This window comes from Anabrus simplex, chromosome 13, assembly GCF_040414725.1.
Source record: "Anabrus simplex isolate iqAnaSimp1 chromosome 13, ASM4041472v1, whole genome shotgun sequence".
In the NCBI taxonomy this organism is placed as follows: Eukaryota; Metazoa; Arthropoda; class Insecta; order Orthoptera; family Tettigoniidae; genus Anabrus; species Anabrus simplex.
Window position 1 is genome coordinate 10087752 of NC_090277.1, and position 259211 is coordinate 10346962.

Genomic DNA, 259211 nt, shown 5'->3' on the forward strand with positions numbered 1-259211 from the left:
GTCCCCGAACAGGAGCGGAGGAAGCCGAATGTAGTATTCTTCTTTTTTCAAAATAATTTGATTGACTTCCTTGATTGCGGTTTACCCAGTGTAGGGATAGGCTTAGCAGTTATTTTTTGATTAACGGTTATAACTGGAGTGGTTACCTGCAAATAACAGAAGGATACTGTAATTTAATGTAAAATACGTGCTTAAATAACTATGGAAAAGCCACGGCAAGTGCTTAACAGGAGCATGAACAAGGAATACAACAAAAGAATGTATCCATCATCATTAAAAAATAATGTTAATTAAATGCTGCAATAAGTTGCATAAATTCTGATTACTGTGATGGCAACTGGTAACGAGTACGGCCGCGCGTCTTTACCCTTTTCCTTCATAATGCCCGTAACTGCACAAAAACACGCGTCAGTACTGATTACTTCAGGCGATCACCGGTAGCGTGCAGGACCGCGCGGTGCCCTCGTTAACCGAGTACACGCGAGTACTGCCAAGCCGCTGTTATTTCAGTAACTGGGTACCGGTATCTCCTGTAATCGTTACAACCCCAAGCGCGTACTGGCAAATACTTTAATATGATAATACCGGACAGCTTGCTGTTTTCAGCGAGAAAGTCGATAGTGCTGCTACCTACATGGCTTGGTGTGACCAACTCTTCAATAACATATTGTCATCTGTATGATTCTTGGCGCACTGCCGTGTTGTTTATAATGTATCAGTGTTTGTCACTAAATAATCTTACATTGCAGTTATATTCTAAGAAAAGTGTTATGCGCTGAACAAATTACCCACAAGCTAATGGGCATGGGAACTGATAAGGACAGCAAGTATTAAAAAAGTTATGACCTCGCATCTGTGTTGAGGTTACATTCTATGACCCTTATATTAAGAAAATCAATCAAATACTCTACTGAAATGTTAGTGGGACGTAAAAACAATAATATTAACACATATGGAACTCTAGTATACTCAAACTTGAGGGTCCACATTGTTAAACAGTACCATAAATTTCACAAACAAAAACTTGTGGGCCTGTAGCGTAATGGTTATCACGGTAGTCTTGAAGTTGAAAATTGAAGGCCATGGGTTTCGAATCCAGTCATTTTACTGTAAGAAAATAATAATAATAATAATAATAATAATAATAATAATAATAATAATAATAATAATAATAATTTTCTTTACGTCCCACTAAGTACTTTTACGGTTTTCGGAGACGCCGAGGTGCCGGAATATAGTCCCCCAGGAATTCTTTTACATGCCAGTAAATCTACCTACACGAGGCTGACGTATTTGAGCACCTTCTAATACCACCGGACTGAGCCAGGATCGAACCTGCCAAATTTGGATCAGAAGGCCATCGCGTCAACCGTCTGAGCCACTCAGCCCGGCGTAAGAAAATTCTTCTTTATCTGTTTACCCCCCAGGGTCGGTTTTTCCCTCGGACTCAGCCATGGATCCCACCTCTACCGCCTCAAGGGCAGTGTCTTGGAGCTTCAGAATCTGGGTCGGGGGATATAACTGGGGAGGATGACCAGTACCTCGTCCAGGCGGCCTCACCTGCTATGCTGAACAGGGGCCTTGCGGGGGCATAGGAAGATTGGAAGGGATAGACAAGGAAGAGGGAACGAAGTGTCCGTGGCCTTAAGTTAGGTACCATCCCGGCATTTGCCTGGAAAAGGATGGCCACTTCCAGGATGGCTGAGGTGGGAATCGAACCCACCTCTATTCAGTTGACCTCCCGAGACTGAGAGGACCCCGTTCCAGCCCTCGTACCACTTTTCATTTTCGTGGCAGAGCCTGGAATCGAACTCGGGCCTCCGGGGGTATTAGCTAATGACATGAACCACTACACCACAGAAGCGGGCAAGACAATTATTTCAGTGTATTACAGGCATAGGCTTGAGCACCAGTCCAACTAATTTAATACGTGTGTATGGTAATGCTTCATGCATAAATTTGTGAAAGAGACTTTAGGAAATTCTGAACACTTCTTCTTTGTCAAGAACATCCTAGTTCATTCACCGTAACCCCAATGTATTATACATATTATGTATTTCTGTCTTCAGAGGTGAAACAGAAAATTCAAAGTACAGCAAAAACGAGAGAGCAGCGTGAGCTTAGTTCTCCTGTAGCATTCGGGAAGATCGGCCGTATCGAAGAAGAAGTAGAAGAAGGAGAAGAAGAAGAAGAAAAGAAGTAAAAATAATGGATCAGAACTCCTGCTCCTTAATTACAGCTTCTCTTTTCCAAAATTGTTATAAATCATGGATGTTGTTAAGTTATCTGCCCGCTCTGGCGCTTTGGCTGAATGGTTAGCGCTTCGTGCCCCCCGTTTTTATGATACCTTCATTCTTCGGAGTGTTGGATCTCTTCCATTTCCCTTCTGATTAGTGTTAATAGAGGATGGATGGCCAGTTGTACTTCCTCTTAAAAAATAACCACCACGGAAAGGTCAGCGTACTGGCCTTCGGTTCAGAGGACCCTGGTACGATTCCCGACTGAGTCGTAGATTTTATTCGCGTCTGTTAATTCCTGTAGATCGGGGGCTACGGGTTTGTGTTCGTATTCATACGCATCTTCAAATATATACAACACATCACACGAGAAACAACCACAGAAACACGAGGTAGTGAATATATATCCCTCCACTTACGATTGGTGATAGGAAAGGCATCCGGCCGCAAAACTAGGCTAAGTCCATACAACGTCCTTCGCCAGGCTAGAAGAAACTGGAGAGAGTAGGTAGTTGTTAAATATTTCCCCCAGAGGATGGTTGGATCCTCAAACAAATGCTGCTTTTAATTTTCAAGACATAGCGAAAGGCACGGGTAACATAATGCTCGTTTGGAGGTTTATGAAAGAGGCATTTCATATTTTAAAATGTCATTCTTAATTATTATGATTATTCAATTTATTATTTTAACAAAAATATTTCCAATGAGTGTAGTGCATTCCTCTCAACTGTAGCATAGACGAGTATGCAGTTCACACCAACACGCTAGATGTCACCACCATCGCTGTTCGCACTCAACTCAATGCTGTTGAGATAGAGCTGTCCGGTATTGGTGTATTAAAGTATTTGGTACTGGTAAAGTTCCTTATTAACTTATTTACCAGCCACAACTCTATTAGAAATATCACTTCCTGTCTGAAACGTGTGGAAGGTAGACGCAAGTAGGGCTAGTTAAGCATCGTAATTTCCTCTTACGTACTATTTTCTTCGTCTCCATTGTACAACAGACACATCCATGTGGAAATATATTAAGCCGATCGGTTTAAAAAAAGGACGAAACTTAAAAAAAAAAAAAGGAATCCTACTTAATAACAGAGAACTGTACTGTACAATGAATATAAAAGGCACAGATAGACAACTATTTAAAGAAAAGCTGAGGCAGGAGCTGAATAGGAACTTGATATTTTAACAATGGTAATTACAATAATTAAAAAATATAACATAATGTTACCCTAAATAATATAAGAGGTAAATGAATGTAAAATAAAAGCTTAAATAAATATTCAGAGAAACAATACAACTTTGCTTCAGATTGCATCGACACAGAAAGGTCTTATGGCGACGATGGTATTAGGAAAGAGCTAGGAGTGCGAGGTAAGCGGCCTTGGCCTTAATTAAGGTACATCCCCAGCATTTGCCAGTTGTGAAAATGGGAAACTACGGAAAACCATCTTCAAGGCTGCCGACAGTGGGGTTCGAACCCACTATCTCCCGAATACAAGCTGATAGCTACGTGGTTCAACCCACTTGCCCCGTACATAAGAGAGAAAAACCAAGACAACTGCTAAATGGGAACTTAAATTTTTAATAATATTGTAACAAAAATACAACAAATTGAACTCGACATAATAGACCTATACTTTGTAAGAATAATATAATTGAATGCAAAATGCAAGCTTAAATAACTGTGTTATTTGTCCAACAATTATCCTTTATCTCTGCGAAGTCGGGTATGTTTCTTTTTTTTACAATTTTGGTTTACGTAGCACCGACACAAATAGGTCTTACGGCGTGATGAGATACGAAAGGGCTAAGGGCGGAAAGGAAGCGGTCGTCGCCTTAATTAAGGTACAGCCCAACATTTGCCAGGTGTGAAAGTGGGAAACCACGCAAAACCATTTCAGGGCTGCCGACAGTGGGGTTCGAACCCACTATCTTCCGGATGCTGCAAGCTCACAGCTGCGCGCCTCTAACCATGCGGCTAACTTGCCCGTTAGGGTCGGGTATGAAGTGAGATGAAGGTTCGTAGCATTTTTTTACGATCGGATGCCCTTCCTGGCGTCAAACTCGTCACAGGACTTAATGACAGTTTCGATATTTACAGGTAATAAAAACCAAACCAAACCCCATGGCACTACAGCCCTTGAAGGGCCTTGGCCTACCAAACGACCGTTGCTCAGCCCGAAGGCCTGCAGATTACGAGATGTCGTGTGGTCAGCACGACGATTCCTCCCGGCCGTTATTCTTGGCTTTCTAGACCGGCGCCGCCATCTCACCGTCTGATAGCTCCTCAATTCTAATCACGTAGGCTGAGTGGACCTCGAACCAGCCCTCAGGTCCAGGTATAAATCCCTGACCTGGCCGGGAATCGAACCCGGGGCCTCTGTGTAAGAAGCAGGCACGCTACCCCTACATTTACAGGTAATATCAGCAGATAATAATAATAATAATAATTGTGCCTGGCGGTACACCTCCACGCCGCTTATTTAAACTTTGCGCCAGTTGAAACTCCCCTACTGGAAGAAGCCTGAACTTTGTCTTATGTGTTAATTTGCAAGTTACCCTGAAGATGCCACTACTTGGAAAATTTGAAGTTTCTGAACTGTGTTGTTTTCGATGTATTTTTGTTTTGCTTATTGTAAGAAGTGTGAACATTCTCTTCTAGAGGACACTACTGAAGAACTACAACGGTGCACCCTAGTGCGAAGTGAAAGAACTGTTTGTTTTTTTGAGAAAATTTAATTTCAAAAGTTTGTTCTTTGCTAAATTTCTTTCAGTCATTGTTTAAGTTGGCAATATTAACCCTTTCTTTCCCCTTTTTTGAATTTAGCCAATCCCGAATTTCTCGAATTAATTTTCCACCAATTATATGTTTCTTCTTCGTATTGTGTAGGGGGTTTCTAGGTGAACCAATAAAATCCTTGTGGGAGGGTGTTCTCATTCCAAAAACGCCTCGAACTTTCCGCGAGAGTATATAAACTGCTGATTTTCGGGTCTCGGTGCCACTTCAGTACCATCTTTCAGTGTGTAAAGTACATAGCAGGGGGCGGGAAGCGCCTCTTTCTTCGGGAAGCAGTTCAACACCAAGGTAATGGCCTTTTAATAACTTCTTTTCTTGCTAGCTCAGCAGTTTAACTCTCGGGGCGGGTCCGAAGCGTTTCTACTATGTAACTTTCCCTAAAATGTAAAGACTCAGCCTCTATTCTCTTTCAAAACTACATATTGGGATAGAGAGTGCTTACCCCTCTCGATCTCCCACTCATATTGCTTTGAGGTGAACTTATTTTCACAACCGTTTCTTCACTTCTAATGTAACATAAATTGTTTCCTTCTAAAAGTCACCTCTTTAGTATGGGATTAGCCCTTGCATTAACGGCCTAGTGCCAAGTAGGTTTTAAACACATGTATTAGGAGTGCAGATCGCCTCCTCTCAATTGTTATTTTAGAGGTCAGGTAATTAACCTTTTTCTCACTTAATAGACCTCAGTAGGTTGGGTATGTTACCCCTGTGTATATGTCCTTAGAGGACAACTTGAAGGTGGAGTTTGGTGTGGCCTTTGATAGGCTTAAAGCTGAAAGCGAGTGCCTCTTTTTCGAAAATTGAGTGTTGTATGCCTCGAGGAGGCTTTACTGTGTAATTTGGAGCAAGTGCTCCTGGGCTTAATTGGGGTCTTCTGCCCCTTTGTTGAATTCTGTATATCGTAAAGTTGGGCTAATTGCTCAAGAATTGTGTGTCTGGCTCTCGGAGCCCCAAATCCTGTAATTGTACATTCTCGATTAGTGGTTTTGCTACTCTGTACCTGCCATTATTGTTATTTCTTGTTTTTTGCTAAGAAAATATAACCTTGTTAAATTTTAAATTCACTTTAATTTCGTAGCCTGAGACCTGTTCACCCCCCGCACCTTCTTTCACCTCTAACTACCACGGAAAACTCCGTAACAACAATAATAATAATAATAATAATAATAATAATAATAATAATAATAATAATAATAATAATAATAAAATACCGAGCGAGTTGACTACTTGGTTTAGGGCACGTAGTCGACAGCTGGAGAGTTTGAACCCCACTGTCGGCATTTCTGGAAATGGTTTTTCGTGCTTTCCCATTTTCACACCAAACAAATTAAGGTCACGGTCACTTCCTTCCCAGTCCTAGACCTGCCCTCTTCCATTGTCGCCATAAGACCTGTCTGTGTAGGTGCGACGTAAGACAAGTCCACTAATAATAATAATAAATAATATAATTATATGTTATAATCATTCTTCAACTGTTATAGCTTTTTGAGAGATGCCTGGATGGCGGTATTTCGTCCTGGAAAGAGGTTCTTTTCACCTTTAATTTACTGACACGAGTCTCTTAAATTGGATTCCGCAACACTGAGCAAAGAGAGGGAGAGAGAGATAAAACCCATAGAACACTTATGCTCTTGCCCTCCTTTTACCTTCCCTGCTTGCATTTAAAAAAATGAACAAAAAATTGGTTTACTTATAAAATACTTATCTCGACTGCTGGCACTGTTATTATTGAGTTAATTGTTGGATGGATCCTTTCCACGTGCTTCTTTTTTAAGTTTTGCTGTTTACTTTACGTTGCTATGTCACAGACGACGATGAGGACAGGAACGGCCCAGGAATGAGAAGGAAGCTGCTGTAGCCTTAATTAAGGTACAGCTCCAGCATTTGCCTGGTGTGAAAATGAGAAACCACGGAAAACCATCTTCAGGGCTGCCGACAGTGGGATTCGAACCCACTATCTCCCGGATGCGAGCTCACAGCTGCTCGGTCAACTCACCCGGTTATTTTTTTTATTATTATTATTTGATGTGGAAAATTTGTAAGAGCATTTCTTCCCGCACATAGAACATTTAGCGAACTCACGATCTATTACGGAAAAATATGACCACATAGAGCTCGTCTTTGCCCTCTTCATAACGTTGACGATATAAATGCACGGTAACAACTCAATACTGGTCAGTAAAATACTATAAAAATAATAGTTAATAGAGGCGCAGTGGTTTAGTTGGATCGGAACGCCGTTCCGGAAAATATTTTCCCGCTTTAGAATGACGTAACATTTTTACATTCAGTAAGAAAATCTTATAGTCCGCCTCGGTGGTGTAGTGGTTAGCGTGATTAGCTGCCACCCCCGGAGGCCCATGTTCGATTCCCGGCTCTGCCACGAAAATTTGAAAAGTGGTATGAGGGCTGGAACGGGGTCCACTCAGCCTCGGGAGGTCAACTGAGTAGAGGTGGGTTCGATTCCCACCTCAGCCATCCTGGAAGTGATTTTCCGTGGTTTCCCACTTCTCCTCCAGGCGAATGCCGGGATGGTACATAACATAAGGCCACGGCCGCTTCCTTCCCTCTTCTTTGCCTATCCCTTCCAATCTTCCCATCCCTCCACAAGGCCCCTGTTCAGCATAGCAAGTGAGGCCGCCCGGGCGAGGTACTGGTCATTCTCCCCAGTTGTCTGAAGCTCCAGGACACTGCCCTTGAGGCGGTAGAGGTGGGATCCCTCGCTGTGTCCGAGGGAAAAGCCGACCCTGGAGGGTAAACAGATGATGATGATGATGATGATGATGATGATGATGATGATGATGATGATGAAAATCTTATAATCTATACATAGCGCTGAAACGTCATGGGTGTACTCTGGCGGACTAATATCGAACCTTACGGTTTTATGTTCATAAGATACGGTCGTTTTTACATTCCTGGGTGGTTTTCTGGTTCTCTAAGGATGGCTACACTGTTATTGGATTCGGAGAGCAGGAAGTGAGCACAACGTTCTTCCACTCGTTATGTCTGTGTAAATCCAAGTTTTATTTTATGTTTTGCTCAATGTGTTGCTGTGAAGCAGATATGGAATCTCTCTGCAGTTAATGAATATCAGTAGCCCCATAGTACCTTCCAAGTTTTTCAGTGGCTGTGAAAGTGAGTTGTGAGTGTGACCATGAGTTTACTGAATTGGCTGGGTTCAAAAAACGTGCTGCGGATGCAGATAAAGAATCAAAGAATACTAAAAAGATGTGTGATGGCTCAAGTAAAAATGAAACTGAATGGAGTTTCGAGAACATTATTTTCTTTAAAGACGTGAGTATAAAGACAGATCCTGGGTTAAATGTTGCTGAAACGTGTGACGCAGATTCAAGGGAGAATCTAGGTTATGGTTCTACACCTTCTACCATCGAATGTGAAATTCAAGGACTCAGCTACCGAAAACAAGGTTTTCCCGACTGTTGGAACGAGTCTCAGTACCGTTATTTTTTTGTCAGAGGACAAGTGGTTATTTTGCAGAAAATAAAAATTTAGGCTGCAATATATCGTCGATTCACCGGTAAAACGTTGTATCCCACAATACTCTTCCTATCAATTATTCTCCTTAAGACTGGTTACGCCTCCCAGCCACACATGGATACGCAGTCCATCAGAACAATGTCCGTTGTGTTCGTTTTCCTATGTCGACGATTAAACGAAAATGAACCTTACATGCATGCCCTAGGAGTGCGTAAATACGTAATGCAAACGTACATTCCTACAGTATGGTACTGTAAGGTTCATTTTCCATCACACGTGGGCATAGGAAAATGAACACAACAAAATTTGTTCTGATGGACTGCATATCCATACGTGGCTGGGAGGCGTGACCAGTCTTAAGGAGAATAATTGATAGGAAGAGCTTTGTGGAATACAACCTTTTACCGGTCGTGCGACGATATGTAAAGAGGAAAGTAAGGTACCTAAATTAGGATTACGATTTTCTAAAGGGACAGGACTTAAGCTAATGAAAGTATGGGTAGAATGCAAGGTTCATCCCAAAGGAAATGATATTAATCAACAAAAAATAAACCATACATACATACATACATACATTATCATTATAGACTGTTATGCCTTTCAGCGTTCAGTCTGCAAGCCTCTGTGAATTTACTAAACGTCGCCACAATCCTCGATTTACAACTAGTGTCGTAGCCTCATTTAGTTCTATACCTCTTATCTTTAAATCGTTAGAAACCGAGTCTAACCATCGTCGTCTTGGTCTACCACTACTTCTCTTACCCTCCATAGCAGAGTCCATTATTCTCCTGGGTAAACTATCATCCTCCATTCGCCTCACATGACCCCACCACCGAAGCCGGTTTATGCGTACAGCTTCATCCATCGAGTTCATAACTAAATTAGCCTTTATCTCCTCATTCCGAGTACCCTCCTGCCATTGTTCCCACCTGTTTGTACCATCAATCATTCTTGCTACTTTCATGTCTATTACTTCTAACTTATGAATAAGATATCCTGAGTCCACCCAGCTTTCGCTCCCGTAAATCAAAGTTGGTCTGAAAACAGACCGATGTAAAGATACTTTCGTCTGGGAGCTCACTTCCTTCTTACAGAATACCGTTGATCGCAGCTGCGAGCTCACTGAATTAGCTTTACGACACCTTGATTCAATCTCACTTACTATATTACCATCTTGGGAGAACACACAACCTAAATACACTGACTGACAGAGCAAATGCAACACCAAGAAGGAGTGGTCAGAACTTTATGCCAATTGCAGGGTAGACTGACGTCACTGAGGTATGCTCATGATGTGAAATGCGCCGCTGTGCTGCGCACGTAGCGAACGATAAATGGAACACGGCGTTGGCGAATGGCCCACTTCGTACCGTGATTTCTCAGCCGACAGTCATTGTAGAACGTGTTGTCGTGTGCCATAGAACACGTGTATAGCTACGAATGCCAGGCCAACGTCAACGGAGGCATTTCCAGCAGACAGACGACTTTACGAGGGGTATGGTGATCGGGCTGAGAAGGGCAGGTTGGTCGCTTCGTCAAATCGCAGCCGATACCCATAGGGATGTGTCCACGGTGCAGCACCTGTGGCGAATATGGTTGGCGCAGGGACATGTGGCACGTGCGAGGGGTCCAGACGCAGCCAGAGTGACGTCAGCACGCGAGGATCGGCGCATCCGCCGCCAAGCGGTGGCAGCCCCGCACGCCACGTCAACCGCCATTCTTCAGCATGTGCAAGACACCCTGGCTGTTCCAATATCGACCAGAACAATTTCCCGTCGATTGGTTGAAGGAGGCCTGCACTCCCGGCGTCCGCTCAGAAGACTACCATTGACTCCACAGCATAGACGTGCACGCCTGGCATGGTGCCGGGCTAGAGCGACTTGGATGAGGGAATGGCGGAACGTCGTGTTCTCCGATGAGTCACGCTTCTGTTCTGTCAGTGATTGTCACCGCAGACGAGTGTGGCGTCGGCGTGGAGAAAGGTCAAATCCGGCAGTAACTGTGGAGCGCCCTACCGCTAGACAACGCGGCATCATGGTTTGGGGCGCTATTGCGTATGATTCCACGTCACCTCTAGTGCGTATTCAAGGCACGTTAAATGCCCACCGCTACGTGCAGCATGTGGCACTCCCGTACCTTCAGGGGCTACCCAATGCTCTGTTTCAGCAGGATAATGCCCGCCCACACACTGCTCGCATCTCCCTACAGGCTCTACGAGGTGTACAGATGCTTCCGTAGCCAGCGTACTCTCCGGATCTCTCACCAATCGAACACGAGTGGGATCTAATTGGACGCCGTTTGCAAACTCTGCCCCAGCCTCGTACGGACGACCAACTGTGGCAAATGGTTGACAGAGAATGGAGAACCATCCCTCAGGACACCATCCGCACTCTTATTGACTCTGTACCTCGACGTGTTTCGGCGTGCATCGCCGCTCGCGATGGTCCTACATCCTACTGAGTCGATGCCGTGCGCATTGTGTAACCTACATATCGGTTTGAAATAAACATCAATTATTCGTCCATGCCGTCTCTGTTTTTTCCCCAACTTTCATCCCTTTCGAACCACTCCTTCTTGGTGTTGCATTTGCTCTGTCAGTCAGTGTACTTGAAATTATCGACCTGTTCTAGCTTTGTATCACCAATCTGACATTCAATTCTGTTGAATTTCTTACCTACTGACATCAATTTAGTCTTCGAGAGGCAAATTTTCATACCATACTCATTGCACCTATTTTCTAGTTCCCAGATGTTAGACTGTAGGCTTTCGGCACAATCTGCCATTAGGACCAAATCGTCAGTATAGGCCAGACTGCTTACTACATTTCCACCTAAGTGAATCCCTCCCTGCCATTTTATACCTCTCAGCAGATGATCCATGTAAACTACGAACAGGAAAGGTGAAAGATTACAGCCTTGTCTAACCCCTGTAAGTACCCTGAACCAAGAACTCATTCTACCATCAATTCTCACTGAAGCCCACTTGTCAACATAAATGCCTTCGATTGCTTTTAATAATCTGCCTTTAATTCCATAGCCTCCAGTATGGCGAACATCTTTTCCCTCGGTACCCTGTCATAAGCTTTCTCTAGATCTACGAAACATAAACACAACTGCCTATTCCTCTCGTAGTATTTTTCAATTTACCTGGCGCATACTGAAAATCTGATCCTGACAGCCTCTCTGTGGTCTGAAACCACACTGGTTTTCATCCAGCTTCCTCTCAACGACTGGTCGCACCCTCCCTTCCAAGATGCCAGTGAATACTTTGCCTGGTATACTAATCAATGAGATACCTCGATAGTTGTTGCAATCCTTCCTGTTCCCTTGCTTATAGATAGGTGCAATTACTGCTTCTGCCCAATCTGAAGGTACCTTACAAACACTCCATGCTAATTTTACTACTCTATTAAGCCATTTCATCCCTGCCTTCCCACTATACTTCACCATTTCAGGTCAAATTTCATCTATTCCTGCTGCCTTATGTCAATGGAGTTTATTTACCATGCTTTCCACTTCCTCAAGCTTAATTTCACCAACATAATTTTCCTCCTCCCCATTTGCTTGGCTGTTCAAAACACCACCAGGATCATTTCCTTTTACATTGAGAAGATGTTCAAAATATTCCCTCCACCTCTCCAGTGATTCCCTGGGATCTATTATGAGTTCACCTGAATTACTCAAAACACTGTTCATTTCATTTTTCCCTCCCTTCCTAAGATTCTTTATTACTGTCCAGAAAGGTTTCCCTGGTGCTTGACCTAGCCTTTCCAAGTTGTTACCAAAATCTTCCCAGGCCTTCTTTTTGGATTCAACAACTGTTTGTTTCGCTCTGTTATTTTCATCTACGTACAACTCCCTGTCTGCCTCGGCCCTTGTTTGGAGCCATTTTTGATAAGCCTTCTTTTTACGTTTACAAGCTGCTCTCACTTCATCATTCCACCAAGATGTTCGCCTTTTCCCATCTTTACACACAGTTGTTCTTAGGCATTCCCTTGCTGTTTCTACTACAGCATCCCTGTATGCCACCCATTCACTTTCTATATCTTGAACCTGCTTACTGTCTACTGTTCGAAACTTCTCACTAATCTTATCCATGTACTTCTGTCTAATTTCCTCTTCCTGGAGATTTTCTACCCGTATTCGTTTGCAGACAGATTTCACTTTCTCTACCCTAGACCTAGAGATACTTAGTTCATTACAGATCAGATAATGGTCTGTATCATCGAAAAATCGGCGGAAAACTCGTACATTCCTAACAGATTTCCTGAATTCGAAGTCTGTCAAGATATAGTCTATTATGGATCTGGTACCCCTAGCCTCCCATGTGTAGCGGTGAATAGCCTTATGCTTGAAGAAAGTGTTCGTAACACTAAACCCATACTAGCACAGAAGTCCAGCAAACGCTTCCCATTCCCATTAGCTTCCATATCTTCCCCACATTTACAAATCTCCCTTTCGTATCCTTCATTTCTATTCCCAACTCTCGCATTGAAATCGCCCATTAGCACTATTCTATCCTTGCTGTTGACCCTGACCACGATGTCACCCAATGCTTCATAAAACTTGTCAACTTCATCCTCATCTGCACCCTCACATGGTGAATACACGGACATAATTCTTGTCCTAATTCCTCCCACTGACAAATCTACCCACATCATTCGCTCATTTACGTGCCTAACAGAAACTATGTTGCGTGCAATGGTATTCCTGATAAAGAGCCCTACCCCAGACTCTGCCCTTCCCTTTCTAACACCCGTCATGTACACTTTATAATCTCCTATATCTTCCTCGTTATCTCCCCTTACCCGAATATCACTTACTCCTAGCACATCCAGATGCATCCTCTTTGCTGACTCAGCCAGTTCTACTTTCTTTTTTCCATAAGCCCCATTAATATTGATAGCTCCCCATCGAATTCCATTTCGTTCGCCAAGTTGTTTCCAAGGAGTCCGTCGCCTGTCAAATGGGAGTGGGACTCCGTTACTCCCATAGGTTCGAGGCTTGCTTAAAATGTTCTGAGCTCGGTAGATTCATGAAGCAGGATGCTACCCTACTTACACATAGTCCAAGTGACGATCTCTCCTCTAACGGGTTATGGACCACCGGTGGATTGTATAGTCCTAGCCGCCTGAGCACAAGGAGGGACAGGACTCAGAATATGTCCGAGATGCCCACTCCCATTCCATAGTAACTAGTATCCCGACTCTCAGGACCACTTACTAGGCCACTCAGCCGTTGCCCATGGTTCACGAACTAGGACATGACTACAGTAACCCACAAACATGAAAAAATAAACCTCCGGAAAAAATATTTGAGCACAAAAATTCAGAATCTCACATAAAAGCTATGTTACAATAATCAGAATCTAATAAAAATATATTTGAAAGTTGTTTGGACACTATGAATGGCAAACACCTAGAAACCACCGTTCGAGTATTTCGAACAGCATACTCAATTGCGAAAAGAAGTAGACCCTTCGTAGACCTACAGGCTTATGTTGAACTTCAACAATTAAATGGTTTAAATACGTGACGAGTTCTTCATACAAATTTTATTTGTGCTAATATTATTGAACACATTTCACAGGAAATGAGAACTAAAATAGCAAAATCTGTTACAGAAAATCGGAAGAGAATCAGTATTATGATTGACGAATCAACAACAGTTAGTGTAAAATCTGTTTTAGTATTATGTTTGAGATGTGCTCTTTCAGATAATTCTGAAGTTGTTTCCTTTTTCTGGGACTTGACAGAACTTGAATAAACTACAGCAGATGTTATTACTCGAGAGATATTGAAGAATCTTGCTTCATATGTGATGAATTAAAGCTTTCTGGCAGAACATTTAGTTGGTCTAGCATGTGATGGGGCCTCTGTAATGTTAGGTAGAAAAATGGAGTTGGAGCACAGTTCTTAAAGTTATTTCCAGATATAGTAGACTAATCTGACACTGTTTAAATCACCGCTTGGAATTGGCCGTTTCTGATACAAGAAATGAAGTTACAGGTGTTAAGTATTTCCATTCTTTCTTTGACAAATTGTATTCTTTATACATCATGTCTCCCAAAAGTCAAAGGGAACTCAACATTTGTGCTGCTTCACTGGAACAAAGAGTTAAGAAGATTGGGAAAATGTTTACAACAAGATGGATAGCATCAAGCCAGAGAACTGTAAAAGCTATAGTGCACTAGTAAAACATTTTAATAAGGCCACTTCTACTTTGGATATCTGCTATGGTGATGAGAGTGTTGGCAACCTTTGTGACTTTTTCCACATATCAGATAAGAGGAGGTACATTAATGCTTTTAGAAAGTATGTCGTGACCAAGGAAATTTCAGTGGGGCTGATGCCTTTAATCAAGACTGTACAGACCATTCCCATCTCTTCAGCAGAAGCTGAAAGTGCTTTCAGAATCATGAATGAGATCCAAACCGAAAAGAGAAATAGACTGCTGGTTGGAAGAACAAGCGGACTTATTTTCATGAGCAGCGTTGAACCTCCTGTGCATATATTTAACCCACAACCATATGTCAAGTCATGGGTACGAAAGGGGAGACGTTCAGCTAATGAAACAGCTTGTCGGAAACATGAGGCCGCTGATTTTGACATCCAATACGAGTCCATTTGGAAACTGCTGAAATAATAAGGTGAGTTCCTGTAAATATTTTGTTCCAACTAAATCACTGTAGAGGCGGTTACTGCTGGCGAGTATGGCCGCGCGTTGCCATTGTTATCCGAGTTCACCCGAGTATTGCCGAGTTGCAGTTATTTCAGTAACTGGATATCTCCTGTAACCGTTACAAGCGCGTACTTGTTAGAAATACTCGTTACGTTATTTACCAGCCATCACTATTACCCAGTCACTTGCCCCATAAATTAACCACCAAACTATGGAGGAGACATTAAAGCATAGGGGAAGCCGAATGTCGTCCTTTGATTCGGTTTGTGAGCTTTGATTAATATTCTGTTAATCACATTCACTTCCTGTTAATCTAAATCGAAGTCCAATTGGTCACTAAACAATGTTATCAACATATAAACGACACGAAAATTGTTCACGATTTCTTGATCGATAAGCCCATCAATTTCAGAGCTTTAATTAATATTAATTTAGCAGCTGCCTCTGTGGATCCGTGGTAGAGTGTCGGCCTCCGGATTCCAAGATAGCGGGTTCAAACCCGGCAGAGGTAGTCGGATTTTTGAACGGCGGAAAAAAGTCCATTCGATCTTCCATGTCGTATGATGTCGGCATGTAAAAGATCTCTGATGACACATTTGGTGACAAAATTCATTAAATCTCAGCCATGGACGCCCAAGAGAGATCCAGTTTACTCTGTCTGCCATCTAGTGGGCCTAGAGTAAAACGGAACGTCGAAATTGACGAGCAAACAGCCAGATGGCTTCAAATCGAAATGTCTGCACACGGTAGCTGAGGCCATACGATTATTATATTTTTTATTATTATTACTATTATTATTAAAATTTAGTTAATTAAAGACAGAAGTCGCCATGCTGTTTCAGTCCCCCAGTAGCGGAGAAAGCAGACTTCCAAAGAATAATGGTCGGGGAGGCACATAGAATAAATTAGCACGTTATTATAAATCTTAAGCCAATAATTAACAAGTAAATACCGGTAGTACACTTTTTCATGTCGGATATTCACAATCCACAGTGCCACTAGCTGCTGCTTGCAGTAAAGAAACCGCGATGATGTGATCTTCCGCTACATCAGGCTTGGCAAGAGGTAGTATGCGATTGGACGTATTTCTTGTAGAAAATAGCCCTGTCTGTGGAACAATATTTCGCTTTATGGTCATAGGCATGGGTACTTGCTCATTTTGGTTGTGAACTGCTGCTGATGTTGCCTTTAAAGTTGCCGTGTATTTTTTAAGAACATCAAGTTCCTTGGTTGTGGGAATTACCTTAATTAATTCCAACAGTTCAGCAGTGATTACGTCCGTTTGTTATGATAAGGGAACTAAACTCTTACCACTTTCCTTTTTGCCGACCTGGGCCAGCATTTTGTCCTCTTAACTCAAGCACAAGCGTCATCACATACTGTACCGGGCGGTACATCTCTACGCGACGCAAGTTCATATCTTGCGCCAATTGAAACTTCTCTACTGGAGAAACCCGGAACTTTAACCACCGAACTAACTCTACTAGTTATCAGAAGATGTCACTGAGTGTTTTTTATTTGCTTTTGTTTTTCATTTATCAAGAAGTGTGGGCATTCTCTAACAGATGTCTCTACCCAAAACGATGGTAATACACTCTAGTGCAATGGAATGAACTCTCTTGAAGAAATTTTGTATTCATAAGTTTTGTCTTTACTAAATTTTGTTCTGTGGTTTGTGGGTTGGCATATTAATCCTTTCTTTCTGCCTGTTTTGAATTTATCCAATCAGTAATTTCTGTAATTAATTTTCCTCCAATCATAACTTTCTTCTTCAAATTTCCATGTGTAATTCTTTGTCTACCAATAAAAATTGAGGGGGGGGGGTGTCTACTCATTCTAGAAAGGTCTAGAATTTTCCATGAGGGTATAAAAACTGCTGATTTTCTTGTCTCGGGGCCACTCGTATAACATCTTACTCAGTGTGTGAATATGTAGCAGGGGGCGGGAAGCCCTCGTTCTTCAGACAGCAGTTCTTCAACAAGGTAATGGCCTTTTAACATTTTTATTTCTTGCTAGCTCAGCAGTCTAACTCTCGGGGAGGGTTCGAAACCTTTAATATGTAACCCATCTTTTTAAAATGTAAATTCCGTTTCAGTCTATGTAAAAACTACAAATCTCTTTTACCGTAAAGCGGGGTTAGAGAGTGCTTCACTCTCTCGAGCTCCCCTTCATTTTGAAATTGAGGTGACTACGTTTTCATAACCGTTTCTTCTCTTCCTTAATGTATTAAAGTGTTTTTCATACGAGTCACCTCCCTAGCTTGGGATTAGCCCCTGTGTATCGGCCTAGAGCCACTTAGGTTTTAATATTGTGTATTTAGGAGTGCAAGTTCACGCCTCCACTCCTTTCTGTATTTTGGGCCATTAACTTAACCTGATGTTTTGTTTTCTTCATGCGAAGGCCCTGTAGGTTGGGTATTAAATACCCCTGTTTCTTTGTGTGCCTTGAGGGCAGTTAGTGTAAAGTCAGTTTATGGCCTCTTAAATAGGCTTGACAAATTGAGAGCGGGTCAGCTCTTTCTTGTGTGTGAAAGGTGCCTCTGGGAGGCTTGAGGTTAAAAGTTGGGAGCAAGTGCTCCATGCAATTAGGGGTTTTCTGCCATTTGGTAATTTGTGGTTATGAGCTGAGGGCTCAGGAATTGTAACTTGGGGCACGTAGCCCAGAACTTGTAAGAACCCGAAACTCGGGCTTTTCTTGTAAATCTACTCTGGTACCTGATTTTGTTATTTCCCCTAGTGGAAACTGGTTTAAGTTTGGACTTTTTGATTGTGTACCTGATTTAACTTGTTGTTATTTGTTGTACGCTCAAAATTTTATGCCACCATTGTTAAGTTTTGAAAATATAACCTTGTTGAAATTTTAATTCATCTTTCGAACTTGTAGTTAGACCCATTCCAGCCCGCACCTTCTTTCACCTCTGACTTCCACGGGTAACTCCGTAACACATACTATAATGAGTCGATCAATATCTACAAGATTTTCTGCACGGTGTTCATTGCCGGTTTGATTATTTATTTATTTATTTACTTATTTATTTATTTATTTATTTATTTATTTATTTATTTATTTATTTACAATTCGCTTTACGTCACACCGACACAGGAAGGTCTTATGGCGACGATGGAACAGGAAAGAGCTAGGCACGGGAAAGAAGCGGCCGTGGCATTAATTAAAGGACAACATTTGCCTGGTGTGAAAATGGGAAACTACGGAAAATCATCTTCAGGGCTGCCGACAGTGGAGCTCGAACCCACTATCTCCCAGATGCAAGCTCTCCGGTTTGAATTTGATATACAGTGCGTGTGTGTTTACACAAATTCCATTTAATGCTGGAATCAGTGCACGTTCAGGAATACCTGTGTATGCACGTGTTACATTCACTGCAGATCAATTTGCATTTAACCCTAGAATGATAACAATACGCCTCATAGACGTTCATGCAAATGTAAATGCCCGCCAAAGCGAGCGACCTTGACAGGGCATCCCTACCCTCCAGCTATGCTTCAAACAGCGCTCCCCTCCCCCCTCCACGTGTGTCAGTCACATCCCAGTCGTGTTCCTGTCCACGTTCGGTGAGTAATAATCCCTCTTACGTAATGTAGTGCACCTGAGAGGCGCATAGTTACCATTTAATTTAAAGTTTTGTACGCCTCTCAGACGCATTGTTACCAATAATAGACGTATATAATAATACACTTTTCAGGAGTGTTTCAGCTTACACGCTCTACTTTTAGTATGGTTTATGGCGCATTGTAAGGAATCTTGTGCATCATACAATACGTCCTAAATTCGAGCCTTGTTATTCTTGTACAGGAATACTTATGACGTACTTTACATGACTTGACACTAACGTGAACTTCACTATTCCAGATGTCAAGGATGGAACATGGGAGGTCTAGAAAACAAAACATCGTTACCACTCAAGAAGAAATAGCTGCAGAGCTTCAGCTTCAAACACCCGAGTCTGAAACCTGTGACACAGAAGATGTAGAATTAGAAAATGCTACTGATTCAGATGATTCTCTCATTGACCCCGATTTTGATCCTGATAAGTGTGAGGATGAAGAGGAAACTGTCGTAGATATCTTACGACCGCCCTTTAACTCAAAGGCAACTCCAACAGTGTCTGGACTCAACATCAAGCCAAGAAAGGCCAGAGAGTTGAAGATGAGTGAACAAGGGAAGAAAAAAAATGGAAAGCTGGTGATAATGAAACAGAAGCATCCAAAATAATAAAACGTGACTGTGTTATTATGTTAGGGCGGGACCATATTTTCACATGGAAAACTGCTCCTATAAGTGATTCGATGGGAAAAACTGTGTCCAGACACGTGGTGCATATCAGTCGCAAGACGAAGAATGATGCTTTACATGCGTCGGAGCCAGAAGAATGTTTCAACGTTACAGATATTATGGAAGCTATTCTTCTCCACACAAATGAAGAAATTGTGCGGCAAAGGCGTGCATATAAAACCTCTACCAGTTCAACTCTGAAGAACTGGTTCACGAGTATACCACTGGCTCAACGTCTACTGAAGAACTCCGCGCTAACCATGGTAGGGACAATCAAGAATAAAAGGGAGCTTCCATCAGAATTTGTGGATCCGAAGTACGTCAATAGCCCATCTGGATCATCATTATTTCTGTTCCACAAAGACATTACGGCTGTTTCTCACTCGCCTCGCAAGAGCAAGGTGGTCTTGCTGATTCCCACCATGCACGATGATGATGCAGTGAACAAGGGGAGTCTGAAACCTGAAATTACAGTCTGTTATAATCAGACAAAAGGGCCGGTTGATTCCTTTGACCAATGCGTGACAAACGCCAGCTGTGCATGGAAGACGAAGCGATGGCCCATGTGCTTTTTTAACAACATGCTGAACATTGCAGCGTACAACGCTTATGTTGTGTATGTGTACAACTTCTACAAAAACAATAAGGACGGAACGAGACCATGATCTAGATTCAATTTTCTAGTCAAGCTGTCTGATCAGTTGACATCTCCTTGGATGATGCAAAGGCTCCAACAACCACACATGCCTCATGCAGTTAGGAAAAGCATCCAGAAATGTTTGGGGAATGTGTCTGAACCTGTTGTTGAAGAAACAATGGACAGAAAGCTCTAGAGAAAGTACTGTAGCTACTGCTCCTACAAGAAAAGGAGAATGACGAAGATGGTTTGTCACAAGTGCAAGAAATCAATTTGTGGTGAACACAGCAGCAATGCGTGCGTGCAGTGTAAGGTAACACTGCCTACTTGGCTAGAAGAGTTGAAGGCTAACAATTGGTGTGATTCTTTCTAGTTTATTTCATATGAGTGCAGTGTAAGGTAACACTGGCTACTGGGCTAAATTTTTCTTTTACTTGAGTTACTTCTGGAAGAAGAATTTACTTTCAACAAGCTAGTAAGACCATCTTGAGAGTCTAGTTTTATTTACTGGTGTTTATTTTTATGTACCACTTGTGCCTTGTATATCTTGCGTTGGAAATGGAATAATTAATTCAAGTTTCAGAAAGAAAATATAATTGAATTCGCCTCTATACTTAGTGATGTAGTTAACATGAAGAACGTTGGACAAAAGAAACATTAGATAGAGTACAGACGTTGTTTTGCGCCCTGTACGGCTTGGAAGCATATAGTTACCAATAAGCGTTAAATTTCCTTGTTACCATTCTAGGTTTAATTTACATTGAACGTTATTATTTGTACAAAGTACATCTCGGCCACTTTAGAGGAGGGTTGTATTTTCCAATCACAATCTTCCTTAATGATGAGACCCTTGTCTATCTGAAGGCCTGATTTCTCTTTACGATGAATGTCCTCATTTCGCGTGTCATTTTCCCTTTTGTAAGCACAATAAGCCTGTCAGAGAGCTTGTCTTTAACAAAGGGCATAAGTGCATATACGGTATATGCTTTGTCTAAGGTTTCACATGCTTTCTTTGGAGGTAGGTGTATTTAAGCTTGTGATGCATTAGCTCTATGTGCATGTTCGCGTTCAGGCCTGCATGCAGTCTGTAACAGTACGCCCAGCATTTCGCATTACTCATGTAACAGGGGCGAGGCGCCCATGAAGGCTCTAAGGATGAGTCTGCCCTTAAATCACCAAATTAGTTTTCTTCCATTCTCATTCGCGTATTTCTATAGATATTTCAAATGTTATATATTTGAACTCGCGCTGCCTAGCGGATGTGTTCGCCGACAAGAAGTAGCTATTCAGCTCCACTCAGCCCGCTTCGCGCACATGCAGCAGAAAGTAGAAAGTACTTGATGGGCGGGGTGAAGTGGGATTGTATCTCAAACGTGTGTGATTAGACTCGCCCAAGGAGCTGCTGGTCGTCATAGTGGCAGAAACCCACAACGATGTTTGTCCACTGAGTCGGTTGTTAGAAACTGCTACAATCTAGAAACATTATTATTATTATTATTATTATTATTATTATTATTATTATTATTATTAGTTTGTTTGTCCAACCCCTGTCCCATTCCTCTACAGGGTTGGGTATGAGATGTGGTGAAATCGGTCGTGGCGGTTTTTTATGACCAGGTATCCTTCCTGACATCAACCTCATCGGAGGAGTTAATGAGAAGAAATGAATAACGTGATATATGATATTAGGAAGAAAGAGGGTGAAAAACAGTGCCGCCACATAGCCTACTCCTGTCGAATAGCACCAACGGGTCTGCTCAAGGCTTAATGTCCCCATCCGATGGACTAATTACCGTCAACAGCGTCATATGTCCTCACTCCATATGAGCACTGCGGAGAGGTCAATCTACCGTGTGAGTATTCCCCTCCCTTACTTCTGCTTTCCAACACTCCTTGGGCCTCAGTGCAAGTGTCACAGTATGACGTTCGTATGCTTAGTAATTTCCACGAATGTTTGGCGTTCCGTGCAAATGTCAACACATTCCATCTCCATGCAAGAGCCACAACTTTGGCAAAAAAAATATACCCCTGTTTTCCTCCCTCAAAGCATATCATAAAGTGCAATGTATTTGATGATACAAACCTGCATGAAGCCCCGAGCTTGGAGGGGAAAGCTGAGCCATGTGGAGCTAAATGAAGCTTTGTCACCCTAACGTAGTCGCCAGGAGCCGATGTGAACATTCCTCCCGTCTCGCTCCCCCTGCAGCGCCTCTCCACACTGCTGCACGAGTCTCCACTACTTGCTGTAACATTGTACGAATCGGTTAGCTGCACTGAATGACACATTACGGCAAGTAATATTTAGAGAAATTAGAGAAAATAATTAGGTGATAGCAATAGGCAATACAGGACACTTCCGGATTAAACCTAGTTAAAATGGGAGAAAATTTGCAAGTGGCGCTTGTAGTGGCATGACCTGGAAATTTGCTCTAAATTCAAATATCAATCAATAATAATAATTGTACCGGAGGTACACCAACTCCGTTCATTTAAAGTGAACGCCTTTTAGAAGGCCATCTGTTACATCAGACCCAACACCCACGCAAGTGGATAACTATGATGAAATCTACATTTCTGTGCTCTTATGTTCCTAAATGAACAATATGTACCAATATTTATATTTTTTACCGTCAGACGTTTCTAATATAATTTGTCCACAAATGTGGACATTAGGTCTGCATTATGTCTATGCCTCTTGTTCGCTTTTGTGAGTAAATGGTGAAATCCGCTTACATTTCAAGTATGATAATGGGTTAACTACAATAAAGAGTGGGGTCAACTTAAATAAATTGTAAATGTATTGTATTATTTTGAATCAGCTGACATGAACACATAAATGAAGCACATATTTACATGTTATTTCAGTAACAGAATGTAAGTTTTCCTCCCTTTTACCTATGGAAATGCACAAAAATTCCTCTCCTTAAGACGTCACAAGTAGACTTTGAGTGTTATGCAGGGAATGCGGCTTTTTTCATTGCAGCCAGGATTTCGGCATCTTTGCATGTCTTTAACATCCATGGCTAGAAGAAGATGACCGGCTAACCTAGAAACATAATCGATTGTGTAACTAAATAAGTATGATTATTTATGAGAGTTCCCCTATGTGTTCTAGATTAATGTAGATTTAGTTAAATTAGGTACCATGGTAACACAGTCTCTACATTACCTTGAGCAACTTATTGTTGGTAAGACCAAATGTCCACATGCATGGACAAATAGTCTTACCCAGCTATTGTTCTAGAAACCTAATGTCCACGTGTGTGGACAAAATAATTTGCATGCACGTACAGTCGACACCAAATAAAAACATTAATACATTTCTGCATTATTCGTCAGTTCGGGTCTTTGATTACCAGAAACTAAAACTGAAAGAGTTTATCAGACAAGCCCGTAAATGAAGTCCTAACTAGTAATTACCTGTAAGTCGAATGTCCTGTGATGTATCCAGGTCTTCACTTCCCGCCAACTTGCTGAGTGCTACCAAGGAGGTTATAGAATGTTGAAAAACAGTGAAGTTTAAAGAGAGAATCTTTGAGAACACACTCAAAGTAAAATTGGAGGGAAATTCGAATTTCATTGTTAGTCAGAGAATAAAACATATTTGTCCACATACGTGGACATTGGGTCAGAAGAGGATATGATCAGTGAACTGTCTAGCTGAAGAAGTTTCGAACTTATCTTCAGGTGTCTCTACTATCGACTTATGTGCCCCCATCTGATTGGAGGACGGACAATTTTTTTCAAGAGAATTTTGGTATTTATAAGTTTTCTAAACTGTACTGTTTGTAGATTGTTTTTGGTGTTCTAAGGTTACTAGCACTTCTATCTCTTACCTTCGTCTTAAAATTTTTACTAATCAAAATTTTGGGATATTTATTAAATCAATAGAAATTATGTGTGTGTGCAGGGCTTCGACCCAGAGAGTTCTTGAACCTCCCTCTCCGGTATATAAGCTGAGACCTTTTCGGCCATGTTGTTTTCTGATCGCTCCAGTCAAGAGGTTAAGAGTGTGTTCATAGAGGAGGCAGGGGACTAGCCCTGCCCATCTCTGAAAGGCCCACCAGCACAACGTAATGGCAGAGATCTTTTAACATGTGATAAAGCTTACTTGAGGGGAAGGTTTCAATGTAAACTTTCAAACAAGTCTAAGTAATTTATTCTAACTCAGGGAATAAAGAGTGTGAACGCTATCAACTTGGTATTGGGGTGGCTATGATTTTGAGAAATTTAAAATGTATCTCTTATTTTTTGGAATTTACATTTTTCTTCCCAACTAGTCACCTCTGTAGTATAGGCTTAGCCTATGTAACTTCAGGTTATAAGCCCACATAGGGTCTTTAAGAATTTTCAACTGAATTCCAAAGGAGTGCAATAGTTCGCCTCCTAGCATTTGATTTATGGCCGACAACTTTAACATTTCCTTTGATCACTTAGGCACTTATTCCCTATGTTAAAGTTTAAATAATTATTTGTTATTGTTTAACAAATTTTTAAATCTGAAAAGAAAAGGAAAAAACAAGAAAAGAAATAAAATTTCAAATTTTAGAGTTTTAAATTAAGATTTGATCTTTTCTCTGTCCACCCATTCACGCCCGCACCTTCTTACACCTCTGTGCTCCACAGAATCACCCTATCAATAATAATAATAATAATAAAAATGATAATAATAATAATAGTAATAATAATAATAATAATAATAATAATAATAATAATAGATAGATAGACAGATAGATAGATAGACAGATAGATAGATAGATAGATAGATAGAGAGAGAGAGAGATAGATGGGTTTGGATTTCATTGCTACAGTTGATACCTGGTGAAAACTAGTGTTGTAATGGTGATAATTTTTCTAGAACTGGGCTGATGACCTTAGATGTTAGGCCACTTTAAGCAACAAGCATCATCACCATTTTCTAAAGCTACATGGAGTTCACTAAGACCACCAAAGGGAAGCCTTTGTTACTTACAGTGGTCATCAGTACACTGTGGCTTACACCAATAAAGATCAACTGACAATAATAATAATAATAATAATAATAATAATAATAATAATAATAATAATAATAATAATAATAATAATAATAATAATAATAATAATAATAATAATAATAATATCCTTTAACTTAGTTTGACGCCTAAAGACGTCGACAGCTGTCGCACGAGTATTGGGTTTGACGCCTTTAGGCGTTCTTCTACTTCTTAATGTGTTCTTACGTAGGGTTAGCTTCCTACAGTATAGGCGTCTGACTATTCTTAATCAGTTCTGCCATCTACTACAGTAATTTCAAATAAATTTCATTCATATTAGATGTGATTATTGCTGCCCTATTTATTTCTATCCGGTCTCACGCCAGCCGGGTAGTTCGCGCCTAGGCGGCAGTCTAACAGTTGTCTCGTGTTGGCCTCGTAAGGTGCGCGCCAAATTCTTCGTAAATAATTTATTTGTGTATATGTACATTGAAATAACTAAATTTGCGAGTTTTTGTCATCGTTGTTGTTGTTGTTGTTACTACCATACAGTTGTTCTGCGGACTCCATTGTCCATGTTCTGATGTATGTGTATGTTCAGTCTTCAGCCCTAAGGCTGGTTGGATCCTCAACAACTATGCCATCAGCCGTCATAGATGGCCTAGGCATCACTGAAGAGGCGTACTAGGGAAATAATGAGTGAGATAGTTTCCCGTTGCTTTCCTCACCGAGCCAGAAGTTGCTATTACATATCAGTCTGCCAAGCCCACTGAAATGCATGCATCAACCGACCCTATGAGCAACGTTTTCACACCATCCATAGCAGGGACTGGCTGCACAAGGAATGACATTACTAGCATCGCTCATACCTCAGTCACTTTCATATTGTCAAAGCCAAGGATAAGACAGAGACAGATCAATGAAAGTAACAAAATTGCTCTAGTCTATACCAGAAGACATAGTGCACTGTAAACACTAGGCCCTGCCAGCAAAGGCATTAGAACTTTTTGTAAATTGGTCTGTATATGATGGTAAACTGTTCCGTGTGACGTGATAATGGCTTGGTTAGGAAATACGTTGAATCGTCTGAGAATCCACCGACCGGATGTAGGAATCACTCAAGAAAACGTTGTGTTGTGTGCCTCTCAAACCAAAGGCGACGGGAAACTCTCTTCTACTGTGACGAATGTAACGTGGCATTTTGTGCTTGCCCTTGCTTCCGTATTTACCACACTGTGCGCAATTTCAGAATGACCTATGAACCAGAAAGTATGTAGAACGTATTGATGCATATCTGAAAACTTGAAAAATGTCATAATAATAATGAAAGGAACACTTTTTAAATTCACTTTTGTATGAACACACTGTGTATGTAAGTATATATTTACGGGTTTACAAGAAAAAAGGTAATAACATAATGCTATTGAATTTCTACTATATCACTCATAATTTAAATAAATCAAGTAAAATGTATTTTTCTGTTGAGTATTTACATCTACGCCGACCCGACGTGTAGGGGTAGCGTGCCTGCCTCTTACCCGGAGGGCCCGGGTTCGATTCCCGGCCAGGTCAGGGATTTTTACCTGGACCTGAGGGCTGGTACGAGGTCCATTCAGCCTACGTGATTAGAATTGAGGAGCTATCTGACAGTGAGATAGCGGCCCCGGTCTCGAAAGCCAAGAATAACGACCGAGAGGATTTGTCATGCTGACGACACGACACCCCGTAATCCGCAGGCTTTCGGGCTGAGCAGCGGTCGCTTGCTAGGCCAAGGCCCTTCAAGGGCTGTAGTGCCATGAGGTTTTTTTAATTTACTTCTGCCGCACGCTACAGTACCCATTTCAAAAGTGCGCGTTGCGCTGAATAATTACCCACTGGCTGGTTGATGTTTTGAAACTATTTCCCAGTTAAGGGGTTAAGAATTTTCAAGTGAATTCCAAAGGGGTGCAATAGTTCGCCTCCTAGCATTTGATTTATGGCCGACAACTTTAACATTTCCTTTGATCACTTAGGCACGTATTGCCTCTGTTAAAGTTTAAATTGTACCGGGCGGTAAACCTCTACACCGCACATTTAAATGTTGCGCCTAATAGAACTCCTCTACTGGAGAAACACTGAACTTGGAACTAGACCTACTTACTCAGAAGATGTCACTACCTTAATTTTGTGATGGTGAAGTTTCCAGTACTGTGTGCATTTCAACTTGTGTTTACTTTCCGTTCATCAAGAAATTTGGACATTCTCTCATAGAGGTCACTACAAAAAACTATGGTCATGCACCCTGGGGCAAAGTGAAGGAACTTTATTTGAAGAAATTTTGTATTCATAAGTTTGTTCATTACTAAATTATGTTCATTCATTTTTGGGTTGGCAATATTGACCTTTTCTTTCCGCCAGTTTTGAATTCAGCCAATCCCTAATTTCTGTAATTAATTTTCAGCCTATCACAGGCTTGTTCTTCGATTTTGAGTGTAACTTTTTCATCTACCAATAAAAGTTAGAGGGTGTGGCTTGATTATTCATGAAAGGTCTCGAACTTTCCCCGAGGGTTTATAAACTGCGGATTTTCACGTCTCTTGGCCATTTGGTCAACATCTAACTGAGTGTGTTTATGCGAAGCAGGAGGCGGGTGGTTCCTCTTTCATCAGACAGGAGTTCTTCAGCAAGGTAATGGCCGTTTAACATCTTTACTTCTTGCTAGCTCAGCAGTTTAACCCGCGGGAAAGGTCCGAAACTTTTACCGTGTAACCTACTTTTCTAAAAATGTAATTTTCTGCCGGCTTATGTAAAAACTTCATAAAATCTGCAACTGTAATTCGGGGATAGAGAGTGATTTACCCTCTCGAGCTCCCCTTCATATTGGTTTGAGGTGACTACGTTTTGTAACTGGTTTTCTTCCTTTCTGTAACGTCTTAAATAATTTAATTACTATTGTTATAATAATTATTATTCTTATACGAGTCTCCTCCATAGTTTGGGAATAGCCCCTGTTTCATCGGCCTAGTGCCTTTTAGGTTCTAAGAATGCATATTTAGGAGTGCAAGTACACACCTCCATTCAACTTGGTGTTTTGGGCCATTTACTTAACCTGGTTTTTTTCTGCTAAGGCCCAGTAGGTTGAGTAAGAGATACCCCCGTTTCATTTGTGTAAGTTGTGCCTTGTTAGCAAATACACTGACTGACAGAGCAAATGCAACACCAAGAAGGAGTGGTCAGAATTTTATGGCAATTGCAGGGTAGACTGACGTCACTGAGGTATGTTCATGATGTGAAATGCGCCGCTGTGCTGCGCACGTAGCGAACGATAAATGGGACACGGCGTTGGCGAATGGCCCACTTCGTACCGTGATTTCTCAGCCGACAGTCATTGTAGAACGTGTTGTCGTGTGCCACAGGACACGTGTATAGCTAAGAATGCCAGGCCGCCGTCAACGGAGGCATTTCCAGCAGACAGACGACTTTACGAGGGGTATGGTGATCGGGCTGAGAAGGGCAGGTTGGTCGCTTCGTCAAATCGCAGCCGATACCCATAGGGATGTGTCCACGGTGCAGCGCCTGTGGCGAAGATGGTTGGCGCAGGGACATGTGGCACGTGCAAGGGGTCCAGGCGCAGCCTGAGTGACGTCAGCACGCGAGGATCGGCGCATCCGCCGCCAAGCGGTGGCAGCCCCGCACGCCACGTCAACCGCCATTCTTCAGCATGTGCAAGACACCCTGGCTGTTCCAATATCGACCAGAACAATTTCCCGTCGATTGGTTGAAGGAGGCCTGCACTCCCGGCGTCCGCTCAGAAGACTACCATTGACTCCACAGCATAGACGTGCACGCCTGGCATGGTGCCGGGCTAGAGCGACTTGGATGAGGGAATGGCGGAACGTCGTGTTCTCCGATGAGTCACGCTTCTGTTCTGTCAGTGATAGTCACCGCAGACGAGTGTGGCGTCGGCGTGGAGAAAGGTCAAATCCGGCAGTAACTGTGGAGCGCCCTACCGCTAGACAACGCGGCATCATGGTTTGGGGGGCTATTGCGTATGATTCCACGTCACCTCTAGTGCATATTAAAGGCACGTTAAATGCCCACCGCTACGTGCAGCATGTGCTGCGGCCGGTGGCACTCCCGTACCTTCAGGGGCTGCCCAATGCTCTGTTTCAGCAGGATAATGCCCGCCCACACACTGTTCGCATCTCCCAACAGGCTCTACGAGGTGTACAGATGCTTCCGTGGCCAGCGTACTCTCCGGATCTTTCACCAATCGAACACGTGTGGGATCTCATTGGACGCCGTTTGCAAACTCTTCCCCAGCCTCGTACGGACGACCAACTGTGGCAAATGGTTGACAGAGAATGGAGAACCATCCCTCAGGACACCATCCGCACTCTTATTGACTCTGTACCTCGACGTGTTTCTGCGTGCATCGCCGCTCGCGGTGGTCCTACATCCCACTGAGTCGATGCCGTGCGCATTGTGTAACCTGCATATCGTTTTGAAATAAACATCAATTATTTGTCCGTGCCGTCTCTGTTTTTTTCCCAACTTTTCCCTTTCGAACCACTCCTTCTTGGTGTTGCATTTGCTCTGTCAGTCAGTGTAATTGTAAAGTCTGATATTGCCTTGAATAGGCCTGATCAACTGAGGGCGTGTCAGCTCTTTTCTAGTGTTGTAAGAAGGCCTCTGGGATGCTTGACATTGGAAAGTGGGAGCAAGTGCTCCATGTTATTAGGGGATTTCTGCCCTTGAACAAATTTGTGCGTTGATCTAGGAGCTCGAAATTGTAAAACTAGGGGCTTGTATCCCAAGAGAGTTATAATTCTTGGATCCTTCTAATTTTTTTTTTTAGATTGCTATGTCTTTGTGATTTCCCTAAAGTGAAAAGCTATCAGATTTCTATTGTTTTCTGGAAAATATAACCTTTGTTAACATTTTAAATTAACTTTGACTCTGTAGTTAGACCCATTCATCTCGGCACCTACTTTCACCTCTGCTGTTCCATAGATAATCCCGGAATATAAATAATTATTTGTTATTTTTACCAAATTTTAAAATCTGAAAAGAAAAGGAAAAAACAAGAAAAGAAATAAAATTTCAAATTTTAGAGTTTTAAATTAAGATTTGATCTTTTCTCTGTCCACCCATTCACGCCCGCACCTTCTTACACCTCTGTGTTCCACAGAATCACCCTATCAGTAATAATAATAATAATAATAATAATAATAATAATAATAATAATAATAATAATAATAATAATAATAATAATAATAATAATAATAGATTTATAGATATATATATATAGATAGATAGAAAGATAGATCGGTTTGGATTTCGTTGTTACAGTTGATACCTGGTGAAAACTAGTGTTGTAATGGTGATAATTTTTCTAGAGCTGAGCTGATGACCTTAGATGTTAGGCCACTTTAAGCAACAAGCATCATCATCATTATTTTCTAAAGCTACATGGAGTTCACTAAGACCACCAAAGGGAAGCCTTTGTTACTTACAGTGGTCATCAGTACACTGTGGCTTACACCAATAAAGATCAACTGACTCATTACCGCATGGATTTCAAGAAACGTAAATATAATAATAATAATAATAATAATAATAATAATAATAATAATAATAATAATAATAATAATAATAATAATAATAATAATAATAATAATAAAGTTATTCGTTTAGTCTCAGTGAAAACTTTTGTGGTTTTTGGGGACCGCAAGGTGCCGAAATGTTGTTCCTCTGGAGTCCTTTTACCTGCCAGTAAACTTACCGACACGGGGCTGACGTATTTGAGCACCTTCAAATAGCACCGGACTGAAACAGAATTGAACCTGCCAACTTGGGCTCAGAAAGCCAGCGTCTTGCCTTCTGAGCCACAAGCCCGGCTGTAAACGAAGAATAACAAGAAGAGGTAACATAGTTTCAGTCGGGGGAAGTCATGTTTACAATCCGGATGAAGCGGATATTGAAGTGGGAAAAAGTGTAGCCAAAAACAACAAATATATGCGAGGAAAACAGAGAGAATGGTTTCAACAATTTACACCAAAGACATAGGCCAGCTTTTCAATCGAGGCTATGACTAGTACTGTACGTGTTTATTAATATCGAGTATATGAAAATCGAGGCTCCGTGCAAGCATCTCTATCCTACTTCTGACTCGCCAAGTCCTTTTAGATAGAGTGAAGAGCTTGGTGCAAGTGTTCAAAGTCCATTTTGCCAAAGTCATGTGCAATGAGATATGATTCACCCGCTTACCGCATGCTTTCGTCAGTCTAGCCGCCTCACTCAGTCAACATGAGTGTGTAGCTCTATCTAGTGTTGTTACTTTCAGTGTTGTAAAATACTAAATGGCTCTTTTATTGTACAATAATGTCGTTATTGTACCTAATTGTACTGTAATGTAAGTGTTCTTTACTTTTTCAATTTTGTTGTCTCCATCCCTCTGACTTCCCCTCCCCCCCAAAAAATACAAACTATATTTTGGAGCATCCCGCTACTTTTTGTTGCCTATTTGTCTTCCCACCCCACAAATTTGTGGAGAAAGCATTATATTTTTATCCCATTTTAGCCGGTTGAAATTAGGAATTATAGGAATTATTAAATCAATCAATTTGTACAAGCCCTGTTGTTCTTTGAGCTAATTATTTCCTTTATGTCCTTTATATTTAACAAAATTATTAGCGGAAAAATGTACAAAATATCGGTCGTCGCTGCTAATCGATTTGTATAACACCACAGAAAGTAGTGGATATTTTGCATGTGCTATGAGGAAGGGTAACAGGGGTATATAATTGCTAAAGTCATGGACACTGAGGTATGATTCACCTATTTGCCGCATGCATTCGTCACTCTTCTTTAGTGTCTGTTAGTTTCTAAATGATAGTGAAATATTAAAGTATGCCTAATTATATAATCACGCCGTACTTCTGTTTAATTGAAATACATGTGTAATATTGTTCATTTGATGCATGTTTTATTCAACGGTACCTATTGAATTAAAATCTGAAAAAAAATTATTAATGCACTCAAGTTGGTACACTGTCAACTTTTACCTCTCTGTCGAAATTCGCTCAGGGAGCATCAAGAACTTACAATTTTGTAACCGCCGTACATACACTGACTGACAGAGCAAATGCAACACCAAGAAAGAGTGGTCAGAACTTTATGCCAATTGCAGGGTAGACTGACGTCACTGAGGTATGCTCATGATGTGAAATGCGCCGCTGTGCTGCGCACGTAGCGAACGATAAATGGGACACGGCGTTGGCGAATGGCCCACTTCGTACCGTGATTTCTCAGCCGACAGTCATTGTAGAACGTGTTGTCGTGTGCCACAGGACACGTGTATAGCTAAGAATGCCAGGCCGCCGTCAACGGAGGCATTTCCAGCAGACAGACGACTTTACGAGGGGTATGGTGATCGGGCTGAGAAGGGCAGGTTGGTCGCTTCGTCAAATCGCAGCCGATACCCATAGGGATGTGTCCACGGTGCAGCGCCTGTGGCGAAGATGGTTGGCGCAGGGACATGTGGCACGTGCGAGGGGTCCTGGCGCAGCCCGAGTGACGTCAGCACGCGAGGTTCGGCGCATCCGCCGCCAAGCGGTGGCAGCCCCGCACGCCACGTCAACCGCCATTCTTCAGCATGTGCAAGACACCCTGGCTTTTCCAATATCGACCAGAACAATTTCCCGTCGATTGGTTGAAGGAGGCCTGCACTCCTGGCGTCCGCTCAGAAGACTACCATTGACTCCACAGCATAGACGTGCACGCCTGGCATGGTGCCGGGCTAGAGCGACTTGGATGAGGGAATGGCGGAACGTCGTGTTCTCCGATGAGTCACGCTTCTGTTCTGTCAGTGATAGTCACCGCAGACGAGTGTGGCGTCGGCGTGGAGAAAGGTCAAATCCGGCAGTAACTGTGGAGCGCCCTACCGCTAGACAACGCGGCATCATGGTTTGGGGCGCTATTGCGTATGATTCCACGTCACCTCTAGTGCGTATTCAAGGCACATTAAATGCCCACCGCTACGTGCAGCATGTGCTGCGGCCGGTGGCACTCCCGTACCTTCAGGGGCTGCCCAATGCTCTGTTTCAGCAGGATAATGCCCGCCCACACACTGCTCGCATCTCCCAACAGGCTCTACGAGGTGTACAGATGCTTCCGTGGCCAGCGTACTCTCCGAATCTCTCACCAATCGAACACGTGTGGGATCTCATTGGACGCCGTTTGCAAACTCTGCGCCAGCCTCGTACGGACGACCAACTGTGGCAAATGGTTGACAGAGAATGGAGAACCATCCCTCAGGACACCATCCGCACTCTTATTGACTCTGTACCTCGACGTGTTTCTGCGTGCATCGCCACTCGCGGTGGTCCTACATCCTACTGAGTCGATGCCGTGCGCATTGTGTAACCTGCATATCGGTTTGAAATAAACATCAATTATTCGTCCGTGCCGTCTCTGTTTTTTCCCCAACTTTCATCCCTTTCGAACCACTCCTTCTTGGTGTTGCATTTGCTCTGTCAGTCAGTGTATATTCCACAAACTCGGGCACAGTTTGTTGTCTGTACGTTTTCACACTACTTTGGACTGGGAACTGTAACATTCAATACACTCTGTGATCGTCCACATTGTGTCTCAACTTCGGTCAGCTTTATGGTACTTCACATACTGCCACATGATTTCGTAGAAAAATATCGGTTTAACATGCCGCATTAAACATTTCTATACAGGTGTGTGACTTCGCAAAAATTCATGAAGGAATCGTGTAAACCGTTACCAACTCAATTTGCAACGAACAGGTACGTTCAGGGAAGAGGGGCGGTCTGGGGAGCGGTGATAAAGGTACAGGGATCTCCAAGTCAAGTAGGGATGACATAAAAATGTTAGTGTTGATCTGTAGAAGTACTGTAAAGAAAGGAATAGAATTAAGTAATTTAATAGATATACACCCACTAGATACTGTTGAACCGTGGCTGGGAATTACACAATGGATGCAGAAATATGGAACTGGATTGTATATCAGAGATAGGATAGGAATGATAGGAGGGGGAGTGTTCATTCTGGTGAAAGAAGAATTTATAAGCTACGAAAATGTTAAAGATGACTTACATGAAATTTTACATGTAAGGCTCATCTCAGAAGACAACAGGAAACTTGATATCTTTGGAATGTAAAAAACGGGAAAGGGTAGCGCTGATGCTGATTCAGAATTATTTTATAAGGTAATCTTTTTTTGCTAGGGGCTTTACGTCGCACCGACACAGATAGGTCTTATGGCGACGATGGGATAGGAAAGGCCTAGGAGTTGGAAGGAAGCGTCCGTGGCCTTAATTAAGGTACAGCCCCAGCATTTGCCTGGTGTGAAAATGGGAAACCACGGAAAACCATTTTCAGGGCTGCCGATAGTGGGATTCGAACCTACTATCTCCCGGATGCAAGCTCACAGCCGCGCGCCTCTACGCGCACGGCCAACTCGCCCGGTTATATAAGGTAATCAGCTATGTGGTAAACGATATGGAAAGGAACGTGATTATAGCGGATGATCTCAATTTACCAAATGTCAATTGGGAAGGTAATGAGAACGACAGGAAGCATGACCAACAAATGGCAAATAAGCTAATATGGGAAGAGCATCTGATTCAGAAAGTGATAGAACCAACTAGAGGGAAGAATATACCGGATGTGGTGCTGGTAAAACCAGATGAGCTGTATAGAGAAACTGAAGTAATAGGTGATATTAGTGATCACGAAGCTGTTTTTATCGTAGTTAAAAATAAAAGTGATAGAAAGGAAGGTCTTAAAAGTAGGTCTTTTAGGCAGTACCATATGGCTGATAAATCAGGCGCGAGGGAGTTTTTAAGAAGTAATTATGATCGGTGGAAAATGGTAAGTAAAAATGTAAACAGACTGCGATAGATTTAAAGCAATTATTGTTGAGGAATGTGAAAATAGGTTTTTACCTTTAAAGGTGGTTATGAATGGTAAAGGTCCACTACATTATAACCGAGAATAAAGAGACTAAGAAGGAGGGTGGAAAGAAATAGCTAGAAATGGCTGTGAAAGTTAAAGAGAAATTGAAGGAACTTACTAGGAAATTGAATCTAGCAAAGAATTCAGCTAACAATGACATGATAGCAAGCATAATTGGCGGTCATACAAATTTTAGTGAAAAATGGATGGAATACATAGGTACTTTAAGGCAGAAATAGGTTCCAAGGAGGACATTCCAGAAATCATTAATGAACTGGAGGAGTGTGTATGCAAGGATCTTCAAAAGGCAGGAGTATTCAGTCAACAGTGTGTAAAGATTGTTGTTTACAAGGATAATGGCCAGAGAGACGAGGTGACTGATACTAAATAAGCATTCAAATTTTCCTATTATAACAATGATATTTACAGTAAGATACACAATTGAAAACTAGAAAAGCAGCTGGAATTGATAAGGTTGTGGGCGATATCCTAATGACAATATTACAAGACGTTTGAACAGAATATCGTGGTATGTATAAAATGAATTTCATAACATGAAACCTTACGTTGGAAAAAATATATTTGGTCAAATTTTGCAAAATATTCAGTGCAGCACTTTAAGGCTTCACTTCGTTCCATTTCCTGTATCAGTGTTTTCTTTATCCCCTTATAATAGGGAATCAAGAAGGTTTTTCACCTGGATGATTCCGTGTATTAAGGTACTCAAATTATAACTTTCAGATGGTGCTTAAATATTACAAATGTGAACTTAAAATGATTTCCCCTGAATCGTTTAGAAATTTATAGTGTAATAATTCCTTTTTATGTTCATTAGTCTGATCAACCCAATATGAAGAAAAGCAAAATACGCACCTTCTTGACACAAAGCAACTGGGTTGTGCAGCATGGATGATTTTGAAGTGTGTAAAGGCTAGGGGCTTAACGTTATGTCCTGCAATGCAGGCGGGCCCGGGCCTTTAGAGACCCCGCAGACTGGTCGCGAAATATGTATATATATGCACACACACACTTTATATATCTAGCATTTTGTCGCTCTGGACGGCAGTAGTCAGGGCAATTTTGTAGAAGAAGCCCAAATGTCATATTTGCGTGTGTGTCTAGGCCCCACTTTTAATATTAGAATTTTGAGACAAAAACTATAGTATGGCTTATACTCAGAAAAAAGAAAAAGAGAACAATTTTATTATCTGAATTATTACACTTGCTGAATGTCTGAAAACTCACCAATACTTTGGCCATCACTCCTTTCCGGAAGACGTTGTGCCACTGATGTGTGCCGCCTTATTGCCAGATCAGGTCGCTTCATAAAACACCTTACCCATCCATAAGTGGCTTTGCGTTCAGTAGGCCAAATATTCTATTTAGTGGGTATGGTTTGAGCTTCAGTTTGAAGCATTTCAACAGATACGACAAAACGTTGAGCTCTTGTTTTGCACACATATTCTATCAGCTCTGATTCCACCCGAGGGTATTTTGCTTCTTCACCATGAAAGGCTTGTCTCTTGATATTGGCTTTTCCAAGAGACATCGTTTGATTCATCTAATGACGAAAATTCTTAGGATCAATATCGTATTTCCTTCCTGTGTCTCTTACAATTTTCTTCTCCATATTTCATCTCCTTTAATTTGAACTTTGCTGTATAACTTGTTCATATGCGACCTATGTTCAACCTTCACACTTCCTAAACCCTCAGTGAACTATGGTTAGGTGCGTACAATACCGGAAAAACCTGTTGGGCAGGTTTATTGGTTATGGGAAGTTGGGACTACCTATAGCGCAACCACCCGTTTCAAGGCCGCGCAGTATCGAATTCAAGGGAGCAAAACAATTTACAGTGTTGAAACATTCTGCCGCCAGTTCACAAGTAAAACATTCGATTATTTTTCTTTACGAAACATTATGTCTTAAAATAATGGTGGGGCCTGTACACGGGTGGGGCGTAAATTTGTTAGTTTGTTTGACACTTTGTACATAGAGAAATTGCCGTTTAGTTGCATCTAGCAGCAAAGCACAGCTGTAAACAATCCTTGCCTTTGCAGTCTCTCGCAACACCGGGGCACGCTCCTCATAAAGAAGCTGCACCAAAGTATTTAAAAATAAATACAGAATGAAAAATTGTTACCAAAATACATTCTAGTTAGAAAATGACACTTTCTTCATGTATAATGCACAAATTTTCTTCAATATTCATCACAAATTTTTTCGACAACAATGTATAATGTAAATAACAAGTAGGTGTAGTAAGATTCAGTCAATTCAGTTTCGAATGAGCTCTATTTACGCGGAGGTAATAATAGGCTAATTAAATGTGCTCTTTATTATTTTTCAATTGATTTGAACAATCCATGATTTCATTCTTTTAGTATATTTTTCTGTGTTACGAGGGTTGGGGAAAAAGTCATGGCAACTATATTTTTTCTTGAAGATATCAGTCCGGTTGGAAAATGTGACATATACAGACGAAATGACAAGGTGTTAACTACATGTCTGGACAATGAATAGCACTGAAATATCGTAACACACTAATTTATTACGGTAGTGTTCAGGGCAATATGGCCTTCCTAGTGCAAAAGAATGACAACACAGTACACATAAAGTTGACATGACAAACCTGGGCCTAAAGACCCTCAAAGTAGTCCCCTGCTACTTACACCACACGCTGCCGATAATGTGGGAGGCGCTGAATACCATCTCCCTCAGCATTTGCCGCACCATGTGTGAATCGAGTCACCTGTTGGCACACAGCAAACAAACCGCCTACCGCATAGTGGTTCTTTAATCTTTCGAATGAGATCAAAGTGACAGGGCGGAATGTCGGGAGAGTACGGTGAGTGCTCCAATTCTTCCCCCCCCGCCCCCCAAAGTTGCAGCAGCTGCCCCTCACACTCTGCATTATGTGGTTTTGCATTGTCGTCCAGGATTATCGCACTGTCCACAAGATCCGGATGTTTCTCCCGAACGCCACGTCGTACCTGTCGCACAAGGTAGTCCCTGTTGTACTCTGCGGTCACTGTTCTGCCATGTGGAGCAAAGTGGCAAAGAATGACACCCCTGACATCATACGCGACGATCACCATCAATTTGACTGGGGAAGGATTCTGACGGACCTTCTGCCTCCTTAGTGAACCAGCATGTCACCACTCCGCGGACTGACGTTTCAGTTCTGGTTCGTATGCCCTGGCCCAAAATTCATCGATGGCGATTACTCGTGACAAAAATTGATCGCCGTCCTGTTGCCAGCGTTCAAGGTGGTCGGAGCATATTGCATAGTGCACCCATCTTCGAACTTCCGTCAGTGCATGCGGTACCCACCGCGATGCGATTTTGAGCAGTTGCAGCTCATTACCAATATCCTGTGGACGGTGCGTTTCTGAAAGTCACTTGCCTTCTCTAACTCCAGTAGCATCCATCGTCTGTCTTCATCCAGGAGCTGCTCGATGACAGCACGTGCCACGTCGGTCCGCACACTGACAGATCGTCCCGAACGTTGCTCACCACTGGTTGACACACGTCTTTGCTGAAACTCTCCTGCCCACCGTGCTACTGTACGGTATGTTAGGGCATTATTCCCAAGGACTTTCCCTAATTCACAGTGACATTCCATCACATTTCTCCCTCAAAGGACGGCTATTTTGAAGTAAGCGCGCTGCTCAACACAGATTATTTCCATCTCGCACGACACTCACCAACTGACTGATTTCACAGCTCTCGCTGCGCTACTACCAGCTATCACAGAGCCATCTGTTGTTCTGCATACACACTGTGCCTGCAGAACTTCCACATGAAACATATACGTTTGTGATCCGTTCACATACCTACAAGAAAAAAAATAGTTGCCATTACTTTTGCCCCACTCCTCGGATAATCGAATAAATATATTACAACTGATATTTCGGTATCGGGTACATAGCATAGTTCTGTAGTTCCTGAAAAATAAAACGAATTTAAAGTACGGAAAACTAAGTGGTGTATGGTTCAGCAGGAGGCAATCTAATAAAACCTATTAAACGTTATTTGTTAATAATCTTAAAGTGAATAACGCCTTTATTTATACAATTTGACAATTCAGTAAGTGGCCAAAAGTCCCTGGAAGGGGTATCTCATTAGAAAATGAGCCAGGTATGACCCATGAGTGTTGCGGCTAGCTGAAGCATAGCTGAGTAGTCTGTCACAGACACCAGTGACGTGAAGATGGCAACACGTCATGAGTTAACTGACTTTGAATGTGGGATGATCATTGGCGCACGGTGAATTACACGCAAATTCAGTTTTCAGAGGTCTACAGTGTCAAGGGCGGATTTTCAATATCACAAGATAATGTTACCATACGCGTAAAGCGCCGCACGGGAAGACCACATGTGTTTTATGAACAGAATATCATGTATCCCACGCAGAACCATAATGGGCGCTCAACAGACTATTGTGAGTCAGATCACCACCCAGTTGTATGTTGGGAGTAAGGAACCCATTTCTACCAGGATTGTAAGGAGCTCACCAGCCGACGACTTAGTCGTGTCCCTTTGCTGACACCTCGACACAGCTCGGCATGGGCCCGCGATCATCGGCAATAGACCATGGAACATTAGCAGCATGTGGTATGGTCCAATGCATCCCGATTCTAGTTTTATCGAGCTGATGGGCGCGTGAGAGTGTGGCGTACGTCTCATGAAATAATGGATTCTGAGTGCCAACAAGGTTGTGTCCAGGCGGGAGGTGGCTCAGTTGTGGTCTGCGCAGTGTTCTCATGGTTGTAATTAAGCCCCACTGTACGGCTGCAGGGAGCGTTGACGTATGCACGATATGTGGACATTCTTTCAGAACCTTTAGGCCTGAGAGTACCCTGATAGAGAAGCCATGCTTCAACAGGACAATGCGCCATGTCACCGCTCTGTGGTGGCACGCAGGTGGTCGGAGGAGCACTTCAGTGAAGTTACGACCATGGATTGGTCCTTCACATCCCCCAGTCTTGATCCAATTGACAATTTATGGGTTGCTGTCGATGCTAGTGTGCGCTCCATGAACCCCGAACCAAACACACATAAACAATTGTGGGTAGAAGTGCAAGATGCAGGGATCCATATTCCTACAGAACGATTCCTACACCTTGCCTCGCCCTATTAACATCACATTCAGTGTCTTCCCACTCGGCGTATATCCGCCTGCTGTTATTTGAGGCGGGGGCACCTATCGTATTCGTTACGCCCCTGATAGGGACACTAGGAAGTTGTTTACATGGTGACTGTAGGGTACAGTGGTTTTCTGTATTTAAAAAAATCTATGCTCAAGTTCTTGCAGCAGCTAGAGTAGTTGCAGAGATGTTACTACTCACTTTAAAAAATGAGAGAAAAGGGAAGAAAAAACAGTCTGGAATAGGTCTTGGATAAGGAGAATATTATATTTGTGATGCTCTGCAACATTACTGAAGGAGATAGTAGTAGAAAACACAAAAGGCTACCACAATAATTTACGAGTGACAGAGGAAAAATTCAATTTTTTACTTGGAAAAGTTACAAATGTAATAAAGAAACAAGATAACTGTCATGCAAGAAGCATTACCACCGGAGCTAAAATTGCTGATTACTTTAATGTAACCCTCAAGTGGTGATTCGTACTCCTCTCTACAGTCCTTGTAACGAGTGCCAAAAAGCACAATTTCAGAATTTGTTTCAGAAGTTTCTGCTAAGGAGAATTAGAGGAATTAGAGTGTAAGTCATAAATATATCTCAACATTTTCTTAGAAAAGCCATATTGATTATATAATCACCAAAATTACCTCTTTGAGAGGAATAATGCACAGATTAAGATACAGTAATTTCACTCACCAACAGTTCAAGTGTATATATTATGTAATGCTACACCCACATCTAACATACATAAGCTTCACTTGGGGAGGAGGTAGAAGAAATGTTGTTAATAATTTGGGAACCCTATAAAAAATAACCATCAAAATCATGTATGGATACCCTTCCTCAAACCGTCACAATAACTCTTTCAGAGGCAATTATTTTACCATTGCATAAACAAATTGCCTTTTTTTAATCAGTCTTTATGTATACGCTAGACAGGAAATTAACTCATTGTGCTCTTAACTTCCTCCATTTTTGTCAAATTCACAGATCTGAGACTAAAAGATCATTAAGGTTATATCCCTCTCACTACAATTAAGCAAATTATGGACTGAAAGGCATCAAATCATCAATGTTTAGTGAATATAATATATTGCACACTGTTCTAAAGAATCAAATTGTAAATTGGTTAAATGTTTTAAGAAAAAACTGAAGGAATATTACCCCTATACAGATATCTTAATATAACTTACCTTAATTAATACTTTAATATATTGTCCATATTTAATATATTTTAGCCATGCAATATTTGAATATACTTCTGAAAAACTATGATGGTAACATGTTATAAAACTATCTCTTAGTTATCCAAAAATGTACTTGTCACTTTTCTGACAAATCTTACAACAAGTCCATCAAAATCATGTATGGATTCCCCTCCCTTATACCGTCACATGTTGCTCATGAGTCCTATAATGAGCTCTTCAGGAAGTTTCCTTATTTGCGCACCGATACTATTTGAGTAAGCATCTACTTCATCTCTCTCCTTTGTCGTAGCTGATATATTCCTCAGTGCTTTCACTGCATCTTGAAGGGATTCAAAATTTCATCTTACTTCATTTCCACTTTAAATTTTTCTTGGCCTCTCTTCCCCTGTAGGAATATTTCTCTGGATGTACTATGACAGTTTTTCCGAGTTATTATAGTTTATTATGTTTTTGGTTGAACATGAAACCTTTTATGCGATGTTAGTTTCCCGAAACTCATCACCTGTGGCGTTTTAAGAAACATCCTTGAGTTCTTAAAATAAATGAAATCATCATCATCATCATTTTCATTTATCCAGCTCTAGCCGGGAACGGGCACATATGGTTCCTCTCCACTTTTTTCAGTCTTTCCACCACTCCGCCAACACTGTGTCCCAGTCCAGTTTTCCTTCTATAATACTGTGTTGGATTGTGTCCTTCTATCTCAATTGTGGTCGTCCATGGCCTCTCCTTGCTTGCATTTGCATTTCTACCACCTTTTTGGCATTCTTTTGTCACTCATTCACTTTATGTGCCCAAACCATCTTAGTCGGCTCTTCTCTATTCTATCATTCATTTCTTCCACTCCAATTTCTTCCTGGATTTTCTCATTCCTTATTTTGTCTCTTCTACTTTTCTGTATCATACTTCTCAAGAACTTAGTATGATATGATACAATGAAGTAATTAAATAATAATAATTTAAATAGATTTCTTTTTTCAGGTGCTACAGAGTGAAGAGTAATTGAACCAAATTGTCCATAACTTTGAAATGAGATGGAATTTCCCATGTTTTGGAGCAAAAAGACAGGAAATATGTTGTTATAAATTGTCCACCATAGACTGTGTCAGAATTCTATAACTATAAAAATATACAACGACAATAGTAGACTTGAAAATGTCATAGAGTTCTGTGGTCTGAACCTTCCCTGAGAAGCTGTGCTGGTTGGAGGCAATGTGTTTCCACGTACTTTCTATCTACTGAAACCATTTTCTAAACATGGTACTTGAGCTACAAAGAAAAACTTTCCAACTATAGGCTATCAAGAGAAAGGTGTGGTTTTGAAAATACCATTTGGGATTTTGGTATCAAAAACTCGTGTATTCGAAAGACCTCTAGCACTTCGACCAAAAATAGCTGATAGAGTAGTGAAAACAGCATAGGCAGTTCATAATTCGCTGATGAAAGACATCCACGAAATATGTGTAGCCTTCATTAATAGCCCCTTCCAAAATGACACTAGAGGACACCATCATCAGAAAGGTGCCAACAGTCAAGTACCTGGGAGAGTGGAGCTCTGCAAACCAGACTGAGCACATAGCTCTAGACACCAGGTGCACCAAGTTTGAGAGGGCCTATCACTCATGCAGAAGCACCAACGCAACAAAGTACCTACCTGTTCAAGAACCTCGAACTTAAGGCACTAAAATGCAGTAGTAAAACCATCTGCTCTCTATGCCTCTCAGGGTCTTATAGTGACCGGAAAAGGCCCTCTCAGGAAACTAGAACTCAAAGAAAGGAAACTGTTGAAGAGAATACTGGTACCTGTAGGAGAAGAGGGAGGCACCTAAAGAATTCGGTACAATGATGAGCTACATGAATATCAGAAATACATCTTTACTTGTATAAGAAACAGGTGTCTGGTCTTCTATGAGCTCCTAACCAACATGAACTGCAGACTTACCAGAAGGATAGACATGATACAGTCTTTTGGGCTTACGCCGTGTCAAGAAAATAATTTACGTTTTGCAGAGAACTATGCTCTGCGTCATCAGAAATAAAATCTTGACTCTCCTTGTGAAAGGCTTCTAAAACAATAAGCTTTGAATTTAGACATTACCCAATAAAAGTGGAAATGGTACGTTCATCCATCACCAGATGGCTCCTTGGATACGGAACAGCGGTAGCGTTCGAAGCGGAAGCTGACGGAACCATCAGAATCAGTCTGAAGGGGTCACATAACATAACAGGTGTAGGTATGACATTGACACAAGTCTGGAAAAAACATGTGGCGATAAGGAACGTACAAATTTGGAAAACACCAAAACAAAATAACAGTAGTGAAGGGAAAGGGAAGCGAACTACCTACGTAAATCCTTAATGGCTGGCAACCAGGTATTAATTGATAGTCACTGTCTCTGTTGGAATTGTTAGGATTTCTATGTATTTCCACAGCTTCCTGTATAATCCTGGACCTGTAGTGTCTTGTGTGAGTAAGAGGTCAAGCATCTTGGAACATGACATCATGACCCAATGATAGGGCTTGCTCAGCTATTGCTGTTTTGTCTGGCTGGTTGGGAGGAATATTACGTTCATGTTCCTCGATACGAGTACCAATGGACCGGCATGTTTGGCCAATGTACACCTTACCGCAAGTGCAGGGAATTTTGTACACCCCAGGATGTAAAAGTGGAGACAATTTGTCCTTGGTTTTACCCAGACTGTAAGCAATTGTAGTGATGGTGGCAAACGCTGTTTTTATATTATATTTGCGGAGGACCTTGGCAATTCGATCTGTGGTGTTAAGAATGTAAGGCAGGTAGGCAGTTCCCTTCACTTCCTCCTTCTGTGAGCTTTGCTTGGTCATTTCTGTGGGATGCAGGGCTCTATGAATCTGCAAACCAGTGTAACCATTACCCTTGAACGTGAGTTTGAGTGTGTCCATCTCTACCTGCATGTTTGATGGCTCACAAATTCATCTCGCCCTCTCGGTGAGTCTCGTGAGAATGCCTTGCTTTTGTGCTGGGTGGTGGTGAGAATCTGCATGAAGATAGTGATTTGTGTGAGTAGGCTTACAATAGATGGTGTGTCCAAAGGAGCCGTCCGGTTTCTTTCTTACTAGAACATCCAAGAAAAGAAGGCATCAATCCGACTCCATCTCCATAGTTAATTTAATTGAAGGATGTTGCTGATTTGGGTGGTTTAGAAATAGATGAAGATCCCCAGGACCTTCTGTCCAGACCACAAATTTAGCATCAACACACCTCCACCATATCATAGGTTTGACGGGGACCGAAGCTTATTGTTTCAGAAGCCTTTATCGAGGACAGTCAGATTTTCTTCTGATGACAGAGAGAATAATTCTCTGCAAAACGTAAAGAATTTCACCTTATTTTCTTGACACGACATAGCCCAAAAGCCTATATCATATCTATAAGTACAAGCCGTGAAGGCATCAATGGCAACATTACCATCAGGATCTTCGCTGTGACCAGCAGAGTGAAGGCATCCAGGAACAAGTGGATCTCTCTGGTTAAGTCGGATCTGGAACAAATGGGGATCCCGATTTTGGCAAGCCATCTAACAGGGATTTTTTCCAACGTCACTCATGAGCAGGAAGAACAAAGGAACCATCAGACTTATGTGGACGGAGCAAAGAAAGCTGACTCGCAGCCAGATAATGGAGGAGTACTGGAGTAAACAGAAGTCCCAAGTAATGAGAAGATACAAGACCTGTGATCCTCCGTAGGCCCAAATGACAAAGAAGCATACAGAGAGAAAGCTGAAAATGGAGAAAATGGACTGACTGATGCTGCACTGTCCTCTGAAAGCAACAATTATTCCAAACTGGCAGCTCAAGAAAGAGAATGTCTTGTAGAATATTTCCTTGGAGATGGAGCTGTTCCATGGTAGTTTAAAGAGAATCTTGGATAAGGTAGTCCTGTACGAGTCGATATATTCTGACGACATAGTGCACACAACAGATAATTATCCTGTATGCTATGTTTACATTTGTAGCCTAAAGTGATATGACAGCAGATCAATCAAAATGGACAAAGCAGATTTGAATGAGTGAATAATTTATTTCACATATATCTGTGGGGCATATTACATTGTTAGGTCATTGACAAAATGTATTTAGGCTACTGTTGTTTTAATATATTAGGTTAACCTTCTCATGCATGGTGTCCTCATATGAGGACATCCGACATTTTAGGCATTATTTATTCCCTGGAGATTCCAAAGACGGAGATAAAGTTGTTAAAATATTATTTTAGATTGGTAAGAGTGGAAAACATCAGTTTCTAAAAGAACCAGCAGGTGGCAGCATTTAATTAGCATCATTGAAAATACGATATTCATGGTTCGCCATTTTGTGAGAAGTCATCATAGTTTCCAATTGTTTTGAGCTGTTCCTATCTTGAAAATGCCCAAGGTGAGTGTGTAGTTCTTCATTTTGTACATTCTACTATCATTACCACTATAATTCAGCTTATTCTGGTTTGTAGTCTTTACACAATATTGGTATAATACGGGCGTCCGCATATGAGGACAGCATGCATCAAACTACCATGTGTTATTTCTGAGGTTAGCTTGTATTCTCAACTGCTTCATCCAATATTTATTTTCCAGGATTCTCCAAATGGTTTGTAATGTTATCAGATGAGCAAGTGATGTTTGTAGGACAAGATTACAGTAGTTTACAACATTCCCACCAGATAGCAGCACTTAACTTACCCCTTGTGCTGAAACTGAAAGAACTTGATACCTGGATTGTAGGGCCCTTCAGAGAAAATAGGCTGAAGGATACTACTAAAAAACTGGAAGATGTCAAGGACCTAAAGAAAGAGGGTCGAGGAGGCTCATTTACAACATCAACAGATGGCATCACAGTAATCTGGTGGGTTGATAATTCGGCAGTTCATATCATTTCTTCATATGCAGGCTTAGAACCAGTTGGTGAGGCCAGAAGATGGTGTAGAAAGGAGAAGAAATTCATTGAAATTGATAGACTGAAGGGTCATATGGGCGGTGTTGATCTCATGGATTCCTTGGTGGCTATTTACAGGTATGATACTGTATAAGGAACTGCAGATGGTACATGAGGATTTTTACCATATGCTAAATGTCACAGTTATAAATGCTTGGTTACTATGGAAAATGGACTGTAAGACCCCTATGGACCTGCTCGAGTTCAAGAGTCGAGTGGCAACAGGATTTATCTTCAGTGGTAAGGCAGAAGAAGCACCAAGGAAGAAGGGACGGCCAAGCAAAAATGGCCCATCACCACCTCTCAAGAAACAGGCTACACATACTGTGCCTGCTGAAAAGAGGATGGATGGATGGAGTAGGACACTATCCGCAGAAAACAGAGGCTAGAAATGCTAACAGATGCCGTGACAAAAACTGCGCATGTAAAACCTGGTATATTTGTGGAAGATGTGATGTACCACTATGTCCAGAGTGATTTCAGAGTTTCCATACCATTGCCTGAAATATGAACATGTGAAAGTACATCAATTACATATAAATGCCCCAGTAGGACCAGTGTGATTTCGCTGTACTCACATAATTGCCTCAGGTGTAAATAGTTCTTGTAAATACTAGTATAATAAACCAAAGTAGTATGTGTATGACGTGTTGACATTATTCCACTAAATGCATGATGTCCTCATATGAGGACATCAAATTCCCGCCAAGTATGGTAACTTCGTTTTGTATTTTATGTTTGTATCATCTAATAGGGTCATTTTAACCAGGAAAATCACATCACACTATTTTTAATTTAATTTTCTTTAAATTCATGCATGAGAGGGTTAAGATCAGCTAACGGTATGAAATATATGAAGGACTTTATATTATAAATACATTTAATAAGAGTCTTATTAGATTTGAATAAATGAAATAAATTTACTTTATTTTAATTATTACAATGTTTTTCTCTTACAATTTGCTTTAAATTGTACTGACACAGATAGGTCTTATGGCGACGATGGGATAGAAAACGCTTAGGAGTGGGAAGGAATCGGCAGTGGCCTTAATTAAGGTACAGTCCCAGCATTTTCCTGTGTGGAAATGTGAAACCACAGAAAACCATCTTCAAGGCCGCCAACAGTGGGGTTCAAATCCAAGCACACAGTTGTTTGCCCCTAACCGCACGGTCAACTCGCTCGGTACAAAATCTTAGTGAGACTACTGTAGAAAGACATGTTTGTAACTTTATTAGGCTAAAGGAGTGTGAACCACAAGCACAACTACAACTGAATGTGATTTTTTAAAGTAATAATAAAACAGATCTGTGTGGCTTGTTCCTTTGGATACATCTTTCCTCAAAAAGAAATCAGCAGTGTTCTACCTCTTCTCTGTTGTTCTCCACCTTCCCCTTTAGATCTTTAATCTCCCCCTTGATGCATTGCTTGATATCCTCAGTCTGTTTCGTTAACAGATCCCGTACATGGTCTGCCTGACAAGCCTCATTCACCAGCTCCTTTATTGCCTTAATTTCTTCCCAACCAAGAGCGCCCACATTGACTTGTCCTGGTCCTGGGTTCGTCTCCACTCCCCCTATCATTAGCAACACTGCTACAAGCAGAGCTGCCATTAACCCCTTCGTCTTCTTATCTTACTTACTACTTACTGGTCGGCGCTACAGTCCTTGTAGGTCCTTGGCCTCCTTTATCACCTGCCTCCATTCATCTCGGTCCTCAGCTTTTCTTCTCCAACGTTTAACTCCTAACTTTCTAAGGTCATCCTCAACATCATCAATCCACCTTTTCCTGGGTCTTCCTCTCCTCCTCCTTCCATCAAGTTTCCCTATAAACACCTTTTTTACGGTGCAGGTTTCTGCCATTCTCTGAACATGACCGGCCCACCTAATTCTTCCCTGCTTAATTTTAGCAACAATATCTGGCTGGCCAAACAGTCCTTGCAGCTCTACATTTGTCCTCATTCTCCACCCATCCTGCTCTCTTACTGCACCGAATATCTTTCTCAATATCTTCCTTTCCCACCGTAACAGCCACTGTTCTTCTCTGGAGGTCATCACCCAGCATTCTGAGCCATACATAACTATTGGTCTTAGTACTGTTGTGTATATTTTAATTTTTGTATTCCTGCTGACATTCCTGGATTTAAACATATTTTGCAAGGCGTAAAAGCATCGGTTTCCACTTGTTATCCTCTCCTGTATTTCCACGGAGGTTTTATTGTCCTCTGTTATTATAGAGCCTAGATATTTGAAAGATGTGACTCTTTGATATTCCTTCCCATTTAATCTTACTGGGGTCCTTCCTCTTACTCCCTCTGTATCTCCCATCCTCATATATTTTGTTTTGTTTATATTCACTTCTAGTCCTAGGTCCCGTGCTTTCCCTTCTAATACTGAGTAGCTCTCTTCAAGAGCTCTTTCATTTCTTGCAATTATTGCTACATCATCAGCATATGCTATCACTTGTACTAATCTGTTCAAAATGGTTCCCCCTGGGTTGATGGGCAATTCACGGATTACTTTTTCCAATGCTAGGTTAAAAAGAAGTGTGGAAAGTACATCTCTCTGTCTTAGTCCTCTCTCCACTAAAAACTCCTCTGACAGATCTTGCTCCACTCTCACCTTGCATACCGTTGTTTTCAAAGTCATTTCTGTTAATCTAATCAATTTCCTTGGGATTCCAAATTCTTTCATAATCTTGTAAATTTTACCCCTATCTAGACTGTCATATGCCTGTTTAAAATCAACATACAGCTGATGTAGCTGTTTGTCATATTCATAAAATTTCTCTAGCACTTGTCGTAATATAAATATCTGATCCAGAGTAGAGCGATGTTTTCTAAAACCTGCTTGGTAATCCCCTAATATTCTTTCCATCCATAATTCCAATCTTAAGGCTAGTACCTTACCAAAAACCTTGTACGTTCCATCCAGCAAGGTGATCCCTCGATAATTTCCACATACTGCCTTATCTCCCTTTTTATGTAATGGGTAAATTATACCCAATGTCCAATCCTTGGGTATTTCCTCCTTTGTCCAAACCTCCTTAATCAATTCATAAACAGCCATTTCTATTACCTCTCTCCCATATCTCAACAGCTCTGACTCCATTCCATCTTCACCTGGGGCTCTATTATTCTTTAATGCATTAATTGCAGCTTTGACCTCTTCTAAGTCTGGCTCTTTTACTGATTCCTCTTCCAATTCTCTTTCTTCCCCATCAACATTTATATTTTCCTCCTCTCTATCATCTTCATTATTTCCATTGAGTAACTCGTAAAAATACTCCTGCCATCTTCCAAGCACTTTGCTTTTATCACCCAGAAGGTTTCCATCTTTATCCTTGAAGAAAACAGCTCTTGGTTGAAACCCTCTCTTAATGTCTTTTGTTCTTTCATAGAACTTTCGTACCTCGTTTCTATCCTTCATTTCATCCAGTTCTTCGATTCACTTTCTTTCAAAACCTCTTTTCTTATATCTACATATCTTATCTGCTCTTCTTCGTTTCTCTCTATACTCTTCTACTGTTTGTCTTGTTCTCCTTTGAAGCATTCTGTTCCTAGCATCAGTCCTCTCTTGGATTAATGTTGAACATTCCTCATCAAACCATTCTGCTCTCTTTACCAATTTCTTCTTTCCCAGGGTACTATCTGCAACTTCACTGATAGTTGTTTTCAGTATCTCCCATTTATCTTCCACTTCTCCTTTCTCCCATAATTCCCTTTTTATTGCCAAAGATTCAGCTATTTTCTTTTTGTATTTCTCTTGCAATTCCTCATTTTTTAGTCCTTCAATATTGTGCTTTGCCTTTCTTGTTACTTTTTCCGTTCTTGCCAAATCTATTTTTGTCTGTACTTGACTCTAACAAGATAGTGGTCTGTATCTGCATCAGCACCTCTGCAGCTTCTAACATCCATAATATCTGATGCATGTCGCCTGTCTATGATAACATGGTCTATTTGATTTCTTGTCACACCATCTGATGAAATCCAGGTCTCCTTGTGAATGTTTTTCCTAGGATGCCAAGTACTTTTAATTATCATCTGCTTTCCACTCACAAAATCAATCAATCTCAATCCGTTATCATTACTTACTTCATGCAGGCTTTCTTTCCCTACTAAGTGTTTGTACACTTCTTCTCTTCCAATTTTTGCATTTAAATCTCCAAGGATAATTTTCACATCATGCCTTTGAACTTTATTAATTTCTTCCTCCAATTTGGTATAAAATGCATCTTTCTTCTCATCTTCTGCCTCCTCAGTAGGGGCATACACACAAAACACAGTTACGTTGAAGAATTTTGCCCTAATTCTCACAGAGCACATCCTATCATTGATTGGAGTAAAGTTGATCACGCCTTGCTTTACTGACTTATGTATGAGGAATCCTGTGCCATTACTGCCTGCTTTTTCTCCACTGTACATCAAAATATGTTGTCCAGACATCATCATCCCTTGCCCTTTCCATCTTAGTTCCTGTAGAGCTGCTATTTTCACTCCATACTTATCCATTTCATTCCTTAATACTTTTAACTTGCCAGGTCTCTTCAATGTCTTAACATTCCACGTTGCTAATATAATATCATTTTTCCTTCTCTTTAGCCGTTTTTCTCGCCGGTTCGTCACCAAGTTTTCCAGTCCTGCATTATTCATTCTTAAGGTATCCGTAACAGTTGGTTTTTTTACGAGGTAGGGGAGTTAACGCTACGCTCAACCCCCAACCTGGAGGACCAGGGTATCACTCTTAGTCTGGATCATCACCTTAGACCTGTCCGGCTTGGGTGGCCCTACCAGGAGCAGATGCTCCCGCCGGCATAGCTCTAAGGATCATTTGACCACGCAAGCCTCCAATAAACACCCGGCAAAATATATTTTGCCTTCGTCAAGGTGGTGATACCTTCGGGAGGTCGTCTTCTTATCGTTTAAGTCATTACTCTGCCAACTTCCTATCGCAGCTCTATATTGTTGCACAGTGTTCCCCACTACGCAGCACTCACTCAGCACATGCGTTCCGTCCACTAGCTTAATCAAGACTGTTGTAAGAAAGTAGTTGTACATAAAAGAAAATCCTTATCCATTCAGAGGTAATCTGGATGTTCCTACGAAAGATGTTGCTCATGTGTGCAAACTTAATGAGATATATTTCCGAGAGAACAAATGTAATGGTTTAAGCTGAATCGTCAAAGGGAACATGCCTAATGAAGTCACAGCTGTTGTATGAAACATTTTAAGCTCACATACTTTAGATCTAGACCCAAGGACACGCACGTTTATCGCCGTATTAGTGTAATTTCATCACAGTGCTTGAAAATACGCGTGAAACATGCTGCAAGAGACTTGATCTTAGGTTAGTCTGAAACAGGTGGCTATTTTAAGCATTTATAACGGTAGGTACCAGTGTTTCTCCGTCTTAACAGTAAAATAAAGGAACTAACAGGTCTAATTAATCAAAATTATTGCTATTACTTCTAAGCGTTTATAATTATTTGAATTATCTCCTGTCCAGTATTCCTGTTTCGGGTACTATTTTACATTAATGCATCGGGGAAGTGTAGTGACGTAAGATGGCGGCGGCGGCACGCTATCGGCTTCAGAATCCTGCAACTCACTGTCAGTCTATATCTATATGTCTGTGCCTTTTACCCATCCAAGACAGATATGCAAGTTGCTGGATAAGATTAAATTCGTAATGTTTGAGGCAAGTGGACATAGATTATATTTGTCTTACAGCGGGATTGAGAATCACTGGATATTTAATTCCATTCCAGACGCGACTAAAGCCTTCAGAATTTCAACAAATTCAAAAGAAATATTAAGAAAGATTTCCACTGAAGTCCCAGTCTCATCTATGGTTGTGACCATATGGAAGCTGCTGGGTTATGGGTGGTGCTGAGTAATAACATTCGGAACACAAACAGTGTCCGAGTGTTATGAAAGGTGTTGCTCATAGGGTCAGTCGTGCTGCAATGGCACATTCTGGTCCAGTGAGGAAAGCAATGGCAAACTACCTTACTCCTCATCTTCCCCAGTACGCCTCATTTGGGCTCTGCCATTGGTTTTTGCGTTTTCCCTATAACTGCATAGCCTTTGGTGGTGCTATTTGAGGATTCAACCAGCCTCTGGGCTGATGACCTAACAGACACATACTGTTCTTGACATAGTCCATCCATCTTTCACTGGGCCTTTCTCTTGCCCTCTTTCCCTTTATCTTAGAATCCAAAAGTTTGATTTCGTATCCTTCCCCCCTGCATTTTCATAACATGTGCTAACCATCTCAATTTATTCTTCTCCATTCTACGACTCAGTATTTTTACACCTATCTCTCATTTCTGATCTCAACATTTCTTAGTCTGCCTCTCCTTGTCCTTCCTACCATACTCCTCAGGAACTTCATCTCACTGGCTTCAATTTTCCTTCATTTCATGCTGTCGAAGTCCAAGTCTCTAATCCGTATGTTCATATAGGGGCAGAAACCTACACATTGAAAATTACCGGTATCTCTTTGCATTTCATAGGAACTTCCCTGTTCCACACCAGGTTCCTTACATTATGGTTGAAAGTATTTCCAGCTTGTACCCTTCTGCTGATCTCCTTATCCAACCTTGCATCTTGCATTATTTCACTTCCCAAATATTTGAAGTATTCAACATCTTCAAGGTTTTGTCCCCTGATACTAACAATTCCTTTTCCTTCCATTTTTTTCGCCTTGTCATCATCACTGTTTTCCTCTTCTCCACGCTGATCATCATACCATATTTCTCAGTATTGTCATGTCCGGCTCCATGGCTAAATGGCGTGCCGGCCTTTGGTTAGAGGGGTCGGGAGTTTTAAACATAATTGGTCAATTCCCATGGCACGGGGACTGGATGTATGTGTCGTCCTTATCACCCTTTCATCCTCATCACGACGCGCAGATCGCCGACGAGTGTCAAATCAAAAGACCTGCAGCTGGCCTCTCCGGAGGCCACACGCCATTATTTTAGTCAGTGGCGGCCCGTGAAAAAATCGTCCTACGTGCTACAAAAAACAAGCTAAATACGCTGTTTTAAATCTGCATATTGCCATGATGAACAACGCATACTTCAAACTTGGTAATAATAATAATAATAATAATAATAATAATAATAATAATAATAATAATAATAATAATAATAATAATAATAATAATAATAATAATAATACAACTTTTCTCACAATTTATAACTCAGAACAAACAAAAACAACATTAATTTGGAAGCAGATGAATTCTTCGACAACTGTCTACGAGATAAATAAATCATTCTAGAAATATTGTTTTTACTAACCTAATGGCGCAACTTACATCAGTGCAAATAGAATCGTGGGAATATAAATCCCCACTAAGAACACTAATTTAATTTCACTTTATATACACTGCAGTGGATAAATAATTTGATAAATCTCCGTATAAACTTGAGCACTAACACAATGACAGAAAAAACACGCACCAGTAATATAACCGCGAGATTAAAAACCGCACAAAGCAACTGAAAGAGCTGCCGACTGATTCATTGAGACCTCCCCTATTACTAGAGTAAATGTCCGGCTCCATGGCTAAATGGTTAGCGCGCTGGCCTTTGGTCACAGGGATCCCGGGTTCAATTCCCGGCTGGGTCTGGAATTTTAACCATCATTGGGTGTATGTGTTGTCTTCATCATCATTTCATCCTCATCACGACTCGCAGGTCGCCTACGGGAGTCAAATCAAAAGACCTGCATCTGGCGAGTCGAACATGTACTCGGATACTTCCGGCACTAAAAGCCATACGCTATTTCATTTCACCAGAGTAAATTACATTGTAATGCGGGATCACATTTAGGGTCACTCAAAGATTCTTTGACTCACCTACGAATTCCTTATTTTTGACACAAAAGGAAGATGTGTATTTTAATAAGCATGTGTGAGATAGATTGCCTCCGCTTACGCTTTGCTTTCGAGCCCAGACGATGCTACTCTCTAGTGGCAGACTCGCTTACCACGTTCAACATCACACGGCCGACTTGATGCGTCGCTCTAGCTAGCTAAGGAGCGCAGCGAGGGATCCAGTCGGCCGTGAACATCAAGGTAGCAGGAGACATCGAGTACTTCTACCCCCTTGCGGGAGAGGAAGTAACTATAAACGGGATCAGTGAAAGTTGATCCCGGTTTATGGTATACTCCGCCGGCTAGGGGGAGTGTTGCAAGCTTGGCTGCGCCTGCGTATTGCTTCCTCCAGGCTACAGGCAAGGGCTCACTTCACATGAGCACGAGCCTTGTTCCCCGGGAGAACGGCGCTAGGTGTTCGACGGATCTCGTCCTGATTTTCACAAAACACAAATTCATATCGTACTCAAAATAACGAAAAGGCACCAGGATAATTTTACTGTACATAAATAATATTCCTCACAGTTTCAAGCTACGTGCTGGAGCCCGGTAGCACGTACTGACCGGCCGCCACTGATTTTAGTATTGTCATAAGCCTCTAGTAGGATTTCCTTTTCTGTTGATTCCCCAAACACTATAATATTAAGCATAAAATACTATGTAAAAATTTCCTAATACAGATTGATCCAAACAACGCGCTTTGTTTTTAAATACACGATCTTTTCTCCTTTTAACTGCTACACTTAGCAACCTGAAAAGCAAGTTTGAAGTTATCCTCCAGCTTTACCGCTGAAAGTTGGCGCTGGGAGGTGACGATAATTAGCATTCTGAAGAACCTTTTGCAGGAAACACTTTATAATTGCTGATTATTATTACTGTTGTTAACAAGACGTTAATTGCGAACTGTTCGGTGTGGAAATGTGAGCTTTGTTTCTACGTATTCGCAAAAGTGTTAGATTTCATCCTAGAGGCGGAAAACTATCGATAGTGCTATCGATAGTTATCGATAGCGACCACTATCGTCTGACATCGATAGTCAGTTGCCTACTATCGATATCGATGTTTCACTGTTTGTTAGTAAGTTTAATATACCGGTTTAACATTCTGAACTTCATATATAGATGCTCAAAAGGAAGATAACTGACGTTTGGAAGTGGTTTAGGCGTAGTGAGGATGAAAAGTTAGCTGAGTGCAATGAGTGTGGAATTCTGTAATAGAACCCCTACACCAGAATATCCGCAAATGGGATTATATTAGATAGTTCAGTATTTACGGGATAACATTTTTTTCCACACGAATGCATATGCTACATCTACCATCACCAATGTTTCCGACAAAATATCTTCCTCACATTCATTAGAAATACCAGGTCATCATGCGAAAAATCATTATTGCTACTATCAGAATTACCAGTATCATTTAGAGATTAATCTTTGATGTAGGCGAGTCCCCTATTTTGTCATCAGACAAACATTTCTTCCTTTTACGCGCTCGCCATTTCTGTTTATCTTGTCAGCTGGTGAGTCGGAGATTGTATAACTTATAGGCGAGAGAAGATAAGGGAAATTTTACGCCAAAAGGCTCCACGAAAGCAACTGAAAACTCTCCTGCCATCCGTTCAGAAGGCTGTAAAACATTTTTCCAAAGATATTATTATACCCGAGAAAATGCCGGGCGATCGCAAATGAACACTGCAGCTGAACGAAAATTTCTCAGGCGGTCAAGTTATGGGCAAGCGCGTGCAGCTCGAGAATGTCTCGGACGTGCCACTAAATAGATTTGAGTGATTCCGATTTGAATTTCAGAAATTACATAGCATGAAATAGTTGTAGTTGTAATTGTGTTGAGTGAAGGTCCTATTTTCATGCATAATGATATGATTCGTTCCACTTTTTGAAAACTATCGATTACTATCGATAGTAGAGCTCATAATATCGGAAAATATCGATGGCAATTACTATCGATAGTTTGCCGCCTCTATTTCATCCTAATCATACCCAGAATATCGGATACGAAAATTTTGTCCTTGAGCGCATATTTGAATGTGAAATCAACAACCGGTGACGAGCGGTTTGAATTCCGACAACGTCACAATTGCGCACTATCGGCGCACAGAAAACATCGAGATGTTAGACGTCACTTCACCTCTTGGCGTTAAATATCTTTTTTTTTTTTTTTTTGCTAGGGGCTTTACGTCGCACCGACACAGATAGGTCTTATGGCGACGATGGGATAGGAAAGGCCTAGGAGTTGGAAGGAAGCGGCCGTGGCCTTAATTAAGGTACAGCCCCAGCATTTGCCTGGTGTGAAAATGGGAAACCACGGAAAACCATTTTCAGGGCTGCCGATAGTGGGATTCGAACCTACTATCTCCCGGATGCAAGCTCACAGCCGCGCGCCTCTACGCGCACGGCCAACTCGCCCGGTGCGTTAAATATCGGCATTATAACTGACCCAACTCAGAATAATTCTGAGTGGCATCTTTTAGTTTTCTACCTTTTCATTGTATAGAGACGACTTCTTCTCCCTGACAGGAGGTAAGGTAAAATACGTTGCAGATTATAAGGAGCCCTATTAGTATCAGCTACGTCAAGCAGTGGTGCTATTTGCGGTTGCAGCTAATGTTGATTGTACAATTTCAAACCAGTAATAGTGTTTATCACCGACTTAGAATTTTAATTGGAGATCAACATATGATTTGATCATGAAATATTACTGTCACGACTTTCTACTTCTTCAGCATGTTTTACGGGAATTTTAAATGAAAGTTTAATGTTCCACCTTTTTATATGAAGGAAATGTTTCCAACTCGAACTGGCCGTCATGCTGTTTAGAACTCTTGAGAGACTGGTACAGCGCCTGTCGGGCAGCAGTCACATTCTTATTCGTAGGTTTTAAACTTTCGTTTTAGTTTCTAAGAAATCGCTGTGCCGCTGCAAGACTATGATATCTGCAAACAATTAGGGACTTGAAGATTTTTAAAGATTTCAAACAAAGACCGCGCAAAACTGCGACAATTGAAGGTGAATTGTGTGAATTCTCCAAATTCCATTTTGAACTCGTGCATCGGCATATATGGCACTCCAATAGGAAACAAATTTATTTTACTTCGAGGACCTAATGTTACAAATTTAACAATTTTCGCACGTTTACATTGAGATCACACAAAAATACACTAACTGGAGTTAAAAAAAATCGACAAGTTGCACTTGTTGCACTAGTGTGCAAAATATCAATGCTTTTATGTGAGGAATGCTGTCTGTGGCTGCCTCATTTAATGCGGTAGGCTACTTCTTTGTCTGGCAGTGATACACGTTGATGGCAATTAACTTCTGGTAATAAAAATGTGCTGTCAGTGTGTGATGCCAGTTATAATGCTTGACAATGGAATATTGTTTTAGTTAGCTCCTGGGTTTGTATTGTAGCTCAAATGCATGTACATCCCATGTTGCAATTTTCATCTAGAGAAACATATAGAAGTGAGAAAAAGTGTGACCTTAAACCCCAGACCAAGAATAATGAAACCTCACAGTTTGAAAGTGACATATCATCGCATGTGCTAGATCTAACAGCAGTTTCTGCCACTTAACTATCAGTTGATGTTGTCACTAACCAATACTGTCACTTGGTATAGTAGAAATATGTCGGCCACCTGCAGCTCTAACCTGGGGGCTAATGATCTTGTCGCTAGCCAGACATGTTTCATATTCTATCATGTTGTTCTTACTAGCCAGTGGGAGTATAATTCCTAAGTATCAGGTGAGTTGGCCATGCGGTTAGGGGTGCGCAGCTGTAAGCTTGTATCTGGAAGATAGTGGGTTCGAACTCCACTGTCAGACAACCCTGAAGATGGTTTTCCATGGTTTCCCATTTTCACACCAGGTAAACGCTGGGGCTGTCCTTTACTTCAGGCCACGGCTGCTTCCCTCACTCTCCTCAGCTTTTCCCATCCCATCATCATCATAAGACCTACCTGTGTAGGTGTGATGTAAAACAAATTCTAAAAAAGATATAGTTCCTAAGTTGGCAACATTGTTTGGCACACTGCGATGTGTCCCATATTCTGTAATGTTCTTGTCTGTAGGCAGTGGGAATATAGTTCTTAAGTTGGTAACATTATTTGGCACACTGAGCTGTCTCTCGTAGTCTATGATGATCTTGTCTCTAGCCAGTGGAAGAATAGTTCCTAAACTGGCAATGTTGTATGAACCATCTCTTTTTTTTGTGAACTAGTTAGTACAGTTTTGCTGAACTACTCCTACTTTTGTCTGACGCGAGTTAGAAGAAGAACTTTATCTAATGTAGATTTACTTCCCCTTAAAACTAAATCACCCTTAGGTGACACGGACTAAGGACATGCATGTGGGATTATTATTGGAATTCAAAATATTTAAGACAATGATCTAAGGTGGTATACCCATTTTTTTGGGAGCTGTATTAATTTGTTTTTTGCTTTGCAGGGTATTGTAAAGAAGTATGGAGGAACCTGTGTTTGTCAAATGTGAGCCAGTAAGGTCTTCAGATACAGGAGAACCCTCAAACTTTGTAAGTTGACTATCATAAATAATATCTAATAATTGAGACTGTGTCAGGGAGTCAGTGCACATTTTCAGACCACAGAGGAGCTGTCAAGTAACTGTAAAATACTGCGAGAAGAATAGACAGTTATGCTTATCTTTCATAAATCTAGAATATTCATATGATGAGAGTACGAAGGAAATTTGTGGTTGTTCGGGTTAGATTCACAGTAGTTACTGGTTGTTCGTGATGTATGTTGCTCAGATGGCAGGGAGTGATTGAGGTGACTGGAAATATAATTAGGATTCTTGACTATGAGCTGTATTTGGTTATAAAGACATGACTCCAATATAATATCTTGGAACTGGAAAGGAGGTGTAGTGAGTATGGAATGGAAATCAACATTTCCAACTCTGAAGAATGTCTTCTTCTCCTTCTTCTTGTTCCATATCCTAATTGGATATCTCCTGTCATCAGGGCGATATGGTTCTTGTTCACAGCAACTTGGAATAGAGTTGGGGTAAAGACCCCATACCATTTACATAGATTCTATAGCCGAGATATTCTCCTTCTTCCCCTACTTTTCCTTCCTTCAATTTTACCTTGTAAGAGTCTATCTTGATCATTTCTATAGATTTGGCCAAAATACTCAAGTTTCTTCTTTTTGATGTGCATGACCTCTGCTCTTTGTTCAGATGTTGGCGTACTTCAGCGTTATGTATTCTATCAACCCATGATATTCTGAACAGGCATCGATAGCATCACATCTCAAAAGATTGCAGTTTTTTGGTGGTGTTCTCTGCTAGGGTCCAAAACGGAAAATACCAAAGTAAATGGAGATGGCCACACATCAACTAAGGATCTCTGTTAGGAAAAAACAGAACTGTGAGTAGACTGAATGTCTGCTAGGAAACATTTGCACTGCTGTGATCCACACAGCAGTCACTAGTGGCAATCACACTGTGAAGGCATGATGAGTTCTAATATTAAGAAAGAGAAGTGGTAGAGAATGCAGCACAGAAACAAAGTTATAATGGATAAAGAACCAGAGAACAGAACAATGAAAAAGAAAAGGTTGGAGGCACATGAAAGAAAATGAGGTCAACTGAAACATTGAAAACATCAAAGTATTAGAGTGTACTTACCATGTGGTAAGGCATGTCTTACTCTAAAATGAACAAGAGGGACAGCATTTGAGGGTGAGAATGTAATGAGAAAAGAGGAGAACCTGTTACCATATACTCTCAAAGGCAGGAGAATCTTGTCAAAAATAAATAAGTCTCCAAATTAAATCACCAAAATTTTATAAATCGGGTGAAAGTAAGTTGACTTTTGGATGAGGTGGATTGATGGTATCAAGGAAACCATGGCTCTCAGTTTAGAAAGTCTTCGGAAAATAGCCTTCATTATCATCATCAGCATTCACACTTATCCAGCTCCTGTCTGGTTGGGATATTTATGGCGCTTCTCCATCTTCCTCTTTCCTTCCACCATTCCTCTTCCACGATCTTGTCCAAGTCTAAAATTCGTCTTTTTTTGCCATTCTTCACTGATTCAATCCTCAGCTTTGTTTTAGTCATGATTACTTAAGAGGAAGTATTACTAGACAGAAACAATCAAGTCATGTGTCCAGCTCTGTAATATTCGTGATTATTGTTTTAAGACGAAGTACAACTAGCCAAAACAATTATAACTCCCATTTGGTGCTCTATCCATATTATTAGTTATTATTTTAGGAGCGAGTACCTCTACGTAAACATAAGAAGTCCATCTTCTGTCCACTCCTCTGTCAACTTTGGGTGAGTACCCATAAATTCATATCCTGTCTCAGTGATTGCAGTATACTCATATGTATAGTGTTGCCTTCCCATTCGTGATGTGATCACCAAAAGTGTACTTCCAACAACAGTCGCTCAATTAGCAATGCTGTCGCACCTAACCAAACCTAACCTAACCTGTTACTACCAGTGGATTTCTGTGGATTACAACCTAACCTGTCACTATCAGTGGTTTTTGGTGGATTACAACCTAACCTGTCACTATCGGTGGTTTTAGATGGATCACAACCTAACCTGTCACTATCAGTGGTTTTTGGTAGATTACAACCTAACCTGTCACTATCAGTAGTTTTAGGTGGATCACAACCTAACCTTCACTATCAGTGGTTTTCGGTGGATAACTCCGCACAATTAGCAGTGCTGTTGCACCTAACCAAACCTAACCTGACGTGTCACTACCAGTGGTTTTCTGTGGATCACAACCTAACCTGTCACTATCAGTGGTTTTCGGTGAAACACAATTTCTTTCGTACGGGATGCTAGAGGCCTGTTGGCCGCTTCGCGGTTCTAACCTGGGGGCTTATGCCTCTAGACCCCCTTTGCTTGTCCCCAGACCAATGGTTTTGCCACTAGCCGGACCTAACCAAACCAGACCAATGCTTTTCATACTTGCTGGACGTACTTAATACTCATAAAGTTTTCGCGACATCAAGTGAGCCCCATCATATCATACCGTTGATACCTATTTCACAAAGCAACTAGTCAAGTTGTAACCTAATCTAGTGCCTTAAATTGTGTTACGCAGTCTCAAACAGCTAAATATAACACCATTAATTCATACATTTAGCCCCCACTATTAATACACGACCCTTCAAATTATCCGCCATGTTTGCAAACATCAACTCACCAAACACGTCATATATGACGCACAAGCTGCTGGCGGATCTTGGACTTATACCAAAAATATTAAATGAAGTTTAACTGATTTTCTTCTTGCAGTACTGGATCTAAATTAAATACTACAATTACTACTAGCTATGTTTACTTTTAATTGGTAGATATTGATTTTTAAAAATTTTATTAAATTGTTGGTTTACACTGTTAAATCAGAAAGTTATTAAGTCAGAAATAGAGTTTAATCAATCTAGTTAGAATGAAATTTACAGATTTCAACTAATTTACAACTACCCAAGAACTAAACTTAATATGAATTGTCATATTAACCCAATATTTTATTCAGTATTACTACATTTATATTGTTTTGCTAAAAACTTATAGTTTGTAAAAGTATCTACATAATTCTATCTCTGTGGAAGAATTCTCTACATGCAGAAATGTTCTTTATATTTTTGTGTTATTTTGAAATTAACTCAAGTAAGGATTTATCATGCTCAATTTTTGTTGGTGTCTATATTGGTGGATGTATGCGAAGAGTATATGCCTAATATATATTCTTCTCTGCAGGATAATGTTCATCCCATGTTGGGAATAATACCTCTGAAACAAGAAACCAAATCAGAGTTAACAGAGTCAACACAGGAATATGCATTCGAGGTAATGTACTGCATATCATTTGATAAGCCATCATCTGATATAAAAGAGTAAGAATAAAAACAATGTTGTGAGTTATAGTCTTTTTTCTATATGTAAAATGACTGTATAATATATGTTGTAGTGTTAATTCTGGAGAGTGTATTCGTTGTGGTTTGCAATGGAAATGAGGGAGCTAAATGTACAGGGTCTGGTAGAAACAACCTACCACTTTCAATGGTCGCTAGTGTGTACGGCCCTGCAGTGGGAATAAAACCCTGTAGGGTAGCATGTAGCAGGAAGGACACCATTTTAGTTAGCATAGAGCGTTGGACCGCAGCGCATCACACTTTAGTGATTGAGCCATATTTCAAAAGTGGTGACAGTGTGGCAACTATGCAGTGGAAATTTTAACAGCGAATTAATATTGAGAGACATGGAACAGTACCAGAACGGCACACAATTCCGAGGTGGGTTGAGCAGTTTCGTAATACCGCATGTGCCATGAATAAAAATCTCTAGGAAAGCCAAGGACAGTGCAGACACTAGAAAACATTGTGAGAGTATGGATTGCTATTGACAGGAGTCTTAGTCATTCAGTAAACAAACATGCTGTAGCTTTTCACCTGTCAGAGGGAAGCATGCTCCACTTTCTCCACAATGATTTAGCTTATCTGTACAAAATGCAGGTGACTCATAAGTTACTACAGTGTGAATATGCCTCCCTGAAACAATTCTGTACTGACTTTATTGAATTATCGGATGAGAATAGGGGTATTCTTCCCAACCTGATAATGTCAGGTGAGGCACACTTTGAACTGAAAAACTGTGTCAACAAGCAAAACATGAGAGAATGGAATAATGTGAATGCACAAGAACCACATGAAAAACCAGTCCATACTGCAAAGGTCACAGTGTGGTGTGGTGTTTTGGCTTCCAGGATTATTGTACTCTACGTTTTTGAAAATCAACACGGAAACACAGTTGTAGTGAATTCGGAACATTACAGAGGCCTATTGACGACCTTCACAATTCCTGAATTACAGAGACAGGGCATTAATTTGGCATCACTCTATTTCCAGCAAGACTCCACATATCACTCAAGACACAATGGCAACGTTACATACGGTGTTCACGGGAAGAATTATGTTGCGTTTCACGAACATACTATGGTTGAACAGATCCCCTAGTTTGACTGCTTGTGATTTCTTTCTATGGGGGCCCCTCAAGAGCAAAGTGTTTACAACATGTATCCCCAACTTAGAGACTCTGAGGCAAGGCATTCGTGAAGAGATCCAGGCAATTCCACTCAAAATGGTTTTGAATGTATTGGATAGCTTTGTTCGCCGACTCCATGAGTGCATCAAACAATGAAAATAAAACATGACTTGTGTTATTGTGTCATAAATGGCATTATGTTGCCTATCAATTACCAGTCCAATAATTTACATTCCCTATTTAATGTTACTAGGACCTATACTAAAAGGTAGATTGTTTTTTCGACCCTGTATAAGGTGGAAATAGCTTTTGAGGGCTTACATTCAAATATGAAAACACATGACTTACATATGCGTTGGCAACTTAACCATCTGGGATTTGCTGGTTTAGAAGTCTTGTTCTCAAAGGCTATGTTTGACTGTTGAGGTTTTACTTCTGTTGTTAGTGGGAAGCAGTGTTTAGGGGAGAGCTGGGTAAGTTGGTGCTAGGGGAGGGAGGAAGAGGTGGGAGGGTAGGTGTTTGTGGAAGGACGTGTTGGTCTTGGTATAGAGGGTGGGGCTTGTCTTTACTCCTGCGTTATTTAAAATATCTAGGATGAAGGTCTCCAATATGTTTTCTTTTTTTGTTAATTTCATTTAGGGTGTAAGAGCTTTTGGTCTTATATAGTCAGTGTAGGTGTGGAGTGTAAATGAGGAGATGAATGGGGAATATAGGACATCTTATGTCTTAAGACTGCAGCATGAAAAGGTGGAGGTAAATAGTGTGCACTGCAGCATTGGAGGGTGGTGGGTGTTCACTAGTTTTATGAAAGATGGCACAGCAGCATTTAATTCATATGTTTGTTGTTAATTCTGGAGACCACCACCATGTGAATTTTAGGTGATTGTTCTTGATTTCATAGGGGTCAAACGATTTTGGTCACAGAATTGTCAGGTAGCATTCGGGAGATAGTGGATTTTAACCCCTCTGTTGGCAACCATGAAGTTTGTTTTCTGCAGTTTCCCATCTCTGTATCTTAGTTGAGGCTGTGGTTGTGTCTTGTCCTTTCCTTTCCCATCATTATCATGAAACATCTCTGCATTGGTGCAATATAAAAGACTACTTCAGTAGTCTAGGCAGACTCTGGCTAGGAAAGGAAAGTAATGTGACACTAAATCTCTCCTCATTTCTTTAGTATGTATCCTTGGTAATACTTGGGCTCTCTACGGTAGTTGATTGTAGATCTCTTGAGATTCCAGCCAGTCTTATACCTGATGACTTAACGTACAACAGGTGAGATCGAAGATATATATTTATGGTAAGCTGTACTTGCTGGTGTAAAGTCAAGTGGTGTGAATTTTCAGAAAATAATCTTGATTAGCATGAGTTGAATAATTATGAGTATTTCTGCTCATTCTCCTCATGTCACATTTATATTTTAAAGGGTTTAATGGGTGATATTGTTACTCCACAATAAAAAGCATCCCTGAGTATTCAAATAGGATGCTTTTTATCTCCTGAACTGTGTCGTTTGCTTTTATGGATCATCTATATGAAGAAATTTTAAAATTAACCCAAATACATTTAGTTAATCGGTTATCGTTCTTATTTGTTGGTGACTATATTGGTAGATGTATGCGAAGAACATGCCTAATATATATTCTTTTCCACAGGAAAATTTTCAACTTTTATCAGAAATGAAACAAGAAACCAAATCAGAATTAATAGAACCAGGGACAACACAGGAAAATGCATTTGAGGTAATATAATTAATATATTTATTGCAGCCAAATAGCCATACAGAAAGAGAGAAAAATAATACATATATATACACTGTACTCGCGCGCTTGCGCCTTGGACTGCATGTTCTTTAATTGTTTTTGTTCTTTTGATGCAGAGTTCTACGTGGTAACGTTCACACATGTATCCACATAAGTTGCACTTACATGTCTGTTGGTTCATGGTATGAGGTGTTGGTACAAATTAGATTGTGGAAACCATGTACTGCCAGTCTTGAATACGTGCCTCATCTCGAAGTTGGATGTTGTCCATATCCGGTCTATCATGGCCCCAGTTCCAAATAATTCTGAAGGAATGTCTTCTCTTTTTTTGCTGAGTGTTGCTAGGAGATTTTCTGATGCTCTGGTGTTGGGTAGAGTCAGGTGTGTTATGAAGTCTTCAATGAGGAAGGATTCTCGCGCTAGGAGGTAGACGAGTCTTGATCTTGTAGTCTTGGATACACCAATCGCCCTTTTTATGTATAGAGCTTTTACTCTTTCTAGGGAGGATAGGTTGTTTTCTGTGAGGTACGGCCATATGATTTCTATCCCATATGTTAGTATAGGCATGATTTTTGATCTAAATAGTGACATCGCCGTCTCTAGGCTGAGTGATCTGATGTAGTTGATTTCGTGCATCGCCCTTACCGCCTGTATTGCTTTCTCTGTTACATGTTTTGTAAAGCATTTGGCACTTGTTTGCAGATTAATGCCAAGGTACTTGAAGTCATTTACTATGGCTACTTTCTGCTTCTTTATGAAGATTTCTGCCATTGCTGGGATCTGTCCTCCTTGCCTAAATACCATCATTTTTGTTTTCGATGTATTAATTGCAAACTTATGTTCGTAGCACCATTCCTCCATATCTTTTATCACTTTTTGTAGTTTCGTGATTTCTCTTGATCCGATCACTATATCATCGGCATAGGCGTACGATACTACATCTTCCTTATGGGTTATTCTCATTATTTCTTCTGCTGCCAGAATGGAAAGTAACAGGCTAATTGGGTCACCCTGTAATACCCCGTTCGTTTGAAGTATCGGTTCTGAGAGAGATATATTGTCAGAGATTCTTATTTTGTTCCATTGTAGTATCGTCTTTATGGTTTTAGTCCACACATTGTTTCTGTTGAGGGCTTTTTCCAGCTTCTGGGTCACAAGTTCTCGATATATGAGGGCGAATGCTTTTGTGAAGTCTATAAACACTACGTAAAACTTTTCTCTTTTTTCAAGGACTTCCCATATGTTATTGAGTAGTAATTGTATGGCGTTAATAGCTGATCTTCCCTTCCTGAATCCGAATAGATTATCTGGTAGATACTCATGTATTTCTTCTGTGACTCTCGCCACGAATGTTTTTGTGAATATCTTGAACGGTATGTTCTCCAGAGCAATGCCTCTGTATGTGTTTGTGTCATATGGGTCACCATTTCCTTCATAGAGTACTTTAATAGTTTAATGTCTCCATCTCTCTGGTATTGAGGCTGTCTCAATGCATTTATTATATAAGTTTGTCCATGTAGGCAGTAGGAGATGAGCAGTGTCTTTTATATACTCACTGTATATGTTGTCTGGTCCTGAAGCCTTGTTCTTCTTTGTGCTTGAGATGATGTTTTGGACTTCATTTGTTGTCAGCAGAGTCCATGCTGTTGGCACTAGTATATTGGTACTTAGATAATTTTCTGGGATATTTGTTATTCCTTGCTTGTTGAGTATATTGCTAAAGTGTGTCATCCATCCTTCCATGTTTATATTGTGTGTCTGTGTTTGCTTCCTGGGACGTAGAGCGAGATATGGGTCTTCCTTCTTTTACCTTCTTCCTCCCTGTATATCCTTTTCTTTTCCCGCGTGAGTGTTTTATAGGGGCTTCTTTTTCTGTTGTATACCTGATAGAGTGTAAGGTTCTTATTTGTTTTTAGTTCATGCAGGGCCTTCAATACTTCTTTTCTTAGCAGGTAGCATTCCTGGTCGAACCATTGTTTCGCCTTTCGGTCCTTTCTTGGGGTTGCGGCTTGTATTACCAATACCTTTAGTATTTGTGCCGCTTCTTCTAGTCTTAATTCCTCAGTGAGCTCTTCTATTTTTCTTATCTGGTCGACTTGTCCTTCTACTTTTTCACCGTCAATTTTTCTTGATAATAGGCATTTTACTTGTTTGTTTGGTGATCGCCAATCTCCATGAATTTTTATTTTCATGGGGATATGCTTTCTTATTGGTGTGTGATTTGCTGACCAGATAGGGGTTATTTCTCCTTTTTATTTGCCCTTTTATGAGTGCAACATCTATCACGCTTGTTCCGTTGTGAGATATGTAGGTTGGAATGTTTCTGTTATTTAATAGGAGAAGGCCAGCTTCTTGTAATTTTCCCATTACTAGTTTTGTTTTGTAATTGTGTACATCCAACCTACAGTTTAAGTCTCCTGCTATGATTAGGGGGTTGTCTTGTTTGCTCCGAGTTATTAGTTGTCCTAATTCGTCTATTATTTCCAATGCCGTTGTATGTGGTTGGAAGTAAGTGGCAATAACTGTGATGTGTTTTGTTTCTATTAGTAGAGAGTGTTCCAGTTGTGTTATCATTTTTATTGGGGTCAGCCAAGGCTTTATGAGAATGGATATTCCTCCCATGGGTCTTCCTCTTTCTCCTTGTTTCTCCTGTAGATGTATGCAATAATATTCTACATGTTGCCAATGGTCTGTGAGGAATGTTTCTGTCAATATTACTATGTCGTATCCTTTTAGGCAATACGTTGGTGACATGCTTAATGCGTTTTTTAAGCTTTCAATGTTCCATAACATTATTTGTATGCTTCCTTTATTCTCATTTCCTCTGTATTTTATATTACTCCAGAGTCCATTGTGTGTTTTATTCGAGTTGCATCCCTGTGTTCCTCTGAAAAAGCTATTGTCTGATAATGGAACTGGTGAGAAGATGGATAAACAGATTTCATTGGGTGAACCTTCATTTCAATACATTTGATTTGAATGTCATGGAGAAAATATACATTTTTATAATCTAACTAGCTGTAGTACCTGGCATTGTCCGGGTATCTTTTGAATGTTTACCTTTAGTATTTGTATTACCAGTTAGTTAAGTGTGAAGTGGACGCTTATTGATTTATTTTTGAGATATTGATTTAACGGCATATTATATAGTTTTAGAGTTATTTAGATGTATCTGATTTCAAGTTTTAGATGATTTAATTTTCGAGTAAAACCTTGTGCTTGTGGAAGCTAGAAATGACTGGGAAGTATTTGATTCTTTCCAAAAAAAAAAAAAAAAAAAAAAGTAATAATTATATGTATTTACCAGTTGCACCGTACATAATGATGTACACGATTTTGGCAGTCATTGAGACTGTCACAATCAGCCTAGTGACCCCAAAAGCAGTTTATTCAACACTAATCTCGGTCATTTTATACTCTATGCTTTTAAGCCCTTCTCAGCTTCTGTCTCAATGGATACTGAACGTGGACTTAAACGGTATCAAGAGCATCACAGTTTGTATAAGAGACACATAAACAATGGATTTTGACATTAATATCAGTTATTTTCCGTCATTTTTGCACGTCGGCCCCTCTCATTTCCCACCCCCAGTGCAGGCTGTGATTTTTCATCTCCATAGTATATTTTCTACGATGATAAGTCATATGTGTACCAAGTTTCGTTGAGAGCAATTCTGGAACATACCCACATACAGTACATCCATAATATCCGTTATATTTACATTCATTTTCACCCCATCTCAACCTCCATACTGATTGCGGCTGAAGTATGAATTAACCATCCAGAGTGTCACAGATCAATTCTGTGACCTCGTAAAGAACGTATTCAACATTAATATCAGTAAAAAATATTTTATTTTTATATTTCACCTTTTCCTCTGGGTGTGCTGGGGGTGTTTTACCCCAACAGTACTTTTTTCAGATAGTAAGTCATACGTGTACCAATTTTATATGAAGGCTATGCTGGATGAAAAATACATCCGTATTTTTGGTCATTTTGAACATTTTCCTTTCCACCCCCTGTAATAACCATGCCGATAAGGGCTGAACGACGACAACCAGAGTGTCATTATTCATCTCGGCAGCCTCGAAAAGTATGGACTGTACACGATTATTTGTCGTTATGTATTATTTTTTATATTTCACCCGTCTTTCTGTGTTTTTATAATTCACCCTCGCCCCTAGGGCGTCCGTGTCCGTTTAGACATTTCCTTTTCTTTACCAGTTCTCACCCACCTGCCGATTAGGACTGACCTTTAACTTGAACGGCATCCAGAGTGTCACAGTTTATCTCAGCGATCCTGAAAACTAAGGATTAGTCACACATATCGGTTGTTTTCGGTTGATGTTTACATTTCACCTCTAGAGGCTAGGGGTCTCCTTACCCAAAGGTATTTTTTTCCAGACAGTAGGTCAAATTTTCGTTGAGAGTTATGCTGGAATATACACATATACGTCCATTGTCTTGGTCATTTTGGAAATTTTGTTTTTCACTTCTTCTCACTGCTATGCGAAAGGAGGCAGAACATCTAAAAAATTCGGAGCATTACTATTCATCTCAGCGACCCCAAAAAGAATGGATTCGACACTATTTTCGATTATTTCTACATCTCACCCCTCGTGGGTGTGCTAGCTCTGTCATACCTCCACGCACTTTTCCTTCTTATACATAAGTCATAAGTAACCAAGTTTGTGTGAAATCGCTCCTGTAGTCCCGAAAAGTATGGATTCAACACTAATATTGTTATATTTAGTCCCCTTGACTAAGGCTTCTAGGGGTGCCTTTGCCCACACAGTATTTTTTTCTAGATAGTAGGTAATATTTGTACCAAGTTCAGGTGACAATTATATTGGAACGTACAAACAAACATCCTTAAACTCAGTCATTTGGATATTTTCTTTTCTTCTCTTCTTCTCACCCGTCTGCCAATTGGGTATCAACTTGGACTTAAACGACAACCAGAGTGTCACTATTCATTTCAGCGACCCCGAAAACAATTTTGATATGACCCTATTTTCGATTATGTTTATATCTCACCCTTTCCAACACCTACCCCTAGGGGTGCTAATTTGTCATAACCCCATCCAATTTATCTCCTAATAGCAATTCGTAAGTGTACCAGTTTTTTTTGAATCGCTCCAGTAGTCCGGAAAATTATTATTGTTCGCTTTTAGTTACGTATTTAAATCACCCCTCCTGTAGAGGTTCCAGGGGTGTCTTATCGTAAACAGTACTTTCTCCAGATAGTAAGTCATTGGTTGAAAGCTACGCTGTAACATACATAGGCTACGGTACGTCCATTATTTCGGTCATTTTTGAAAATTCTTGTTTTACCCCTTCTCCCCCTATGCCAAAGGGGGATGAAATATGATTTAGAAAAAATCCGGAGTGTCATTATTAATCTCAGGGACCAAAAATTATGGATTCAAAACTATTTTCATTTTATTTTTACTTAACACTTTCCCCGCGCCCCAAACCCCAAATGGACTGAACTTGGACTTATAAAATATTCGGAGTGAGACGAATTATCTCAGTGACTAGGAAAACTATCGATTCAACACTATTTTAGATTACTTTTTATATCACTCTCCCCTCTTCCCCACCTCGAAGGGGATGAACTTGGACTTTAAAAAAATCCGCAGTGTCACTATTCACCTGGGTGACACCGAAACCTATGGATTCGACACTATTTTCGATCATGTTTATATCTCACTCCTCCATTATTCCTACCGTATAGGGAGATGAACACAGACTCATAAAAAATCCGGAGTGCCACAGTTCACCTCAGCGACCCCGAAAACTATGGATTCGATACTATTTTCGATTAATATTTATATCTCAAATCCCCTCACCACCACCATAAAGGGGCCTGAATTTGGACTTAAAAAATCCAGAGTGCCACTAATCATCTGAGCGACTACGAAAACTGTGGATTCGACCCTATTTTCGGTTATTTCTGTATAGCTCTCCTCCCTCGGCCCCTCCCCCTGAAGGGGATGAACTTGGTTTATAAAATTCTGGAATGTCAATGTTCATATCAGCGATCCCGAAAAGTATGGATTCGACAATACTTTCGATCCATAAGGATGCCTGGGGTGTCTTGCCCCCATGTGATTTGTCTCATGATGCTAAAAATCAGGAGGGTCACTATTCATCTCAGTGGCACCGAAAAATATGGATTCAACACTGCTTTCGAAGATTTTTATATCTCACAGCCCCCTCGCCCCACCGCCCCTAAAGTGTACCTGGGATGTTTTTACCCCAGATGATTTGTCTCATTACACTAAAAATCCGGAGTGCTGCTGTTCATCTCAGCGACCCCGAAAACTGTTTATTCGACACAATTTTTGATTATTTTTATATATCATTCCCCCATCGTTCCCCCACACCGAAGGAGGCTAAAATTGGACATTAAAAATTTCTGGAGTGTCACTACTCATCTCAGCAACCGCAAAAAGTATGGATTCAACACTACTTTAAAAAAGTATGGATTCGGCACCATTTTCAGCTATTCTGATATATCGCTCCTCTCTCGCCCCCAACCCAAAGAGGGCAGAACTTGGACTTTAAAAATTCCGGAGTGTCACTATTCATCTTGACGACCCCAAAAGCTATGGATTCAACACTATTTTCGATTATTTTTATGCATCACTCCCCCATCCCCCCCGCCCCGAAGTGGGGAGAACATGGATTTTAAAAATTGTAGAGTGTCACTATTCATCTCAGCGAACCCGAAAAGTATGGATTCGACACTATTTTCGATGATATTTGTATCTTACCCCACTCGCCCCCCGCCCCAAATTGTTCCTGGGGTGCCTTACATGCATGCGGTTTTTCTCCTGATACTAAAAATCCGGAGTGCCTGTATTCACCTTGGCGACCCCGGAAACTGTGTATTCTACACTATTTTCGATTAATTTCATATAACAATCCCCCCCACCTCCACCCCAAAGGGGGTTGAACTTGGACTTTAAAAATATTCAGATTGTCACTATTCATCTCAGCGACCACAAAAAGTATGGATTCGACACTATTTTTGGTCATTTTGATATATCACTCCATCTTTGCCCCAACCCCAAAGGGGGCTGAACTTGTACTTTAAAAAATCCGCAGTGTCACTATTAATCTTGACGACCCCAAAAAGTACGGATTCCACACTATTTTTTATATTTTCCTTATATCACTCCCCCCTCACCCCCCACCCCAAAGGGGGCTTAACTGGGACTTTAAAAACTTCCAGAGTGTCGCTATTCATCTCAGCAACCACGAAAAGTATGGATTCGACACTTTTTCAAATATTTTGTCGCCCCCTCTCCCCCGCCTCAGTGGGTACGAGGGGGTGTCTTATCCACACGCGCTTTGTCAAAAGAAATCCAGAGTATCAATATTCATCTCAGCGATGCAGAAAAGGATTGATTCGACACTATTTCCTTTTACTTTGATATTTCACTCCCCCCTCGCCCCCACCCAAAATGCGGCTGAAATTGGACTTGGAAAAATTCTGGAGTGCCACTGTTCATCTCAGCGAATCCGAGAACGATGGATTAGACACTATTTTCGTATTTGATATATGACCCCCTCGCCTCCCACTCCTAAGGGTACAAAGGAGGGCCTACCCCACGTGGCTTGACTTAAAAATATTCTGGAGTGTCAGTATTCATCTCAGCAACCACGAAAAGTATGGATTCGAATATTTTATGTCACCCCCCTCGCCCCTCACTCCCCTATGGGTACGTGGGGTGTCCTACCCCACGCTGTTTGTCAAAAGAAATCTGGAGTGTTACTATTCATCTCAGCGACCCCGAAAAGGATGGATTTGACAATATTTTATATCATTTTGATATCTCACTCCCTTTTGCCCCCTACCCCAAAGGGGGCTAAATTTGGTCTTTAAAAAATTCTGGAGTGTCAGTATTCATCTCAGCGACCCCGAAAAGTATGGATTGGACACTATTTTCAAATATTTTTGATTGTCACCCCCCTCGCCCCCCCCGCCCCTAAGGGTACTTCGGGTGTCTTACCCCAACGCGATTTGTCAAAAATATCCGGAGTTTCACTATTCATCTCAGTGACCCCGAAAAGGATGGATTCAACATTATTTTCTATTATTTTGATAAATCACTCCCCCCTCACCCCCGAAGCAAAAGGGGGCTGAATTTGGACTTGGAAAAATTCCAGAGTATCACTATCCATCTCAGCGAATCCGAAAACGATGGATTCGACACTATTTTCGTATATTTTTATGTGACCCTCCCTCGCCCGTAAGGGTACTTTGGGTGTCTTAGCCCACCGCTGTTTGTCAAAAAAATCTGGAGTGTCACTATTCATCCCAGCGACCCCGAAAAGGATGGATTCGACACTGTTTTAGATTATTTTGATATATCACTCCCCCTCGCCCCCCAACCCTAAAGGGGGCTAAAAATGGACTTTAAGAATTCCGGAGTGTCACAATTCATTTCAGCAACCACGAAAAGTATGGATTCGACACTATTGTCGAATATTTTATGTGTCCTCCCTCGCCCCCCACCACTGCTATGGGTACATGGGGTGTCATACCTCACGCGGTTTGTCAAAGGAAATCCGGAGTGTCACTATTCATCTCATCGACCCCGAAAAGGATGGATTCAACACTATTTTCGATTATATTGGCATTTCACTCCCCCTTGCCCGCCGCCCATAAGGGGGCTGAATTTGGACTTTGAAAAATTCCGGAGTGTCACTATTCATCCCAGCAACCCCGAAAAGTATGGATTCGACACTGTTTTCGAATATTTTGCACACTTTACTAGACAAAGTACCATTTTTCTAACATTTATAGTTTAGGAGTAATTGTAAATTGTATTAACTGATGTAGGTCAAGACGGCCGGACATGAAAATGGCTGGTCCAGGCATTCAAGTGCCCCGCTCAGAAGCAGGTACTGAACGTGTTAAATGCCTGCACAAATACAAGACATATGTGCCTATGGGCTGCATTTATTAAAACTTGAATAAAAAGTAGATATTGGATTTCTATGCAAAAGCATATTTTGTTCACCAGTATGTAGACATCCACAACCGAAAGGGTAGTGCATCTGAAGGTGAAATTGGATGAGTTATTTTAATAGTGCATATATATGCATATTTTCAACTGTTGTGGTGCACATTTTAACATGTTTTACAAGCAGTCTTCAAGAAAATGTAAAGTAATTAATGCCATGAACACTTTTGGCAATAATACTGTTCAAAAGGAACTGGCACTTATCAGGACATACTTCCAAGTCATTTCAGAATAAATCAAGAAGTTAGAAATACATGGGTTGTGTCTTGGTGATTCGCTGGACATGCTGGAGAACATTAAGCGTGAACTGAGAGACGCACGTAGCCTTAAATGAAATCCGGGGCTACGACATCATGGTAGCTATAAATAAATATTTGGACTGCACTAATAATGTGGATCTACCAGAATATTTAACACTTTCACTCCCTCCTGAATTCAAGTATTATCCTTTCACATCCGTAGACGTAGAGAGAGATCATTCTCCGCATTAAAGTAGTTTTAACAGACAAACGCCGTAGATTTATAAGAGAAAACAGTATGGCACCAGCCCTTCAAAGTCATGAAATACCTTTCTAATGAAGACAAAATTAAAATCTGTCAGAAAGTAGACTGGGCATCCATATCTAGAAGCATGCAGAGGTTGCAAATATTTAATTCACAGGTTTCAAAATATGTCTAATTTTATACAGCCTATCTGTATTTTCGGCATAACGATTACCGTCACCGAAGTGAAGAAATGAAAGAATATGAAGGAAGCGTATTCAGAACATTGTTTTAGAAAATATCGGGGTATGAAAAACAGGGTCTTCAGTCCAGTACATTTTTATATCAGGATTTTGGAATAATCGGTTTCCACGATTGCATGATCGAATTCTCTGTGAAAGGCTGGGGCACCGTACTTATCACTTGACTCGCGTATAGATTGGTCTGCTCACACACATACCGATAAAATTCGTCATTCATGAAAATACTTACATAACTCAAAATATCCTGCTTATTTTCTATTTAAACGTTTATACCTGAAACCTCTGTAATTGGTGGAACAGGTGGACAATAACTAGGATGATATGTATCAGGCAGTTCACTTACCTATATAGGCCTATCGGATTTGGGAATTGAAATTTCCTTGTCACACTCACTTTCACTATCTGAGTCTATTTCAGGAATAAGTTCATCACCAGAATATTCATTGTGAACAATATCTAATAATGAATCTTCCGTAAGAAACTTTGTTTTATAAGCCATTATACTACACTCGGTAAGAACAACACTCACTGCACTGGAATCTCAAGTACCGTCTTGACGCGCGAGGAAGTGCTGAGATATTCCCGCTGAAACAGCTAAGATAAACATGAGCCCACTCAACGCGAGGGTTATCTCAAAAAGGTCAACCAACTTTCTGCTACAACCAGTAACACTGATTAAGGTGTAAGAATCCATGGATGACGAATATAAACAGCATTGCTTCGTGCAGAACATTAAACGTCTTACGCCATCCACGGCCCACAGCATAGGAACAATCTTAAACGTCTTACGCCGTCCACGGTCCGCAGTGAGTTAATATTGTACTAGCCTTTGTACATGGAACGTAATAAAAAGCTCGAGTGTGATGGGTGTTGGGAGGAAAGAAAGACGCAGAAAATACGACTGTTGTTCCATAATCAGCAGAGTAGTTCAAGCATCCAGTATGTCAGCAAGAGAGCCTGTGAATGAAGCTAAATCTGAAGTGAGAAATGTGGCACTTGTAGTAGGCCTACAATCACTAAAAGAAATTTCTAAGACGAGTGGTGTAAGGAATGCCCTGCAGTCAATCAGTCAGTCGTCCAGGGGGCAGATTCCCTATCAATTGTTTCCCTAGCCTTTCTTAAATATCTTCAAAGAACTTGGAAATTTATCAAACATTTCTCTTGATAAATTATTTCATTTCCTTACTCCTCGTCCTATAAATCAATATTGGCCCCAAGTTGTCCTCTTGAATTCCATCTTTATCTTCATACTTTCCTGCTTTTAAAATTTCAACTCAGGCTTATTCTTATACTAATATCATTCCACATCATCTCTCCACTGACAACTCAGAACATACCGGTTAGTCAAGCAGCTTTTCTCCTTACACCCAAGTCTCACCAGCCCAAAATTTGCAATATTTTTGTAACACTACTTTTTTTTTTGGAAATCATCAAGAACATATCGTTTTGCTTTCCTTGGCTAACGTTTGATAAAATTGCAGGTATGACTCAATGTAAATCTTGTGCTTGTTTTTAAGTTCTTCAAAAAATCATCTTAGGAAGTAGCAATTTAACCATTTAACCATTATATGCGCAGTGTATTATTTCTTTTAAATATAATAGTTTTTCATTCCAAATGTAATATTTTATTATCAGAAAAATATTTTAAAAATGTATTTATTTGGATGAAGGGGAGTCTGACAGGCTTCGGCAGCTGGCACATTTCCTATCCTTGCTGCTAGATGGGGCTTCATTCATTCCATTCGTGACCCAGTCAAATCACTGGAAACAGGCTATGGCTTTTGATTTATTTGGATGAGTCAAAATATTCAAAGTTTTAAATGTTTTACATACTGGTATGTGCAAATCTGTACTGTATGATTATAATAGCTACTGCCGCATTGCAGTCTTAGGGATGTCCTTGATCATGAATTCTCTGAGGTAAACAATATTTTATTTATTTTACCGTAACTGTTAAAATTCACACTTCACTCCAGCTGATTAGAAAGGAAAATCATAAACTAAAAAGACGTTCACTTTTTAATACACAGCGGGCCCTAGCGAGTTCGTCAGCTATGCACTCTCTTAAAATCGTAAGTCAGATATAACAATGAAATTCAAACATAACATTCCTTTACTAGACTTATACGATTAACCCACGACACTGTGGCAGCTTGTAATACAGCATTGCCCCTGGTCATGTGTGTACTGTAATATGTCTGAAAATAGAAAGAGGCTTCTCAGTATTGCATATTAAGTTGCAAAATGTAAGAAGCCACTCACAGATTCTCCTGCGCTTATAGAACTGAGTGAGAATTTTTTTTTTTTTTGTTAGTGGCTCTACGTCGCACCGGCACAGATAGGTCTTATGGCGACGAGAGTGAGAAATTGGGAGCAGGACCAAGAGAGGAGCATGGCAGGAGAACTTTCTACGAGTACAAAGAATTTATTAGTTAAACAGTTAAGGTGCTAAGTAGTGACTAAAATTCAGAACTATTGGATGCAAGTTGCATTAGTTTACCATTGGATGGATCAGCGAACAGTGAATGAGTGGAAGAATTAATTCTCTATGTAATATTTGTATGGAACTAAAAAATCACAGAAATTTTCCTATCACTCTCACCTTTAGAAAGTGGAAGTGGAAGCATTTGAAAAGGATCTGGAAACTTTGGCATTTCAGAATGGTTAACCAGATCAAAGATAGTTGGGATTACAACACATGGTGCTGCCTGTCTGCTTAGTGCATGAGATGTATTAATTCATAATGTTACACAAAGGCCTAACATATGGTTGCTGTGCACTGAGTATACAGGACATATCTGAATTATACCCAGAAAAAATATCGGGGATGCTCTAAAGAATGATTATGCAATCCGATCTGTGGAGAAATTTTTTACTTTAGACAAAAATAGGGCTAGTTTTATTTTACATCTGTGCTTGTGATTCAAATTGAGAAACTCATTGTATTTGCTATGCCAGAACGCATACTGCTACCTGCTGCTGTGTTTGAGGAAGGGGAGAGAAAATGGCATGCTAATGCTCCTTGCAAATGCACAGTTTTCTTGTTCGTATAGTGTAGTCACTTTGCAGCCGCAGTTGGCTGTTCTGTCCATATTGGCTACTAAGTTTACAGTGTAAATTGGTGAGAATGGCTCCATTTCGTTACACCAACAAAGAAATGGTGGATTACACTTGGCCTGTGGCGCAGCAAATTGCAACGGGAGAGAACCCACATTATTTATACCGCGGAAAATCCTAATTGTCACCAACCTCATCATATAACCTTCATTTCAATTGATAGGTGGCTGCATAGAAGAGAGCAGATTAAAAACCTCATGTGACACTAATATCCAAATTTCAGCATCGGTTGAGTGACAGTATTTGGGCCGGCAGTGTTGGTGATTATTACATGGGTAGGGTGTACTTTCTCTTTTCCTGAACAAGGAGAAGTTCTTCCATTTCTTGGTAGATTCACTGCCTGGAAGATGTTTTTCTGGGTATTCAGCAGTGAATTTGGCTTTGTCATAATGGTACACCACAGCTTTTCATTCACTTTGTATCACAAGACTTAAATAATCATGATCCAGGGAGATGGGTAAGCCATGACGGGCCAGTTAAATGAACTGCTCTTATGATTTAACTCCCATGGACTTTTCTTGTTACGTAAAGATCAAAGTAGAAGTGGGGGATGTTGTACATATACTGTAATAAAACCATTGGGCATATTGTCTCTTTCATTGAGTGTTTCATTCCGTGTTATTATGTGGCAGCAACAATGCATCTTCATGCATGTTAAAGAATAAATAAAATTACTGAGACTATCAGACGAGAGGAGAAATAATTGGGTACATGATGTTTCTTAATTACTGTGTGTGCAGTTACAGCTCCTTAATAAACAGCCTGTGGATACTGTAACAGTAAATTTGGTACTTCGGTAGAGATGAGACGCAGGGCGTGTACCAGTCGCTGAAGTGCATACAGAGGGAGAGGGTTTGTTTAAAAGAAATGTTAAAAACTTTTGTTTCAGAGTTTATTAAAAAATTGAGATTAATATCACCTCTGTACAGCGTATACAGTCGAAAAAGTTCCTCGTCCTATGGCTGGCGATGTCCTTGGATTCCGGCAGCTCCATTTTCCATAGCAGCGAACCATCATTCGTCCCCCGATGGAAGTTCTAGAAGATCTATTCGGTGCTTTGAAGATCCATGGCGTCGAGGTAGTCCTTGTAAATGGTGAACATGAATGAACATCGTTCAGCTCTGGGGCGAGTTAGTGCAAAGGCTGCTTCTGCACAGATGATAGAGTGTTTATAAATGCTTTTGACAAAGTCCAAACACAAATGTCTCGGTGAAATGTCACTTAACTTTATCACGTGTCAAGTGAAAGAAACATTCACAAAATAAAGTCCACTCGGAACTGATTGTCCAGTTTAAAGTTACTTAAAGTTTGTTGCACCTATGACAACGTGAAGTAAGTTCATTGAAGCACTGTTCAATTTAAATGAAATAAAGATGTTCCGCTCGTGAATCAAACTCGTTCACGTGTTGAAACCAAAAGACGAAATTAACTGAGTACTGACAGTCCTTGGTTTGACTGTCCATAAACTAAATGTACACTGTTCATTAGAATGGAAATGCACTGTTCATTAAAATAGAGATGCGCTGTTCACACCTGCACAGTTCACAGTTCATGACCACAGTTTACGGATTGGTAAATTAAATTTGGATTAAACACAGTTTATAACTTAGAGTATCGAGTCCTCGGCAAGGAGCAATCAGATTCAAGTCCATAAAATTTCAATTTCGAACACTCGAAAATGTTTGCGGGTCTTGGACACTCGTATAGAGTAACAGTCAATAAATAATGTCCAGACGATACACAATTCACCTCACGTCCTATCGGAATAAAAGGTTGTCACAATATAAGGAAATCTGAATAAGTCCACATTCAACATGACTATATTAAAGTCCACGAACTTGAAACTTAGCAGCGGCTTCACGCTCGATTACCGCACCCGCGAACTGACGGTGCGAACACTACAGTCTAGTGTGCTTATAGAAATCCCGGCCACAAACTGGTATCACATTCTGCAGCGCACTGCTGCTCACTATAACATGCTGCAACACACACACTGACACACTGATCTGCTGAGCGAAGCAGCACGTATTTATATTTGATCCGAAACTCGTAGAACATTCTACATCAATCCAGGCTTCGTAGTGCAGCGAGGCATGCTGTGACGTCACCCGCTCACTACGTCACCCGCGCGCAGCTGTTGCTCGCTGCCTAGTCATTTCTTTGCAAGCGGTCCGGAGCATAACACGTAAGTTTAAGATTTTCATGACGGGGACTTAGTCTGTACCGCCGTTACCGGTACATCTCCCCCTCCTCCTGGGGAAAAGAAAATTCGATAGGATTTTCTTTTAATGATATTCTCTCCTGAAATATTTCTTTAGGTTGGCTGCATTGTAAATGCCCTCGATGCTTCCATCCAATTTCTTAATTTTTATGCCCCGTTCTCGAGAACCTCTGCAATCCTATATGGTCCTACATAAAGCGGGCAAAACTTTGCATAAATGCGAAGTTCGGAATGTGAAACAGCTGGTTTTCTTATCAAAAGCCAGGGGGTTTAGATACAGAGTGACACATTTAGAAATGATACATTTATTTTCCATTTCCTTTATCACAATCCTGGCTTCCTCTCGGTACTTCTCAGAAACTGGATAGGGCCGTTTTTTATAAGGCGAGGTGTCCTTAACATTCAATTGGTATTCAAAATCTCTAATAACGCCTGGTTTGTCATCAAAAACTTCAGGGAATTTCTCAAATATTTTTCGAGTTGCTTCTGCCACGCGGGAATCGAACTCTGGGCTTTCAGCCGCACTGGTGAGAAATATGAAGTGATCACGACCTTCGTCGAATATATCCTCAAAAATGGGCACTTCCTGGCCCTCGACGGGTCCCTCTTGACCGGGTCTACCCTTTTCGCAATCTATTTCATCGGCAGGCAAAGCATCGCTCATCTTGCCTCCGGCTTCTATGAATGGGGTACCCAGACCTTGGCACTTCAAATTATTACAGTCTACCAGCTGCAACTCTACAGAGTCGATATTAAAAAATCGTATGACGTTGGCAGGATAATCAATGATTCCCCCATACTTGGCTAGGAAATCTGACCCTAGGATGACGTTGAATTTCATCGGCGAAATAACTAGGAATATATGCTCGAACTGGACACGTTCAATGTCAAATGTAACAAAAGCTTGAAATTTACATTTGATATGCCTGTCCGGTACTATCCCTTTAATTTTAATCTGCGCGACTGGTATCAATAACATGTCTTCTCCTCCCTTCAACATTTCAATTAACCTCTCAGACATTAATGAAGCCTGAGCTCCAGAATCGATTAAGGCAGTTACGTAAAGGGTATCCAAAGTAATATTAATAACTGGAAGACTTCGCTGGACCTTCGGTGTTGTAGGAGTGGGATCTTCATACAAGAGATCTGAGTCATCCAAGTACCAGTAATTAATATTAGTGACACAAATTATTTCCCTTCTACTACGGTTTTCAGGCAATCTTATTGTTGTGTTGTCGAAGTTTTTTTTTAAATTGCGCCTGTCGATTCAAGGTTGGTCGCAGGCGTCGTGTTCTGTCTTCTGGCATGCTCTTGATATTCTAAAGAGGTAGCGCCAGGTAATCCTTCATCCCGGTTTCGATTCTGGATATATTCGCGAGTTTCTCTCCATCTTCTTTCGATCTCGGCTCTCGGCGAATCTCTATCTCGAGTAAGTGATTCGGTAGGTTTCTTCCACGTTTGATTACGTCTATAAGGCGCACTTTGCCTGTATGGACGTCTCCTGAATCGTCGGAAATGAGATAACGGATCTCTCCATGGTTCTACTTCCTCACGGGGTTCGGGATTCGATCTCGGCAGGTTGTTAACTCTGACATGGTTAGCTGCAACCTCTTTCGTTTTAGTAACCCTAGATAGATTTTGTGTATGTGCAGTGTCAAGTTTCCTTAATAAATCATCAAGTTGTTCTAGGTCTTGAACATTAGCTGCCACAAGAATTTCTTGTACATGCGCCGGAAATTGTAAAGTTATTACCTGTATTAACTCCTGTTCTGGCAAAGGAGGATCAAAGAATTGCATCTTCTTTAATTGGGAAATGAGAAAATCAGAATATCGTGAAGAATTAATAGCTGTGTTGTATCTCCTAGAGTATAATTGTAACTTAATCAAATGCTGAATATCCGAATTCCAAAACCTCTTCAACAAGGCTTCCTTGAACTCATCATAGGTTTTAATGTTAAATTTAAATGCTGTGTACCAATTTAGCGCTTTCCCCTCCAATAATCTAGAAGCTATCCTCAATTGATGATCGGATCGTACTTTATTCTCTTGAAAGTACTCTTCAATATTGAGAAGGAATTCTTTCGCTGTGTACTCTTCTTTTCCAGAAAATTTTGCAGGTTTATCGTCTGATAATTTTAAAACAGTGGACATGCTAGAAGTATCTCCGCTAGACCCTTGACACTGGTGTGTAGACACCTCCTTCTCCACCTGGGAGATTCTATTATCAATCGTCTCTATTTTTCCTTGCAATTCGACCTTAATAGTCTTAACTTGCCCGCGGATGGAGTTTTCCACGCTCTGGACTTCCTTTTCGAGGTCCTGCTTCACTTCATTTACATCGCGGCCTATGCGAATGATTTGAGTATGTGCGCTATCTAATTGGTTTTTTACATGCTTATCTGTTTCCTCCTGCTTTGTCTTAAGTAAATTGACTTCATTACTTATTTTCTGAAAGTTAGTCTTAAAAGATTCATGGATGTTATCCTGAATAGAGGCTATTTTTGCTTGTGCCTGTGATAACTGACCATGAGATTCTTTAAATTCTGCCTTTAAGCTTTCAACTTCCTTAATCAATTGATGTGAGGTGGGAAAAGAAGCTTTTAAGTCTTCAACTATTTGTAGTTTAAGGTCCTGTTTTACTGTTTCTAAGTCATGGGTAAGGCGTTCGTTTATTTCCGTAAACTTGGAATTAATCTTCGCATTAGTTTCTGAGAATCGTTTTTCAATCTCAGAACCAGCTTTAGTAAGCCTATTTTCCAAATTAGCATTAACTTCGGTAAACTTGGTATTAATTATTTTAGTTACTTGTGTGATACGACTTTCTAAGTTGGCTGTAGTTGCGGCATTGGCCTCATCAATACGAGTGTTAATCTCAGTAACACGAGTACCTAATTGAGCCTCTGATTTGGCAATACGTTCATTTAAGCTAATCTTAAGAGCTTCAATAGCAGCTAAAATATTTTCCATTTTGACGGTAATGTATTTAAACCAAGCAACAAGAAAATCATAAATCACTTGAAAAGAATTCAGATATCACCATTATTGTCCAATGGTTAAAAGTTCATGTTCAAAGTCATTCAAAGAGAAAAATTTCCAAGACATTTAACACACAAAAATGATCCCATATCATTAATAGCACTTCTTATAAAAGAGAAGTTAAATCTTGTTAGAGAGTTCACTGTAATATTAATAGTTATTCCACATAAAGCACTGGAAATGTATCTGAATTAAATTACTAAGTCACACGATTTAGTGCGATTTTGTCTATCACTGCACTTCTTAATTATTACTAGTACTTCAACATTGAGTTTAGAATGGTTAAGTGTCAATTTAATGTCTACTGCACTCATAATTAAGTTCTGATATTGCTGAAGCGCTAATTTCTAATTTTACTGCACTCCAAATCGGCCCCGATACGACTGGGGCGCCAATTTCTACCCCTCTCCTCTGTAACAGTAAATTTGGTACTTCGGTAGAGATGAGACGCAGGGCGTGTACCAGTCGCTGAAGTGCATACAGAGGGAGAGGGTTTGTTTAAAAGAAATGTTAAAAACTTTTGTTTCAGAGTTTATTAAAAAATTGAGATTAATATCACCTCTGTACAGCGTATACAGTCGAAAAAGTTCCTCGTCCTATGGCTGGCGATGTCCTTGGATTCCGGCAGCTCCATTTTCCATAGCAGCGAACCATCATTCGTCCCCCGATGGAAGTTCTAGAAGATCTATTCGGTGCTTTGAAGATCCATGGCGTCGAGGTAGTCCTTGTAAATGGTGAACATGAATGAACATCGTTCAGCTCTGGGGCGAGTTAGTGCAAAGGCTGCTTCTGCACAGATGATAGAGTGTTTATAAATGCTTTTGACAAAGTCCAAACACAAATGTCTCGGTGAAATGTCACTTAACTTTATCACGTGTCAAGTGAAAGAAACATTCACAAAATAAAGTCCACTCGGAACTGATTGTCCAGTTTAAAGTTACTTAAAGTTTGTTGCACCTATGACAACGTGAAGTAAGTTCATTGAAGCACTGTTCAATTTAAATGAAATAAAGATGTTCCGCTCGTGAATCAAACTCGTTCACGTGTTGAAACCAAAAGACGAAATTAACTGAGTACTGACAGTCCTTGGTTTGACTGTCCATAAACTAAATGTACACTGTTCATTAGAATGGAAATGCACTGTTCATTAAAATAGAGATGCGCTGTTCACACCTGCACAGTTCACAGTTCATGACCACAGTTTACGGATTGGTAAATTAAATTTGGATTAAACACAGTTTATAACTTAAAGTATCGAGTCCTCGGCAAGGAGCAATCAGATTCAAGTCCATAAAATTTCAATTTCGAACACTCGAAAATGTTTGCGGGTCTTGGACACTCGTATAGAGTAACAGTCAATAAATAATGTCCAGACGATACACAATTCACCTCACGTCCTATCGGAATAAAAGGTTGTCACAATATAAGGAAATCTGAATAAGTCCACATTCAACATGACTATATTGAAGTCCACGAACTTGAAACTTAGCAGCGGCTTCACGCTCGATTACCGCACCCGCGAACTGACGGTGCGAACACTACAGTCTAGTGTGCTTATAGAAATCCCGGCCACAAACTGGTATCACATTCTGCAGCGCACTGCTGCTCACTATAACATGCTGCAACACACACACTGACACACTGATCTGCTGAGCGAAGCAGCACGTATTTATATTTGATCCGAAACTCGTAGAACATTCTACATCAATCCAGGCTTCGTAGTGCAGCGAGGCATGCTGTGACGTCACCCGCTCACTACGTCACCCGCGCGCAGCTGTTGCTCGCTGCCTAGTCATTTCTTTGCAAGCGGTCCGGAGCATAACACGTAAGTTTAAGATTTTCATGACGGGGACTTAGTCTGTACCGCCGTTACCGGTACAATACTGCCTGTTAGAGACAAGGACAGTTATGTGATAGTTGAACGAAGAAACCTGTCTGTTCACGTGGAGCTTTATTCCCCCACTTCCCCTCCCTTCTCTGTATTTGAATTATGCATCCGGAAGTAACAGAGTAACCTCATTTTCTCAATATTAAATTTTACGTAGAAATTGGTTTACTACTGCATGTGTTAGGGAAGTCCTCATCCTTGCGGTCGATCCTGTAGAGACTCATCCGATAGTTTGGGAGGATAAGATCAGTTGGAATGAGACCTGGTAGAATGGGTAGTGAGAACAGTAAGCTTGATAGTAGTAATCCTGCTGTAATATGTTAGTACTGAAAAGTAGTAAATTTTTCTGCAGTGTTGAATATAATGTGGTGCATCAAAAGTATCAGTTTGCAATAAAATTTGGTAATATTGTCAATGGAGCTATCAAAACATTGCATAACTTCTTGTCATTGTTACATAGTTCACCACAGCATAACAAAATGTGTTTAAAAAAAGGATTTGCCTCATTTGTGGTAATAAATAGTTCCATTAATAACATGCAAATTTTTGTAGGCAGCAGGTTTTATAGAACATAATATACTATTTTGTCATCCATTACAAATGATACAGAAGTATTAAAACTGCTATATATTTATGTATTGATATGCAGTATGAGTCAGTAAAATAGGTTTACAGATACTCTATTCTTGGTGTTAAAATCTCCTTTTATGGTTTAAATTGTTACATGTAACATTAAAATAAAGCTATCTATAGGTTTGTACATTCTCTATGACTTCTATGACATGAACAGTTAACTGCCCTCAGATTTTTAGCAATTAATTTTAGCACTACCATTGATATTATGGCAACATAAAAATAATTATTAAATTTAGGATATGTTAATTTATACTCCGCACGGCCTTACTTCTAACTTGAAGTTTCGCAAAACAAATAAGCATCGCCTTTCCTCTGTTGCCAGCGTACTACACCCGCGAGAACAGCTGATGCAATACGACTGCGGTAAAACGCCCTTGTAAAATGTAGTATCGTACTCAGAAAAACTAATGAATATGGATTGAAAACAAATTCACAAAAACTACACTTACTAACAACATATGACACTAAAAGAGAATATATTATTAAGAATAAAAGAGAATGAGGAAATAGCACATCAATCACCGCTAATGGCTGGCATAGGAAGGAGGTTACGGGAACACTGTACTGATCTCAGAGTCACTAGAACCCTCCAACAATATGAAAAACACACTATTTACTGAAGGAAAATGCAAAAGATTGTGAACTGTACCGAATATCATACACGCTGACTGAGATAGGTTAACCACGTGGTGAATGTAAATATTAGAGTTGGCAACTAAGTTTCGAGATCGTGCTCTGCTGATATAAATCGATATGAATGACAGCTTGGGATTGGTTGGGTGTTTATGCTTCAGCGCATAACCACCAGACAGAGCCAAAATCTGCCAAAACGTCAATTTAGAAGTAGGGCCGTACGGAGTATAGGATATATTCACCCAAGTGTCACTGAAATCTGCTAGGATTTCCCGGGTGAGTAGTATTGAGACAGAGTTCCATTGGCAACAACTAGATCTCTCTGTCCATATACCTTGGAACCATGATTTATATAGCACAATTCACTAGTGGTTTCTTATATTTTGCTGAGAGTTGGTATAAAAATATTCAATATACAGTAAAAACGTTATTAGTTCAGATGAAATTTGCACATCATTTTCTTAACATGAATAGTCTACATTTTTCTAGCACACACTTTTTGTTATCCTACCATTTGACAGTCAAGTTTCATAGTAAGGTAGGTTGCGGTAATAAGCCCCAGCAGGTATTAAGGCCCACTGTTTGATTCCGTATTTGCCGCTTCTTTAGTTGGTAATGAACCTATACATCTGCTTACTGTCTATGCCTGCTACCTGTTGGAAAAAGTGAGAACTCGGCCCTCCTCAGTATTTGGTTGCTAGGCCAGAGTCAAGACGCGGGAAGGTGAGTTCATCTCATTTTTATAACTTTTCTTTGGAAAGGGAAGTTAAAAAGGGAATGTTAGTGCTAGGACAGCATTAAAATAATATACGTATCTAATAATGCATTAAATAAGTAATGAAACGGTGTACATTTTATCAAATTTGGTTAAGAAAACAAGATGGTGTAATCGAAAACCCTCAAAGTCATGTGTTGCAAAGCGTGGGCCTTATTTCCTGCAGCTGCTACGGAAGATTTAGTTTCAATTTAATACAAAATTATGCTAACCCAATGTTATCTTGCTGGGGCTGTACCTTAATTAAGGCCACGGCCGCTTCCTTCCCACTCCTAGCCCTTCCCTGTCCCATCATCGTCATAAGACCTATCTGAGTCGGTGCGATGTAAAACAACTAGCAAAAAAAAGTTATATTAGGTCGTAAAATTTCACAAATATACTAAATAGACTAAAATTGTTTTAAATAAGTGAACAATTTTATATTTTTTATCCAGTGTACACATTGGTGTTGATCTGAATTTGAATCTTGATTAATAAATTTCATGATGTTCCGTATTGATATCTATAGTATGTCATAGAAAGAAAGAGATCCACCTTATCAATACTAAATGTATTAATGTTTTTTAAAACAGGACCGGTTTCGACTTATCACAGGTCATCCTCAGCTGTCATTTACATACACATTAGAATACATGTTTTAACAGTTGTATCTTACAAATAAACATGTCATGTTTGATAGACATTAGGTAGTATGTCTAGAAGTGAAATTCTGCTTCTTACGTCTAAGTTTAGAGGATCAAGAATATTACAAAGATATCTATCTTTAACACATTAAAAGAATTACAACACATGATAAAATTTGTTGTTTACACCTGACCTTGAATATAGCATTAATGTTCAAGTTTTACTAATAATAGTTTTTTAAAAAGACTTTCATATTGCGTTGTTTTTAGTCGACTAAATATGCTTAAATGTAGCTGCATGTGCTTATACAGTATACTTTTTATTAGGCTTAAACTTTGTCAAAATGAGTAATGTGAATCCGAATTTGAAATTGCAATAACAAAGTGAAATGCGTTTGAAATAACAGTAAGCTAGGTAATTGAAACCTGTGTTGAATGACTCCTTCAATTATATGCTATTTAAAATACATTTCATGCAAAGAAGACATTAGCACACTTCAATATAAAAGTTGAAAGGTATAAGACAATCATGTAAGTTTTGTGAAATTCATATGAAGTATTGTTCTTTCTTCATGCGTATGTGTCAAGTTCAAATGGGGTAGTATACTTTATACAAACTTTGTCAAAATAAATAATGTGAATCTGAATTTGAGATTGCATTGAGAAATGAAATGCCAGGTGATTGAAACCTGTATTGAATGACCTCTTCAAATATATACTGTGTAAAATACATTGTATGCAACATAAGACAATGGTACATTTCAATATGCAAGTTAAAAGGTAAGAGGCAGTCCTGCAAATTTGTAAATCTTCATATGAAGTACTGTTCTTCACATGTACATGCCAAGTTCAAATGGGGCACTATTGGCCACTGTAAGATATTTGCTAAAGTCCAATCACTATAAACTTATGTTGTCTTGTTAAATATACAGATTGAAGATGAATGTGCTGCTGGGGTTATGTATTTTAAATAGCATATAATTGAAGGAGTCATTCAACACAGGTTTCAATTACCTGGCTTACTGTTATTTCAAATGCATTTCACTTTGTTATTGTAATTTCAAATTCGGATTCACATTACTCATTTTGACAAAGTTTAAGCCTAATAAAAAGTATACTGTATAAGCACATGCAGCTACATTTAAGCATATTTAGTCGACTAAAAACAACGCAATATGAAAGTCTTTTTAAAGAACTATTATTAGTAAAACTTGAACATTAATGCTATATTCAAGGTCAGGTGTAAACAACAAATTTTATCATGTGTTGTAATTCTTTTAATGTGTTAAAGATAGATATCTTTTTAATATTCTTGATCCTCTAAACTTAGACGTAAGAAGCAGAATTTCACTTCTAGACATACTACCTAATGTCTATCAAACATGACATGTTTATTTGTAAGATACAACTGTTAAAACATGTATTCTAATGTGTATGTAAATGACAGCTGAGGATGACTTGTGATAAGTCGAAACCGGTCCTGTTTTAAAAAACATTAATAAATTTAGTATTGATAAGGTGGATCTCTTTCTTTCTATGACATACTGAATTTGAAGTCGAAGACATGTTCTTACACATGACTTTTGTATTAAAGACTACCGCGGTGATCTCAGGGTAGTATGCTAGCTCCTTGGCCTGGATATGATTCCCAGTATTGGCACGTAAATTATAAAAGCCAGGAGGCCAGGAGATCTAGAATGGCGTTATCCCAGCGTCGTGAGAACAATTGTAAGTAGTGGCATCGGTCAAAAAACAAGGGAAGCATTATGCTGACCATATGACCTCTCGATCTGTAGGCTACAAGCCGAACAGCAGTTCTCTTGGAAGCTTTCAGTTTTATATTAAAAATTATTAGCATTTATCCTTGTAGACACTAGTTAGCTATTGTTAGTTCTACAAATGAAACAAGAAATTTATTTTTACCATCTTGTTATTATTCTATACCCAGAAAAGCCGTGGAGATGGCAGAATACCTTCTTTTATGTTAGACTAAGTTAGTTCTTGTTTACATACATCAGAAATAAGGTATAAAAGTCATTCACTTTGCAGTTACTATTCATTTGTTTTGGTTATTACACAAGTTATAAAACTTATGGATTTTCAGGGAAATGTTCATACAGTAGAATTCCGCAGTAATGAACACCAGTATAATGAAATTTTCAGAATAATGAATATTTTTTTCAGTCCCTTCCTTTTTCCCTATTTGTTGTATGTTAAAATATTTCATTTTAACAAATTTCGTAGTTTCAGTTTAACGAATTAAAATTGAGCTCTTTTCTTTACCAGTTTGACCATATTTTCTCAAATTGAAACCAAAATTCATCCTGTTTTATAACCAGCATTTTTCTTGGTACATTATTTCGTTATTCAGATGATATGATTGCCATTTTCCATACATGCACCGTACGCGATCGAGAAGGTAATCGCTTTTCTGTAACCAATACGCTTCGTCCAGTTCTCACATATGGTATGGAACTTATTTGGGAAAGACTAACAGTGTCCGACCTTTGAACTATTGAAAATGTAAAGGCCAGATTTCTGAAACGAACACTGGGCATCTCCACAACTTGCATATGAATTATCCAAAGAACCTTTTTTACTGGAAGATTTGAAAATAAGAATGCAGCTTTCACATACGCAGCAAGAGGTAGTAGTTCTCCAAGATAGAAAGGGAAAACAAGCAGAAATCAGCCTGGATTTTTATTCAGCTGATGCTATGATTTATCTCGGCTGGACCGGTCCAAATAATGACGTGAGAAGTGCTTTGAATAGGCTGGTGGTACACGAGTTTCACCATCGTCTATGCCGGCGATCAGACTTTCATGAACCGTCCCCACATTGTGTGTGTACGTTGTGTGATAAACATTGCGATTGCTATCATTTCAGCAAGTGCAACAGGAGAACAAAATCTTCACTAGAATATGCGAAAGATTAATGTATTTTTCTTTTAATGCACATTTGTGTGCTATGAAATAAATATGCTTTGCCCGTCATCCAATGTAAGACGTCACTCTATTAGCTGAGTAGGAGCGCCAAGTTTGCAATCCACCCATGAACGCTACGCTTTGCGCAACCAATAGGTTCGCCCATCAACCAATGTAAGACGTCACACTATTGGCTGAGTAGGATCGCGATGTTTATAATCCACCAATGAACGCGACAGTTTCGTCGCAACATGCATTGCATGTTTCTTCTTCGTATTTAATTCGCAAAGCCTATTCAAAGAACTTCTCTCATTCTCTTTGACTTCTCATGTCATTATTTGGACCGGTTCAGCTGCAGTCAATCATAGCATCAGATGAATAAAAATCCAGGCTGATTTCTGCTTGTTTTCTCTTTCTCTCTTGGAGAACTACTACTTCTTGCTGTTATGGTTATATCATTCAACTTGCAAAGTTCATTTGTATTTCATTAAATAAATAAGTACATATCATTGCAAATGGATAAGCAGAAGCTACAGCAGTTTTCATTGAGTGAAAAATGTAAAATACTTGCGGAAGTAGAGAAAGGCGGAAAGAAAGGAGATGTAGTGAAGAAGTATGGCATTAGCCCGTCAACACTTTCTACTTTTTTAAAACAGAAAAGGAAGATAGAGGAAAACATTGGTGCTGATGCCCTGGGTCCACAGCGTAAGAAGATCAGGACAGCCGACTATAAGGAGGTGGACCAAGCCGTCTATACGCGGTTTGTGGAAATGCGGAGTAAAAACATTCCAATAAATGGCCCAATGTTATGCGAGTGTGTGCGATCTTTCGCACGTTCGCTTGGGTCACCTGAGTTGATGGGTAGTGCTGGTTGGCTTCAAAGGTTGCGGAAGAGATATGGCATATCCACAAAATTATAAATGGTGAAGCTAACGATGCCCCGAAGGAAGTTGCGTCTTCATGGTGGCTGGAGACTATAAAGGATGCCTTGAAAGCATATTCGCCGGCAGACATTTATAATGCAGATGAAACTGCGTTATTTTATAAACTAATGCTGAACAAAACCCTTGATTTTAAGGGAAATAAATGGTTTGGGGGCAAACGTTCAAAAGAACGTATCACGGCTCTTTTGTGCACCAATTCCACAGAGACGGACAAACTGAAGCCTCTCATAATTGGGAAGTTTGGGAAGCCAAAGTGCTTCAAGGGAGTGCAACATCTGCCCTCTGAATACAGGCACAACTCTAAGGCATGGATGACATCTGTGCTATTCAAAGAGTGGTTGTTGGACTTGGAACGTCGGATGAAGGCCGAAAAGACAAGAATTCTTCTATTATTGGACAATTGCTCTTCTTATAATTGTGTGCCTCACCATTTGGAGCATGTTAAAGTTTTACTTTTGCCTCCAAATACAACTTCAATTCTGCAGCCGCTGGATCAGGGTATAATTCATGCAGTAAAGTGGCATTACCGAGCTCGTGTAGTCCGTCGAATGCTGTGCAACGTTGCCACGAATGGAGACATTAACATCAATATATTGGAAGCAATGCAGATGTTTAATGCTGTATGGAAATCCTTGAATGCAGAAATCATCACAAACTGCTTTAGAAAAGCTGGAGTGGTTTTTACAGAAGACATCGCAGAAAGTGAAGTGTTGGATGATGTGGAAATCGAGGAGAATTGGAAGCGTTTGTGTACAACGTTGGATGTGCCATCTACGGTAAGTCTTACCGACTACATCAATGTAGATAGTGATGTAATAGTGCACAAAGAAATCACCAATGAGGAAATTGTGGAGGACATTATGAATGATAGAGATCCATGCGATGAGGAGGAAGAGGAAGACAACCCCCAAAATGATTGTGATCGACAGAGCTTGACTCTTCAGCAGGCAACGAACATGGCACGTAGCCTTCAAGATTTTCTTGTGTCACGAAGTGATGTGCCAGAATCTGTTTTAAATTCATGTGCAGTGGTTGGTGACTATTTGGAACGAGCTTTTGTGTCTGGATCTGTTCAGAAGAAAATCACCGATTTTTTCTAAAAATGATGTTCTGGAACAGTGTGTAGACTTGCTGGTACAATGTAAAAATTGATTTTCTGGAAACATCTGTCGGTACTATAACTCTTATTATTATAATGGTATTTTGAAGTTATATAGATCCTGCAGCTGATATAACAGGGCAGATGACCTCATAGTTCTGCCCCTAAAAACAACAATAACTAACGGATATAATACTAGGCGAGTTCTTAAGAATTAACTTATTTCAGTATAACAAAATTTCATTATGACAAATTAATTTCAGAGGTCCCCAAAATTTTGTTATACTGGTATTTGACTGTACACTGTTAGGAAGAAATTGAAATTCTGTATTCCTTTACAGATTATATCAAATCACATCATGAGTAAGAAGTGTCGAGATCTGAGAGCCAACTGGGACGAAAGTATGATGGAAGAAGCTTTGAGATTGCTCAAGAAAGGAAAATCTCAAAGATATGTTGAGAGTCACTGCGGTATTCCACGGAGAACTCCAAGGAATCATTTGAAATCTGGGACCAGCAAACGAAAGTTAGGTACACATAGCATTCTTACTGAAGAACAAGAGGAGGATCTAGAACAAAGGATTATACGATTTTGTGAAATAGGATTTCCTGTGACCCCAGTGATTATGCGTAGGTGTGTGTACAAGTTTGTGGAAAAGCACAATATTAAGCACCCTTTTAGCAAGGTATCACAGTTAGCTGGCAGAGAATGGTTTCGTGCATTTATGAAAAGGCATCCGCGACTTTCAAAAAAAAAAAGCCCAGTGTATGAACCCTGCAGGGGCTCAGAAACTGAATCCTGCAATTGTGAATGATTACTTCAATAAATTGGATGTCGTCCTTTCAAAACTGGGCTTAAAATCTCGCCCTCAAAACATTTATTATATGGATGAAAAGGGAGTTCGTCTCACCTTACATCACAAACAACATGTTCTCTCGAAGACAGGAGCCAAACGTGTTCATATTGTTTCTCGTGAACATGCTGAGAATGTGACAGTGGTTGCATGTACAAATGCCATAGGCAATGTGATTCCTCCAGTGGTGTTATTTAAAGGGGTTAGGTGCAGGAAATCATTCAAAGCTGGACTTCCTCCCTGCTCAAGGGTATTAATGACAACTAAGGGAAGCATGACAGGAGAAGTTTTCGTGAAATGGATTGAACACTTCGCACAATACAAACCTCCGGGCCCAACTCTACTCATTATGGATGGAACTAAGTGCCACCTCGACATCTCCATTGTGGATGAGGCAGAAGAACATGAAATAACTCTGTTTTGTTTGCCGAACAGTACTACGCATGAGCTACAACCACTGGATAAGGCCGTATTCTGTTCATTTGAGCACTATTGGGACCAGCAGCTTTTACACTTCAGGGAGCAATATCCTGAGGATCCAGATAGAAAACTTACAAAGGACACGTTTTCCGAAGTTTTCACTCCAGTTTGGGGTAAATGTATGAATCTAAGCAACATATCAAATGGGTTTAGAGCAATGGGCATTTATCCGTTTGATCGCACCGTGATTCCTGAAGAAGCCTTCGCTCCAAGTTCTGTGAGACACCGTGAAGAAGAACAAGACGTGGAAGACAACGCACCACTCTCCGAGCGGTTAGCTGCATTATCTCTTGGTAGTAGAGACAGTGCTAAAATGAAAAATAAAATTAATTCCCCCTTTCAAGAACTGATGCCATCATCTTGCAAGAAAATTAAGAAAACAATTTCAGCTCCTCGAAAAAAGGCCATAACTACCGAGCACAAAAGCTAACTAGAAATCTGTGTGGAGGGACTACTCAGATTCATGAAGACATTAATCAAAGGGAAGATGAAGTCAATCGACCATCTACATCCACGTCCACTGCAGTAACAACACCAAATATAAGCTGATTTTGTGCTGCATGCCAGGAAGAATATGTGGCGGACATGCGAGCTTGCAAAACTTGCAGAGTTTGGGTGCATGAAATGTGTGTTGGACTGACTATAAACAAGGAAGATTATTTTTGTCCTGACTGCTTATAAGATTTTGTGTTTTCAGACTTCATTTTCAAAATATCAAAGACTCATTTCATACAGAATTAAATGTTATGTTAAAGTAAATTAGTTTTTTAAATAAGGGAAAGGAAAAGTTAAAAATGACTGTCTGAAAATTAAGTGTTTTTTGAAAGTTTGTGTGATTTAAATTTCAAGAATTTTATATTTAGTGGTTATATTTAATTATTTAAAGCACATTAGCTTGGTTTTTCGAAGTAAGATGAGAGGAAATTATGCTTCCTGTAACTTTATTCAGGTCTCCTTAACTTAGCATGGTGAAATGTTTCATGTTATATTTTCCATTTTAAAATTTCAACATAAATATTTTTGAATTAATGAACATGTCTTTTAACACTTCTTATCTACAGAACATACCATTTCCTCTTCCAATTTGACGTCATTGCCCATGGAGATGAGGTTAAGGTATTCTTCCACTGCGGGCCTTATTACATGTTAGGGCAGGAAATAAGGCCCAGTTACAATAATTACATAATTGTGCTATGTGGGAACCATGGATACACTTACAATTATTTATTTGTGATATCTGGTGAAGAGATTCATTAAGGAACATTTGTTATTTGAAACAAATTCTTGTATCTCTTACTTTAAGAGCAAACTGCAGTCTATCTGTATGTGGGCCTTATTTGCCCCCTTTACCTTATTATTGCAAGAAAACTATTTTACTAATTGTCAGCAAATTCACACTCATCCTGAGTGGAATAGTTTTATTGGTGTATCACGTGGAACTGAACATATTGTGAATCTTCACATTATCAGCAAATGTGAATTGAAATCAATTTTGTTTTTCTTTCAGTATCAACTTTCATTAGTTTGAGCATCATACATTTGTGAGCATCAACTCTACAATAGTTTTTTTCTAATTAAGGCACTTGTGTGGGATACTTTGTGCAATGCCATGAGATTGTAAGCAAAAGCTTGGAGCATGGTCTATCATAATTACATTGCAGATATGCCCAAATAACCTGCATAAATGACTTACTGAGAAGCTGCTGGAGAAGTATGGGATATCTCGACCATAGAGATCAAAGTTAACAAGACGAACCCAAAGAGGCAGTTAGCCTCTCTTAACGACAAGTGAGGAAAGCATGTTAGTGGTTGGAAATTTGAAGGCTGCACATTGGGGGTTTCTTTTTTGTTTCTTTTCAGTTTCCTGAAGTAACCGTAACTCCATATATTGTATAACTCTGCAAATGAATAAGAAAATCATGTATTGTCTGAAGTAATTTGAAATGCAGGGGTTACTAAATTTCTACATTTAAAGTTTACATTCTTCTGTATTGTTTGAAATTGCACGTTTAAGACATTTCTTATTGGTACACCCAATAATATGTATTGGAATAAGAATATTTCAAGCAGTTGTTTCTTCTGGTGAAAGAAAACTGCAAAATCGCTCCAAAATAACCACATTTTGTGGTAGCTTATGCTTCTTAAATTTCCTTAGTAAAGTTAACTAGCTGGTGTTCTGTGACAGTTAATTACATTCAAACTTTCCACCATTATTTGAAGAGTTCTGAGGAAGTTGCACTGTAGATTCTTCATAAATCAAGGAGATATCATGAATTTATACTTTAAGCTCAAAGTCAGTTCTTTGTCTGTTCAGATTTTCTGAACTTAGATATGGTAATTGATTCAGTGAGAATTTTCCCCATTCTTTTTTTCCAGTTTTTTCAAAATAGTATTTTTCCTTGGTTCAATTTCTGCGTGCTGACAATATTCCCTATAACATTTTCCCCAATTAACTTGTCCCAGTATATTTTTCCTTTCAATATATTTTGTTTCATAGTAGGAACATCAATAATTAATATGAAATCAATAGACCTACATATTTTAGAGGATACAATTTTGTGTGTGTAATTTTTCTTATGTGAATGCCAGTAAGTTACAGTTTAAAATTTTACACTGATGTCCTCAAATAATCATACTTTCTTCTTCATTTACTGTACTTTTTGGACAATAAGACACTTTCTTACCAAGGAAATGAAGCCTAAGTCTTCACTGGACCTTATGGTCTAAAGGTCTGTAGATATTTGTCACTGGCTATATGGAAATGCACTTATTATAATACCATTGTCTGGGGATAAGCTATCTGAAGTTAAATAGCAGTAAAGAGGTTAGGGGAGAATAGAATGTTTTGTTTTAAAGTCTCAGCTATGTTTTGAGGTTGTTGGTGTACAGATGCAGACAGTGCTGTAATTTGTTGTGAAAATTTAGAGACCTTTTAAGAGCTTTTTGTATAATTTAGCTTTCAGATTAGAGGTGGTAAAATATACAAAACAATGTTCTAGTAGGGCAGCAGAACACCTTGGACCACCAGCTAGGGAAAAGTTGATTTGTCAGTGGCAAAAAGAAGAGAGATGACTATTAGGTGAAAATGAGAATATTTAGGGCTAAAATGAGTTGCTGCGTTTTCATTTTAGAGTGTAATATTTTGTGCTCATGCTTAAGGCTTAACATTCCCTGATACATTTTTTGGTAATAAATTCATATAAATATTTTTTTCTTAAATTTCCATCCTAAAATCAATGCACGTTTTCTGGTTCGGAATGTATGGTGTACTTTCTTTCAACACAACTGATTTTATTATTTCCTGATATCAAATCCACTTCTTTTGAAGCTGGGATTTCATTGGTGGTTCAAGAAATTTCTGCATGAAGGCTGTCTGAATATCACTTTGTTGTTTTTTTGGGATTTAATGTGGTGTAGAGACAAGGATGATGCTACACTCAGTGGTATTTCTATGGTTCCGACTTAAGCAGTGTCCACTTGTTGGAGGAGAATAAGAATACTGTGGGATTAACTGGTAGCATAATAATGTGTTTTGGGAAATAAAATCTGTGGAGAAATTTGTCATTTAAAAGAAATGAAGTGAAAACATTTTCATTGGAAAAATAATTAGGAAAGCTGTCTGGGAATGATGTTTGGAGCTTTTATTTGGCATGAGGACCATAAAATGTCTGCTTGAGATTGATCTTCTTTGCAATGGAAAGGAACAAAATAGTGATAGATGAAGCCATGAACAGATAGATTGGAATAGGGAATGGAGTACATAATGGGATAAACAAAATAGCTAGTCAGTGTGGAAAGAAGGAGCAATTGAAAGATGATTGTTTAAGGATATGTAGATTATCCTTGCCCTTTCAAGTTTCTCCTTTTCTGTTTGCTACCTGTTCTAGTGCTCTCCTGCCACTTTGTGTTGCTTTTCATGTGACTATCCCTATATATCTGTATGGCTTTATTTAACACTTTTTTCCATTTCTTATACTGTTACATAGGAAGATATATTATTGATAATTTTATTTTGCCGGTATGAAATTTCGCTTCTCTTTTCTACATGTTGGAATTTTACCTCTTGTCTCTTCTTTCCTTATTTTTTCCTATAGCCCTCTGCAGATATTAAGGATGAAATCTTTGTAGAACAACATCAACCTCTTCCAAACATCAAAGAAGAAAACAAGTAAGTACACCAATAAATCTGCACAATATTGAATGTCTTGTTAACCAATTCACTGTGATGCTCAGTTGTGGGTGTTCTTTTTATCTCCATGAACTTTGATTCATTACAACTTTACCTTTAAACTCTAAAAGTCTTAAAAGACTGTGGTTAGAATTAAGTGAAATGCTCAGGAACTTGAAGAACATGTTTAATCTGTTTCTGGATATAGTTTTATTTAATACAGTCTGAAGAACGTAATTTCAGAAGTGGGTTCGCCTGTGAACAACTGTGAAAAGTGTCATTACAGTATTTGTCATCTGAAATGTGATCTGCAATTGTTTCCTCCAAAGCATTCTCAGTTTTCTCAGATATATGAAGACTTCTGTGTCTCCAATTACACACAGAGATAGATTACAACTAAATGTAAAAATTCAACATTGTTTTATTTTATAATATCTTCTTATTCTTCTTTCCTGGCCCTATATGTATCCATAGAATAAGCAGTCCAGAGCTCACTCAGGGTCGGCTCGTCTGACTCAGAGGGAGTATGTCTGACGTTCTTGTACCAGATCTAATGGCACTTCAATTTTCCTTTAATTTTCACTTATTTTATAATATGAATATTGAATTTTCACAACTGCATTGTAATCGAAACAGACTTTCAACGTATTAGGTCGTGTTACGTACATGTAGTAGGTGTTGAAGAGATGTTAAGTACAGAACAAAAATGGCCAGCAGGACACCAGTGGGATCCGAACCCACAACCTCCCGATTTCACGTCGGTTGCTCTACCAATTGAGCTATGGTGGCCTAGGCCATCTTTGTTCTGTTTGAAAGGATCTGAGCTACTGCTGCTAGCACACTGTAGAGTGCGTTTAAGTCGCCCGTTGTGGGGCATGTCAATGATTATTGAATTTTCACGACCGCATTGTAATCAATTGGTAGAACAACCGACGCGAAATCGGGAGGTTGTGGGTTCGGATCCCACTGGTGTCTGGCTGGCCATTTTTGTTTCTGTACTTAACATCTCTTCAACACGTACTACATGTACGTAACACGACTTAATACGTTGAAATTCTATTTTATAATATATTGAAACAATTTCTTTATTTCAAACTAAGGAAATTAAGAACAGGAATTTGGTAAATCAAACCTTCATTGATCAATATATTTGTTTGATGTATTTATAATGGCTCCTTTTCTTACACTCAACCTCATATTACAGCTGCAGATATATTAACTTAAAATCTATCAGAGTAATATATACTCGAAGATCCACTCTCACATTCAGAAAAGAATTCAGGTGGCAAACTCTGCATTAACCAGTATGAATTTCAAGTAATCTTGCATGCGTGCGCACATGCGTGTGCACACACACACACACACGAAAGAATTATATATATTGCACTACTGTCAACTAGGTCTTCATATACAAAGAAAACCACTCACACTTCCATTTCATTCACATGCTCAGCTGTGCAGTGCACACATCAGTTGTAAATTTTTGACTGGTAATCTCAGCAAGAATCTCTTGAATTTAGGTGTTGAATCACTGTCCGTGCAGGCAGTGTGAGCACTTATGTTACAGTAATGAAAGGAGGGATGACAATGAAATTTGGATTGCATATTCTGAGGCAAATTGCTATGGTAATATTTGTGTATTAATAAATGTTTGTTACACTTATATCTGCTATCAGGTCTTAAGCCTCTGTGGCTCAGGCGGCAGTCCGCTGATCTCCCACTATTGGGTTCAGTTTAAATCCCAGTCATTCCATGTATTTGTGCGGGACAGGTCTTTTTCTGGATACCTCTATTTTTGTCTGTCTTCTTCAATTCCAGCAACACTCTCCTATATCATTTCACATGTCAGTCATTAACCATTGCTCCTGTAGAATGTAACATGCTTCGGTAGCTGGCACAATTCTTGTCTTCACTGCTAGATGGGGCTTCATTCATTCCTTTCCTGACCCAGTTAAATGAATTGAAATAGGTTGTGGATGTTCATTTTCACTTAGCTGCTTTGTACTCCCAGCTCCAGATTTTTAGTGATATTATAATATGCCTTCTTCTGTGCACTGGTAGATGTCAAACCTCCACTTCCAGGTTCACAGAGATAAGCCAGCGCATTTTCAGACCGTGCATAGAGGGATGTCTCTGTTTTGTTTCAAGGTGCTTCTAACTTCAGTTGACTGTGAAAGGCAAGTGGATCATTTTTATTACCCACTACCTGACCCGACAGACGTTGTTCTCTCAAAAATAAATGACAATGGAACGAACTCAAATTCAGTCTGTACTGCACACAAAAATCAGAATAATGCAAATGACTACATCATCAACATCAAATGAGTTAATTTTCTACTGCTACCAGAAGTTAGTAACAAAGTACTGGAAAAAACTTGTTTTCATTACCTGCAATATTAATATCTTGATTGTGAATAAGGAAATGCTTAAATACGTCGCAGCACATCACTACCAAGAAATAACTCTGATTGACTGTAACATAGATGTGAACTGTTCAGCAGGTCTTCAAATCCCTCACAGAGCCATAATTATCCCTCGTTGCAAATCAAGTAACTTGATAAGTTGATGGCGTGAAGATAATGTGGCACAACTTATTCCTCTTTCTTCTTAGGAAATAACTATCATAGAGAACACTGATTCCAATCAACACTATGAAGATATTTTTCATTGTAAAGCTTTAAGGTACACAATATTTTTTGTGTGATTACCTGGCGCGTAAACAAACAAAGTTGATGGTTTTCCAACACGGGAACAGGCAACGTACAATTGGCCATGCGTGAAACATGGGTTTTCAAGATTAATGCCACAAACACTCAATGACTGCCCCTGGGATTTATTTATGGTCATAGTTAAAGCGAGCCACAGTGGAAACTGCAGTTGTTTAAATTCAAATGGTATGTCAGTCGTAATCATAGGGATGCGTGTTATCAAAACGTCTTCTCCTTTATACTTCCCCGTTAGAATGGTTGCTTCGATCACGTTGTTCACGCTAGCCGTGTGCCATTGCAAAGACGCGGTTGGTTGATATTTTGCAACATTATGACCACTGATCCAACCTTTAATTGAAAAATGTGAGGTGGCAATCCTGGCAAATCCAGCGAGCTCAAAAATTCTGGTGAATAGTTGACGACATCATCTTGGTTAGTAGCGGAATCAACTGATTTGTATGTCCGCAATTCACCAGCAATTTCATTTTGAATTTTGAAATTTAATTCATTTACATCCATGTTTTTGGCAGCCAGTATAGCTCGTTCGCTCAACCAAATATGATCTCTGTAATTTTGAGCAATGTTTGGAAACACCTCTAGAATGAGTTCGGTTTTGGATTTAGTAAACTGACAAAACTTGTCAGGTAAAGTAATGCAGCCAGTCAGAACGTTTGAAGGGAATTTGCCATTACCGATGTCAATTAGTTGTTTTGAAAATATCTCTCCAGATGGATCATTTTGCAACTCCACATGCATATTCTGGCTTAAATTTAGTATCTTGACGTGTTTTCACAAAACTGATGACTTTAAACATGCATTAAGTTCATCAGCTGGCGTTGACCTTGGAATCACTGGCAGTGTTTGACGAAAATCTCCTGCTAACAAAATCATCGCTCCACCAAATTGGTTTTGATTGTTCCGCAGATCTTGCATGGTTCGACCTAATGCCTCCAAAGACTTTTTATGTGCCATGGTGCATTCATCCCACACTATCAATTTACATTGCTGCAAATCCTTTGCCATTGCAGAGTTCTTCGATATGTTACAGGTCGGAGTTTCATTGCTTTGCATATTCAGTGGTAATTTTAGCGCTGAATGGGCTGTTCGACTGCCTTCCAACAATGTAGCTGCAATGCCTGATGAAGCAAGTGCGAGTGCAATTTCATTGTTTGAGCAAATTGTTGCTAAAATCAATGAAATTAAGAAAGTTTTTCCTGTACCCCCGGGAGCGTTCAAGAAGGAAATCCCCAGTTCCATCATTTACAACTTTCATTAGAGTATCAAATACATACTTTTGTTGTTGGTTCAACAGCAGAAGATTTATTCGAATTGATTCTCTTAAAGCATCGAGATCGTACATTTTTTCGCATTGCAACTCTTGATTAAAAGCATTGTGCATCGGGCGATTGGCCGCAGCCATGACTAATTGGGATAATACTTTGTTTGATATCATCAAGCACATGTTCTCAATCAATATCAACGCCTCATTGTACATTTCTTCACTGATTTGTAAATTTGGATTTCCTGTTGTGATGTGCAATTGATGCAAGATATCATCACACATATATTTGTATTTGATCCATAAATCAATTGGTTTTGATGGGCAGCATGTTGATATAATTATAGAAAACAATGTCCGGATTTGATGAGGTTGTGAAGAAATTGCAGCATCATTGAGAGTTTGATCCCAATGAGCATCATTTTCTAACAGTTGCTAACGTAGACAGGCTTCTCTCTAAGAGCCACACAATTCACCATTAACAGTTCGTAAATGATTGAATGATAAAAACACTCGTTGGTTGCTTGGATGGACTGAATAAATTCGACCTATTGCATCAGTGGAATATACATTTGGGTAACCTGGAACTGGTTTTCCTTGTTTCTGTCACTGAAATTTCTTTGAGGATTGATTCCAAGTATAATATTTTGGCATTTCGGAGTATAGGAGTGTTCAGGCGAAATCATCATTCTGACACAATTCAAAAAAACTGGTCAAGGTTGTAGATGGTGGTTCAACAGCTCGTAATGCGTTCTGAGCCGTGAAATATACTCTTTGTCCATTTTCTAAGTGTATGGCTAAGTGAACAACAGTGAAGTGCCTTTCATGAATGAAAAAATGAAAAAAAAAATGCGCCAAATTGCTTCATTACTACTAACGTACCGGGCAAGTTGGCCTTGCGCGTAGAGGCGCGCGACTGTGAGCTTGCATTCGGGAGATAGTAGGTTCGAATCCCACTATCGGCAGCCCTGAAGATGGTTTTCCGTGGTTTCCCATTTTCACACCAGGCAAATGCTGGGGCTGTACCTTAATTAAGGCCACGGCCGCTTCCTTCCAACTCCTAGGCCTTTCCTATCCCATCGTCGCCATAAGACCTATCTGTGTCGGTGCGACGTAAAGCCCCTAGCAAAAAACTACTAACGTAGCGGCCAATTTGGTATTGGGTAACTTCATCATTGGAATTCTCTGCACTAACTCCGATCACAGCCATGTCACTTCCTTTGGTTACATATTTACAAATGTATTTGATAGATTTGACGGAATGGCAAGATTCAACATTGATGTGCGCCTTGAAAGTCGTTGATAGGATCAGTGAATATGGAACAATCCAACAATTTCTTTCTTTGTAAAAACCTTACTCGGACTTCGACGAATTTTTTTTTTAAATTAGCCGAATTGGTCCAGCCGTTCCCGAGTTTTGCGCTTAGCAACACTTTTAGTGATTCATTTTTATTTGTATAGATGGAGGAATTCAAAAATGAATTCATTTTAACCCAAACTCTGTCTCTTCTTAAGCATTGCTCCTGTAGAGAGTAACATGCTTCGGTAGATGGCACAATTCTTATCTTCACTGCTAGATGGGGCTTCATTCATTTCTTTCCTGATCCAGTTAAATGAATGGAAATAGGTTGTGGATTTTCGTTTTCACAGTAGTAAGAATTATACGTAGCTGCTTTGTACTCCCAGCTCTGGATTTTTAGTGATATTAATATCTGCCTTATCCTGTGCACTGGTAGATGTCAAACCTCCCACTTCCAGGTTCACACAGATAAGCCAGTGTATTTTCAGACTGTGTATGGCGCGATGTCTCCTTTTTGTTTCCAGGTACTTCTAACTTCAGTTGACTGTGAAAGGCAAATGGATCATTTTTATTACCCATGGAGGAATTCAAAAATTAATTTATTGCAAGCCAAACTCTGTCTCTTCTGGTATAGCTCACCTCTTCCTATTTAAATAGAGGAATATATATTAGACACTTTTCCGTAGTCATTAATGCAAATAAATAAATGCAGTTAAATTATGAGATGTGAATCATGGTTTATTACATGTGTTTCCACAAACTATATATTTTGTTTCACTACAAAATGGTTCTGCTGTGGGAGCCATCAAAGTAATCTGTGGGTTACAAATATGGATATCCACTTTCAGTATTCTTTTCTTGCATGGGCCGATGACCTTCGATGTTAGGCCCCTTAAAACAACAAGCAAGCTTTTCTTGCATTTTTTTCAATTCACACAAACATGATGTAATGGTCCTTTTCCACACCCACCACCACTTCCACAAGATGTGTTGCTCCACAGTGAAGTTGTGTTCATGGAGAACTTTTGGAATAGCAGTGTTCCTCCTGCAAATTTCTTCTTTTATGCCAAGATGCACTCCCACCTGTGCAACAAGAAGACTTTCCTTCATTGTCTTATGTAACATCAGTTTTCTTCAATTCTGCTTATGAATCTCTGTCGAAATTTCCGCAAATATATATGATCACACTCATCACTATCGATGCAGTCACATTCTCCATTATTACTCATATGTTCCAGTTATTAATAAACATAGGTCAACTCTACGTTAGTTGTTATAACATTTACTCCAGAAGGAGGCACATTAGTGTCAAAACTGAAATTAAAAATCTGTACAAGACTGAAGCAGCTGTTTGAGAGTTGTGTATTATTAGATGTTGAACTACTGTTCGAGGATTTGGAAAGGATTAAAATTGCAAGTCTCCTTGTCATTGGTTAATAGCATATCCAAGAACACATGTGGGACAAAATTCTGATTGTCATACTCTTAAAATTGGTGGTAGTTACAGGAACATTAAAAATAATATTATTAAGCAGAGAATCACTCATATTTCATCTATTCAAGTACACATCTTCACGTAACTAAAATTGCATCAAACCGAAGTAAAATGACATGTCTTTATTATAGACTATTCTGTCTTTCCGTATTAAGTTTGTAAGCCTCTGTGAATTAACATAGAACCTCCATAATCTCTTTTTGAACCACCCTTATGCCTTTATTTTTCTCCTTTTCTCATTAAACCGTTAAAGACTGAGTGTGCCATCGGTCGCCTGGTTTCTGCAGAAGCAGATTTATACATAGAAATTCATCATATATGGAAGTGTGCATGGGCTCACCTATTCAACCACCAATCGTAGGGCTGATATTGCAGATAAATCTACCTCTCCTTGTGGATATGTCATCAATCCTACTATCAAGTTTTAATCACTTGGAAGCCATACTGAGGATGGCATGTTAATGCAGCCACTGTCGTCTCTTTTCCAGTAAAGTACAATCTTCAATCAAATAGAATATTGGCTGAATGATAGTTATAGGAGGGTTAATACCTGATTTTTAAAAATTTCTTTTTTACTTTTGTAATCAAAGTGGAGTTACAAAAAATATTTCATGTGCTGAAATGTTCTACTTGCTTACTTAGGAACATGCATATGGGCCACAACAAATTTGATTTCTCCCAGATTTTGGAAAAATCAGATTTCTAAATATTATACTTTGGCTGGGAACTAACTGTATATCATTACCTAGGTACTTTTGTCACTAAGGTAACCTGGAAAACCGAGTGAGTTGGCCATGCACTTAGGGGCCTGCAGCTGTGAGCTTGCATTTGGTAGATAGTCAGTTTGATCCCCACTGCCAGCAGTCCTGAAGACGGTTTTGTGTGGTTTCCCATTTTCACATCAGGCAAATGATGGTACCTTCAGAGGCTGTACATGTAGGCCACGGCTTCTTTCCCAATCCTAGCCCTTTTCTATCTATGCCATTGTGACGTAAAGCAACTTGTAAAGCAAAAAACTGGAAATATTGCTGAGGGAGTTTTAACCTTAAATGCCAATTTATTATTTCTTAAAATCTTATTTTATGTTTCCTGTCATTGGTTATTCTAGTCACATGCTACTTCATGAACCAAGTGCTATGACTGAGTGGCCTAGTAGGTGGTTGTGAGAGTTGGATTACCAGTTGCTATGGAATAAGAGGAGGCATCTCAGAAATATTCTGAAACATGGTTAATCTTGTCTCAGGTTATTAGGACAATACAATCCACTGCTGGTTTCTAACCTGTTAGAGTAGAGGTCTGCACTGAGATTACGTGTAAGTAGGATAGGATCTTGTTTCTCAGAATTTACTGAGCTCAGAACATTTTAAGCAAGCCTCTAATGAATGGAACAGGCAAGAAAATCGTTGGAAACAACTTAGCAAGCGAAATGGGACTCGATGGTGTGCTATCAATAGTAATGGGACTTTGGGAAGGAAAAATGTAGAATTGGCTGATTCAGTGTATAGCAAAGAGGATCTGTCTGTGTTAAGCATTAATGATACAATGGACAGGTACGAGATTGTACGGTATACTTAACAGGTGTTAAAAATGGAAGGACAGAGTGTGGGGTAGAACTGTTCATCAGGGTTACTATTGCACACATTACTGTTTTTGTAAGGCATGTAAATGAGCAAATAATGTGGTTAGATTCAGCTTTAGGAGGGTATAGGATGGAAATTATATCAGCATATTGACCATGTGATGGTGCAGATGAGGATGACGTAGACAAGATTTATGAATTACTAAATGACATCGTAGTCAGGGTTGACAGCAAGGATCCAATAGAGCTAAAGGCAATTTCAGTCCAGGAAACTGATTTAGAACTGCAGAATATTAAAGATTGATGGGAAAGATATGAAAGTTAGATGAAATAAGAAGCATTTGATGGACACCTGTGCTTGTACATAATCGGCAAATGTGAATGAATTCATCAAGTATAAGGCTACTCACTGCTACACTTGGGAGTGTAGGGGCACAAGATCCTTAATAGTCTATATCATAACGGGCTCTAAACTTGGAATATCTGTGAGGAATATATGACATTCCTTGGTCATTCTAATGATGCAGACCACTATCATATCTGTAGTGAAATAAGTTCTCCTAGGCCTATGACAGGGAAAGTGAAATCTCTCTGGAGAAAAGCAAGCATAGTAAATCTCCAGGATGTGGAAATTAGAAGTATATGTGTAAGGTTCCAAACAACATACAGTAATCAAGTTCAGGATTTGGTTAGACTGTGGGTAGCATACAGAAACAGCAAGGGAATGAGTAGCATGTGTTATAACAACCCCATTTTGGGTCATTACTTTTATGGTATGTCAATTATTTTGATGCTTTAAGTATTTTCTAGAAATTTGTATCACTTATAATTCATCCTGTTACTTAATATGGCATGTGGAATTCTTTGTGATCACTTTCTTAATGATTTCTGATCTATGTGATCATCTAAGTCTTTACACATGTTATTTATGCCTGTGCTGTAATTACAATTATCAGTAATATAACTCCAATACTGTTCCCATTTCCTGTATCTGCACTCGTGTGCTGCCTCACGGCTACTCTCGGGACTATGGAGTGCCATTTTGCTGTGACATGTCCCATCATAGCTGAAGGCTAATAGTCAAGCAGTAGTAATTTATTATTTGCTCGAGGATTGAGCAGCATGTACCACTTATCATTTGCTCCTTTTTTTTAATGCTGCTTATTCAGGGCATCAACCTAAGAAGATCTTTTGCCTCTACTGTGCACCATATGTTATGTACCTACATGTATTTGGAAATTGCAGAAGTGTAAAGTGTTGAATGTGAGGAAAGGAACATTTATAATTAAAAACACTGACTCAGCCATGAATCAAACCTGGCCCACTGGGTGACAGGCGGATGCGTTTCCCCTACTCTGTGGGGCCGGACACCATTTTCTCCTACTTGAGGGAATATTAAAAACATAGTGTCGCATTCGACCCCAGTTAGGAGATTAATGTATCTCTCCTTAGACCAAGTTTCTCCAGCAGCAAAGATTGCCTTATGTGGGCATTATTTTGATCTCCCTTTGCTGGTAATGTATCTTTAGTAAGTTATGAATTTCATTATGGTCCGTATTGACAATTGATCACTATCAAAGGGTAGGAAGGGTCCACCTATTCAGTACTAAATTCATGAGCCCTTCTAGTACATATGAGATTTTCCTTGAAATTTTCCGAAAATGTTGAAAATGGCGGGTCCGGATGTTACCTTTACCTGCCTATATTTAGAGTGTTCTTAATGTGACTTCCTTCTTTACATTATCCATTATTTCTGCTTTGCTGTTATCAGTTTAATATATTAACATTTTTTTGAGGATCACTTATTGTCAACTTATATTATGTAATTCATTTATACATATCATGAGTTATTATTTCTTTTCTTTGGGTCAGAGCTTCTGTTACCTTGGTTTATACTTTAGTAATATTTCTTTTTACCTCACCTTGTTTGGGCAATTCCCAAATGTTACAGTATTTATTAATCAATTTATCTATTCATTTGAGTTGTCGGTTGTGATGTTACTTATTTAATTATTAGACCAAATTTAGTTAGAATTTTATTAGGATGGGATTGATTAGGTCTTGTTTGTTATTGTTTAGTCATTTATTATCAAAATGGAGTATTTATTCCACATCCGTACCATAGTTAAACTCGTTATATAAATTGTCAAGTCCTGTTAAGGACTTGGTCATTAAATCTACCTATTCTACTGTAAAATTGAAATAATTTTGAAGTTAAATCGTTACCATTATTAGTTACATTCCCATTCTGAGGTCTTACTAGCATTGTCAGTACCGGGCGAGTTGGCCGTGCGCGTAGAGGCGCGCGGCTGTGAGCTTGCATCCGGGAGATAGTAGGTTCGAATCCCACTATCGGCAGCCCTGAAAATGGTTTTCCGTGGTTTCCCATTTTCACACCAGGCAAATGCTGGGGCTGTACCTTAATTAAGGCCACGGCCGCTTCCTTCCAACTCCTAGGCCTTTCCTATCCCATCGTCGCCATAAGACCTATCTGTGTCGGCGCGACGTAAAGCCCCTAGCAAAAAAAAAAAAAAAAAAAAAAAAAAAAAAAAAAAAAAAAAAAAGCATTGTCAGTCAGCTGTTGCACCTGTTGTGGACGTGTCCTTGTATTGCCCTCTCTGTTCTTCCTGGTGTGACTTGTTTGTGGACCAATTAATGCATTTGTGATCGTGTTCCATACTTCTTGTTTGATTTACATTTTGGTATATAATTCCCATCCTCTTACCTGTTCATTTTAATATCAGTTTGTTTCTGTTTTGCTCCTTGCAAGTCATATTGGTTTAAGTTATGGGATTAACTTAAAAAATATTCTGATTATAGGATCACAGGTTTTAATACTATTTCACCAGTGTCATTTTTAAGGTACAACCCGAAAACTATCAACTCTAATTTATTAAGTAACTATTTTAATATTTTCTTGGTTATGGTAATTAACATATTATTTTGATCATGGTATTTATAACCTATAATTTAACTTGATGCACAGATTTTCTCTTAGCGTTTTATTTGACAAATATTTATCGTAAGTACCACCGTTTGCATTGTAAACTTATGTATTTAGGGATGGTGTATTTTAGTGTTTTAAAATCTGAAATTTTGCATGTTTATTTGAACATTTGACAGTTTGTAGTGTTTATACATTTGCAATGTAACATTATGCAGTTAGACATACAGTTTGAGCTAATTCTGATAAATGAGGAAATGGCGTTAATGTGAAATAAAAACATATTTGTGAAAGGTTAATAGTGAGATAAAAATGCATAAAGTATATTCATTTTAAATCAACATTTGTTGTTGTTGTTGTGGTTGTTTGAGTCATCAGTCCATAGACTGGTTTGATGCAACTCTCCATGCCACCCTATCCTGTGCTAACCTTTTCATTTTTTCATTACTACGGCATCCTACATCTGCTCTAATCTGCTTGTCATGTTCATACCTTGGTCTACCCCTACCGTTCTTACCACCTACACTTCCTTCAAAACCAATAAATACACTGTTTTATTTACTCTAAAGTGGTAAAATACAACAAGTCCTGGATGTATCAAGATGTGTCCTATCATTCTATCTCTTCTTCCTATCAAATTTAGCCATTTCTCACCAATTCGATTCAGTATCTCTTCATTTGTGATTCGATTGATCCATCTCACCTTCAGCATTCTTCTGTAACACCACATTTCAAAAGCTTCTATTCTCTTTCTTTCTGAGCTAGTTATCATCCATGTTTCAATTCCATACAATGTCATGCTCCACACAAAAGTCTTCAAAAACATCTAATTCCTATATCAATGTCTGAAGTGAGCAAATTTCTTTTCTTTAGAAAGCTCTTCTTTTCTTGTGCTAGTCTGCATTTTATGTCCTCCTTACTTCTGCCATCATTAGTTATTTTACTACCGAAGTAACAGTATTCATCTACTTCCTTTAAGACTTTATTTCCTAATCTAATATTTCCTGCATCACCTGCCTTCGTTTGACTGCACTCCAGTACTTTTGTTTTGGACTTATTTATTTTCATCTTGTACTCCTTATCCAAGACTTCGCCCATACCATTCAGCAGCTTCTTGAGATATTCTGCAGTCTCAGATAAAATAATATCATCGGCAAATCTAAAGGTTTTGATTTCCTCTCCTTGGATTGTGATTCCTTTTCCAAACTCCTCATTGATTTCCTTTACTGCCTGAAAAGGAGGGGGGACAAACTGCAGCCTTGCCTCACTCCTTTCTGAATTGCTGCTTCTTTTTCAAAGCCCTCGATTCTTATCACTGCAGACTGATTTTCATACAGATTCTTTGCTCTCGGTATCTGATCCCAATCACCTTCAGAATCGTAAATAGCTTGGTCCAATCAATATTATCGAATGCCTTATCTACATCTACGAATGCCATGTACATGGGCTTCTTCTTCTTGATTCGATCCTCTAAGATCAGACGTAAAGTCAGGATTGCTTCACGTGTTCCTACATTTCTTCTGAAGCCAAAATGATCTTCTCCCAACTCAGCTTCAACTTTTTTTTCCATTGTTCTGTAAATAATACATGTTAAAATTTTGCAGGCATGAGGTGCTAATTTAATGGTGTGGTAGTTTTCACACCTGTCAGCACCAGCTTTCTTTGGAATATGTAAAACAACTTTCTGCCAAAAAACGGATGGGACTTCTCCTGTCTCATACATCTTAGACACATAAATGGAATAACCTTGCCATGCTGGTTTCTCCTAAGGCAGTCAGTAATTCAGAGGGAAATGTCATCAGTTCCAGGTGCCTTGTTCCTATTTAGGTCTCTCACAGCTCTGTCAAACTCTGACCTCAAAATGGGGTCTCCCATTTCATCAGCATCAACAGCCTCTTCTTGTTCCAGAACCAAATAATCTACAATAATACCTTGATACAACTGTTGGATATGCTCCTGCCATCTTTCTGCTTTGTCTTCTTTCCCTACAAGTGGCTTTCCATCTGAGCTCTTAACATTCTTACACCTAGATTTCCTTTCTCCAAAGGTTTCCTTGATTTTCCTGTATGCAGCGTCTACCTTTCCCAGGACCATGCAACTTTTGACATCCCTGCACTTTTCCTTGAGACATTCTTCCTTAGCCACCTTGCACTTTCTATCTACTTGATTCTTTAAAAACCTGTATTCTTTTTTGCCCTCTTCATTTCTAGCATTCTTATATTTTCGTCGTTCATCAATCAGGTCTAATATCTCCTGAGTTATCCACTGATTCTTAGTTGATCTTTTCTTCCTTCCTAACATCTCTTCAGCAGCCCTACTGACTTCATTTTTCATGACTATCCACTCTTCCTCTATTGTGTTTCCTTCAGCCTATTCATTTAGCCCTTGTGCAACATGTTCCTTGAAACAATCCCTCACACTCTTTTCTTTCAACTTGTCTAGATCCCATCTTTTTGCATTCTTTCCTTTCTTCAATTCTTCAACTTCAGATGGCATTTCATGACCAAGTTGTGGTCAGAATCCACGTCTGCTCCTGGGAAAGTTTTGCAATCCAACACCTGGTTTCTGAATCTCAGCCTAATTACAATGAAGTCTATTTAATACCTTGCGGTATCTGCAAATCTCATCCATGTATACAGCCGTCGTTTGTGGTGTTTGAACCAAGTATTGGCGAGGACTAAATTATGATCAGTGGAGAATTCAGCCAGCTGACTTCCTCTTTCGTCATAATCTATTATCTTCATTTCCATGTTGATTGGTACTATAATATAAGGAAAATTGAGAAGTTTCCACCTTATCAATACATTATTTTATTTACTCTAAAGTGGTAAAATACAACAATACCAATAAGAAATTTGGTCCTATCCTATTAGATTAATATTTTATATTTTAACGGCCTGTCATGTCAGATCATATTTTATACATATATCATAGATAATAATAATTTTATTGTACTGTGTCAACAAATGTAGACCTAATGCACAAAAAATGGACACATAAGGTACCATATAACAAGTGTTTCTAGTCAAAAAGGTATCATTTTAACAAGCTTTTTCATGTTTGTTTCCAATTGGACTTACTTATAAAAGTGAAATACCTCAAACATCTAAAAAGTGCAAACAGTCCTACTAACATTTTATAAAAACAGATACAATGAAGTGAGATACCTCAAGCAATAAAATATTTTTAAGACTTCATAATAGATTCACAATTAATAATGTGTATATAAAAAAATTTTACTTTATGTTCTGTAATATAGGTGTCATGTGACGTTAACGTTCAAACCTATTAGTGCCATTCAAACCAAAGATAGACACATTCTTTTACAAGCAAATTTTAATGTTTTAATCAATATGAAACAACTATACTGAATGTAACATCCTAAACAATGATTGAGAACAAATGTAAGATCTCAATGTATATCAGCCTAGACATAATGTGGTCACGTGCCACACACATACAAATACCTTCTCACTAACAACCTAACAACTTTCATATTTAATTTAATTGAACTAGTCTTACCAGATACAATCTTTTACATGTGATGTTTTTATAAATATTTCATTGTGTGTCAACTGAGGATGATCCCATAGGGATCAAAACCGGTATTGAATGATTTTACCACTTTAGAGTAAATAAAATAATGTATTGATAAGGTGGAAACTTCTCAATTTTCCTTATATTATTCCTCTTTCGTTCCTGTGTCCCAATCTGAATTCTCTTCTCTTCCTTGGCCTACTACTGCATTCCAGTCTCCCAACACAACCAGATTCTCATCACCTTTTACATATTGCATTAAATCTTCTATCTCTTCATCTATTCTTTCGATTTCCTCATCACCCTCTGAACTAGTAGGCATATAGACCTGCACTATTGTGGTGGGTATTGGTTTGGAGTCTGTCTTGATGACAATAAGTCTTTCACTATGCTGGTCATAGTAGCTTTCCTGTTACCCTATTTTCTTATTCATTATTAAACCAACTCCTGCATTTCCCCTGTTTGATTTCGTGTTGATAATTCGGTAGTTGCCTGGCCAAAAGTCCTGTTCTTCTTGCCAACGTACTTCACTTATACCAACTACATCTAACTTTAATCCATCTCCCTTTTCAGATTCTCTAACCTGCCACAATGATTAAAACTTCTAACATTCCATGCTCCGACTTGCAGAATGTCAATATCCATCTTCCTGATGATCACCCCCTCTCGTGTAGTCCCCACCCGGAAATCCGAACTGGGGACTAGTTTACCTCCGGGATATTTTACCTGGGAGAAAGCCATCCACAGTAACATTCAAAAAATGCAGAATCTTTCCTTTAATTTTGCTTAAATCTTTCAAATCTATTAAGAATTGTGATTGGATTAGAAAATTTGCTAACCACTTGGAAGAAAATATTTGTTTCATTTTCTACCATGTGACTGCCCATCCTTTGTTGTTCTTGTGCATACGCTCCATATACATTTTTCATTTTTTATATTTCCATTTCGAAACGAATCCATGAACTTGTAAGTGTCTCTGGGCAACTGTTTTCTAGCATACTTTATCTGTGCCGTGCTTCAAGTTAACAACTCATCCCACAATGTATGTGGGAAAGGGTCTAAAACATTCTCCTTTTGCCATTCCAGGAGCTGATAGCATAATTTACACATTAAAATGTCTTCATCAATGATATAAATCTGCCTTGTTTATTATATCTAAAACAGAGGGTTATAAAATATTTTCTATCTCACATCTTAGCACTACATAAAGGGAATGAAAGTGATGTTTGTCAATGAGTTGCTTGAGTGATTACTTTCCGCTTTCCAGAACGCTGGTCAAGCCAGCATAAACATTCCTAGGGTGTACCAACTCCTCAGTGAGATTCTAGAACCGGGCGAGTTGGCCATGCGGTCAGAAGCGCGCAGCTGTGACCTCACATCCAGGAGATAGTAGGTTCGAATCCCACTGTCGGCAGCCCTGAAGATGGTTTTCCATGGTTTCCCATTTTCACACCAGGCAAATGTTGGGGCTTACCCTTAATTAAGGCCATGGCTGCTTCCTTCCAACTCCTAGGCCTTTCCTGTCCCATCATCGCCACAAGACGTATCTGTGTCGGCGCGATGTAAAGCAACTAGCAAAAAAAAAAAAAAAAAATCCAGAAGAAAAGAAGGAAGAATGCTTCATTTCAGAAATAGTTTCTTTCTAATTTATATAATATTTCAGTATAATTTTCCCTTTTTGAGTCAATTTTGCATTTTGTTGCTTTTCCAAAACAATTTTGAAAGTGGTTTACAGGTCATGAAAATGAAAAATTCAGGAATAAAAGTCTTTGTGAGCATTTCATGTTTTACCACAACTGAAAAGTCACACATCTTCAGTATGTTTCTGAGTTGTTAATTAAATTATTATTTTGGAGTCAGTTTAAACCTTGTGTTCTTATTCAGTAAATTTGGGATAGAGTATGTCATCTTTGAGTTTTTTATTAACAATTCTCTGTTTTATGCGACCGACTGTGATTCTTGGTGTCTGTCCTCTGACAGTGGAGCACTGTTTTGAGGCACGTTTCTAGCAGGACTTTAATTCAAGGTGTTTTACTGTTATTGTATTATTTTCTTGTTTGTTGTGCATCCTGTCTAGGTAAAATTTACAACCTGACTTCATGGTGATTATAATTTCTTAGTATGGGGTAAAAAAGGGAAAAGTTATAACCTTGGTGAAATGTGGACATAATGAGGACGTGAGGGCAGCTTGTAAACATAAAAATAAATGCGTATCACAAATAGAATCGAAGGAGGACTGATGCAGACAGGTAAATGTACTCAGATGAAACAGATCAAACAAATAATTGTTCAATCTAAGGTATCATTGGAGGATTTTGGTAATAACCAGCAAAAGCTTGGACATGTGGAAAGGAACCTTTCTGGACTGCAATAAACAGTCTTGGAGGGAAAGAGGAAATAAGCATTTTTAGTAAACCATCTTAACTCGTAATAGATCCCAGGAAATCACTGGACAAGTGGAAAAATTTTCCTGAGTCCTTCTCAGTGTAAAAGGAAATCATTTCTGGTGACAACTCAGCTTGTTGGGAGGATGTGAGTGATACTGCTCTAACTATGGGTAAAGCAGAAGGTATGGTAATAAACTCTGTTATCATAATGCAGCAAGTATGGATGAAGATAGACCTTAATTGATGGAATATAGTGGATATGAAGGGATAAAATGTCTTCATAGTTTAATACAAAAAGGATGGAATGTTACTAATGTACCTTCTTATTGGACAAAAACGGTAATTGCAGTTTACAAGCAGGGTGCGGGAAGAACTGCAACGACTATCGAAATATTTCATTGATCAGTTTATCAGCATACCTGCATTTTGCAATGGAGTATGCGAATAGTGGTTTAGAGTAATTTGGGTGAAAACCAGACCACATATAGGCTGCCAGGATGAGGTTTTCAGTTTGTATCAGGTAGCTGAGGAAAGCTACAAGAGGAATACTCTGATGTTTCATGAAGTATATGAGCTCTACTGGGGGACTATTGGATTAAGTATTTATTACTAAAAGCAATCAAAGGAATTTATGTTACAAACTGGGCTGCGGTGAGAATTGCTAGTAAAGTGATTTTCAGTTAGACAAGGCTGTTATTTTTCATCTTTTTTATTCAAAGTTTACATTAGTCATCTACTCAGATGTTGTAAAGTGGTGAGGCGGGTTTCGGTTAGGGGAAAATGTAAGCACTGTGCCCTATGTCGATGGCTCAGTCTTAATGGCAGATTGTGTGAAAAGCCTGCTGTCTAATATCCTGGAATATATAATAGGTACAAAGGCTATAAGATGAAAATTAGCCTTTTTAAGTCTAAAGCTACATCATTAGGTAAGAAACTTATGACAAGTGAATGTCAGGCTAGAATTGCATAGCTGGAGCATGTGGATAATTTCATGTATTTAGGATATTATATATTCTTGTGAGATTGATTCAGGGTGCAGCATATCCAATGGAGTGAGCTTGCAGTTGTGGTAATTCTATAATTCTATAATTCTATAATAAATATTTAATCTCCCAGATGAAACTATCTTTACACTAACCTGACCCTTGATAAAATTTGTTTTATGGGAGTGAATGCTGGGTGGTCTCTGGATATCTAAATTTGTACCCTGGAAGTAAAAGGCATGAAGGTAGGCAGAATGATCGCTGATAAATATGGGTGGTAACAATGCTGGGGTGGTACTTGGAATGAGGACATAAATGCTAGGTTATGAATGAACTTGATTGATAAAGTTGTATGCATAAAACAGCCTTCAATATTGAAGTCTTGTGATGTGAATGGAGGAGGATAGTCTTCCTAAGAAAATAATGGACTGGGTAATGGGGGGACTAGATATTGATGGTGACTGAGATGGTTACAGTTTGACTCAGTTTCTAATGATTTAACGATAACAGGTGTAGAACTAAATGAGGCCGCAGGGCTACTTCCAAACAGAGGAATGTTCAGCACATACTAAATTCGCAGGGATCGGTAGATTATAAGCTGAAAGGTATAACAATCTACATTGAATATGTACGTATGTATCTTACCATTTCCTTTCAAGTGGGCTAGCCTGAGTGGCTGCCTCTCTTACCACAACTTGCCATGTTTGAACCTGGTTCAGTCCAATGGTATTTCAGTGGTATTTGTGTTGCTAGATGTACTAGAATCTAAACAAAGTCCTGCAGATCGAAAATTTAGTCTCTGAAAACAGTAAAATGTAGTTAGTTGTGTGTAGATGAAATAACATTATTATTACTTATAATTTCAGGTGTGAGTCAGAAAAATATATTAAAAATGAGAGTTACAATGTCATTATTTGAGTCTTCAGTGACTTGATATTTTTAACAAAGTTAGATACAGAGACTCTTTACTAGTAGGGGATTTTGTGCTAATTAATGCTCTGGGATAAACAACATTTAATTATGAATGCCCCTTTATTGTGTACATTTCAGTCCAGATGATTTATATTAAGGTATTGTTCATTATATCTACGCTGGTATTGATAGGGTGTTCATCTCCAAGGTGGGAGTAAATTTGAAGTTCTGAAGTTCATGAATCAACTGGATTGGATTGGTTAGGCATTAAAAACACCCTATTGAAAAATGTGATTAATATACTTGTGTGATATAGATATTCCTTTTATTATTTTGATTATGCTTTGCTTTGAATATGTAGCGAGTTAAAAAAAAAAATTATTTCAGTGTGAAGAATGTTGCTGTGTTGTCCGTGCACCGTAGTGAAAAGCCATTGCAATGTGAAGAGTGCGATAGTACGTTCAAACACAAAAGCTCCTTACGAAGCCACATGCTAATTCATTCTGGTGCGAGGCCCTTCTCCTGTACGGAATGTAACAGTACGTTCATACGAGCTACACATCTTCGTATTCATATGCGATCTCATTCTGGTGAAAGGCCATTTCGTTGTGAAGAGTGCAATAGTACGTTCGGAAGGGCAAGCTATCTCCGAATCCACATGTTAATTCATTCTGAAGAAAGGCCGTTACAATGTAAGGAATGCAATAGTACGTTTAAACACAAAAGTAGTCTTCAAACTCACATGCTGGTTCACTCTGGTGACAGGCAACTACAGTGTAAAGAATGTAATAGTACATTCAAGCACAGAGCATCTCTTCGAAGCCACATGCTAACTCACTCTGGAGAAAGGCCATTCAAATGCAATGAATGTAATAGAACATTTAAGCAGTCCGCCCATCTCCGGACCCATATGCCGATTCACTCAGCAGAAAGGCCTTTTTGTTGTAGAATATGCAATAGTTCAAGCGGGTTACGTCCCTCAGAAACCACATGGTAGTTCACTCTGGAGAAAGGCCATTTCGGTGTGAGGAATGTGACGATACATTTACTGATCGAAGTTCTCGACGGAGGCATATACTGGCTCATTCTCGGAGAAAACTGGTTTCTCTGTAAAGGATACAATAGTGCATTTAAGCAGCGTTCATTTTGGGAATCCCCATGGAAATAGGCTGTGCACAAAGCTTTGTAAGGAAGGCAATTTTATCTTCAATCAGTAACGGCCTCCTCGATCGCACAACTCTTAAAAGGATTGCATAATGCATGGAACAGAGAAATGTTACTCCTGTAGATGTCTGGAGAATAATTCAAGATGAAGCATATAGTAATAATGAGCATATGCCTCGGCCACCTGAATTTGCTTTACAAACAATGGAGACTAATTGCTTTCACAACATTTTAGTAGATGTAGTTGATAAATCTCTTTCGAGCCTCCGTCGCTCACACGGCTGCTTGTCGGCCTTTCACCGCTGGATACTGTGGTTCAAATCCTAGTCGCTCCTTGTGGGATTTGTGCTGGACAAAGTGGACGTGGGACAGGATTTTTTCCAGGTACTCCAGTTTTCTCTGTCATCTTTCATTCCAGCAACACTCTCCATTATCATTTGATAACATTTATCAGTCATTAATACATCACTTTGGGAGTGGCGGCCCCATTGTACCAAGAGCTTGTATATTGTTCATTCATTACATCCCTGAAAAATAATTGTATTTTTTCAGTTTCATTTGATAAATCTCTTTATTCCTGACATATCATCTTCACTCTGAGATAACTGTATTAACTGTCACTCTTGTTATTCCACTGTTTGGATGCAAAAGTTAACACATAAAATGTATGAACACTTTTTTATTATAAACTTATGAAGATTTGGAACATTACATTAAGAAATATCTTCACCCAAACCTGATCTATGGTAAGATGTTAGTGCATATGTACCTGTAAACGAATTTACAGTTATGCTCATTATTACTATATGCTTTGTCTTGAATTATTCTCCAGACACCTACAGGAGTAACATTTCTCTGTTCCATGCATTAACTTTCATCATAATAGATGCCTTTATCTACATTTAATATCCATAAGCTTTAAGCTTTTAATAATGCATTGTTGTTGATTTTTAATGCAAAACCTTTGAAATATTTGTTATGTCATACTAAATTCATCACAATTTATAGGTATTCTGATGCATTTAACATTCCTATGCAGGCATTTGCTGTTTCCATTTACTTCAGTCATTGATGGCAGTTATAATTCAACCGCCAAAAGTTATAGAAAACTTTGCTCTTTATTGTCATTGTCACAAGAAATTCTGAACATTTTAATGCACTACCTTCCAGTTTAAAAAGTAATGTATATGATGCTCTCATAATGAACAGAATACATGTAAAAGTGAAAAAACTTCAGTGTACATTTTCATCATTCATTCTGTTTTCTTCTATTTGATGAATTCCTAAATGTGCCTATTACTGTTAATTTTGTGTAACTCTACAGAATAGTAATTTGTAGCTCACTATGACAAGTCATGTTACTTGGTAGATCTTCTGTGTTTTCAATAATATATTTTATTCTTCACCCTTTTTCTGTTAGCAAATAGTGAAAATTGTCAAAATAATTATGGCATTAATCTGTTAGTTTATGTAGTGATCTACTTTGTTGATTATTGTTTAGTCACTGGTGTTTTCTTTCCATGTATTCTGGTTTCTACATACACACGAGCAAAGAATATTTAGGCTACATTCATTTTTTATTCGTGACTTACAGTTGTGAATGTAGGGCTCATCGCCCCCTCATATACTCAACTACTTTCAACAATAAAACTTAACATTATAATATTAAAAGTGAGTAGTAATTCTAAAAAACTAAATAGCATGGACAGATATGCTACTATCAGGTTACAGTTTAGTAAGGCAGAGAGAGTGATAATACTAATAAGAATACAGGCAGGAAATAATAATAATAATAATAATAATAATAATAATAATAATAATAATGAATAAAGTACATAATAAAGGGACCAAATACTTAAATGCTTGCAGCTTCCAGTAAGAATGTTGATAGTGCTGCTACTTGCATGGCTTGCTGTGAAGAACAAATCGATAGCACATTGTCACTTATATGATTCTTGGGGCATTAGCATGTTTATAATTATTTATTATCCTGTTTCACTAAATAGTTTTAAATTGCAGTATAATAATGCAAGTACCAGGTGAGTTGGTCATGGGATTAGGGGCATGCAGCTGTTAGATTGCATCTGGGAGATAGTGGATTCAAACCCCACTGTTGGCAGACTTTAAGATGGTTTTCTGTGGTTTCCTATTTTCAGACCAGGGAAATGCTGGGGCTGTACCTTAGTTAAGACCACGGCCAATTCCTTTCCATTCTGAGCCTTTTTCTATCCCATCATTGCCATAAGACATGTGTCGGTGCAACATAAAGCAAGTAGCAGAAAAAAACTAATGCAAGTATTATGGTTGCTGTTATTTATGCAGTTGATAACTGCAGCAATTATGGCATTGTGAACTATTCAAAGTCATATTGTTGACAAGCCAATAAGAACTGTTTTAATGCTTATGTTAATAAGTATTTCAATGTAGTGATTGTTTTTTCAAGAAACGAATGACGTATGTGGAGAAAAGGAGGGAAAAATACCAGTAATAAAGGTGAAGAAAGTGATGGATTTATAACTTGCATTAAGTGACTTTGTACAAAATACATGGTGAATATATTGTTAGAGGAAATACAACAGGACAACCATCCTCTTATTAACATTAACCATAAAGAATTTGGAAGAGGTCTGACACTGTGGAGAATGATGGTGTCAGCAAAAGAAGGACAAGGGCTATGAAGGGTATGAAAATGAGACTCGCTACTCCTTGCAAACCTAACACCATCGGGATAGAATCATAACAAAAGTTGACCAAGAGAGGTCATATAAGAAAAATGCAATGGAAGAGCCCGACACAATTTTTAAACAATGTCCAACTCAGCTTAGTGAACCATGGTCACCAAACCATGCTCCCAAATTGAGAGAGTCCCTGGTCCCCACTTTAGACACCTTTTACGACAGGCAGGAGATGCCGTGGATGTTATTCTACTGGCCCCTCCCATCAGGGCCCAGATACTCTCAACTTGGGAGCATGGGTTGGTGACCATGGTTCCCTTTGCTGAGCTTGGCGTTGTCCTTCACCTTTACTATTTGACCATCCTCGGTCAACTCTTGTTCTTTTCTGACCCTTACTGTAATAGGTTTACAAATACTGGGGATTCATTCATTTTTGAGCCCTTCGTGATCTTTCCTCTTTTACTCCGATAGCTTCAATTTTGGAAGGGTTGGGATATTTTCTACGTTTTCCTCTTGTTAGAGGTAAGAGAAGATGGTTGTGCAGCTATGCTTCCTCTTCAGAGTAATCAGCACCATCAGCCCTTAACTGGGATGCATTTTACTGCATCCACCCACAGGGTCTTGTATATAATAAGTATGTAAGACATAATAAAAATCATCAATAGCCACGAGTTACTTAAATATATAGTTCTTATAAATTCTTGCGTTACTTTGGCCTTAAACACTTCTATTCCATAATTTCGGCTTCTCATTTCCGAAAACTTAAATAAAACTTGTCTCTTCCCCATCCAGTGCTTGGGCTGAACGGTCAGTGTACTCACCCTCATTTCAGGCAGTAAAAGAAATCAAAGAGGAATTTTATCTGAGACTGCAGAACTCAAAAAGCTGCTGAATGGTATGGACGAAGTCTTGGGTAAGGAGCACAAGATGAAAATAAAAAAGTCCAAAACAAAAGTACTGGAGTGCAGTCGAACAAAGGCAGGTGATGCAGGAAATGTTAGACTAGGAAATGAAGTCTTAAGGAAGTAGATGAATATTGTTACTTGGGTAGTAAAATAGCTAACGTTGGCAGAAGTAAAGAGGACACAAAATGCAGACTAGCACAAACAAGGAAGAGCTTTCTCAAGAAAATAAATTTGCTTACTTCAAACATTGATATAGGAATTAGAAAGATGTTTTTGAAGAATTTCGTGTGGAACGTAGCATTGTATGGAAGTGAAACATGGACGATAACTAGCTCAGAAAGAAAGAGACTAGAAGCTTTCAAACTGTGGTGTTACAGAAGAATGCTGAAGGTGAGATGGATAGATCGAATCACGAGTGAAGAGATACTGAATCGAATTGGTGAGAGGAGATCGATTTGGCTAAATTTGACGAGAAGAAGAGATAGAATTATAGGACACATCTTAAGACACTCAGAACTTGTTCAGTTGGTTTTTTGAAGGAAATGTAGGGGGTAGGAACGATAGGGGTCGGCCAAGGTATGAATATGAGAAGCAGATTAGAGCAGGTGTAGGATGCAGCAGCTTCGTAGAAATGAAAAGTTTAGCACTTGATAGGGTGGCATGGAGGGCTGCATCGAACCAGTCTATGGACGGATGACTCAAACAACACCAATGCAGTAGAAGAAAAGGAGAGGTAGAGGTTCTAGAATTAAAAAATCAAGTTTACAGTACAACATCTTTATTAATCCATGAATTGAAGTTGTTATTAAATCCAAGCCTTTTGACATACAGTTTGTTTCCACGACGAATAGTAATCAGGATATTATGTTTTGTGCAGTTCTTTGATGTAAAATCCTCCTTCAGTAGGCTGTCCTGAAAGATCGCGAAGTAAATATGTAACTAGATCAGTAAGCTTAACACTCCTGAATTGAAAAAATTCTGTGCTCCAGTTAGGTGTGTATCCTTTTGCAAAGCTAGACTTGTGTTTGCTGATGCGGACCAAATCACCTTGTTAAAGCGGTGGCGGCACGGATCATTCGTTTTGATTACAAGATGAATAGCATCTAACCGTAGTGTATTCTTAGTAACAAGCCGTGGTTTTGTTCCGATAGTGCGATGAGTTGTATCGTTGTAGGTAGACTCGAGTATAGGTAGCTGTTCAATCCAACGATAAGAACTTTATGCTGTAAATTCTAACCCCATCATGGTTTTGAGCGTACGATTAAAGCGTTCTACAACACTTGCCTTGAGATTTATGAATGACAAGTAACTTGAGGTAAGAAGAAAAATCATTGCTGTTTTACCTTGATGAGTTTGAAGAAACCTTGGTCAGTGTTTTGATTGTTCAACAATATGTTTAAATGCGTCTTTGACTTCAGCTGCTGTCTTAGAACGCACAGGTTGTGCAAAAACAAACTTGGAGTACACATCGATGACAGTAAGCATAACGTGTTTTGGAAACTATATGTTTGCCTGCCAGGCATTGGTTGAAATTTGTGTCTGTAAGCATTAAAATATGTGACATTATATGGTTGGCCTTAAAGTCCTATTTCATTTTCTCGTAAATTCAGTCTGCAGGACTTAAAAACTGTGTCACTTGTCATTAGTACATGTAATTTTCGTGGAGCCCTAAACGAGTTTGGAAGTTCTCCACGCACCGTAGACTGGCACTATCTAGCGGTTTGTTGCGTTACATCGAGATGAGTCACTTATCGAGTTCAACTGTTCAAGACAATGAACTGAACTTCGACTGTTTTTTAACTTCTTGTGTAAGAAGCATCACGCGTCTGCTGCAACTGCGAACTTTTCCTTTCCTTCTAAAATATACAAGGGAAGATGGTGCAATATTTAGATCTAAATTGATCAAATCACCATCCGGGTATAGGCTGTAATATTTTCACGATGATTGTCAACTTCCGAAGTACCGGTATAATTTGTAAATAACGTCGCCAGTCTTCCCTTGGTGCCTAGATGAAATTCAAATAACGTCTACATACTAATTTTCTTGAACTGTCGCTACGATGATCGGATTGTGTACCGGTACTTCAAAATTGTAATTATGGCGAATCTATATTACCTTCGTGATCAAGAAATTATGGTGGGCAGATAATTTTTAAATGTGTTCAAATCGATTAAACCCCTTGGAAAGGATATTTATCATTAGAAATACAGTTTGGTGACTTCTTTACTATTATTAAACAAGTAATCATTTTGTTGGACGATATGTTGTATGAGGTTGTCTTTGTGGATGTTATTTGATAACTGTATTATCTTGGGATGTCTGTTTCTTTTACTTTGATTCGATGGTGGTTTAGATTACTTAATTCTCTTTTAAAATTATATTTTACTCCTTAAATACCACCAAAATTAATTTAAATTAATGAGTTGAAAATCGTCTCTTGCGGCTAACTCGGATCATTATATGGGCATCCATGTTCTTTTCCTCAGATCACGTGATTTGTTGCTATGGCGGAGAATAGTAAGAATTCCGGGGGGGGGTCCTTTGTTTTGCGAGATTGACATTTGACATTCGAGCTTTGAGTCTAAGTTCGAATGTTGTATAGTTTTCGATTTTTTGTTGATTTGGTGCTTGACCGAATCTGTTATGTGACATTGAGTCGCAATTAAATAGCTCTCTTGAAAAATATGAATTTTTGGAAGTATTACCTTACTTTTTGTCCCTTTTATTTTCGAATTTATTCTGGTGCTGTGCGACTTATGCTTGATGGCGTGTATTTTTCCCATCTTAACTTATAAATTACATTTTAGGAAGTCACATAGACTATTTTCGCTCAACTAATTATTTTGTATTAATTCGATTGATTCATTTTAAATTGTAATAATTTATCTTGAAAGCATTTTCTCTTAATTTATTGATTGCTAGAGGTATATGGAATAATTTCTACTAAGTCCACTTGCCAGAGATCATCTTTCCCGCGTGTAAAACGCGTCTGCGATAGATGTGACGAGTTGGCTTATTTAACTCGTGTGCGATGCTTATCTTTACGGGTGAGGTCTTGATGAGCCATTACTGAATAATACACGCATGACTTAATTCTCTCTCTATTCGAAGCCCTTAGAAGATGTAATCGTTCTACGAATAAGTTAGGGTCATTCCAGTATCTTACGTCTACATACGGCAACATAGGCTTGTAGATAATAAGCCCACGTGCAGACATTTTATGTGAAGGAAACAGTTTAGAAATAAACTCTCGATAATTGCGACTCTTATTTGCATTTACAGCTTCTGTCCTCTTGTAATTACATCGTGTTGCGTTAGTAGCAAAAATTATTGCTTTATATTTTTAAGATCATCTTGTGAAATTATATCATTGTCAGGTATACGTGAGATAAGAAGTTCTAAGAGACCTTTAGTAGGTTTATAGGTAACACCTTTTACGATGAGACTGTTGCCATTAATCTTAACATTTGTATTACCTACCCAGAAACAGTCATCTTCATATCGAATACCGTAGAATGTATCAGTTTGTCCTGTATAGAGTTTTTATATATAAGGTGCAAAGAGATCCATAGGTATTTTGAATAAAAGTCTTAAACTGATTACGATACTCTGGTGTGATAATAATTTCGTGTGGCTATCACTAGCCGAGTGCAGCCCTTGTAAGGCAGACCCTCCGATGAGGGTGGGCGGCATCTGCCATGTGTAGGTAATTGCGTGTTATTGTGGTGGAGGATAGTGTTATGTGTGGTGTGTGAGTTGCAGGGATGTTGGGGACAGCACAAACACCCAGCCCCCGGGCCACTGGAATTAACCAGTTAAGATTAAAATCCCCGACCCGGCCGGGAATCGAACCCGGGACCCTCTGAACCGAAGGCCAGTACGCTGACCATTCAGCCGACGAGTCGGACCTCTGGTGTGATAATAACCTCAGATAAAGAAGGTAGATATGTGTTGGTGTAGTAGGTGTTTCAGAAATAACATCTGTAGTTACAAACATAGATTTTCTTCTCATCCTCTTCTTCATGATTATCCAGCTTCTCCTCATGCTCGCTTCTTTTCTTACTCTTCTTTTTCATGATTTTCTTGTTCTCGCTTCTCTTTATCATGAGATGTTTGCATAGAAACAGAACATGTAGTAGACTTGGACAATTAAGTAGAAAAGTATGTCTTTCAGTGGTGTACCTAGTTGCGTTTTCAAAAATAATAATAATGTTATTTGCTTTACGTCCAACTGACTACTTCTACGGTCTTCGGAGACGCCGAGGTGCCGGAATTTTGTCCCGCAGGAGTTCTTTTACGTGCCAGTAAATCTACCGACACGAGGCTGTCGTATTTGAGCACCTTCAAATAACACCGGACTGAGCCAGGATCGAACCTGTCAAGTTGGGGTTAGAAGGCCAGCGCCTTAACCGTCTGAGCCACTCAACCCGGCGTTTTCAAAGATAAATCAGTGTCTGATTGAATACGTTCAAGCTCTTTAAATTTTGGACGAATATTGTTTCGAGCACGGATTATATGTTGTGTAATCTCTTTGCTGGATGTCGACATAATGACGGTGTTTGATCAAGATGAGCATGTTGATGCATATAAAATTATCAAAACACACGCTTACCGTTCATAAATAACATCACTTTCTTTATCAATAACTAAAAAGTCGTAATGATGCGATGACCTGCATGTAGTACACAGTTATTTAAAGTCATTGAATGTCATATCAATGTTAACATGATCATCATACACATGTCGCATGTTGGGCTCATGTAGTCGAAAAAGCAGAATAATATTTGTGTTGTCGCGTATCAACATATTAGGCACACGAGAATAGGTTTGACACTAAATAGAAGCTGTCTACATACTTATGACGTCCCATACTAAAGTATGCGCGAATAACGTTTTGCTGTTCTGTAGCGACATCGGCAAAGATCATAAGACAATTGGGAAGCACATCATCTGGTGACAGTACTTGCTCATGTGCATTCAATTGAAAATATTTCAAACCAGCTTTAACCAGATCATGCTTTACAATTTGTAGAATAATATATAGTTTTTGATAGAGTGACTTTGCGAAAACGTAAATATTCTCGAAGCGTGTGCTATTTAGAGAGGTAATGAGTGTGAGTAAAATATTCGTCTTACCTCATCCCGATAGGCCAGTTAAAATGCATGGAATAGTAAAAGGAAACAATGTTTCAAGGCGTCTTCGTGTAGTTTTACCAGAACTAGGAAAGATATGTTACACTATGTCACTAACAGGTAGTGTGTCTTGCTGCTCTATAATCTTCATGCTAACTGAATAATGACGTAGCTCATAATAATATAAATAATAAATGAAAAATGAAATGGCGTATGGCTTTTAGTGCGGGAGTGTCAAAGGACAAGTTCGGCTCGCCAGATGCAGATATTAAGATTTGACTGCGCGTCATGATGAGGATGAAAAATGATTACGAAAACGACACATACACCCAGCCCCCGTGCCTGAGAAATTAACCAATTAAGGTTAAAATTCCCGACACTGCCAGGAATCGAACCCGGGACTCCTGTGACCAAAGGCCAGCACGCTAACCATTTAGCCATGGAGTGAAACAACAAGTAACTGTTACTTCATAAATCGCTCTTGACGAGTGAAGTCGTGTAGAGAATGGTGAAACAACTATATCCAATCGTTATGAAGAAGAAAACTAAAACTTTTGGATTTCCACGTGCATTAAATTGAAAATATTTCAAACCAGCTTTAACAAGATAGTGCTTTACAAGTAGTAAAGGCTGCACAAAAAGCTATTCGAGGAGATTACAATCCAAGTGTAGCTATTACTGGGGCACTACGCAGAGTAAGAGCAGAGCAATGTTTTGTAAACGTGCACGAATTATTCCTGTACCAAAACGAGAAGGATTTCTTCCTGCGCTGTTTGCTCGACTAGCAGCTTTGGGGTGTTTGCTAGGCGGTGCTAGTTCTGTAGCAGGAACGGTTAAGGCTGTGGAAGAAGCGAAGCATCAGTTGAAAGAGAGTGAACGCCATAACAAAACAATGGAGGCAATTGCATTAAGAGGCAAAGGCGTAGGGCCTACACATGAAGATAGCTCCATACATAAGAAGGCCTTGGTATCTACATATCACCGAACAACGTCTACTGAATGCACTGCCACATCGAGCTCTAACCCACGAAGAAGGTTTACGTTTGCTAAACAACAAGCAATTCATTATTTTCGCGGTGTGTATATGCGCGATCAACTACCTGCATGCCCACGTGAACGTGAGAGTGCTGTAATTAGACAACTCATTACAATTCCCACGTAAATCGTAAAACTAAGGTATGTTATTTAGATAGCTATGGAGACTTACCTCCTCCATTTGAGCTCACACGTTATTTCGGAAGCAGTACAGACATTCTTTACAATAAATACCGTGTGCAAAAATTCAATACACGCATGTGTGGACGATGTCTTACGTTCTTACATCAAACCAAGAGTAGACAAAGAGTCTCGGCATGCACGTGATGACCAACGCTGTAAGAACGTTCGCTGTACGCGGAGAAGTTACCTGAAACAACCGTCTACTTTATCCACCGATCGAACTCGGGCATCAGCCACATAGTCTTGGACTTAAATCGTTTGAAAACTACAATGAAATCTATAATGTGCGTGATGGCGTAAACAAGTTACATTACGATTGTGTCCTAACGCTACCATCAGGCAGTTATTCAGTGGACGATATTCACGACTAGACTGAAAGTACGTTTTTTAATGATATTTGTTCGTGGGATCGACCTCTGTATATCTTTTGCCACTGCTTTCACCATATGATATGAACCTGCATGTAAGTGGAATTGCGGAAGTGTAGAGTGTTGAATGTGAGGAAAGGAACGTTTAGGACGATACGAACACCCAGTCTCCAGGCCGGGGTATTATTCATTACAATTAAAAACCCTGACCAGGCTGGGAATCGAATCGAGGACCGCAGGGTGACAGGCGTTGCCCCCAACACCGTGGGGCCGTACTTGAAATCACGTTAGTTGATCAGTTTAGTGATAGCAGTTTTACTAATAATAATTACATATTCTCAATTACTGTGCGGAACATCACACATAAATGTGTTATTGAGTCATCATTCAAGATTGACTTCAAATCAACAACCTTCACACTCCCTGTACGGCTTTATTTTTACAGGAGAAAGCGGTTATACTATTCGTGAGAAACCGTCAGAAGTTCATTATAAGTCCTGTATCTGTAAAACACATTAGTAATATCACTCTTAGGCTTGTGAATAAACATAATCAGCTCGTTAATTTAGATCGTCACACATACGTAGCTTACAAACTTCATTTTAAACCAGTTTGAAAAATCTATAAAGCACAAGTTCATTTAGGAGATATACAACATGTTTGCGAAGACTCAACGAGTTAACAGATTCTCAGATTCTCAAAGATTTAGGTTGTATGCTACTACAACGACCTGTTACGTTTGGACTCAATAACAATGATGAAATTCGCTTTATCATTGATCACCAAGATGTATACACCCTACCACACGAAAGCTACCTCTATATTGAAGGGCGCGTAGATAAGACAGATGGAAGTGGACCAAGCATCTCTCAACTAAACAACCATGGTCTAGTTTTTCTTTTCTGAAACGCGTTATGAAGTAAATAATGTAGAAATAGATATATCGAAGAATGCTGGTATTACAAGTGCCATGAAAATCTACCTTTCTTATAGCGATGGAAAAGTAATATTTTACGGATGGCGGGTGGTGTCCGAAGGCTAATAACAACTGGAGGATTAATCATTTTTCTGGTATGTCATCATTAAAACATATTCTCGGCTTTGCTGTTGATTTTATACGTATTATAACGAACACAAAACAAGAGCTAATTCTCATCTGTGATCGATGTGATTACAATTATCCTAAAGCAGCGAAATCACCAGTAGATTAGAAAATTACTCTTCATCGTATATTGTGGAGCATTCCACATGTAACATAGGATCAAGAAAAGTTCGATTCCTCAAGATTGTAGAATATGATACACCATTACCTGTACGTTTTCGAAGTTGGGAGCTGCATGAGTATCCTGTCTTACCACCTACAAACAAGCATAGCTGGGCTGTTAAAACGTCACGTTTTACTGAAAATCCTTTATATATTATTTGTGGATTTCAAACCCATCGTAAATTAAACCACGAAAAAGATAGCTCACAGTTTGATCACAGTAAATTAAGAAAAAATTAGAATCTCAACGGAATTACGTATCCCTACGAAATCATGGACAATAATTTTGAGAAAAATGAATTTGGGCTGCTCCATGACATGTTTTGTAATTTCCAATCATCGTATTACCAGAAAGATCGTCCGCTATTTTCGCCTGAAGAATTTAAAAATAAAGCACCGATTGTAGTTATAGACTGTTCTTATCATGAAGAATCTATACAAAAATCTGCCGATATTCGTTTAGAATTTGAAACATATGAAAATATTCCTGCTAACACAACAGCCTATTGTCTTATTATTCATGTCGTAGTGAATTAACATACCTATTTAGGTAGTATCCTTAGAGTTAGCCTTAATTGGGAACGGTTGACGAGTTGTTTTCCCTTCAACACACGGTTCACGTCTTTGCTTTGGGAGGAGAGGGGGGGTGTTGGTAATCCTAGTTGCTTCAAGTCTCCATCTGATAACAAGTTTGTTCCACATCCTTGTTTAGGTACACTTTAAAACAAAACTACAAAAGATATTGCGTTGATTTTTTACAAATTTACGTATATATCATTAGCTCTAACTTTATGAAGAATTATGGAAATACAATGAGAAATATTTTTAATGGTAATTTGAATTTAGGGTGTTGTAAATAATGGTAAAAGAAGTCAATGTAAATGCTCGCACGTTGTACAGATGATTAAATAAAAGCATAATTCTTCATAAATATGTGTACTGTAACTCAATGAACAGTGTCTGAAAAGTTCAGTACTTTAATGCCTGGGATATCAGAGAAAATTGCACAGTGGAAACACTGAATTTGAGAAAACAAACTTAAAAGTTGGTACTGTTACTCACATCTAAGGATTTTTGCATCTCAAAAACCACCACAAGGATAACTCTGGTATTACTCATCATATATTTGTGCTCTTCTCCATTTTATGCTGTTTTTCAGGTGAATTTGTGATACTTCAGCCTTGTCAATCCTTCCCTGGTCAATTTCTTGGAGGGAGTGTGTGTGAAAACACCAGCATCAAACCAGCCCTCAATTAGGACTTCAATTCTACTCCTGTTCCTTCATTAAAATACAGAACAGCATCATGCACTGCTATATTCAACACCTTCAAACCACAAAATGTTGTTTTTGGGCATCTCAACTAAACCAGATTATTAAAACTCTCGTTATTGTTCTGAGTTTTGGCATGCAAACAATGTTTCAAAAGTTCTGGATCAGCACAAGACATAAATTTGGGCTTGGTGGCTACCATCACAGCCTCTGGAAGTGAATTATTGTGCTTGTGGGTATGGCTATCTGTTGTACTTGCACCACCATTCTTTGGGACGCAGATTTTGCACTGGATTACTGACAGTGGATATTTTGTGAAAAAATGTAGCCCAAAGGAGCAGCTTTCATTGCATCAACACTGCTTTTTCTCTAATTGCAATTCCATAATAAACCTGAAAAAAGTCAATTTCCTTCTGGGTAAGTCTCTCTCTCTCTCCCACCAAGGGGTTTCCCAACTTCTAATTTTTGGCCTTTACTTTCCTTCAGTAAATGATGCAGCCTGTTTCCAACAAATTTCTGGATATTACCCACACATTCTAACCTGGTCACCTCACGGTTTACTGTCAACTACAGATTTAAAAGATTTAGAATCACCATCACTTATGTAGTAAGTATATTTAACACCATACATATTTTGTGAGCAACAGAATATCTCACTCCATACCTCCAATTGATCCATTGTAATTTTTCTAACAAACATGAGAATATTTTTCTTACCATTCATTCTCTAATTCAGTACTTCCTAGTTTCTTCCTTACAGAAAACTCATGACAATATTCAGACATTGTTTCAACATTTATGACTTTCCCAGAATCAATGCTGATTATATAAGCCACTCCATAGAGAGAAGTGTGCCCATGCTTCATCCATGAATGATCAACTGAAACACAGAGATGTTGGAACCTCAGTATTCTCCTCCAACACCTCCAGTTCAGTTTCTCTGTATTCTACAATTTGCTTCACAGCCACTGCCAGACTTTCCTTGGCCACATCACTGACATCTTTCAAAATGTTTATTTCATCAAACCTTGCAATTGGTGGTGGCATATTCATCAAACCACAAAGTATATTATTAGCTTGTGCGTCTCACACCATAAGTAAATCTGTAATTACAGTCATAAATATCAGAGGATGTATTTGAAGGTCTCAAATGACGACCTGTTATTGTACAATTCACAAAAAATTGTCAGTTCACAAGCTATATCTACTCTTCTCTTCTACAACATTGAGACACATTGAATTCTTACAATTCACATACAAACATGAAACACTAATAGCCTATGACGACAATTTCTGATCAATCACTCTATATCCAGAGGGCACTAACATCACTGAATGAGGTGCCTTTTTCACTCACCCCGTCTAAAATTAGACATGCCCTAATGACCTCATGAATGTAAGGCCCTATCTGTAAGATATGTAAATGTTACTACATGTAGTTTAATAATGTCAATTATTTAAGGAGATTGAGTTTCATTTATTTAGTTATTTTTGTTACCGTGTTTTAGTGGTAGGTAGAGGTGAAAGAAGGTGCGGGCGTGAACGGGTCTCAAACTACGAAAGTAAAATTAATTTAAAATTTAACAAGGTTATATTTTCTTTCCAAAAATAAAGAAATAACAAGCATGGCAGGTACAAAGTAGCAAGTCAAAGGGAAGTTACAATATTTACAGGATTTGGGCTTCGGGCCCTGACTTTACAATGCTTGGGCAATCAGCCCAACCTTACTTCAAAATAAGTTTTACCAGAGGGGCAGAAAACACCATTCATGTTCAAGAGCACTAGCTCCTCTTTACACAGAAAAGCCTCCTCGAGGCATACCAAAGTCAGATTCCAAAAGAGCAATCTGCTCTCAAAGTTTAAGCCAATCACAGGCCACACCAAACTCCACCTTCAAGCTGTCCTCTAAGGACATATACACAGGGGTAAAATACCCAACCTACTGAGGTCTTTTAAATAAAAAAAATAAAAAAAAAGGTTGATTACATGACCTCTAAACTAACAATTTGAGAGGAGGCGAACTTGCACTCCTAATACACTTTGTTTAAGACCTACTTGGCACTAGGCCGTTAATACAAGGGCTAATCCCATACTAAAGAGGTGACTTAAAAGAAACGATTTACAGTACGTCAAGGAAGAATAGGTTGTGAAAACTAAGTTCACCTCAAAACAATATGAGTGGGAACTCGAGAGGGTTAGCACTCTCTATCCCAATATGTAGCTTTAAAAGAGAATAGATGAAAAGAGTAGTTACATTTTAGGAAAAGGTTACATGGAGGAAACGCTTCGAACCCGCCCCGAGAGTCAAACTGCCGACCTAGCAAGAAAAGAAGTTATTAAGAGGCCATTACCTGGTGTTGAACTGCTGGAGAAGAAAGAGGCGCTTCCCGCCCCCTGCTATGTACTTTACACACTGAAAGATGGAACAGAAGTGGCCCGGAGATCCTAAAATCAGCAGTTTATATCCTCTCGCGGAAGGTTCGAGGCGTTAGGGGAATGAAAACACCCTCCCACAAGAACTTTATTGGGTAGGATACAGCAACATATTCAAGTTGGGGGAAGATACATCCTATTGGTTCAGAAATTAATAAAAGAAATTCGGGATTGGCTAAATATCAAGCAAGGGGAAAGGGAGGGGTATACAGCCAACTTAAACAATAACAGAAAGAAATTTAGCAAAAAACAAACTTTTGAAATTACATTTTCTCCGAAAAACAGTTCTTTCACTTCGCACTAGGGTGCACTATTGTTGATCTTCAGTAGTGTCCTCTAGAAGAGAAAGTTCACACTTCTTACTTCAAGCAAAACAAAAACACATCAAAAATGACACAGTTCAAAAACTCAAAAATTTCCAGGTAGTGACATCTTCTGAGAAATATGAAAATTAATACCGACAATAAAGTTCAGACTTCCTCCGGCAGAGGAGTTTCAACTGGCGCACATTTTTAATTAGCGGTGTGGAGGTGTACCGCCCGGTACAGACCTCCCCCCCAAAAGTTCCTCCAGGGGTGACCCATGATATCAGTTTGAAACAAGGTCCAAGTTATGATGTGGATATGAAGATTGATGGCGGAAGCATTTATAAGATTTTCTTAATTTGGTTTGATTCAGTTTCAAAATTTGGTTGCAACAGGAGAAGTAAAGTCTTTATGTTTGTAGAAATTGAAATCAGAAGAAAAACTTGTAATACTTGAAAGTGACGAAAATTTTTTAAAGTCCACCAAATATTGCAGTTGAATTCCCAAGAAAAGGTATTAAAGTTGAACTGGAATGTCCATATAGCTGGATATGTACTTCAACGTTGATGCTTTTAACGGCCAGACCAGCCGCCACTGCTTGCGTCCAAAGGAGGCCGCTCGGACCCCTCAAGTACCCTGAGATACCGCTCGCCCGCACTATGAGGGGAGCAGAGGTGTAGAAACACGCCGCGCCCGCGGTGAACATATACAGGCTGCGGGCAAGTAGCAGGTCGTGCGCCGCACATCAGCCTTGGCCGGGAGGAGAGCTCCGGCTCGCCGTGCACTTGTCGTCCTCGCTGGGGTCGAGGGGACCCATCCTCAAACCCAGACGCGGCACAGCGCCGCGCGGCTGCGGGGGCACTGAAACATAAAAGCTAGGCGGCAGAATTGTGTTGGACCATCATGTTTTTTTTTTGAGGGCACAGGCTTGTAGAGAGATTGAGGGGCCAGCGGCGTGCCGATATTCATGGCATTTCATCTAAGCCAGCCACTGTGTGTAGTGGAGCAGGAGACGGGAGCGTGGTAATGGCCGTGGCAAGGACAGGATGGCAGTTTAACGGTTCGGGGCAGGTTTCACACAAATGCTTACATATAAAACAAAATATTATGGAAGGGGCAGAATGCCTACAAATTGAAAACTCAAAAAAAATATAACCTTCATATTCCTTTCACGATTATATGAAGCAAGTTAACCCAGAAATTACACCGGTTTCACCTGGGACAGGTGAACCCTAAATATCCTCTCGGTGGCTGGATTGCTTACTAACAACGTAACCGGCGTAAGAAAATCGAGAATGATACAAGGCCCATGAAATCTGGGGGCAAGCTTGCCCGCGGGAACAAAGTTCTTGACCATAACTTGGTCACCTACCTTCAAAGGGGTGGGTCTCCGTCCACGATCATACTTTTCCCTAACCTTTTCATGAGAGACTTTAAGATTGGCTTTAGCCTTCTTCCAAAGATCTTTGATGTTGTCCGGATCTATTGTCTCGGGTAGAATGTCACTCAGAGACCAGAGGTTAGAGAGCGGCGTGTTGGGAACAAACTTGAACATCAAAGAGGCTGGAGTAAACTTATGTGATTCATGAACCGCCGAATTCAAAGCAAAAGCTAACCAATGCAGGGACGTGTCCTACCTGGAATGATCTTCATGATGATAGGCAATAAGCGCGGACCTCAGATTACGGTTAACCCGTTCAGCCAGAAATGGTTGAGGGTAATAAGCAGAAGTAGTTACATGAGAGATGGACAAGTCAAAACAGAATTTACGAAAAAGATTTGATGTAAACGCCTTAGCATTATCAGACACAATATATTGGCACGGACCAAAAGAAGCAAAAATAGAATTTAGGCAAAAAATAGTGGACTGAGCGGTAGCCAGCTTAGTCGGAAATAACCAGGAAAATCTTGTAAAACCATCTACGCATACAAAGATGAACTTGTTGGCATTACCCTTTGACTGGGGGAAGGGTCCTACATAATCAATATACAGGCGTTCCATGGGGCGCGACGCTTGATGGGAAGACAAAAGGCCTACCTTGGTGGACATGGTTGGTTTACTAAGCAAACAGGATTTACAAGCCTTCACTAGTTCACGGATTACACCGTCCATACCCTTCCAGATGAACCTTTCACGAATCTTTTCACGAGTTTTAAAGATTCCAAGATGCCCCCCCAATGGGGTCTCATGATAGTATTTGAAGATCATAGGCACAAGAACAGCTGGAACGACAACCATCATCTTGTCATGCCTCGAAGGGCAACATAGAACACGATTCCTCAGAACATAAGGGACAACATGTTCCCCAGAAGAAAGGGTTTCCATTATCGGAGCCAGCGTCGGATCTTCACGTTGGTATTTCTCAATATCCCTAAAAAGCATTGGAGCATCTGTTAAGATGGCATTAACACCAGATAGTATGGACTCGGGAGATGATGAACTGTCGACCGGTTCATGGGTCTCGACGTCGTTAGAAAACATACGACTGAGTCCATCAGCAACCACATTTTCGGTACCTCTGATATGCCTGACATCGAATTGGAAGGCAGAAATCCGGATGGCCCAACGGGCTATACGACCAGTACGACGCGGCCTACCTAAGACCCAGCTTAAGGCTTGATTATCTGTCTCCAGGTCGAATTTGACGTGTTCCAGATAGAGACGGAACTTTTCTAAGGCAAATAAAACTGCCAAACCTTCGAGTTCATAGATGGAATACTTGGCTTCTTGAGCCGACGAGGTCCTAGATGCATAGGCGATGGGTCGCCTCCCTAGTTCAGTCTCTTGAAGAAGGACTGCAGCTACTGCTGACGACGACGCGTCAGTTTGGACGATGAATTTCTTCGAGAAATCAGGCATAGCAAGTACAGGGGCATTACAGAGAGCTAATTTAAGATCTTCAAAAGCGGCTTGTTGAGAAGGTCCCCACTCGAATTTGATGCCTTTCCTACGAAGAAGGTTCAAGGGCGCCGCTCTATTAGCAAGGTTAGGAATGAACTTCCTGAAGAAATTCACCATACCAATGAACCTGGCGATACCTTTAATGTCCTTGGGAGGTTTAAAATCACGGATGGCCTGTGTTCTAGAATGATCGACTGCTACACCATCAGGCGACACAATATGCCCTAGGAATGACATAGAGGGCTTAGCAAAGGCAACCTTGGACAACTTAACAGTTAACCCAGCCTTGCGAAGGCGATCGAGAACTTCTCGCAGATGATCTAGATGTTCTTCAAAAGTCTCAGAAAATACGACGACATCATCCAAGTAGTGATATAAGTACTCAAATTTGATGTCGGAGAAGACCCTATCTAGTAGCCTAGTGAGTACAGCTGCTCCCGTGGGGAGCCCGAAAGGCACGCGGTTGTATTCGTATAAATTCCAGTCATATCCGCCCTGAGCAAATGCGGGAAGGGTATCATGGCAATCATGATATCAGAAGAGGGGGCTGTAGTGTTAGGGGAAAGGGGGAGAACACCTTGCCCTGTGGAAAGGTGATCCGCCTGGGGCAAAGGGAAAGCCTGAGAAAATTAGGTAAGCTTTGAGAAAAGGGGAGGTTGAGTAGGTTTGAGGGTAGTGTAAAGCTTAGGTGGAAGTAAAATAATAATAATAATAATAATAATAATAATAATAATAATAATAATAATAAATAAAACAAGAAAAAAGCGAGTTGACTGAGTGAACTAATGGACTTGGAATGGAGTACTGTCTGTTGGTGTGTAAATAAGGAGTGAAAAAAATGGATTGTTTAAGTGTATTTGTGTGAGGAGGGAGTATAAAGAAGGTATATGTGTTAGAATTGTGATAGATTAAGTGGGAATGTAGTTAAGGAGAAAATGTTGGCAGTATGGAAATTATGAAAGTAGGTCATAAAAAAAATTAAAAAAATTTAAATGGTGTAGATGCCTTGATGAGGGTTGTAAAATTGAGGGATTCTTGATGTATATGTATTAAGTTTAATAGGATGGAAGAAATGGGATCTAACAGTTTGATGTAATTGAGGTGTTGTAGACTGAGAAGACGGAGTGAACTAATGGATTTGGAATGGAAACTGTTTGTTTGTGTGTAAGTGAAATGTAAAAAAAAAGTCAAATTGTTTTAAGTGCGATATAAAAGGATTGTTAGTTGATGTCTGAGTCTGAAGCTTAATAAGGTGAGTCGGTTTGATATATGAAGTGTGGTGCGGTAGGTGGAGAAGACTGAGTGAACTAATGGACTTCGAATGAAAATTTTGTCGGTGTAAAAAAAAAGTGTTAATTGTTTTAGGTGCGTTGATGAGGGATTTTAAATGGTTGTTAGTTGATGTTTAAGTCTTAAGTTTTATAAGGTGAGATGTAGATAGCGGGAGTAGTGCGTGAGAGGTGAGGGTGACGTATCAAGGGAAGAGGGAGGGGTGGGGGACTTGACCCCACTCCAAAGAAGTTAGACTTGAGCATGTCTGCACGGAAATGAAAAGGATAGGGAGGGTAGTATGCTGACAATGGACAAGAGTATGTGTGACGTACATAGCGGAAGTGTGTTGCAGGCCACCTGTTGGGTCTGGTTTCAGCCAGGGTGGCTTGTAACACATGATAAGGAAAGGAACACAGTGTTTGTCAGCGAGGGTCGGTGAGATACTATACCAGTTCTCACGTGGCAAGGCTGGTGGCTGCTGTAGACGGGTTGGTGGGCGTGTGTTCCATGCCAGGGCTGTTGCAGCGACCAGTCTAATTAAATTTTTTAATTTTTTTTTTAGGTGGTAGTCAGGGGGTTGGGCTTTGGGTAGTTAGTAGTGCGGTATCGTCCTGCATGTGTGCTGGCTATCCACGTACGTGTGGGATGATACTGAGTAGATGTAGAGGTAGTAAATGTAGTTGAGTAGTTTTAAGAGAGATGTAGTTGCTATTATTGCTTGTTTTCCTTTGTTTCGCTCTGTCTGTCTTTATTGCCTGTAAGCCGATGGTGTACACTAGGGTGGGCAATAAAGATATGTATGTATGTATGTATGTATGTATGTATAAATTCCAGTCCGTGGCAAACGCTGTAAGGTGTTTAGACTCTTCGGCAAGGGGAATTTGATTATAGGCCTGATTCAAGTCCAAGATAGTAAAGAACTTGGCCTTACGAAACCATGAAAAACAAGAATGAAGGTCGGGAAGGGGCACAGATTGTAACACCACCTTCCGATTGAGAGCCCTGTAATCAGTGACAGGCCTGAAGCCCCCTTGGGGTTTCGGGACTAGAAAAATAGGCGAAGAATACGCTGACTTAGAGGGCCTAATAATACCATCCTTCAGCATCTGGTCGATAATTTCTTTCAGAGCCTTCATTTTAGGTGGAGATAGCCTATAAGGTGGAAAACGGAGAGGAATCGAATCTGTGACCTCAATTTTGTATTCAATAAGGTCAGTAACACCAAGAGTATCAGAGAACACCTCTGGAAATGACTGACATAATTTACGAATACTATCAGCCTGCTCCTCAGGTAGATGTCTAAGGTCTAACAACATCTCATCCTGGGTAGGCGAAATAGATGAGCATGATACAGAATTACACTTTAACAGTGGAATTTTACAATTGAACGCAAATTTGAATGTGCACGACTTACTCTGAAGATCGAGCACAAGACCAGTGTGAGAAATAAAGTCCGCTCCCAGTATGATGGGGCAAGACAAGTGCCTAGCCACAAACAGTTTGGTTTTCCATGTAAATTTAAAAATACGAATTTTGACCAGTAAGGAACCTAGAATTTCTAATGGGGATGAATTAGCCGAAACATATTGAACAGGAGATGAGACATAGTCAGGTAGTTTACAAACAGATTTCAATTTTGAATACCATTGGTCCGAAATAATTGAACAAACACTGCCTGAATCTAATAGAGCTGTTATAGGCTCGTTATTTAACTCAATCTTAAGAAAAGGAACAGGTGCGGGGGTATCCGCCGCGATCCTAAGACATTCTTTGGGGCATTCGAAAGATGAATTTGGAGATAGAACATTCCCTGAATTTTCGACCTGTTTACCAGGGGCTGAGCCTTGGGAAGCAGAATTAGTCGACTCAGCCGAAGCCGCTAGTCACATTTTATTATTGGCATTGGTGGAATTTGCACCAGAAGTTGAGCAGGAGGGGGTGCTATTTGAGTTTGGGCAATTCTTGGCGATATGTGAGAAAGCCCCACATTTAAAACAGCCTTGTGCTGAACCAGCTCCATTATTTGCCCTACTAGACTTGATCAGTGGACACTTATTGCGAAGATGGTCGGGCGACCCGCAAGCATAACATTTACGAGGTGTGACTGATCGGCGAGATGGAGGCCGAGTATTACTAAAAGAAGGCGGGGGTTCTTTCGCGACACGCAAGGAATCGGCGTATCTCACTCCTTCCGCTGAGACGGCCAACGCTTCAAGTTCAGAGAAAGTTTGCGGGCACGCCGCGAAACACAAATATGACCTATAGGATGGTGAAATCCCTTCCACAATAGCTTGTACAATCTGATCCTCAGGGAAATGAAGAGCAAACACCCTAGTATAAAACTTAATATCTTGGATGAAGTCTGCCAAGTTTTCATCCAAGCACTGTACCCGATAATAGTACTTCTGAATAAGGGAGGACCTGGCCCTAGCAGGGATGAAGTTAGCTAGCAAGTGGGCATGGAAATCCTCAATAGATGATTGCTCGGCAATGGCTCTTACGATTTTATCAGAGAGAATACCAATAGCATACGGATAGATAATTTGCAAAATTTGACATGGAGAAAGAGAAAAAACAAGGGCATGATCCTGAAATTCAACTAGAAATCTTAAAAATGAAATTACGTCACTGGTGGTATTAACGGAAAACTTAGAGATACCTCTGAGCAACATTGCCAATGGATGAGGCAAGCTACTAAAGCCGGTGACATAGTAGGTAAAGGTTTCAATGGCAAGGTAGTTAATTCAGAACGTACATTATTTAATGAGTTACGGCGTTCAGACTCGTCCAATGGGGCAGAAGTTGTTTGAGCAGCAATGGTTTTCCTATTGACTTCTCCCTTATGAGGCTCTTCCTCGCTACCTACATTCACCGTGACGGGTTGATCAGTTTTGGGAGGAACCTCCCCAGTTAACAATTGAGTGACCTTGCTAGATAATTCAGAAATATTTTCAAGCAGCGTACTAGCTTCCTTCTTCTGAACGTCATTCAGCTTTAGAGACAACAGATCGTTAACTCTATTTGAAAAGTGATATAGCCTGGCTTGCACACGCTTAATTTGATTAGGAGAAGGATCATTTTCATCAAAAAAACTAACTACAGAAGCTAGCCCAGTAATATTCTCGACGATCGTGGAAAGAGAGTCGTCAACTTCTTTCTCCCCCAAGGTGGGGATGGAAATGGGCAAATCAAGGGACTCTCTAAGCTTGTTAGTGTCCACTGCAACCGTGCCTCCAGATTGCACATTTCTGATAGTTAACTCATAGATCAACTCCTCTTTGCGCAAATAGTTAAGATGGAGAACATCGCGAGGGCCGGGCATGATGACAGAACAATTTTGAAAAACTCAAAAAAAAATTCCAGCAACTGAGAAAATTGTTAGAATTCGGAACAAAACAATGTTTAGCCGTCAAAAGGGGCTAAATTGAGACCCATTCAACCACGCTCTGCTACCACTTGTTACCGTGTTTTAGTGGTAGGTAGAGGTGAAAGAAGGTGCGGGCGTGAACGGGTCTCAAACTACGAAAGTAAAATTAATTTAAAATTTAACAAGGTTATATTTTCTTTTCAAAAATAAAGAAATAACAAGCATGGCAGGTACAAAGTAGCAAGTCAAAGGGAAGTTACAATATTTACAGGATTTGGGCTTCGGGCCCTGACTTTACAATGCTTGGGCAATCAGCCCAACCTTACTTCAAAATAAGTTTTACCAGAGGGGCAGAAAACCCCATTCATGTTCAGGAGCACTAGCTCCTCTTTACACAGAAAAGCCTCCTCGAGGCATACCAAAGTCAGATTCCAAAAGAGCAATCTGCTCTCAAAGTTTAAGCCAATCACAGGCCACACCAAACTCCACCTTCAAGCTGTCCTCTAAGGACATATACACAGGGGTAAAATACCCAACCTACTGAGGTCTTTTAAATAAAAAAAATAAAAAAAGGTTGATTACATGACCTCTAAACTAACAATTTGAGAGGAGGCGAACTTGCACTCCTAATACACTTTGTTTAAGACCTACTTGGCACTAGGCCGTTAATACAAGGGCTAATCCCCTACTAAAGAGGTGACTTAAAAGAAACGATTTACATTACGTCAAGGAAGAATAGGTTGTGAAAACTAAGTTCACCTCAAAACAATATGAGTGGGAACTCGAGAGGGTTAGCACTCTCTATCCCAATATGTAGCTTTAAAAGAGAATAGATGAAAAGAGTAGTTACATTTTAGGAAAAGGTTACATGGAGGAAACGCTTCGAACCCGCCCCGAGAGTCAAACTGCCGACCTAGCAAGAAAAGAAGTTATTAAGAGGCCATTACCTGGTGTTGAACTGCTGGAGAAGAAAGAGGCGCTTCCCGCCCCCTGCTATGTACTTTACACACTGAAAGATGGAACAGAAGTGGCCCGGAGATCCTAAAATCAGCAGTTTATATCCTCTCGCGGAAGGTTCGAGGCGTTAGGGGAATGAAAACACCCTCCCACAAGAACTTTATTGGGTAGGATACAGCAACATATTCAAGTTGGGGGAAGATACATCCTATTGGTTCAGAAATTAATAAAAGAAATTCGGGATTGGCTAAATACCAAGCAAGGGGAAAGGGAGGGGTATACAGCCAACTTAAACAATAACAGAAAGAAATTTAGCAAGGAACAAACTTTTGAAATTACATTTTCTCCGAAAAACAGTTCTTTCACTTCGCACTAGGGTGCACTATTGTTGATCTTCAGTAGTGTCCTCTAGAAGAGAAAGTTCACACTTCTTACTTCAAGCAAAACAAAAACACATCAAAAATGACACAGTTCAAAAACTCAAAAATTTCCAGGTAGTGACATCTTCTGAGAAACATGAAAATTAATACCGACAATAAAGTTCAGACTTCCTCCGGCAGAGGAGTTTCAACTGGCGCACATTTTAAATTAGCGGTGTGGAGGTGTACCGCCCGGTACAATTTTATTTAAGATTTTGTAAATATGCATATAAAAAGGTCTCTAGATTTAGTTCGAACTTGGTTATTATTTTAGGAAATTAGTGTTATTTACTTAAGGTGTATTTGTTGTATATTATGTTTTATTGAATCATTTTTAATTGGGAAAATATCCTGTTGATGATAAATAAATCTATTCTATTCTATTCAACTTGGACCTGGCCATGAAAATCAGAGCGAAGTTCTGTAAATGAAGTTGGTAGGTTATGTTCATGAGCTGATAGTTCTGATGGCTGAATTACCTTCCTGGTATGAACATTGCCCTAGAATTTCTGTTTCCTCAAACAGGATTTGAATCTTGGCATGATTAATATTTACTTCACAAATGCAGAACAGATATCACAGTTCACCAAAACCTCATGTAGGCCTAAATGTCCAAAACCAAACACACTGCTACCTAGTGCCAAAACTACACATAATATTTCAAAGAGAACCCATCTTTGGAGATGTTCCATAGAAAAAATAATTTTACAGCCAGTGAATAGAAGAGATATAAGGTTATTGAATGACTTGCAGGGTAGCATGGCTATATGTACGCAACATCAGATATAAATAATTTTAAAAAACACTTCTAGTTTTGTTATGAGCTCAAAACATTTACAATATATATATATATATAATTATAAAAGGAAGTGTTTGTCTGTGTGTCTGTGCGCGATGGCCAGCAAAATCTACAGCACGCACAGATCTGAAATTTTGAACATAGGCAGATGGAAAGGGGTCCGAATGCACCTCGAAGCCGGAATTTTCATTTTCGCTTTCGTTGGTGAGTTATGAACGAAAAACCATTGGAAAACGTGCATTGGGATATGACAAGCCAATGTGCTGTCACCAAGATTAAATGCATAAGAGGAAATAAAATTGAAGGTTGAAAGTAAACGAAAAGCTGTGTTCGTTGCGCACGTGATTACTACTGAACGCGGTAACAGTGCGCCCGATTTCCCCACCCGGCCTGCTGTTAATCGCACGGTCCGGCGTACACAAAACCTCCTTTCAGTATTACTCTTCATAAATTCGGTACCACACCGTATGGTTACAGTTGTTGTAGTTTCCGATAACCATGATTGAGTGCTTCAAAACAAGACCAAGTTTGCTGCTGTTCATTTATCCTGAGCTGAAAAAGAGTTGCTTTAGAAAAATGATAAGAACTTTCTTCAGGGTAGTTGAAAAAATTGTAACTTGAGTATTATACCACAAATACATGTGGTTATAACATATAAAAATTTGATTACCATCAGACAAGTAGTTTTCCCTGTATATATTCCTAAGTGAGCGCTTCCTAAAGAAGAAGCAAAAAACCCGGGCAATATTTATTAAAACAAATAAAAAATATTCAATGAACGTCGAAAACAATGTGTCTTATATATGCTAATGTAGAATTAAACAAGGAAAATATTGGTATAACTCGCAATGCAATAAGCTTATTGGTTAGTTTGTAATTAAAGCCTAAACTCGAGTGTCCATAATAAGAAATCCGACAGTAGAGTCGCTGTCGCTAGGCGACGTACATAAGATAGGTAGAGAACACAATATTCAAGAAGCAATTTTAAGTCCAGGGTGTAGGAAACCGGTTTTGGTCTTATATAGTGTGAGGGCATATGACGCTGTTGATGGTGATTCGGCCATCGGATCGGGACGTAAAGTCCTGAGCTATTCGAGAGGAGTGGGCTATGTGTCGGAGCCGGGTTTCATCCTCTTCATTCTTACTATCATATGTAATGTCATTCATTTCATCTCATTAACTCATCTGATTAGGTTGACGTCATGAAGATTCATCTCACTTCATACCCAAACCCCGTAGAGAAAGGGGACAAGGGTTGGACACTTATACATTTAGAGGAAACATATATGACACACGATAGACGATAATAATAAACAAGGAATAATACATAAATCAATCAGGATGCTTTTGTAAGTCCGTGGAATAGGAAGCCATTTTCCTTCAATCCATTATGTCTGTCTGTCTATCTATCTGTCTGTGTTCATGTGTGTGATGCCCAGCCAAATCCACGGCAAACAAAGATCTAAAATGTTTGTCATAGGTGACCACAGATTTTCGCCTAAGACGCATGGCTGTGTCTGAAAGCAATTCTTGCTTCAAGACATGAAGCTCAAGAATTATTCGGTTTCCTATAAATTGAAAAGTCTATCGACATGACATGTCATACAGATGAGGCTGTCAACTACATGACAGAGATTTTGAACAATTTGGAGTCACTTGGAGTACCCTCGAACATCTTGGGGTGGACGATTGTGGCACTGATTATCCTTCTCAGGAATATGAAACCTTCCCTCTGCAATGAACACGGCCCTGAAACTGATGACGAATATTATTGAAGCCACCATCATAACTGAGCATGCCGCGGGCGAAGTAGTATTCCCCGGATTGTAAGTCCATTGAGTAGGAAGCCATTTTCGGCCCGCGACACGAGGAGCCATCAGCCCGTAATATTCGGAAATGTTTGTGTGTATGTATGCGAAGCCCAGTCAAGTCTACGACACACAGAGATCTGAAATTTTGACATAGGACAATCGCTTAAAGTTGTAGGACTCCATCTTCGAAAACGGTGCTTTTGCAATTGTCAACTGTACGTGGATTGTTCAAGAGTTCGAAATGCAAACACAATACAGTATACACCTTACCTCCAAGTGGAAGGACATTATTATACTTTATTCAGAAGCTCTAAGGAAACAATATATTTTGTATTATATAACATGGTCTTTTACATGGTCTTAATATTATCTGTACCATCCATCAACCCGGTATCTTAAGCATTAAAAAGTGTATTTCATGCAATTTACGTCAAAAAGATGTGAGTTAATAAATATAATGCTTTGATTTGCTTTTAAATAAAGAGTTTAGAAGCATCTAATGGTTGAATTACTAAACGCGGGCTAAGCCGTGGGCACATGCTAGTATATATATATATATATATATATTTATTTCAAAATATCAATTTTATGACCCATCAGTTACATCCCCCTTACCAAACTGTGCAGCAAATTGCGGAGTAAGATAAATAGGTGAAGAAATAATTCAAGTGTATATTCTTAAGAGAATTTTGAAATGTTGTATAAGACTGAAAAGAAGAGATGTGGCCAGCTTCTGCAGACGGATTGTTAACATCAGAGACAGCACTGGTTAACTTAAGTGAAAAGTACAATAGAGTGTTCGGGGACCAGAAATTACTGGGAGGACTTCAAGAGGATTGAGGTATCAATGAGAAAAATTAGATGACTTAGGGATATTCAAAGATAGTGGTTGGTGCCTAAGAATATATTTATTGAGTCCAAGGACAGTTCTAATTATTTTCAGAAGATGGAATAGGAGCAGCTAAGGTAGCAATTTGAAAAATTAAAGGTTATAGCCACAGAAGGTAATGTATTTAAAGGGAAGAAACCCAATAGTTTTCAAATTATGTATTTCACCATTATTGTTTAATATAAATCACTTCAAATTTTAACAATATTATGACAGAAAAGGGTAAGAAAATTGAATATGCAAAGTTAAAAGTATTGACCAGAAAAGACAATAAATAACATTTAAACCTAAGAATTGGCACAGAAAAATGCGAGAAAACTCACGATTCCAAGATCTACTCATGGTGTCAACATAATCATGGTTTTTCTCATGCCATTATGAGTCACAATATAAAGACAGTTTCAGTTCACCGTGTAGATATACTTTTTTAATAAATGAACACTCAACCTTAGAGTACACCAGTCTTAGTTTCATACACCATCATGTTTCATATCGCAAAATATAAATTCTCGGAAGAGAAGGTTTGAAAGGCAGTTTACGGATCCAATTCTGAGAGCAAGCACAAAGCAAATAAACGTCAGCTTCCATGATAGTATCACCGGTGACTGTCCAGCGTTTGCAGTTCAGTGCTTTACGAGCAAGATAAAGAGAGGGAGGGGAGTTCCAGACAGTGTGTGTGAACATCCAAACTAAAGTAGAAGGTTTGAGGTCATGTATCAATAATACAATGCATTTGGTATGTCTCAAGATACAATACATGATGAGATCACAGAAGTGTAGTAGAAAAGTTCAAAATCAGTTTACATGCCCAAAAATATAAATTTTGCTTTCTAATGTAAACATAGCCCTTTTCTCAATTATCCAATGATTGTCCCCTCACAGTCGCCGGTTGTTGAGAAAAGCAGAACAACACAACAAAATGATAAATGTAAAACACCTGTAGATATTTTGTAATAATTTTAATTTAATGAAATCACCTTAATAGACATACAAGACTATATAAGTAAACATCGCCCATGATGACTTCGCGATCAGAATACATGGAAAACCTGTCAGTGAATAAACAGTAGTCACCGAATTACATCAATACATACAAGATAATCGTAACTTGATCCCACAATTCTTTTACCAAAATTCACTGGCTGCTAACACCAGAAAAAAGGGGGAATAAAATAAATGACAGAACAGAGAGAAGTCCTATCAATTAACAAACACATATATTATGGCTTGATATAACTTCCTATGTTCCAGAGTTATACAAAGGTAATGGTTAATGTTATCTACAGGTATTTATCAAACGGGAAGGAAATATAAATTATAAATGTAAATGAACTAGCCTTAATGGCTACGATGCCAATTTGTTCATCAAAATAAAAGCATCATACAAGCTATATTCGTGAAACAAGAAGGTAATGCCTAACCAATTTATAAACGCATGTGACAGTGGCAGAATTAAGAGCAATATTTGGTACAGGATGCAAGATAGATTTTTGGCAGCCTGCCCTGAATTATTTCCATCAATTTAAAGAGCTTAAGGCAAGCAAATGAAGTGCATCAGATTGAACTAAACTTATTGAAATAATTACTGACAAAAGACCTTTCAAAGATTTTACATTAATAAAAATCAACAAAAAGTGTCTTATTCAGATCTAAAAGCTCATGTCAATTAAATATAGATTAAGTCACCTAATATGATGAAACTGTAAGTTTTTAATAGTTTTGTTTACTGGTACATCTGCTTGAATGGCCTGTGTTTAGGTCAAATTTGGGTGAAAGTATTTCACATTCTCATTTTACATAAATTCATAATGTAGTATTAAAAGCCATTTCTTTATTTAGCAGAGTTTATGGTTAGCACATGTTCTCTTTAATATCCAATCTGCAGACAGGTAGTGCTTTAAACAAGTGGAAATTTGTTAAGGCTGATTAATGGCTTAGAGTCAAATTGATAAGTCAGATATAAGATGAGCGTATAACCCAGGAAGATCATGGAAGATTGAGGATAATGAGCACTATTGGAACAGACAAACATTTGACCAAATGGGTGTTTAATTTCTCAAAACAGAACTCAGAATTAGAGTAGGTGAAGCATTATCTCATCCTGTAAAGATTATGAGGGGCATCACATAAGGCCTTGTGAGTTCCCTTATACAAACAAAGACGGAAATAACAGAAAGATGCTGTTGATGTTATACTGTATAAAGAAATAAATAAGTTTCAAGGATAGTGAGTGACTGCAAAAATAATTTGACATAAATGTGAGATTGACAGCAGATATGATGGTTAAATGGGTGGAAAGCAAGCTTCACAATGAGAAGTTCCCTCACTACTATAACTGCTTTGTTACAGGTATGAGAGCAATTCATGGGGATCATTCTAAGTACATAGGTGTTAATATGAGGAAAGGCCTCCTTTGCAGTAATCACATAAATGGGATTTTAAAAAAGGATTACAAATCTCTCTATATGATGTAAAAAACAAAGCTTAAATCCTAAGAACTCAATTATAGTATCATTTTACTGTATGTGACATTCACCAGGATTACTTGATACAAAAACTGTAAAAGATTCAGAAGAAAGCGGCATTATTAATTGTGGTTGAATTCCGACAGAAGAAAATGTGAAAAACTTGGGCAGGGAGGACTTAGAAGTAAGGAGAAAAGTTGATCAGCAATGTTCCATATTTCATGCTGTATGTGGAGAGATGGCTTGGAATCATAGTAGTAGATGATAAACTTGAGTGCAGTTCGTAAAGAAAGACGTCATTAACTCAACATGATGTTGGAATTCATGACGACAAACAGGCGCAAATATTCGTTCATAAGAAGTTAGAAACTGGATTAATTTATCAAGGGGAATGTTTGGTAAATTTCCAAATTCTTTAAAACCATTTATGAAGAAACAAGAATAAAAAGTAATAGGGAACCAGCCACCCTGGTGACACCACTCACTGCAGATGAATGTTTAATTATTATGACTTTGGTGAAAGAAATCAGTTGAAATGCAATGCAAACTGACAATCGAATATATGTTCAGTATTAATAATCTCCCAACATTAAATATTTTGAGAAGTATAGTATTTGCATCTATTTTATCAAAACAGTCACCCCATTTACGAATGGGTATCCAACTGTTGGGAGCAGCAAGTTTTGGAGCACACCTTGCATTACCACATAGGATGGTCCGAAAACGAAAGTCTTAATGCGATTGATGATGGAAATCTTCCCACATGTATTATAAACAGTACGAAGATCCTATATTTCGCATAAATAAAAACGACTGTTCCACAATTACTGTATGCTTTACTTCCAACTCTTTTCAACACACACTTCTAAGTAAACAATTTGCATCCGTCTTATGCGCGTATCCTTTAAGAAAATATACAATTGTATTCATTCCAACGGAGCGTCCCTATTGAGTAATTCGCTCAGTATGATGCATTCTTGACAGAAGTGCGATCTTCGCAATAGCGAACAACAACGTGCCTTCGCTGTATAAATATTGTTTTGGACGTCAATGCACAGACTGCCTAACTGCAGGTCTCCATCGAAGTTGCCTTATGTTTACAACTTCAATTCTGCGTAACTACTATCATTCATCTGCTCGACATTTTCATAGTTTTTTCCCCAGATACTACTGCATTATCCCAGGAGGTGTGGCCGTTGTGTAGAGTGGGATACCATATGTCTTCGTAGACTTCTTCGCCGAACATACGTCCTATTGCACACGTTACAACAGTACGGTGTTACCTTACTATGTGTTAACATGTGCCGTTCTAAACTAAACTTCACGCTAAATGTACTTTCACATACACTACATAAGTAACGCCTTTCTGCAGAGTGAGTTTCCATATGAGCCTGTAGATGACTTCCAGTAGTAAACGTACCATTGCACTCTGTGCAATAATACGGCCTAATTTCGGAGTAAACTAATGCGGTGACATTTTGATGGCTATCTTGCGCAAATGATTGATAGCATTCTATACAAAAAAGAGAACTTTCTCCAGAGTGAGGTAACTTATGGTTTACCAGATTTCTTGCGGTGAAAGTGCTCTTGCAAACATTACAGGACTGCGCTTCCTGCCCAGAGTGTGTTAGCTGATGCTGTCGTAAAGTAGACTTTAGACGAAATGCGCTTGTGCATCTCTTACAACGGAAAGGCCTTTCAGTAGAATGAAACATCATGTGGGTTTTGAGAGAACCGCCCGACATAAAAGTTCTATTGCATTTATTACAGAGGTGGATCCTCTCCCCGGAAAGAGTTTGGATGTGTGTTACATCTTGTTCCTGGGTAAATTTACTACTGCAAACATTACGAAAGTACACAGGCCTTTCTTCGGCGTGTGTTAAAAGGTGGCGTTTTAATGCATACTTCAGACGAAATGTCATATTGCATACATCGCAAAGGAAACGCCGTTCTGTAGTGTGATTTAACATGTGACCTCGGAGATTACCTCGTGTAGTAAACATACTATTACATTCTTTACAGTTGTACGGGCTATCGAAAGATTGGGCCATTTCTCCAGAGTCCACATCGCCAACTGCATCACTCTCCACACTGAAATAAGAAGAAGACCAACTACAATTTCAAAGGAGCAGAACTCAATCAAAATTCCAGTAGTAAGATCAATATATTATTTAAAAGAAAATATATTTAAAAATTGAGCATTACGATTAAGTACTGTAATTTGAGCTTAGAGGATACGAATATTCATATTTGCTCCCACCTTGTAGATGAACAAATACACTAATACTATTTGTTTAAATGTCCCACTAGCTACTTTCTATGGTTTTTAGACACACTGAGGTGCCAGAATTTAGTTTTTCAGAAGTTATTTTATGTGGCAATAATTGTAACAACACGAGGCTTGCGTATTGGAACACTTTCAAATACCACTGGGCTGAACCAGGTTCGAACTTGGCAAGTTGGGGTCAGAAACCCAAAGCCTCAAACATGAGCCACTCAACTCTGTCGCAGATGAACAATTCAGCATTATGTGGGTCTCAACAACAAAGCTTGGAATCATTTCACGAGCATGCACCATCAATCCAATCGCCTCAATATGTTCAAGTATGTATTTGTTTTTTACAGTATGTCACCGTGGGTTAACATATAGTTTTCTTGTCATAATCAACATCCTATGGCTGGTCTGAATTCAGTTCGAACCTCACAGATGGATTTAGTATATAGGCAGTTTTGAGTCAGCCTTAATGGCTACGATGCCAATTTGTTTAATCATCTCTTGTATTGAGATCCCAGAAAGTTTCTCACGCGGTGTATATACTCTGCTTTGTAACAAGTTGGCTAGTATATGATGGATGATTAGGTGACGGGCATTGCGAAGAGATTCACTGTGCGGGCAAAAGTTAACGAGTTGTGGAAGCATTCTGATCTCACTATGGTCGAAAGTGGTTACCATCAGATTTCTGCCAAGCACAGCTAGAGCTGCTGTAACATTACATAACTTTGAGGGCTACCATCTATTCAAAGTAACGCAGTCCAGAATGTATGAAATCTTGGAAATTCTTATACATGGAACTCCGCTGACAAAACAACAGATAGCCTTCAGCATTATTTAGCAAACTTGATTGTTGGAAAGGTTAATTCACATGCTCCATTCAGAGCTAACTTAACTACATCACTATTCTGTGAATAGTGTGCCAAAAGTAACACCTTTGTATACAGTGAGTTACCATGTGAGCTCGTAGATTACTTTCTGTAGTAAACATACTATTGCATTCTTTACAACTCTATGGCCTATCTCCAGGCCACGCTCTTTCTCCAGTATCCAAATCCAATACTCCAACATTCTCCAGACTGAAATAAGAAGAAAACTGACTAAAATTTCAGTGGAGCAGATCAACATGCTTTCTTCACAGGCGACATAAGTTATACACTTTTGAAAATTCTGCTATTCGATATAATCCATATGCCAAGCATGTAAAATGGGCAGCAGAAGGATGGACGAGCAAATTCATGTCAATGTGGTGATGTTTGATGAAGCAATGCTCCATATTCTGTTTCTAAATGTCACACTTACAGGAAGCAGGTGCTTCTTCCATTTCAGCAGGGCAGTGTTGTTAGCAAGAAGAGAAGAAATAATAGAAACTGTGGTCACAAGTGGATCTGTGTGGAAACAAAGTGTAAGTGGTACATGGAATTTACTTAAGGGGGGAGACCTATCTCAACACGGGAAAAAACAGGCCAATATTCATTCGATTGTTAAATATGCTACAAACGTTGTTGAAAAATTCTGCACATATCCCAGTATTGGCATGCTTCCTAGCAATCAGAAGCAACTGCAATAATGTCAAAATTCTAATTATAACATCTTAAATTAAATTTCCCGCCTTTTTAACAAAATATCACTGTTTCCCTTATAAGTTCCAAGTTTATAAGAATTTTCGTACTTTTCTTTTTTAAAGTGTATATCAAACCCCCACCTACAAAATGAACCTCAATCACTAACATAGATTGTGATTTAGATATTTTTGTCGAGTTTTTATTCCGCGCACCTGAAAATACTAAAAATAAATATTTTATATAAAATCTAATATAAATCCCATTGACCTGAATGAGGTACAGATTGTAGTACAACAGTATGGGAGGAAACCCTGAAAAAATCGTTATTATCCGTAAAACAGTACGAGAGTTATGAAGGAAACTGTGATATTTTGTTAAAAAGGTGGGAAATTTTATTTTAAGATGTTATAATTGGAATTTTGAAATTATTGCAGTTGCTTCTGATTGCTAGGAAGCATGCCAATACTGGGATACGTGCAGAATTTTTCAACAACGTTTGTAGCATATTTAACAATTGAATGAATATTGGCCTGTTTTTTTCTGTGTTGAGCTAGGTCTCCCCCCTTAATGTTTCTAAAAGAGAAAAAATATCAAAATACAACTGTATTTTCTGACTTCAAACAAATGTCAGGAAAGTGAAGGTTTTTGGGAAGAATATTCTGACTGAATTCATGCTTGAATGCTTCATGGCTGAATGCTTGTCTGGTTGGTCAGAGAATGAATCCACTCTCTTTAGTTACCTTGAAAAGGTACCGCAATGCACTCTAGGACTCGCTGGAAGCATAAAAGTGCAAGGTAACTGCTACACATATTCATCATACTCGAATGAATATAAGGACCTAAAACCCTAGAGGGATGTTGCTTCAAACGTAATCCCCAACGTCTAAGAGAGCAGCATGAACACTCACTAGTCAGTACAGTGTAACAAGTGCCGAACAGAGCGGCATGCTCCCCTTGTGTGTCTTTTTCTGACAATCCCTTTCAGGGTTTAATTACAAGTCAGTACTGTACCGGGCGGTACACCTCCGCTCCGCTAATTCAAACATTGCGCCAGTTGAAACTCCTCTACTGGAGGAAACCTGAACTTTAACTACAGTGTTAATTCTCAAGTTCCTCAGAAGATGTCCCTACTTGTAAATTTTGAAGTGTTCTGAACTGTGTCGTTTTCGATGTATTTTTGTTTTGTCTGTAGCAAGAAGTGTGAACATTCTCTTCTAGATGGCACTACTGAAGGACTACAATTATGCACCCTAGTGCGAAGTGAAAGAACTGTGTTTTTGGAGAAATTTAGTATCTATAAGTTTGTTCCTTATTAAATTTCTTTCAGCTTGTGTTGAAGTAGGCAACGTTAACCCTTTCTTTCTGCCAGTTTTGAAACTGGCCAATCATAAATTTCTGTAATTAATTTTCCACCAATCTGGGTTTTCTTCTTCAATTCTGACATGTAATCTTTTGGTCGTCCAATAAAAAGCTTGTGGGCGGGTGTTCTCATTCATGAAAGGTCTCGAATGTTCCGCGAGGGTATATAAACTGCCGATTTTCGGGTCTCTGCGCCACTTCAGTAACACCTATCATTGTGTAAATTATGTAGCAGGGGGCGGGAAGCGCCTCCTTCTTCGGGCAGCAGTTCAACCACCAGGTAATGGCCATTTTATAACTTATTTTCTTGCCAGCTCAGCAGTTTAACCCTCGGGGCGGGTTCAAAACCTTTTACCATGTAATTTTCCTCTAAAATGTAATAGGCTCTTGGAAAAAATTCTATCTTTTTAAACTACATATTGGGATAGAGAGTGCTTAACCCTCTCGAGCTCCCACTCATATTGCTTTGAGGTGAACTTATTTTCACAACCGTTTCTTCCCTTCTAATGTAATGTAAATCGTTTTCTCATATAAGTCACCTCTTTAGGATGGGGATTAGCCCTTGCATTAACGGCCTAGTGCCAAGTAGGTTTTAAACAAAATGTATTAGGAGTGCAGTTTCGCCTCCTCTCAAGTTGGTATTTTTGGAGGCCATGTAATTGTCCTGTTTCTTCACTGAATAGGCCTCAGTAGGTTGGGTATTTTTACCCCTGTGTTATTGTAATTGGAGGATAGCTTAAAGGTGGAGTTCGGTGTGGCCTTTGATAGGCTTGAATTTTGAGAGCGGGTTTGCTCTTTCTTAAAAGTTGATTTTGTGTGCCTCGAGGAGGCTTTATTAGGGAATTGGGAGCAAGTGCTCCTGGGCATGATTGGGGTTTTCTGCCCCATTGTCGAATCTTGTATTTGGGTGAAGTTGGGCTTACTGCTAAAGAATTGTGTGTCTGGCTCTCGGAGCCCAAATCCTGTAACACTGTAATTGTACATTCTCGATTTGTTGTTAGGCTACTGAGTACCTGTTATATTTGTTATTTCTTGATCTTGAAAAGAAAAATATAACCTTGTTAAATTTTAAAATTAACTTTAATTTCGTAGATTGAGACCTATTCATCCCAGCACCTTCTTTCACCTCTAACTACCACGGATAACTCTGTAACAAGTACAACTAAGCAAAACAAACTGCGAGTCCAATCAGTAATTTTCCCACAATTTAGAAGAGAAATTTTGTTGTGATGATATGCGTATACTGGCACATCTGACACTACACATTCCCAAGATATACACAACTTGGAATTCATGCGTTCTTTATCGCACTCAGTGTACACAGCCTATGGATACAATAGTGCGCAAATAAATGGCCTTCCTGCATCCAGATAGACCTCAACATCTGCTGAAATACCTCTTGTAGCACCTCCACACACTTCAATCCAACATCAGAAAAGTGAAGGATTTTCAGAAGCATTTGGCAACTGAATTCATAGTTGTAACATTCGAAAAAGTGTAAATATATGCTAATACCTGCATATTTTAAATTCATCACTAATCGCTTTTCTGATTGTCAGATGATGAATCTATTCTCTGTCTAGTTACCTGAAAATTATACTACTAAACTGGTCAAGGACTCACCGGAAGCAAAAAAGTGCAAGGTAACTGCTAATCCTTCCATCCACTGATATTGCTCTTCTTGCAAAACTTGTGGGCAAATTATATTAAGTAGTTATCTGATATCTGTGCTAAGAAGTACATTGAGTAGCAGAACAATTCACAATGGAATTTTCAAAAATGGACACACTTATCTTGTCTGTGGAGAAAATATCCCTGAAAGCTCTATTAAAAATGCAAGCTTTCGGGCAGAAAATTACAATGTTCATCTTTCTTCAAACTCTGCCTTCACTAACTGCGGAATTTGCCTAGGGGTGCCTGAATATTAGTCACTATATTGAAGAAATTAAATGATCTGTTGGCACCTTAGAGGATGATGCATTTGGTGTACCTGAAGTCAAGGGAATTGTAAAAGATTATATTGTTTTTTTGCTAGGGGCTTTACGTCGCACCGACACAGATAGGTCTTATGGCGGTGATGGGATAGGAAAGGCCTAGGAGTTGGAAGGAAGCGGCCGTGGCCTTAATTAAGGTACAGCCCCAGCATTTGCTTGGTGTGAAAATGTGAAACCACGGAAAACCATCTTCAGGGCTGCCGATAGTGGGATTCGAACCTACTATCTCCCGGATGCAAGCTCACAGCCGCGCGCCTTTAAGCGCATGGCCAACTCGCCCGGTAGATTATATTGAACTGAATGACTTGGTGTATATCAAATCTTACTTTACAATAATTGGAACTTCATGACTGGTCTTGACAGTAATTAGAAGCCTCACTAAGAGACACTAGAGCTACAGAACGTAGCAAAGCAAAAGCTTTCTAAAGCACCCAGAACTGCTGGGGAAAAGTGAAAGAAATACGCTGGAAAATGTGTTTCAGGGGCAAACTGGACTGAGTGATTAGAAGTTCCAGATAATTTTGGAAGCAAGGAGAGAATGGTTCATAATGGATTATCCCAAAGATCAGTTCTTTCACCAGTACTGCACAACGTTCACATATCTGATCTTTCTGGCACACTGCCCAGAAAATTTGCTATGCCAATGATCTGGCTCTAGCCGTACAAAACAAGAAACTGGAAGAGACAGAACAGAACCTGACCAAAGATTTGGCTATTCTGGGGATTTCATTCAGAATCTGGCATCTCCAACCCAGAGTGGACAAAACAGAGGAGTCTTGCTTTCATCTGATAATAATTTGTTGAACATGAGACTGAATGTCAGTTTGCAGAGTTCTTCATCATAATTGGATTGCAAAATATCTGGGTGTCATCTTGGACCAAACACTGTCCGTCAACACAAGCAATGGTTCTTGAACTTGGCTAAGAAATTCAAGAGTCATAACAACATTCTCCATAAATTATGCAGAGCTATCAGGAGATCTTTAGCAACCACCCTGCAAATATTACTCAAATGCTGAGTAATGTGAATCTGATTGGATGATCAGTCATCATACAAGGCTTATTGACACCCAACTAAACACCACCTTTCGCATAATATCTGACATAATCAAATTTACTCCAGTTTACTGGCTTACACTGCCAACCTAATTTGCACAGATCTACTGCACTTAGAGAATTCCATAAGTCTTCCAGGAATCCAGATGTGCCCATATATAGGGACCTGCCACTTTTAAATCTTAAGAGGCTACAATCATGTCATCCAACACTGCATAATATTGCTGATATGATTGCTAGGAGTTTTAGAAAACTTATTTAACACATTCACTGCTATTATTGCACTGTTGACATTAAGGTTGAGTGCATCACAAGTCACCGATGTCTCGTACTGTATTTCACTGGTGTGCATCACGAGGCACATGCAACTTGTCCAACAAAGTAGTTATGTGGGCTGCCGGTGGATGGCAAAAGTATTTTACTTCGAAATAGCTGCCTCTGTGGATCAGCGGTAGAGTGTCGGCCTCCGGATCCCAAGATAGTGGGTTCAAACCCGGCAGAGGTAGTCGGATTTTTGAAGGGCGGAAAAAAGTCCATTCGACACTCCATATCGTACGATGTCGGCATGTAAAAGATCTCTGGTGACACATTTGGTGTTTACCCGACAAAATTCATTAAAAATCTCAGCCATAGACGCCCAAGAGAGTTTCGGTTTACTCGGTCTGCCATCTAGTGGTGGCCTAGAGTAAAACGGAACGTCGAAATTGACGAGCAGACAGCCAGATGGCGTCAAATTGAAATGTCTGCACACGGTAGCTGAGGCCATATGATTATTATTATTATTATTATTATTATTATTATTATTATTATTATTATTATTATTATTATTATTACTTCGAAATAATGAGACTGGTAGCTGCAAGTCAAGTTTTCACATTCCTCAGCAGCGGGATCCACCAGCGCACGTTTTAGCAGCAATAATCATTCAAGTCCACGAGTCGCCCATGTCTCGCATTGTACAGAACAGTCTCTATGAAAACTGATTATACAATGGATAAAATGTACTAAGTCACTATATGCTAAAATTTAAAATAGTTTCTCTAGTCGTCTGAGTTGTAATAACATGTCTGTCTCTTAGGTCATCAGCCCAGAGGCTGGTTGGATCCTCAAATAGCACCACCAAAGGTTATACGGTTATAAGGAAACCGCAAAAACCAATGGCAGCACCAAAATGAGGCGTACTAGGCAAGACGAGGAGTGAGGTAGTTTGCCATTGCTTTCCTCACTGGGTCAGAAAGTGCTATTGCAGCATGACTGACCCTATGAGCAACACCTTTCGTAACACTCAGATGCACTAGTCGTGCTCTGAATGTCATTACTCAGCACCACCCATACCCCAGCAGCTTCCATATTGTCACAGCCATGGATGAGACTGGGACTTCGGTGGAAGCTACACTTTACTCTGGCCTGTGCCAAGAGATGGATACAAAAGTACTGTATCCATCAAGATATGGCAGCAGGCAATGTAATAACATAAGAATCACAAAAGCACACAAAGGTCCCGCAATGGCAGAACTAAATAAAAAAGAATATATTAGTAAAACCGAAGGTTTCTTTTCCGCCGAAACTTATAATATAGCAGAAAAAGATCTCACGTTAAAAATCCAACGAGACCTTAAGAACCTGTTATAAAAGTCTATCTTTTACAAGAACATGAACAACAAAAACTTACTATAATGAACCCTAAGTTACCCACTGCCACAGCTCTACCAAAAATACATAAGCAAGAGATACCAGTGCGCCCCCTTATAAATTGTAGAAATAGCCCCACATATAATTTTTTTTTTTTTGCTAGTTGCTTTACGTCGCACCGACACAGTTAGGTCTTATGGCGACGATGGGATAGGGAGGGGCTAGGAGTGGGAAGGAAGCGGCCGTAGCCTTAAGGTACAGCCCCAGCATTTGCCTGGTGTGAAAATGGGAAACCACGGAAAACCATTGGGCTGCTGACAGATGGGTTCGAACCTACTATCTCCCGAATACTGGATACCGGCCGCACTTAAAGCAACTGCAGCTATCGAGCTTGGTCACATATAATGTTTCCAGATTTTTGCACCGTTTCCTATACAAACTTTTTAAATTCAATAATAAGGCCTACATAAATAATTTTGTTGACCTCTGCGACAAATTCTCCACATTCAACTAACAATCATGTTACTCTCGATAGTCTCAATAGTATAGACCCACATATGAAGTTGACTTTGAAATCAGAAAAGAATAAGTCAATAAATTTTTTGGACGTAACAATTAACAGACTCATTTCCACTTTTACATACAGTATGTTTAGAAAGCCTACACAAACAGCTGTTACCATAAGGCAGGATTCGGAGCACCCACAGAATATAAAAATGCCACATATAATAGCCTGGTAGAACGAGCTTTTAGGATCCTCATGACAAAGGCTAATTTGAACAAGAAGTTGGATATCATCCATTCAATATTTAAGGCTAATGGCTTTAAAGAAGACTTCATCAAACATATAATCAACAAGGTTAAGTATCACTCACGAACCAAGTTACTTAAAGATAAACCTAGTCAAAAGGCTTTTGCAACATGTACTTTTAATAAAGATATATACAGGTTTACTAATGTTTTCAAAAAACATAATATTAAGGTTTCATTTTGTAACGATAATATTAATACTGAAGAATTGTATAATTCAACCTCAATCAATAGATCCAATCCTTATTCCAAATTGGGTGTATATAGGTATCGATGTAATGATTGTGGTTTCACATATCTGGGTCAAACAGGACGCAACTTCAAAATCAGATATACAGAACATGTTAATGCCGTAAAGTATAACAAGTTTTCTGCTGTACGCCAGCAGATACATGAACTAAAGCATAAATTCACAACTATAGAGCTAGACATTGAGATTCTGGAGGTTTAGGTATGGAAAGTTTGCTTGATGTTACAGAATGTTGCTATATAGACTTAGATCAAAACTTCAATCCAAACCTTAACTCAAATGAGATTTCCGAAAAATCAAAAGTTCTACTTGATTTTCTTAATGCATTTTTAAAAAATGTACAGGTTCCAGTCAATAGTTCGTTTTTATCATGCTACGCGTAATAGTTCCGCTCGTTATCACCTTTTTCCACTACGCCCCCCCCAGATCCCCGTCATGCTGCCAGTCCTCAGTCTCTCCTCCCACTTACCCTTATTCCATCTCTCCTGAACCAACCCACCGTGGGCACTTAAACTCAATCATATCACTGCTCATGGTACTTCATTACGCTTCGCTCGGTCAACGACCTTCTGAGGTGAGTCATATAAACATTTACGGTATCGGGCACGGTCTTATATCTTGCTTCCCTCTGTGACATTATAACTATTACATTTCTTATTAATCACAGGTCAGAATATGAACTGGGAAACGTAGATCCTGTTAATAGCTTAAGAACTTTATTTACATTCCCACCTCATCAGGCTCGCTTCACTGAACAATACTGTTGAAAATGACACTGTATAAATTTATGGAATCTGTTCTCATGTATTTAATTAAGAACAAAGAGTTTTGTGAATGCAACTATTTTAATAACTTTGTGTGTGAATTTTAATATGAATTCACCTTAAAATTACAATAATTATATTGCATATGATTTTAACAATTTGGTACAACAGACACGCAAGTCTTTGACTTGTTGAGAAAGGAAGGACAAACACTATATCTTTAAAATATATTAATTTTAATTGTTATATTATAAGATTTTAATTTGTGATAAGGTTGATGTTGATAATATTTATATGATTGCCAGTTTTCCAATGCCTCTGTTCAGCTGATGATGACGCAGTATAGCATCGAAACTAGTTCTTAATAAACATGATATGTTGTAATTACTACTACACATCAAATTTTTACAGTATTGAATAAGATGGACCCTGAAACATTTAAAAGCTTTGTAATCTCATTTCAGTACAGATAAAAATGAAGTTTATTATTTTATTTCTTCCTAGCGCACTGTATGCCTTATACCTCACTTCCTTCACGTGTTTATTCCATTTCAGATTGTCCGTAATGTGAATACCGAGCAGTTAGATACAGTTAGAAGTCGGCAGTTGGATTCCACATAGAGTAGGTTGGTTCTGGAGTGGCTGTTCAACTCTGTTTAGTCTTATATGTTTACACTTCTTAATATATATATATATATATATTTATTTTATTTATTTACCTCACACCACTGAGCTGTACCATCCAAATCCGCTTGGAATTGTACAATATCATCACTGTTTTTCATGAGAATTCTTGCTGGCACTCAGTCCAGCCCAGTCGCGGCATGTGGTCTTGTTTCCAGAACCCTCTCCTTGATTTCATTTCTTGAGAAATACAGGTTGGCTAGAGGTAAGAGAGGGGTATATGTTGTCCTTGAATATAGCACTGTTCTCTTCCTCAGGAGGGGCAAAGTTACTTTTAAATTTCCTTTTGAATGTGTCTGCAATTTCTTGTGGTGTGAAGACTGCCGTACTGTTATGTTTAAATACAGATCGAGCTCTGTTACAAACTTCACTTCTGAGAAAAGCCCATAGATCCTCGAAGTTGGTGTTGGGACTGTGAATATAAGAATTGTAAGAATTTCTGATAGATCATTTTGTCTTGTACCTAGCCAGTCAGTATTTCTCCCACTCACGATCGGTTGGGTTTATTTCCGTTCCTGGTACAGGCGGTCCGTTGTTCGAATCTCTCTCACTATCTCTTTGGTAATCCATGGGGATTGCCGTCTGTTGGGTATATTTACTACTGATGTGGTTTCTTTCATGCATTGGAAGAAAATTTTCTCCCAGTCTTGCTATATCTTGTTTAAGTCAGTACTGTCGGTGAAATCTGAGTGAGAACATGGAGGCGGTTGGATAGCAAAGTGGATAGATTGTTCCAGTTTGTTCGGGAAAAATTATAAGCTGTTCCGGTATAGAGTTTGGGGGATGGTTTTATATGGGTCAGTTTGTGAGAATTGCTTGATTGTTACAGAATCCAGGAATAGTATTAAGAGATCGGACGGACTGTGGTATGTTACTTAGGAAAAGATCAAGGGTTGAGCGTGTTGTTTGCGTAATATGCATGGCTTCAAACATTAATTGATGAAGGAATAAATCACAGAAAGCGGAAAGGAATCTATTGGCAAGGGGTTATATTGAATAGGTGCAGAATTTCTGGACCAATAATTTCTAGGTTGAAATCACCGACAATATGAATGGCATCGTAATTTTGTTATACGTGTTGCACATGCTCGAGAAAGAGGATTAGTTCATCGTTCATTTCCAGGGTGGACTTAGGGGTACGATAAATTGATCCAATAAGAAATTTGTGTTTGTAGGATGTCACTTCCACCCACAGTGCTTTGGCTGCTGTCTCCAGGTAATGAACTCGAGTTCGATCACATTCTGGCTTGGATGAACTTAGAACTCCCCGTGCAGAGCTGTGGGATCAGTCCTTATGGAACAATATCAGCAAGTCAGGAAACACTTCTCAGTCATTAATTTTGCTGGACAACCACATCTCATCGACACATACAAAGGACACTAGGAAGTTTGCAATGTGAGTGATCGTTTTAGACTTTTTTCAAAATAATTTCCACCACACTCGATACACTTCTCCATACGTCGAAACCAGTCACTGAACCAATTTTGCAACTTTTCTTCGGTTACATTTTCACACTCTTGATCCCATGCTGCCAGAAGCACCTCGTCAGATGCAAAACACCGCCCTTTCAGCTTCATCATCACTTCTAGGAAAAGTGCGAAATCACATGGGGCAAGATCAGGACTGTATGGAGGATAATCAAGCACAGTCAACCCTGACTAGCAAGAACAGACATTGTTTATTAGCACGATGTGCTGGAGCATTCTGTGATGCAAGAGCCATGTGTTGAGCCATGAACTTGGATGGAGCAGCTTGAGAGCCTGGATGACCTGAGGCAGACTTCGCAGTAACTGTCATTTGTGTTTGTACCACAACCGGAGTTAGGATGCCCCGTTCAGTGAAGAATACTGCAATCATCCTTTTCTTCACTGAACTTGACTTACGCAGTCACAGGAGTACCCTCATCTTCAAACAGTCACACCTTGTTCTGGAATTTTGTTGGGACATGGTAATAATAAAGCCAAGGTTCGTCACCTATAACGATGCTATTGACGTTACGCGAAGTCCCATTTTCAAACTGTTTTAGCATTTATCGGCACAATTTCACTCAATGTGCCCTTTGTTTCTCTGAAAGTGAATGGGGTACCCAAAGGAAACAAACCTTTCTAACATGGAGATGTCGTGTAGAATTGAATGAATAGCTGTTGCAGGGATGTGGAGGGTCTCGTCTACCTACCAATATGTCAACCGCCTCTCTTGCTGCAACATTTTCCTCACAGCTTCAATATTTTCCTCACTCACTGATTCAGGTGGTCACCCTGAACAAGGATGGAATTTAAGCCCAAAATTTCCCCTCTCGAACTCTTTGTAGCAGCGGAAAATCGTCCGATGTGGAGAGTCTTTCCCCAGCACAGGAATCATTTCCTGCAGGCACTGGTTAACAGTTAATCCACGTGCACAATTGTAGCGGATAATTGCGCGATATTCACCTTTAGACCACAATGGCATCTTAACTTGCTTTCAATCCCACTGCTTGGTAAAAACTGGTGCGAAGGTTGCGCCTTGTTGTCCTTTAAACTGATTTTCACCTCTCTTTTCATCTCTCACCATAACAGGGGTGTCCATCCAACCATTTTTGCGTATTCCAAAACGTTCGTAGTGCCCTTTGTATGACGGCTTTCAAACGATGCGTGTATATTTTGTAACCGCCCAGGTCGCATAATACTGCACGCATTCAAGGCAAAAAGTTATAGATTTTTATTTTCATATGTACATTGCAATTTTAATCTTCAACACAACAAAGATTACTCTTTCATTCAGTTCCCTCATGGAGAAAAGTGGTTAGAGGGGAAGAAACGCCTGCACACATCCCACCAAATTGAAGAATAAGAGTTAGAAGAGGAATTTTTTTTTTGGCTAGGGGCTTTACGTCGCACTGACACAGATAGGTCTTATGGTGACGATGGGATAGGAAAGGCCTAGGAGTTGGAAGGAAGCGGCCGTGGCCTTAATTAAGGTACAGCCCCAGCATTTGCCTGGTGTGAAAATGGGAAACCACGGAAAACCATTTTTAGGGCTGCCGATAGTGGGATTCGAACCTACTATCTCCTGGATGCAAGCTCACAGCCGCGCACCTCTACACGCACGGCCAACTCGCCCGGTAGAAGAGGAATTAATTGAAAAACTGGCAGGGCAACAACAATTAGTGATTAAGATCAAAAGCTGCAATGTATTTATTAATCGCAGTACTTTGTTTTCTATGCAACTATTTTTGCGGCTACCAGCTGTACAAAAAAAAAAAAGTCCTGACCTCTAAACATCATAAAAAGTCACTAAATTTATGAGTGAACTGAAGATATAGCATTTTAAGCCCAACTAGATCTCAAAACTGTCAGATAATATCAAAAATTGCCATTCCGTAAGGAAATTGTTCTATTAGGGAGAAGCAGCAATATTCCATGGTGTAAATGTGAAAATCACTTTCTCATGCTTTTTTGTGAGAACCTACGTTATCAGGCTCTGTGGAGGCCTCCGAATTTTTATGGATTACCAAGTCTGTGAGAATAATGTGAACGGTACTCTTTGGTCAGTAATAGAAAAGAAATATATGAACTTCGCCTGAAATTCGTTTGAGTATTCCCTTGTTGGTTATGTGAATTGTGCTTTGAGTTTCGGAGAAGCTCTTTCTTCTTTGTGTGACTGATTTATCATTTTAAAATTTCTCCGCAAATTTAATTTGTTGGTGACCCACTTTCAAGCTCCATAACATTATGGTTTGAGTCTTAAATGGAGTTTAACTGACGAAGACTCAATGAAAAATAAATACGTTGTAGGCAACAAATATTACTCTATACTAGTGTCCAAAACTTAAACATAAGTTAAGAGTAAGCACGGCAACAGGGAATAGACCACAAATCGCACGACATATGCACCTACCAACCTTACGTGTTCACTCTGTATAGGAAGGGAGTGTTTACTGCTTTGACTAGCAGCGTAACAACAAGGCAAACACAGCCAATGCCTGCGCCCCATATTCCCTCAGCCGTGTTTGCCCCGTTATAGTGTGCAGAGTGTAGCCTCATGGTAAACGTGACAACAAAATGGCACAAAAACGCCATTTGGATCCCGTTTTGCAGGGTAGAATACTCGACCGCCTGGAAGCAGACCAGACAGACAGAAGTCGCCGTATCCTTGAATGTGCCACAAAGAGTCATTTCAAGGCTTTGGAGACGATTTTGAGACACAGGAGATGTTAGTTGTAGGCCAGTACCAGATCGACCGGGGATAACCACCCCACAGCAGGATGGATATCTGGCCTTAACCGCCCGACGAAATTGGAGTGCATCTGAAAGACAATTGTCTTGCAGCCATCTCAGGGGTTGCCGTTCCTCAGAAAACTGTGTCCTGGAGGCTCAGAACAGCAGGGCTGCTTACCCAACGTCCAGAGGTGTGCGTCTCACTCACTCCAGCACAGAGACAGGTCCGTTTACTGTGGAGCTGTCAATAACGAAACTGAACCACGAATGAATGGAGACATGTGCTCTTTACAGATGAATCCTGCTTCGTGTTTGCAGAACGAATCCCGCCGCACATTAATCTGGAGAGAACCGGGTGGATGATACAACCACACGAACATCGCGGAACGGGACCAGTATGGTGATGGTGATGTGGAACGGCATCATGTTGAATGTTACAAGTAATTATTCTCATTTTGGTTCCGTATTGAAGATGACGTATGTATAAAAACCAAACGCTTGAAACTTTCTACCATATTTTAGGCCATCATACTGACAAGTGTTCTCGAGTGGATTAGTCCGTTAAGCATTTGGTTGTTAAAAAGTTGAATATTTTTAAAACATTAGCAAATATTTTTAAATGGTCCTTGCTCAAATAACAACCTTGCATTTTGGAAAGAATTTCTAATACAGGATTAACCATCACCTCGACCTCATGGTTCAGAATCTTTAATTTCATTATTGCAAGAGTCCCACACTGATTTGACCTTCTAGTGGGGGGGGGGGGGGGGAACCGTCCGTATCATCATGGGTGGAAACCCATATATGAACTTGCACAATACTTCAACATGTTACTGACTCTCTGAGTTCAAATAGTTACAGGAATAGTTAACAGATGACACAAGCTGTACTTCTAAACACCTTAAAGCTAGATCCTGCTATTATATGTTAGGCACATTCATTTGCAAATTATCAGCTGAGTTCGTCGACTGTGCGCGATTGAAGACTATTGTGATAAATATTTTCCTACCATCCCCCCGCATCTGTGACAAAATGGTTAAAAGAAAACTAATCACAGTGATGAGACAGGGGCCATAGTTAATGAAAGTGGCAGCGAAGCATCATTTAGTGATAGTGAAGGTCAATTTCTCGAGATCTCTTCCGGCAGTGATAGTGAATGCAAGAGCAGCACAAGTGACCGTACAGATGATAGTGCACATGCACACAGCTCTGTGTGGAAAGATGTGAATAATTTTGATCCTGGCCCTTCGACTATGATTCCAGTTATAATACTCGGAAGGTTTTGATCAACATATTGATCCACTTGAGTATTTTTTATCTTTTCTTTGATATAGAGATTTTTGAGGTAATTAAAAGGGAAATTTTGTATTCAGGGAACCACAAAACAACAAATAAGAAGCTGGCAATACTCCTGACTAAGAGGTCAAGAACTGCATCATGGTCTCCCCCAAGTGTTTCAGACATGAAAGCATTATACTGGTGGAAAAAAAAATATCAAAACACCAGGAAGGGGTTGTGCTAGATAAACGACCATTGATAGGCATGTTTATATACATGAAGGATGTTGTTGATTCAGATTTCCTGCAAATCGCCTTAGCGTGGCACTAGTAGTGGCCCCATGACGTTGCACAACTGGTTTGCTTTAAATTTGGGCTGTAATCTGTGAGAGCATTATTTATCTGTGAGATTGGATGAAGTGACTGTCAGTGGGTCAAGAACGCCTTTACAATGAAGAGGCTAGTATCAACAGCTCACTGCAGATGAACTAGGCTGTATAATAAGGCTACATGCTCTTGCAGAACGACTTGGCAGGAATGTTTCCACTGTGTATGCATGCTGGCAGCAGTGTTCACAAGAAGGTACGCATGCAAGAAATAGTCCCCGTGGACCACCAAGAGGGAGGACCGCCGCATTCGGCGTATGGCTATGGCGCAACGGACTGAGTCTCCAGCAGCAATTGGAGTGGCAGTTGGCACCGCAGTAACACAACGAACTGTTCAAAATCGGTTATTAAAGGACAGCTAAGAGCCAGACTTCAGTGGTATCAAGCGAGAGCACTGTGTTTTCCGATGAAAGCTGGTTCTGCCTTGGTGCCAGTGATGGCCACGTGTTGGTTAGGAGGAGGCCAGTTGAGCGCCAGCATTCCACCTGTCTGCGGTGTCGACACACTGGACCTACACAGGGAGTTCGAGTCTGGGGAAATATTTCCTATGACAAAAGGAACACACTCGTAGTTATACCACACACCCTGACTGCAGATGTTCACGTCCGCCTGGTGATTCGACCTGCTGTGCTGCCAAACATGAACAGCATTCCGAGGGTGTTTTCCAACAGGATAATGCACGCCCCCATGCCGCTGTTGTAACCCAACGTGCTCTACAGAGTACCGACATGTTGCCTTGGCTTTCTTGATCCTCCGATCTGTCCCCAATCGAACACGTATGGGACATCATTGGACGACAACTTCAGCGTCATCAACAATGGCATTAACCGTCCCTGTATTGTCCAACCAAGTGCAAAAGGCATGGAAATCCATCCCAGAAGCTGCCATCTAACACTTCTATGACACAATGCATGCACGTTTGCATGCCCGCATTCAACAATCAGGTGATTACACTGGTTAATAATGGACCAGCATGGCACATTTGCAGTGGATTTTCTCGCGCAGATATTAACCTGTAGACTTGTACCTTTAATTAATTATATATATTACCTCTACAAATGTATTGCCAAAAAATTTTCGTATTCTACATTCCATATTTCATGTTGTTTGGATATTTTTTTCTGTCAGTGCATTATTATTACTGTTGTCTCCTTCATGTGGTATTTATTCAATCAACTACTATTACAGTAATAGCATTAATCAGAAAGGTACACTGCTTTTGGGATTGTGATGATAATAATAATAATAGTTCCTTTATTCGCTGCGACCACCGAGGACCACGTCATGTTTTCGTACATTTGGCAGTGAACTTTGCTCTCTTTTGAGCCAAGAACTCACTCATTTCTTCAGGATGGGCCTGCTTGCATTCCTCTGTCCAAGGGACACATGACTTCTTTTCGGTTGTTTGTCTCAGTTTAGCCTGTTTGTCACTATCTTTTATCAGAAAAGCCTCTGTCAAAGGCGTCTTCTTGTTTGATCTGCAGCACTTGTTGTTTATTCTCTTCTTGAATATCTGTACAGATTTTGGAAAAGGATCAAACACTACCCCTGGTAAACTGTTCCACTCCTTCACGCCCTTCCCAATGAAAGAAAATTTATCCCAATCGCTTCTGCTAAAATTCCTTCTAATTTTGTACTTGTGGTCATTTCTACCAATATAATTATTTTCCAACCGAAGCCTCTCACGGATATCTCCCCATGCTTCTTCTCCTGTATAGGCTCTATATAATCCTATAAGTCTACTTTTCTCCCTTCTCTTACTTAAAGTTTCCCACCCAAGTTCCTTTAACATTTCTGATACACTACTCTTTCTCCTGAAATCCCCTGTTACAAACCTTGCTGCTTTCCTCTGCACACCATCTAGTTCTTTTATTAGGTATTCTTGGTGAGGATCCCAAACACTGTTTGCATATTCCAATAATGGACGAACCATACTTAAGTAACATTTTTCTTTTAATTCTTTGTTGCATCCTTTAAGTAGCCTCATTATGACATGTAACGATCTGTATGCTTTCCCAACAACGTCATCAACATGACCCTTCCAGTGCAAATTACTTTCAAATCTCACACCTAAGTATTTGCACTTGCCATCTTTTGGGATAACTACCTCATCCAAAGTATATTCAAATTCAGTTTTAAAGCTCTTGTTTGTAAAAGTTGTAACAGTTGATTTGGCTCCATTAATCTTCATATTATTTTCTTCAACCCATTCCTGGATACTGTCAAGGTCCCTTTGTAATTCTGAACAATCCTCAATGTTATTTATTTCCCTATAAACAATTATGTCATCTGCATACAATCTAATTTTCGATGTTATATTGTTCCCTAAATCATTTGCGTATATTAAGAAAAGTAACGGACCGATTATACTACCCTGTGCAATTCCCTTCCAGACTTTCTCTTCCTGTGATATATTATTTCCTACTTTGACTTTCTGAACCCTTGAATTTAGAAATGTTCTTATCCAATGTATAACCCTTACGTCCAATCCTATTCCCTCCAATTTCTTTAATAATATTCCATGTTCCACTCTATCAAAGGCTTTGGAAAGATCTATGGCTATGCAATCTAACTGGCCTCCTGAATCTAACTGATCTGATATGTCCTGCTGAAATCCCACCAGTTGTGCCTTGCAAGAAAATTTCTTTCTAAATCCATACTGGCTCCTCATGAACCAATTTTTATCATCACATATCCCTCTGATGTACTTTGCTATTAAACTCTCCAGTATTTTACAAACTATACTGGTCAGGCTGATTGGTCTGTAGTTCTCTGGTTTCCTTTTATCACCCTTTCCTTTATAAATTGGTATTATTATAGATTCCTTCCATTCCTTTGGTATCACACTATTATTTATGACATAGTCAAAGAGTAATTTTAAGTAAGGCACTATATACCACCCCATTGTCTTTAATACCTCCCCAGTAATTTGATCACTTCCTGCTGCTTTTCCTTGCTGAAGCAGTTGGATTTCTCTGAAAATATCTTCATTTGTGAATGAGAAGCTTCTTGTTTCCCTCTGTGTCTCTCCCTCTCTATCTTCTGTTACGGTTTCCAAGTCCTGACAATCTTCTACTGAATCTCGGAATTCCCTACTAAAGAGGTTTGCTTTCTCAGTATCTGTTAAATAGTGTTCACCCCCTTCTCCCACCATTGTAGGATTTTGGATTCCTTTTCCTTTTTGATTCCTAATATATGAATACAGCTTTTTCCATTTCCCTTTGTGGTCATTACCCTCTTGAAGAATGCCATTCATATAATTCTCTTTTGCTTCCTTTTTCACTCTATTCAGTTCCCTCATTAGTTGTTTTCTAGTTTCTCTATTCTCCCTACCTTCTTTGATTTTCCTGTTTACTATTCTACATTTTCTTTTTAATTTTCTTATTTCCCTTGTGTAATAAACAGGGTCTGAGGTCATTTTACCCTTCTTAACAGGTACAAATCTCTTCTCTCCTTCCCAAATTATTCCTTTAAATTTAGTCCAAAGTGTATCCACATTATTCCCTTCACTTATCCAACAACTGAATTGTGATTTAAGGTAAGTCCCAAATTCATCAACTTTAGTTTTTCTGTATAATTTCTTGTCTTTTGTAACCCTCTTATTAAGCATTTTTGGTACGAGTCCTACATCCATTATTACAGCCTTATGGTCACCTATTCCTTCAATTACCTCAGTTTTATCAACAATTTCCCATGGTTTAACCAAGAATACATCTAGCAAGTTATTGAAACGAGTTGGTTCTTGTACTACTTGTGTAAATCCTCCCTCCCAAATTAACTTATTTGCCAGTTTCTGTTCATGGGCTTCACTTGCAGCTCCATTCCATTCAACTTCAGGCAAGTTTAGATCTCCCCCAATTATTACCGTATCATTATTGTTTTTATGAGTATAATCTATTATTTTCTCAAATATTTCCATATCTCTTTCCTCTCTTCCAGGCCTATATGTTCCTATAATTCCCACCTCCTTCATATTATCACAAACTAATTTTATCCCTAATATTTCATCCCTTTCATCAGTAAACCATTCATGCGAACAATAAGTTTCCTTCACCAGAATAAATACCCCTCCTCCTTTTTTATCTCCTCGGTCTCTACGATAGACTGTATACCCTTCTGGAAATACTTCTGTATTACCCACCCCTTCTCTCAACCATGATTCCACTCCTATCACCACATCCGTCTCATAAGATTCCATCAATGTACCGAATTTTAATTGTTTATTTACTACACTCTGACAGTTTACCAAGAGCAATCTCAGACCTCCTTCCTCCCTAAAACTTGACTGTTGCAATTGGGTAACGTTTGACTCATGAGTTGAGAACTTCCCTGGAACCCAGATCCTTGTACATAGATCTTGATTTAAGGGACTGGGTTTTCTGGCAAGTTTCCCTGTATGTGCCAGTTTAGTGGTATGGGTTTTCTTAAGTACCGATTAGTTTGCAAATCTCTGTTGATAATTGTAGCAATTTGTCTACAGAGAGTTGCTTTTCCATTACCATTTAGATGTAACCCATGTCTAGTGAACATTTGCCTGCCAAGACCTAATGTATCTACTACATAGACATTTCTAAAACACTTACATAATCTCTTGATTTTTATATTTACATCATGTACAGCTTTGTTCACACATGAGTCCTCTAAAAGGTCATACCTGGGTGGCACATTTACTACAATTACTTTTGAGTCAGGTAGTTTGGAAATCTTACCTCTGAGAGTCGTAATTAGTTCCTCACCTTCATTTGCAGCAATGTCATTTGTACCACTCACAATCACCACATAATTGTCCTTCTCTGACACAGGATCACAACTTGAAAGGACGTCTTCGGTTTTGGCACCTGGTTTTATTAGTCCTAAAACCTCAGTCTCTGGATTCTGCAGCTCATCCTTGATGCCTTCTGCCATACCCCGCCCTTGACTGTCTGCGTAGAGATGAATCTTTGGCGATCTTGACTTTTGGTTGGTTTTCTTACCTCCACTGGATTTAAAATTATTTGGAAAACTTGGTGTGTCTTCTTCTGGAACTTGCTGCAATAACTGAAATCTATTTTGGCACTGCAAAGAGTTTTTTCCCGGTTTTAAGTTGTACGTAGTTTCTCCCATATGTTTAATATTAGGCCTAAAATGGCCACGCGTCACTTCCGTCCACGGCGATCTTTCTTCTCCAATGTCTTCTTTATCTTCCAGTTTCTTTATTCTATCCTTTAAGCATTCATTTTCATGTTTCAGAGCGCATAAGTCCTCTTGTAGCACTCCTAAAATCTTAATTATAGTTTCGTAAGTCTCTCTTTCTTGTTGTTCTGCCTCACTATCAGTTTGTTTACACTCGGGACATAGCCACTCACTTTCTTCAATATCAGTCCTATTTACAATATTTGCACAACGAAAATGGTACCATTCATCACACTTACGACACAGAATCCCATTTTTAACTACTCTTCTGCATTTGCCACATTTTTCACTGCATCTTACACCATTATCTACTACGGATATCACAGACTCACACACAGTAGTCGCCATCTTGGTTTTTAAAAAAAACAGAGGTGATCGGAATTGTGTCCTGGTCTTTTTTACCTGGCTGAATATTCTTTCACATTCGGCATTGCTGTGTGGAATTGTCAATATTGAGAGCATTACTTTTGCGATTCTAGCATATTTGAAACACCCATCTGCACCTCGTATATCCCCTACAGCAGACCAAGAACAATCAACTCTTTCTTCCTGCACAACAGACAATGGAGAGCACAAAACTGGCACTGTAATACATCCATTGCTTGTTGGTCATCTTCACCATCTTTCACTGGCAATATAACAGGAAACTTTGAAACCAAATACTTTATGGCATTGAAGGAAGAAGTCTGCAAAGAATTTATCTGAGCTACTTGAGCATTAACAAAAACATCACTATTCAAATTAAATTTATGAATAATATAATCACAAACTGCAATAAAACAGTTCCTGACGTGCAAATAAAAGTTTTTCTTCTCCTCAGGTGCCAGATTTTCTAAAAGACAAGATGTTGAACAGCCAATTACTAAATCATCACCAGCTTTCTGATTCTCTCTCGTGTCATAGACCCCTTCTAAAACAGCAGGATTTTTTTTATAACCAATGGCTTAACAAACCTACACAGAATGTCCTTCAACATATCCGTCAGCATTGATCTTATGACATGAATGTGAGGTGCTGAATTCCAACCTGAACAGCACACATGCTGCTGTAGTGAGCGGGAAATACGATACACAAAGGCGACGGATGATCCGCCCGACAAATAAATAAAGCATCAAATACCGGTAAATATGCTTAAAAATGAGGTTGCGTATATTACACAAACAGATAAGAATTCGTCCTAGGGGAAGAGTACTGACCATATTGGAGGTTATATTGGTCAAAAATAGGAAGAAATAAAAATAAACTGGAAGATGAGTTAAAAATTGGAAAGTTTCCGGGTAAATTGGAAGGGTTGGCAGGTATGCTCCACCAAGCATATTGATTGATATTTGAGACCACTAGTTCAAATAATTATTGATATCTCTCATTAATAGCATCCAAATGCTAGGAAGCTACTTATATAAGATTTTGATAGTTCTCTGACCGAATAGTGTATCTGTGTATCCTACAGAAACCACAGGACCAATCTCATACATAGCCCATGAGTGTGAATAAGATATCATCTAGACATAGTAGTGTGTTCATTCATAACTGCATAATTCCGCTGAAAACGCAGAACTCTACCATATACTGAAGACATACTTTCAAAATTACCTTGAAAGCTTCTGAAGTATAGCTGTAACAGGCTACTAGCATTACCAGCCAAACTATCGCAGGGGCCTGAGGATTGCTCACCCATGAAAACACCAAATTTAAGTGTGTCATCTCAGCTGAACTGGAAGTACTAAAAGAAGTCTTCCAGTTAAACAGTGAGTTGATAGGAAAGATTATGACCTAGATGAAGACAAATAATATAGTAGAAAAACTAGTCTTCTAATTTGCGGGCTGAGCAAACATCCCAAAGAAGATGCGAGTTCCAAAGTGCAAGATGTTTTAAAATCTCATTTAAATATTGATGTTAGTATGGAAAAAGGTCTCATGAGTCAATGGCTGATTGTATCTGAAAGTAGTAAACAGCCAATAATAGTGAAGTTTACAAATTACATTGAACGTGATCATGTGTGGTGAGTGAAGACATTGATCATATCAACGTGCTGATAACAGAATCAAAACAAAGTAAGTGAATTTAGAAAGCAACTATGAATCACTTTGGTTTATTACAATCTGGATGGGCACAGAATGGTCGCAATGTGGTTCTTCTCCAACTTACCGTATAATCCTGAATAACATCCGCAATTTCTCCCCACAATATTGGTTCTAAATCTTGGGTGCAGGTAGTATTCAAGCCGTTCATTCTCATAAATATTTACTACGTTTACATGGAGTATTGAAATAGATTTGAATACGGTTACCGTACTCAATATACCACATGTAAACGGGCATTCAGGTCTTATTGTGTTTTAGTTGCGTTCCAGAAAACAAGATCGATCTTTTCTCAATACGGTTACAGTGGCATGTAAACGCGAAATGTAAGGTAATGAAATACGGTAAATCAAAGAATATGGGTAAATATGAAAGCCGCTGCTGCGGATGCTCGATCGTCATTTGTTTCACAAGTGTTGCTGGGATGCTGGGTGCGCGGATATCATACTTTGCGAGAGAAAAGCCTGTTGGTTACGGAAGACTACCTCGCTCACATTTGAGTTCCGTATCTGTCCTGTGAAAGTGCTGACTCGATAGTAAGCAATGGATTCAAAATGGCGTCTGAGGTCGTTTGCTGTGCGTGAGAAACTTAAAGTTGTAAGCGAAGCTGAAATATACGGAAATCCTGCCATTGGCAGAAAGTACGATATTGATGAATCATGTATTAATGATTGGCGGAAGAGGAAGGAAAAACTTCTAAAAAGTAATGGCGATCACAGAGCATTACACGGGCGGCGTGGAGTGTTTCCAGAAATTGAAGAACGAATTCACAAATTTGTGATAGAAAAACGTGAATCAATTGCACTAGAGATCTCAAAAGAACTCAAAAAAACAGGGTTTTACTGCAAGCCGCAGATGGATTTCAAACTTTTATCAGAGAAAGGGATTGTGCATTCAGAGAAGTACGTCTATTTCACAACGTCTCCCTGGGACGTATGAAGAAAAATGAACGGCCTTTCGGCGTCACATTATTCATTTGAGGAAGCAAAATTCTTATTTGCTGTTGCAAATTGTGAATGCTGACCAGGCACCTGTCTATTTTGAAATGCCGTTAGAAAATACATTGGATACGAGGGGTTCTAAAAACGTAAACATCAGAAAAGGAGGTAACGAAAAGCAACGATGCACGGTAATGTTGTGCATATTAGCAGATGGAACCAAAGTTCTTCCATATGAGGTTCAGAAAAGGAAAACACTTCCGATGTTATCGTTAGAGGACTGGGTGAAGCGTGTTTGGGAAAGTCGCCCGGGAGGTTTTTTACAGAAGCAAAATATGCTTATGTTGGACAGTTACCGAGGACATACAACTGACACCGTAAAAGATATGATGAAGAAAGGAAAAACCGATTTTGCGATAATTCCCGGAGGACTGACTTCTATTCTACAGCTACAGCTGTTGGATGTGTTCGTGAATCGGCCTTTCAAAACTGCAATGAAACAGTTGTACACCAAATGGATGTCTGATGGTGATCACGCATTAACACCAACTGGACGAGTGAAGAGGCCTGAAGTGGGACTAACATGCAGCTGGATCAAGACCGCATGGGCATGCATTCCCAACGATCTAGTCTCCAAAAGCTTTAAGAAATGTGGAATTTCAAATTCCGTGGACGGTAGTGAGGACGACTATTTACGGAAAGATGCTAGGGAGGAAGGTTCCTATAGTGAAACTTCAGATGACGACGGTGAATGATCTGAGTGTCGGACCGATTTTATTTACGACTTTTGTGATGATTTTATTAACTGTATGCTGTTTGAATTTATATTGGTGGTATATTTGAAGAAAATTAAGTAGGTATGTAAGTCATTTGATTTTTTTTCAGTATTTTGCCGTCTCAAATTTAGGGTGCAGGTCTTATTTGGCGGCAGGTAGTATTCGGGATTATAGGGTATGTTTGCCATGTGTGTGATAATGATTTTTAACATTTCTAATTGGTTTTAAGTTTTCTTTAAGATTGTGAGGGATTGTGTATATACAGTAAAACCTCGTTAATTCAAAGTCATTGGGCCTCAAAAAGCGTACTTCGAATTAACCGCCAATTCGCAATTCAGAAGTACCAACCCTTGCTGCGTTACAAAATATTCTAAGGCCCGTTACTGCATGCAGTTAACCTTGATTCACAGTTTATACCTTTCAAATGCCATGAAAAAAGAACTATTTCCAAAATGTATCCAAGAAGGTGCATTTACAGTATTCAAATAATGCACTCGGATATCTCACTGGTAAACATAACCTCACGCAACGAAAGAGAAAAAAAAGCACGATTCAAAGACAAGGAGAAATCAATGCTCGCTCCAATGTGCAAGTGCTTTATTAATTGGATTACTATACTGTATGCATTTTCGATGCCTTGTATTTACGCAGAAAGTACCCGATGCCCTTAAAATCGAACTTTCCTATGACTCTATCCTTGTACGATTTCCTGCCATGGCACTTCTCTCGTACTTCAGAAATGTAAACACTTGCCGCGTCACGAAGTATTCTAAGACCCATTAATACATGCAATCACCTCGATTCACAGTTTAAACCTTTCAAATGCCATGGAAAAAACTATTTCCAAAATGTATCCAACAAGGTGCATTTACAATGTTCAAGTAATGCACTTGGATGAATCAATGACAAACATAACCTCACGCAACGAAAAAAAAATCGCACAATTCAAAGATGAGGATAAATTATGCCGGTTCCCCTGTGCAAATGCATAATTTTTTGGATTTCTTTACTGTCTGCATTTTTATTATAGATGCTTTGTACTGGCATGGAAAGTGCCCGACACTGTTAAAACATTGTGGCTTATCGAAGTTTCCTATGACGAGGGGATAAAGTATCTCGCTTCCATGTGCATTGCAACGCACTACTATGACCCCCATCCCTCACACTGTACGATTTCCTGGCTGGCAATTTCTCCTTTAAAACCATAAGACCGTTTGGCCTCGCATTAAAATAAAGTAATGCAGTTTCACCGGCAATATCAACATTGTTCGATGCCTACGAATTTATTATATTTCCCACGTTTTTTCGTCAACTGTCGGCATCGCCAGTGTTCATGGATTCTGTTTTCCCGTACACTGCATGTTGCGTGACATTACGGCGTTGCTTAAAAGTTTGAACACAAAAAAATTTTGATTTCATTTAACTTAGCAATCATGAAGCGCACTGTAGACCCACCGAAGTGAGCGTAAGTGTGGAATGCTACCCCTCAACGTTCCGGAACGCTCGTTCTATTATGATGCAGAGCGGATAAATTTCGAATTGAAATTACTCTGTAATTGTTTTAAAATGTAAAGGCAGTTTCGAATTAAAAGTCTGAATTTCGGTAATGGGGCCGACATTGTACTTCGAATTACGAATTATCTGTATTTCGAATTAAACAATTGAAATAACAAGCAAAACTGTATTTCATGTTTCCAGGAACGAGAGCTTCTTCGAATTAGGCGGAATTTTGAATTAACCGATTTCAAATTATCGAGGTTCTACTGTACATTGTGGTGCTAGTAACAGTCAGCGGTCTTACTGTACGGGAAGTTCGGGCGAGTACTCACTGCCGCTGTCAACGTATTTCTAGGAACAATGTTCACTACCCGGCGCTTACTTAGGTGTACTCCCTCCTCCCTTCACCACAGGCATTCTCTTGAAGCAAGTGGCTGAACAGTGTGGATCAAGTAGCTACCAGATTTTATTTAGGAAAGCAAGTTTGAACCACACTGTCGGCAGCCCCGAAATTTTCTTTTCCCCCCCCCCATGCTTTCCTAAGGCTTCCCATTTTCACACAAGGCAGCTCAGAATTTACCATAATTAAGCCAAGGTTGCTTTCTTCCCTCCCCTAGGAAGACAGATCTGTGTCAGCAACAAAGCAGGCCCTATACCACAGTGTTTACAATGTCATTTCATCAATGTACTCTCTTTTCCTGCACACACTGAAGATATATGGGAATACGAGCAACTGTTCTTGATAATAACATACAAGTTCTGTGTATCAGTGGAAATTGGCTCACATCTACCTTCCCATCCTCTATGGTAGCACTTAATCGCTATCATCTGATGGTAGAAAAAATGGCAGAATCACACTTTATTATACAAAACGCTTGAAAGGTAAAGTAATATGTATAATATTACATAGTATTCAGCTGGGGGCTGAGTTGATGTTCAATGAGATTGCTGTTACTGCAGCAAAAGTTCTCTTCAGAGTTAACTGCACACATATTACTTGGTCGTACTAATATAAAACAATCTATGTGAAATCGTAAATCAAGGCCAAATTCCTGTTCCATTGATCTCAAATCAGACCTAATTTATTTACCATACTCCCTTCATACACTCAAATACAAGCTGATGTTCACAATCGGTAGCAATATAAAATATATTAACGGCCTATAATTTACCCTGGAATAATATTCTACTACTAGACGACACAGACACTAAAATTGACAAATTTAACTCATGTGTGACCAGACTGTATGACACCTATAGTCCCAAATGACTTGTGAAAGTTATTCACCCTCCCTGTCCATGGTTGAATGAGAAAACAAGATAGGTTTGCTTGCTGTGATACTTATTTAGATGGTACAATGGAACTGAAAATGAATGTGATCTCAAAGACTATCATGTATGTAGGAACAGAAAGCAAGTCCTACGTAATACAAAAACTCTCTCCCTGACAGTGTAAACATAAGTAATGATTGGAACCAACTTCATTCACTGGATATTGCGCAAGGTCAGCAGTAAATACCAGAACCAACTGTTCCCCTCTGAGGAGCTTCATACATATTTTATGGAAGACAGAATACTGCCTAAACTAATTAAACAGCCAGTATAAATGCATACCAATCATTCAACCAATTACCTTTACACCCAAATTTTATATTCCAAACACTCCCTTGCACCAAATAAAGTACTTTAAGAAATTAAATCTAAAACCATAACTGTAGATAACATTCATACATAATGATATAATACTGTACAGTCACACACTTATTCAACTACAATACTGTTTTAAAAGTGACACTAGTGTATTTTGTTGGAAATGCACACATGTTATTCCAGTACCCAAGAAATTTGTTCCTAAAGTACTTTCTGAGTACTGCCCATCTCTATTCTCGCTGCAATTTCTAAAGCTTTGGAACAACTTATGTATGAGCAAGTATTCCAATATTCAAATAAGTATTCTCCACATGACCCCTTACAATAAGGCTCTAAAGAGAGTACCATACTGTAACTCCTCTGCTTAAAGTGACAGAATACACCAAATATGCTAAGAAACAATAACAAGTGACAGTCCTAATGCTGTTGGACCTGACTGATGCTTCCGACACAACAGACTCAAAATAATCAGTTAAAAGAAAAGAATCTTCAATCCTTACATCTTATTCGAATGATGGTTGATAGTGCGAAACAACTCCAGACAACAGTTCAGATCTGTTAAGAAGGAAGCCTCACATTCCAGAGTTAACTTAGTTAAATGTAAACAGTTCAGATTGGCAAGATATTGAAGCAGACACCTCACAGGGCAGTGTTTTAGAACCCCTCTAGCGAGTTTGCCACTCAATTAGGTTCGCATAGCTGAGAGCTTCCATTCAGGAGATGGCATGATCATCATCTTAATTAAGGTACACCCTCAGCATTTCCTTGGTGTGAAAATGGGAAACCATTGAAGATCATCTTCTGTGTTGCTGACAGTGGGGTTCAAACCCACTACCTTCCAAACACAAGCTGATAGCTATGTGACCCAAGCCACACAACCACTTGTTAAATGTAAGAGAGGGCCAAGTGCCCTAACTTCAACACGTGAAAAAAGCCAAAATAAATAAATAAAATATATTTATCAATAAAGCATTTGCTTATAGATTTCTGCGCTTCATTACGGGAGCTTGAAGTTATTATAGAATTTCTGCTGTAGTCTATATTCGGACAATGTTTACTTTGTAGATTTATTTTACAATCTATGAACATGGCTTCCTCTGTGTGCTATTTGTGAAACAAATGGTACTAAATTTCTGAGAAAGTTGAGAATGCTTACATTCATGCATACAAACAATATCATTACAGATCATTATGCCTTTCAGCTTTCAGTCTGCTTTTCTTTTTTCTAGTGGTTTTACGTTGCACCAACACACACAGGCCTTATGGCGACGATGGGATAGGAAAGGCCTAGGAGTTGGAAGGAAGCAGCCATGGCCTTAATTAACGTACAGCCCCAGCATTTGCCTGGTGTGAAAATGATAAAAACTGGGCGAGTTGGCAGTGCGGTTAGAAGCGCGCAGCTGTGAGCTTACATCCGGGAGATAGTGGGTTCTAATCACACTGTCGGCAGCCCTGAAGATGGTTTCCTGTGGTTTGCCATTTTCACACCAGGCAAATGCTGGGGCTGTACCTTAATAAAGGCCACAGCTGCTTCCTTCCCATTCCTAGGCCTCTCCTATCCCATTGTCCCCATAAAACCTATCTGTGTTGGTGTAACGTAAAGCAAAATAGCAAATAGAATATGGGAAATGATGGAAAACCATCTTCAGGGCTGCCGACAGTGGGATTGGAATCCACTATCTCCTGATGGAAACTCACAGCCGCGCCTCCAACCGCATGGCCAACTCGCCCGGTGTTCAGTCTGCAAACCTCCGTGAATTTACGAAATGTCACCACAATCCTCTATTTGCAACTAGTGCTGTGGTCTCACTTGCTTCTATACCTCTTATCTTGAAATCATTAGAAACTGAGTCTAACATAGTATCCTTAGTCTCCCTCTACTTCTCTTACTCTCCATGACAGAGTCAATTATTTTCCTGGGTAACCTATCCTCCTTCATTTGCCTCACATGACCCAACCACCAAAGCCAGTTTATGTGTACAGCTTCATCCATCGAGTTCATTCCTGACTTAGCTTTTATCTCCTCATTCTGAGTACCCTTCTGCCATTGATCCCACCTGTTTGTACCTGCAATCATTCTCGCTACTTTCATGTCTGTTACTTCTAACTTATGAATAAGATATCCTGAGTCCACCCAGCTTTCACTCCCATAAAGCAAAGTTGGTCTGAAAACAGACTGATGTAAAGATAGTTTCGTCCAGATGCTGACTTCCTTCTTATAGAATACTGTTAATCGCAACTGCGAGCTCACTGCATTAGCTTAGCTACACCTTGATTCAAAATCACTTACTATATAACCATCCTGGGAGAACATACAACCAAAATACTTGAAATTATCTACTTTTTCAGGGTTTGTATCACCAATCTGACATTAAATTCTGTTGAATTTCATACCTATTGACATCAATTTAGTCTTTGAAAGGATAATTTTCATACAATACTCATTGCAACTACTTTCAAGTTTCAAATTATTAGACTGCAGGCTTTCGGCACAATCTGCCATTAAGACCAAGTTGTCAGCATACGCCTACCATCCCTCTGACTTCTTTATCTTCTTGATGAATCAATGGACCCACTTATCACAATAAAAACTGTTGGACATGCTTACTACATTTCCACCTAACTGAATCCTTCCCTGCCACTTTGTAGAAGACATTTCAGGTGATAAAAGTGTAAAGACAAATGATGCAGTCACAGTGAAAGAATGTAAACCCCTTTTTTCAATGTTGGTTAAAGGTATTGTAAGCAAACCACTTCAGAAGCATTTCGACCTATGTCAGATACTTTTTGCAGATATTTATTCAATAAAGCTATATCAAGAAGCAGATGATACATTTACTTAATTCTAATCACCAGCTTTTTTAAGATTAGAGTTTAAATGTAAAGAAAGGATTAAATGATCGTAAGTGCCAATACATGCAGATCAAGCAACCACCAATGAGCATAACAGTGAAAAAGGTACAGAACATATTGTTGAGGTTTAATGGTGTACTTACTTGTTTTCTTCTTTAACATATGGGACCAATACATCAACTGGATGTTGTTCTATGAATATTTCCTCCTTAATGCCTGCAGAAGGCTATAAGTAAAAAAATAACAAAAGTAAAATAAGGAAAGGTAAGTAAAGAAGTGAAGACAAAAAATATATAAACAATAAACAGCAGACAAAATAAATGTCATATAGGCACAATAAAAGTATCAATAATTTACGTTCCTATTTAAAAAAAAAAAGAATGAAAAGAGACAAACAAGTGATGAATTAAGATATAATTTTATAGAGAAATTAGAAAATGAATAGAAACACATGATAGGAGAGTACTAAAAGAGATCACCACAGAAAGGAGAAACTATAAAGGACGAGGACAATCTCCACAAGTTTACTCCAAACCATCCCCTTCTTTCTCTTTCCACACTGACTGTCTATTTTGTTTATCTTATCATGTCCTTGTTTCCCTGCTCCTGTCATTCTATATATGACTTGCCTCTTCACTTGTCTGTTCCTTTACATTGTAAGGATTCTGATCACCAAGCAGACATGTAATGGCCCTCATCCCGACCAAGCTCTCCAACTTGATCACTTTCCTAGCATCATTTCCAGACAGTTTTCCCAATCATTTAGTTTTCAAAGACAATTGATCCATTATATTCATTTCCCAATAACAAATTTTCCATACTCTTTCATTTTAAAATGATATTTTTGTAAAACTAGTTAATCCCACAGTTCTTTTATCCTATCACACTTCATTTCCAATGAGCATGCCTGGTGGCCCTAATTGTTAACATCCAAAATCTATACGGTCTAAAACCATGGTTAGGCAGTTTGTCCTGTTGGTCGACAAAATTTTCACCATCAGAATGTTGGCCAACAGCATAGGAGGGGTGGTGGCATACAATTACATGCCAAAAGCCTGGATTCTATTACAAATCATTCCACATTCATATGGAGTGAGGGCATATGATGCAGTTGATGGTGATTCATCCATCGGATGGAGACAATAAGCCTTGAGTAGAACCCTTGGTGTTACTCAACAGGAGTAGGCTACATGTTGGCACCAGGTTTACACTTGGTCTTTCTACTTTCATATATCACATCATTTTCATTTAATCTCATAAGATTCTCTGATATGGTTGACATCAGGAAGGGCATATGGTCATAAAAACTTCCTAAGGAGGTTCAACTTACTTCGTACCTGACCTTGGAGGGAAACGGGACGAGGGATGGATATACGTACCTCTTTTCCAACAAGTGGGCAATGTTTAAATCATAAGCACCAAAATATTATTGCATGTAGAAGAAATAAATATTTAAATAGATAAAAAAAGTAAATAAATAATACGTATTTCTTTTAACATATTCATCCCTGATTTGTCTGATGACATGTGCAGACGGTGTAACAAGAAAAATCTTAATTGGAGCTTAGATGGTGTTATCAGCTCCCACTCGGAAAGCTAAAAGTGAGCCATCTGGTGACGACAGGGAGTAGCACTTCCTTGTGAAGAGTCAAGATTTTCTTCTCAACATGCAGAACAAAGTTCTCTGCAAAATGTAAAGAATTTCACCTTGTTTTCTTGACATGGCAAAAGCTTAATGTCATGACTAAGATATTTCACGTCTGGCCCTGCGGTGCAGGGGTCAGCGCGTCCGCCTGTCACCCAGCGGCCCCGGGTTCGATTCCCAGCTGGGTCAGGGGATTTTAATTGTAAATGATTAATACCCCTGACTGGAGACTAGGTGTTTGTGTCGTCCTTAACTTTCCTTTCCTCATATTTAACACTTTACACTTCCGCCATCTACATAATACATGCAGGTTTCTCACATATGGTGCAAGTAGGAGCAAAAGATCTTCATAGGTCGATGTCCCGAACAAACAGAGGAATAGACAGTTATGTTTACATTTCGTAGGTCTAGTGAAAATGTATGGCATACTACTGAGGGAAAAGATGTTCCTTGTACTAGGGGAATATGGGATTAAGGGAAGATTATTAAAATAAATCAAAGATATTTACATTGATAATAAGGTTGCTGAGAGAATTGACTGTACAATAAGTTTGTGGTTCAAGTTTCTTACAGGGGTTGGACTAGGCTATAATCTTTTACCTTTTTTTGTTCATAGCTAACAAGGAGGGGTATATGGTGACATGAAGAGTTTCAATTAGGTGGAAATGTAATAAGCAGTTTGGCCTATGACAATGACCTGGTCTTAATAGCAGATTGTACTGAAAGCCTGCAGTCTTTCCAAGACTTAAGTGATGTCAGAAGTTAAGAAACCTTAGAGAATTGAATGCAAGTTTGGGAACACAAAGCAGAAGCAGGTAGATAATTTCAAATATTGAGGATGTGTATTCTCCCAGGATGATAGTATAGTAAGCAACATTCACTCAAGGTGCAGCAAAGCTAATGAAGGGAGTTCAAAGTTGCGATCAGCAGTATTCTGTTAAGAAGAAAGTCAGTTTCAGGACGAAACTATTGTTGCGCCGGTCTATTTTCAGATCAACCTTGCTTTACAGGAGTGAAAGCTGGGTGGACTCAGGACATCTTATTCATAATTTAAAAGCAACAGAGATGAAAGTACTGAGAATAATCATTGGTACAACCAGCTGGGAACAATCTCAGGAGGGTACTCAGAATGAGGAGATAAAAACTAAGGAATGAACTCGGTTGATGAAGCTACTCACATAAACCAGCTTTGGTGGTGGGGTCATGTGAGGCAAATGGAGCATAGGTTACCTAGGAAAATAATGCAATCAGACATGAACTAAAGAGAAGTGGAGGGAGACCTAGATGATGATGGTTACTCAGTTTATAATGATTTAAAGATGAGAGGTATAGAACTAAATGAGGCCAATGAAGTAGTTACAAATAGAGGATTATGATAGCATTTAGTAAATTCACAGTGGCTTGCAGACTGAATACTGAAAGATGTAACAGTCTATAATTAAGTAGTATGTATGCATAAAATATGTAGGTCTAATGATTTCATGATAATATTATTATTCATACTAGGAAATGTGCATACTGTGAGAAAAAATATATTGCCAAATAGTAAGGGAGAACATTTTATTGCAAATATAGTGGAGAGGAGTTCGAACTCACCATCTCCCGAATACTGGATACTGATCGTGCTTAAGTGACTGCAGCTATCAATACACGTCTATACACTGAATCTATCAATACGGAAAATGAAATTCATAAACAATAATACGAAAGAGACAAGGATGTTGGCAGTTATAGGTGGAATGTTGGCACCAGTTCAGTAGGGTGTCACACCACCCGGCCGCAATGCATGCCCTTACACGGTTTGGAATGGTGTCAAATAGCCTTTGGATCTTCTCCTGAGGCAAGTTCGTCCACAGTTGTTGCAGCTGTCTCACCAGATCGTGCAGGTTGGTACTGGGACGGAGTCCCCTTCCAACGTCACCCCACACATGTTCAATGATGGAGAAGTCCGGGGATCTTGCAGGCCACGGGAGGACCTCAACATGCTCTAGGCAGTCCATAGCCACAAGTGCTGTGTTTGAATGTGCATCATCTTCTTGCAACACTTGCCAAAGATGCTGTGCCATCAAAGTCTGCCGAAGCACTGAGGTGACCTGAATGCATATTCTATGGCTCCCCACACCATGACACCAGGGATTACACCTATGTGTCTTTCTGAAATATGGGCATGATATGCCCCCTGCCCTCAGTGCCGCCAAACCCGCACATGATTGTCATAGGAGGTTATGGAGAATCGGGACTCATCACTGAACATGATGTGACGCCAGTCGTCCTCTGTCCATGTGTCCAAGGCAAGGCACCACTCCAAACACAGGCGTTGGTCTTCTGGTGTCAATGGCAATGAATGCATGGAGCAGATTTTCTTGGTCGACCCGAACCTGCACGGCATGACTGGGTGCCCTCATGTAGCCATTGAGTCCAACATTGGGCCACTGTGACATCTGAATGGCCCATATGCCTGGCAATTGCACGATATGACCAACCAGCCTCGTGCAGTCCCACAACGTGACCTCTGTCAAATGCTGTCAGTTGGAGGATAAGCTGTCGTATCTCATCAGTGAGGTATTGAGGGTGCTTCGTACTGTACGTAGACCTCCCTGCGCGTCTTGCTTAACTGTCAAACTCACAGCAGTTGCCTGCTAACAACTTATCAACAACAGGATGGTGTCATCACGAATGCACTCTAGTGGCTGTTCTACACATTACAAATACTTGTAAATCTGACTATTTAGTCACACATCAATGGTATGCATGTATACCGAAATGGGATAATATTGGACTAGCCCTTCTGGCTTCTTAACTTTTTTTGTCAGGCAATGTATCTTTTCCCTAGGAACTTGAAATGAATGTACACCTACTGAAATTGGTTCAGTTATTTTGTCACTATTTCCATTATCAGACAATGGCTAATCAAGTTATGTACATTACCTCAAATGCATTTCCCTGTGCTGGAACTTGGTCTGTTATTCCAGATTTGGTTTCTTGTTTCAGATGTATCATTTCTGTTGCATGTTCAAAATATTCCTGTGGAAAAGATAGCCACACTTTTCAAACACATCTGCCTTTCTAGTCACAAACAAATGAACATAATAATTACTTACCTGCCAGTATTTGTGTTCATTTCAAAATTTCAGTAATATTTAGGGAAAATTTCTACATGTAGAGGATCCTTAAAACCAAAGGGTGAAGTTCAGAAGAAGAATTCCTGCAATGTACTGCTAGTCGCAATGATACCAACTGCCACACAATATATACATTGTGAAGAATCAAACAACTATATCAGCTGTTTTATGCTACAGAGTACTGGGCCTTGGAACAACGCCAGTTTTAACACAATACCTACCGTACTATTGACCAAAATATTACGTGTACTTGAGTCTGGAGGTTGTTTATGAAATAACCAATAGAGCTTCAGAAAAGCCAATAATATTAGAATTTTCCTTGTTTTATTTTACACTAGGTCATGTAGGTTTAGAATTTCAAATTTATACTTTAATATTTTTATTGCAGGTGGAACATAAAAAGTACCCATTTCTAAACATGTTTCAACCATGCATCAAATTGAAGACATTGTTTCTCAAAAACCGATCATCTAATGAAATCCATATTTTATACGTTGTTTACAAATTTAAGGATTTCACGTAAAGAATTTGTGCTAGGCAACTTTTTCTCGGCTTGGGGTGGTTGGAAAATTGCATTCTTTGTCGCATTGTCATCTTCATTTTTGCAACGATTATGCTGTATAACTGTTAAATACGTAAATGAATTCACTTTTTTATGCGAATTTGTATTGGATAGAATTATATGGACTAGTAGCTGGCCGATGCATGGAGAATTGTGCAACGTTGCCGCAATAGTGTGGGATAAAACTAAGAAACTACGTTAGGTTTTGGTCCACCCAATCAATACATATAATTTTAGAAGTGAACTGTTTAAAAAGAGACATTAAATTATTTAGGAACATGTTTCATCTCTATTTGAGACTTCATTAACCTCAAAATCAGATACTGAAAAAACTGTAAGGACCCAAATGCTATTTGAGAAACGCAAAAGATATAAATATATATACATTATTTACATAAAATGACCTCACTTCTTGCAAAAAAGTTATTTTGCTGTCTTCAATTATACGAACTTGAAACTATAACTTGATATATCACAAGCCTGCCATAACGTCTCATACGGAATCAATGTCCATTGTTGCTGTCCGCATTTCAAACGGAAGTTTCTTTTGAACTCTTGAGACAACACTGTAGAACAAATATACACGTATTTAATGAGGTAGTTTAACACCTCTTGCAAGCAATTTTTTTGCAAAGTTAAATATGACGGACCTTACTTGAAAAATGTTGCAAGCATTGTTGAAATCTGGTAGTTTCAGTGTGTTGACTGGGGAGATCGAAATTCTGGCCTCAGTAAAGGATGGTACTAAATCCATATCAGAACATTTAAAAACATTTAACTTGCGTAATTTTCTTCCAAATCGAGCTATTCTGGTAGAAGAAATCTGAAGCCTTATGAGACCACCTGCTGTATGGCAAAGACCAATGCTGCATGACCACCATATTGTGGCTTAAATCTTAAGAATATTCCATTCTGAAAAAGACAAGGTCCAGAAAGAAAGAGGTATAAAAATTAATGGGTTTTTCCCTTGGATATCTAAGAAAACAGATTCCGTCACAAATGTATGACATAAAAGCTTACCATAAATGAAGCTCCCTATAGCTGGTTTATACTGAGCCTCTCTCTGACTTGCTTCTCACCATGCTGCTGCGCGTGTTGTAGTTGTTTTCTTTCGCCCAGCGGAACTTGGCTAGTTGCAGTAGAGGGGGGAACAGTGCTATTAGTGGGGGAAGGGGAAATAGCTCGGCCTGTAGTAAGAGCGGTAGGGCGGGAAGTTTGAATTAGAGACGACTTCAAATTACCAATTTTACGTGATGATAAAAGCAATGGCATTTGTCCATATAACGGATTTTGTTCTCTTTTACACCATTTAAATTTTAGTTAGAGTTAATACTCTGGTCCAAACCTATATAAATGTTTTTGTAATTGCTCATCCGGTTCCTTTGCTTACTTTTTTAAAATGGTCATCTCTTTATTTATGTCAGTAAATTGGTGACCAGTATCCCCCATATGGACACTCATTGCAGAATACTTCTTGTGTCTGTTGGCAATGATGTATCTGAGATATCTGGTTTGAAAACTCCTACCTGTTTGACCCAAGTACATGACTAAGCATTGATGCACTTAAGTTCATAGATTCCTGAATCTATGAAATCCTCTTTATAGTGATTAATGCTATTATGGTTATAAAATATATGACCACTGTTGTTTTTAGTCCAAAATGAGACTTGACAGTCATGTTTCTTACATAATTTTGTGATTTGAAAAATCCCTGGGTTAGTAAAAGTGAAATTCGCATATTTTGAATATTCTTAAGATTAAAGCCACAATATGGTGGTCATGCAGCGCTGGTCTTTGCCATACGACAGGCAGTCTCCGGAATAGCTCAATTTGAAAGAAAATTATACAAGTTAAATGCTTTTAAATGTTCTGATATGGATTTAGTACTAATCCTTTTCCGAGGCCAGAATTTTTATCTCCTCAGTAAACACACTGAAAATACCAGATTTCAACAATGCTTGCAACATTTTTCAAGTAAGATCGTTCATATTTAACTTTGCAGAAAGATTGTTTGTAAGAAGTGTTAAACTACCTCATTAAATAGGTGTATATTTGTTCTGCAGTGTTTTCTCAACAGTTCAAAAGGAACTTCCGTTTTAAATGCGGACAGCAAAAATGAACATTGATTCCGTACGAGACGTTATGGCAGGCTTGTCATATTTCAAGTTATATTTCACTTCTTAAAACTGAAGACAACAAAATAACTTTTTTGCAAGAAGTGAGGTCATTTTATGTAAATAATGGATATATATTTATATATTTTGCATTTCTCAAGTAGTCCTTAAAAAGGAATTTGGGGCCTTACATTTTTTTCAATGTCTGATTTTGAGTTTTGTGATCTACCACAGGATTTTCAGGCTAGTGAACTCTCAAATAGAGACAAAACATATGCCTAAATAATTTAATGGTTTTTTTATTAAATAGTTTACTTGTAAAGTAAGATGTATTGATTGGATGGACCAAAACCTAACAATGTTTCTTAGTTTTAACAGATTCAATACGGATCTATGCAATGAAGTTCGTAAATTGTAATAGTGTGGGATACCGCACCATGCTACACTTCACTCAAAGTTGAAAGCACTGATTTCAAGTTGCATGTACTACTATCATAAGAAGCTCAAATTCTGTAAATGGAGGTCCAAGAGGCAGTAGTAATCTGCACTCTCCAACATACTGAACATGACTGTACTTGTTGATGAGAAGATGGAAACTATGTGTTTATTTTGGGTGGAGAACCTCAATACAGTAAAACCTTGTTAATTCGAAGTCGTTGGGACTCAAAAATCGGACTTCGAATTACGTGATTTCAAATTAACCGCCAATTCACAATACAGAAGTACCAACCCTTGCCGTGTTACAAAATATTCTATGGCCCGTTACTGCATGCACTTAACCTTGATTCACAGTTTATACCCTTCAAATGCCATAAAAAAAGAACTATTCCCAAAATGTATCCACGAAGGTGGATTTACAGTATTCAAGTAATTCACTCGGATATCTCACTGGCAAACATAACCTCACGCAACGAAAGAAAAAAAAATCACACAATTCAAAGACTAGGATAAATTATGCCGGCCCCCCTGTGCAAATGCATTATTTTTTGGATTTCTGTACTGTTCGCATTTTTATATGCTTTGTACTGGCATGAGAAGTGCCCGACGCCCTTGAAACATGTGGTTTATCGAACTTTCCTATGACGAGGGGATAAAGTTTCTCGCTTCCATCCCATGTGCATGGCATTTGCATGACCCATTTAAAACCATAAGACTGTTTGGGCTTGCATTAAAATAAAGCAATGCAGTTTCACCGGCAATGACAATATTGTTCGGTGCCTACGAATTTATTATCTGAGCTACGCTTTTTCGTCAACTGTCGGCATCGCCAGTGTTCGCGGATTCTGTTTTTCCGCACACTGCCTGTTGCGTGGTATTACGGCGTTCCTTAAAAGGTTGAATACAAAAGAATTCCGATTTCATTCAATTTAGCAATCATGAAGCGCACTGTAGACCCACCGAAGTGAGTGTAAGTGTGGAAAGGCTACCCTTCCACGTTCCGAAACGCGTGTTCTATTATGACGCGGAACGGATAAATTTCGAGTAGAAATTACTCTGTAAAATACTATTGTTTTAAAATGCAAAGGCAGTTTCGAATTAAAAGTCTGAATTTCGGTAATGGGGCCGACATTGTACTTCGAATTACGATTTATCCGTATTTCGAATTAAACAATTTAAATAACATGAAAAACTGTATCTCATGTTTCCAGGAACGAGAGCTTCTTCAAGTTAGGCGGGATTTTGAATTAACCGATTTCGAATTATCGAGGTTCTACTGTATCGAAATTCCAATAAGTCACAGAAGGAAAGGACAGGGTGAAAATTCAGGAAACAATTCAGTTAGTAGCACCAGAGTGGTCAGTCTGGCAAGTAAACATGTAAACCCTATTTTAGAATGCCTCAAAATAAAACTGAACAAATCACTAAAGACTTAAGACAAGAACTTAAATTAAACTGGCTAACAGTAGCTCATTATGAAATGAACACCACAGAACTGATTTGCGCCAATGCAAAGAACAGAACTACAGAAATTAACCAAGCAAATGCTGAAGAGGAAGAAACAGTCATAAATGTGCCAAGAGAAGGCCTGAGCTCTGGAAAAAATGTGTAAAACATGCCATGGAAATTGAAGAAGAACACCTGCCTGAAGAGATTCAAGTCCAGCCAGTTGTAGACAGTCTTGAAAATTCTGATTCCGAAAGTGATTGGCAAGAATTAGAAATTGATGGCGATATTTCTACCGATGAATGGTAAGCTCACTTGAACAAATGATTATGTTATAAACAGATATATGCACATAAAAAGCTTAAAAAATAAAAATATAAAACAACATTTAAGGAAAGCATTTTCAACGCTGCCATTAGACGTCCAAAGCACTTACAAGACAAGCTGGTGGGAAAAGTTATTAAGATCTCTTAATGTTATTTGTTTCAACACTAATCGCAGGTATCTATTAAATACTTTTATGCAGATGGTAAAGTAAATGATACTGTACACGAAGCTTGTATTCAGTAGACTCAACCGCTGCCTGGCGTGGTAATCCGTGCTATCGCAGCAATGTCGTACGACTTTCGCTTTCGTCCATATCATACTACTTAATACAAATACAAACTCATATAAAAAATTTAACACATTTATGTAGTTCACAATCATACAGCAAAATCACTGGATATATATTAAGATAACAATAGGACCAAGAACACAATTTTTTAATTAGCTCGAGATGAGAAAAAGTTACTTTACAAAATTGATAACTTTTTCTTGGAAACATAAAATTCTCAAATTTATAAACACTGTATGAAACACCCCAATGTATACTGTGTTAAAATTTGGATTCAATCAGATGACAGGGTTTGAAGAAACAATGTCTTCAAGTTGATGCATGGTTGAAACATATTTTAAAATAGGACATTTTGCTTTCCATATGCTATACAAAATATTACAGAAATATATATTCAATATTCAAAATCTGCATGACTTAACATGAAGCAAAATGAAGAAAATGATGGTGTCATCTGTTTGCCTACTTGTTATTTTATTAACAACCTCCAAACTGGAGTACACATAATATTTTGGTTAAAGTAACTGTGCATTACAGTACCCAATGGAAGATCTTGGCACTACTTGAAGAAAATGTAAATATTATATAGGAAACCTGGCAATTCCAGGAAAACTACTGTTCTTCAAAGGATCTTCACACATAATGCTTTCAAATAAGGGGTCCCCACATTGAAATCAGATCAATAGATTTCTCATATTATTCTACACAGCATCAATAACAATAACAAAGTGATAATAACTCAAAGAAGCTCTGTGTATAAAGAATTTAGTGTCAAAAATAATTATACGAGCTCCCGCATGATATGTAGTGGAGGTCTCTCGAACTGCTTCATCTGCCACGTGACGCCTAATGCAAGATCTTGGAAGCACTTTAAAGATGAAACTGTCAGATTCCTAAACATGTATATTTCAAACATGCCATCTTTCAAAATTAAAAAATCAAGAGGAATTTGGCAGCGAATCGCAACGTATTATGACACATCACTGATGGCAGAACATGTACTAATTCATTATAATTCAATACAATTCAATACATTAACAACTCTATTTGGACTACATATATATGTATATCTTTCATTATTTATATGTGTATACTAAATAACGGACATACCTGAACTTTAGGAACATGTAACGTCTCATCCTTCAACATGCTGACACATTACGACTAATTGTTGTTCAACACACCCATACCTGACTTAGCCCTCTTCAGAAACTTGGCACTGAATTTTGGCTCAAAGCACTTGCCTTGTTGAACTGATTTTAAGGTTAAAAGTTTCTCCAAAGTTTGTTCAAACAGCAAGATTTTGTTTGTGTTTGTGACTGCTAAAAAATCCTTTCAGGTTCTGCATTGCTATGTGGAATTGATAAAACAGCAAGCATCACCTTAGAGAGTCTGTCATATTTAAGTAGACCATCAGCTCATTTCAACTGACCTACCAATTCCCACTGAACATCAATTCTTCCTTTTGACCAGTCTGTTTCTTTGAGCTGGAAGTTACAGTACTGGGAGTGCAGAATATCAGCTTCTTTACCTGAATGTTCTGTTTCACTAACTAGAATGTTTGTAAACTTGTTAATGAAAAATCTAAGGCCAGAAAATTATGTCTTACTTACAACAGAAATATTTGCAACTTCTGCATTAATTAAAACATCTTTGAATGGAAATTTGTGTACAATGTAGTCACATGATGAAGAGAAACACTTTCTAACAAACAAAGGATATGCACTTCTCCTCAGACTTCAAAGTATTCGAAAAAAGGGCAGAGTTCACTATTATCAGATTACAATCATCATCCTGATTTTCTGGAGTATGATTATCTACATGACACCGAGAGGAGGAGCTTTCAACAATGTGTTTCACAAAACCTGCAAACACATTCTTCAATAGTTCCTCCAAAATTGACATCTATAAGTGGATGTGCGGCATACTCGACTGAAGAGCTACATTTAGATTCTCAAATATATCCATAAAACTTAAGAGAAAAAGGCAAAAAGATTTATGCAAATTTGATGAAAGGAACATGAACAGTCATACTTCACGTGACAAAGCATGGCTCTCAGTGTCATCAATAGTTTCATTTTTTTGGGTGAAACAGATGACTGGGTTTTCCTTTTAACTGAGGAGTGTAGTGAAATGTTATGACAATGCTTCACCTTTTCAGACAAGCAAGACACATCTGCACTTAGACTGTACTTAGGGATATTGTAAGTCTTCAAAGTTCCCATCTGAGAAACCTTACTCACAATTTTGCTCCTGAATAAAGTAACCAAAGTGACCCACTGCTGCAAAATCCTACCTAAACACCTTCATAGTGATAACCATCGAGTATGCACATACTTTAGGATTTTTTTTATCTCTGTGTTGTGTAAAGTCTGAAATTCTCTGAAGTTTCCTTTCCTCTTTGCACTCCTTTCCAGATAATAAAATATATCAATTATACTTTCATCTACATTTACAGGCAAGCACGCCACACCATTCTTTAATCTTATCATTATTGGAGCATTATCAGCACCAAGAGCTATGCAGTTTTTTAATGGAATGTGGAATTCCTGAAAAGTTGAGAGCAAAAGATTGGCAATGTTAGCTCCAGATGCATCCCTTTTTAAATCAGGCACAGAGAGTAGACAACTCTGAATTTCACTGAGTTCATTTTTTATTTGTTTGGCCAAAACAAATGTAAAGACATACAACCAAGGAGTACTACTACATGACGTAACACAATCACTTATGCAGGTCTTGCCCCGACTAGATGTCTATGGTGTGCTACTTCTGAGGTTAGGTTACTCGCTTGCGAATTCCACTTACTATTATTAAGCTATTTGAGTATTTGACTGTATTTTAGACCAAAGAGGAGCACATGGCTGGCCATCAAGCCTCGTACTGCCATCTGGTTGTGATTATTAGAACTACTATCGACCAGCCATACTCAGCCATATATTGATAGAACAAGAAAACGCGCGGGAGTCTAAAATAATACAAAAATTATGGAAACCGCTCTGAAAATCGGGGGGGATCAGTCCCGGCAATCAGAAGACCGGGAAGAACGATGAAAAATCGTGAGTCTCCCACTTAAATCGGGAGAGTTGGCATGTTTGATATTTTCTCAAGGATCATCAAGGTGTATGCATTGAAATGAATGTTCCCCCACTGAAATCTGTTCAGCCTATCATTATCAGACAATGGTTTATCAAATTATATACATTACCTCAAACGAATTGTTCTGTGTTGGCACTGGTTCTGTTAACTCTGATTTGGTTTCTTGCTTCAGAGGTATCATTACTGATAAAAGTTCAAAATTTCCCTATGGAAGAAAACATATCTTAGGCATGCCCTTTGCACACATCTGCATATCTAGTAACCTACAAATTACAATGCTAATTCTTTACTTGCCAGTATTTGAATTAATATCAAAATTTTACTAAATTTTAAGGAAAATTTCTACATGTAAGCGATCCTTAAGTACAAAGGTTGAAATTAAGAGGAGAATAATTCCTGCAATATACTGCTATACTGAGAGTCAACTTAAGACCTTAGCGGTCCCTTTGATGTTAGTCAGACTTCTGGTCGGTGAAAAGGCTTCCGCAGCGCCAAATAGTTCCCTAGGTTTGTTACTTGTTCCTGAAGTCAGGAGCTTCCTTCAGTTTGGTTAGATATTCTGGTGAACTGACTTGATGAATTAAAATTTTTGCCTGTATAAATATGGAAAATATATCACAGGTTGTATGTTATTCGGGTTCGTTACCAACTCTTATATTTCATACGTAGATGGCTGTGAATAGTTATTGTTCTCAGTGGTGTATGTAGCAAAATAATAATAATTTAATATGATATTGATATCTTATTGCACTGTGTACTTAGTAAGTTTGTTCGAGTTCATTCCACTGTTGATAAGTTCGCATAATAGGTGGGACGTTGAAGATGGATCCAAGAAAACTGTTGGCAATACTGGCTGCAACAGCGTGTTCACTGTTCAGTATTCATAATGGCTGCCAGCTGTGAGCAAAACGTGTGTGATGCTGTGACGCTTGAGTTCCCTGTGAAATACTTTAAAGCTAACAAAAGTAGAGGAAAATAAAGTAGAAAATCTAAACCAAATTGTTTTAAACGTTTACAGTAGCCTACGAGATTAGAATCCACTGTGGACTGTGGAAGACGTGAAAAAGTCCGCGCAGCTGATCGGCATTTCTGTGTACAGTGTTTACGCCGTTCGCTTGGAATGGAAAATCCAAGTCTCCAGGGAAAGAACGATGTGTCAGCTCAGCACTCGCCGTAAATAAAACAGGAAGGGCCTTAACACGGTATGGGAATAGGATCTTTGGCGTATTCGATAATAATAATAATAATAATAATAATAATAATAATAATAATAATAATAATAATAATGTGTACTTTACTTTATATTCGCAACCGCCCTCTACCTACAGAAATGTTGTCATGAGAGGATCATGAGTTCGTTTTTACCTTCCGAATGACGAGACTACAATATTTACAACATTCCTGGAAGCATTGTATTTTGCAATCCCACTCACCGGTGGGTTTTTCAGCTTTTTTAACTGTGAGAAACTGCCACTGACAGTCGTTGCACGAGAGCGGAATCGTATACATATGTTGTAAGTCTCCATGTGCCTCACACAAATCGCATTATGAAACAAAAATAATTCTTGCTTCTCTTGCCTCGGAATTCGTCAGTAATCTGTAGGTTTTACGTGGTCAATAAAGGAATAAATAGGTATGGTACGTAATCAAAGTACAGCTATGTGAAAGGCAGTGATTTCGTTTGATGCTTCACTATTTCAGAATGAAGTACTGTACTTGTCAGATGGACGCACGGCGTTAATGATAAGCTGGTTGTGGCGGAGATAGTGAACGGGACAGGAAGGGGGAACAGGGGACGTGCTCACGTGCGGAAGGATACTTTTCCTAAGCTCTTAACTTGAATTTCAGTATAGCAACAATGATAACAGCTGACAAAAACAATGTACATTGTAATGAATCATGGGATATCAGCTGTTGTATGGAAAAGGATAGTGGGCCTTGGAACAATGATAGTTGTCATACAACACCTAGCTGTACATTATAATACCCAGTGGAAGACTTGGAACTACTTGAAGAAAATTAGTATATACAGTATAAGAGAAAATCTACCAAGAATATAAAAACTACTACATTTTCAAGGGATCTTCAGATTTAAAGCTTCAAGAAAAAATGGGTCTCTCATTAAAATCAGTTTAATAGCTTTCCCACATTATTCTACAGTGTCGATAATGGTAAGAAAACTCGGTGTTCAAATATATTTACATAGTCAAAAGTATTAGTGGCAATGATATGAGCTCCCACATGATATGTAATGGAGGTCTTTGGAACTATACCATCTGCCACAACACCCACTGTCGTGGAAAAAAGTATAAGCACCTGAATTAATATGTTGATAAAAAGTTTATTCTTTGTCCCCCATAGATACAAGCTACAACAAAATATAGCTTATTTCATTCCATGTTTAATTATGTGGAGTAGAGATTTTTATCATAACCAGTTAAAATTTTAATGCAAGCTGAACAAAAGAAAAGTGCTGGTAACTTTTCCATTTCCAACGGAGCGCTCACATAGAAAATTCATAAGTTTAAAAGTATTGATATGATCGTTAGAAAACTTTAATATGGCTTAAAGGAACTTATTGTAGATCTGTATGTTATAGCAAGTTTAATTTCACCCGATATTTGTAAAAAAAATTCCTGCAAATTTTGTGAAAGAACTTTTTCTCATTACTGGGTGATCGTAACTATAAAAAATTTGGCTTGTTATGAAGCTCGTGAGAATGTCGGGCTAAAATTAAAACTACTTTGTGCCTGCATGCAATTATTGATTATTTATTGATTTATATTTAATCGAGTGGTTGTGTGAGAAGAAAGCAGCATACGTGCCACGTGGCATTGCCCATTTAGCCTATTTGCCACGACAACTGACCTCTGTCACTGCTCTGTATCAGCCTTGAGTCATTTAGAGCTACTTCGCAATGAATGTGTTTGTGGGGCAAGAAACTGGAATAAGCTAGAACCAGCTAGAACTTTAGATACAAGAGGTTTCAAAAGTTGAACGCATTCCACTATGACTAATGATACCTGAAGGAGCGTTATAAATTTTTCAAACATATGATTTCATAACTTACTTTTAAAGTCTGAACTCTGTAAATAGGCAGTAAAAACTTTGTAAATGCTGTTTTATACAATAGTACAATGACAACAGTTTTTCAATTGGCACACCATTCTTAAACCTGTCATTGGCAGTCCATAGCACTCCTGAGAAGAGGTATTGAAAAATTGTATTTTTCTTACAAATTTAGAGAAAATCTGTTTTTGACCTTCACCATAATTAATTGTGCACACACTATGAGAGGTTGCTGAGAAGGAATTGCTACTGTGCTCCACATGCTCAGTTGACCGGACTTGTTAGTGACAGTGTAATCTGTAACCTCTTACTAAAGTTCACACAGAAATGAGACATTTTGAAGAAACGATGAAATTTTTAAACAACTCATGAAACAACAAACATCCACTTATTGTACAGCATAGAACATCAACCCAGCAGGGTCGCTAGGGTCTTCACGACCAAGTACATTGTTCTGGCTGGCTGGTATGTTGTTTTCCTCACAAATGAATATAAAATCAACAATTGTATGCAGGCATAAAGCAGTTTTAATTATAGCCTGAAATTCTCACGAGCTTAAACACAAGCTAAAATTTTGATGGCTTTGATCACCCAGCAATGAGAAAAGGTTGTTTCACAAAATTTACCAACATATTTTTCACAAATATCACATGAAATTAGAGGATGGTATACAGGTCAACACTAAGTCCCTTTACATCATATTAAAGTTTGGCAACAATCAGATCTATACTTTTAAAGTTACAAATTTTCTAACTGAGCACTCTGTTGGAAATGGAAAAAATACCATCACTTTCTTGTTCAACCTCCATTAAAATTTTAACTGCTTACAATACGAATCCCTATTTCACATAATTAAAAGTAGAATCAAATAAGCCAAATTTTGGTGTAGCTTGTATCTATATGGGACAAAGGATAAACTATTTATCAGTGTATTAATTCAGGTGCCTATACTTTTTTCCATTATAGTAATGCAAGATTCTGAAACCACTTTAAATAAATTTGAAAATTAGGTAAAAAAAACTGCCAATCTAAAAAATTTTTATATTTTCTCTAGCACTTCAAACTGTATGCACTGAAATGAATGTTTGCCCAATGAAATCTGTTATTCATTTTTTCACTATTTCCATTAATGTACAATGGTTTATCAAATTATTTATATTACCTTGAATGAATTTTGCTGTGTTGGCCCTGGTTCTGTTAACTCTGATTGGTTTTCTTGTTTCAGAGCGATCATTTCTGATACAAGTTCAAATTTTCCTGTGGGAAAAAGAAATATAAATTAGGCATGCCCTTCACACATATCTACCGATATAGTCATCAACAAATGAGCATGATATTTCAGAACATGGCAGTATTTGAGTTAATTTCAAAATTTCATGATGTTTAGGGAAAATTTCTAAACCTAGAGGATCATTAAAACCAAAGGGTGCAGTTCATGAGAAGAATAGCATCTTATTTGAATGCTCATGGGCGCTTTTTATTTTGGAGGAATTATATCACATACAGAACCCTTTAAAAACACTGTAACATCAGCAAAAATGAACAGACATACTGGTAAATTATTCTATTAATCCTAAAAAAATTCTAAAAATTCAGACCTTCAAACTTTACACTAGCATGTACAGCTCAGCATGAAATGTATCTCTTCCATCTCAGCTGTTGTATGTTAAGTACCGTGATAAAAGACTGGTTAGATACTCACAAAATCTACAATCAATTGCACAGCCAAGTCATCAAGGAAGCATACTAAATTAACGAGGAGTAAGTTAGTATCCCGTTACTTTCCTTTCCTAGCCAGACAACGCTATCACACACTGGTCTGCCAAGACTACTGAAATGTTTTATTACTACTAGCAGTTTCCCGCTGGCTCCACACGCAATGTACAAAGTATGGTGTTGTTCATTACTATCCTCGTGGAAGTATTTGCAAAGTTTTGAGTTAATGAAATAAATCACATGATCTGCTGTTTTAAAAGAATGTCAACAAAACATCTGAAAATACAACACACAAAGAAATTGAATTAAACGTTCCTTGGATTAATACTACATGCCGAACTATTAAAAAGTCTTTCAAAGATCTTCATCATGGAGACAAATGCACTCATAACTTTTCACAGAATCTATCAATTTAAGTAGTTATTACCTCAAAAGAAAAGCGCTTGATTCACTGAAAGTCTTTAGACCAAAATGAACTGTGTACCTCAATTAGAACAAAAGATATGATTGCTTCAATGAGAAAACATGTTGAAGAAACGAGACGTCAAATGAAATGTGCACTCATAACTTTCCTCAGAATCAACCAATTTGAATAGTTAAGAGCTGAAATGAAAGAGCTTGATCCACTGAGTGTTCTCAGGCCAAAACGAACTCCGTACCTCAATTAGAACCACAGATATGATTGCTCAAAGAGACAAAAAATTGAACAAATCCAATAATTTGATGAAGGCAGAAGTTAAGTGATTTATAATACCTGATAACAAATCTGTGCATGAATACCTTTCAGTTAAAAAAAGAATGAAGGAAATCAACCGGATAGAATGGCCGGTCTAACTGCCTTTTGTTTTCTTAAATAGTTTTAATATATAGATCTGTTTTTCATCACACCAACATATATATCGCTTATGATGATGATGGAATAGGAAAGGGCTGAGATGGCTGAGAAGCTACTATAGCCTTAAGTAAGGTACAGAAGTGGAAAACCACAGAAATCAAATTCAAGGCTGTTGATAGAGGGGTTCAAAAGAAAGCTGACAGCTACGTCATCCGAACTGTGTAGTTAAATAACTTGGTCCCTATGAAATCTAAACACCAAACAAACAATGACCTGAACGTCAGTAACAGTAATATTCATTAAACGAAAAGAAATAATTTGTTGCTACAACCAGGGCAGGCCTCTGCGTGAGATGTCTGATACAGATTCTAAGTAACAGGAGGGCTGTCCAACCCTAAACTGAAAATTCAGCTACAGTGTTAATTCTGATATTGACAGTAAAAAGTACAAAACAACCAGACACTAACCTAAACATTCTCACTAACCGTAATCATCAGGGTTCATTGAGGAGGGCACATAACCCCAGCCCCTGAAGCTATCATGAGTACTAGGGACATTTGGGCACATCGCAGTCTGAATAGTTGGCCAGCAGCACACTGGTCCATAAACAGTCAAGTTAGGAAACAATGAGAGAAAAATGGCATGATATCATTGTTCCAAAATCAGCAACTATCCACAATTTTCATACATACATACATCATAATTATAGACCGTTATGCCACTCAGCGTTCAGTCTGCAAGACTCTGTGAATTTACTATATGTCGCCATAATCCTCCATTTGCAGCTAGTGGTGTGGCTGCATTTAGTTCTATACCACTTTTATCCTTATCCTCCATTTGCAACTAGTGGTGTGGCCGCACTTAGTTCTATACCTCCTTTATCTTTAAATCATTAGAAACTGAGTCTAACCATCATTGTCTTGGTCTCCCTCTACTCCTCTTCCCCTCCATAACAGAGTCCATTATTCTCCGAGGTAACCTATCCTCCTCCATTCGCTTCACATGACCCCACCACCGAAGCTGGTTTATGTGTACAGCTTCATCCATCGAGTTCATTCCTAACTTAGCCTTTATCTCCTCATTCTGAGTACCCTCCTGTCGTTGTTCCCACTTGTTTGTACCAACAATCATTCTTGCTGCTTTCATGTCTGTTACTTCTGACTTATGAATAAGATATCCTGAGTCCACCCAGCTTTTGCTCCCGTAAAGCAAAGTTGGTCTGAAAACAGACCGATGTAAAGATAGTTTCATCCGCGAGCGGAGTTCCTTCTTATAGAATACTGTTGATCGCAGCTGCGAGCTCACTGCATAAGTTTTACTGCACCTTGATTCAAACTCACTATATTACAATCCTGCGAGAACACACAACCTAAATACTTGAAATTATCTACCTGTTGCAGCTTTGTATCACCAATCTGACATTCAATTCTGTTGGATTTTTTACATATTGACATCAATTTACAGTAGTCTACGAAAGGCTAATTTTCATACAATACTCATTGCACCTATTTTCAAGTTGCAAGAAATTAGACTGCAGGTTTACAGCACAATCTGCCATTAAGACCAAGTCATCAGCATAAGCCAGACTGCTTACTACATTTCCACCTAAATGAATTCCTCCCTGCCACTTTATACCTTGCAGCAGAAGATCCATGTAAACTACGAACAACAAAGGTGAAAGATTAATAATAATGTAAATAGTGTTATTTGCTTTACGTCCCACTTACTACTTCCTGATTTTTTGGAGATGCCGAGGTGCCGGAATTTAGTCCCACAGTAGTTCTTTTACATGCCAGTAAATCTATCGACATGAGGCTGACGTATTTGAGCACTTTCAAATACCACCCGGACTGAGCCAGGATCCAACCTGCCAACTTGAGATCAGAGGGCCAGCACCTCAAACGTCTGAGCCACTCAGCTGGTAGGTGAAAGATTACAGACCTGTCTAACCCCCGTAAGCACCCTGAACCAAGAATTCATTCTACCATCAATTCTCACTGCAGCCCAATTGTCAACATAAATGCCTTTGACTGGTTTTAATAATATGCCCTTAATCCCTTAGTCCCCCATTATGGTGAACATCTTTTTGCTCGGTGTTGTAACCAAGGTTGAAGTTTACAAAACACAACTTTTATTGCTTCACTTTATGATATTTACACAAATAACTGAAATTTATTTTGAAGCAAAAAGGAATATTGAATCTTGAGAAAAGTCTGTCTTTATACAATATGTACAGGTTTGCAGTCTTTATATACACTTCTATCTTGAAAAGATAGTCTTTGTGAATTGACACGTTGATAGTCGAGAACTATCTGGCACACTAACATAAATGTTCATGAGAGTCCTTGTTTGTCGAAGTGCCTGAATTCCTAAAAAGCAAGTTCAATTGATTGAAGAAATTCCACCTAGCGAAACTAAGGGAGCTTGCATAAGTTAGGGAATGAAAATGGCTTGTAAAAGAATTACGGAACATAGGCAGCGGAAACAGGTAAGGGAGCGGTGACCAGAGGTGAAACCTCGTACTGCCAGAAATTCAGTCCACCTGGTCGAAGCACATTTTCAAGAGGAGTAGCCTCCGTGCTCGACGTAGGGTGTATTCTGGAGCTGGACACCGGGGCAAGTGGGCAAGTGAGCAGGCCGGGAGCTCCTATTTATAGTACACTCGATGGTCAGGCACGCGCACTGAGAGCTGCGCGTCGAAGCTAGCAGAATGATACACAGGCGCGCGTGCAGCTGGCTGGCGGGGCGAGAATGGAGCGCCGGACATACAACACCCTCCCCTCCTAAATGCGCCGGTACGGCGTGAAACGGCGGCGGCGCTGGCGGCGACTGCGATGCTGGGGCGGAGCTGCTGATATCTCTGTTGTATTGTCCGGAGCTGGAACTGGGCGGAGTGGCGCTGTCTCGTCCTGAAAGGAACCCATTGTTATTAAATGATCTAAGGCTCGTTCAGCAATAGATTTATCAGGTTTAGCAATAGCATCAATAGCTGGACAGGGGCGGTAGCGTAGACGTATCTGATCTTGATGGCGGCAGATACGTTTCTCCGTAGTCTGTATCTCGTAGAGACGATGACCCAAAGATCTGCAGATGACTCCAGGTATCCAGAGTGGGTTGGATTTGAATGTCCTGGTGTAGACCTTGTCGTTGAGGGAGAACTTCGTTGGTGAGGTCTTATGCTGGGCCGGAAGAGGCTGTAACAGAGAAAGTAAAGTTCTGTGAGGTCGTCCATGGAGCTTCTGTGCAGGAGTGATATTATCAGCGCCGGGTAGAGTTCTGTAGTTGTTTAAGAGTTGGAGCAAGGCTTGGTCTTTCGTTAAGCCTGAAGAGACAGCTTTCTTCATACTTCTTTTAAATGTTTGTACGAAGCGTTCAGCTTCACCATTAGATTGAGGGTGAAAAGGTGGTGCTAGGATATGACGAATGCCATTATGTGTACAAAAGTTCTGAAAAGCAGTAGCTGTAAATTGAGGTCCGTTGTCCGAAATGAGTACTTGCGGTAAACCTTCTGTAGTAAAGATTTTCTGGAGAGCACGAATGGTAGCTTCGGTTGTAGTAGTCGAATGCATATCCACGACATATGGAAAGTTTGACAGTGAATCGATGACTATTAACCACATGGAATTGAGGAAAGGACCTGCGAAATCGATGTGAACTCGTTCCCATGGAGTAGTAGCAGGAGGCCATGAAGCAAGATCAGAAGACGGGGCGTTCTGATTCGTTTGACATTGCTCACAATGACGTATTAGCTTTTCAATGGCGGCATCAATACCGGGCCAGTAGCAGTGTTGACGGGCGAGTTGCTTTGTTCTGGATATACCCCAATGGCTTTGGTGTAATAATCCAAGAACTTGTTTCTGTAGGCTAAGTGGGATAACCACTCGGAAGATGGTGCCTGCTTCTAGTAGTACAACTCCGGCACGAGTCGTGAGACGATGCTGCATACGATGATAAGGTGCCAGGTGGGCAGGAAGTGTGCTCTGAAGAGGCCAACCGTTGCGGATGTAAGTACGTACAGTAGCCAGTGTACTGTCCTTATCCGTAGCTTTAGCTATGCAGGTAGCATCAATAGGAAAACTGGATACAGTATCTTCAAGTTCTATGTCCAACTGAAGACATTCAGATTCTTGAGAATCGAAGGCAGTATCAGGACCAACGGGTAAGCGGGAGAGGGCATCAGCATTACAATGCTGGGATGTGGCTCGATATACAATCTGATAGGAATAATCAGAAAGGAACATGGACCATCTTTGAAGCTTTCTGAGGGAATTCTCTGGGATCTTATTACCAGGATGGAATAAGTGTACGAGAGGCTTATGATCGGTAATGATCAGGAAATGGTTGCCATAAAGATATTCATTGAAACGGCGAATACCAAAGATGATGGCTAAAGCTTCTTTCTCTATCTGTGAGTATCGACGTTGATGGTCATTAAGTGTTTTCGAAGCGAAGGCGATGGGGCGTTCTTGTCCATGACGATCCTTCTGGGAGAGAACTGCACCGACACCATAGTCTGAAGCGTCAGTAGCTAGCGTGATGATCTTGTCGGGCTGAAAATGAGTGAGTTGTATAGCTTGAATTAAGGCGTTGTTGATTGTTTTCCATGCCTGTTGGCATTGCGGAGTCCACTGAAACTTAACACCTTTTTTACGTAGAGCGTTTAATGGAGCTGCCACTGTAGCGAAGTGTGGAATGAACTTATTATAATAGTTCGCTTTGCCTATGAAGGACTGAAGCTGCTTGAGGTTCTGAGGTGCTGGCATGTTTACTATCGCGGAGACATTCTGTATACTAGGACGAATTCCATTCTGATCAAGTATATGTCCGAGGTAGTGAACTTGAGGCTGAAAGAAGGTACATTTAGCGAGATTCGCTCGTAGGCCATTGTCTTTCAATTTCTGGAGAAGAAGGCGGAGATTGGTGAGATGTTCCTGATGATCTTTTCCAGTAACAATAATATCATCCAGGTAGTTAGCACAACCGGGAATTGAGGCGGTGAGTTGAGCCAAATAGCGCTGAAAAATAGCCGCTGAGGATGAAACACCGAATGGGAGCCGCTGGAGCTGGAGCAGTCCGAGAGGAGTGTTGAGTGTGAGAAATTTCTTAGATTCTTCGTCTAAAAGTAGCTGGAGATATGCTTCTTTAAGATCAACTCGAGAGAAGAATTGTCCACCAGAGAGACGACGGAATAAGTCTTCTGGACGTGGAATAGGAAAGATATCGGTTTCGAGTTGTGCGTTGACTGTAGATCGAAAATCGCCACAAAGTCGAACATTACCATCAGGTTTCTTGATTATCACGAGTGGAGTAGCCCATTGACTAGAAGTAACTGGTACGACAATTCCAGTTTGTATCCATCTTTCTAATTCTTTCGTGACCTGGTCTTGAAGTGCTAGGGGTACTGGACGTGCTTTGAGGAAGCGAGGCTTAGCTCCGGATTTCAGCTGTATGTGAGCTGTATAGTCTTTTGCTGTTCCGAGCTGAGAGTCGAAGACTTCAGGAAACTGCGCTAGGAGAGCGGAAACGTCAGAAGTAGGATGCAATGTAGATACGACGTTAATGTTGTCATGTATCTGGAAACCAAATAAGTTAAATAGATCCATGCCCATAATGTTTGATGCAGTGTAGTTGTTAACTACGAGAAGAGGAATGGCCTTCTGAATTCCTTTATAAGTAGCCTGAAGCTTAATTTGACCTTTGATGTCAATTTTCTTCTTGTTAAATGTCACGAGCTGGATGTCAGCTGGAGAGCATGAAGGTGAACCTAAGTCGTGGTAGGTAGTCAGGTTAATAATAGAGACAGGTGATCCAGTGTCTAATTGAAAATCGACAGATCGATCAGAGAATGAGAGAGGAATGATGATTTTGTGAGAATCCTTTGTGGGAAGAATAAGATTGATCTGATCAACTTCCATGTCTTGGCGGGGCTGTATATGCTTCCGGCGCGCTGCAGTAGTCTTAGCAGGGCGGAGCGAACTTTGACAGACAGTCTGAATGTGTCCAAGTTTATTACATCGTTCACAAGTAGCTTTGAAAAAACGACAGTCACGACGTTCATGATGCTTGAAACAACCTCGGCAGGAAGGCAGGAGTTTCGAGGTGCTTTTAGAATTGGGCTTCCGTGTAGCATTACGAGAGGGAACCTGGCGAGAATGCTTGGTGGAGAGCGCCTTATCCGTACGGTTCACTGTAGCAGAGGACTTGCGGGCCTGAGGCGAGACTTGTGCAACTTCGTGTGGAGAAGCTATGGCTGCGGCAGTCTTGGTAGTAAGCTCATAAACCGTAGCAATACGCTGGACGTCTTCTAAAGAAGGGTTACTCTGCTTGACAGCGTCAAAACGTATTTTGTCTTCAGGAGTATGTAAAATTATCATGTCCCGAATGAGAGAATCAGTGTAGGATGAACCACAACCGTCCTTGGAGCAGATGAACTGGCAGGGTTTAGCTAGACCACGCAATTCAGTTATCCATTCAGTATGTGTCTGATGGGGTTGCTTTCTGCTCTGAAAAAATTTATAGCGAGCAGCCACTATGTGAGGAGCTTTGGCATAGTGTTCCGTGAGACGGGCTAAGAGCTGCGTGAAGGGTACCTCAGATAAGTGTTCTTCTGGACTTAATTTACGTAGTAATTCACACGTAGCATTGCCAACCGAACTAAGAAATAGTGCGCGGCGGCGTTGATCATCTGTGACAGAATGGCAGATGAAATGCTGGTGCAAGCGGGCTAAATAAACTGACCATTCTTCCTTAGCTGGATCAAAAGCAGAGAACGGAGGAATAGCTGATGGCTGTTTAGAGACAGAAATAGCTTGAATAGCCTGAATTAATGCTGCCTGTTGTTGTTGCATAAACTGTTGTTGTTGCTGTTGTAAGGCTTGGAAAACCGTAGCGAGTTGTTCCGCAGTAGCCATTGCGAGATGCGTGCAAGAAAGAGTAAGGTAAGCTGGGTGTCAGAACTGGTTGGAGTGTCGTTGTTGTTTAGCACGTCGCCGTAGAGTTGACAACTGGGCCCGTTGAATTGTAGTGTTGGCTTCGTGTGTACCTCGTCGCTATAGAGTTGGCAACTGGGACCGAAGAATTGTAGTGTCGCTTTTTTACCTCGTCGCCATAGAGTTGGCGACTGGGGCCGATGAATTGTAGTGTCGCTTTTTTACCTCGTCGCCATAGAGTTGTGTTGTAACCAAGGTTGAAGTTTACAAAACACAACTTTTATTGCTTCACTTTATGATATTTACACAAATAACTGAAATTTATTTTGAAGCAAAAAGGAATATTGAATCTTGAGAAAAGTCTGTCTTTATACAATATGTACAGGTTTGCAGTCTTTATATACACTTCTATCTTGAAAAGATAGTCTTTGTGAATTGACACGTTGATAGTCGAGAACTATCTGGCACACTAACATAAATGTTCATGAGAGTCCTTGTTTGTCGAAGTGCCTGAATTCCTAAAAAGCAAGTTCAATTGATTGAAGAAATTCCACCTAGCGAAACTAAGGGAGCTTGCATAAGTTAGGGAATGAAAATGGCTTGTAAAAGAATTACGGAACATAGGCAGCGGAAACAGGTAAGGGAGCGGTGACCAGAGGTGAAACCTCGTACTGCCAGAAATTCAGTCCACCTGGTCGAAGCACATTTTCAAGAGGAGTAGCCTCCGTGCTCGACGTAGGGTGTATTCTGGAGCTGGACACCGGGGCAAGTGGGCAAGTGAGCAGGCCGGGAGCTCCTATTTATAGTACACTCGATGGTCAGGCACGCGCACTGAGAGCTGCGCGTCGAAGCTAGCAGAATGATACACAGGCGCGCGTGCAGCTGGCTGGCGGGGCGAGAATGGAGCGCCGGACATACAACACTCGGTACCCTGTCATATGCTTTCTCTAGATCTACGAAACACAACTGTCTATTTCTCTCATAGCATTTTTCAATTACCTGGCACATATCTGATCCTGAAAGCCTCTCTGTGGTCTGAAACCACACTAGTTTTCATCCAACGTCCTCTCAACGACTCATCGCACCCTCCCTTCCAAGATGCCAGTGAAAATTAGCCTGGTATACTAATCAATGAGATACCTCGATAGTTGTTGCAATCCTACCTGTTCCCTTGCTGTCCATGTCATAAATTACCTCCAGCACAGCATCACTGCTCCTCTGATGGTCAACAAAAGCAAAATGCTACAGCATGTATTACTCTAGCCAGACTGCCACCTGTATGTATACTGTGTGATGAAAGGAAGATGCACAGAACATCTGTACATTTCTTATTATGTACCAAACATTACTTTATGTAAAAGACTTTATAAACTATAGATTTGCAAAGTGCAATGAATCATTTAGAATAACTCTGTATGTTCATGAAGAAAGAAGCAATCTGTTGTAAGGTTTCTGCACTGTCACTGGTACAAAATCTCTTTAACATAACTTTGATATTCATACAAGTTTGACACTATAAAAAATATCAAACCTAGGGTTGTTGAATATCGTGCGCTTGTATGTCATGTTCATGTTTGACACAGTAACATAATAAGAATTACCACAGCTACAAATGTTGAAAAGGAGTGTGGTGTAACTCGCGTAAATATTCTGTATTAAATAGGTGGAACCAAAATATATATAGGCCCCATAAGAAGAGCTTACCAAAGAAAGTTGCTCAGAACTTCGGCAGGGTTTGTGTGGGCATGGTAATGGCACTGCATGCACCCTCACTTTGTTAAATCGCCTTATTGCCAGAAGTTCTTACTTAACTGTCTGCGCTGGCAGTCTGGCCAGCTTAACTGTAACCAGCATTCAAGTGAAATCTCAGCGAGTGTATTTAATGTCTTATTGTAGTTATAATCAGAGCCAGGACACATTAATCTATAGCATAATGATATTGTTGGACATGCAGAATCAGAAACATTGAATGAAATAACAATAACAAACAAAGAGATAAAGAATTATGTGATCGCAAAATAGCAGTTAACTTACCTAACAGCTTGTTCTAGTCCGCATTTTCTGAAAGATGCCAAAAGCTGCTCATATCACCTTCACTGTCATCCGCGCTATCACTAACGTATACCTGCCAACTTTTAGAAACCAAAAATAGGAAGATTTTTTTATTCCTGGATTTCATCACATATATTCCACCAAGGTCTAGGTGAAAAAAGGTGAAGATAAAAGGCATACATATCTACAGTTACAATGCGAATTGACCGTTAAATTTCAAATCTTAAACTACCAAAACATAATAATGGTTACAAGAAAATGTACCTTATCATTATCATTTATGACACTTAAACGAATAATAATATTTATGTCACACCGACACACGCAACAAAATGCATAATATCGTATTTTCTCGCGTAATTAACGCACTTTTTGACGAAAAATACAGGCGAAAACTTCGGATGCGTAAATTATTCACGCAATTAAGATATTTACAATTCATTTACATTTAAAAGATACATCAAAAATAATATAAAAACACAACTGGTTCAACTCGTTTGCGGTTATCGTCATTTGGCGTAAAATTCCGGAGTGAGATTTTTCCTGAAAATTCAAATAGGGTACATCAGGTAAGTTAGACACGTGGGATTGAAGTACCGACTGGAAAATATTCTTCCCATTACGAGCTGACAATACGACCTGGAGTGAAAACATGAACTAATAAAAGTACAATTCATGTAATGCCATAACAATGACATACCGGCAAAACCGTTCGTATCCAATCTTGTACGAGTGACGTGTCCATCCATCCTTCTTCTTGAATACGAACGTGGATCACTCGCCGAAATTTTGCTTTGGACATTGTTTTTCGTTTTAGATCAATGTAAGGTGTAAGCTTTCTGAGATCAGCTGTTATAGCAAGCATTGCAGTACATCGTTGTTTTTTGCTTCCGGTAGCGCGTACGATAACACTGTATGATCCTTTCTTATCGATTGTTCGACTTGGTGGCATATGGAAACTGATTGGCGTCTGATCTGCGGTTCCTATAAGGGAGATCAAATATTCCTCACTTTACGCTTCTCAATCACAAAACGATGAAAATGGTTTAAATCATTCGCCATTTCTTGGCATGATGATGATCTTCGCCGAAGAGGAAGTCCATTTCTCTTCATAAAATTAATCAAGACTCGGCTAACCTTCAAATCCGAGACACTGATTCCATGTGCAGCGGTTATTTCACATTCTTTAAAATACTGCATTTCGTGAGAAATTGCTTATCCAACGTTGCGTCACAAAATCATATATTTAAGCAGATCCTTCTCTACTTGCGGAAACTTGCCGCTTTTTGGTCCGCGAAATGCTTTGCGAGACATGTTGGCCGCTTGACGTGCACTTCTGTTACCGCGGTAGCGCACTTTTCATTTGGGCATTGAATACTCGCTGCCCTCTTCCCGTATGTTTCGGCGTAACTGATCACCGCGAGTTAGTATGATGCAGTTTTACTCGAATACTGTGGACTGACAATTTTGTGATCAGATCAGATCCTGTATCTGGAATGCCCGCTTTCGCAATAGGAAGCTTGCTACTTGAGTAGTTGACATCTTTATTTCGAAACGCATCCGGAGCTGCGTGATGGATGTTCGAAGTTGTGGAGCGTCAAATACGTGAACATTTGTTTTTTGCCCACTTTGGACCCAAAAATATTGGGATGCGTAAATTATGCAAGGGCGTTAATTACGCGAAAGAATATGGTAGTTTCTTTATCAGACGGTAAAATGAACGGAAATTTAAGGTATCTCTCAACACTTGGAGATAACGTTTGTTATATTTTTGGCCTTAACGAGAAAATAAACTACCTGAAACTGTCACCGACACAACCCCCTTAAAAACATTCAACTCATTAAAATGATGCACTTAAATACGCGAAACTACCACATACAAAACAATTCTATATGTCCCATACATTATTAACATATGACTTTGACAGTGGGGGAAAGCATACAAATGCAAGAAAAAAAGGGGCCTAAAACTCCGACGAAACTACGCACAGAAACGATGTTAACAGCGCGCGAACAACAATAATTAACTCATTCTTTCATCCCGATTAACTGAGTCGCTAGCGCGCGCCAGCCTGTCTTGCTAGGACAATTGCCGCCCCGAATCCCCAGCTGTATAAAGCGGACACGCTGCTGTGGTGAGCGGGAAACACGATACACGAAGGCGCAGGACGAAATACTCACGAAATAAAGCATCAAATAAATACTCTTGAAAATGAGGTTTCGTAAATTACACAAACACATAAGAATTTATCGTAGGGGAAGAGTATTGGCCGTACTAGAAGTTATATTGGTCAAAAATAGGAAGAAGTAAAAATAAATCGGAAAATCGGAAGACGAGTTAAAAACCGGAAAGTTTCCGGGTGAATCGGAAGGGTTGGCAGGTATGCTAACGCTCTCTCTGTCACTGTCACTATCGTCCCCCAGATTAATGATTATGCTGTCTGATACTTGATCCATTATGTGATCGTTCACAATGTACATATTCTCTTATTTCACTATCACTCTTCCTCGTTTAATTTATTCTTCCTTCTCTATATAAAAAAAACCCCACGACCTTCATTTCGGTTCTCCTCTTTCAAATTTTAACTCTTGTCTTGCACCAACTTCGACTACTTCAATCATAACCTAAAAATTTTTCATTTAAAAAATAGCGCACTGTGCATATAAGTTTTCATTTGTTTTCCGATATTGCGCTTTTTACTACACTTTTCTTCTCTCTACAATTGTTTTTTTTCAAGTCAATTGTTTTCCAAGAACTTAGCAGGAGTACAAGTACTCACTCAATTATTCTGATTTGCGTCGGATATTTTTATATACGTACTCAACTTCCCGCAACCGTGACAAATTCTAGACCTTCAAAACATTCTCCACTCTACTTTGGCGTTCGACCGCAGCGCATGACCTTGAATGTGCCGCGCTGATCACCAGGAGCTGGCGGCTTTCTACCACAAATCTATTCGTCTGCGACTTCTAGTTATTTTTGATCTTCGTATATTAGTTGATAGTGTTGTGACTTTGTGCATGACAGAATGTGGTGTCGTGTCTTTGTGCCTATCAAAGTGTGAAACTGACCTCCAATATTCATAAACATTGTACATCTCTTTACGGCTGATGATGACCTGGACTAAGGTCGAAACCGGTCCCATTTAAATAGGAATGTGATTACTGCATTTCCTTCTTTTAAGTATTGAATAGGTTGAACCTCCTTTTCAATTATTTAATTTTTAACATCAATAATTTCAATACGGAACAATGAAGTTTTTATCTTTAAATGCCTACATTGACTCGATCATTCATCTGCCCCAAATGATGCAATTCCTTCCATCAGGAATGTTCTTGCATTATCAAATCTAAAAGTGACATTCTTTTGTGCTACATAATCTTTAACTTGAGCCCAAATCATTTCGAATGGGTTCAAGTATGGATAGTATGGCAGTAGACGCAAAATCGTATTCCAATATGTAGCAAGTAGTCTGTCGATTTGATATGTCTTATAGCGTGATTTATGGGATTTAATCAAAGGGTACAGTTGAGGATTAATCATCTCTGTAGAAAACAGAATATCCTTATCAGTCAACCAATGCTGCATAACTGTTTTTCGGGATCATGATGTGGGTGCACGCTCACATTGGACATTATGGTACGGGGCATTATCAATCATGACTACAGAGTTGGGTGGTAAATTAGGAATTAATTTTCTCTGGCAGATATTTCTTACGGTTTCTATAGTTCATTTCATCGTGATAATCCCCTGTTGTTAGGTTGGATTTGTAAACCAACAAAGCATTTGGAACGAAACCTGCATCTGAACTGGCATGTACCACTATTAATCATTGCCCTTTTGAGATAGGTGACTTCAGTCCATAAAGAGTACTGTCACTCCAAGCACTTGACTTGTGTACGAATTGTGCAAATATGTTTCATTAGTGTAAACAATAGGCCTACCCTCTTGTCGGTACCGCTCTATGCTTTGTATGTACTGCACACATAGGTGCTTTATGTCAGGCTTCTCCATCTATTCTACAAGTCTTCTGTATTCCTCCATCGGAAACCTATGCCTCGAACTATCTTGCTTAGTGTTCTAAAGCAACCTTTAAACTATATATCCTCAAGCAGTTTCTTACGGATCTTTTCAAGCATTGGTCTCTCGCCTTCAGTATTGTCAAAATTGTGAATCGTACGCCTGACAGCGCATTTCTCAAAATCATCTGATTCACACTTCTTGCTCTTCTCTTTACAGACGTTGAAAATGAATCCACTTCACCCCATTTGATCTTTGCATCTCGTATTACATTCCGCACGGACCTTTTCAACACACCAGTTGCTTCAGCCACTTTCTTTTGAATAGCACATTAAGTTTCCAGTGGGGTGTGTTTTGTTTTTTATGAATTTATAAAAATTATAAATAACATCTCTAGTATGACTGTGTAACGTTTTAGCACCCCTTAATTTAGAACAAAATGGAGGCATTGCTATGTACACAGAATATCACTTTCAGCTACGAAATATAAATAAAATATTAATTATACATCCACACGCTTCTTGCTTCTTTTCAATACACGCTTGATAAAGAACTGTACACTGTGCCTCCCAGTGAGCGGTTGAAGTAATAATGAGCCCAAAAATCAGCATTAGGGTGACACACAGGAGCCCTGCAACAAGCTTTAACTTCACCAACAGATATTGTTCTCTGTACACATTTGAGTTTCGGTAAGCTCTTCCTGCGGGACCTATATTTTATTTATTGTAATCTCTGCTCAATACAGACCAATATGAAATCCTTATCTCTTAATGAAAAAGAGTGTGCTCGAATGTTGGATATGTTTAGAAATCACTCTCTTCAGTAGTGCTTGTATGTAGGAACTCTTCCAGCACACACACTGATTCTGAGAACAGTGTGCATTAATTGCAGAATTTTAGCTTTCAGCAACTCTTGGGCAATATCACATGTATGAAATAGCAGTTCACATTCTGTGAAATAGACCATTACTCTGAAGCCACAGTTTCTAGTTGAATGCCCCCCCCCCCCTCCGTAGCAACTTTTAAGGTTTTCAAAGACACCAGGTGCCAAAATGTTGTCTCGCACAAATTCACTTACATGATAGTATAACTACCCACAGGTGCTGAGATTTTTCAGCATCTTTAAATGTCACTGGACCGAACCAGGATCACCCTAGCCTGCATAAAATTAACATTCCATTGCTTTGCCCTCTGAGCTACTCAGGCAGACAATTTTCCTGTCAAGAAGAATCACTGAACTGCAAGTCACACACACAGAAGATTACAAAGTGATGTGTTAAGTGTAGCACCAGAGCAAAGACCTGATAATTAAAAACATTTACTTCATCTCCTAAACTTTTCACTTAATCTTAGCCTTCATCAGAGAGAGAGAGAGAGAGAGAGAGTGAGTGTATGTGTGTTTTCAGTCCTCAGCCCTAAAGCTGGCTGGATCCTCAACAGGTCTGGCATCAGTTGTCATAGATGGCCCAGACATCATTGAAGAGGCATACTAGGGAAAAGTGAGTGAGGAAGTTTCCTGTTGCCTTCCTCACCAATTTGCTATTCCATAATAACTCTGCAAAGCCCACTGAAATGCATGCATCAACCAACCCTAGGAGCAACATTTTCACACCATTCATAGCAGGGACTGGCTGCAGAAGGAATGGCAATACTAGCATCGCTCATACCTCAGTTACATTCACAATGTCAAAGCCAAGTATAAGATTGAGACAGGTCAATGAAAGTGCTATACTGGATTTTAAAGGGGTATCCCCGGATATTCGTGTCATTTACATTAGAAGTAAATTACTATTACATCTAAGTCATAATATTTTCTTTATGAGAGGTTTTCTATACACCGAAACATTCCCACCGTGAGACAATAAACCATAAGGTCATTTTTCTTGTACTGCTTATATAGTGCATTTTTTATTATTATTTAAAATTGTAATAACATTAATATCAAAGCAGAAATCACCCATACTTACCAAGATCCCCGCCGTTACCTGGATCAACAGAGTTCGATAAATCATATGGAGTGTCAAAGGATTGTGTATTAATACCTCCGGTAGAAATTCAATATAACTTGTCATACTTTTAAAGCATGATAAGGAAGTAATATGTTAGAAATCTTAAGTGGAATACCTTCTAGACGAGAGATGTGATCAATGCGACAGCCAAGAACCCACCCGCTATTCCCCCAAAATAATTTTGCTTTTAGAATCTAATACAATTTACCACATGCCATTGTCCATTGCCTAACTATGTACCAGAATTTCCACTGCGTGAGACACAAAGGGATATGACATCACTCCCAGCAATGATGTAAAATGAGTCCCATTACCAAACTGCGAAGAAGAAATATACAACTGCACAATAAATACACATGTGAATGCAATCTGTAAAGAAAGATTACGCAATACAGAAGAACAATAATTCTCTATTCAATTCACCTTAATGTAGAGGGGGGACACAGCACGCTTGCAACTTTTAAAAGAATGCGCACCCTCGTGTTAGCGGGAAAGTTCGTATTAAACAGGAACTCTGCCGGCAAAGTAGGCTTTCCTTCTCCCAAAGCCAGGAATGGAGTATGACCCGTGCTTGACGTGCGTCCACATGTTCTCGATATTTTTGGTATGTACCGGCAGTCTATTCCTTGGCATCACCCTCCTATTACCCTTGTTCACATCACCACTCCTCCTGCAATCAATGAACTGAACTGAATGGTTGACACGAAGGTGCACGAATCCTTCGTGTTCCAAAGAGTCGTAGGACTTCCAACAGTCCAAAATGATTATTGTGCCTGCCAACACCAACTCTTTAATTACTGTGAGCAATGTCCCCTTATCCCTTTTCTCGACAGGAGCAACAAAAAGGTTTTTATGGTTCTTTCTCTACCCCTCCAAAAAAACCACCATCTTTATGTACGCCTTCCTCAACTGTACTTCAACCTCCCGAATTTGCTTTCGTTAATTTCTACGACTACGCCAGGACCAATTGTTTTTTTCTTATTGGTGTCCACCCATGCCACACAAACTTCTCTACAAAAGTTACACCTATCAACGAAAGTTGCTTGGGAAAAACCCAACTCCAACTTGATAGTCGAGCCCAGAGGTTTAGGCAATATGCACCATACAACAGGGAAGTAACCTATTTCAAATAGGGATAACTTCCACTCACCAAGGAAAGTATTTTTCAGCGCACTCACGTACCAAGGGCTCCGGGCACCCTCTTCGTTTTCCCGACGACAGCTGAAAACTATCTGATTGTTTTTCTTAAGTACAGTCAATTTAACGTCATGACCACACTTTTCACACATTCTCTCCCTAGAAATCAAGTGCTGCTGCTGATAGAATTCCACTAAATCACTGCATTTCTCATAATAATTGCATGCAAAAGCACAAATTCTAATGACACACCCACCGCACAAAGCCATATCAATAACCTATGGAGTTAATGACAAAACAATCGACAGTCATTTTCGGACGTCACCAAACTGGGGGATTCCCCCTATGCTTAATCGCAGTCTAACCTACCCTTATGTATCCAGACCAATTGTTTTGTCACTAACCCCTACCCTAATGTATCCAGACCAATGGGGGTAACACCAGGGATACCAGATGCCTAAGGGCCACTTCGCGGCTTCTAACCTGGGGGCTTATGCCCACAGACCCCCTTTGCTTCATCCAGAATAATGGCCTTTGTCACTAACCTACCCTAATGAATACAGACCAATGGCTTTGTCACCAGGACTAGCTCTTTATATGAACAGTTGGCAGCTCTGTCCACCGCATGATCACGCCCATCCCGAGACACAAGTGAGAAACAAATGACAGTGCAACTGCGCCTAGATGCACGTGCTGAAAAATGGTAGGTCTCACTGAACTTTTGCCTTACATGCTAGTTCAGAGATACCAAACCGGGGGCCTATCGTAAGAGGTGAATAAAAGAGGCCTCAGGAGCTCTGAACTTTGGAGCATGGGTTAGCGACCATGAGGCCCTCAGCTGAGTCCTGGCATTGCTTCCAATTACTTGTGCCAGGCTCCTCACTTTAATCTATCCTATCCGACCTCCCTTGGTCAACTCTTGCTCTTTTCTGACCCCGATGCTATTAGGTTTGCGAGGGCTAGGGAGTCTTTAATTTTCACGCTCTTCCTGGCCCTTCACTCTCTTTGGCCGATACCTTCATTTTTCAAAGTATTGGATCACTTCCATTTTTTCCTCTGATTAGTGTTATATAGAGGATGGTTGCCTAGTTGTACTTCCTCTTAAAACAATAATCACCACCAGCACCACACCACCACCAAACCAGGAGTTAGATATAAAAAGGAAGACATTATACTCAGCTCGAAAAAGAATGAGGGGCCACGGCGACCTGGCACCCGGGATTTGCCATGCCCTACCTTATGCCATTTCTAAAAGTCCTCCTTCACAACCATTTTAGCTTACTTCAAATTTCAAATACCTCTCATCCTATCACAGTCTTAACATCAGATTTACTAATAATTCCATCCTTGCTTTACCTGTCCATAGCACTGCCATTTATGACAATTCATTCACAGTACTTGCTTGCCGAGAATGAACCTACTTACTTAAAGTATCAGGTGGAATATGTATTATTCGCACTTTGTAGCTCTTTGTTGACAGTTTATGCACCAATAAGGATACTATGTAAAATTTAAAATGCTACTTACAAACACTCTATTGACAGAAATGGCCTGGTAGAAGATTAATTAAAAATTCTTAAGCTTAACTTTTCAATGTTATTAGATTGTATGCACTACATATTTTTACATATAAGATATTACTTTTAAGTTCTTTCCCTCTTATTATATTTCATTTAATTTTAAGAAATTTTGGTGTTGGTGCTGCTACCAACCTTTACTGAAGCACCCCTTTTCTTATTGGTCAATGCATGACCTGACTAATGACACAATTTTAAGGTGCTTAGCAGATAACCACTTTCCATAGGGGTTTTCTTACCTGTTCCCCTATCGGACGCATCCCAGGTGGCGGATAGGGGGCCCTCCGGAATTCTGTGGAGGGTGTGAGAGAAATAAAATACCCTCTCACGGACCATAAACAGGCATTGCCAGAAAACGTCTTGAGGCAGTGTGATTGTAACTAGCCCAAGCCAAAGCTTGGAAGTGGAAATCTCGCCCACACATAACAGAGAGGGATCCATGTTACCTCTGCACAGGTGATATGGTGGTTCAGGTGAAGTGGGTGCTGGCGATTGAGGTGAAAGCTCACTGTGGTATGCTGGCACCCACACATAACTTCACCCTATGTAGCCTGAATGAGTTGCGGGTTGGGAATGAGGCAAACCCAACCTAGGGGGAACCCATAGTTGTGAACTCAGTCATGGGAATGCCAAGTGGGAACCACGTGAGTAGGTCTACTGAAGGTGGAACAAACCTGGTCGGGGTGGGACCAGGGGTGGACTGCTCGATGCACGGCTGAGTTGCGGGAGGACAAGGTCGGGTGGAATGCCTCATCACGCAAGGTGAGAATGCCGCTCAGGACACCAGAAGGGGCAAAAACCCTATATCATATGGAACCATCGACATTCCAAATGAACCATCCAAACAATACCAAGGGAAGCTATCGAAACTCCAGAAGAGCAGGTCCAGCGACATGCCCAAGAGGAGAATATGGAGACAGAAGTCTCAGTAGGGCAGGCTGAATCCAAAACTGAAGGAGAAAAAGAAGAAGCAACAGGAAAGCAGACTTCTGGACAAAAGGAAACATGAAATTTCACTGAGAAAGATCTGAAGATTTCGGTATCCAAACTAAATAGGATGCATATAGATAGACCACCTTGCAAAAGTGCCTACTACAAGGAAAAGAAGAAGGCGAGGAAAGAAGCCAAGATAGCGGCTGGGACCTGGGTGGCGAAGAAGCCAAGGAACAGGGAGCAACAAGACGCTATGCCAAGGACTACATCCAAAATGCCAAGATCAGAGGAAAGCATGCCATCAAGTTCGGCTACGAAACCATTCTCCAAGAAACGGAAGGAAGAAAAAGTCATCTCCTTTTCAGAAAGCCTATCCTCAGTTAAAGTCGCAATAATACCTAAGACGTTTCCAGGTGGAAAACTCAAGCAGGAAGACGTGGCTGAATTTTCATCTGCTCTAATAGCACAAATGAAGCTGCTGTCAGACAGATGTCTGGAGGTAAGCTGATGTACGATACAACATCGGATATACCCAGAACATGCCTTCTTTTCAACAGGAAACTAAAATGTCTTATGTTGCAGGAATACTGTTCATGGGACTTAACCGTACACAAGAATAAACTTGGAAATTGGAAGGGACCCAGAGAAATAACCATACGCTCTGCACACCTCCCACATGACTCAACTAATCTGCCCTCATCAGAAGAAGTTGAGAACCTAATTTACAACGCAAAGAGGAAAGGCGAACACCTAGTCCTTGGAGCAGATGCAAATTCACACCACACGGCATGGGGCAGCACGAACTGCAATGCTAAAGGTGAGTCTTTACTAGAGTTTATTATTGGAACTGAGTTGACGATACTAAACTCAGAAAACAAGCCTACGTTTATAAATAAAAATCAAAGGGAGGTAATAGACATTACACTAAGCACTATGCATATTGCAAACTATTAAAGACTGGAAGGTGCTGGAGGAATCATTATAGGGAGACCACCAGCACATCCAATTTGAAATAGATGCAAGACTATGTGGGATTGAGATGTGCAGAGACCCAAAAAGAACTAACTGGGATAGATACAGAGAAGTTCTAGTGAAGGCTGTACCAAAAATTCCAAATAACTTCAAAGGACAGAAAGAATTGGATGAGGCAGTGGAACTATCAGCAGAGGACATTAAAGATTCATTCCATAACAAATGTCCTCTCAAAGAAAAGAAAAACACCAAAAAATTAAGGTGGTGGAAAAACAAACTAGCCAAAATAAAAAAATGAAAGAGATAAGGATGTTGTATAGAATATCATCCAGAAATGGTATGTAGGACGTATATCAAAGGAAACTCACCGAGTATAACCTAGAGATATGGAAAGCAAAAAGAAAATCATGGAGGCATTTCTGTGAGAAAGTGGAATCACACACTGAAACAGCAAGGCTCCAGAAGGTTCTGAAAGCAACCCATATAAATCAAGTGGGGACACTGGAGAAACCAGATGGGTCATTTACTCAGGTCGGGAGGGACACACTGGAGATACTAATGGTGTGTCACTTTCCAGAGGCTGAGGAGAGGACAGAAGAAGAAACGGTTGGAACAGAGACCGTAGCTAAAAGAGCAGACTAGAACTGTGCCCAAGAATAATAAAACATAACCATATAAAATGGACAACGACATGTTTCATCCTATAAAGGCTCCAGGGCCAGATGAGATACTTCCCATACTCCCACAGGAAGGACGGGAGATAATCGTCAATGCTCCGACAGACCTTTGCAGATGATATAGATGTTGATTCCCATAGGGAATCTGAAATATTTGTCCCAAATGAGTAAATTTATAATACCAATATAAATGGTCCGTTAATGGATATTATAAATTTTCCAACTAACTCATTCCTGGTTGCCAGCATTTTGCCCTTGTGTGCTAGGTTGGGCTCATCAGTTGGTACCTAGCACACCTACCAAGACGCTGGCTGGTGCATGACGAGGAGGCCATTGCGTAGGCTACCTAGTCTGGCTTTAGGCTACGTGCCGAAATCATGGTCTGAAGCTAAAGCAGTATTCATACATAAGCCTGGAAGGGCAAATTATGCCCAAACCAAAGTATACAGACCATTTTGTTTAACATCCTTCATGCTGAAAGCAATGGAGAAAATTCTGGATAAATATAACAGAAGAACGATGCTACTGAACTCAACATTACATGAAAATCAGTTTGCAGATAGACCTGGCAGATCCACTGAAGTAGCACACAACCAGTTGGTTTGTAAACTAGAGGAAAGACTAGAATATAAAGAAATTGCACCGGCAGCATTTCTAGATATAGGAGCCTTCAGCAATACAACCTATGACTCTATGACCAAAGTATTGGAAAAGAGCTAGGGGAGTAGAACCATCGTCAAATGGATTAAATCAATGTCAAATGGAAGATAAAAGCAACCCTGTTTGAAGAAATGCTGACGGTTAGGGCCGCCCGAGGCTGTGCTCAGGGAGGAGTGCTTATGCCTCTCCTGTGGAACCTATTGGTGAACAAAATCATAGCTATGCTCAACAAACAGGGTCTTTATACACAAGGACACGCAGATGACCTAGTGATTGTGGTATGAGGTAAGATGATGAGTGTTATCCAGTACCTCATGCAAAGATCACTTAGACTTGTGGAGAACTGGTGTCGGGAAGAACAACTATCAGTCAACCCGAGCAAGATAACTGTGGCTCCTTTACAAGCAGGAGAAAATTTGAGGGAAAGAGATCACTGAAGCTATTACACACATACATACATTATTATTATAGACTGTTATGCCTTTCAGCGTTCAGTCTGCAAGCCTCTGAGAATTTACTAAACGTCGCCACAATCCTTGATTTGCAACTAGTATTGTGGCCTCATTTAGTTCTATACCTCTTATCTTTAAATCATTAGAAACAGAGTCTAACCATCGTCATCTTGGTCTCCCTCTACTTCTCTTACTCTCCATAACAGAGTCCATTATTCTCCGAGATAACCTATGCTCCTCCATTCGCCTCACATGACCCCACCACCAAAGCCGGTTTATGCGTACAGCTTCATCCATCGAGTTCATTCCTAAATTAGCCTTTATCTCCCCATTCTGAGTTCCCTCCTGCCATTGTTTCCAACTGTTTGTACCAGCAATCATTCTTGCTACTTTCATGTCTGTTACTTCTAACTTATGAATAAGATATCGTGAGTCCACCCAGCTTTCGCTCCCATAAAGCAAAGTTGGTCTGAATACAGACCGATGTAAAGATAGTTTCATCTGGGAGCTGACTTCCTTCTTACAGAATACTGCTGATCGCAACTGAGAGCTCACTGCATTAGCTTTACTACACCTTGATTCAATCTCACTTACTATATTACCATCCTGGGAAAGCACACAACCTAAATATTTGAAATTATCGACCTGTTCTAGCTTTGTATCACCAATCTGATATTCAATTCTGTTGAATTTCTTACCTACTGACTTCCATTTAGTCTTCGAGAGGCTAATTTTCATACCATACTCATTGCACCTATTTTCAAGTTCCAAGATGTTAGACTGCAGGCTTTCGGTTCAGTCTGCCATTAAGACCAAGTCGTCAGCATACGCCAAACTGCTTACCACATTTCCACCTAACTGAATCGCTCCCTGCCATTTTATACCTTTCAGCATATGATCCATGTAAACTACAAACAGCAAAGGTGAAAGATTACAGCCTTGTCTAAATCCTGCAAATACTCTGAACCAAGAACTCATTCTACCATCAATTCTCACTGAAGCCCAATTGTCAACATAAATGCCTTTGATTGATTTTAATAATCTACCTTTAATTCCATAGTCCCCCAGTATAGCGAACATCTTTTACCTCGGTACCCTGTCATATGCTTTCTCTAGATCTACGAAACATAAACACAACTGCCTATTCTTCTCGTGGCATTTCTCAATTACCTGGCGCATACTGAAAATCTGATCCTGACAACCTCTCTGTGGTCTGAAACCACACTGGTTTTCATCCAACTTCCTCTCAACGACTGATCGCACCCTCCCTTCCAAGATGCCAGTGAATACTTTGCCTGGTATACTAATCAATGAGATACCTCGATAGTTGTTGCAATCCTTCCTGTTCCCTTGATTATAGATAGGTGCAATTACTGCTTTTGTCCAATCTGGAGGAACCTTACCAACACTCCATGCTGATTTTACTACTCTATGAAGCCATTTCATCCCTGCCTTCCCACTATACTTCACCATTTCAAGTCTAATTTCATCTATTCCTGCTGCCTTATGACAATGGAGTTTATTTACCATCCTTTCCACTTCCTCAAGCATAATTTCACCAACATAATTTTCCTCCTCCCCATTTGCTTGGTTGTTTGCAACACCACCATGATGATTTCCTTTTACATTGAGAAGATGTTCAAAATATTCCCTCCACCTCTCCAGTGATTCCCTGGGATCTATTATGAGTTCACCTGAAATACTCAAATCACTGTTCATTTCCTTTTTCCCTCCCTTCCTAAGATTCTTTATTACTGTCCAGAAAGGTTTCCCTGCTGCTTGACCTAGCCTTTCAAGTTATTACAAAAATCTTCCCATGACTTCTTTTTGGATTCAACAACTATTTGTTTTCACTCTGTTTCTTTCATCTACGTACAAATCCCTGTCTGCCTCGGCTATTGTTTGGAGCCATTTCTGATAAGCCTTCTTTTTACATTTACAGGCTGCTCTCACTTCATCATTCCACCAAGATATTCGCCTTTTCCCATCTTTACACACAGTTGTTCCTAGGCATTCCTTTGCTGTTTCTACTACAGCATCCCTGTATGCCACCCATTCACTTTCTATATGCTGAACCTGCTTACTGTCTACTGTTCGAAACTTCTCACTAATCATATCCATGTACTTCTGTTTAATTTCCTCGTCCTGGAGATTTTCTACCCTTATTCGTTTGCAGACAGATTTCACTTTCTCTACCCTAGGCCTAGAGATACTTAGTCAAAGTCTGTTAAGATATAGTCTATTATGGATCTGGTACCCCTAGCCTCCCATGTGTAGCAGTGAATAGCCTTATGCTTGAAGAATGTATTCGTAACAGTTAAACCCATACTAGCACAGAAGTCCAGCAAACGCTTCCCATTCCCATTAGCTTCCATATCTTCCCCACATTTCCCAATCACCCTTTCATATCCTTCAGTTCTATTCCCAACTCTGACATTGAAATCGCCCATTAGCACTATTCTATCCTTGCTGTTGACCCTGACCACGATGTCACTCAATGCTTCATAAAACTTGTCAACTTCATCCTCATCTGCACCCGCACATGGTGAATACATGGACACAATTCTTGTCCTAATTCCTCCCACTGACAAATCTACCCACATCATTCGCTCATTTACGTGCCTAACCGAAACTATGTTGCGTGCAATGGTATTCCTGATAAAGAGCCCTACCTCAGACTCTGCCCTTCCCTTTCTAACACCGGTCAAGTACACTTTATAATCTCCTATCTCTTCCTCCTTATCTCCCCTTACCCAAATATCACTCACTCCTAGCACATCCAGATGCATCCTCTTTGCTGACTCAGCCAGTTCTACCTTCTTTCTTCCATAAGCCCCATTAATATTGATAGCTCCCCATCGAATTCCATTTCGTTCGCCAAGTTATTTCCAAAGAGTCCCTCGCCTGTCAAATGGGAGTGGGACTCCATTACTCCCATAGGTCCGAGGCTTGCTTAAAGTGTTCTGAGCTCGGTAAATTCATGAAGCAGGATGCTGCCCTACTTGCACACAGTCCAAGTGAGGATCTCTCCTCTAACAGGTTATGGACCACCAGTGAATTGTATAGTCCTAGCCACCTGAGCACAAGGAGGGCCACGACTCAGAATATGTCCGAGATGCCTACTCCCATTCCATAGCAACTGGTATCCTGACTCTCAGGACCACTTACTAGGCCACTCAGCCGTTGCCCATGGTTCACGAACTAGGACGTGACTACAGTAACCCACAAACATGGACCATGGACAAAATATACATATGGAAGAACAGGCACTGCACCTAGGTGTAGTGTTGAAAATAAATCTAGCCTGGAATCCACATATAGGAAAGTACATAACCCGGGCCAAGAACTTGCTGTATACATGTAAAAGAGCCGTCGGAAATCATGGGTCCTAAGACCATAAATGGTAATGTGGATATACACAATCATCATTGGACCGTTGATGGCCTATGCTGCAAACATCTGGTGGCAGAAAGAAAATCAAAGAAAAGTCAGCAGTAGATTGGATAGCCTACAGAGAATGGCATGCATAGCCATAACTCGGGCTATGAGAACTACGCTGACAGAAACCTTTAATATTTTACTAGACCTCCCATCACTATACAATTTCATAAAAGGACAGGCTACAATGAGTTCATATAGATTGGCACAACCAGAGTGCTGGAACGCACAAAGACCCAATCTAGGACACTGTAAAATGAACAGAGTAATAACAGAGGAAGTTCTACACATGCCTTCTGATCATATGATACCAAAGTACAACTTTGAAAAACCATTTGAGTCCCAGATAATATAAAAAGAAGACTGGGATATCAACAAATGGAATACTGAAAAAGAAGATATAGTGTAGTGAACTGATGGTTTAAAGACTGTGGGTGGCACAGGAGGAGGGATCAACAGGGGAGGACCTGAGAGATCAATCCAGATGAGCCTGGGCAAACACACTACAGTCTTTCAAGCTGAAGTGATAGCTATCACAACATGTCTTGAAGAAAATTTGAAAATGAGGGGCAGAAACATATTTTGTAGGCCCAGAACCTGTACGCGGGATTTCCTATGGACAAGCCCGACACAATATAGGAAAATGGGTACAAAAGATACAAATGGAGAACTGGAAAAATACTTTAGGATGCAGGCTTGCAAAGGAAGTGATAAAAGGACCAAACAAGAAGCACCGACATACTAAAGAACTGATGAAACTCAGCAGTGAAAATGAAAGATGGGTAATAGGACAGTTGATAGGACACTGCTATCTGAAAAAATACCTACACAGAATTGGAGTAATAAGAGACAATATATGTAGGAAATATAATGAAGCAGAGGGATCAGCTAAACACATACTTTTCGAATGTGAGGCACTAGGTAGAACCAGACTCTCCACTCTACAACTACCAGGTGAAGAGAGAGAAATAATCCAAAAAGTCCCAATAAGAACAACCTGCAACTTTGTGAAGGAAGCAGGTAGGAATGAAGGAAAAATATGGTTGCAAAAGATCTTAAGAGGTCGACGCTAATTAGGAACTAATATTCAGAGGCCCCATGGAGAAAAGGGGAAGAAGAAGATAACCACTTGAAGGGAGTTTAAAATTAAATATCCTATCCAGTGAAACACAAGATAAACATTGCTACAACACAAAAGGGAAAGGCTTGCGGGTAATCGTAACGCAAAAGCTACAAATGTTAATTTAAAAAAATTTAAAAAAGAGCTGTAAGCGGATAAGTTTTTAACACTTAACCAAAAAATTACATTTTAAAAATAGCGCTAGCACAAATTATAAGGATTTTTGGAAACAGTTTTGCATGATTCCTGATTAAGAAACATTACTTACCATGTACTGTATTAAGTTCACTATTTGAGATATAAAAGATCGGCAGAAGTTAATTATTAAATCTTGAACTTCACTGTCATGTTAGACACAGTATACAATGTGAATTCCATAGTGAAAAAAATCGTGGAGAAGAAACGCGATTATAACGGAATAAAACTGTACAAGTTATCGCGGTATGCCCAATCTAATACGCACCATAAGAAAACGGTGATAAATTCTCATTAACAACATACCTACCACTTAGAAACCAAACCAGATATTGAGATGTAGCCTACGCATTCACCCTAAATTATAAACTAGGCCTATAATCACTTAAAACAAGTCCTTGACAGACAAACTTGACTTCTGTCAGTAGAAAAGGCTGGATTTTAAAAAGATTTGGGGATCAACTATACAATCCAAATGTTACACAAACAAACGCGTGTGTGCCCAGGAGCGAGATGAAATGGCGTATGGCTTTTTAGTACCGGGAGTGTAGGAAGACATGTTCGGCTCGCCAGGTGCAGGCAGGTCTATCGATTTGAGGCTCGTATGCGTGATGAGGATGAAATGATGATGAAGATGACGCATGCACCCAGTCCCCCTCCCAGAGAAGTTAACCAATGGTGGTTAAAATTTCCGTTCCTGCCGGACCTCTGTGACCAAAGGCCAGCACGCTAACCATTTAGCCATGGAGCCGGAGAGGAGCGAAACTGAACACTGATAATCCTTAAAGGATTTATTATTAATATTATTAATATATGTGTACAACACGTAACAATAATTAAAACGTTATGAAGGCAGAGCCCTAGTGTACTCACTCCGCTCTAGAGGCGTCTCGGTACTGGCGTACCGGTACGCGTCACCTATTCTCCGAATGGAGCAGTGACAACCTGCTCCAGGATCCTCTTCTCTACCGGTCCACTGCTACTGTGACGGTCTTGCGCTGCGACTCGCAGTTTACTGCTACCGGTCCACTGCTACTGTGACAGTCCTACGCTGCGACTCTCAGTTTGCTGCTACCGGTCCACTGATGTCAAGGCCGCACTAGATAGACAGGCCACAAGGCTCGGACCGTGACGTCACGCTAGTGGCTGGCGTTCATCATGGCAGTGTAGGGCCCGCTCTCACTTTCACCATGATATTGTTCATTTATTTTACCTTAACGATAAAATTGAACACTCCTTCAATTGTGGCTTTACTTAGGCTTGTATACTACACGAGTTTTATGCGGGGAGAAAACTGGAAGGGCAGTACATGTACATTTCTTTACGTAAAATTATGATGACATCTGTCACTTGTAACTCAACACGGTATCTTTAAAAGATTAGAACGCATAATACGTATAAAAAAGTTTTAATGTTACTAGGAAAATGCATGATGGCAATTCACAACAAAAGTCTGAAACCTTTCTTAGAAATTAAGCTGCAACTTAAAACTTACCTAAGAATTCCTAAGGTTTCAGTTTGTACATTTTTATTTTCCTGAGGATTTCTTCTTCTCAGCGATGAGTTTATCTACGCTAACTTTTCTATTGTTATTTAATAATATATTACAAAAGATGTATATACATCTGTCAACGAAATGTTTAAAACTATTTATTTAATCACAGCATGTTTAAACATTTTCGTTTTCCAGAACATTGTTGACAAGCGAAGTCAGAATTTTTCTCTGAGAATCCTCATGTAAAAACATTAGTACACAGGTTTACATTTTGTAGCTCTAAAAGAGTCTGGTACGACACCTTTTTATACAGGGCAGGAGCAAGCCAAGGCCGCACTAGATAGACTCAGACATTTTTTTGTCTGACTCAGAGTTGTCAAAGTCAGGATAAGTTGTCAGCTTGATTAAGCCAGTTATTTATTAAGATTTTAAATAAATGACCAGTATCAAACAATTTTGTGTGTGTGTGTGTTTCGTCAAATGGATTTTGAAAAGTGGTTTGTAAATTGCTTTTGCACAGCTTTTCAAACATTTTCCTGTTATTATTAGAAATTATGCATGCTACCTTATAAGCTATAGGACTATCTGTTAATACTTTAAAGACTTGAAAAGTTAGTTCTTCTAAGAAATGTCATATTAGGTTCTTACATGGAAACAAATCAACAACGTCTTTATTTTTTTAAAGACTGGATGACAACATAAAAGTTTGTGCAGTTGTAGCTAATGTAGTGTTATTTTCTCCGCTTTTACTACTAAAAGCAACTCCCTCTACCTTTCCTCCTAGCGGGCGATCTGGCCGTGTGGCTGTGAACGTGCATCGGGAGATAGTGGGTTCGAATCCCACTGTCGGCAGCCCTGAAGAAGGTTTTCCGTAGTTTCCCCATTTTCACACCAGGCAAATGCTGGGGCTGTACCTTAATTAAGGCCACGGCCGCTTCCCTCCAGCTGTTATGCCTCTCCTATCCCATCGTCGCCATAAGACCTATCTGTGTCGGTGCGACGTAAAGCCACTAGCAAAAACAAAAATAAAACCTTTCCTCCTTTATAGTTCAGCTCACGTTTTATGTAGACTCCATTCAACAAGTTACAAAATATGTCATGCTCCTTTAACAATTTTAGTTTCTTTTTTCAAGTAATTCCAATGTGAATCATCAATACCCGAATTTCCCGTGCCTAGTTTTGCAGTAAAAGACTGTGAATAACCAAGTGGGGCATTGTAAGAAACGTTGACTGTCTTATCTTCTTTTACGCCCCAGGAAATGCGAAAAAAATTGAAGTGAACCATGTTATTAGAATACAGGAGTAAGATACTTTCTTTGCAAAGGCTATATTTAACTGTTCCTTAAAAAAAATATAATTTATCAGTAATGATACACTCATTAACTTCACTTTCAATTTCATCGATTATTTTGTGTACAGATTCTATTTTATCGTGGACAGTCACTTTTGAGTTACGAGCAGGTCTAAACAGGAAGTTATAAATACTTTTCTAATTTGACCATTTTAATATCTTGCCCCCATCACCTAATGCACGTATATCAGGGTTATAACTCATGAAAATATCATGTTTAATGGATTTAAAATCAAGAGCCTCGTTTAATGTTAAGGAAGTACCAATTTTCGGAATATTTTCCTCAGTCACATACATTTTGAAAATACAGACTTTGGCTGTTAAAGTTGACGGAAACTTTGTCCAAATCTAATTTGCGTTTAATACTGAAATTACCCTGAACTTCGTCGAAGTCCTTGATCCTGTCATATTCTTCCTCAGCTTTCTTTCTTTCCTTCCTCTTCCCGTTTTTCAATTTCTTCTTGTCTTTGAATAGGATTTTTGCTCGTTGTTGGAAGATGTTTTATACAGATAGGCAGGCACATTTTAAAACTTAGGAATAGCATCGTTTGAGAGTTTTAAATGGTTAGGTTTTACAATTAAAAGAGACTCATCAGGTCTTTTAACGGAATCGTCCCTAATTACGAAACTTCGTCGAAGTGTTTTATGCACACAACTGAGCTTGCTGAAGGGATGAATTCGGTTCGATGGATAGCTATGATCCACTTTTGTTTCCGAAACACGCCAGTAGGAAATTTAAACACTGAAATATTAGGCTGTTTTGAACTGTAGTTTATTCTACAACCAGGTATACAACACGACGTGGCCATAATTCACAATGTTCACACACGTTTAAATCATTCAACACCATCGATAGCCTCACTGCTGCGAAGTTCAGATCAGCTTATAAGTCACTGGCGAGAAGTGAAGCGGCTGGCGACTAGTGTGACGTAGCGCCCGAAGTGGAGGGGGAGCCTTATGGCCTGTATATCTAGTTGGCCTTGCTGATGTCTGCTACTGTGACCTAACTGTGACGGTCTTGCGCTGCGACTCGCAGTTTGCTGCTACCGGTCCACTGCTACTGTGACAGTGTTGCGATGCGACTCTCAGTTTGCTGCTACCGGTCCACTGATGTCTGCTACTGTGACCTAACTGTGACGGTCTTGCGCTGCGACTCGCAGTTTGCTGCTACCGGTCCACTGCTGTCTGCTACTGTGACGGTCTTGCGCTGTGACTCACAGTTTGCTGTACCGGGAAGTGTTGTTACTGCTAACAAATACAGCAGAGACAATACACGACACTTACGGATTTCGCCTTGCTGAAATGGGAGACAATTCGACGGTGGCGCTCCTAGTGACTTGACCTGAACAAATCGCGCTAAATTCAAATATCAATGGAAATGTATATACGGAAATGGATAAATAAATTACGTCTAGAAAGAAAGTGGTATTGAAATATTAACTTCGAAGTTGCTAAAGCAATTCTGGATAAATGAATGAAGAATTATTTAAAAGGTTATTATTCAAAGACTGAAATTAGACATATAAAAAAGGTGTGAAATGGACTGCTGTGAAATGGCTCGATCTTTCATTTATGCATTACTTTTTTAGCTTTAGCATACCTACCTGAAATCTTACGGTTGGATTTGTCTTTTTTCCTCATTTAAAAACAATATATCATCACATTAAGACATTTGTCAATAAAAATATCGGCACATTCCTTGCACATATGATGCAATGAATTAACATTTAATAGCTGGACAATTTTCCTCTTAACATGAAGCCTACTAACAGAAAGAAAATCTATAAAATCCCGGCTTTAATCTAAGAGGGATAAAAGAAAGAAAAGTTTGAAAATGTTGTCGATAGTGATGCTTTGAGGAATATTTACGTACAATTAGAGTAAAAATGTAACATACCCTTGGCTGTATAGTCGAGGATTTTTAAAGTCGCTGGCCTGGAAATGATCTGAACAGATCTTATAATTCTTATACAAGCGTAACGTCCCTTCTTTCTTGTACATTTGATCCAAATCGCTTCTGTGACATTTCAACCCCCACAGATCACACCTACAAAAACACATCGGTATTGAAGGTTAACTGCTGCACTATACAATAAAATATGCGTATTATATTTTAAGCCCGTTAAAACATGGGTCGAGCAGGTCAGAAGATTATGAAGTACTATAAAAATCTCTGTCACTGGAAGAATATATATGCAAACACAATATTACTTACATGTTCTTGTCACGAGGGAACCTGAAGAACGAGCGCGAATTTTTCTCTACTACGTAATTACTGCAGCCAAACACAGCACATACCTTTCCCCTCATGTTGAGAGGAGATATCAAGGAATGACACACGCTACTATTTAATTATGTCAAATCACTGAAAACGCATAAATAACACCAAAAACTTCACACAAAAATACACGTGCTCTTATGACAGAATCAGTACCGTTCAGGTCTATCCGCTAGAGTGAGCTCCAATAGCTGTCCCTCGATATCTCGCTCAGTGTCGTGTATTGTCTCTACTGTATTTGCTGCTAATTAGTGGTGGGCGAAACTCTCGTTCGAGATACTCGAGACTGACGTCACCACTCTCGATGCATCTTCGAGATCTACGTAGAGATGGGCATAACTCTCGTTTGAGATACTCGAGCCTGACGTCACTTTCTCGGTGCATCTCCAGGCACGCTCCAATTGAACCTCAGCCAGGACGAATATAGCAGAAACAGAAATGATTAGTAAACATTGAACTCGAGCAGTTAGCGTGGCCCAGTTGGCTATATATCATCGTTAGGCATTATCCTCCGTTACGTTTTGTAGTGGTTCGAATCTTATCTTCAAATATTTTTGTTTGTTCTTGTTTTGCAATCGGAGTTTCGGGTACCAAATACACACGTTTTCGTGCAGAAACAACCAGATCGCTAATAGAAGTAATTGTAACGTTACTGAATATACAAAATAACCAATAGATAATAAAATCTCTTCCACTTGAACACAAGCAATATAAACCAATCATAATGTAAACAAACCTGATTACCTAGTGGCCATGTCATCAGATCAGTTAGCTTTGTATCTGTATTACACTGAAAATAGTACTCATAATAATGTTATTTGTGTTACGTCCGTCCTAAATGCTAGTTCTTGACAGACGCCTGGGTGTGACAATTATGTCCCGCAGGAGCTCTTTAACGTGCTGGAAGCCAACGACATGGAATTGTTAACTTTAAAACAGTAGGAACACTGACAGAACATATTGAACACACTGGGATAAAGATGTACGTGTTTCGACAGAGGGTTATCGCACTACTCAGAGTTTTGTATTGTACGTTTTGGTTAGTACATATTACAGGCTTTGCTTCTCTCGGTTTTGTGTTGTACGTTTTGGTTATTGAATATTGCAGGCCTTTTCTCTGTTGTGAAGGTATTTTAACATAAATAAGTTTGCGGTAATAAAACCGAATAAATCATCATTTAATTACCAGCTCTACTCTATAACGAGCCACCGAAGACCATGGGTATCTTATACCAATATACACCGAATGTTTTCCTGAACAATTTCCGAAAATTTGTCGATGGAGTTCGGCTTCATCCTGTATATGTGTCTTCAGGTCCGACAATATTGTAGCTGGTCTTGAATGATCCTTTTCAAAGAAACGATCTATTTGTTACCATACTTACATAAAAATATCGATAGTCCAGAAGGAGACTTAACCCGAGAACGAGTCCCTCTTCGGATACATGCACACATATAGCAGTATATGCCATTACCGGTATATTTTACTTTCTGTTCAAATTATTACACAACTCGATGCGTCGTAAAAGAAATCGTTTCAATAAAATGTTAAAAATATATCACACTCTTCATTACTATTTATTTCACATACCCAGTCCCCGAACCATAGGAACTAATAAATGAAGGTTAAAATACCTTACCTAGCCGAGAATCGAACCCAGAGACCCTTGGACGAAACGCCAGTACGCTAACCGTTTCGCCACGGAAGCGGACAGTGGTTAAGAAAAATGCAGGAAGTACAGGTAGGTAAGTTGACTGCGAGTAGATTATAAAGTAGTTGGCATATCGTCATTAGCTGTTATAATGATGTTATTTGCTTTACGTCCCACTAACTATTTATTAAGGTTTTCGGAGACGTCATTAGTTGATCAACAGGCGAAGTAGGCTATAGTCGAGGGATAACATACCGCATGCGCATGATGTCCCGATTTAAACTTTGAGATAGGATTACGAGTCATGGACTGCATCAGTTGCTCGAAACTCATTCTCTTTGCTCGAAATGCATCGAGAGCTCTCGATACCTTTCCCAGCACTGCCTCGAGACAAAGAGCTCATGCGCCTGACGTCACTATACGACATCGAGATAGCATTATGAGGCACGTACTGCATCGCTTGCTCAGAATGCATCGGGAGCTTTGCATCACGCGACCCATCAGTACTGCTAATCGCAAACGGTCCAGTGACACAGCCGTCGTCGTCCCGTGCCGTTAGGGAGGTTGTGACAAGAACAGGACGGAGACATACCGGTATGGTGTTCAATATTTCATGTGAACGAAAGAAATCCACAGTAATCTACTTCAGCATTAAAACGTTTCTACGAATAATAATAATAATAATAATAATAAAAATAATTTATTATTGTGATTATTATTAATGACTGTTTTTCTTAACATACTTAAAATACTGTATAGTTAAACGTCACTTTTAATACTATAACTAATCATTTAATCTGGCGAATATGATCAATGAACATTTTAAATTCACAACACTGAATACTTTTTAAAACGTCAGATATTTCAAAATGATCATCGGCGATTTCTAAACTACATTATAGGTCATTCACATGTTAGAATCTTAGGGAAGAATTGCACACAAAATATTATCATTTTCCTAGTTGTAAATAACTGGGTAAAAGTAATTGGATTACTTGTAACGATTACATTTAAAAAATACTTGTAATAGTTACTTTTTCCACAAGGTCTACTTCTAATAATTTACTTCTTGAAATACAATTGTGCGGGCGGAGTAACTTGGTCGGTACAGCGCTGGCCTTCTGACCCCAACTTGGCAGGTTCGATCCTGGCTCGGTCGGGTGGTATTTGAAGGTGCTCAAATACGTCAAGAAGGAATGAGCATCTAGGATATTTCCAAAACACTCATGTATGACTTTCATTACGACATCATGAAACCGAAATACGGCGATAATATTGAAGTATGCTATGGAGATACGGATTCCCTCTTTTACAGCATAAGAACTGAAGATGTTTACAAAGATATAAAAACTATGATCAATCATTTTGACACAAGCGACTATCCTGAAAATAACATTTATCAGATGCCTCGCGTAAATAAAAAAGTTTTAGGAAAAATGAAGGATGAATGTAGTGGAAATATCATTGAGGAATTTGTTGGTTTGAGGTCAAAGATGTTTGGTTTGGTTCAAATACGTCAGCCTCGTATCGGTAGATTTAGAGGCACGTAAAGGAACTCATGCGGGACTAAATTTCGGCATCTCGGTGTCTCCGAAAATCATAATAGTAGTTATTACGACGTAAAGCCAATAACATTATTATTAGTAGATTTACTGGCAAGATAAAGAACTCCTGCAGAACAAAATTCCGGCACCTCGGCGTCTCCGAAAACCGTAAATGTACTTATTGGGACATAAAACAAATAATATTATTATGAATGTATTTATTAATCGAAGATAAACAAATATTTTCGATACTTTCAACCTACCACCAGTGTGCCATTATCGAATCAGATAAGACAGGCGTGGTCATGACATAATCGAAGAACAGAGCAAGTCGTGCATCCGCTGACTACGTAAGCTTACTATGCTATGTTCCTCAGCTCCATTTGTGCTTGTACCGGCTGTCACTGGACCGGTAGCGTGTCACCGCGAAGCCATGCTCCTCAGCTCCATCTGTGGCTGGACCGGCAGCGTGTCACCGCGAAGCCATGCTCCTCAGCTCCATTTGTGCTTGTACCGGTTGTCACTGGACCGGCAGCGTGTCACCGCGCTCTGCGTGCTATGCCATGCTCCTCAGCTCCATTTGTGCTTGTACCGGTTGTCACTGGACCGGCAGCGTGTCACCGCGCTCTGCATGCTATGTCATGCTCATCAGCTCCATCTGTGGTTGGACCGGTTTGTCACTGGACCGGCAATGTGTCACTGCTCTAGTCATGTCACTGGAGCAGTGACACATCATTTCTGGACCGTCACACCTCTACTCCGCTCCCTGCAACGATCTTCTTCTTCTTTTCTGGTCTGTTATTGGACTTAGCTTGGCTCTCTACCCAGTAACCACACGGATTATTTATTTTTGTTTGTATTTTGTTGTTTTTGTATTCTAATATTGGCATGGCAGACATGAAAATCTAGGGGCCTATGAATTTGGGAGTTGGGTGTATATGTTAAGGAGGGAGTGGAGGTGTATGATTGTGCTCGTAAAAGATGATTTATATATATGTATATAAATATACTAGCCTGATATGTACAATATTCTAAAGATTTCATAACTTTATTAGAAGATGTCTGGAATAAACATAACAAACATCTATGTATTACTATGGGTGATTTTAATATTTATATATTAGAGCAGACTCCACTTAGTAAAGATCTAAAGAACCTCTGTGACAGCTTTAATCAGAATGCTTGTAATACAATTTTTCCCACTAGAATCACCAATAACTGTAAATCTCTCATAGACCATGCATATATAAATAAACCTTGTAAATGTAATTTATATATATATATATATATTTATTTATATATATACTAAGGCCAAAGAAGTAATAAAATTTACATATTATAACAATGACATTTACAATAAGATACAAAAGTTGAAAACTAGAAAAGCGGCTGGAATTGATCAGATTTCTGGGGATATTGCTAAAGACAATGGGTTGGGATATAGTACCATATCTGAAGTACTTATATGATTATTGTTTGGTCAAAGGAGCTATACCAGATGAATGGAGAGTTTCTATAGTAGCCCCTGTGTATAAAGGAAAGGGTGATAGACATAAACCTGAAAATTACAGGCCAGTAAGTTTGACATGCATTGTATGTAAGCTTTGGGAAGGCATTCTTTCTGATTATATTAGACATGTTTGTGAAATTAATAACTGGTTCGAAAGAAGGCAATTCGGTTTTAGGAAAGGTTATTCCACTGAAGCTCAACTTGTAGGATTCCAGCAAGATATAGCAGATATCTTGGATTCTGGAGGTCAAATGGACTGTACCGCGATTGACATGTCTAAAGCATTTGATAGGGTGGATCATGGGAGACTACTGGCAAAAATGACTGCAATTGGACTAGACAAAAGAGTGACTGAATGGGTTGCTATATTTCTAGAAAATAGATCTCAGAGAGTTAGAGTAGGTGAAGCTTTGTCTGACCCTGTAATAGTTGAGAGGGGAGTTCCTAAGGGCAGTGTTATCGGACCTTTATATTTTCTTATATATATAAATGATATGAGTAAAGGAGTGGAATCGGAGGCAAGGCTTTTTGCGGATGATGTTATTCTCTATAGAGTGATAAATAAGTTACAAGATTGTGAGCAACTGCAACGTGACCTCGAAAATGTTGTGAGATGGACAGCAGGCAATGGTATGTTGATAAACGGGGCTAAAAGTCAGGTTGTGAGTTTCACAAATAAGAAAAGTCCTCTCAGTTTTAATTACTGCGTTGATGGGGTGAAAGTTCCTTTTGGGGGTCATTGTAAGTATCTAGGTGTTAATATAAGGAAAGATCTTCACTGGGGTAATCACATAAATGGCATTGTAAATAAAGGGTACCGATCTCTGCACATGGTTATGAGGGTGTTTAGGGGTTGTAGTAAGGATGTACAGGAGAGTGCATATAAGTCTCTGGTAAGACCTCAACTAGAGTATGGTTCCAGTGTATGGGACCCTCACCAGGATTACCTGATTCAAGAACTGGAAAAAATCCAAAGAAAAGCAGCTCAGTTTGTTCTGAGTGATTTCCGACAAAAGAGTAGCGTTACAAAAATGTTGCAATGTTTGGGTTGGGAAGAATTCAGAGAAAGAAGAAGAGCTGTTCGACTAAGAGGTATGTTCCGAGCTATCAGCGGAGAGATGGCGTGGAATGACATTAGTAGACGAATAAGTTTGAATGGCGTTTATAAAAGTAGGAAAGATCACAATATGAAGATAAAGTTAGAATTCAAGAGGACAAACTGGGGCAAATATTCATTTATAGGAAGGGGAGTTAGGGATTGGAATAACCTACCAAGGGAGATGTTCAATAAATTTCCAATTTCTTTGAAATCATTTCGGAAAAGACTAGGAAAGCAACAGATAGGGAATCTGCCACCTGGTCGACTGCCCTAAATGCAGATCAGTATTGATTGATGATTGATGATATAACATCTTCCATGACTTTAGTGACCATAACATGTTGGTTTGTGACTTAGAGATATTACCGAAGACTAACATAACTAGAAAACTCATAACATTTAAGAAAACTAATATTAATAAAGTGGATGGGTATATGTCCAAAAATCCATTAACGATTACGGAAGACGATTGTTGTGATACCATAGTTAACAAAATTGTTGAGTATGTAACAAAAGCTAGTACAGAGGCTACAAATCAAAACAATAGGCAGAAAAATATTAAAAGGACAAGATGTTTTTGCCCATGGATAACTCCTGAACTTTTAGATCTTATTAACCAGAAAAATAAATTGTACAGTAAAATTAAGGGGCAACAAGTTAGATTAAAAATGGGATGTGGTTATGTATCACAACAATTGAAGATAGATTACTCATTGGTGTGTAATAGGGTTACCAAACTTAAGAGAGAATTAGAGAACTCATTCTATATTAATAATTTAAGGAACACAAGGAATCAGTGGAAAGTTATAAATGAGATATTGACAGGAAATACTAACAAAAGTAAGGATATTCATTTGAGAATTCATGATGAAATAGTTACAAATCCAAAAGAAATTTCTACAACATTTAATGAATATTTTACTAGTATAGCGAAATATATGCCCAGCAATATCCAATTTAATGATTCTCCTAATTTAGGGAGTGGATCGAGTAATTCTTTGTTTTTGAGTCCAACCAATGAAAATGAAGTTGCTAATATAATAGAAAAATTAAAAAATAGTCGTAGTGAAGACTGCTATGGTATTAGCAACAATACAATTAAGACATTGGCATATCATTTAATTCCTCATATAACTAAATTAATCAATAAATCTATACAAGAGGGCAAAGTCCCTAAAAGACTTAAAATAGGTAAGGTCTTACCTATCTATAAAAGAGGGGACAAAACTGAACTTAATAATTATAGGCCTATCTCTATCATTCCTATCCTGCTAAAAATTTTGGAGCCTATAATTAAAGAGAGATTATTGAAATTTCTAAATATCAATACGGATTCTTACAAAATTCAAGCACTTACAATGCTGTTGAAGATATTGTCATTAAATTACAAGAAGCTTTAGATTTAGATCAATTAGCGTCGGGCATTTTTATAGATATCAAGAAAGCTTTTGATACAGTTGATTGTAGTATTTTAATCAATAAATTGGAAGCAGCTGGCGTAAGGGGTGTTGTGCTAGACTGGTTTATAGACTATCTCACAGATAGGGAACAATTTGTGAATTGTATGAATACCAACTGTAATTACCAAACTATCTCAGTCGGAGTCCCACAGGGCTCAGTGTTAGGACCGTTACTTTTTCTTATTTTTATTAACGATATTGGTAACTTACATCTCAGAGGTAGATTATAACTTTTTGCAGATGACACCAATATATTCTATACCGGTTATAACATTCAAGAACTTGAACAAAATATGCAGCATGATGCAAATTTAATTGAAACGTGGTTCTGTAAAAATCGATTAACAATCAATCTGACAAAAACCAATTATATTTTATTTCATAAACCTAAAAGTAATAATTTTTTAGATTTACACTTGACGTTTTTTGGGCAATCAGTGCCTATAGTAAAGGCTGCTAAATTTCTTGGACTAATTATTGACGAATCACTAACGTGGAAGGATCATGTTGAATCTATCTGTGACAAACTGATCCCAGCTATTGGCATTTTAAATAGATTGAAATACAAAGTTTCTCATGATTTATTGAAAAGTGTTTTCCAAGCGCTAATTGAGAGCCATATTACTTATATGATCCATGTATGGGCATGTTGTACATAGGAATTATTCGCTAGAGTTGTTATGCTGCATAAAAGAGCATTGAAAATACTTTTTAAATTGCCTGTGTTAACTCCTACTGAACAATTATACAGACTGTGTAATGTTCTCTCACTTGATAGCCTACGACAGAAATCTTCATTGGTTATGACATATAAAATTATTCGTAATTTGGTACACTCAAATACATCATATAAAACAAATTCAGTAATTCACAATTATAATACAAGAAATGCTAATAATATCCACTGCACTGTCATCCATTCAAATAAATATGGAATTAATTCCATATGGCATTATTCTGTTAGTCTCTACAATAAACTACCGGAAGATATAAAGAACGCCTCTTTAATAAAAATGTTCAAAAAGAAGTTAAATCATCATCTTAAGAGGCGGCCGGAGTCAGTTCTAGATTCACATTTTATTTCAAAATATCGCCACTAGTCTCGTTGCTGTCGACAGCTAACTCCACTGATAGTTACATCGCGGGTGCATAGATGGCAGTAAGACAGGCCAAGGCCGAGCGAGCGATTCCCCTCTCACCCTCCAGCGTCACATAGTCTGACACCAGAAAGTTGTGATACAGTACTTGCACGGAGCTGATGGTGTTGACATTGTAGGGAATGCGAAACATTCCAGGAAATTATTGAGCATGGGTTAGTGCTGAGCAAAACAGTCAAAATAAGGTACTGTTTCCGACAAATATAAATGAAATGGAGTATGGCTTTTAGTGCCGAGAGTGTCCGAAGACAAGTTCGGCTCGCCAGATGCAGGTCTTTTGATTTGACACCCGTAGGCCACCTGCGCGTCGTGATGAGGTTGAAATGATGATGGAGACGACACATACACCTAGCCCCCATGCCAGAGAAATTAACCAATTATGGTTAAAATTCTCAACCCTGCCGGGAATCGAAACCGGGACCCCTGTGACCAAAGGCCAGCACGCCGGACACTCTTTCCGATGTTGAAATGAAGTAGAGCATCAATCCCGTCCCCGCCTCACGTCTCTCCCTGTACCTGCCAGTCAGTGATACATAATATAATTCTATCCATTGAAAATACAAACTGATATAACAGAAGTTAAATCATTTACGAATTTTTTAGTCACACAGTGATACTTTGGACATACGATAAAGATTGTAACGCGACCAAGAACGAAATTTTCCAACAACCCTGAGTAGAAAAAGAGCCTTATAAATTTATAACAGTTTTTTCCTCTTGGAAACAAACAGTTCTGAAATATATAAACAATGTATAAAACATCCCATTGCATATTGTGTTAAAATTTGAATTCGATCAAATAACTTGTTTTCGGAGACACAGAGGTGCCGGAATGTTGTCCCGCAAGAGTTCTTTAACGTGTCGACTTTCCAATACCACCACCCTGAGTCAGGATCGACCCTGCCAAGGGGCAGAAGGCCTGCGTTCCCGAGCCGTTGTGAGAGTCTCTTTGTCATTACAAAGACGGATTTGAAGTCGTATGTTTTCGTATAAGTTTTAAATAATAAATGTTACGGCATCTAAATATCCATTAGCTCTGTATTTCATGACTTGAGTGGAGTGTAATTAGAGTAACTACTAAGCTCGCCGGGCTGAGTGGCTCAGACGGTTAAGGCGCTGGACTTCTAACCCCAACTTGGCAGGTTCGATCCTGGCTCAGTCCGGTGGTATTTGAAGGTGTTCAAATACGACAGCCCCCTGTCGGTAGATTTACTGGCACGTAAAAGAACTCCTGCGGGACTAAATTCCGGCACCTCGGCGTCTCCGAAGACCTTAAAAAAGCAGTTAGTGGGACGTAAAGCAAATAACATTAAAATTATTACTACTAAGCTCAAAAATATACCACTTCATTCTCGCTCTCGGTGACGTCAGGCGCTTTAGCCAACAGCAACGCTGCTCACCGGAATGACCTATCTGACCTGTGAGTTATTCCAGTTACGTTGGATAACCCAATTTCCAAGAAATACAAGGACAGTAAACGACGGTTTTGTATACCTACCCGTTATGAAACTCGGAAACGGTGCTGGTAAAGAACGCAACAGCTGAGGGGCACTGCAACTTCTCTCTGTAGGTGGGGGTAGTAGAATAACGCCCACAGTATCCCCTGCCTGTCGTAAGAGGCGAATAAAGCGGGCCCCATAGGCTCTGAACTTGGGAGTCTGGGTTGGCGACCACAGAGCCCTTAGCTGAGTCCTAGCTTTATTTCCACTTATTTGTGCCGGGCTCCTCACTTTCATATATCCTTCTTCTTTAAGTGACATCTCTTTTTTTTGCTAGTTGCTTCACGTCGCACATACACAGATATGTCTTATGGCGACGATGGGATAGGAAAGGCCTATGAGTTGGAAGGAAGAGGCCGCGGCCTTAATTAAGGTTTTTTTAACAAATATGGGGTTTATGACAAAATCCCTTCAAAATTCAAGAATCATCCCATAAAAATATGTTTGCAACACTCGTTTATTTCAGAAACCAGTTAAGTGGAAATTTGTTCCGGTTTTTTTACGGCAAAGTTAATAAGCACAACACATTTTTCCTTAGATAGAAATTATTAAGAGATATAATACTTTCAAGCTAAAATATTAAAACCCCTACCGTCAGGCCCCGATTTCAAGTAGTTAGCGCCCTGGGCAAACAATATTTAGCCGCTCGCCCCTCTGCTCGTTCTAAAAAATAATTAAATATTACAGTTTTCAAGATTATGAGTTTTTAAACAGCACATTGTGCAAATACAGTTAATTCTCATAATTAAAGTTATCAAGCCAAATAAAGATAACAGCCAAATAAGAATGAGGCTGTTTTTATTGTTATTTAAAAAGCCGTTGGTTCAGTTTGATAGTTTGTAAGTAAATAATTTTAGAAATAAGACACGTTTTCTTCATAAAATTTAAATATATAGATTAAATTCAGGTTTTAAAGTTAGAATAGTTTAAAGTGTTTTATGTAGTCTAATAAAATAATTGGAATAATTTGTGGAATGTAAAAGTAATTTGAGTGTAATGAATTTAAGACGTAATTCACGCAGGCCATAATTACTCGATCCGCCGGCCGCCGACCCTCAAAACTGGCTCCCTGAGCAAATGCCCAGTCCGCCCATTTGTAAATCGGGGCCTGCCTACCGTAACATATTGTATGATGCTGGACAGTTCTTTCATTTTCCCCAAAATGACAGATTTGGCGCTTGACTTGTTTCTGAAATAATCGATTCAATTAAGGTACAGCCGTAGCTGTAAAATGAAAAACCACGTAAAACCATCTTCAGGGCTGACGACAGTGGGATTCGAGCCCACTATCTCCGGGATGCAAGCTCACAGTCGCGCGCCTCTAACCGCACGGCCAGCTCGCCCAGTGTTAAAATGTTTAATAAAGTTTAATGTCTTATTACAAATCAAGCATTTTGCCGTTCCATTGCACTCGGTAAAAAGATACGGCATAATAAAGCACGACAAAATATAACGTGCTATTGAAAGGTCATACCACAACTAGCGAGTAACAAAGTATTGTCAGCGTGTCCACTGCCGCTTGTTATGAAGCACGGGTGAGGAAGCGACTGATAGCAGCTGAAGATCTCGCTCACCAGATCCCTGCGTGGGTAAGAGCTAATCTGTCCCCTTCAAGGACAAGGCGCTGCGGCATCTGACGGAAACTGGCTGAACTACCAGCACTAGAGTACGGCCGACACTCGTAAGTCAATAAGCAGAGCTTTATTAAAATCACGATTAAATATATAAAGAATCCCTAATTTTGAAGTATGTTAAAGTAGCCCCTTAGAGCAAAATATAAACTTCGCTACGGTATAGTTTGCTTCCAATTTGAACACCATCTTGACTTAAAACAAGTTTAGGAAAACCGCGGTTCAGAGCTCAATTTCATATGGAGATTCGTTATTTTAATTACCATTTTATAACTATATTTACATTTCTTTTTGAAATATTTTTGCACTAATGAAAAGCGTATCACAGACTACCGTGCGCTATAAAAACAAAATAATTTTACCTTGTTCCGTTTCCTTATAAAAACTCTTACAAACTTCTGACCCATGTTACAACAACTACTGAGCTGGTGGCCGGCCGTTCCAGCTCCGGCCGCCTCTTAAGTAGAAAAAAATGTAAATTTAACGAATTTTGAAACTGACTTCTACATTTTCTTTCTTGTATATTTAGTAGTTGGTGTGACTGCTTGTTTACTCTTACAGTGTATCATTATGAAACAATTCAATTATATAAAACAAAACATATACCGGTGCATAGAATATATTAATATTTTATGAAACTAACGTAACTTATGTGTGATATGTAGTACTTAGCTCTATTCATGTAACCAAAATTACTATTAACTGATTTGATGTATCAAACTTGTATTACTGGAGTGTATTAATTTACTTTGTAAATACTCTGAAGCCATAATATTAGAATGTACTGCACCACAGCGAGCTTTAGCTCAGGTGCCTCAGCTAATAAATAAATAAAAAAAATAAAGTCGTGTATTATAATTTCGCCTGTATATGCCACCGAAATTGGATAATGGATTTCTTCTATATTCGGTTAGTTGAGTTTGCAGTATTATTGAGTTTCGTATGTAGGTTAGGTGAAAAAGCTGGGTATGTTTTGTATGTGTGTTAGTGAAGATTCAAATAATGATATCAGGAAGCTTATGGTCTTTTAATAATATATAATGTAATTCTATATTCATCAATAAAATCATTTATTATATTAACTAAAGGCTCTGTAGCAGAGTGAGTGAGGCAAACGACACTTGCCGGTAGTTGAATGTTATGGTCAATTAGTTTTTGGAAAAACACTTTCCGTTGGTTGGGATATTTAGGACATTGGAATAATAAGTGGTGGATGGTGCCAACAGCTTGTTGACAGGAGCATGTACCTGCGTCGCTTATGTGAAATCTGTACCCTGCCAGTACTTATATTCTGGCGTTAGTACGTGAATGAATCTTTATCGGATTATATTAGTCTCCTCGAGTATTTGCCTGCGAGAAACCAATGGGCTCTCTGAAGCTCCGGTAATAATATTTACCCTTCGTTTTCACTTATTATTTCCACAGGGAAGTCCATTTTTAGATTATGTGCTGTTTGATGTTGAGTAAATAGTTTGTGTGCGGAATTGCTATATAATATGTAATTCAAGCCTTTGGCTGCTTCTTTTGCTAACCTATCGACCTAAATATTACCGGTTATATTACAGTGTCCCGGTATCCAGACCAGTATTATATCATGATTATTTAAGGAAAGGGTATGTAATAACTTACGTATGTTTCAAATATACCAAGAGTTAGATTCCGTTGGAGTTTGCTGTGCAATACACTTAAGGAATCGATGCATATAATTGCATTGAGATTTTATATTGTTTTATGTATAAAAGAGTTTGGCGGATAGCGAAGGTTTCTGCAGTGTAATTTGAGGCATCGGCTGGTAGGTTAAATTTTTGCCATTTGTTATTTTGCGGTATGTAGAAGGCAGCTCCTGTACCCTCGTATGTCTTTGATCCGTCGGTGATGCAATTGGTACCGGTATATTGTTTGTGCTGATTGAGATATGCCTGTAGAGTTTTATTAACCACGAGGGGATTTTTTTCAAGTTGCCAGGAATTTGCTCGAAGGTTGTATAATTACTGAAGGTTGGTGGGTTGTTATGTTGTTGTTATATCCCAGTAGAATGCGCGCATGTCGACCAAAGCATTTTTATAGAAACTGTGTTATTAGTGGTAGAGGTTGCTTTATGTCAGTGTATCATGAGACACTTTTCAATACAGTATTTGTGTAAGCAAGGTGTTCGTGTTTAATTATAAGTGTCATTCGTGTACAGTCATAACAATTCGCGACGAGGATGGGAAGACTTTCAAAACGTCAGAGGAAAATGGTAATATTTTGTCTAAATACAAATATGTTCTGCGATTAGTGACTGAACGGGAATACGACTGTCGTATTACGTATATAACCTCATCTACGTAAATATCGTATTCCTAACATTCAATTATTTTTGTGGGAAATAATCTCAAACATTTCTCCATGGATGCAGACCAGTTTAAGCAATTTTTGGCAGCAATGCATGCCAATCAACAGGCACTCTTAGATCAACTGAGAACTCAAGCACCAGTTCAATCTACTAAACCTATTATTAATTCCAATACATTTCTAATTCCACCCTTCGAATGTTTCAACCCACAAGCAGAGAACTTTCGAAATTACCGGCAACGTTTTGAAATCTATCTACAGTTGAAAAATGTGTTCACCAACAAGAAATACGCCGCTCAGATGCTACTAAATTCGATTGGATCTACGAGTTATAACACATTATCTGCACTAGTGGCACTAAAAACACCTAGTGATTTCGATTACGACGATTTAATTGAAACCCTAGAAAAACATCTTTATCCTAAGAAGAATGTTCTGGTAGCCCAACATAGCTTTTTATCCACTTACCAGCTTGAAAATCAACCTATTGCTGACTATGTTGCTACATTAAGGCGTGCTACAATTGACTGCGACTTCAGTTCTACATGTGAATGTAAGGCAAGGATTGCAGACGTATTTCTAAGAGCACAGTTCATTAGGGGAATTTATGGCAGTTCAGTTCGTGAACAATTACTCCAGGCAAATATTCAAGAATTGTAACAAAAGCTATTGCTCTTGAAGCATGTAAGTTAGACAGCAAGGAACTATCACCATCAGCTGTATACAAGGGTACTTATAATGATTCTGTTCAAAAACTCAATCACAAATCAAGGCAGGACGTATCTCACGATGATCAAATCCAAGCAACACCTGTAAACAAGGCCAGATCAAAAATTGACTACAAGGAATTGGGAAATCAAAATATGTGTTTACGTTGTGGTAGAGACAATCACCTAGCGAAGGACTGTAGGACTGATTTTAACAATCTGAAATGCAGTTCATGTGGGAAACTCGGCCACATTAAGAAAGTGTGCATACTTACTTTGTTAGCAACGAGAAGGAATTCCAAAATCGACTATCATTTTCTTCAGGAAGAAGATATTACTCAAACATTCGGTGTTAGCCATATAATAGGCATTTTTCAATATCACGACTATCCACATGCGAAGACATTTTATGCTACAGTTCTTATAGAAGGAATACCCCAGAGATTTGAAGTAGATTCTGGAGCGGGTTTTACCTTGCTATCACGTTCTAGTTTCAAAGCGGTTGACTTACGTGTACAACTCCAGAAATCAGATGTTGCATTTCGTTCTTATACTAAGAATGTGTTTTACCTGATGGCAAGGTTAACGTTACTGTTTCTTATCAGAATAGAATTTCATCTGCGGACGACTTCGAACCGCTTCTGGGGCGTGTCTGGATCCGTCACCTTGGTATTAATCTTCAAGAAATTGACCGCGAAGCGGAATCAAATACTAGTCATATCGATATACAGTCAGTCGGTAGTATTACTGAAATAATCAAGAGATTTCCTGAAATTTTCGAAGAAAAGATATGGAGTGTGCCAAATTTGAAAGTGTCTCTTCAGCTCCGTAAGGATGCCAAGCCAGTCTTTCATAAAGACCGTGATGTTCCATATGCCTTACGGGAGAAAGTAGAAAAAGAATTAGACGATTTAGAAGCAGGTGGGATAATCTCAAAAATCAATTACAGGGTTCGCCACTAGTAGTGATTCCAAAGTCCGATGGCGGAGTTCGACATTGCGTTGATTACAACATAGGCGTCAATGACAAATTAGTAGCAGCAAACTACCCAATTCGGAAAGTGGATGACATCCTAAATAGCTTGAAAAACTCGAGGTACTTTTGCCGCCTGGACATATATAAAGGATGTCTTCATCTCCAGGTTGATGACGAGAGCAGCAAGATCCAAACCATATCAACACATCGAGGTACATATCGCATGGATCGTCTTTCCTTTGGTATACAAACAGCTCCGTCCGAATTTAATATAATCATAGATCAAGTTTTATCTGGACTATCAAAAACTCATTCATATTTTGATGACATTGTTATTCGTGGTTTTACAAAAACAGAATATCAACAAAACCTATTTACCTGCCTTCAAAGGATCAAAGAATTCGACTTACATCTAAATCAAAGGTAGTGTGCTTTCTTTGAAGCCAGCATCGAATATCTGGACCATGTTATTGAAAATAATAAAATCATGAAGTCACCAGCAAGTGTTAAAGCAATACTTGAAATGCCTCGTCCGGTCAATACAGACGATGTTCGAAGATTTCTTGGAATGCTAACATATTATTCAAGGTTCATTCCAAATACTTCAACTATTACCTACCCCTTGAGGCAGCTTCTCCGCAAGAATAAGAAGTTTCATGGACTAGTTCTTGTGAATCAGCTGACACCTTATAATGCATATCTACCACTGGTTCTAGCCTGTGACGCCAGGTAATGCTGGAGTCCTGTCACACATTGTTGATGATGTTGAAAAACCCATCGCATTTGCTTCAATGTCCTTGTCTTCAGCTGAACGTAACTACAGCCAGCTGGATCGTGAGGCTCTAGCAATTATGTTCGCTGTCAACTATTTTTATATGTATCTATTTGGACGCAAGTTTAAGTTGATAACAGACAATAGACCATTTACCAGAATCTTCCATCAGAATTCAAGATTACCAGCTATGACTTCTGCTAGATTATTAAGATATGCGTAATTTCTTTCGGGATTTGACTATGACTATGAAGTTGAGTATAAAAAAGGGTCAGAACATACCAACGTTGACTGCTTGTCAAGTGCAGCGAACATTCAATCACACATTTCAAAAGATATAGTGTTCAATGACTAAGTTCATACACTCTGTTATTCAACCATCGCTGAAATAGCAACCACGGAATTAAATCCTGAAGTATTTGCATTTCAACAGAAAACGATGAATTGTTATCAAAAATCAAAGCAGAGCTCATGTCATCTGAATCCATAGACAATGAATTCACGCTAGATGATGGAATCTTATTCATGGGTCAAATAGTCGTCATTCCGTAAAAACTCCAGCCATTAGTCCTGAAGGAATTACACAGCACACACATAGGGATTACAAAAATGAAACAGTTAGCAAGGCGTTATTGCTACTGGAAGAATATCGATAAGGATATTGAGAAAATGGTAAAATCTCGCCAGGCCTGCGCTGACATTCGATCCTCTCCAGCGAAAGCACCGATTTACCATTAGGACGTCCCTACAGACAACTGGAGCCGCGTCCACATGGATTATGCAGGTCCATTTCAAGGTTTCTACTTCTTTCTACTTGTTGATGCAAAATCCAGGTGGGCAGGAATCAAAGTAATTCGAGAAGCTCCGACATGTGTGAAGACAATTGAGCTATTAAGAGAAATATTTCCATTTCATGGATTCCCAATAGCGATAGTCTCTGATAATGCTACAAAATTTGAAAGTGACCTATTCAAATCCTTCTGTAGGGAACACGATATATTCCAAAAATTCACAGCTCCTGGACATCCAGCAACTAACGGAATGGCTGAACGAACCATCCAGACGCTAAAACGTCGACTAAAAGCTATGTCGAATGAGGCCTTGTCTATATCCAGAAAAGTGCAAGAGATCCTGAAATATCGTGCCACCCCTCTAGATTGTGGAAAATCACCAGCTGAACTGTACCTGAACAGACCATTACGGATCAAACTAGACGTTATTTGCCCAATCAAACAGGAAGGAAATCAAGAGGAGACTCATGCACATCGCAATCTAAGCGTGGGAGACAGAGTCCAAGTGAAATTCTATGAAGGGAATAAAATATCATGGAAGTATGGAGTAGTAATTGGAAAGTTCGGTCATTTACATTACCAGATTCAGCTAGACGATGGTTATAGCCTCAAAAGACATATTGACCAAATACATAGAAAGGAGGTTCCAAAGAAGACGGGAACAATCACTGATCAGAAATTAGGCCCAAGTCAACAAGAAGAACATCCTAAATATAAACAACCTTTCATCTTCACTGACTGGATGAATGAGCCAATCCCTGGGAGTAATCAAGGACTCGAGGCAAAAGAAGACATGCAAAATCGAAGACTTGAAGCAGAAGAAAACGGACCTCCACCCCCAAACCTAACCTGCCGAACAGATAGGACACGCCGTCCGCCGCAGTACCTTAAGGACTATGTTACTTAAATGATCACCAAATTCACTTCTTCAACAATAAGCGTGGGAGACTGTTATATCCCAGTAGAATGTGCGCATGTCGACCACAGCATTTATTTATAGAAACTGCGTTATTCTTTGTAGAGATTGCTTTATGTCAGTGTATCATGAGACACTTTTCAATAGGCTACAGTATTTGTGTAAGCAAGGTGTTCGTGTTTAATTATAAATGTCATTCGTTTATGGTCATAACAGTTGTATTGATAAGATTATGCCGGTAAAGATCTTGTTTGTATGACATTGTACCTAAATGGGATGAGTGCAATATATGCCTTGACAAGACCCATTATATCGCTAGCTTTCAATTTTAGCCTTTGTTGATATTCTCTTAATAGTTGTAGTTCTGGTAATATGGGATGTTGGGTCAGAGATAACATTTTTGATAAATATTTGGACGATAGGTATTCCCTATGCAAAGCCAGGGGTAGTTCTCTTGTTTCAACCAATAAGGCATTGGTGGGTGTTATTTTTAATTCACCTAATATGATTCGAAGTGAAGTGTATTGCAACGTGTCTAATTTTTTCAAGGTTGTTGCTGGAGTAATGTCAAAGAATGGCATCCATAATCCATACTTGCTCTGATAGTGTTTTTTTATAATAGCAGTAATGTGGCCGGGTCTGAACCCCAATTTCTGGAAGTTAATGACTTCAGGATTTGAATGACGACCTCAATTTTATGTTTCACCTGGGTGAAATGTGTTTTCCAATTTAATTTATTGTCAATGTTGATACCCATATATTTGGTGTTGGATTTAATGGCAATGTGTTGATTTGCATAAGGGATTGCGGATTTGTCATATTTCTGTTTTGGGGTGAAAATTATAGCGGCGCTTTTAGAGTGTGTTATTTTTAATCCGTGCTTTTGAATCCATATAATTATGTATACGGTATGTGAGAGGGCTTGCGTAATTGAGTGACGCCATATATGAACATTATGTAGTGTTGAGTATATGAGTATGCAATCTGCAAATTGTAGTATTCGTGCGTAAGGAGTTACTATTTTTTCCCAAATCCTTTGTATACATGTTGAACTGAAATTCGTGCACTCGGGCGTTGCAGCGCGACTCCTCACTTGCCAGCACAAAAAATGACTCACAAAGGTTCGTCCTGCGAGTATATCCGGCTGAAAAAGGACGTTGAAGAGTGGCAGTCTGGCAACACTGTAACCACATGTACAGTAACTACCTCTGTCAGCACATATTAGTCGTGCTATACAGTTGGTGCAGCGGATAGAGTTTTGGGATAGCATGCAGGAGGTAGAGGGGTCGATCCTGGGTTGAGGAGTATGTTTTTATTTCATAAATGTAGTTCAGGTGGTATGGTATCTGGCATCTTAATCGCCAACAGCGAATAAATTCACGCCCACGACGTTGAGAGGGCGTCTTTCAAAGCTGACCAATGAAAACGATTGTTCGTCTATTTCTAGGATCATAGTATGTAAGTGTAAATGGTTTCTAGAGGAGCCGCTGCAATCGCTGTTGACGATGTGAGACTTTTGATCTTAAATTAATGTCCACGTACTTAAAAAGACTGCCAAGGAAAAATAAAATGTGTTGCCTCCACGGAAAGACCTAGGTGAATATCAACTGGACCATGTTGCAATTTCAAGAAGAAACGCTAAAGAAATTATGAATGTGGTAGTATGGAAAGGAACCAATCTTGACTCTGATCATTTCTTGACCTGCATAAAATTCAAGCCGTTGCCGCTAAAAAAGAAGAGACTCTCTCCGAATGTTTCAATAAAAGTAAGCCACGAAAAACTTCAAGAAATCAGAAACGAATTTCAATGACGTATGCCGGAGAAGACAATGGAGACTTGTGAGGATATTCGAGAGAATATGGCTAATAAAGCTAAGGATGTTGCACCATTGCGACAAACTCGCAGACACCGATGGTGGACCACAGACTGTGATGTAGCAATTCATAGGAGAGCTGCAGCCTATAAAGAATGGTACGCAGATAAAACAGAAGGTAAATTTGAGACATACAAAGAGGTACGCAAGCAGGCAGCAAAGATCCTCCGGCAATCCGAACGGAATCAAATATCTGAAGAAATCCGAAGTATTGACACGGAATTTAAGAAGAACAATACTGGAACCTTTTACAGGACCTTTAAAGAGCACATAAATGGATATCAACCATCTACCATGGGATTTCGAATGGAAGATGGAAAATTGGCTATGAATAAGAATTAAAATTGTGAGATATTAGCTACATATTTTGAGAAATTGTTGAACTGTGAAAAACCTAAAAATAAATGGCCAAAAGAGGATCCAAAGCAACGGAAAAACCCAATACCCCCTGACGAGAAGGAACTCCGTGAAATAATTACAGACTTAAAGAACAACAAAGCTGCAGGGGAAGACTCCGTCACAGCAGAGATAGTGATAAGTGGTGGAGAAATCGTAATCACAATTTTAAGGCGAGAAATGGAAAAGATATGGAAAATGGAGGTAATCCCTGAAGACTGGAAAAATGCTATCGTTCATTCTCACACAAAAAAGGTGATAAGAGCAGATTCTAACAACTACCGCGGCATTTCCATCACACCTATAACATATAAGACACTGTCTAAACCACTAGAGAAGAGACTTCTGGAACAAGTGGATCACCAACTAGGCGTGTATCAAGCGGAATTTAGGAAGGGAAGATCTTGCGGTGATCAAATCTTGAGTCTAAAACGTGTACTAGAGAATCATCACTCAAAGGATCTGGCAGTATTTTTTGTTTACTTCAAGAAGGCGTATGATTCAGTCGACAGGGAAATGCTATTCAATATATTGGTGGAATTTGAATTCGACACCAAAACAACGGCAATTATTAAGCAGACTATAACTGGGACGCATTCGAAAGTTAAGTTCATGGGAGAGATCTCCAAGCAGTCCGAAATTAAAACAGGAGTCAGACAGGGTGATGGACTGTCACCAATTCTTTTTAACTGTGTATTGCAGAAGATTATCCGGGAATGGGAAAAAGAACTGGACAGAAAATGATTACTTAACCAAGTTTCATGCTCGAATCTGTGATTTTCTCCGTAACTTGATAGATTTCATGTGATTTCTTTTCATCCATATTCCATTTTCGCATTTTGGTGCTAAGATTTTTCTGAGGATTTTTCATTCTATTCTTTTGATCATCTTTATTCGAGATCTTCCACCAATTATAATCGTTTCAGATGCATAAATTTCCTTCTGCTTTAACTACTGTGTTAAAATGTTGTAATTTTGTTTTTTCATATAAATCTTTTATTCAATATGTTCCAAATAATTTTGTATGCTCTTTGCTGTTTTGACGTTCTTGCATTGTTAGCTTGCTCATTACACATAAGTATTATTCAGCATTGTATGGCTTCTGTGGATTGACGCATGTGAAGTGATACTTGAAACTTGTCCATGTAATCCATAAGTACATGTACAGAGAAAGCTCGCGGAAACAGTAACCACGAATGACACGGGTTCTAGAGGTGTGAGAGGCCAGCTAGACGACGTGAAAATTTGCCCATCATTCAGGCTGTTGTGCGTACACTGGATGCATGAAGGTATTATCACATGATAGAAAACCAAGAGGGAAGACCGTTTGTCTATCAGACAGGCACGATGAAATCCAAGGATGCCATCTGCCTCAATCCAGCAAACTGTGATAGCCTAGTGCACCGTACCCTGACGACTCATGTGAGATATTAAGTCATATTTTTGGCATATCAAACAGTATTTTAAACGTGGACTGCAGTCAGGCATTAGAAGAGCAGTACAGTTGAGACCAGAAGTCCAGGAGACAGAATGTCGTGGGATATTTCGCGAAGCTTGCCAGTGATCGTGGGAAACGTTCAGTTTTACCCAGAGTCAGCATAGCCCAGCACGTGTAGAGATCGTTAGGCCACAAGGTGTGTTAGGCTAATTAGAAAGCGAGGGCGTGGCTGTTATGAATTCTGGACCACGCAGAGTTAAAATTTCAGGATGACCAACATTGTTCTACGTGCAGTGTGTTCAGCGAGAAAGAGTGGTCAGTTCTGTTATTTGAGGCTTTTCCACAGGTCTGAGAGCAAGAAATATTAAGGAATAAATTATAACAATTGTCTGAGCTGTAATCTAATTATCATGAGTGCATCTGATATTAATTTTAGTGAATACAGAGACACTGTGTGTAACAATAGCTCTGATTGTCTGAGCATTTGAAGCCCCAGGGAATCCCTTAGCCATGTCGGCGTCTACTTAGTTACTTAAGCGCACCACCTGTTAGAAGCACTCCCCTTTCTCTGTGTGTTGTCAAGTAGTGGGCATCGCTCCGTTCTCTTTTGTGTGTCGTCGAATGGTGAACATCAATGTCATACTTCAGTGTACGCGGGACGCGTAATTGCTGCCACGTGGGCAGGAGTCTAACATTATACGGTCGTACCGACCCAAGACAGTGTCTTTTTTTCATGTGAACACTGTTATGTAAAGTGTGTGCAGTCATAATTAGCCAAGTGCGCCATGTCACAAGTTCGTATATTAATGGAACGGGCGGTAATTTCGGCCGCAGACTGGTAATGGAGCAAGAGACGCTGATCCGTGCATAACTTTCGGGCCGGTCGCGTTTCGCGAGAGACTATTCAAATCGATCCGTGAGCCGCTCTTAGTGGCAGAGTTTAAACCCTTGATGTTTACTGTATATTGTGAACGTGTGGTTGGTGTTACTCTATTCACATTGGCTTGCAATTACAGCCGACAGAGGGTTTGATCGGTGCAACGTGCGCAGAGAACGGTGAAGAAATACTGACCAGAAATTTGTGTGTTGCTGCTATACAGGAACTAATTTAAAGAAGATGGCAGGGCCTATAGAAGAAAGAAGATTGGATCCACGTGTAGAAACCCTGATGATCATGGAGTATATTCTCATGACAGTGAGGATGTGACCCGAACCAGATGTCCTGGGAGTTGCCAAGGTAAGACGCGTGCATTATATTTAAATGGCATGCTGTGTGAATTACGATTAATACTAGTGAGGCTTAGATTAGGGATTTTCTTTAGTATAATTTCAGCCGGACGGCATGTGTTCATTTTATAGTTGTGTTATTGTAAATACGGACAGTTTGGGTTTGCATGCTTTCTTTTCCTTTCTTTTTTATAATTAGATAGATGGGATATTGAGGAAAATGATAGGTTTTATTTTGATTTTATTTGTGTGATCTATGCATGTCATTTAGCTTAAGGTATTCCTGTGTTTTTGTTTGATAGAAATGGAAGGATTAGATAGCTGAAATCATCAACATCCCGAGTTACGCACTCGCAGCGTCGAGACTAAATTTTATTTAATTACATTCAGAGATTAGTGACAGATAGGATGCTTGCTGCATGCATTACAGGTGCTGTGAGACGTGTGGAGCTGTATGTGCACCGTTGATTCCAATAGGTGCTTTTAATATGGGTTTGATACTGTTATGAACAATGATTAGACAGGGAGTCGAACCCTGATTTGTAATGAAAAGGCTGATGACATTGCAGGATATACATCAGAATTTAGTGCATGCTGAAATATAAGTCAATGATGCGGGCAGTGTGCATGCCTGGTAATGTTATGAGAAATATGTGAGGCGAGAATAGGCCTGTGATTGTATTATGGAATATTATTGAGAATCAGAATTGCCGTGAAGTAAATGTCAGGCCCAGTGATTATTACATGTGTGTTGAGACATATAGTACCATGCCGGTAATGTGTACGTTTTGTATGTGAATCTCCGAGCAGTTATTGAAATATTAGCTCGCTATGAAGGTCAGTTTATCAGCCTAAGTCATACTGTAGTTGTGAAGTGACAAGCAATTTCCGTGATATAATCTTGTCAAAACAGTGACCAATTTCCAAGAGTAGTCTTGAGTTTTAACATTCGTTTCAGCTGATTGCCAAGCAGGAAATCTGTAATTGACGAAGGACGCTACCCTGCACGCCGATGCAGCAATATGAACGGGATGGTAGCCCCTTGCTTTCCTTGTGTTTATTGAATTATATTGTTTGATTCTTTTACGGGATTGTGTATTTGTGTGATTTCGTTGTGATTTTGGTTTGTTGTCTTGTTGATTAATGGGAAACAGCCCAAGCGCTTAGTTGATGATTTAGGTTAATCTAGTTCCTACTAGATCTTTTGATGAACCGCGTTTCACGTCGCGTCATGTAGTATGTAAGTTTTCCACCCACCTGATCCAACGTAAATACTTTGGTTATTTTAGCTTGTTTTGATTATTATAAATATAGCGTAGTTATATGCCACTAGTATTTTTTGTATTTCATATCGTCATGTTACACTTCGTCCAAATTTAAATCACGTTTAAATGCGCTTATTGCGGCAACCTTCCCGAAAATAAACCAATCCGTTTAATTGTGATTCTTACAATGGTGTTACTCTATGTGAACAGAAACGTTTATTCATTGAAACTTCTCTGTATTTAATTTTGTAATTGGAATTTTCATTTTCTTATTTTATTCGTTTGGCATTGTTAATGTTTGTATTCCACATTCCAATTTGCTGAACTTAATTCTATTTCAATGCCGGGTTCAAGCCATTTTATTAATTTGATTTTCAGTTTGTGAATTGTAGTGTGGTGTGAGTTATTATATGCAATAAACCTATCTTACCCCATATCAGTATTTCTCATTCGAGATAAACCTCGATTATTTCTGCCATGATATTTAGAGATAAGTTTTAAACTTCGGGAAATGGGGGCATCGTCCTAGAGGGTTCTTACCCCTGGGTACAGTACACTAGTACAGATAAACAAATCTGTGATCTCACCGACATTCGTTACGTTTTTCATTAATACCCCAACATCACTGCCTTGTTTTACAAAAGTGTCCATGGAATGCTATGGACTAGTGACCACCGTTCCCCATTTAGGAGTCCCTATGCATGGTATGATTCGTACTATTGTAGGATTGGATTAAGGAAGTTGTGAGTTTGAATCACACCATTAACATCCCTGAATATGAATTTCCGTTGCTCCACATATTATATTTTCAACAGAGATATTCATGGTGTGGAGCTCGGGTAAGATATTATTTCAACGTTGCCATTACTTCACTCTTGAGCTTGTGCCACATTGTACAGGTACAGAAAGAAAGCAACAGGAATCTACTTCGGTGCAACTACAAGGGGTCTGAGCAGAATTTGACTTGCGTATTCTTGTTTTGGTTTCCTAGCCAAGTGTAGTTTTTCAAATTAGCCTGGCCGGAATCGAACCAAGGGCCTCCAGATAAATGGCACCCCTATATTTTAAGGCCTCGCTTATGCAATATGTAAATCCTGTACCTTTAATGCCCTTTAAAGGATATTGTGCACCTTTGAGTGCTTTCCCATTTACCTTTAGCAGTCGTATTTAAATAGAGAATGTTTGCTCTGCAGGTCATATTAAAACATATGCTTTAATTTAACTAAACTTTACATACATGGTTGAATCTGTATATACAGGGCTAATTTTGCTAGTGATCCTGCTTTTTGAATTTGTTCCACGCCTACACCTTTAGTCCTTAGTGCTGTAATTGACTCTTGTGTGGAAGAGTGTGAAACAAACATTTGGGTACAGTCCAGATTTCTTTTCACAATTTGCACAAAAGTACACATTTCACAGTCGATCACTCTATTTGAACACACTGTGCAGCTCCTTGTGTTAGTTTTCTCATTGAAATAAATTGTTCAGCCTTTCGCACGTATCACTGTGTTGATTGACGACCTCACTTTGTTGATCCACACACAGACTTTCTCTCGGCCGATATTATTTTAAAATCCGGTCATTAAGCTGCATTTTTTCATATTTAATAATGTGAAGGTCCTGATCAATTGTAGAATAACTGTGGCCGGAATCCTTCATATGGTTGCTTATAGCCGAGTATTTTTTATGCTTTAAGGCATTATAAATTTCAAGCATCTAGTTTTAAAACTATGGCCATTTTGGCCGATATAAGAAAATTCACACTGGGAGCATTTGTCCTGAGAAGAATTTGCCGAATTGGAATTGAAGAATATGTTTCAATTAATGTCCATGCAAAGAATGAGATTTAACCAGTATCTATCCAAATTACCTTTTTCATTCCAATGAACATAAGAGATAATCATTTATATGTATAAACATTCTTATTGATTGACTGACAGCAATATGATATCCTATATGATTTTAATTACTCCACTACCAGCTCTGTGTTATGATTTGATGTTTTATCCTCTGCCAATGCGATTGTGTGTTTTTCTCTTAGCCATGTCAAACATTGTTAGAAGTTTTCACACTAGTTTTAAGACTTTTAATTTTCTATAATGTAAATACGATTCTTAGGATACCATGTACTTTAAGGCCACTAGGTTCAGGGCCCTGACCTAACTTTAGGCCAAGATTTATTTTTGCTGATGATGCTTACGACAGTTAAGCAAAACATGTCCCAACTAACAACATCAGTTGTAATGTTTATATCTTACATATAAGGAAAGATAAGTATTGGGAAGGTGGTGTAAATTATTATTTCTTATTTTAATATTTATAATCTGATGTCCAATACGGTCTACAATGAGATTTATTACTCGTAAGGTGGCATGATTTCCGATAGTTTGAGCATGCATTGCAACCTAATGATTCTCACGGACAGTAAATGACCGCAAGTGTCTTATTGAATTTATCATGTTACCACTGATGCTTTTTCACTCAAAACTCAAATTATTAGTGAAGTGAGTGACAGAGCGAGATTACAGTTCTTGCCAAGTCGCAAGATATGAAGCCACTGCCGCCGCATCTTCAGAACAATGTAATATGAGACATTAATACGGAAGGCTCAAATATGTCTCGTACCCAAATTCAAGGAACAATATTTCTGTAAAACAAGTGTAGGTGGTATTCAGGATTATACGATACATTCCACAATGGCATTGCAGAATGTTGTTTAGTAATGCCTATCATATTTTAAAATCATGTCTTCTAACTTCGTCTCCCATAGTGGATGCCT

General features: G+C 39.3%; 1 protein-coding gene across 4 annotated transcripts; it reads left to right on the forward strand.

Moving 5' to 3' along the window:
* The first annotated feature begins 56380 nt into the window (after positions 1–56380).
* LOC136884915 (uncharacterized) lies at positions 56381–161394 on the forward strand. 4 transcript variants are annotated; one of them, XM_068230136.1, is made up of 6 exons: positions 56537–56826; positions 58750–58834; positions 62050–62139; positions 64986–65072; positions 98203–98276; positions 161275–161394. In XM_068230136.1, the coding sequence occupies exons 2-6, from the start codon at positions 58766–58768 to the stop codon at positions 161288–161290; spliced, it is 336 nt and encodes a 111-aa protein (XP_068086237.1). In that variant the 5' UTR covers positions 56537–56826; positions 58750–58765; the 3' UTR covers positions 161291–161394. The 4 variants fall into 4 exon arrangements, with proteins under 4 accessions (XP_068086234.1, XP_068086237.1, XP_068086236.1 ...); XM_068230133.1 differs by lacking the exons at positions 56537–56826; positions 98203–98276; positions 161275–161394 and adding exons at positions 56381–56417; positions 93116–95071; XM_068230135.1 differs by lacking the exons at positions 98203–98276; positions 161275–161394 and adding an exon at positions 93116–95071.
* The last annotated feature ends 97817 nt before the right edge of the window (positions 161395–259211 follow it).

Excerpts from the sequence above, each read along its gene's own strand:
- LOC136884915 (XM_068230133.1), top strand. The coding sequence starts at position 93,543 with ATGAACCCTGCAGGGGCTCAGAAACTGAATCCTGCAATTGTGAATGAT.